Source organism: Sparus aurata, chromosome 21 (assembly GCF_900880675.1).
Source record: "Sparus aurata chromosome 21, fSpaAur1.1, whole genome shotgun sequence".
In the NCBI taxonomy this organism is placed as follows: domain Eukaryota; kingdom Metazoa; phylum Chordata; class Actinopteri; order Spariformes; family Sparidae; genus Sparus; species Sparus aurata.
The window spans coordinates 17443051-17680441 of record NC_044207.1 but is presented as its reverse complement, the minus strand read 5'-3'; the positions used below and the strand labels follow the sequence as shown (position 1 = coordinate 17680441).

At 40.1% G+C, this 237391-nt stretch overlaps 8 protein-coding genes across 18 annotated transcripts; 2 read left to right on the top strand and 6 right to left on the bottom strand.

The window, feature by feature from the left end:
- Window positions 1–8279: 8279 nt before the first annotated feature.
- On the bottom strand, window positions 8280–41150 carry prkci (protein kinase C, iota). Its single transcript, XM_030403456.1, has 18 exons — window positions 40626–41150; window positions 32391–32512; window positions 28588–28677; window positions 25845–25895; window positions 25238–25323; window positions 24680–24817; window positions 24501–24555; window positions 21651–21706; window positions 20563–20739; window positions 17727–17824; window positions 16710–16796; window positions 16480–16615; window positions 16269–16356; window positions 15330–15455; window positions 14828–14907; window positions 14417–14506; window positions 10139–10254; window positions 8280–10042 (listed from the first exon to the last, which is right to left on the bottom strand). Exons 1-18 carry the CDS (start codon window positions 40706–40708, stop codon window positions 9955–9957), a joined length of 1767 nt encoding a protein of 588 aa, XP_030259316.1. The 5' UTR covers window positions 40709–41150; the 3' UTR covers window positions 8280–9954.
- A 1302-nt stretch (window positions 41151–42452) lies between these two features.
- Window positions 42453–54460, top strand: phc3 (polyhomeotic homolog 3 (Drosophila)). 5 transcript variants are annotated; one of them, XM_030401570.1, is made up of 15 exons: window positions 42453–42752; window positions 43957–44177; window positions 45858–46013; window positions 46355–46435; window positions 46534–46692; window positions 46876–46965; window positions 47191–47413; window positions 47969–48609; window positions 48699–48822; window positions 49545–49831; window positions 50167–50326; window positions 50416–50527; window positions 51301–51430; window positions 52741–53038; window positions 53727–54460. In XM_030401570.1, the coding sequence occupies exons 2-15, from the start codon at window positions 43992–43994 to the stop codon at window positions 53879–53881; spliced, it is 2802 nt and encodes a 933-aa protein (XP_030257430.1). In that variant the 5' UTR covers window positions 42453–42752; window positions 43957–43991; the 3' UTR covers window positions 53882–54460. The 5 variants fall into 5 exon arrangements, with proteins under 5 accessions (XP_030257430.1, XP_030257428.1, XP_030257431.1 ...); XM_030401568.1 differs by having other exon boundaries at window positions 42453–42756; window positions 50410–50527; XM_030401569.1 differs by having other exon boundaries at window positions 42454–42752; window positions 49548–49831; window positions 50410–50527.
- A 1984-nt stretch (window positions 54461–56444) lies between these two features.
- dapk3 (death-associated protein kinase 3) lies at window positions 56445–63690 on the bottom strand. 2 transcript variants are annotated; one of them, XM_030402165.1, is made up of 9 exons: window positions 63605–63690; window positions 62677–62781; window positions 61216–61576; window positions 60590–60719; window positions 60381–60429; window positions 60260–60286; window positions 59992–60144; window positions 59840–59885; window positions 56445–58858 (listed from the first exon to the last, which is right to left on the bottom strand). In XM_030402165.1, exons 2-9 carry the CDS (start codon window positions 62736–62738, stop codon window positions 58328–58330), a joined length of 1359 nt encoding a protein of 452 aa, XP_030258025.1. In that variant the 5' UTR covers window positions 62739–62781; window positions 63605–63690; the 3' UTR covers window positions 56445–58327. The 2 variants fall into 2 exon arrangements, with proteins under 2 accessions (XP_030258025.1, XP_030258026.1); XM_030402166.1 differs by lacking the exon at window positions 63605–63690 and adding an exon at window positions 62945–63569.
- A 2194-nt stretch (window positions 63691–65884) lies between these two features.
- On the top strand, window positions 65885–78908 carry sppl2 (signal peptide peptidase-like 2). The gene is made up of 15 exons (XM_030402164.1): window positions 65885–66013; window positions 68225–68341; window positions 68987–69169; window positions 69299–69388; window positions 69652–69791; window positions 71267–71409; window positions 72651–72747; window positions 73508–73624; window positions 74142–74223; window positions 74339–74413; window positions 74505–74567; window positions 74653–74752; window positions 74951–75028; window positions 75546–75706; window positions 76502–78908. The coding sequence occupies exons 1-15, from the start codon at window positions 65966–65968 to the stop codon at window positions 76682–76684; spliced, it is 1677 nt and encodes a 558-aa protein (XP_030258024.1). The 5' UTR covers window positions 65885–65965; the 3' UTR covers window positions 76685–78908.
- Window positions 78909–81649: 2741 nt separating this feature from the next.
- On the bottom strand, window positions 81650–102203 carry arhgef18a (rho/rac guanine nucleotide exchange factor (GEF) 18a). Of its 2 annotated transcripts, XM_030404113.1 has the most exons (21): window positions 102050–102183; window positions 95352–95422; window positions 94596–94724; window positions 94037–94143; window positions 92189–92329; window positions 91526–91776; window positions 90471–90596; window positions 90082–90199; window positions 89705–89956; window positions 88379–88455; window positions 88028–88209; window positions 87340–87395; window positions 86595–86774; window positions 86193–86336; window positions 85732–85844; window positions 85572–85634; window positions 85417–85464; window positions 84741–85220; window positions 83559–83886; window positions 83253–83357; window positions 81650–82814 (listed from the first exon to the last, which is right to left on the bottom strand). In XM_030404113.1, exons 3-21 carry the CDS (start codon window positions 94661–94663, stop codon window positions 82660–82662), a joined length of 2994 nt encoding a protein of 997 aa, XP_030259973.1. In that variant the 5' UTR covers window positions 94664–94724; window positions 95352–95422; window positions 102050–102183; the 3' UTR covers window positions 81650–82659. The 2 variants fall into 2 exon arrangements, with proteins under 2 accessions (XP_030259973.1, XP_030259972.1); XM_030404112.1 differs by lacking the exon at window positions 95352–95422 and having other exon boundaries at window positions 102050–102203.
- A 5141-nt stretch (window positions 102204–107344) lies between these two features.
- On the bottom strand, window positions 107345–168412 carry insra (insulin receptor a). Its single transcript, XM_030402751.1, has 21 exons — window positions 168307–168412; window positions 155093–155641; window positions 132525–132861; window positions 127980–128119; window positions 127232–127376; window positions 126680–126894; window positions 125108–125234; window positions 124405–124658; window positions 120602–120769; window positions 118472–118670; window positions 117946–118232; window positions 116617–116756; window positions 115855–116014; window positions 114040–114139; window positions 113882–113949; window positions 112370–112599; window positions 111968–112078; window positions 110491–110650; window positions 109702–109831; window positions 109113–109247; window positions 107345–108889 (listed from the first exon to the last, which is right to left on the bottom strand). The coding sequence occupies exons 1-21, from the start codon at window positions 168410–168412 to the stop codon at window positions 108532–108534; spliced, it is 4119 nt and encodes a 1372-aa protein (XP_030258611.1). The 3' UTR covers window positions 107345–108531.
- Window positions 168413–179272: 10860 nt separating this feature from the next.
- On the bottom strand, window positions 179273–200630 carry mfsd14a2 (major facilitator superfamily domain containing 14A2). The gene is made up of 12 exons (XM_030402497.1): window positions 200378–200630; window positions 194987–195082; window positions 192253–192315; window positions 190247–190374; window positions 189823–189937; window positions 189439–189657; window positions 188740–188853; window positions 187674–187745; window positions 185760–185872; window positions 183224–183321; window positions 182891–183048; window positions 179273–182809 (listed from the first exon to the last, which is right to left on the bottom strand). Exons 1-12 carry the CDS (start codon window positions 200459–200461, stop codon window positions 182597–182599), a joined length of 1473 nt encoding a protein of 490 aa, XP_030258357.1. The 5' UTR covers window positions 200462–200630; the 3' UTR covers window positions 179273–182596.
- Window positions 200631–202425: 1795 nt separating this feature from the next.
- On the bottom strand, window positions 202426–228996 carry LOC115573186 (myosin IXb). 5 transcript variants are annotated; one of them, XM_030403860.1, is made up of 42 exons: window positions 228889–228996; window positions 228465–228576; window positions 227335–228178; window positions 220997–221091; window positions 220766–220828; window positions 220400–220499; window positions 218380–218480; window positions 217055–217178; window positions 216640–216729; window positions 216344–216460; window positions 215581–215715; window positions 215261–215382; window positions 214710–214851; window positions 214174–214363; window positions 213886–213961; window positions 213700–213792; window positions 213547–213586; window positions 213271–213393; window positions 212373–212453; window positions 212158–212268; window positions 211894–212016; window positions 211352–211501; window positions 211071–211210; window positions 210148–210483; window positions 209868–209949; window positions 209429–209626; window positions 208228–208334; window positions 208008–208093; window positions 207605–207789; window positions 207044–207151; window positions 206716–206886; window positions 206571–206615; window positions 206372–206483; window positions 206192–206265; window positions 205887–206079; window positions 205221–205349; window positions 204785–204890; window positions 204489–204620; window positions 204221–204344; window positions 203935–204035; window positions 203719–203843; window positions 202426–203578 (listed from the first exon to the last, which is right to left on the bottom strand). In XM_030403860.1, exons 3-42 carry the CDS (start codon window positions 228109–228111, stop codon window positions 203298–203300), a joined length of 5688 nt encoding a protein of 1895 aa, XP_030259720.1. In that variant the 5' UTR covers window positions 228112–228178; window positions 228465–228576; window positions 228889–228996; the 3' UTR covers window positions 202426–203297. The 5 variants fall into 5 exon arrangements, with proteins under 5 accessions (XP_030259720.1, XP_030259722.1, XP_030259721.1 ...); XM_030403862.1 differs by lacking the exon at window positions 228465–228576 and having other exon boundaries at window positions 228889–228974; XM_030403861.1 differs by lacking the exon at window positions 228889–228996 and having other exon boundaries at window positions 227335–228112; window positions 228465–228870.
- Between the last annotated feature and the right edge of the window lie 8395 nt (window positions 228997–237391).

The following is a 237391-nucleotide window of genomic DNA, read 5'->3' as shown; positions in this document are numbered from 1 at the left end:
CTGAAGAGGTCAATGGCTGTTTGCATGGACCACTAAACCAAATGGCCATTACCATACTTCACACAAACACGAGGCTTTCTCAGCCCTTGTAATTGAACCCCAGGGGAGATTTGCATCATGGTTTTCACCAAAGCTTTTGAAACAAACTTTCCAGCGCAGAGTGAGAATTCTAACAAGCCAAACCAGTTGACCAGACATGACAAGCCAGGCAAAATCCCCCCAACACCACCACAACCCTGCCCCTCTCCCATTACATTGTTAATGTGAGGCTGCTACAATGGTCAAAAACATTTCACTTAGCAAATGAAAGTCCCCCTACCCCAACCATACTGTGCCTTCCCCTAGGTCTGCTTACCCCACGCTGACCCCATCAACTCCATGAAAAACAACTGATAAAAGCCTTAACAGCAGCCGTCACCTTCTCTCAGTCCCTTCACAGCTTGACATGCAGCAGTGTGGAAAGCGGTGTTTCCCCCCCTTTTTTTTTTACTGGCAGGCTTTACTGCTTTAAACCGACTGTAATAAGAAAACAACACGTAGCTGGTTTCCCCAATTTAAAACGCATTGAGCTTGATAATGGCCACTGCTGCAATATGACAACTAGGGTGCACTTCGGCTCGAAGACTACACTTGATTCTTAGATCTACAGAAAAACGCACGTTAGGGTTAAAGTGATCACGGTGGATGGATTTGCATGCTTTTGCATAAAAATCCAGCATCCCATCGTTTATGGTTTTTTTTTCCTTTCCACCGAGAGAAATACTGCGGCGGTGCGAACCTCGAGCTCGATTCCGAAGCGGGTTGATGTTTGTGGGCGTTTAAATGGCAAATATCACCGTGGGCTGAATGGAGAAAAAGAAGATAAAAAAAAACACTGCAAAATCTAATGAGCGACCAATAATACATGAGGGGAGGCTGCCTCCTTTTTTCCCCAAGCCTGCACGGGACCCTGGTTTGGTTACAAAAAAATAAAACACCCCCAACATGATCGGTTCCTTTCAATCAGAAAACCACCCGCAGTGGTATTTCTCCAACAACCTCGGCAATGTTTCTTAATGTCACCCCTACACGGGCTATATCCTTTCGCTGGTGCAAGGACACCGCGCATATCACCGCTCCATCCCCAGCTACCCCCCTCCGCCGCCTCCTCCTCCTCCTCTCTAGTCTGCAAACTGTACCTCGCCTCCTCCGCTGGCTCGCCACGACGGCACTGGTATGCAGACAGTGCTGATAATGACATTCACTGTCTACACTACAGTCTGGTCTGGGAAGGCACCGCGGTCCAGCTTTACGCACATGCCGACTTCGAGAGGGCACGGCGGGGCTTACAACCGCGGTTCGTCCCCGCTGTGTCTCTCTCACACACACGTACATACACACGTACAGGTAACGCTAATGTCCGATATAACGGTCAAATCGCGTGAAACAAGACATTACATATCACGCAGGTTGGTGTGACATTATGTCTAAATCCACAAATAAGACGATGTCTTCACAATAAACACGTACATGAAGCGAACACGTACCCAAAAAAATGCGCATTCGTCCACATTTGAGACAAGCTTTCATGTCTTTGATCGGGTAACGTTCAATACTAATTGCGCTAGCTAACGTTAGCTTAACAAGCTACACCCGAGCGTACCCCGGCACAGCGCAACCAGCACACAGGGCTTATGAAGCAGGCTAACCCAGCTCTCAGGAGCACGGACAGGCTAATGAGAGCCATAATAGAAACAAAAAAACAGAGTAATAAACAGCAGTGTCCGCTGCGACAAACACGGTTGAAACACCGCCGAAATCAAGGCAGACTAGCCCGACACAGTGACCGATAAGGCTGGCTAAAAACAGAGAGCACCGCCAGCGCTAACATCACAGCAGGCTAATCCCAGATAGAGAGCGATAAAGCAGGCTAAACCAGGTTAGCTTCGCCTCCCCCCGTCCCCGTCGGCTGATCACATGAATTCAAACTCAACCGTTAATCGTCACATGCCAGACTCCGTTAACAAAACAGCGAATCAAACCCGAAACACCTCATTGAAAAATCAGCAACGTCCATTTAAAAAAAAAAGAAGAAAAAATAGAGCTCCATCTTTTCTGTTTTAATAGCGTAAACACTTGCCTGGTCGCTGCGTATCGGCCGTCCTCACTCGCCCGTGGTCTTCTCAGTACTGGAAAAGCCTGGCGGACCGTCAACAAGATGCAGCTAGAGGTTCCACTACAGCCCCGCAACGTCACACTGCACACGGGCTGAGAGGCGGAGACGTCACCCGGCTGACGGAAACTATGCGGGGGTGTCTCTCGTGTGTCTGTCTGTCTGTGTGCCTGTCTGTGGGTCTGTTTGTCTGTCTGTCTGTCTGTCTCGCACACGGCCGGGAAGAGATTTGCCTCCTTCAGCAGTAGCTGAAGCTGTGAGCGGAGAAGGGGAGATGGATGTCAACAGCAGGCGGGCAATGGATGCCAAAACTGGGGCCCGGGGACTATAAGAGGTCGCTAAAAAAGATCCAGCACTGCAGCAACAGCTCGTTTCTGCACATTTGTTTGTATTTCAACACAAACGACTTATTTTAATGACGATATTTGATTTTCAGTATCATTTTTTACTATAATGTTTATTCGATTTTTAGTCATGGTTAGTAACTAAGTAGATCTACTCTAGTACTATACTTAAGTAAAGCCTACAATGACGTATTTGTACTTGAGTATTTATTCATTCTTTTTTTTTACTTCCACTCCAGCACATTTAAGGGGCAAATGCTGTACTTTTTGCACCGCAACATTTATTTAACAACTAAAGTTACACGTTACTTAACAGATTACATGCTGCATCAGAGCCAAAGTAGCACATTTTGAAATTAATTTTAACTGTATTCTTTTTTTAGTCAGAGTCAGAGTTATCCTGCATATACAACAGGCTATATACATTTGTGTAATTATGTATTATTTACTTTAACATGTACTTCTTGTCCTATAATATTTCATTTTCAGTCTTGGAAAGTAACTAAGTACATTTTCTCAAGTACTGTACTTAAGTGAGGCTACAGTTTTAAGGTATTTGTATTTTACTTGAGCATCTCCATTTTCTGATACTGTATACTTCCACTTCACAACATTTTAGAGGTAAATATTGCACTTTATACTCCACTACATTCATTTGATACCTTTGGTTACTACTGCAGTTACTCTGCAGATTACATGCTGCAATCAGAGCCAAAGTAGCAATTTTTGTATGTATTTAATCGGCAATCTGATTAAGTGATCGTCGGAAATTTCCTAAATATCTGATCAGTCAACCACTAGTGTACAGTAAGCTATATACATATACATACAATTCCATTTCATATCAGATATTATCACTTTTACCACAGTAAAATTGTAGTATGGTATCTTTACTTTTATATCTAGCAGTGTTGTAAGCAGAGTTTCTCATGTTCCTGCCTGTTTCTGGCTTGAATCTTGTTGTGGGTCAGTTTATCGACATGGCCTCAGTTGACATTTTGCTCGTATGAACGGACATGACAGCAGCTTTATCTCTCTTTGGCTTCCCATCAAGTTTGTGAAAATGAGAGGATACGAGAGAAAAAACTCACCAGGCCAGAGGTGCCCAAACCTTTTCCCTTGGAGCTTCCAAACTTAAACTTTGTTTTGTATTGCTATGATTCAAAAAAATGGTAGTATGATTAGGGGTTTGACAATATGCTGATTTAAGGATTAACAATCCCCATTTTCTATGATACACTATTATTTTGAAATTTGTTTCGTCTCCTTGACAGTTATTAATGAGCAACGTTTTATACTTTTGTTAAACGTTCTTGTTGTTAAGCCATGTTTTATGGAGTTTACTGCGCTTAAACAGTTACAATTAATTACAATTATTTATGTTGTTTCTTTCTTTTATGGCAAGTAAGTTTTTGTGTTAGAGGAGCACATGATAGCGTCACTTTTCGATCGCTGGTCCTTTAATTAAGTCAAATCTATGTTCTTATCTGTAGTTTTGCTGACATGTACTTTGCTAACATTTAGCACTAGGCTAAAATGTGGGTTCTTCTTACACCGCCACCGCCCGCCCCCTTTTTCATGAACCTTTCCTCTGCAAAAGGTCAAGAGGTCATTCGGGCGGTCCATTGTCTCTGTAGTGGTGGTGGGAGTAAATAAAAGCTGAGTACGAGGAGGTCAGGAAGGATATTTTATGAATTATGTATTTCATTTGTGGGATGTCGCATACCTATAGCAGCCTACACATACAACTGAGTCTGAATATACGGTCTAACTTTTAATCTGAATGTTATCGCGCTCTGCCAACATGCGCTGGCCTTCCTCTCAGCTGGCGCACACTGCAGCCGACTGACTGACCCACAGTCTGATGTCACACGTCTGTGAGAGCAGGGAGGCTTGATAAAGCTTTGATAAACAACACCGTCGGCCGTTTCGCCGCAGCCTCTCTCTCTCTCTCTCTCTCTCTCTCTCTCTCTCTGGCTCGCTCTCTGACAGCAAGGTCAGCAGTTGTATTATGAGAGCAGATGTGCGTACACCCTGTCCAGCCCCAGAGAACAACAAGGGGGACATTGATTTTCCTGTAATAACATCACTCTGTGTTCTGCGGGGAGTAAATTAATCTCATATCTGCAATATTGTGACCAGCGCTGATTGTTCATTAGGGGCAAAGCAAAAAAGCATGGGGGATGAGGGATGAGGTAGTCCTGTGGTGGGGGAAGCTAGGATCCACAGACAGACCGAGCACATTGATAAGCCTCTCCATTAGCAGCTCTCTGTATAACTGTTATTGGACTAAGTACTAAGTGGACCCCTGGGGCAGTCACCTCTCAGTCGTTTTCATACATCCTGTCTGGGATCAATGGGGAATATTGAAATATGCCCGGAGTTGTTTCAATGGATGCGTCTGTAATTTGGGGTAATGTCTGAGGTCACACGGCTTCACCACAGAGTCTGAAGTGTCAGACGGTTTGGGGCGGACGTTTCCTGCCCTCTGATGAGTGTGTGTCTGATTCGGTTTGTCAGATAACTCGGAAGCGTAGTCATCGCTCGGCCCTCATAACTCAACAGTGCGTGAACAGGTGGCAGACACAATGACGCAATGAAGGGCTGCGACATGTGATGTAACACAGCAGTGGAGGAGGTGGTGTTCAGCTCTGTTACAGAGAGCATTTAACCAGTTATGAAACAGTCTTATTTTAATACTGACCTACAAAAGCAAACAAGACCACCAGCGAGCCTATTGGCTGTTTCTGTATGTTATTTATTTGTATATATGTTGGCTACGTCATTACATTAAAGGTGCACTATGTAGTTTTGAGGGAAGACGAGTAAAAGAGCTTCATTGACTGGTAATCACTTCCTTTTAATGAGTGAATAAACTGAACATACAACCTTTAACGACAACACAATTTCATACTGTTCAACTTTACTGTTTATATGTGGCGGACCCTGCCGCCTTTCTAGCTTCAGTGTTCTGGTGACCTTCATTTCCCTGAGAACAGCGTGTTTATTCAGTCATGGAAAGAAAAAAAGTAGTATTACCTCATTAAAAATGTACTTTGAATTTTTTTTTCCAAATCTACATAGTGCCCCTTTTTAACAAATATTACTATGGTGAGGGCTTGTCCTATTACTTTAATGTTTATACTTATTTTCATTTGTTTTTATCATAACCTTTTTCATCTATATTTAATATAGATTTGTATCTACATTTTACTGTTTATTGTTATTATCATTATTTGTATCATTATATTGCACTCTATTTTATTAACTTTTCTAAATAAACACTTTAGTGTAATATTTTATTCTATCTTTTATTTTATTGCTTGTTTTTATCTTTTGTTCTTTATCTTTTATTATTTTGCAAAGCAGTTTGAAGTGCTTTTTGATTTCTTTGAAAGGTGCTGTATAAATAAAGATTATTTATTTATACATTTCGGGTTGTGGAACTGTCACAAAATTGAATCTGCAGGATTTACTTCGGTTGAGTTTAGGGAAAGGCGGTGATGTACACAAAAGGATTAAAGCTCTTTACCATTTCACAAACTGCTGTAATGCTGGGCTGACATGTGTGAAAAGTGTATCTTTTAAGATAAAGCTGAAAGAAATTCGTCCTTGTATACACAAGTAGCCAGCACAAAAGAAACCAAGAGAACAAAAAAAAAAAAAACTAGGTGACATTTAACATAACATGACCCCAATCTGCAACTTTTATAACTGGAATTGTGATTGTTAATTCAAGATCTGTGCTCTTAAAGCTTTTAATCTAATTTCTATTACCCCTTTAGCTCCTAAAATGAGACCTCTGTCACATAAATCTCGCTGGTTAATGTTTTTTATATTCAAACAAGTGTTGCAATCAATTTATAGCGGCTGTTCCTTCATTTCTCTGCTTGTACGCACTGATTATTATCTATACAGTGTGGAGGGGTTTCTGAAGTCAAGGTCATGAAGCATCATCTCAAGTGTCTGCTATTGAAACAAATGCTTTTATACCTCAAGAAGCCTCCACTATATCATTACAATCAGTGAGGAAGCACACACCGATGTGAGGCTTACAGGGAAGGAGGCGCAAGTTTATTTAAGTACAGACTCACAACACCTCATTATCTCGGCACTACAGTCGAGAGCACTGGTATATGTGGTGTGATCGCATGCACCCTAGATTGTAGTGTGGGTTTAACTAAAGGGTTGTGTTTAGCACCAAGTATGACTCTTCTGCGTCTTAATTAATCCCTTCAGGGACGGAATAAAACACCCAACAAGATAAGAGCAATTAAAATAGGAATTTTTTCAGATCCTCCTTCGGTTTACATCATTAATTATACAAGGTTAGTGTTCCCTGTGTCTTCAACAAGGTGATGTGGAGCCACAGTGCCTGGGGAGGCGTACCCTCATTCTCCACCGGAGAGGGCACAGGAACAATGTCAAACACACCATCATGGGAGTACGGAATTATGCAAAGGCATTTATCCTCGTCCTGCGCGCAGCGATGCTGCATTTGTCTCATGCAGTTGTACAAGGGGTGTATATTTCCACGAAATCTGGTTCAATTGAAACAATATATAATGGTGAAGTGGGGCAGGGTGTGAATTAAGCCCCACACAATTGGCTTCCATCCACCATTGTGCGGCTTATTGCAGCACACAAATCAATCCGTTTTATTATTTCTGACACATCATCATCTCCACGACCCTTTCTTTGTCACCTCTCAGCGGTCAGCAGCGTGTGAGGGCAGAGGGGAGACCAATGGTGTCAATGACCTCTTGACCTTTGGGGACGCCCAGGGCCTCCTAAAAGCCAGGCGAGAGTCACATGACCAGCAGAGACGCAGGCAGCTGGAGGGAAAAAGCTGAAGCTTAGCGACTCAGGCCTAATTCCTTTCGCTCCAGACGACCATGTGGGTCTGAGAGGGCTCAGGTCTGTCTCAGCTGTTAGAACGTCATAAGCCTGATGGTACAAGGTTGTCCAGACAGGAATGTGTGTGCATGATCTCAACAGTGACCGTTTTCATATCCACTCTGTAGTTGGTCCGTGTCACATGTTTTCCTTACAAATTACTCAGACAACTATTGGTTCGATTGCCTCTATAATCTGTGCATATATTCCTGAGGCCCTGAGGATGAAGCCAACTCATTTTGATGACATTTTTGCTTTTAAGTGTAACACCTTCATAACTACTGGGCTCATTGCCATGACATTTTAAACGGCCATTGATTGTGGAGTTACCCTTTAACAGAACAAGTTACCTTATTGTAAAAATCTTAGGGAGGAAGGCGAGTTTTTATTTCAAAACCTGGCACCCATTGTTTTTTCTTCTTTGGCAAACAGGAAACACACTTAACATAATCTCCACCACTAACTTTCAGTTTTGTTCAAAGGCATCATGTCTGGTTTCATTCATCTAATTTCCATTAAGGTTTTTTAGTCATTGTCTGCCCACAATAAATGGTAAATAACCACTTTCTCACCATAAAAAGACATAAGTCTTTATATCAGAGTAATTTCAAAAAACTGAATTTACTCAGAGAGTAAATTCAAGCCTTGGAAATTGCTTAATAAATGTTTTTGTTTTTTTTTAATAATTCCATTGTTTGTTAACAGTAAATAGCTATTAACAAAACTTAAATTACCATTCATTAATATTGGTTATTAAAGAGTGTTGCCTTCTTATCCTATACAAAAGTTCCTCCGCTGCCCCAGCAGACTTTATATGGTTTACTTATGTATAAAACTGACAGAGTGCTCCTTTAAATGAAGGACAGACTCACACTGACACAAGCACATATTACCACAAGGAGAGAAATAAAATGTTTATTTTACTGTCTGTGTTTTTTTCTTTGCACACTAATAACAAAGTTCAGCAGAGTCCTTTGGGTGGTAAACACCTCCAAAACACAAGTACAACAAATAGTGTTTCCATTGGGTTCACCCAGTACGTTTGGAATCAATGTAGTGATAAAAAAAAAAATTAAAATTAAAATGTGATTCACAAAAAGAGAAATAACAGTAACAAGTGTAACAGATGAATGTGTTCCTCCTCCGGTCACCACGTGAGCCCAAAACATTTTCCAAGTAGAGAGAAGCTTCGATCGGACGAATGTCTGGAGGTTCATGCACCATCACTTTTAGTGTCAGGGGGTGGAGAGCGGCTCTACAGAGCCTTCAGATGCTTCAAAGCAGTTATACAAAATGTCTAATTCAGAAGATGAACAGTGGGTTCGACAGACACAGTTTACAGTTCTCAAGCCTGCCCTGTGTCACGACTTTGGACTTTAAATCGAGCTCTCGTCTTAACAATCACTTTTGATTTTAACAAAAGACATACATGGAATGGAGAAAGTACAAAAAAAGTGATCAGACCATACGTTTCCAAAAGGCATAGTATTAAAAATTAGCAAAAACAAATCTGAATATATAAATTCTATGACATAGGACAGCACATCTTCCTTACTGTACCTTCTTATTCGTACCAGCAAGACATTTTTCTGAAAAATGTTTGTTTGGTCCTGGTGTGAATGTTTGTTTCATGGAGGCTCTGCACAGCGATATGTAACCTCTGTTCCAGCGTTCAGGTATTATGTGCTTCTCTTCCAGCCCATTTCCCTGCATATCGAGCTCTTTCATTCACAGTTTGAGAGTATTCACTCGTTACTAGTGTTGGTTGGATGCTTCTGTTTCCTTCATTCTGGGAGAAGGGACTCGAAGCAGACACCTTCTGTTTTCCAGATGTTGTGTGTTCGTCTAAACAACAAAAGCCTGAACCATTTTGGTTCCGTTACTCAGGCTGGACATTAAACGCTCAGAACAACATATATATAATGACTGCTATGTTGTTAAATAAAAAAAAAAAAGAGAAAAATATATAGATTTTTATCTTTTTGTTTTTTCAAAGGCTAGTGTTATGATTCTTCTTTGCTCTACAGAATGGATGTCGCCACAAAATTCAAAATTATTTTATGATGACTATGTTTTGTCAGACTGTGGCTTGAAGCTAAAAAGGCCTTGTCTAACTTTTTATCCTCAATAGTAGATTCATATATATACAAATAAAATATGCATTGAAAGCACCCCACCAGCTGTAAGGAGAGGATGTTCAGTTTATGTGTCAGGGCGTCACCCCCTGTACAGCAACCTTGGAAGAACTTTGTAGCCTCTTGTTGGCTACCGATAAAGAGGCCCCCGATGAGAAACTTGATATCAGTGCAGATTTACATGATATAAAAATAATTAAGAAAGAAGGTAGGCTTAAGGGCAAGTGGTTATAAATGGCTGAGTGTGAGACTGGTTTTGGCAAATAAGCGTTCTACTGTGCATGTGCGGCCCTCGAACAGAAGGTTGATGTCGTCAGGTTGTCTCGTAACCATGCAGCTTGAGGACACTGAGACGCCACGTAAAACACGTGCATGAGTGTGTGTGTGTGGGTGGTGTGTGTGTGAGCGAGTGCAGACGCCGTGTTGCTCACACACACTCCTCCGCCGACATCAGGAGTGGGTTGATATACTCGAAGCCTTCAAACTCAGACTGGTCGATTTTCTTCACGACATCACTACAATGAGCAAAGGACAAATGTTATAATTTCAAGTGTTTTGTTTTTCTTTTTTAATATAAAAAGATGAAAAAAAGGGGGGGTGTGTGAACTCACTCATCATCAGGCGTGAGCTGGATGGGCTCGTTGGTGAACTGAGCATCGAAGTTGTCCAGTCCGAATTCCCCTGAGATGTTGGGCTTGAATGGAGGGACCACCTGCTTCTGCTCCAGCTGAAACAACAGAAGAGGAATCAGCTTTATTCAGCTTCACTGAAGCATTGGTATTTTGTAAATGCGGACTGATACATCAGTTGGTCGATATTATTGGCTGGTCATAGACATTTCGGTATCAGCATTTAATTCCAAGTGAAATTTTGACTGTTTCAGTGCACTGGTGTCATTTTAGACGCTGAAATGTATTGTTAAACTCTTAAATATCCTTTCTTGACTACATATCATTGTCACACGTGTTTGAAAGCCACATTTGAGCAATGATATATCAACATTGGAATTTTTTACTCTCTAAATTCAGTATTGGCATCAGACCCAATTTTCGAGTATTGGTTGGATTGTAGTATTTTTATATATGATTAATCATTTCAGTTATTTTTCAAGCAAAAAATGGAAAACATTATTTGGTTACAACTTCTGCAAAGGTGAGGATTTGCTTCTTGTCCTTGTCATATATTGGTTAGCTCTGCAACTGATGATTATTCTAATTGTTGATTAATCTGTCAATTACCCTCTCTCTCAATCTTTTAAAAGATCAGAAAATGATGAAAGATCTTTGGAAACTCTTTTTAAGATATTTTACAGGCTAAATGATTAATTGAGAAAAAATAAACTAGTTGTAGCCCTTGAGTGATAGTCAAACTTTATTCAGGCTTATCATTTGTGTGTCATTGATAATTAGCAATATGACACTAAAATCTTTCATTGGCCGGCTCATCATAGAATTTCTTTCCCGTTTCCAGAAATAAAAAGCTGAGTGACCAACACTAACTCCTTACACCAAAAACAATACGAAGCCACAGCCATTAAAACATCAACTAAAATACTTTATTTACTTCTGAATACACTAATCAGTATGTGATGCAGTGCTTCATCTGCCTCTGAACACTACACCCTGTGAGCTCAACATTGCTCCCCCTGCAGGACATTAGGAGCACAGCAGGTCAAACTTTCAGGTTAGTGTGGGTGAGGGAGAGGTGTAGGCGAGTGAGGGAGTGAGAGGGCGGGAGGGGTGTAAGCCGATCCCTCTAGACACTCTGACCGACTGCTGGGTCTCTGCTCCAGACCAAACAGGGAAAAAGAGGTCATGCTGATCCCTGGCGAGCTGCCCTGTCTGTCTGTCACGTCATCCACCAGTGCAAGTCTGTCTATCCACTTGTTAAGGTCATGTCGGTCTGTCTGTCTGAGGAGGTGACATGTGCCTGATCATTTTCACGTGTACAGTACAGAGCTTCAGATGTTCCCTGCCTTTACTTTAAAGACTTTTGACATGATCTTGATATGAAGCTATACAATATGAAACTGAACTATAATGCTTCCAGTGTAACGGAGTTAATTAAAACATAAAAATAAAAGATGACACTTTGTTCTTTAGTAAATACAAATTAAGTCGATTCCATATCTTTAATTTTTAGCAAAATAAAATCAATAAAGAAAATGGATTTCTTACTAAATCTTAACCCTTACAGCCCCTGAATCCCTAAAAATACAATGACAGAAAGCAAAAATATTTGATATTTCAAAAATGTTACTTAAAAACAAAAAAAACTGTCTTTAATCAGAACAATATACATCACTTAACTTAATTCAGCTTCTATCGGTCTTCAACCAAAGATCAGCTGTAATTATAATTTTATTGGTCAAGTTCAAATATATTTTCAGCATTTAACTGTGTGCAACTGTCGAAACATTTTCCGGATCAAATGTTTCAAGCTTAAAGTCAGGTGAGGACAATGAGTCAATTAAACAACTCGTCAACTGACGCAAATTTAATGGCCAAGTATTCCAAACAAATCCATGAAGTGTTATTTTTCAAGCAGAATCATAAAATGTGCTGCTTCTCTGTGTTACATATGATGGTAAATTAGAAATTTTTTGTGCTTTGGACTTTAAACTGATACAAAATGTAATTTGCTGAGTTAAGTGTGCATTTTCACAACATTTCTGACATTTTATTTAATCAAAAAATCTACAGATGAATCAATAAGGAAAATAATGGTAATTTGCCACCAAAGAAAAAGACAACACTAACATCAGTCTGTCAGTATGTTGAGAGGTCATCAAAGCTACTGAGAAAAACTGTGAGACATTAGTGTCATTTTACAGTTCTGGTATCTGTCATAAAACGATAATGTCAGTCACTCTCAAATAACAACGTCTACTCATCACTGAAACTGAGAACAGGAAGATTCATAAATAACCCTACTGTATTTTTAGTCCTAGTTTAACTTACAGTAAATTTACTTGAAGTGATTCTGTAATGCTTCATATAGTCAAGCTGAAGTCAAGCCAGCTTTATTAATAGGGTTTTACAATCCGTACAGAATAGCGGTTGTAAATATGGCCCATATGTTCACTTCCTACACCTTGCTCCACATTCATGGTCGCATTCACAGTTTTAAAGCATCGACAATATAGGTGGATTACACTTAAACACAAGTCACAGCCAAAGGCAAGAAAAACCTCAGACATATGCAATTTCCAATTCCAGTGATCAAGGCTACAAACCATAACACCAACCTCTTCACTTAAGCTTGGTGTACTCCAGTATCTCACTAGGAGAGCAGGTGTGAATCTTCACCAGCCTCACAATTCGATTATAATTCGCCTGTCAATGATTTAATGTGTTGCATCCTCAATTTCCTGAATTACTGCACATGGCTACAAGCAGACAATTAATACGAGCAGTCAGATAAATCTAAACTAATTTTTAAGAGAAAGTCCTCTTCATGAGTCCTCTTCATGAATCAGACTAAAACAGTCTACCATATAAAAAGCTCCACCTTTTCAATACCTGCATCAGTGTAACAAGCAAGGCTCTCCTGCACACACGTGTCTCAGAGCTGGATGGCAAACTTCACAGCCTCCTCCACTTAATAGCTGATGAGCTGGACTCACTGCATTCTTTATGGTTGCAGACGTAGGCTCAGGGTGAAAACAGCTGACGGGGTTCCTCAAATTGTTGTGTTACCAAAGTATTTAATATTTGTGAGAAAGATTTTATAGCTAGGGCCTCATTTTTCTGTCCCAACCTGACCAAGTCCAAGAGAGTAGTAACTGAGCCCGATGCAGTAAATGTAAGCTGAAGCACTGAGCTGGTCATGCAGTTGCCATGGTTACAGTTTGCCTGTTTACCCTGATTGCAGACGTGTACAGTGTAGGTGACTGTGAAAAGGCATTGTTCTATGGTATAAAATAACATTATATTATGTTTAGAATAACGCAAACGCACCATGTCAACTGACATAACCGAACCCGACCCGCACCCAGACATATTACCAGAAATAAGGTAATAATAAATTATAAAAATCCCCCCCACATAAATAACTGATAAAAACACAACTCATCTCCCTGTCATTCTTTTGTTTGAGCAGAACGAGGCCACCTTCACCTGGTTGCAATTTAAATAAATAATATAATAATAAATAAATCAGGGAATCAATATAAAACTGAATATTAGAGAGCTAGACAGACTCTCCAAGGCTCTCATGAGGATTTTCACAATCATACCAATAATGGAAATTCGCTAAAACCAACTTACTTTGATTTTTTTTTTTTTTATCCTGTCCACAATAATATTTGAGATCCTGGCAGCCCAACTTGGAATCTAGACATTTCCACATCCCTGACAAGGAAGTTGGAACAAAACAGTTCCTTAACAATGAAGCCAAGATTAGATTTATTAAAGACTTCTTCATGCCAATGAATTGTTGTTTGTTTCATAATCTGATGGATCAAGACCTCTCTGTCAGACAAATGAAGAGGCATCTTACATCCAGACATCAATTTCCTTTCCATCTTTGCCTCCCATCTTGGTCTGTCTATTTCTGCTGCTGTCAGTCTCTTGCCTGCTTTCCACAAGGACACGACTCATCCCATCTCTAATAACCCTCTGCTCTGACAGAGCTTCTATACCCGCAGGGCAGGAGAGAGAGGGTGACCCTGTGCACTTCAATCTGACCTTCTGCTGTCTGGTAGCAGCTTTCTGGTTTTCCTTCTCCGCAAGATCAATATATGGATTGATTTTAACCTATTTTGCAACCGGCATGCACTGATTTCCTTCTTTGAGATCATGACAAAAATCGTGATGAAGTCGACCAAAGGCACATGAAAAGTAGAGAGAGAGACCTAGAAACACAGGGGATCAAAGTGAATGACTCACAAGGTCCCAGTCGACGTTTCGGAAGAACGGATGGCCCATGATGTCGGCAAAGCCTGTCTGAGGGTGGCAGCCTAGACGCTCCTTAGGATCCTGTGGGAGATCAGTGTGAAAGTAGGGTGAGAGACAGCAGGAGACGATGAGGGAGAAACGAGACAAAAAGTCAAACGGCAGGCAAGAGAGGTGACAAAGAAGAGAATTTGCAAGAAAGGTGTAAAAGAGGAGTGGATTTGGGTGATGGGAAAAGTAAAAATGTACCAGGGGTAGGGTGAAAAGGTGTGAGAGTCAAATTGAGACACAGAGAAGGAAAAAAGAAGACAGTGAGAGATGGCAGTTGACTAAGGCCATAATAATGTCATTCTCAGGGGCCATCAGGAGCCAACACGGTATAATGCCTGCCTGACCCCTTCTTACCTTGTTGAGGAATCCCTTGAGGACGCTGGCGGCTTTGACTGACAACGAGCGGGGAATTCGGATCTGTTTTTCCAATATGACTGCGGAAGGTGAGAGGAAAAGGGAAGAGGAAGAAAAAGGGTGAGACAGACTATCCCTTAAGGCTGAAATGACAGAGGATGGTGCTGACGGTGCTGCAGTTATGAGTTCAGAAGGCTTTCAAATCAAGTGTCAATTGATTTTGATGAAAGCGTCTTGAAATATGACTTTGACAAGCCCTAACATTTTATTTCCCAACAATCCAACACTTTTTCTGGCAGTATATAAAATGCTGGCACATTTTGAAACCGTATTTCCAGACCAAAACACACATGCATTCACACATTTCCCTGTAACAGATGGAACGTGCCTGGTGGCCATTAGAAAGGTGTCATCACAGAGGTGTTGCATGCCTCCACTGCGCTGATTTTTCCTCCAGTTATAAACCTCAGTGTGTGTGTTGGCGTGTGTTGGTGTATGTTACCTTGAAAGAGGTAGTCTTCTGTGTTCTGGTCTGGGTTGTCCGAGCTCCCGACAATATCGAAGGGCGACCGGCCTGCCATCATTTCAAACATCAGCACGCCCAGCGCCCACCAGTCCACACTGAACCCTGAAGACAAACACATGCACATACTCCATATGTTACAAAATCATATTTCTGACAAGGAGGCAGCAGAGATGGAGGAAGGATCATTTAAAACATTATCCTGAAAAAAACATTTTATCTCATTTGTGAAAAAAAAATTAAAGTGAAAAAAAAAAGAAGCCATAATTGCCTATTTTACGGCATAATAAAAGCCATAAAACAGGCAAAAATCCCAGAAAGAGAAAGCGAGAGGTCAGGTAATGGAAAAATAAAGATAAATAAAAGAATAAAATGTATATAAGATGATGAGATGATGACATCACATCAGAGGAATTAAGAAAAGATAAAAAGATTAAGAGCAGTGAAAGACTGGCATTTTGGTCCTTCGGGTGCTTTGTTAAGTATGCCACGTTAGCACTTTTGTGAGCATTGGTCAGTGGCAGCGCTTGCATATTGGATGTCTGCATTCTTTTGCCTCAAATGCAAAGTATTTCCAAACAGCACTCCAGCTGTTTTCTTTGACAATCAAACACCAGTTGTACCACAGTGCGTGCCATCTTTAGTGAGCTATCAATGTGAGCTAACTAGAGCAAATGGGACAGGTAATAAGAAGCAGAGAAGGTGAGAAGCGCAGCTGGTACCGGTGTATTGTTACTGTCCAGCATCAGTGTGAATTACTGTAAGTCACATTGGACAAAAGCGGCTGCTAAATGCCCCAAATTTAGGGTACGTTGAAAACAACTGTACCACTGTAGCATCCATAATCATACCAGCATGCCAGACATCACTCAAACTGTATCGCATTTCTGGTAAGTGCTTGTGTGTCGCAAGCCTCACCGTAGTCCTCTCCTCGCAGTATTTCGGGGGCGATGTAATTGGGGGTACCGCAGAAAGTGCTCGTTGTGTCTCCTGGTCTCAAGCCCTCCTGCAAAAATAAAATGATTGTCTCAGACAGCTGTAAACCGACACTCATGCAGCTCTATAGCAGCTTTTATCCAAAGTGCATCATAGCATCAGCCTTTCATACACAGCAAACTGCAAACCACACCTTGCACATGCCATAGTCTGTAAGTTTGATGTGTCCCTCAGAGTCCAGCAGCACATTGTCCAACTTCAGATCTCTGTAGATGATTCCCCGCTCATGGAGGTAGTTGAGTGCCAGACTGATCTCTGCTGAGTAGAATCTGAAAGACAGAGTTGGGTTTATTTGAAGTCACAATACAAAATGACACAGAATTAATCTTATTCGGTTTAATGAGATGGAAAGCTCGACTCTACCTGGCATGTTCTTCTGGGAGTTTCCTTTGTCTCTGCATGTGGAACATGAGATCTCCACCATTCACATATTCAATAACAAAGAACAGTCTGTAAAAAGAAGCAAATGTTATATTTTTTTGTTTATATTTGAAACTTGAATACTTTATTAGAGGGACCAAAAAAATCTATGTTGTCAATTAGCTTATTACTATTCCAAATTAACACCATTCTTCCAAAGTTAGAACAGATGTGGTTTCATGTGAGATTTCCTTTTTATTCTACACATTTAAATAAATTACACTTTAACGTAATATAACCACACCTATCCAACTACCTTGATGGGGACAAAATGTCAACAAAAACTAAAAAAAAGTTTTTTTGTGATCTCTGATGAGATTCCAAAATGTGTCAATAGATTTTAAAGAGCACTTAGAGTATCTTATTTCCTTAAGCTTGATACAATTAAGTACTTCCACATTTAAATATTTTCTTGTTTTTTGTTTTAAAGATGGAAAAGAGCTATTTCAAGTACTGTCATGCACCAATCAGAACTAGAATCAAAATGTTGTGATATTTACCTGTGTTTCTAATCGACTGTCATCAAATTTGAACAACAGAAACCCAAAAATTCTTAAACTGATGACATCTTGACCTTTCCTGACACACTGGTTATGTCGTAGTTTTTTAATCATCTGATTTTATCTACCCTTATGTGTGTGCAAATAAAGTATTTATAAATAGTATAAAGTCCTTGTGCTTAACTGAGCATTTCCGTTTTCTGATATTTGAACTACTCCAACATATTTTGAAGGAAAACTAAATTTTGTTGCTAGTTACTTTACAGATTCAGATTATTAATACTTTGTCATTATGCATTAGGCGGAAGTAGGACATTTTTAAATTAATTTATTGTATCAGCAATTGATGCATTTTCAATTATTTTAAAAGACATCAAAATCTCCTAAATCTTTTTAATTCTTGCAGGCTTTCTTAAGCCTTGAAAAAAATGTGCGACTCATACAGGAGAGACGCTCTCACCTGCTTTCTGTCTGGAAACAGGAGTGGAGGCCAACCAGGAAGGGATGATTAGAGGCCTGCTCGAATACGTGCTTTTCTGTTTGGACCCAATCAATGTCCTGGAAGAAAAATACACAAAGAACACACCCAAAAGTACATCAGAGATCATTCTGACATTGTACCCTTGAACTTACACAAGCTGAATAAGCAAAGTGCTCGATCGACCATCCTCAAAGACAGAGGCTTGCTCATGTACACGGCGTGCAGCAGCCGGTGAAAAGGGCTGAGCCAGTAGAAGCGGGCTGGTCTCTATCGATGGCTCGGTGATAATATGTGTGGACACGGATGTTGCTCACGCTGGCAGGGCAGGGACAGCACAACACTTCACCATTGATTGAAAGGCACTTGTCAATTTGTCAATCACGCTAAGTGCGTCTAATCAAGGCTAACTACTCCTATTGCCTCTGGCTGTGTAGCTACATGTGTACGTCCAGATCAATTTTTGATGACATGATGGTTTATCTATACCTTCTTAGGAAGACTGATGGCTGAAATGAGGTCTGTCAGCATAACTCTAACAAGTCTTACAGACAAGATACACAAGATGGATGTTCAATCGCATGACAAAAACACTTACTGTGCTATGAATAACAGCTCTCATTGACTGTGCTAATTGTATTAATTATGCATGGCAGTGACAGAGGACGATGAGTTCACAATTAACTAACTCTCTCACATCTCAATAAATGGGGATGTTGTGTTATTGTCACACTGTACAGACTAAATAACGCTTCTGCTCTTGAGATCTTGTACATTTTTCCTTTTTAAGTAGATATCTAACCAATTTTCACGTTTAAGTGGCTATCAACAAATAAGCAAATCTAAAGCTGAAGCAATTAGTCAATTAATTTGTCAGTTAATCAAGATTAACAAATATTCTGATAAGATATTAATCGTTTTTAAAGAAAAACACAACAATTATTCTCGGTTTCCAGCCTCTTCAATTTCAGGATTTGCTGCTTTTATCTGTTTGTATGATTGGTATATGAATAACTTTGAGTTCTGGACTGTTAATCGGGCAAAATGTGACATCTGAATACGTCCCTTGGGCATTTGGAAACAGACGGAATTTCTCCACAGTTTTCTAATGATTTATAGTGTAAACAATTTAACAGCTGATAAAACAAGTGACTGATTAATCAAACAATTGTTAGTTATAGCTTTAGAAACACCCTCCTCAATATATATGACTAAACTGCAGCAGAAGCAGTGGTTCAAATAATAGTTGTGTATCAATATGCAGATCAAACCTCAGCATGAAATAGAAAAGACCTCTGGGCTGATTTTTGTCTTTGATGTTGAGGATATTAATGCAAATTTCCCTCTTTAACACACCTTCAAACTGCATATATAGATACAAAGAAAGCATACATGGTATTGTAAAGGAAAAGTTTCTTTTTATGGAGTTAAAACATAACTAAGGAAGGCTTTTAATAGCATTTAATCTTCAGAATCCTCTTATTGATTATAATGTGGTCAGTGGGGAAAGACATCTTGTGTCTTTGTGTTGTTTTTGTTGTACACAGTATTATACCTTAAACCATGGAGGTGCTGCAGTAATACAAGGCTGTTGGGCTTTCACCACATATTTGGTCACTGCTCTGTGACATTCATTAATTCTGTCCTGACTCATTTTTCCTTTTGCTGCGAGGGAAAACAGTGTTTGCTCCTCACCAGGGTGCCCTGCTACTGCTGCACAAGTCTTAGAAGCTGAAGTAAAAGACAGTGGAACTAATATTCTCCGCAAATATCAACTTGCATGCGCAATGCATTTTATTTTATTTAATTAACTGAGGTAGTGCGGCTTTAGGTCACGGAATACAGTGCAACACTGTATTCACTCGTTATCCTCAAGTCATCAAAAATGCCACAAGTTCTTACTTTAGCATGATGGAAGGTAGATAAATATTTACACATGGGACTTGTCAGTCACCTGCTACAAATATTGCCCGTCACAGCTGTTCAGCTGACTTTGCTTAAGTGTAGCAACACTTTGGAGTGGTTAAGTCATAATGAATCCAACCCTGGTTCCAAAAAGCTGGGACGCTGTGTAAAACATAAATGAATCAGAATGCAACTATTAGCAAACTAATTGTGTTTACTGACAACAATTTAATGAAGTGATGCTGAGCCCATGTAGTAATATCCTTTATACAATGTATTTCAACCGCGACACTTTCACCTGTTCGCAATGAATGGGTTTACCTGTGGAATGTTCCAAACAGGTGTTTTTGGAGCAAACCACAGCTTTCTCAGTCTTTTGTTGCTCCTTTCCTAACTTGTTTGAAACATGTTGCTGGCATCAAATTCACAATAAATATAAATTTACAAAAATCAATGGAGTTGATGATGTAAAATATTACTTATTACAATCTTTGCCCTGTTTTAAATTGAGTATGTGTCAAAAAGGGTTAGCAAATGATCACATTCTGTTTTATTCTGTCCCAACTTTTTGGAATCTGGGTTGTAAGTTAAGTGGATCTGCCATGTTCAGTCAGTCAGTCTTGTTAGCACATGTTTGTATACGTCACCAGTTTTTGTTTCTTTGTAGACGCCTGTAGTGTCAGAAAGAGGCACAAGAGACAATCTAAGAGATGTTGTGTATGAGAGATTTGATTAGGGATTCATTAGCCATGGAGCTCAGCGAATTTGTTTTTTTTACCCACATTGGAACAGGCTTTCAGAACCAATCCCTAATTATAACTCCATAAAAAGTAACTATATCACTTTAATCAAAACCTAGTAACTTGTAAGTAATTTTGCACAACTTTGATGATCACAAATCTTCATTGTTTACCTCATCGTCATTGACCAGCTCCTTCTTCACCACCTTCATGGCGTAGATCCGCTCTGTCTTTTTCAGCTGCACCAGCAGCACCTTGGCGTAACTGCCTCTGCCGATGACCCTCAGCAGGTCGAAGTCTGCCAGACCGAGGCTGGAAGGTGATTTCCCCGTGTCCCTACTGCTCCGCGCCTGGGGGGTGGTAAACACAGAGAGAGAGGACAAGCATGAGAGACCATCGGACAAAGACGTAATGTGATGAACATAAAGTTGACTCTCAGGCAACACTTCAGCTTTTCTCAAGATTTCTCAACTGTTCTCAGGATTTTTAATGAATTATTGAGATAGCTGGCTTTATTTGATTTCCTTTGGTGGGTTTATAAATGAAGTTTAAACCAGCACCAGTTTTTTTTTTACATTAAATCTTAGTAATTACTTTCTTGTCTGTATCAAATATAAGCAAATTGCCTCCATTAGATGAAGCGCTTGCTGTATTAGTTCCACTTCTGGGTAAACCTGACTACACCTTCACCATTTCCTTACCCGTCCCTCCTGTAATCAGTTCTGTAGTGAACCATTCCCTCTACCTATCCATCTAACCTCCCTTCACGTAACAACCCCTATCCCCAGAGCCAGACATGGAACTGTGGATAAGATCATCTGGCTTGCCCTCTTTTATCTCAGTCTATCTGTGTCCAACTCGATCCATTCTTTTCCCACCTTCGGCTCTCCAACAACCCCCCTCCAACCTCAAACTACATCCCTGGCCATTAATCAGTCTCTGGTGTTAAAAGGTTACTTTATTAGCTCCACCAAAGGAAATCAATACCTACAGCACTGCAAGGGTGCCTACGTCTGCACGCTCTCTATATCACACAAGCACAGCAGGTGGAAGAAGGATCACCCAGATGAACAGAATGGCAAAATATGCCAGGGAAAAAAGTCCTGTTTCCAATTGCAGGTGATCTAATTATCTCACACACAAACTGCACTGATTTGTTTCTCAAAATATAGATATAAACACACACATATCAGTCTATTCATGAGAGATTGACAGACTATGAGTCACACATCAAGAGAGTTTCAGAAGATTTCTCTCTCACCTCTTTCTCCTCTCCATCGTAAGGCAAGCTTTCTCTGGAGTCTTTATTCTGGGGGCCTGAGAGAGAGAGGATGAAAGTGACAGACAGACAGAAGGAGAGGGGGAGGCAGAGGAAAAAAAAAGGACCGATGAGACAAGGAGGAGGAAAAAGTAGGTGAGAGACAGTCACACGCTTTGTTCACAGCCCTGCAGTGTCAGAGTAATTTCTCTCTCTGCTCAGTGAGAAAAGAAAATACCCTTTTGTGGCTTTAACAATACAACAAAACCAGAATATTTAAAATAAGATCTTAAAGTAACTCTGCTTTTTACATACATGCAGAGCAGAAACGCATCTCATCTCATCAATTCATCATGTTCAAGACAGATGCTGATCAAGAACTGTTTCTTCCAACTGCGGAAAAATAAGAACAATTGTATCTAGGCCTGAACTGGAGATGATTGTGCATGCTTTTATTTCGTCTCGACTGGACTATTGTAATAGCCTTTTTACATGTTTTACTAAGAAAGTGCTGGAACGTCTCCAAACCGTCCAGAATGCTGCTGCAAGACTTTTAGAGCACATATCACCCCGGTTTTAGCCTCGCTCCACTGGTTGCCAGTTCATTTTAGAACCCATTTTAAAATTTTAGTCCTTACTTTTAGAGCCCTGCATGGACAAGCCCCCCGTTACATCTCTGATCTGATCCAACTCCACACCCCCTCCCGTAGTCTCAGGTCATCAGGCCAAATGCTGCTAGTAGTCCCTCACACTCATTTTAAGACTAGAGGGGACCGATCTTTTAAAGCGGTTGCACCTAGGCTTTGGAATGACTTGCCTCTCTCTGTACGCTGCTTGAACACAGTCGATTCTTTTAAAAAGCACCTAAAGACGATTTTATTTGAGCGGGCGTATAGTTTGAATTAGGGTTTTAGAGCTGAAGGATTCCTCTCTTGTTGCTGTTTGTTTGTTGCTTTTTTATTGTTCTCCACTCTATTTATTGTGTTTTATTTGCCATTGCTTTTATTTGTTGTATTTTATTTGTGAAGCACTTTGTGATTTCTATCTGTGAAAAGTGATATATAAATAAAGATTACTTACTTACTTACTTTTCAAAACAGAATTTAACAAAGATATCTGTATCCACAGCCCTTTCATACAGCCTTTTCGAGTTGGAAAATACTGTCGTCGTTCTGACTCAACGTCTGTATTAAAGTTACAGAGGGGGAATAAGGGTTCAGTTTCATTCTGCCTCTGATCCACCAGCGGAGGTAGTAACACAGCCGAAAACAGTGTCCATCCTAAGCAGCGAGAGCCAGCCAGCTCATAATCACGGTGATTATGTGTCGTGATTTCGAGAAAAAAATTACATTTACAATATCTTTTCTCACCTTCCACTATTGTGTTATGGTATTAACTGTCTTTTGCAATTTATTAAGAAAAATAAATCACCAAAATAAATGAGGAAAAGTCAGTGACTCGGTCCACACTCCCACAAGTCTTCAATGACCTTTTACCCCCAGAAAACAGATACCCCCCTCCTCAAGTGAGAGCCAGACATAGTCTGCTATTTACTGATGGTGACTATGAGATGTCATTTAGAGCAAAAAACACTTTGTCACTTTTTATGGCACATGGTGGATCAGGATCTCAATCACAATACACCAACATTTTTAGATAAACAGGTGCCAATGTGTCAATTAATTGATCAGTCAATTGAAAGAAAATTAGTTGACAACTGTTTTGATAATAGTTTTAACAATTTAAGACATATTTCTATGAAAAAATGTGAAACTTTCACTGATCCCACCTGCTTAAATGATGAATGAAAGAATTTGCTGCATTTCTTGTCATTTATAATATTAAATGAAGAATCATTTGGTTGTAGACAAAAGAAGCAAAATAAAGATGTCAAAGAAATTATGATGAGCATTTTTCACATTTTCTTTACATTTTATAGACTAAATGATTAATTAAACAGTTGACAGATTAATTGTGCCGCCCTATTTTCCATGATTGCACCCCACACCTCTGGGGTGGCCTATGAGTAGTTATAGTAAAAGACGTTTCAGACCATCCTAAGCACTCTCATACCAGTCAGCCTCTCGACCACCTGACTGGACTTAAGTCTGGTGCTGTAGGTTAACCCCAAATGCAGCTGACCGACTTGTAGTCTGGGTGGTCACTGCTGTGTTAATGCCAACAGGAAATATGGGTAGAGAGAGGGGTATGACATGCAACAAAGGTCCTACACTTGAATTGACCCATGATTGCTGCAGTTATTTGAACCACTGCAGTTATTTATTGTATTTTAACCACTAGGCTATCACAATCCCCTGATTTAGCCTTTTTGCAAAAATAAAACAAGATGTTTTTAAAGATTTACATCTTCCAAACAGATGAAGTTGCTCTGGGATTTAGAGCCACACACAAACTGGGGAAGTGTTGGGAGACCAGCTAATGCACTGTTTGGTTCTGGTCTTCTTTTATGGGATTTGTTGACATTAACAACAGTAAGACCGCAGCAGTCTTATCTTTTAGGAGCAGTGTTGTAAAGCTGCAGGCAATGAGTCAGTTTAAATCCTCATGTCAAAAAAAGGCAAAGAGATTCAAAAGTGAGAGAGTAAAATGGGAGTAAAATGTAAAAACTTTGCACTGATGTTTCAAACGCATATAAATTAACAACTCTGATACTTAAAGAACAGTGTTATGGTCTTTTCTTAATTTTTGAGATTGTAAACCAAAACCATTTCCTTTTTTAAAAGAGAGGAGCTCAATGCTTCTGACTTCTGAGTACCATTTGAACACTTTAAGTGTGTGTATACATGAGGGTGTGTGTGTGTGTGTGTGTGTGTGTGTGTGTGTGTGTGTTACCTGGCTGTTCAGTTGGGTCTAATGGACTTGATGGTGTTCCAGGCATCATTGGTTCCTACACAACAGTCACCATTAAGTATTATCATAGAAAAAAATACAATATTAAGACTATATGTATGACCAATAGATCATAACAAGGCACTTCAGGCCATCGAGCTAATGAGTATGACATTAGTCACCTGGAACATTGGTCTGCCACACTCCACTGTGACCAGTTTATGGCACTTCTTGTGCACCAGCAGTTTGCAGTTGATGCATTTGTAACCTTGTCTTCCCAGACCCCAGATTCGGTCTGCACAGATGGCACAGTGGGCTCGCTGCTCATGAAGGTAGACGGAGAGAGATAATCATTACAAACAAGCACAGATTATATTCCAGGGGATGAAAGAGACACAGTGATGGCTTCTGAAACATGTAGCCGTGCTGGACAGGAATTAAACTGTAGCAGAGCCATCGCTCTGTGTCACCACCACCCTTCTTACTCCATCAATCAATCAATACGAAGACAAATTACTCTGGCCCAGTGGACATCTCATTCTTCTTTAAATACAAATCCAGCACCTAAGCTTTGAAACGGCATTGTGTTTAGGTTTTACTTGTAAAAACAGAAGATATTTCCCCCATTACAATAATTCAACAATGTAAAGTATATGAAATACACAATATTAAATATATAGTAGAGACGTATGAGTGAAGAGCCTTTAGGTGCACAATACTAAGACAGTGTCATGTCTCACCCTGTTGAATCTCTTGGCCTGAAAGGCGTGACCACTGGCATAGTAAAGCTTCCTCCAGCGCCGCGCTCCACGCCGATATATAGACTCTGTGAAAAGAGGAAAAGGAGGGCTTCTGCTTTACATGTTTGTATGCATTTGTCTAAAAGTTTATAGGAAATCAGTCCACTTTGACATATGAGGTAACTACATTAGGTGACAATTTAAGTGTCTTGTGGTAAAGCTAAAGTAAGCTCAGTGTCCTGTAAAGTGTCACACTCTCCTGTTGATTTTTGGAGGCCAGAATTAACACCATCACTAAGATGTGCATGAATGTGTAACTTCAGAGTTTCAAACTGTGGGAATTTTGAGCGCCGAGTTTCACACACACTTTTATGCTTTAAATCTGTCTCTTTAGAGCCCGGACCAAATATCTGTTGGCCATAATTGGGCGTTATGAACTAACTTTTTTAAAAAGAGATTATGACATATAAAATGATGCTCCGGGGGTAATTTAGGAATTTGCTTATGTGCTTCAAATTTGACATGAATAAATAAAGTAAAAACAGGTTTCTTTGGGACCTCAGCTAACAGATTATGTGAAATTGAAGAAGTAAATGGTTCAACTCACTGTCTTCTCCCGGACAGGGCATGCCAGGTTTCTCTGGTACACATGGGAACACTAGGAAGCAGAAAAAAGAAAAGAAAAACACAGCTACATTTAGAAAAATATTTTTTATCCAAGGGAGGCAAGTCTGGCAGTATTCATGTCTGATCGTCGTATATTTTCAACTTCCTCTCATCACTACAGCTGTTACAGCCACCTGTACCAACCAGTCACCCCAGCAATTCATGATGAAATTCACTCATGTTGTTTTTACGATGGTGCCAGTTTATATGTGTCTGTGCAGCATACAGTCAAGAGGGAAAAGACATAGTCTCAAAGAAGCCGACAAATTATTTGTGTGTGCATGTTTTTTGTGTGTGTGTGTGTGTGTGTGTAAGAGAGAGAGAGAGAGAGGGAGAGACGGATTGAGCTAGACTGGGGGCAGTGTGAGTCAGAGGCGAGGCGTGGGATACAGCCGACAAGCTCGTTAACGAGCAGACCTGGCGACCCCCCTGCGGCACGGTGACGTCTGTCTTCCCCCCCCCCCCCCCCCCCCCCCAAAATACCCTCCTCCGTTCATCCTCTGCCGTCATGCTGGCATCCACTGTACTCTTGACCCTTCACCTCTGACTTGATTAAAACTTTACATTAACCACACAGGCAGCTTCTGTCCCCGCTACCCCCAGGTTATATGCTTATCCACACAGAGACTGTCAATCAAATGTTCCATATAATTCCACATATACGACCTCTGCCGCTAGCTCCGCACCCAGCGTCTGAGTTTAGCCCTGACCTCCGGATTCATGAAGCTGTACAAGTATTTGTCAAGACTGCTGAGCTTAGACGAGGATGTGAACTAGCTCGAGGGCTCGTAGACAGACGTCAACAGCGGAAGTAATGTTGTTTTCACAGGTCAGTGCGGCGTGAACCATATCTTTTAATGCTTCCTTGTGTACATTATCAGGATGTCTTTGCTCAGATTGAACAGAAATGTGACATGCACATTTGAAGAACATTAAAGCAAAGGGTATCAGCTTGTCAAATGTCAAGATTAGTGGTAAACTAATTCTAAATCTGTCATTTGCATTTTTGTTGCATTTCATAATGCTAGAAAAGAACAAAAACAAAATCAGATTCAAACTATTTTCAGAGATAAGACAATTGAAGACAACACGTACGCAAAAATCTAAACATTTTGAGCAGGATTTCCTGGAAATCAGGAAATGTTGGGTTTTCATCAGCAGTAACTAAACACAACTCCAAGAACAGTTAACCTGCCCCAGATGATGAGATCAAAACCTGTATCCAGCATGCCTGCTGACCAATCAGATCAGTTATCATTCCCACAGGATACCAACATGGACTACAGCTGACTTTTACAAAGTGACACATTACAAAGAACAAAAGATATCTTAACAGAGTTGTAGATACATTTTGTGGTTCCAACAAACAGCGGGATAGTTTATGACACTCAATACATGATAACGTTAATAGCTGCTTTTTAATTCCCAAAAGGATTCCTGAGAGTGTTAATGCTTTTACATTCGACACTCTTTCATCAGCTCAGCATGACACAAGGTGACTTGATGATGATGATAATTGGAAAGTTTAATTCTTTAGCTCCTGGGATTATAAATGCAACACGTCTGTCAAATATACCTTTTTTGGCATCAATTAATTTTCTTACTTTACTTTTAACTTTTTGTATCTGATTCACAGATAGAATTAGAGTCAAAATTATTCAGCATGAGATAAAAAAAATAAAAAATAATAATACTATATTCTAAATACATGTATAGTAATTCCCACACAAATTATTCTGTTCCAATTGCATGAATCTTTTGCAGATAATTCATCTTGTTGAATATGAGTTTCTGCTGTCGCAATAACAGAATTTTTCCTGCAGGTATCATGTTCCATCTCATATCAAATTATATACGCTTCACTAATATTTCTGATTGACAATGACACTTCTTTCGTTCAAATGTGCTGGATATGAAGCTAAAACCTGGAGTTAATTGGGTAAGTTGATATACGTTTTGTGACACAACCTACAATACACTAAATTGCTGTTGATGTATATATTTAAGCCTAAGTGTTTCAAAAGTCTATATCGTGTTAGGCTTTTTAAAGAGATATATCACATAGATTTATCTGTATGGTGATTAAAAACTCAAGTCTTGAGGCTGCCATAATTCCTCGATACTTTGATAGATCTGTTTATATTAGTACTGTCTGTAAACACAGGAGTTAAGAAGACCGTTTTTATTATGATATGCAGGAAAACTACAATTATATAATACAGGATAACCCACCTTTTCTACTATATTTTGTAAAATATATTAGTTAGTTTTAAGAACAAAATTTCCCCACGTCGTGGCAATATATAGATTTTTCACTTAAAGATTAATTGTAATCAGCAGCAGGCAGTTAATTACTAAACAGTCAAGTTTTTTCCTGGATGATCTGTGTTGGCACTGCTCATTAGTTGTGATCCAGGGCCTGAGGTCTTGTAAACTGTAGCTCAATGAACAGTAATGGAAAATACTGTAATACTGCCAACTTGACTGATGATCAAAAGCTCAACAAAGAGATCAGCGGACCGGTCGAGGAGCAGAGAGTCAAAATATAACAGGCTTCTCATCTGGACCAAGCATCTGGTGTGAAGTAACATCTAACTGGTTACAGGACATGAGGACATCCTGTGAGTTAAATCCCGAAACTGTACACGATATGTTAGAAGTTCTGCCTGTGTGAGGAGGCTCACCGTGGATAATGAGCTCCGAGTCTTTGTTGAGTTCGTAGAGACGCAGTGCTTCTTCCAACTCCAGCTGTGACGACACAGTGCAGGGGTCACCTAACAGCAGAGGAGACACCAGATGTTATTCACCACTTTAAAGTACAGACAATAAACCAGGTTGATGCAAGAACTCAGGTGAAGGACAACCATCAGAGAATGTTTTTACATCCTCTGCACTAACCACATTTCTGTAAAGCTACATTTACTTTGAATTGATTTGTACCTTCCTGAGGGACTAAAGCTGGCATAGATTAAGTATAGTAGTGAGAGACAAAGACAATATATCACCTTTCATTTTGTTAAACCATTTGGACGGGCAGCAGAATGAAAGTTGTTTCTTACTGTGCGACTATGAAAATCATTTAAAACTTTACAATTAACTCACTGTTTATAACTTTAATTATCTGTGACATGAGTGGAAATTAAAAAAGACAATTAATCAGTAACTATCTTGATACTTGTATAATTGGTTCGTGATAATTTTAAATATTTTGCATGTTTCAGATACTGAAATACAAGGATTTTATGCTTTTCTTTGTCATTCGTGACAGTAATTTGAAGATGTCTTGGAATAATTTTCACAACATTTTCAAACATTTTCTAGACAAAAACATTCATCAGGAAAATAACTGGCTGATTAATAGAAAATAAAAAAAGTTGCATCTGCTACAGGTAAAAAAATTAAAATAATTTGCACTGCTGCTACACTGAAACAGTTCGTGTCTCAAGTTTTCTATCTTGTTTTGATCACATTTTTGTCAGAAAGATAATAATCCAAGTCCTTTTCGTGCCCCTTATTAAGTGCTTGTATTAACACAAATCGATTTTTTTCACATAAGTAAATGAGGGAAACCAGGCTTCTCATTTGCATGACATGTTGGAGATCAGGTAAATGCAGAAAATCTGCATTGACCAGGTTAGCCAGGTTAGCCAGGAGACATATTATGCCTTTTTCTCGGTTCCTCATTCTATTTGGGTTACTGCTAAAATAGGTTTACATGCTTTAATGCTCAAAAACCACACCGGCCAGCACTGCACACAACGTCTTCAGTCGGCTCAGTGTCTTCAGCTTCCAATTAGCTTCACTTCTACTATAAATATAGGCCTCAATCATGCAAATGTGTAACATGGTGATGTAGTCTGATGTGGGAGCAGGAAGAGGAACAACTGGAGAGGTGTTTCAGGCTTTTCAAGAGCAGTGTTTTCTGTGGGAGAGAGGAGCCCCCATTGGTGTGGACTTTGGCCTTTTTAACTATCAGTAGCTGAATAACACACTGAAGAAAGTGAAATAATTAAAAAGCACAATAGGTCTCATATAATACACATAAATAAAAGACAAGAAAACAAAAGACAATAAAGTAGTACATATACTGGATTTCCAGTTCCCAAAGCAAAAGGTTGTAAGTATAAAAGGTGAGTAATACAAGGCCAGCACTGACATTAAAAAAAGAAACATAAAACTATTGCAGGTGTGATAGGAGTTGCACTACATGACCTTTCTCCAAGTAAATGTTGAAAAAAGTGTGTGGGTGAGAGAGAACATCTGCTGCAGCCATTCCACATAGTTTTAATTGTACAAGCCTATTTGTACAGTGCTCAGTCTAAGTCAATAATTAAAATACCACTCAGACGCAGATCTAATTATTTCCTTATCATTACCAGATAGAGTCAAGTGTTTTTCTGAGAGAGGTAGTGATGTCATGGACTCTATTCTTAGTGATCTACCAAATGAATCACAACTACAGCCTGCTGATTTTATAAATAGCTCCAGAACAGAAACTATGACACAAAGTGTGTATCTAAGATAATATATCTAGATAACAGACATACAACAGCAGTGGGTGGACTGGGACAACCATGAAGTAAAGGTAGCATGTGGTGTCCTACACTGTCTGATTTTATCTTTACTCGAAAGTTTTGGTTTCAGGGGGTGTCGTACAATTTGTGAATGCGGCTTCAATGTGTGTTACAGAGAAAATCAAACAAGAACAGAGACAAATAATTTAAATGAGTACAAAAAAACGAGTCACTAATACAGCTGAATCCCTCACTTAACCAATTGTCCTCATGTCAGTAAATTCAGAGAGCTTTTGACAAAACTTTGCAGTGTGTTGGTTTTTTTATTTCCTGGTGGGATTTATAAAGCACATTTTTCTAATGCATCTAATGTTTGTAAGACAAGTGCATATAATTAAACGTCACTGTGGGGCAAAACATTTTACAGTGTTAAAAGAACCTTGTCAGTGCTCTCTGGTGGTAAAACCATCACATTATATTTCTAAATGACAAAAATATCTTATTGTCCCCTTGTCAAATTCTTTAACCTTCAGTATGGATTGTGAGCACACATGCGCTTGTGGAAATAAATAAATAAATAAATGAATAAATGAATGAATGAATGAATGAATGAATGAATGAATAAAAAAAAAAATACTGTTGCTGCACCAGAAATGGCATATTGGCCCAAATATGTGACATGGTTTTCTTTGTCTCCCACTGTCTTTGCTGCGGAAAGAGATCGAGATCTGAATCATCTGTCAAGCAGAAATACCACTGTCAAAGAGCTCAAAAAGTTAAAAACTGATTCTTAAAAATGCAGAGAAATTCTTTTCGTGGAACCAACATCAGTAGTCTCGTCTACAATTTCTGACTTTATACTTGCATTGGCATTTAAGGCCAACTGACCTGTTGATTAAATCAACAGATTTAGGTTTATAAAATGTCAACATGGTAATTCACCTGTAACAACTTCCTGCCACTCCCAGTTTAAGCAACACTTCCTGGTTTAAACCCTGCCTATTACGAATATGACTTTGGTTACAGACAATTTAGTTGGCTGAACAGGTACAGACAGAAATTCAACTGATTGTTTAAGAATTTCAGCTTTGATTGGTGAGCTCTTTGAAATTATAACTCATCCATTCCACTTGTGGCATATAGTTATTTGTCACAGTCATTAAAAGTTGTTGTTTGTGTTTACCTTTGTTTCAACTCAACTTTTTATAACACATGGAGGAAGATACCATGAGTGCAATACTTCTTTAAAGTCACTCAGAAAAATAGTCACTTTATAAAGTTTTTAATTTGTAGCAGATCAAGCGGAAGCTGTTGGTGCCATTTGTTACCTTTGAACCAGGGTTACAAAATAATTAAATACAGGTACAGTTTCCAATTATCTCGGTAATGACACAAGTTCACATTGCAGAGCTTTATGTATGTGGTTTCCATGGATGGGGCAGTGTGAGACACACACAGCTACCACTGAAGTACTTCGTTATGACCATCAAGCAGCTTTTCTTTCTCAGACAGGCTAATGACTCCAGTGGTTGTATGTGGGTGGCTACCAGTGCGAGCTGATCTGAGCCTAATGAGTTTGGGCAGGCTGACCTTATCCTGAGCAGAGCGATGTGACGGCTCCATCTTTCCTATGACACTATTACTGCTGCCTGAGTAACTGGTAGATAACAACAAGGAATTGGGTAGGGGGATGTACCCTTTCTTGACTGACAAGAAAAAACTGAGTCTTTACAGTCAAGTGGCAAGACTGTGTGTGATCCTTCGAGCATGTGCTCATTTTAACACATGGAACTGCCAAATGCTGGCAAAATCAGCCAGTGGCCTCTAAATGTTTTAATCTACTTGAAGATGTTGCATATAACCTTGACTTTATTTTTATTTTGTAAACAAACAGACAAAAAAATCCGGCAATTCTGGCTGGTCGTCTTGAAGTACAGATGGAAAAATAATAAAAGATGGAAGAGAAGACATACCTTCCTCATCGATCCACTTCATGGTGAAGAGCTGGTCGTTGTCCATGGAGCACATGTCCCTCACCTCTCCGTACAGACCCTCAAATGAGATGGACGGCTCAAAATGAGTGATCATGATGTCCCTGCAAAGAAGACAAATTTCATATTATAAAAAATATATATCACGTAATTTCAATTTTTGTATTTTTTAAGACGATAGCAATTGTGATATGATTCATGATTCCTGGGACTGATCATTTTTGCATCACAAAATTAAATTTCCATGAAGAAACTAATAGTCATATGACATGACAACTGAACAAGATTTATGTGCCAGAACATCTCTGCAGCACTACAGTACTTTATTATGATGCTCTTTTGTCAGACATTTTACCTTTGCTATCAAATAAGCAGCACTGGTAACTGATCAATTCTCTTTATCTGCAGATATTTACAGCTGAGGCATAGGAATCAGGATGAAGAGCACACATGTCTGATGAGTGCATCACCAGTTTTACATACAGTAGAAGGCAAAGGGCAAGACCAAATTCACACTTGATATTTAGTTTCACAATGAATCCAAATGTAAGCAACATGACCATATGTGCAATAAGTGCCAGATCCAAATATCACAGATCATGATTAACAACGTTTTGGTTTTTGTCAGTGCAAATGAAAATTGTGATGCAAAGTTAATCATTCTTACTACTCATGAATCACAATATCACTCAATTGCAATATGTTTTTAAATAACTTCCACTACAGCACAAATCTGCTGTATTGATGTCAACGCAAAAACTATTAAAATATTTATAATGTTTATCTTTTGAAAAGGAATGTATTTAACAATTTATGGTTTGTTCTATTGTGTACTGATCACTGACTTGAGTGCCGTCTCATTTGTTTTGAAAACAACTTTAAAATGTAAAACACACTGACACACACATTCAAAACAAACACATTTTGTTTATATATATATATATATATATATATATATATATATATATATATATATATATATATATATATATATATATATATATATATATATATATATATACATACATACATACATACATACATACATACATACATACATACATACATACATACATATATATACATATATACATACATACATACATACATACATACATACACACACACACACACACATACATACATATGTCTGATTAAATCATAGAGAAGGAGACATAATCTCAAAACATGTCAATAAAGACAAATTCCATGTGTTATTTGACACCGTTTGTGAATGAGACTGCTGGTTTTCCTGGTTTTCCTGTGTGGAATAGAAGAGAGAATAACAAAAACTCAACAACAAAAATAGTATTGGAATATCTGGGAACAGGCAATTTCAGATTCCCTGTGAAAATAAACTGAAAAATAAACTTTTATGAGTAGGGAATGTGACGTATTAGCTAGCTACCTAGATAGCTAGATAGCTAGATAGAATTACTTTAATGATCCCAGACTGGGAAATTATTTAAATTACCATTATCATATCTAAATTTACCACTGACAGACAGTTAATATTATCACACGCAAGAGAGCCAGAAAATATTTGGCATTTTCGTTTAACAACTGAAAAAAATGATTAATCAGCCGATTGATTCAGCACTAATCATCCAACATACAGTTACAACAATCCCACTCCCTCCTGCTCTCCGATGCACTCCGAGGCAAAACTCTAGAAAACGCCAGACTTTTGACGGGGAGAGAAAGAAGTGAGAGAGCATCCTTTTTTCCAATCGCTGCTCTGTGTGAGTCACAGTCTTGCAGTCTGTCACATTCGTGTGTGCATTCATCTGTACAGCATGATTGTGGGTGTGAGAAAGAGAGAGCGAGAGGAGGACCGCAAAATAGTGAGAGGGGGAGACAGACAGCCACAAACTAAAGCGGAATGACTCATAGGCAATGGTGGTTGGAGTTGTATTGTACCCGCTTTCGTTAAGGCTCACCGTCCACCACTGAACTCCATAAATTCTTGGAAAGCGGTCAAAAAAAAAAACAAACCCTAAGAAGCTCTTAATCAACAAGGACATCACTCTCTGCCTCTTCAGTCCACACAGACAATCAAACAAATGGAGAGGTGTGAATAAGGAGCGTAGTGGTTGGTGACCGACAGCATCTATCCCTGTAGATGGGATCATCTGCCCCTTATCAATTCACGGTGGCGTTAGGATTGATGTCACCAGTTCGCAGCCCTCTGGCCAGCCTCAGCGGTGTTTACAACCTGAAGATGGGGGATGGAGATGGTGCACACATGAGCTTTTACAGGTCTGCAGGCGACAGGGGTCTGAGCTCAGGCGTCTACATGTGTGTGGAATCATGAGACAGAAGGGGCTCAAGTATGGTAAATAGGTGATGTAAAAAGGGAAGTAAAGAGGGGGTCATGTGTAAAAAGCCCTCACACCAGCCAGAGAGTGGGCCACAAGGACAAGGATCTCTTACTTCCCTTGCTGCCATCGTCAAAGAGGGACCCTGTTTTTCATCAACGTGAGAGCTTTACAGCAGGATAATAAAATCCCAATACAAGAAGTTAACAACACATACTTTCAAGGACACCTACTGTACAAGTCCAAGGACAGCATAGAGTGTGTAAGGTCACTATGTGGTCAGTCCTTGCCAGGAGCAAACACACACAAATAGCAATAGACTGTGATTTACTGGCTGTTAGTTCAGTTTAATATCAATAGTGAGCACCAACACAGCGTGGTTTGAAATGGTTCAACATCTTTACAGCAGATAATAAAATTCTCTGTTCTGAATATCACACATCACGAATGAATAGATCACTCTGAGTAAGAATACACTGATGTGGGCCTCCAACTCCTGTTCCCTCCCTCTCCAATCCGGCTGGTGTTAATCATTAGTAGGGGGGAGGAAAAGACTGGAAACTACACTCCTACGGTCCGATCTCTACTCTGGGAGAAGCATGGTAGCTCTACTTCCTCTTAAAGCCCTGATAACATCAGAGGATAGAGAGTGCACACTGCAGTACACACTACACTAAAGTTCACACAGACAAGATACAGGCAGTGTATTAATACCAGCAGACGACTAACTGTGTCACATGTAAGAGCTGTGGGTGTTCATTAAACACTGTGCGTCTGCTCTGTAGTTAAAGTTTAGCCACATCTCAGGTGCCTCTAACAACATCCTCTGTGTAACAGATACAAGCTCAGCTAATGGCCACAGCAGGGACATGATAGTGGCAGAGACTATAAAGAGATTAAATAATATAAGAAGCAGAAACATAAAATACTTAAATCTTTTTAACTGCTGTTTCATAGGTTTCGAAAGCGAGTTTGAAAGGCAGAGACTCGTGAGTGCAGGTGAACCAGTGCAGACATCACCTGATTATCAGAGGCAATCAAAAAGTAATAATTCATGTTTGGGACAATATGCAGTAAATTTGTCAGGTCTTAAAGCAGTGTACAACAAGAAGAACTGAAAGGGACCTGTGATGGAGAGGGTCAGAGGCAGTGTCCAGGACACAATGAGGAGTGAATGAGAGGCTATTCAGTTGCAAAGTAATTAAGAGTGTATTAATGCCAATATCTGGATCAGGTTGGAAGCACCTCCACCTCATTTTGAGCCTGGAAATGCCATGTCAAACATTCACCGTTTCCAGCAGATCAGATGTGAAGATTGGCTGCCGTTTTGTGTCATATCACAGTTAACTGAGTATCTTTTGGTCAGCATTGTTATCTACTATGACAGGTTACGGGAAAAGTATACAACTGATTTATAAGGAAAACGACTGTCAGAGCAACTGACAATAAAAAGAATCAGTTGCAGAAGTTATCTGAATATATCATCTTGGAATCTATGACGGACACTCATTTCCTGACATTTTCCAACCTAGTTCAAAACCAGTTAATTGAGAAAATAATAAGCAGAGTAATTGATGAATAACATCAATTGTTTGTCGCAGCGATAATACTGACTGAACTTTGTTGAAAGTGACAACATTTAACCCCACTAGCCTGATGAGCAGGCAGCTGTTTGAAGACTTCTGTGCTTCCTTTTTTTTAAAAAAAAAACAAACAAAAACATTTAATTAATCTGAAAAGCTAGATTAATAATGCAACATTAGCCAGTAGATTAATCTAAAACAGAATCTAAAATTTTTAAAAAGAAGAGACTTCTCGGTATGAAAAACCAAGCAGTATGAATCCTCAGGGTGACTATGGCAGAAGGATTTTGCAGTGAACAACTGGGAGCTCATCACTTGTGAGTAACTGGGAGGAAGTGACATTCCACACAGACCTGGCATTCCTTTGCTCTGCACTGTCCTACAGTACAGCTAAATTAAAGGAGGAGGAGGAAGAGGAGGAGGAGGAGGGCTGGCCTGTGCCCCTGGCGTCTGAACTGCTGTGAGTAGGACTCAGCAGCCCCATCTGCCCAGTATGAAGCCATTTGTCACTGGTGAGCGCTCAAGCAGGAAAAAGGGCTTGGGCGCCTCTCTGGGCTTACATGAGCATCTCAGATCATCCATCTCTCTGTCAACGCTGCCACGCATGGGCATGGCCTCCGCAACACCTTCACAACCAACATGCACACACTCGGATATCCAGAATCACATGCTCGCACGTACACACACCAATGTTTTTATGGCTTAAATTGAAGTTACAGCCACTTAAACACACCCAATCCAACAAAAACACCTAAACCCTCACACTGCACCCCCGGTAAGGTCAGGGTAAATGAAACACAGACTGCAGGATGCTGTAGTCTCCAGGCAACACGACCCGCCTGTGGTGCTAAACAGGAGGGAGCCTCTCTCCACGCAGCCGACCAAACTCACTCCTGCTGAGCCCAAGACAAGGTCACTCGTAACGCCACACAGACTCGTATGAGCTGTAGACTCAGTAACACACACAAACTCTTCACATGTGCGTTAGCAGATGCTGAGTATCTGATACAATCATGAGTAAAGATGTGTGTAGGTGGATGAGGGATGTATGACTTTGTGGTTCCGTGCTTTAGGCGCTTTCAGAGCCAAAGTAAATGGCAAGACAAGGAACGCTTCCCATATTTTAAACAAAGCCAAGCCTCGAAGCACTGATGCAGATGGCAGAGCCTTTGAAAAAGACGAGCAATGAGCCTTTCAAAAGAGGAAAATAACTGAAGTGCTCCGTCGAGCCGGTGTAATCCCAACTTCCTGCCAAACAACATGCATTGCACAGGAATCCTGAAGTCGATGTTTGTTGGTGCTGGCAACTCTGCAAAACAATGTTTTATCCTGGCCTGACATGGTGATACACTGGCAGTGACACACAAAACTTTTTTCAGAGAAGATCTGCTACAGTGTAAACAGCTTAACATTATTATAAGCTACAACTCTGAGTTGTGTGTAACTCTTTGTTTAGAAATAGGTAGACATTTTTTTTATTTATTAGAGGGCCAAAAATAGGGATGCACGATTTTTATTTTTGATTTTTTTCATTTCCAGCCGATAAGATAACCAATTATTACCTGCTTCTCAAGGCTGATATACCAATAATATAACAGATTCAAATGACTATAAATACATTTTAAAGATTATATAAAGCAATACATAATCCATCAAAGCTGGTTATGTGTTATGTATGTTTTTTTTTAAGGAGAGCTATTAAACTGTCAAGCATTAGGGTTTCAATAACTGAAACAGGGCTTTCCACTACTTCACTGCCACACTCAGCGTCACTGTCAGTCTCTCATCATGTGGTCAGTGCATGTACAGCCTTTTCTATTGACCATCTGCCTGAATGAGAACAAAATGAAGTTGAGACAGTGACAGGCTGAGACTGCTACAGGCTGACACCAGTCTGCTGGTGCTGATGCTGGAGCTCACCAACAAAACACTTGCAAACAGAAGAGAATTGACTCAAAGGACAAAATCCTGAAAATAGACAAGCAGAGTGACTAAAACAGTAACGCTAAAGAAAGAAAGAAAGAATATAGATTAAGATCATTGAGAGAGAAGGGTTTGATTTGGATGTTTTAAAGATTTAGCTGATTTCATTGATTACCAATTGGAAACACAGAAACGGATCTAGCCTAATTAGTGAAATGACCAGCTGAAGTGTCTGGACAGCAGGGAACTATTTGTGCTTGAAAAATGACAATTACTGAATTATCAAAATCACTTGTGCACGTTTTGTTGCAAGGTTGTTTTGTTGCGTTTGTATACAACAGTAGAGAAACAGTACTGCTGACGTGCGGCTGATACCTGATTTTTCAGTACTAATCCAATATATTGATCTAGTGCATTTCTAACTCAATCTCCCACTCCTAACTCATGCAAGAAAAACAATAACAACACTTAAGACATCCGGGCTTAATGCATCCCGATGGCCAAACACTGAGACTATTTTACATGATTCCCTCCTTGGCAGCATAGCTGAGATTCCTCAGCAGCAACCTCATAAATACTTGAGATACTTTGTTTGATGCGATGACACCTAATCATGAACACACATTACAGTGCTCCTGAGGTGTGTCACAGAGCTAGTCAAGAATACAACAGGTCTGGCTGAAGTGACTTGCCCTTCACGTTTTTCAAGCCTCGGCAGGGCTCCACTCACTGGCTCAATCAAACAGAGACAGTGGGGCAGGGAGTGTTGCGAAAGTAAACGGGTGACCAATGATTTCCATTCTCACATCCAAGTGCTGAACTAAAAAAAGCAGAACAGCCTCCGCCAGGTTTGATATGGAAAAACTTGATTAGGGTTTAATGTAGGTTAAAATTAAGCACCAAACAGACAATTGGTTAGGACTAGAGATTAACAATGAATCACTTATCTGATTAGTCAATCAAAAAGGAGATTAATCAGCAGCAATTTTGATAATCCACTATATCCCACAATAAGCCATTTAATGGAAGGAAAATGTCACATTACATTTTGGTTTCGGACTGTTGGTCAGACACAATAAGCTATTTATGGAAGTTGTGGTGGGCTTCTTCTATTTGTTTAACCCAAGTGATATAAATCAACAAATGAATTGATAATGTGTACAATCAATAGTTGCAGCCCTTGTTAGGATTCAGGTTGGGCTCAAGACAGTACTGTGATGATGTCACATTTTCACTATGCGATTATCGTCGCCAAATAATTCACGGTAATGATATTATCCCGATATCTCACTCTCATCTGTTATCTCATCAAACATGATTTGCTATGGCAGTAGTAAAAACATTGTGGATGTAGCCAACTAGCTAGTTACAAACACAGCATCTTTTTTTCTTTCAACAGTTTTATGTCAGGTGGCAGCAGGTGTTGAGGTGCATTGCTGCAACCTAGGATGACAACTCAAGGACGGAAATAAGTGGGAATGATTTCGGAAACTCTACATTATTCACACAATATTATCATCTGTGTATTGATAACATGATATCAATATTTCAGTTTCAGATATTGCAATCATCGTCAATATCGGTATTTGGAAACACTCCTAGCTAAAGAAAAGGTTAAGGGAAATACAAATAGATGAGGAAACAGATGGATTGTAAAGTTGGACTTTAAAGATATATGATGTATACATTAGTATTTATAGGACATTTGAGAGAACTACAAACTGAAATTGATGAGTGGAGATCAATAATAGAACTTATTCTGGTGCTGGTCAACAGTGGCAGCTTTGATATCAGCAAACAGTCTAATAGTCAGCAAACAGTCTAATAGTTATGTTTTCCTGTTCTCATGCTGCCCAGCCCTTACTTTAACAACATCAATCTTTTCCCACATGTTTACTTCCCTAAACTGTCCGTGGAAACTTGCTAATCGGTCTTGTATAACAACATGCCAAGCTTGGCGTCAACCAAATCAAATGAGCGGATAAAGTCGTCATCATCTACCTGTAAAAGACAGCGAAACTATCAACCACTGCTAGCAGCTGTTAGCTAGCTGAGCTAGACACTAGCTCCTGAGCTTTCAAACTGTGTCAGAATAAAGCTTTCACCACTAACAACAACTAATTTTGACTGAGTTTAACACAGTTGACAACTTCACCGTCTGGCTGACACATTTCTCGTAAAGCCGGGCGTTACACTGACAGCGCGCCTGGACAGTTTCACCTGTCTGTCTGCCTGGTTAAGTTTACCTAAACCTGGTACCCAACATTAGCAAGCCGTTAGCTGGGTTAGCTAATGTTAGCCAACTCGCTAGCCACCTTTCCAAGTCTATAACTGCTACTAATTGGCTTGCTAACAACATCGATAACATGCGTGTTGAAACAGTGATTTCTTACCCTTTATAATAAGCTTTCACCCGGACTTGGTGAGAATTCTCGCCGGGGTGGGACATGGTGCTGTCCCGCAACGTCGGCATCATAAGCTCAGCTCCGAGTCACCGATGCCTTCCTTCTTTCTTTGGCTCCCTAGTTGTGTACCACGCCCAAAACACTGTGTTTGTTTAGTCCGTCGACACGCCGCGTAAACAGCGAGGCAAGCAATGGTAAAAACGATGAATTTGTCCTTCTTTAGAGAAACAAAAATAACATGTAAAGTAAAGAAAAACTTGCTGGGTCCGCCAAACAACTCCCTACTGCAAAGGCCTAACGACGGAATAGTCCATTGTCGGAATGTTAGGGGTTGAGTATACAGACATACACAAACGTACACGGATGCTAAACAAATATCACGTCCGAAACATTAACATAAACTGTTCCGTGCACGTTTCATGATAACGTAAAAAGTAACAAAACAATATAACATGGTTAACATATCTGGAAAGTTAAAAGTATCATTTGCCATCATTCAGACTGTACCAACTGAAGCGCCTTGTGTGGGTAAGTGCTGCTTTCAAGTTCAAACGTCTGAGCTCGGACATCTTAGAGACCCTCAAGACATGTCGCGCATTCAAGTGCTGTGGTTCAGAAATGACAGCGAAATTGACCAGTAACAAAAGCAGAAGCATTTCCTGTTTACGTTTATTTTTAGAAGTGGATGCAGTGGACGCACGAGCATATTTTGTGTTGTCGTGCTAGAATGGAGAGAAAAGAAGAAGACAAAAAATTGGAAGAAAATGAACTACTTCAAACAGCATAATGATTGTTAACATAGAGCAAATGACATATATTATCATGAATTGAATGAATTGTATGTATTTGTTTAATGCAATGCAACACCCGGCCATATTAACATGTGAACAGCAGCATCAGATAGGATAATTAAATCAGTCTCTGCTGCTCCCCCCAGAGCCACTGAACATCAGATTGTATATTATTTACAGTCTACGGTTCAGACATTGTGCCAGGTAGTCCACCCAGATTTATTAGGTAGGCTATATTTCTTGAATACCGTGTGAAAAGAGCTTTCCTGACAGGTCGCGATGACCAGCACCAGGGTTAGGTGCCGTTTTATGTCCTCCCCCAAAAAACCTGAGAGACAGAAACAGAAAGAGACTGGAATTTAAAATAAGACCAAGTACCTTCTTTCCTTTCCTTCCTTCCTTCCTTCCTTCCTTCCTTCCTTGACTACCGAAGGAGGGGGTTTTCGTGGCGGGGGGCCTGGGCGGGAGGGAGGGATTTCTTTTCATGCTTTATGTCGTATTTATTCTTCTTCACTTTCTGTCTTATGTATTCTTCTTCATTCCTTCCTTCCGTCCGAACTTCTTTCTTTCTTTCTTTTCTTCATTCCTTCCTTCCATCCTAACTTCTTTCTTTCTTTCTTTCTTTCTTTCTTCATTCCTTCCTTCCATCCTAACTTCTTTCTTTCTTTCTTTCTTTCTTTCTTGCATCCACCAAGCATATTTTAAAATATAATCGGAAAAATACAAAACAGCATTTGATTCGCATTCCAACTTTGCACAAAATAAAGGCTATTTTCACAAAGCATATGCAAGCAATGAATTAGGCCTTGTGACTCCATAGTAGGTTAATTCTCAAATGACAATGTCAGTATGAAGAAGCTCCAATTCTGATTTACTTAATATTGTTGTTACAAATGACAGATGCAGTTCACAAACCCATAGCAGGGAATATTATGGAATTAATAAAGATCTGTGATATCAGCGGGCTGTGTCCCGACGCATCTTTCAGCCTCGGGGTTTTACCTCACAAAGCACTGAAAGCTCATATTTAAAGCCTTTCATCAGACGTAGGTCAGGGCGGATAGCAGCACATCTGAAGCCCGTCAAACATCTCCGGGACTCTCCGTGCGGTGACTCCCCGCCTGTGGAAGGTCCTCCCGCACTGCGAGCGGTGCTGTGTCAAGGCTGTTTTTACTGCCTGCTGCTGCTGCTGCTGCTGCTATGTAGCGTCTGATTTTTTTTAAATCTCCATTTTAGACAGAACTGACGCATCAGTGGGCTTCATGACTGGGACAATGTGCCGGGGTATGGTCAGCTCCTGATGGCTCATGTCTATCAATAACAGGCAGGTAACGCCGACAAGAGGTGAATGATTGTGCATGCATAAAGCTCTGTGTGAGCGACGAGAGGCGGACCGAAAGAGGTGACATCCAGATGTGTTGAATGTTATTATCCGGAGATTCCTGAATCCTACACAGTGCATTTTTTATATAAGACTCATTTGTGATCGTTTAAAATTAATCGGGATTTATTCTGCCGGCGTTTAATTGGACAGAAGCGGCTCTGCAGCAAAAAGCAATCAATATTCAAGCTGCTGTAGTGTAGACCTTTAGTGTCCAGCCTTGTGAAATATGGCAAATAATATCAGTATTTTAAGACTCGCCCTGTGAGATTACTAGATTAATGTCTTAGAAATGTCTTAAGCACATTTGTCCGGTTTTATCAGCAGCTGAGAGATAAAACAACCCTCCACTGTGGCACCTTTGTCTGATGTTTGTCTCTTTACAGATGTGTTAGTGGCATGAAATAACCCATACACATACCATTTAAAAAAAAAAAATCAGTAATATGAGTAATTTACCTTTTCTTTTATTAAAAGATATTTATTAGGTCTTCATAACAAAGATTTCACAGCTAACATGCGAAAACATGTGGTTTTCTTCCTGTTGTGATGTTATGGTTTGTTTATCACTTATTTAAAATGACCAGGGTCAAACAGAAGATAATGATGTCCTGCAGACCATAAAGTTTAGTTTGTTTATTCATTATTTTTTTTGTATTAACATGCACTTTTCCAAAGATGTTGGCTAGAAAGAAAAGGTATGGTCAGGCTGGTATTGCAGTGCTGCCCTGGATAGATTATCTTTTGAATGTAGGTTATTATTTAGGTTTATGTGACTTTATATTCATTTTATTTGTATGTTTGGTGAATGATATTACTTAAGGGCATTCTGTTGACGAATAGCAGGAAAAGAAAAAACATCTGCTCAATGTTATATTAAAGTAAGATTGTGCAACCACACTGAGCCTGAACACAGGCTGTTTTTTCTTATACCTGTCAGTATTTACAGCTCCAACTGGCTTGTAGAGTCTCTTTTCTAGACAAATCAAAAAGCTAAAAGCTCAAAGATTCAGTTAATTAAACTACTAGCTAAACAACAAAAGAGCAAGATAGCAGCACAGCTCCATTACCTGGCTTCATCTGAAGCCGGAGCTGTTTTAATTTAACTACTTCCTGTTCATTAATAATGTCTTTTTTACCTCCACAGTTTTCTCATTACTGAATCTGAGTGTGACCTGGGAGATGGATAGGCAGAGCCCAGGAGAGAAGCAGGCAGACACTAACAGGACTGTGGCCTCCACCACCCCCACCACATCAGCAGCCATCACCATGGCAACAGTCAGCCCCAGCAGCAGCACCACCACCACTTGCACCCAGGTGCCCTCCACTTCCCTCAGCATCATCTCACCCGACAGACAAGCAGTCCAGGTAATAGACAGCACCTTGGCCTGCTGCATACATTGTTTGACTTGACTGACAGACAGTCCAGGCAATAGACACCTCCTCCCTGGGACCTCTGCATTTATTGTTTGGCTTGACTGTCAGGTGGTCCAGGTAATAGATAGCACCTGGGACCTCTGCATCCACTGTTTCATTTTACAGACAGGGAGTTGAGGTAATAGGCAGCACCTGGGACTGATGCATACATTGTTTGACTTGACTGACAGGTAGTCCAGGTAATAGACAGAGCCTGGGACCTCTACATACTTTGTTAAATTTCACAGACAGGCAGTCCAGGTAAGATAAAAAACCTGGGGACTTCTGCACACACTGTTTAATTTTCCAAGGCAGAGAATCTAGGTAATTGATATCATCTGCCTGGGACCTCTGCCTTTATTGTTTAACTTGACTGTCAGCTGGTCAAGGTAATAGACAGAGCCTGCACATCTCTCTGTTCACTGTTTGACGAGTTCAGGTATTAGACTGCACCAGGGGCTTCTACATACACTTTAATTTTACAGGCTGGGAGTTCAGTCAGTATCCATCACCTGCCTGGGACCTTTGCATGCATTGTTCAATTTTACAGGCAAGGACTCCAGGTAATAGACATCACCTGGGACCAGCGCAGGCATTGTTTGACTTGACAGGTAGGCAGGTGATCGATGATATTCTTAGAGCCCCGAAAAATGATGGTACATTTTAGAATAAAATTGAATAAAGGCAGTGTAGGATAGAGGCCTCTGTACTGCTGTGATAATTTAAGAGAGAGGCTATTCAGATACAGACTGTGTAGTCTATTTTTTTGTTCAGTCTACCAGGAATTATATGTTACTTTAAAATGATTGCTATGGGTTTTTTTTAATAATGCTTTTTAATAATCTCGATTTATTTAATTGAAATTAAAGGCTGAGGGTATCTCTTGTTTTCCCAAGGTTACCTTTGTTGTTCAGCCAGTAATACCCACACAACAATCAGATGGGGGAGTCTATTGGGCCTGCATCTAAAAAGATTATTTATTATTATTTATTTTTTGCAGAGCAATTTCTCAAATCAAATAAACAGATACATATCAAATAGCATTTGAAATATTCGAAATGCCTTGATCATTTTAGATTTAACAGACTAGGAGCGATCTTGTAATGATTACTTTAATTTTTGGCAACTTTCAAAAACAAAGTTACAAATTGTAAGAAATTGTTTTGCTTTACAATAAAAACATACAGCAAAAGCAATAAGACCCACAACTTGAGATATGAACAAATGAAAGAATAATTAAAACAGCAATAAATACCATTAGTTAAGAAAAAGCCTTTTGATAAAAGTGAGTTTTAAGAGGAGATTTAAAGGAGGATACAGAGTTTGTTTGCCCAGGTTTCCTCACATAGGGAGTTCCACAGCTGGAGAGCGAAAGCCCGGTCACCTCTGATTCTCGGGTCAAGAGTTAGTGAATCACAGATAAAGGCAGGAGCCAGACCATTAAAAGCTCTAAAAACAAATACTAAAGTCTTTAAGTCAATTCTAAAGCTCACAGGTAACCAGTGACAGGCAGGAAAGGATTGTTGTAATGTTGTTGTTGTTTTGAGTATGTGTTTAAACCCTTGTGCTGCCGTCAGTTGAGTCAAGTTGTTGTTGTGAGCTGCTTGATGTGTCTGTCATGTGATTTAACAGGTTATCCAGCACGCCATCCACAGACCTCAGAGCATGGCGGCCCAGTACCTGCATCAGATGTACGCAGCCCAGCAGCAGCACCTCATGCTGCAGACAGCAGCCCTGCAGCAGCACCAGCACACGCCCCACCTGCAGAGTCTGGCCACCATACAGCAGGTCAGGCGGTGTCTGTAATTACCTCAACCAAGGAGGTCATATTTTCAGCTGTGACCGTATTTTGTTGGTTGTTTGGTTTGTCAGCAGGATTACACAAAAAAACTACTGAACGTATTTCCACAAAACCTGACTGGAGGATGGATTCCAGCTCAAGATAGACCCCATTTACTTTTGGGGGGATAAAGGGACGGATCCAGAAACTTTTTCTTACTCTCTTTAACATTGTTGGGCATCTTCTAACATTTCATCAATTTCTCAGGGGATAATTTGTTTACTTTCCATTCTAGTTTGTTAATGCGACCATGAAAATTCTTATAGGGTGTCTCTCCAATGTTCCACAGGCTTCAGTGTGTCAGAGGCAGTCACCTTCATCATCCAGCAGCAGTTTGCTTCATCAGCCTGCTGGTGTTTCCCAAAACTCAGTGAGTATCTGAGTCACCGCTCTCGTCGGTCTGACCTGCTCTCAACACAAATATCAACCCCAGATTCTTTCTTTTTAAAACCCTGTATCTGAATCCAGATTACCTTACCGGCATCTCAAGTGACGGCCCAGCTCATTGGCCGGACTCAAACATCCAGCTCTACCGGTGCTGCAACCACCATATCCCAGCAGGCCATGCTCCTGGGAAACAGACCGCCCAACTGTAACCAAGCTCAGATGTACCTTCGCACTCAGATGGTAAAAACCTTTTCAAACATGTCAAGCTGTTTTTCGTACAGGTATTTGAAAACGCATGACTCGTTTGCCCTATGTCTATTTTTACCAACTGCATTCTCTTATGTTTTCCGACAACATTGAAAATCTTTATTTTTAACCAACCTGCCACCTGTCTTTCCCTGCATTTTGCTTTTCTTCTGTTAGCTCATTCTCACCCCTGCAGCCACGGTGGCTGCAGTTCAGTCAGACCTCCCTGCTGTCACCTCCTGCTCCTCTTTACCTACCTCCTCTCAGGTACAAACTTTGCCAGGCACAAAATTGGAATGAACCCGTGCATGCAACAAGACTGCAATATTGATAGAGCTCAGGATGTTGCGTACCTTGAGCACAAGCCTTCTTTCAAAAGGATTGCGGCTCTGGATTTTGGTGAACGTTAGAGGGACCATTCATAAAGGTGCATGGTAGAAATAAGAATGGCATTAAAGGAACCACTGTTGCTTTCTTTTTGCACATATTCAGGTGCAGAATCTAGCTCTGCGCGCTCACTTGCCTGGAGCTCTGGCTACAGCCCACAGTGTGATTTTAAAGCCAACCACCCAGTCCCAAGCCCTGACCCCGGCCGCGTCTTTATCCAAGACGCCAGTCTGCTCACTGAAGACCAACCAGCTGACGGACACCTCAACAGAAACGAGACCAGCTGATGTCACCCGGCTGGCCTCAGGGCCTAAGATTATAACCCCAGGTGAGCTCATGTGTTCAAACGCTAAAGATTAAAGGAAAGATTACCAAAAGGCCCATGTGTTTCAGACATAAAGGGACCGCTCACAATATTATTTTCCCACTTACCTGTGGAGTTAATTATCCAGCTAGATTGATTTTGCTATGAGTTGCTGAGATTCAAAAATATATTCCATAGAATATGATGGAACTAGTTGGAATTAAAATGTGCAAGACGGAACTGTTTCTGAATGTAGCTGCATGTTTTAATAGTGAAGATCACTAGCAATAAATGAAAGGGGCCTTAACAAAGTGCACCTGAATACTGTGCATGTAAACAGAGATATGTCCAAGTTCCTCTAATGTGAAGTCACATTCCAAATGTGATCAAAACCAGGAGACGATACAAAACCAGGATACCAACTGCATGTGAATCTACTTTTCGTCTTTCCATGTTAAGTTTTTAGTGCACGTACCTTGACAGTGGTGCAGGTGTTGTTTGTTTGAGGACAACCTTACTTGTTTTGTGTATTTGTTAGTTTTCATTCCTCATGTCTAACCTGCATCGCTCTACTCACAGCCTACTCTCCAGTACAGACCCACGCTCTTGTCAAGCAGCAGCTGTCCTGTCCACCGGGCCAGCGGATGGCGCATCACCAGCTCATCGTCCAGCAGGCCACAGGAGGAGCTCCAAACCACAGACAACTCCAGCCCATCGCCCTCAGAGTCGCACCTCAAGACACCAACTCCAACCCTCTTCCTCTTTCAATTAAAAGACTGACCAGCAATCAGTCCCAAAACAACAATGACTCCCGAGCCCCTTCTTCTTCTTCTTCTTCTTCTTCTTCTTCTGTCACCAGCGTGTTTGCATCCTCAGCTCAGACCTCAATTCCAGCTGCCACTGTTCAGCCTCAGCCTCCTCCTCTAGTGGCTGCCCCGCAGCGTCGGACCTCATTCCCACAAGTACAGAACCAACGTCCACCTCCTCCTCCACCTCTGGTTCTCCCCAGGCTGCCCCAGAACCCCCCAGCCTCCCTCCAGAGGCTGTCCCTGCACTCGGTCCAGGCTTTGGCCGTCCAGTCTGGACGGGTGATGCTGACAGAGCAGGAGCTGCCTGTAGCGGAGGCTCTTGTCCAGATGCCCTACCAGAACCTCCCACCTCCTCAGACAGTGGCTGTTGATCTGAAAGTGCACCCGGTCAGACGCAATGAAACTCCATCGGTGAGTGTGCTGCAGTTCAGCGTTGTAAGCATGGTTTGTTCTCACTGCATGTCATTTTGATCAAGGGTTTGTCGTGTTCTGAATTTCAGTTGGGGCAAACACGCAAAGAGAATGGACTGATTGCTGAGGGGAGGAAAGAGGAACGCTCACACAGTCCACAGAGAGACAGGACCCCAAAACCTCTCACTGGGCCTCCTAAACAGAACGGTGCAGGTAAAACTTGATAATGAAATAGAAAAGAGAATACAGGACAATCAAACCCTTCTAACCTTCTGAACTCCATAAAACTAGCTCAGAAAATCAGGACTTCACTTTAATGAACCTTAAAATCTTGGTTTGGAGCTGACTTTGCATAATTAGTGTGAAATAAAAAAAGATGTAGAGGATGCAACGTACAATTACCAAACTTTGATGTATCAGATAGGAGCCCCAATTAACTTTAATGCAAGACAATAACATATTTTTGGGAAAATTAAACTCTCTATTGCAGAATCCATGTAATTAGATTACAAGTGCCATAAACTGGGTTGGGTCGGATTAATGAATTCAAATTACATGGCATTATTTGTAATTGATAACATCATTTATTGTATCACAAAAAATGTAAACCAATGTAAATACTTTTGGATCACTTAAAAAATCTGCTGCTGTGCTGTCAATATATGACTTAAATGTCAAATTCCCCCCCAAATAAATGGATGTAAAGCAGTAGTAAAGAGGAATGTTTGAGGAAACAGTACATTTCAGTCAGATTGGTTCAGCCTGAGGGGAAGCTGAAGCCTGGAAACTTTCCAAGATGAAACCAGGCTAGTCTGGAGAGATTCATTTCCATGGTAATTTATGAAAATAAAGAATTAGGAATTTTGGAATAAGCCAGGTTTAACCGGTAACCTTAACTTCAGCTCTGTTATCTTTCCTACCTCCTTTACTTTCAGCAGTGATGGGCTCATCCTCCATCATATCCAGTCGCTCTGTGATCAGGTCACCAGTGGTGGAAGAGCCGTCCCAGCTCACCACAACCAGCAGCAACAACAGCAGCAACCCTCCTCCTCCATCTCCTCCTCTACCTCCTCCCATCATGCCTGCAGCAGTACGAGGCCCCAGTCAGCCCCCCTCATCTCCAGCCAGTGTCCCAGGGAGCCCCGAGAGGATACTTACAACACACGTCCTTACACACCTCGTAGAGGGCTTCGTTATCCGAGAGGGCCTGGAGCCATTCCCAGTAATTTTGATCTCAAATATTATCCTGAGCTTAGCTTTGAGGTGTTCATTCTTCCAGAATTTCTGGCTCTGCACAAGACTATCTCCTCCAGAGCCGCTCTGAGAAGCAGCTCTGCCTCTCTCCTCAGCCAGACCTTCCACCCACAACACTTGGCAAACATATCTTGTTTTGTTTCTTTATCCATGATGGAAAAATTATATATTGTGGGTTTCATTTCTTTAATATTAGTTAAATCATTGTAATCTGATGATAAATTCACCCTGTATCTCTTTATCTACACAGAACCCCATGTCAGCCCGTGAAATTTAACTTTTCTGAGTGGACCTCTTTTGCAGGTGGTCCCCTCATCGCTGTTAGCCGACCAGCAGGCCTCACTTCCTGAATGTCAGGAGATACAAACCAACGGGGACGCAGCAGCAGAGGACAGTCCGCTGGATGCTGACCAGTCGGATTCGACCGACTCGGAGATGGAAAACGACTGCCCTGCAGCAGATGGTGAGGTGACGTGTGTTTGCGTGGGTGTGTGTGTATATGTGTGTGCACATGTACATGTGTGACTAACAGCTGGTCCTGTGAAGTTGCAGAGCTGGGGGAGAGTGTGGCAGGTGTGCTGCAGTGTGAGTTCTGTGGCAGCAGAGGTTACGCTCACACGTTCCTGCGCTCCAAACGCTTCTGCTCCATGACGTGCGTCAGAAGGTAAATAAATCACCTACACATCGAGACGTGACTGCCTCATTTCTGGTTCAAGTAGTTAACATATGAGACATCAATAATCAGTCTGCCTCTCTGAAATAATGTCAGTCCAAATACTAAAAATGTACAATTGCTTTACAGATAAGGTTAAATTGCTGTACAGGACTGGTTGTATACACACACACACACACACACACACATATATATATATATATATATATATAAAATTCCATGAAAAGACAAGTATAGATCATATTCATACAGTACAAAATTCACAAAACCCCAAATAAACCCCAAAAAAGCATCAGAATCAAGAAGGCTTTATACAGGATTTATTGAAATCACAATAAAGTGCCCTTGAACAAAGCACTTTGCTGTATAATAGTATTGTGGAGCTACCCAGAGCTCAATAAAACATCCTTCCTTCTATAAATGAAGATGAAAAATAATCAGCATTTTGTGGTATTTCCTTTACCACACAAGATACGTAAAAGAAAGGAGATGTTTGTCTCAGTGGTGGTGCTGACATCTGGAATCCATCGAGCTCCGTTCAGGCTATAAGTAAAAGTCTCGAGTGTGTAATGACTCCCCGGTTTTTCCATCCAGGCATCAAAGAGAGGACAGCCTCGGTCCAGACACACGCTATCAGCTCAAAGACAAATGGCCTGCCTGCCTGCCTGCCTGCCTGCCTGCCTGCCTGCCTGCCTGCCTGACACAAATGTGACTCTCTGCAGCAGGCTTCATTAAATCTTCTGTGATATTCTGTCTGTGTTTAGGTTCAGTGTGAGCTGCACCAAGCGTATCACCATGCTGAGGGCCGGTCGCTGGGGTCACAGGCCTGCGGGCAGGAGAGGTCGACCCCCCAGCAGAGTCAACGGAGCCTCCAGAGAACATTTTCAGAGACAGGTCAGTTGATATCACTGACCTGCTGCAAATATCAAAATGCTGGTGTGCTGCAGGGATCACTGGTCCCACGAGACAAGCTGCTCTCTGGGGAACAACGGCTGCATCTGACAGGAGCAGAGCAGCGAAGGCGACTCCGGCTTAAAACACAAATTCAGGATTTGTGCTGTTTCAAAAAGACAGAATGCCTTCAGTTCTTTGTTCTGAGTTGTTTTTTCGTTGTTTTATTTGAGTCAATTAAGTTCAGTTCAGTCCTGAAACTCGGAAGGAAAAATAGAAAGAGGAAAGACTGAGCAGCTTGTGACAGAATAATTTTTTTCTGCCTTTTGTATCCTGGTGATCATAAAATACTTTTCTTTTTTTTTTCAATTCTTTACATGGTCCCAACCCCAAGTTGGACTACAACTATTCTATAACTTAAAGAACCACCTAAAATGAAAGTTCAGTCTACTTCAGTTGTTTAGGAGAATGCTGCAACTTTTTTCTTTTTTTTTTTTTTTTTTTTGCTGTGAACCTCCAGAAATGTTTTGTGGACCACAATAAACCGCATGACATTCCATTGGCATGAGGGGGAGTAGATGATGACTGACTTCCCATTTTTTGGGTGAATTCAAACTTGGAAAACAAGTTCGGAGACAACTGTGAAAACAAAAACATTTTTATTCCCGCTTCGCCGACTTGCCAGTTCATCTGAATCAAACTGTATTTCTATCTACAGAGTGAGATTAAGTAACTCTTTTACTGCCACTACCAGTCAAGTGTATTTGTATCATCTTTATAGATGGAGGTGAAAAGTGCTTTGAGAATAAAACAACAGAATGAAACAATGAAATTAAGTAAAAAAAAAAATATATGAAAAAAAACTGAAGAAAATAGCGAGAGGAAAATTAGAGTCGACCGTAAAATAACAAAGTAATTTTAAGAGTTAAAAAAAAAAACAGAAAAACATTGACACAGATGGTAAAACTGGCCAAAGTTGTAGAAGAGAAATAGGATCTCAGAAAATTACTGATGAATAAGTTGGTTAAAGTTAGTTAAAAGACATAAATAAGTCGAAAGAAAGAAGAAAAGCACGATTTCTTCCAGACAGACAAAACACTTTAATAATACTTGTGAACATGTTGAACAGTGAAACATTGGATGCTTAAGGCTCAATGGAACGTTAATTCAGATAAATCAAAACTTTATTCACTCACTATAGGTGAACAAAAACAATGACGAGATAACAAAGGCTGATACCTGGTTGCCCCTCGCTGTAGGTAGTCAGCACCGAGTCAGTACAGTATTTATCTGATGGTCTTTGTGCTCCACAGGCGCGTGGGTCGTTCGGCTCGGAGGAGGCCCAGGAAGACCAGGAGGAAGAGGAGGAGGATGAGCCTCCTGTTCCCATGACAACCAGGCTCCGTAAACAGGCTGAGAGAGTGCGAGAGAGGGAGCAGGAGAGGAAGCAGGAGAGGGAGGAGGAAAGGGAGGAGGAGGAGGAGGAGGAGGGGGAGGAGGAGGAGCAGACGATGACAGAAACAATCACTGTCTCTGACGGAGAAGAAGACGACGGCTGTCCGTCTCAGTGGAACGTAGAACAAGTGTTTTCCTACATCAACTCCCTGCCAGGTACCGTCTCCTGTCCAAGTGTTGGACTGTTTCTTACAATTACAGTTTTATCTGGGTAGGGAGCAGACTTTTACGTTGTCTTTTCTTTTTTCATGAGCTGCTCGCTGTTTCTAGCTTTTCTCTGACATATACTGGAAACACTTTTCTGCTGCTGCCTTCGAGGACAAACAGTGAATCACCTCCTGTGCATCAAATTAATGCTGCCAGATGTTCAAGACAGCAGCGTTAGCTTTGATTAAACTGCCCCATAAAATCTGGAGCGGGCCCGTTTTTCACATAGTAACAGAACGGCAGTATGTCGTGTGAAGGGGCACCACGTTGTTCTGGAGAGGAAATTCAAAGTCGGAATGTAATATTGACATTATTAGTGAGGTAAAAATACAAACTCAGAAATATGTATTTTATCCATAACTGTTCTTAGAGGAAAATAAGGTCCTGAGAACACTGTTTGAAGCTAGAAAGGTGGCAGGGTCCGCCGCTTATAAACACTGTAAAACAGTATGAAACTGTGTTGTTCTCTAAGGTCAGTTTGTTTATTCAGTTTATTCAGTCATGAAAACAAAGAGAGTTTGTTTATGTTTAAAAAAATATTTCTCGTCTGATTAAAATTTCCCCCCTACAACTACATTGTGCACCTTTAAACGTAGTCACACACAGGTATGAGCTTACCGTCCTCTCTTCCCTCCAGGTGGGCAGGATGTAGCCGAAGCATTTCGCTCCCAGGAAATCGACGGGCAGGCTCTGCTGCTCCTGACAGAGGACCACCTGGTCAGCACCATGAACCTTAAACTGGGACCCGCACTGAAACTCTGCGCCCACATTAACTCTCTGAAAGATGCATAAACAGTTTACATTCCTTCTCTCACAGAATGGATTTGTGTTGATCCGGATCAGGATGAAGCACCGTCCGTCTTTTAAGTTCTCTCACCTGGACTTGGACTCATACAAAGAGCGGATCATGAATGCACAGCCTGCCGTTTTTTGTTTTTTTTTCTTGACACCACTGCCGGAGATTTCACTCCTGACGCCTCCAGCTGTTCCAGCTGTTAGTCCACACACTGTCTCCGCTGACTTCAACACACAGACGAGCAGCTCTTTCTGTCTCCTCTCATTATCCCATTGTAGTGATTGTAGCAGTTTGACTCCGGTTATCCATTTGTTTCAAAATGGTTTTAAAAAAAAATCCTTTGTATCATTTGTAAACAAAAAAAAAAACACTTTAAAGTCACACATAATTGTACAATCTCAAAGTTTACAAAAACAGAATATGACCTGCTATCTTTCAGATGACGTTTGATACACTTATCAGCAAACACACAGCTGTTGTGACTTCTGGAAACCAACAGATGACAAGGTTGTTATTTATGAATTTATTTATTATTGACATGGTTAATATACAAATAAAAACATGAAAATATTGTGCACCGTTTTGTGGTTTTCAGAATCAGACTCAGGACTCTGTCTCTCACTAACATGCACAGACAGACAAACTGATTTTTGAAAACACGAAGACAAGTGTGTCCTGCTGTGGCAAAATCTTTTCTCAACCTTTCAGAAGTAAGAGAGATTTTATGACCTGTCCGTTTGTTTGTTTGCTTGTTGGTTGGTTTGTCAGCAGGACACAAAAAACTATTTAACAGAATCCCACAAAACTTGGATGGAGCCCAAGGAACGGATTCACTTGCTTTAAAACTGTGAGATATGGTGTTTTCCAATATTTTTCGTAAATTTTTGATGGAAAAAAATCCGGTGCATCTCAGGGGCTGGTATCGATGATCGAGTATAAATCTAAGGAGATAAATCAGAATCAGAAACAGATTTATTGCCAAGAAGGGTTTTACACCAACGAGGCAGTTGTCTTGGTGAATAGGGTGCATACATTGAGAGTCAGTGTCAGTGTCAGTGGGGGTGGGGGACCCGGGACCTGTTAACGATCCCAACAAGGGTACTGCTGGGCCATGGCGGAGTTATGCGCTCTAAAGAGTGCCATCCAAGTTTACATACTGTGGCACCATTCAAGATCCAGACTACAAAATACATCACAAGGGTGTTAAAGGTTAGAAGAACAACAGGAAAAAGCACAATAAAACTCTTGGAGCAATTAGAAGCATCACAAATCAAAACAGTTTAACATGCAAGATATGTCTTCAACTGTGACCCAATACAGCAACTCTTCATTTCACTTATTCAGAAAACATGTTGTTGATATTTCTTGGCTGGTCGTTGTGGGATTCAAACTGAAGCTTCTGAAACGTATGTAAGTGAGGCGCCACCAGAGGGCAGCTGTTACACGGACACAGAGAACTGCGTCTCCCTCTGCTGCTGGGAACAGTCCAACAGCTGACCACTGTGGATGTGACAGTTCAGTGTGTAAGTCATTATTGTGTAAGCGGTTTGTGCGCAGCATTAACATTCGCTCCCTTTCTAATCAATAAATCTGCAAATCCAAAACAGATCGCATGAAAATAACGGAGGAAGTATTTAGACCATTGAGAGAATTAGTTGAACAAAATGCCTAAAACTTTGACTCTAAATATTTTAATTGTACATTTTCCATCTGATTATATTGTGAAGGTTCAATATGTGTCTGTAAATTAACTTTATGTGTGATTTATTACAAGAAAGCATTACTTCTACATGATAAACACTTAACATTAAATGTAACAATTGAGAAACAAAGCTTATGAACAAATCTTTATTAATCTAATTTAATTTAAACTTTAAAAAAATGCATTCACATTGGCATATTTTTTTAAAATGCCACACTACTAAACTACACTTCATATGTTATATGAGTAAAGTAAATGAAATAATTGGAGCAAATCCGACTAAAAGTACTGAAAGTAAAGGTAACTTCCTCATAATGCAGGAAAATATTTTATGTGAGTGTTATATATGATATTATTTGATTATTTTAATTGATACGTGAATGTCAAAGCTGCATTCCACCACTGTCGCTGGTTGAAGGGACTAATTCAAAATATTTTAAATAATTTGGCTACTTTAATCTGTTACATCATTATTTTGTCACAATATGTTTAGTTTGTATCATCTTAATCAGATGTCAAATAAATGTAGCACAGTAAAATAATTCAATATTTCCCTTTGAATTGCAGTAAACAGTGGCATCAAATAGAAATACTCGAGTAGCACTGGCCTAAGATTGTACACATGTGCAGTAGCTGTAGTAAATGTATTCAGTTACTTTCCACAAATGGGGGAAAACAAGGTATAACTGACAAACAGAATCATCTATCAGAGCGGTAAATGTAAATTGTGCTGCCACAAAGAACTACGATCATGACCATCATCATCACAGTCCTCACATATTTGACAAGATGTTCTCTGCTTGGTGACAGTGTGCTACAACACTCACATTCATACAATAACAACCCGAGAGCCCGACTCGGTAACAGTGATAACTTTATTTATTTGAGACGAGCCCAGACATTTCCTCTTTGCACCTCTTCGTACACGTAAGAGACAGATTAAAATATATTTTGGGACACCGCGATAATCATTTAAGTGCAAACGATACAATGGTACATTTCTCTAATCAAAAATACTACTGACTATATAATAATAACAAAAATAATAATAACAATAATAATACACTTTCTATGCTCTACATGGGGAATGTGTTGGCTGGATGTGAGACGGACTGATGGAATGTTTCAGTGTGCAGAGGCGGTCAGAAGGACAAGAGTTACAGTTTACGGACAAAGTTTCCATGCACACTATATTTGGTTTACAAGGCTACTGTGCAAAAGTTGTTGCGTTTAAGACATTGAGCAGCATCAATGTGATAGAAATGTCATTAAAGAGGAATTCGGGTATTTTTAATCCTGGGACTGATATTTACATGTTTGAGCCACACTTCTCCTCAGATGAGACTTCCTTGTGGCAAACCCAGATCTTATTCAATAAAAAAGTCTGTCCCTGTGGGAATTGTTTATGTGGCAATGTCGGCCTCAGTGACGAGAACAAGCACTTCTAGTGGGCGTAACTGAGGGTAAGTCAGCCATTACAGCCATGTCTACTGAAGTGATTCAAAAATTCTTGGCAAGTATGAATCATTTACTTCCTCAAACATGTTAGTATTGGGTCAAGGTTTTAAATTACCGGAATACTCCTTTAACTCGATGACAAATGAGCGCTCGCAGAGGCAATACGGTCGATCAGTTAACAGGCACTGCAAAGATGAGTCTATACATTCTGAATCTGGTAACGCTTCATTTTACGGGTCTGTAATTCAAGATTCATTTTCAAAGTAATTTCCTCAGAGGTTTCCTGAATAGAAAACAAAAAAGACAACTAAATCCTGACGGATCACAAATGATCCGACTTTAAAAAAGGGATGCACACACCAAAAATATCCAAATTGAAGATAAGTCCTTCAAACAAGATGTTTTTGGTTTGCTGATCTCTTTATTTCAACTCTGCCAGGTTTCCTGAAAGAACCTTGTAATTTGGTACAAATGATAGATAAAGCAGAGAGGGATCGACCGGCACTGTGCATCTCCTAAATGCTAATCTAGCACAATCTTAAGACTTTCAGTCAGGGGACGGCAGGTGAGGTGATCGTGCGAAACCTGCATTTGTAAATTACAAAATAGTATTAATAATATTTTATTCACAGACCTGTAAAACAGAGCTTTTCTATGCTGAGGCTTTATATTTATTGCATGTTTTTATTCACCACTCTGTTCCAACGTATGAGAGAATTTAAATGTCAGCTGCAATTGAATCTGAAACGTATCTGGATAAATAAATACCCCTGAACTCTACACTAAACTGTCTACTGTGAAGCTTTCTCACAAGACTGGCCGATAACCTGAGGAAAACGAGCCGACATCTATGTCTTTTACAGCACTGGGAATTGAAGATGTCATAAGGAAATTAAGAAAAATAAATGAACCTATTTTACAACTGCCAAACTGACAACTGCAACAAAAAGCCAGTAACGTTTGCAAATATTTGTGTTAAGTACGATGCAAAAAGACAGTCAAAAAATCAGAACGTAAAATATCTAAAATTATAAATATATGTATAAAACACAGGAATTAGCTTTTTCAGGGGGGAATGGGTTCTTTGTATTGCCTCTCTGCTTCCTGCTCCTTCTCTCAAGCACGTTATAAAATGGTGGAATATTTTTCCCGATGGGCAGCAGCAGCGTAGCTTATGATGACGACTGACCCACTCACACTCCACTGTGTCAGACACATGCAGAGAAGACGGGCAGGAGGTTACTTGAGTAGGAAAAGTGTCATTGCTGAACGTCAGCCCGGCTCAAGGCGTGCTGCCCAAGCCATCCCTCTCTGCAGATATGGACTTGACCAGCTCCTCCACCCAGCGGACCTCGGAGGCCACCTGCTCAGCCAGGACGTCGTAGCGGTTTTCCAGGCGCCCGAACTTGCGCTTGAGGATGTTGGCCGCCTGCATGGTGAGCCGGGTCTCTTCCTGGCTCTTCTTGCGCTGGGCTTGAGTGCGCTGCAGCTCCTGGCGGATGTGGCTCAGGTCGCTGGAGATGCTCTGGTTCTCCTCCTTGTACCAGCCTTCCTTCTCCTCGTAGATGGACAGCAGCGCCGCCACGTCCTCCCGGCACGAGCGCTGATTGCGCTCCAGATCCCTCAGGCCTTCCTCCGCTGCCGAGATCTCCTCGAGGACCTGGGAGAAGCGCTCGAAGTTGACGTAAGTGTTGTTGGGCGGCATGCTGGAGTGGGACTTGATGGTGTACTCCTTCAGACGAGTGGTCTTCAGGCGTCGGCGCTCAGTCTTGTGGTCTCTCTCCTCTGGGCGGACGTTTCGCCTCTTGATCACCTGGAGAGAGAAAAGTGAAGAGGTCTGAAATAAGGATGTGTTTGATTTGTAATTATGATAACTAATAACCAGTGACAAGGCAGTAATAGTCCTAACCACGGCTTTACATTACATGGACACTGAGACAGTAAAGGTGTCACACAGAGATGGTTATAGATACACTTTCTTGAAACCCTCATTTCCGATGTGATGAATGTGGAGATTTTCTTTTGACTCTTTCTTATGATTTAAATACAATATGTACTTTATTTTTCATTACTTTTAAAGTTTCATTTACATATATCAAGAGACTCTGTGCTTGAGAGTTTTTTGGCTGATTGCTGTCATTACCTCACCTGTATGTACTGATTGTGAAATTTCCAGAACACACACTGAATCCATTGGAGAAATGTTAAGTTGTCTAATTGGAGTCCCGTCCCGGTCTTTCTTTTTTAATTATTTACTACATTAAGGAATCAGCATCCAGTATTTAATTCTAAAAGTGAAGGACGTGCATTGCATTTTTTATTTCTTCTGAAATAAGAATGGTAATATGATAACATCCCCCAACTAATATTGGATTTTAGAAGTAGATTAAACACTGACAGTTTAAAAAAATAGTATTTTTTCACATAAATAAACAGTTTTGACACAGCTTTCTTCACTATATAATGGAGAAACTGTTTTATAAATGCCTAAACATATCTTTGAATATCTGCTGAATGTATCTGTCTTTAATTAATATATAGAACTTTTCAAAACAACACTTAAAATGCTTCCCAATTGACGAGATAGTTTTAAGACAAGACAACGACAAGAGATCTGTAATTTAGAGGTAAACAATTTCAAAGATTATGAGCAAGACAGGTATAATGACTGATCTTCACTTTCAGTCGGGCTCGGCAAACATTCAGTTAACACAATCTTCAGCTTATCAGATGAGCACCTCACTGTGGATGCTGCACTACAGCCGCAGAAATGAATGCTAAATGAAACGCTCACCTTAATCCAGGGGTGTTCAAGACTGTCATCGATCGTCATTCTCTTTCTGCAATAGAATAAAATCCACCAGTGAGAAAATGACACTTTAATATTACTACAAAACAGACATTACTCCACCTCACTTTCGTCATGGAATCTGAAAAAGTTCCTACTTGGGATCTTTAACCAGCAGGCGGCGTATGAAGTCCTTGGCCAGCTCGCTGGTGTTGCTGAAATACTCCTCATCAAAGTCGTAGTTGACAGCGGAGATGTTTGTCAGGGTCTCCTGCTTGGTCTCTCCCAGAAACGGTGAAGCTCCACTCAACCTACAGGAACACAGACGATAAGATAAAAGGCTTTATAACACACATGCACGAGGAGCAAAGTGATTTATGTTTCTACAGACGCAAACAGCCAGCTGTGATGTGCATCATTACTCACAGAATGTATGTGATGACCCCGATGCTCCTGCAGAGAAGAGAAGGACCAGAAATGAATAAAAACTGTCACACAGGTCAGTAAAAAGCTTCAGAGGACAAAAAAACACATGTTGACATCTTACCACATGTCCGCCTCCAGTCCCAGTGGCTCATAGTTGACTATTTCAGGCGCTGTAAAGCACAGAGGAATGAGCACTTTAATTCAAAGCAGATGTGGAGATCTGAAACGCACTCATCATCCACTTACAAGGTTTAGCTTACTTGCCAGCGTGGGCACACACCAGCACACATTTTCCCTCTGTGAAATAAGCGGAGAGAAACATGATCTCACCAACAAACTCTGGTGTTCCAAAAATGTTCTTGAACTCATTTCCCGCTTTAATCTGATGAGCGATCCCAAAATCGATCAGCTTGATCCGGGGGTTGGGGACGTTCTTGTCCAGCAGCATGATATTCTCAGGCTGAAAGATACAAAAAAGGACAAAGGCTGAACATTAGTGAGAGAATGAGGTCATTGTATATAGTACACATGTAAACAGTGACCTAAGAAAGAAACACTGTAAGTTACCAGGACATCAGCTCATCGTGTGTTGGGCCAGCAGCTCACAGATAGAAAAGGTTAAATACAATACGATCACAACATTTTGTGGATTATATACGATACAGTGATTCTATACAAGTGTGTAACTTATTGTTATATTGCTGACGTATTATTTTGAGACTTAGTTGACTTGTTATTTTCATTTTTTTTTTAAATTGTCAGTTAAGTTCTTTTAGTTGTAGGAGCAACACCAACATGGTTATATCAGATCATGCTCGTGTCTACAGCCTCCCCCCTCTTTCAAATGGAAAAAACTCTTCAGATAGTTCAAGTAACGAAACTTCTCTGACACATCAATTATGACTGCTGGCCCAGAGCCTCACAAACAAGCCGTCTTAACCAAACAGACTGCTGACCTTAAGGTCAAAGTGAGCGATGCGTTTGGAGTGCAGATACTGAACGCCGTCCAGAATCTGCTTCAAGAATTGCGTGGCTTCCTCCTCCGTCAGAGACTCCTTCTCAGCCAGGAAGTCAAACAGCTCTCCTCCGGACACCAGCTCCAGGATCAGGATCACGTCCGTCTTGTTTTCAAAGATGTCGTGCAGCGTGATGATGTTGCTGTGTTGGATCTCCCGCAGGATGTTGACCTCCCGCTCGATCTCCTCGCGACTCACCCCTCTCCGGCTGGACGACAGCCGCCGCTTCTTGATGAACTTGGCTGCGTACTCGTCACTCGAGCTCTTCTCCTTACACTTACGAACAATGGCAAACTGTCCGCTGCAGGGAGGAGAGAAAACAAAGGGGGTTAAAAAATATTACGATAACATACACCTGCCTACCTTTTTGTGTTCAGTTCCAGGTTCATGTTATCAAAGAATATACACAATACTTTAGTTGTGATTTACAAATTTGTTTGGCTTGTGCCTCTTAAAATGAAGCAACCTCTTCTTGTGACCCTCAACACAGATTATAGCCTCGATGTCGTCATGTAAATAAATAATAAACAACATTGCTGATAAGACAATAAAACCACTGTTCAGATGAGGAGAAAGAATTGCATAATGCATGAGGTTCAGAGGATTGAGTGTTCCCACATTTAATGGTCACATACCTTTCATTCTCATCACCCACACAGACACAGACACAGACACACACACACACACACACACACACACACACACACACACACACACACAGTGCCCTCTCCTTTAGAGCCTCTACACCATAGCAGAGGTGGAAAGGCACATTGAGAGGCAGTGATGTCACACTTTTGCTGCATTACTGCAGAAAAAAACAGCTCATGTAAAGAAAGTTGAGTTTGAACTTTAAAATGTGATGACTCGTCTGCAAACTATCAAGCACAATGTAAAAAAAATGGATATTTAGTATGCTGCTGAAGGGCTCATACCTGGCACCGAAATGCATCTCAAACACTCATGTAACTCTGTGTGATCTGAACACACTTCACGCCCACATGAGGTTTTATTAGTGAGAAACTACAAGCACTGCATTTGTGCTCTGCTGTACAGCTTTAAATGAAAACTGCAGCAGTGTTCTGTTCCTTTGCTTTAAACCCTTACCTGAATTATTTCACTATGCATATGCTACCTACAAACTGCACAGTTTTTCAATGTCAGCGCTCAGCAGGCAGACATTTGTATTCACGACAACACTTATGCGAAAACACGAATCTCTGATGGCCTTCAAACACGGCATAAATGAACAGAGACTAAACTTTAAAGCACCACAACACACTTGTATTTGGATTCCTACACACAAGACACATGTTACAATCAAGTTTGAACAGTATATTTTCTAAAACCGACTGATGTTTTTAGATATGTGTTTTGTCAGAGAAAGAAAAGACAATAACCTACCTGCCGAGCTCCTCTCCCATCTCATAATACAACTCAACATCTTCTTGCCTGAAGCCAGCCATGATGTGCCGACTCTCGATGGTGGGAACAATGCCTTTAGAATCACTGCAGTGGGAAAGAGAAGAGAAAGGTATTAACACAATACACAGTGGCAGTGAGTGGTTGTGGAAATAACAGAGCCAAGTGGTCAAAACAAAGCCATCTTAGTAGATCTAAATTGTTATAAAAGTCTTAGTTATGAGCCAGAGACGATCATATCCTGATTAACCTCCGAGTCCCTTGGTTTCTTTCCTCCTTATTTGGCCCGAGTCAACACAGCTTTAGTTTTCACAGACTTTGTGGCTGATGTCAGCCCTCTGCATACCAGTCCTACTGACATCATCTCCTGCCTCGACCACATATCTCTAACTCTATTAAAGGGACTGGGATCCAGCCAAACTAGCATGTATTTGTCACATTTAAGCCTCGTTTCGTGCTACTGGAATATTAAAAAAACACTAAAACAACTATATGCGTTTGTAGCTTATAACATATGTGTTAGGCGCTGTTAAGGATGCTGTCGTTTACATTACAAGCAGGCAGCAAAGACGTCTTTTATTCCACCGGTGAAAACATCGTAAAGGTCGAGCTAATAGCTACTAACACTAGATACAATTAGTGCCACAAGTACAAGATATTAAATTATTCAAAATGACAGCAATGCAATAACATTAAAAGGAACAAATAAAAGTAATCCCAGCGACAGAAGGCAGCTAGCTTAGCTGGTTGACAAGCTAACGTTAAGATCCTGTATAAACGCCGGCTTTCTCTGACTGTGAAAGTGTTACTTCAGTGAGGAAATCATTTGGTTAATAACATCTACATACCGGTAGAAAAGTGTATATTTAGCTAAATAAAGTGTGAAGACATTGCTACAGCGTATACTTACAGTACGGTTGGCTACGAGTGCTGCATTCCCCCTCCAAAGTAGTTGTGTGTAAAATTCCCAGACGGACCTGTGTCAAGGCAGCACCGGTGAAACACACAGACAACTTCCGGTTATCTCGTTCGAAATAAAAGCCCAACCAGTGTGCTTTGTATCGATGTGCTTTAATACTAAACACCATATATATATATATATATATATATATATATATATATATATATATATATATATATATATATATTTAAGGAACTTGTTGTAGTATCTACACATAAATGTTATTAATCAAAGTATCTACACATTGCATACTAAAAATAAGTAAAAACATTTGCTACCATTTAGAATGCCAAGACAATTTTTTTTCTGGGTTTCAAGGTTGTTTTTTTCACTCAGTCATATTACATTATTATTTTTCCTTCCTAAGCTTCGTCTGACGTTTAGGTGTTTTATGAAAAAAAAGAGGAGATTAAGTGCACTGATTCCTGATTTCTTCACCAGAATTATGCTGTTGTGGAAACATTTTTGAGTCCACAATTAGGCCATCATGTCCACAGAAAACATATTTAAATAATAGATAAACATATATATATATATATATATATATATATATATATATATATATATATATATATATATATATATATATATATACATATATATATATATATATGTTTGAATATAAATGAAGGCTGCATTGAATAGGAAATTTGGACAACAGCCTGATCGAACGTTTGTTTTTCTGGGCCCACGCTGATATCAATACTCAGTCAGCAGGGAAAAATTGCAATATCAATTGACCAAAAATCATGATCCATCAAATGTGATGATTGTTTACGGTTAAACAACAGCATTTATTGTCACAAATGACACGACTGCTCTGAAACAGCAAACTAACCCTAACCCTAACCCTTATTTTTATCTCAGGACTTAATAATTATAAATTACCCAAGCATTTTCGTCTGCATTCTAACCTCTTCATTTTGGCACACATTGGACAACATATACGGTAATAAAGATATATCTGTGACAGGCAAATACCAGCTGATGATACTGGCCCGGGCCAAATTAGCTAAATGGGACACACAACAAAATCGCCCCATTTATTGTGAAGGCAGAATTCGCTGAAGTTCCGGTGATGTTGCGCTTGATGCAGGTAAATATCCGGCAGCAGGACGAGCATATGGAATGACATCATGCAGAGTGAATCGACTCGCTGCAGTACGTCAGTGAATAACAAGATCGAGCATGCAGAGATAAAGACTGAGGTCATGCAAACAACACTGGTAACCTAGTAATAATGATAAATACACACTAATCACTTTTTGTCCTTATACAGTAAGTGTGGTTATGGTACTTTGGATTTGGATGAATAACTTGACATAACTTGTCTTGAAGGAAAAGTTATAATAAATTGTTTTTAAAAAATGTATACACTTTATAATATTTATTACCATTTAAAATGTATTTGGCCAGTTCAACAATACCAAACATTGATGCACCATTTTTCTTGATGAGGACTTTCTGTAATGTGCAACATTGATCTGGAGCTCTAAATATAGCTTTAACATAACTTATCACCAATTGCCAAAATCCTTATTTATTTATATTATTTGTAGAGGGACCATGTGCAAAATTAAACATAAATGTTACCATTTAATGCATTGTACCAGATTAAAAACTTCTCTGCATTTAAAAACAGTAGAAGACCAAAATAGGTTCTTGTACATGTAAAAGGTCTTTTAAGTTAAGCCTAAAATCACAACATCACATTGCGCCACCATGTCACACATTTGTACAATTTCTGCTTGGTTGCTAGTTTGGCATGTAGGAATTGATTTAGCACAGCTGCTCTGGTGCTGGCTCAGGTGTGTTTCAGCTGACCAATCAGGGTGGACTGGGTATTCCAGAGGAGGTGCGACTGAGGGGGAATACAGATCTTAAGCACTGGACAGTATGGTGTTGATGAAAAACTGATTTGAGAATTAAAGCCAGTAAACCTATTCTAGTAGTAAACCCAAAATAAAATAATAAATTTGAAAATGAGCATAATACTGTATGTCTCCTTTAGCAAGCTTAGTTTATAACCTAGCCTGTATTATTTTAACATAATTCATTAAACCATACAAACAATGTTCTGTTAGCCTGTTTCAAGTTCTCACAGATTTTAAAGGACTTTGTCTTTTTGACTGACTTTGACTTTAATCAATCAGGGACGTGGCCACTCGCTCGTGACGATCACAGCCAATTAAAACTCCCGCAATGAGAAAGGGGGCGTGGTCTGTGAGAACAGCTGGTGGGGGCTAGTGTGAGGGGCTGGAGCCGAGCGGTTGGTTGGTCGATGGGGGAAACAACAACAAGCTAGGCATCATGAGGGTCCCTGAAACACTGTTCTGGGCCGCTTTTCTCATCCAAAAGGTGAGAGAGACCGAGTGTATTTCCCTCAAAAACTGTTTCTCTGCGTGTTTACTGCGTACAGCGGCACGTGGCCGACACGGACAGGTTGTGTTTTTTTTCCTGACGGGGTTCTGGGATTATTAGCTTAGATGCTATGACTGTTAGCTTGCGGAGATCACCGTGGGCCCTGGAGACCCGCACAACACTCACCTTTTCCTCGTAACGTTAACCACGGAGGATTGTTTCTGCTTCGCCGCGATGTTGAGACCAACACAAGGTTCATGACGGACCGCGTTTTGGTAGAGATTAACAGACAAATGCATCGGGAAATGTTAGCTAACAACTCACATCATGCTACAGTTATAAACCTGTGGTAACGCGTCTGAGATTTTAGGACTTGAGGGCAAAACATTCGTCTGCTCATCATAATGTCACTTGGTAAAATATTTAAACTAACTGTACTTTGACCCGCTGAGTCAAAGTATAAGTAATGCTGACCGGTAGTTCTTCTTCTCAGCTGACTGTTGACTGCTATAACGAACAGAAAAAGTGTTTTAACTCAGGTACCTAGCATCATGATGACTGTAGTCAAGGATCGGATAACAGAAGGCCATCTGACATTATCGTCTAGTTTATGAGACTCACCTAACAGTGAAATATTCAGATCTTCAAGCTGTTGATTCACCTGCATGGTAGTTTGTGCTATTGCTGCACTGTATTGCTTCATACTGAAACTTGTTCATAATATTTTGTCCATACCATTATATTTATTTGTTATTATAATTATTATTATACATTAATAGCAATCACAACTGCAATTGAATACCAAAATGCAGTGTACGTTTTATGGCAATTTTTTAAATACACTGGTGAAAAACTGTTCCTCTAATTTACAAGTGTTGTTAGTTTTCACCTCTGTTGTTTAAAAATGTAAAAAAAAAATTATTGTTTCATTTTTATAGATTTTTCCTTTCAGAGAAAGAGAAAGTAACAAAGACCAATACACACTTTCTGCGGAATGTTCAGCTGTTCGTTCCCTTTTCTCTGGACACCGTGCCTCCTGATTTCTTATTCCATGAGTTAACTGTTCTCATACTTTCAGCTATTCACCTTGCGCAGGTGGTTATGCCTCATACCATCCCTTCACACTAATGGGCCTTTTACAAGCTGCCAGCGAGACTCTCAACATTTCCTCAAAACTGAACAATTTCAGGACAAAGACAAAATACGGATGAACGGCCGACATTTTCGAAGTGTAAAATTCTGCCTTCAGTATTCAGTATTTGTTACAGCACATGAACTCAACAAACTTGTGTTGATAGTGATGAATCTAGAGTTGTTGGACTGCTGCCTGTGCGGCTCAGGGTAGAGCAACAGAAGATGGACCATATGTACTACATTATATCATCAGTGGGCAGGTTCTTTAGTTTTTGTGGTCCGTAGTAAACAAGGCTGCAGTGTGCCTGGAGATAAAAACGAAGCCAGAATAAAAATGTGAAGCGAGGGCATGTTCTTTTTAAAAAAGGTGGCAGGTTATCAATTACATTTTTACCTGAGCCATCAATCCGTCGTTGTTGTGTTATGGTGTATTTATGTGTGTGTTATATTTGGTCTTGTTTTCCCTGTTGTAATATTATGTAATAATGATATGTTTTATTTTATGTAATTTATTTGTATATCCTGGCACCGAGTTTGAAATACATTTTACTCCCTTTCGATTAGGTATGTACAATATATGTCAGACTGATAAATTAGCTGCCTCCGTTCGGGAAATTCACATGATGTATTTATCGGAATCGGTGAAGTTAAAGCTGATATATGGGGCCAATAATGCCTACCTTCGATTCACTACAGCATCACCTTTTTTACCTTCAGGTGTGAATAAACTACAAGTTAGAAGAACTAACTACTTTTCAGAACTACTTTTCAAAATTAAAAAATGTGAAATGAGAAATCCATCTCTTGCATCCCTGTGTGGATTGGTGTATTTTGTACACCCATGAATAAATGTAATTAAATATGATTTTTTTTTTTTTTTTTAACTTGTCTATCATTTGCATTTACTCTACTCTATTTACATCCAAGTATCAGTATTGTCATCAGTCATTTTTAAGTTGTTACAGCACAGCTCATGTGTGCCTGGAATTAAAGATCAAGTCTATGGTACGAAAATCAAAGTTACAAACATTTGATTGACATGGAGTGATACAGACGTTGCTGTTGTGTTGACAGGTGGTGGGAGAGTTCGGCATGGCCCATTTCAGTGACAAGGGCAAGAGCAAAGGAAAGGATTACTGCATATTCTTCAACTCACAGTGGGCACGTCTACCACAAGACCTAAATAAGGCAGTAAGTGAGTAGCAAGAGGTGTAACCAAGTCTTTGTGAGCGGTGATAATGGTGACAAAACGCTTCACAGCCACACAGAACACTGGGAATGAATTGCGGTAGGAATGTGATCAATGAAATGTGTTTCAGGAGGCCTCGGACGGGATGCAGAAATCTGATCTCCACTTTAATGCCTGTTAGGACTGTGGTAGCTTCTTTTTGAACAGGCTGGAAATGTTTGAGATCTTTATGACTGATATCAGACTGTAATGAGTCACAGTAATCCACGCTGCTGGAAATAAATGCATGATTTACAGTTTCTAGGTCATGTGCGAGTGAATGGGATTCCATTTGGGATATAATTGTGTCAATAGAAAGAAAAAAAAATCCTCTAAAACAGTCAAAGCTTTTTAAAATGCAGAAATAGCTTCACACATCCATTATCAGGGATCAGACTGTAACTGTATTGACTCCACTCTAGTAGGGACCAGATCCAGCTCATTTGAATTTATTCAAGAGGCACTCTGTCTCTGAAAATAACGAATGTATCCAGGCTCGTTAGAAATTAACATGAATTAATGTCATTAACAAGAAAGTCAGGGTTTTTTTTATTCATTTTGAAAATTTCCTCCAGCTCTGGTTAACATTCTTGAATTTTGTCTCAAAGTCACGTCTTCAGATCCATGACCTGACATCATCGGTCCTGTGCTCACCCTCTGACGTCCCAGAGGGAGGCTTCCCAAATCGCATCCCCATGGTGATGAGAGGCAACTGCACTTTCTATGAAAAGGTCCGACTGGCCCAGATAAACGGCGCCAAGGGCCTGCTCATCGTCAGCAAGGACAGACTGGTAACCCTGCCCAGAACTACAAACATCCTAAGGCTGTTTCTTGTAGTCAGTGTGCATCAAGATTAAATTGGCTGTAACACTTTAGAAAACATAAATACATGTTTCTTATTTTAAATGTATTTTTAACAGACGCCACCAGCAGGAAACAAGACCCAGTATGAGGAGATTGACATTCCTGTAGCACTTCTCAGCTACTCTGATATGCTGGACATAAGCAAGGTGAGACAGCAGATGGTGCAAAAAAACCAAAATGCCTGAAGGTTCCTACTTTATCAGTTTTTGTCTTGCTGATCACCTCTAAACATTTTACAGTCTTCACGCAGAGGCAGTTGTGTGTGTGTGTGTGTGTGTGTGTGTGTGTGTGTGTGTGTGTGTGTGTGTGTATATATATATATATATATATATTTCGGAGCAGACAAACAAAAATACAAAATGGATCTTTTAGGATTCACCTGACTCAGTGCTTTCTCTAACTCCTGCAGACATTTGGTAAAGGACGACTCGTCGCCATGTATGCACCCAATGAGCCGGTGGTGGACTACAACATGGTGATCATCTTCTTGATGGCAGTAGGAACAGTCGCCGTTGGAGGCTACTGGGCCGGCAGCAGAGACAGCAAGAAGTAGGTGGACACGATGTAGAGATGGACATCTAATATGGGTTTTTTTTACACAGGGTTTCTGTAGGTTTCATCAAGTTAGATTACAGCCTTTTAAAGACCCTTTTCATGTCCATACTGGCAAGAAAACCCAATCCTAATGCGCTGTGTGCTTACTTGGGTCCGGAATTTGGTAATGCTTACGTTGTCTTATCAAACCATATTTGGTTTTTGTCAGGCGGTATATAGATCTTTCCATCATCTTTCTGTTTTTCTGACTTCACGTGTGACTAATACCGTAATTTGAGCCTTCAACTTGTTGGCCATATTTTCCCATATCAGTTCAAAATAATGTTAACGGATACAATATGTACTTCTGGAAGTATTTTGTTCATGCAAGGAGTTAGTCTACACACCACATGGTGACACACTAGCTAGTGTTCTCTGATAGATTAGAGGTTATTGGCTGTTTCTGTTCTGTTTTGTAGTTTTGTTACACTGGGAACACATTTTTGCCCAAAACTCATTGAAAAGCGAGACTGGAGCTGACGCAAACTTATAAAAGAATGTCAACTTCATAATCAAATCTGTTTTTAAGACTATTCAAGACATTTTAAGGCATAGAATTCAACATCTTTTGAATCCAAACTGACTGCAATTACATGGAAAGTATTACAAAAGTAGTCTAATTTATGTTAAGTTGAAGTCTTTTGAGGGGCAGAAATGGTAGTTAGGCTGTCCATGATTATGCGGCCCGTAGTGTTCAGTAACAGTTTACCCAACCTTGTCCTTTCCACAACATCACATTATTACAGGACCCGAAGTTTCCCTTTCCCTGTGCATGCCATGCTTTCAGTCCTGGTGGCTAAATTTGAATCAAAAGTTATTATCAGGGGAGTTATCTCCGGGGAAAATTAGTCACCGTTTTCTTGGCAAAGAAATAAAAGTGTATGACTGCTCAGTTTCTCTCTTTTCTGGAGAAATAAGGTCGTAGTCGTCTCATCTTTTCAAACCAAGCAGTCTGCATTGTACCGCTGCGACTCCACTAAAGGCCACTGTTGTTTATTTGAGGCCATGAGTGACTCACTGTCTTAAGCCATCCCAGTCCGTCCTTCCTGATGGAGTTGCCAAGGTGACTGAGGGCACAGTCAGATGGGGTCTCTGACGCACAGGACCGCCGGCAAAAAACATTCCGGATCACGAGTTGTGTGTTTCGAACTCAGGAAGGAAGCGAGTGCCGGCCAGGCGGTCAAGTGATGGTAAAATATTCACTGTGGATGGTGGGGTGATCGACCTTGCTGCTTTGGGGAATCACCAACCATCTATGAATACCGTTTAACAAAACAAGGGAAGGACAAAACCCAAGAGGCTGACTGGCTGTTCTACACGGGACTGTGTTTTGTTTAATAAGCTGGCACAAACAGATGAGTGTGCACAGACACCAATCATTAGTCTGTGAAATGAGCGTGCCTCTCCGAATTTTGTTTCTCCTCCTGCAGGCGCTACATGAAGCACAAGAGGGACGACGGTGCGGAGAAGCAGGACGAAGAGACAGTAGACGTCACGCCCATCATGATCTGTGTGTTCGTGGTCATGTGCTGCAGCATGCTAGTGCTACTCTACTTTTTCTACGACCGCCTGGGTACAACACCTGCGCTCACACATAATGATCAAAGATATTCATGCTTTGTCTTAAAAAAAACCCTCTTTGTGCGGATCCACTTTTATGTGAGAAATAGATTAATAGTGGTTTCAGTCCTGTCTGCCCAGTATTTATTGCTGTGTGAGGGATGGTTTGCTTCTCAAAGCTAGTCTGTAATTTTGCCCTCGCTCGTTGTGGTCTCGCATGACTCAGTAAGGCATTTGATTTGTTTTTCCTAGCGAGATCATCTGAGAGGGATATTGTGAGAGCCCAACTCTAGCTAATAATGAATGTGTCACATGTCTAAATTTCCCCAAATATGGCACAGTACTCCCTTTGGTCATCAGCAAGAAACTGGTATGAAGTATAAAGTAGATTGGATGAACGGTTCTAAAGATATACAAAGAAAAGACTGAACGAGATTCCTTGTAGTTAGATGTAGTTGTAGTTCGATAAAATCGTATCAATTCCATCCCTGCTTCTGAAATAGAAGCTGTGAAGATGATGACTAATTATGCTTTCCTTGTGTGAAAAACAATTTCAAATTTAGGTTTCAGCTGCATCTTACAGGCCTCCTTGTTTACCTCGATTGAGACCAGGCGCCTCGCTTTAAGCGCTCCTCTCACCAGGCTGCTGTTTGTCCTTTCTTTCCATTTTCTTTTACCTCTATATATACGCCGATTGTTTTGGAATTATCATCAGCTATATTGTGATACTAAAATATCTTTTACGTTCTCTCTTTCACGTGTCATCACTTCCCCACAGTATGTGTCAGATGGCCTACAGCAGGGTGTAGAATCAGAAGATAGCTGGGGAAAAAGCCCAGACCATTTGAGCAAACGCAGGATGACAAAGTTACTTAATGATTCCTCCATGTAGCTCCAGTGTAAACTTCCTGCAAGCTGCTTGAGCAACGGCACACTCTTTACCCTCATTTCCTCTAGGGAGCTGCTCAGTGTCCAGCATTGTGAGGCTGTAGATGCAGTTTACAGATCTGAATCTGTGAACGTCTCGAGTGCTGTGATCATTCCCCCGATCAAACTGATAGCTGCTGACAGACCGCTGAGTGTCTTCGATCAGCTGTTGTTCATTCAGTCAGCACACTGAATACTGGACGCACGGTGGTGAAACTCAAACCACCATTCACATATTTAAACTGTATTTCCCTGTAGAATATGAGTGGATATCTCTGTGATCATATGCACTATCTCCTGTCTGCCTGCTGTTTCCTCTCTGTTCAGCTATTTGGGTCATAGCCATCTTCTGTGTGGCCTCCTCGGTCGGCCTCCACAGCTGTCTGTGGCCCTTTGTCAGGAGACTCCCCTTCTGCAAGTGCAGGTGAGACACGTCAATATGTTTTCATCAGTTTACCTGCCCAGAAGTCACATCAACACAAGTCGAATTGTTATTGAGGTACTGTATTGGGATCAGTAAATTAGATTCAGATTCAGACAGCTTGATTTATCCCACAGCCTTGCACACGTACTAAAACATACAGTACACGAAAATGTATGATTAAGACATGAAATTTTTTTTTAAAAACGCATCTTAAAACCCATTTTTATTCCTCGGCTTTCAACCCAGCATGAGACTCTGCTCTTGTTTGTTTAGTGTTTTAGTGTCTTATGGTTTTTATTGTTTTAACATTTTTATTGTTTTATTATTTTTATTTTTCTGTTTCCTATGTTTTATGTTTCATGTTCTATTTCTTTTCATGTACAGCACTTTGTTCCAGCTATGGCTGCTTAAAGCGCTTTATAAATAAAGTTGAGTTGAGCTGAGTTGAGTTGAAATAAAATATGCAAAGGAGTATCATAGAATGAAGGATTCTGTAGTAAATAGAAGATGTTAATAAACAGTTTAATAATCAAATAAGAAAATACAAATAAAAACCATTTAAATTAGTAAAGACATTTACAGAGCATTTAAAAGACGAATCAGGGCTTCTAATGTGGAGTCTGAACGAGGTCTTCCTGACTTTACTTTAAAGAAAGGACACCTTACCCAAAGCCAGGAACATTTAAAGCAGCACCCCTACAAGATGTCTGTGATGTGTTTATCCTGGTCATATTCATTGATTGATTTATTGATCACTCAGGGTCCCAGAGAACAACTTGCCGTACTTGCACAAACGGCCGCAGATCCGCATGTTGCTGCTGTCGGCCTTCTGCATCGGTGTCAGCGTCACCTGGATGGTGTATCGCAATGAAGACCAGTAAGTGTCACTTCCAGTCACATGCACGGAGAAGAACCAGCCAGTCTCTACAGCCAACTAAGATTTTTTTTTTTGGTATATATTTACATGTTTCATAAAGCCAGTTTGACAAGGAAGTTTTGTTACAATCAATCTGACAGCCTGAAACACAGATTCCCGTTTCCTGCTGCTCTGTGAACATTTGACACATGGGCCGCACTTTCTTTGTTCGTCAAGTCTCAGAACACAACATTTAGTGTCTGCACGTAATCCAGTAAAGTATCATTGTAGTGTGTTAGTCCTTGAAATGTACAAAGGGTTTTACACAAAAGACAACACATTTTATTTTAAAAAAAGGATGATGTTTCTGTCTATAGGTGAAGCTTTTTTTCTTAGTTGATTTAAGAACACCTGTGCTCTTCTGTGGGTGCTGCTTTTTAAATGTCTGGTGACATAATGGTAGCATTTTTCCGTCTGTGTGATGACAGGTTGTAGGTGCGTTATATGATGACTCACAGTCTCGTTATGTGTCCTCCAGGTGGGCGTGGGTGTTACAGGACGCCCTGGGGATCGCCTTCTGCCTCTACATGCTCAAAACAGTCAGACTCCCCACGTTTAAGGTTTAAATAAAAACTTTTTTTGGAGATTCGAATCCTGTGTTACGGAATTACAAATGTTTGGTTTACATGCCGTGTTGGTTTTGAACTTGCCTGATGTGTTCTTGTCTCTCTGCAGGCCTGCACCTTACTGCTGTCAGTCCTTTTCGTCTACGATGTTTTCTTCGTATTTATTACGCCCTTCTTAACAAATGTACGTCAGGACTGTTTTCTCGTTATTCATGAGTCTGCTGTCTCTGTTACTGTGTGTGATGCTCACGTCACCCGTGGCCTTCTCTCCACAGAGCGGGGAGAGTATAATGGTGGAGGTCGCGGCTGGTCCCTCTGACTCCGCCACACATGAAAAGGTGAGCTCGGTTTCAATTTCCTCGACTCCCCTCAGCTCAGAGGAGGATTAGCTGACACTAACACGGGTATTTGTGTTTCCTCCAGCTCCCCATGGTGCTCAAAGTGCCAAGGTTAAACTCCTCTCCCCTGGCTCTCTGTGACCGGCCCTTCTCCCTCCTGGGCTTTGGTGATATCTTAGTTCCAGGTAATGAACCGACGTCAGAACACGAGGAACCGAAACTGCTTAAACCTAATGATGTGGTTTTGTTGTCAAAAGCAGAAAATAATTTTACATTGAACTATGTAATAAAGTGCAGGGAAACACTTAGAATAATTGTGTCCGATGTGATGACACGTGGCTCAATTATTGATATGAATGCCTCTCTGCTGTCCCTTGTGTCAGGTCTGCTGGTGGCGTACTGTCACAGGTTTGACATTTTAACACAATCCTCCAGGATCTACTTTGTGGCCTGCACGATCGGTACGTACATGTGTGGCGGGGTGGGAGGAGCTGTACTTGGTGAAATGTCACTGCAGTGTTATGATGAGCTCCATTCGGACAGGATTAGTAACACAGGGGGGTGGGGAATACATCATTACTGTAATAGTCTGTCTCATCAGTGTATGTAGCATCACTGACAAACGTGAAGTCAGCTTGTGTGTTATTACATTGTCGTATTTAAATGTGTAGATTGACAGAGCGCATGTTATTACTGTCCATATTAGGGAGACACAAACAAAAAAAAATACTTGTCTGTGTGGACAAGGCCTTGAATTATAGTAGGACCAGTGAGTTAACTGAAAAATATCAGGTAATTCTGGATCTGATTGTCACTGGAGAAAAGGCAAAAAATGACCCACGTAAGTGTTTCAGAAGGAAAGGAAGTCACACATCAGCACAGGTAACTTGTAGTGAAATAAACCCAGTGTCGACGTGAAAAACCTGCATTAACTTCAGTGTTGACTGGACGTCTCTCTGTCTCTCTCTCTCCCGTCAGCGTACGGCATCGGCCTGTTGATCACCTTCGTGGCCCTGGCGGTGATGCAGATGGGTCAGCCGGCCCTGCTCTACCTGGTGCCTTGCACTCTGCTCACCAGCCTCGCTGTAGCTCTGTGGCGCAGGGAGTTGCGCCAGTTCTGGACTGGAAGTGGATTTGTGGTGAATACCAGTTTGATATGACTGCCTACCGCCTACCGAAGAACAGAAAAGACTTTAAAAAAAAAAAAAAAAAAAAACGACAAGAAAAGAAAACAGAAAAACATCTAGTTAAATAACATGCAGAGTAAAGTAGAGTTTTAAGTTGAGTAACCCCTTTAAATAATTCCATCCGTTCCAACTGCCTCTTTCTGTTTCACTGTCCCCCTCCTTTCCTCCCATCGCTGCTCCTTTATTTTACTGTGGGTGTGCTCTAGTCTGCTGCTGAGGGCTCAGCTGTCTGTGAATGTCACTGCAGGTATTCATCTGGGCTTTGCTACTTGACACCATTAAAACATCCTGATCTTTCTGAAGGTTTCTTTTTTTTTTTTGTCATTCCTCCCTTCAGAGTAGATGTCTGTGTTCATTTTTCTGAGATAGGCTAGCAGTGAAGTTATCATAGGTGCTCCTGGGGGTTGTAGATTAGCTCCTGTGTTGTCTGTGTGGTTTCGTGGGACTTCCCTGTGGGATTTTCTTTGGTATGCTTCCTCTTTCTTTATGCGCATCTTGGACTGTAATCTTTCTGTACAGGAATACCTCTGACAACTTTAAGTCTCCTTTTAATTTGGTTTTACTGAAAAAGCAGGTTGGAATGAAAACAGTCCGTTTAACCTCAAATCTAGCTGTGGACAGAGGAATCACTGTATTGTCTTTGGTTTTGTTTGTCTTATCTGCAGCTTTTCTGTCTTCATGACATTTTGTTTTCTGCCCAACACAGTTCAGCCATCTTATATAGACACTTCTTTTTGTCCCCTGCAGCCTGCCATAGCGCTCACACCCATCAACTGTACACAAACCGCAGCGCCACAGATAGAGGAGCCCCCGACCAAACTGGAGCCGCAAACATCAGAAGCCACCAATCAGAGTGAAGACTCACCCCAACAGCCGCCTCAGGAAACGCCCCCAGCTGAAAAAGACGGCGAGGAAAACAAATCTGACTGAAAGGATGTCTTGTGCGACATTTGGCATTTCATATCATCTTCTGTTTTTTTTTTATGTTATGAGGTTTTTTTTTCCTACATGTGTCTCAGTCATCGGACAATTTAAGTACGGGCGTTTATTTGCACTTGGTGTGAAGGGAAGAGCAGAGGAGCGCTGTGTTTTCTGAATGGCTGGTTCAGCAGGGCAACGGGATTGGAGACACGAGGCCGAGGCATTGAAACTGACAAACACGGCAAGTTTTTAAGCTGAACAGCTCCTCTGACAAATTTACAATCTGCACCACCTCTAAAAGGAACCGAAAGGCCAAATGTGGATGCCACACAAGCTGTTTAATACTCAAAACTCCCAATAAGATGAAGGTCTCAACAGCCCTGAAGGCCCGGTCACACCAGCATTTAAAATGCAAAGTCAATTCAATGAATGGATTAATTCACAAGGTAAATCCACAGGAGTTACAAAAAATGTAACAGCTGAAAATGCAAAAAAATTCTATTTTGATTATCGAACAATTTTTTCTAATGCAAACATGCCAAAGATTCGCTGGTTCCAGCTTCTCAGTTGTTTCATCCCGGGACGGATGAAAAGGAAACGAGCTCAGTGGTCAATGTGACTGACTAGTGCTAGTGTGTTAGCGTTTAGCTCAACAGCTACCTTTATTTTAGTCACAGAGCATCTAGAAACAAAGACCTGTGCTGCTTCCTGGTGTGACGGGGCCTTAAAGGTGTCAGTATGCTTGAAATGAACTTGTTTGTATGAGAAGTGTCGTCTGTTCAAACCAAAAGTTAAAGTGCTGCAGAGATGCACAAATGGAAAAGTTGTAGGTGGAAGTATATGATTGTCGGTATGCTGTTAAGAATCATTCCAGAAAGCTTTTCATTTGAAGCATACTGAACCCTTTATTCTCAAAGCACACTGATGCTGTTTCCACCGTGTGGCACGGCTCGACTTGACACACTTGCCTTAACAGGTGCTTTCTCGGTTTGCGGCTGCAGCTTGTACCCCCTCAATGTCGGCTGGTTCCTTAGCTGATCACAATAGCTAACCGGGTGAAACTGCTCAACACACTTTTAAGATCCTTACATCAGTAACCAAACAGAGGAACACCTGCACTTAGTAAATTCACCACAGCATGGTTTTGCAGGCTGTCATCTGTTTTTTGTGTTGATTGAATAAAAACTTCTCAAGTTGCAGTTGGTGTGCAGGACCGACCAATCATAGGTTTTAACTCCATCAGCAACTGAAATTGAAAGCAAACCATTTTGCCAGCAGGAAACCATGACAGTTCCAAGCAAGTCAAGTCGGGCACAAATTCAACAATATACTCACACTACATAACAAGTCATCTGATACGTCTGTAACCCTCCATTACACTTTAATCGACACCAGAGTCAGAATAAGAAGTACAGCAGTTAACACACTTTAAAATGTGTTGCCATCTTGGTTGATGACTGAGCCAAAGCCATCAGATTTGTTGTTTTTTTTAAACTGAAGCGTTTGTTACTTTTGTTGTATTTTGTTTTGCATGCTATGACTTAGATTTTTTTTACCCTTTATATAAACCCAGTGTATAATCTCCAGTGCGGACAAGAAAATGTTGGCCACTGCAGATTTTTTACCCCCCTCTGATAAGTTACTCATATTGTCTTAAGAAAATTGATTTCGGCCTTAATATGTGTCGACGTCGGGAGGTTCAGCAGAATGTGTCACGTGTTAAAGTTGCTTTATGAAAAAGAAAAAAAGTACTGTACTCTGATGATGTGCTGCAGTTTGACGTGTGAGCTGAGGAGCGACTGACGGGTGTGTTAATGTTCATAGGTTAGTTTGTAAGAAGCATTTGCACAATATTTTTTAATTCATGGGCTGACGGAAGCTGTCGGGCTCGTGTCTGTATGTGTTTATGTATACTCATACTGGTTTAAAGAAAACTGAAACCAAGGTAACGATATGTCGAATATTCATCCTGCTTCTGTTTTTGAAGTTCTTCTCTGACCTCGCTCCGATTCTGATTCTCAGCAGTTTATTACGCCTGTTAAAGTTGAATATTTCTGTGTTGACGCTGAGGTCAGAGGTTACAAATGAGAACAGTTTAGTTGTCTGGATGTGCCCTCGCTGATTACCAGGACGTGAGGAGATTATTCATTCGCCAGTATAGTTTGTTGTCACCAGGTGGTTTTTAACGCCTCTGTTGAGGAAAACATATAATAAACAAACCGTGTATCTCATATCTGCTGTGTCTTTGTCCTTGCTGCACAATGCTACACCGAATTAACACTGATGATGTTTGAAGGGCTCCTCGGCAGCGGTACTCGGGATGCCGTCTGTCAGCTCTGGTACGTGTTGATGCAGAACATAATTCAGCCCCTCGCGGCGGTTTCTGAGTCTGAATGCGTCTTTTCATCCAGCTGTGAAAAAGGTCCGCTGCTGCTCAGGCTCTGCGGAGATGAACAGCAGTCTGACAAAGAGGCCCTTTGTCGTTTCAGTTCGGAGACTCAAAGTGTAAGGGCTGTTTATACTGAATCACTGTCTGATCGACTGCCGTGCTGTTTGGTGGATGGGTAGCCACACAGCACTGTGTGTCTGCATTTATTATCAGTCATCCTGTTGAAAATCAAACCAGTCTTAAGTTTAACACGATGATTTTTGAGGGTCTGTCCAGGTACTTTGTATTGAAGCTACTGATTGCCGACATTCTGCAAGCGCAATTATGAAAACCTGCCTTTTTAATGAAGACACATAAAAATACTCTGCAGTTTAATACTCAACAGTGCTGTTGCAATACATGATTAGACTTTGTGTCAGCTGCAGATCCAATCACAGGTACATGTTTGATATTTAAAGGGCAGTACCGGCTGGTTCTTTCAGACTCGCTGCAATCGCCATAATGAATGTTGTTTCAGCAAATCAGACATTTTGAATCTATACATGTCTTGATGTTGCAAGTTGAGTTTATTTAGGTTACATTTTTTTATTTTGTGACAATGTTCTACTTATGCTCAGTCAGGCTTTGGCACAAAGCCACTGTAGTTGTATATGAAAGGATGTTTCATCAACACACAAGCTACGTGATAGGTCCTGATTTACTGTCAAAAATATGTGTTTTTTGTCACCACAAACACAGAAGGAAACTGTGCTAAGGTCTCCTTAAAATATCAAGTGGTTTCGCACCTACAAATGTTAAAATACAGCCTTCTGACTTGTTACTCCAACACAGTCCCCTCCACAGCCTGATATGGAAATTACTCTCAAACTATAGATAATAATTTGTAAGCGTGACATGCTAAGATGTGGGCAAAGTTCTTAAACTTAAAAATGTAATCTTTTAGAAAACTCCTAATCTGTGAATTTCACCAAGACTACATAAAATGATTGTGGTACTACGGTGTTAAAAGGATAAGTGCATTTTGTCAAGTTAAACAATACTCACATTCCTGATCAATACACTGAAAACGTACACACATCCAAGTGCAGGTGCTGGGAACAAAATCTCATTCTGTAAAAAAAAAAATATATGTCACAAGTTTATCTGAAGTTATTTGGGGCTTTAGCAGTCTGAGGTAAACAAATCAACTAACTGTCTTTAAAAGCTACAGTATTTTAGTTTCTCTAAAGTGTAGCCACACTACAGAGCAGAGTAAAAAAGACGTGATATAAAGACTGGAACAAGGGAAGATTTTCACACAATTTGTTACACTCTATATATATTTTTTCACCGAACGAGTACTGTGGATGTTGTACACTTACAAACCCCAATTACAATGAAGTTGGGACGTTGTGTAAAACGTAAATAAAAACAGAATACAATGATTTGGCGCTCACAAGCAAGGATGGAGCGAGGTTCACAACTTTGTGAACAACTGCGTGATCAAATAGTCTTACAGTTTAAGAACAATGTTTCTCAAAGTACAGTTGCAAGAAGTTGAGGGATTTCATCATCTACAGTCCATAATATCATCAAAAGATTCAGAGAATCTGGAGAAATCTCTGCATGTATGCGGCAAGGCCCAACACCAACATTTAATGCCTGTGACCTTTGATCCCTCAGGTGGCACTGCATTGATAACCAACATCGTTCTGTCAAGGATATTACCACATTGGCTCAGGAACACTTCAGAAAACCATTGTCAGTTAACACAGTTCATCGCTACATCTACCAGTGCAAGTTAAAACTCCACAATGCAAAGTGAAAGCCATATATCAACAACATCCAGAAATGTCGCCGGCTTCTCTGGGCCCGACCTCATCTGAGATGGACGGACGCAAAGTGGAAAAGTGTGCTGTGGTCTGACGTGTCCACATTGCAAATAGTTTTTTGGAAATCATGGACGTCGTTTCCACCGGGCCAAAATGGAAAAGGAGCATCCTGATTGTTATCAGCGCAAAGTTCAAAAGCCAGCAACTGTGATGGGGGGGTGTTAGTGCCCATGACATGAGTAACTTGCACATCTGTGAAGGCACCATAAATGCTGAAAGGTAAGTACAGGTTTTGGAGCAACATATGCTGCCATCCAAGCAGTGTCTTTGCAAGACAATGCCAAGCCACATACTACACGTGTTACAACAGCGTGGCTTCGTAGTTAAAGAGTGCGGGTACTAGACTGGCCTGCCTGCAGTCCAGACCTGTCTCCCATTGAAAGTGAGGCGCATTATGAAGGGCAAAATACGACAGCGGAGGCTCCGGACTGTTGAGCAACTGAAGTCGTGTATCAAGCAAGAATGGGGAAAAATTCCACCTACAACACTTCAACAATTAGTGTCCTCAGTTCCAAAACAGTCATTGATTGTTGTGAAAAGTAAAGGTGATGTAACACTGTGGTAACCATGCCCCTGTCCCAGCTCTTTTGGAACGTGTTGCAGGCATCAAATTCAAAGTGAGTGAATATTTGCAAAAAAACAATAAAGTTTATCAGTTACAACATTAAATATCTTGTCATTGTAGTGTATTCAATTGAATATAATTTGAAAAGGTTTTGCAAATCACTGTTTTCAGTTTTTATTTATGTTTTACACAACGTCCCAACTTCATTGGAATTGGGGTTTATACTATTTTACATTATCTTCTCAGCTTTCTTCATCACATGAAGTATTTCCACAAAACACACAATTTCTATTTAACTGTCTTTTTATTCCATGACCCATCAGTAGTTGGGATTTAGAAGACATTTCACATGGAACCAAAATGTGACAGCAGTCAGTCTCTCCTGAAGGAAATCACTAAGCTAAAGCTAAATGTTAAGTTATTCCACAAAATTATTTCAACAGTAAATCATTTGGTTACATTCTCACTAATGATTCTAGCAGCTGTCTCAAACAACATCATAATCTGTCATCACCTCCAGTAAGGAAGTGCAAAAGTAGTATTTACAAACAATAAAGTTTACAGCCGTAGTTTAGTTTCTTCCACACACACAATTTAGCTTGATTACAAGACAGATGAAGAAACAGAACAAAAAGTACACATTTCTAGGCTTTTCCGAATCTTTCTGGAATAAAACTGCGGCGCTGCGGTTTGTGCTTGGTGCCTCAAATCTGAACAGATGTAAACTTCACAAACCTACGGCTTCCTTACAAAGAAATTATCATTCATTAAATTAAAAGAAAGCTTATGAGTTAAAACAAGGTTAATTGAGACAGTCATTTAAAATAAAAATGATTAAAAAAATAAAAGAACTTCTCATGAAAGTCTCTGGCAAAGTCTTTGCTTCATCATCATCATTTAGAACAGTATCGTTCCCAAAGTACAAAGGGACCAAGATTTTTTAAATTGTTTTGATCAAACACAAATTCTTCTGTACTTTTTTCAATTCCAAGCAAAAAGCTGATTTCCAGTAATAACATTCGATAACAGTAACGATCCTCTTCATACTGGACACACATGGACGTCACAAAGTCTTTTTTACAGCTCTGTCAGTCTTTCCATGTGTACAAGTCTTTATGAAGAACAAGGCATCCTCCTAACTCCAGTCTGTAGTTCAGGATTAAAGGAATATTTCTTTATCTTTGGCCATTTCCAGAACTTCTTTGGGAAAAGGAGGCGGCGCTGGAGGTGGACCCTCGTTGTTGCCTCTGTTGTATGTGCTGAAGGACTGAGACGGTTTTACACTGCGGGCAGATCCTGGTGAGTTGAAGATACCTAAAGGGAGTATGAAAATCAGTTAATTAATTAATTAATGGAGCGATAGGAGGTACATTTAAAATGACAGCAACATCTGACAATATAAGACAATTCTCCTCCCAAGTACAAATGTATGTTCTTATCCAGGAGTATGTTTATACCAGAATGTCTCAGTCTTGCATTAAATTGTTTAAACTTAGGGATGGTAAGTATTTCCAGAAGCCTTTTGTGTTACACTTATAGAAAATATGTTAATATCCAGACAGCAACCAATAAATCAAATGCTCTGACAGATTGCAAGCTTGTAGATGCTTTACGAGTCTACAGGGGGTCGGGGCGAATGCTTGATTCCCAAAAGGCTTCTTTTCAAATGAACTGTGGATATGGAACACATCTGATCAGATTAAAGTAGATGTCTTTATGACTGGCTGAGTGAGAAGACTTTTGTCATTGTACCTGACTGGTAAATTCTTTGAGGACTGGCGGTCCGTTTGGCTCTCAGACTGCCTCCTTCTTTCATTGTCCCTCTGATAGGCACCAGCTGGCTCACGTCTATAGAGGCTGCATGTAGAAAGACAGGACAGGGTTTGACCTAAAAACCAAATCTGTAGGGCCTTTGGATTTAGAGGCCTTTTGCTGGATGTGGTGCTAACAACCAGCCCACTGCAGACAAACATTTTTTGTCAATGTTCAGCTGCAGCTAATAGTTTACAATGAACAAATATTGAAATGAGGTTTCAGTTATCCGCTCTGTATCCTGACCTGCGCTGTGCGTTCTCTGGTGCGACCCCTTCGTCTTGAAGGTTTTCTCCTTTCCCTTAGACTGAGCGGCCAGCTTGGTGGGGATCTGCTGCTGCACGACTGCTGGCTTAGTCACCTGGTTGGTGGTGCTGATCAGCTGGATGGGCAGCTCGGGCTTGGTGGGCAGGGGGCTGATGCTTTCCCTCCGTGGTGGAACCTTTGGAGGAACTTCCTTGGGGTCTAAGGTGGTGGGCAACACGTGGATCTTTGGAGGGACGGTTTTCACCAGACTTCCCCCTCCGTTTACTATGCTTCCTCTGAACGACTGATAACTGGAGAGATTCCAGAGCTAAGGAGAAAAGATGAAATATTTAACTCAAACACTGTAATTTCAAAGAACTAAATAAAAAAAACTGACTTTAATTTAACTTCACCTAACCTGTGAGGATTTAATATGGTATCTAGTGTTGCCTTCTCTATTTTGAATTTTCCTACATGATCCTTTTCCCATCAGTGTATTTATTGATTTCAAAAACATAATGCATACATAAAAATATATTCACACACCAATCAGAGTATGCATTTATCATCAGACATCTGAACAAAATCTCAGAAGATTTGACACACACATGCAATCCTCCTCAATCCATCTCAAAAAAGCAGTTGTATCTAAACCGTCAGATGAACTTTAAATCCAGCTTCCACTTTAATTAAAGAAATCTGCATATGGAAGATAAAGCATGCAACACTTTTGTTCACTGTCTAGTCTGCTGTCAATGACCAGCACCTCATTAAAGCCCTTGATGTGCATTACCTCTCTATGATATCTGAGAAACCAAACCATAAGTATTATGGTTAGCTGTCACGTGAGTTAGCTTTGCTTTTCATAGATGGGGTGTAAATGTTACGAAGATGGGTTAAGTATCGACAGGGTAACTCTGCCACAATATTACACAACATTATACATACACAATATTTTTTTCCAACTTTTTCCTAAGTGTTTTCTCACTTATCACTAGTAGACTAAGTTTAAACTTCTGATTAAATGTCAAGGAAATTAGTTGGCGGTAACATTCCTAGAAAAAAAATATTTGAAGTTATTTGTTAATGTATATTTAAATTTCAGTCAGCATTGAAAACATATGGATAAATGAATACAACATGCTAATAGACTGTCCGTCAGATTCCTATCCTACTCCTTACTTGTGCAGGATCATCATAGTTGGAGAGTCCTGGGATGCACTTCTTTAATTTCTCCTGCAGCTGATCCAGACGATCTTTCTCCTGACTCAGACGCTCCTTCTCCTTGTCCACTGCCTTTGTGGTCTCCCTCAGCCTCTCCAGGCCCTGCTGATAGTTTTCCCTCTGCTTCTCCAGCTCTGCCCTCTCCTCATTGAGCTTCTCCTCCCACTTTCTGCACTCATCCTCCCTCTGCTGCAGCTGAGCCTCCAGAGCCTCAATCTGTATCCTTTGCCGCTCCCTGTCCTTCTCCCAGCGCTGCTGCTCCTCTCGATGCTGCGCCTGCAGCTTGTGCAAGTTGGCAAGTTCCTCCTTGTGCTTCTCCAAGTTTCGCTGCTTCTCCTGCTCGAGCAGCATGCTGCTGTAATGACGAGCTGGCTGCTTGGTCTTTGACTGGAAAGTGTTCTGCAGCTCGATCTGGCTGTCCTGCTGGGCGACTATTGCCTGTTAAAGAATTAAATACCAACATATGAGAGTGAAACATGAAATCTGCTACAGGCAAACAAACAGTTAATTAACATGAAAGACAAGTAAAGGAGTTCCTCCTCAAATTTTGCCATGAGTAAAATTTGCAAGGCGTTTGTAAAAATAAGGCGCAGAATAAAATACAAAAAAATCATAGCAATGTAAAAATTCTTACTTGTAAGCTGTATAACCTCTGTGCAAGCAGTATCACCCTGTCACACACCTACAGTGGACAAGAATTAAAGTGACAGATATCAAGGTTTCTGCATGAATTATTACAGATGGAAAATGCATAAAAATAATAAACAAAATAAGTATCAGACTGGTTACCTCTGCCTCAGGGAAATGACTGGAGGTTAAACTGCTCTCTGTCATCTGCGTGTCATCGTCGGCCTTGAATCAAAGCAGCATAAACAATTTAAATGCTTCGTATTTTAATCACCAGAATAGAAGTAGGATTTTGTTCTGCTCACAGATGTGTCTCACTCACAGACTGTTCCAGGCTCTCAGAGAACATTTCATGGAGCTGGGGGGCACTAGAGCTGTGACTGATGTGTGCTGGAATGCCCTCGCTGCTGCCCGGCCTCTCAGCTGCATCTCCATCTGAGACAATAAAGTAATATTTATATGAGCAGAGTCACCTTACTTCTGCTGATGATTATATGTGTAGTGTGTGTAGCCATTGTGTGTAGTAGTAACGGCTTAATAGCTCAGAAGGATTTTTAAAAGACTTAACAGTGTGATTGGACTTGTTGTGAGATAACACAATGCAAATAACGTTTAAAACAAACACGTGATGTAAATCCTATAAGTTGCACATGAATAAGTAAATAAAACACATACTTTTATATCTTCTGTAACCACTTTAGCTGTCTTCACCATCCAGACACTAACTTTAACATGTATTTAAAGAGGTGTTGTCAGTCCCATGTCAGCTTTATGTCAGCTTACTTTTCATGCCGCTCACAGCCGGGTAACTATTGGCCACGGCAAAGGTCTCAGTCCTCCTGAGCAGCCGTCCCTGTGTCTTATTCTCATCCTTCAGAGGGTTTGGGTCTTTGATCCTTGAGAAGAACAGGTTCTGCAGGTTTTCCACTGCAACCAAAACAAAATAATGACTTAATCTCTCTCTCGTTTAAAGGCATCACCATAAGTGCTCTGACTCGTGACCTGGATGTGATGGAAAACCGATGTATTTTTACTTGAAAATTCAAATATGGACTCATGACATATTTTCATGGTTTTTTATGGCAAACAAGTGCAGAAATTGTTGCAGATTCTGAATACATGATTATTCCAAGCATGACAAACAAGACTGACTCACAAAACTGAGGTTGTCCTCTCAGCTCTTACCCTCATCAATGGCTCCTTTAAGCAGTGTCTCCCCCTGCTGGAGGTCAGAGGCCTCTCCTCGGAGCAGCAGCCCTTTGTGCGGTGTTTCCTGCTCCATCACACTCTCGTAGAGAGCAGCAAAGATCTGCTGTTTCTCTGCCAGATTTTGTTCTATGAGGTCATCCCTCACCTTTAGAGCATCTGAAGAAGATCAGCATAATAAATGTCTGTACAGTTAATGCAGATGAAAGTTGACTGAGAATGGTCTTGCTCTTGCTTTACATAAACAAGGAAAAACTAAAAGCGTTTGCACTGACATGAATGAATCTGAAAAAAAAAAATGAGACAAAGACAGCATCAAAGAAAAAGAAGAGGTTGTCAGCACACTGAAATGTGCAGGCTCTCTGCCTTCATCAGGTAGATAGAATTTTTGGAACTTTGCACATTTGATCCATCCAATACCGTGTGATAAATGTTTCAAAACAAGCAGAACCTACCTACAGAGGAATACTGATTATATACCGTATACATTATAAAAGGCTGTTTCATATGACCTCAAAGTCATTTACATTTGGCTCGGGATGAAACTGACTTGCATTTAATCAGCAAACAATAAGCCTTTCGCTTAACACACGTGGATAGAAGAGTTGTTCACAACGACATTTCTTTTGCCGACAATGTCTAAAAAATTGTGTCTAAATTGTCTTTTTTCACCAGTGTCTCTATAATCTATGTTCTAAGCTGTCAATCATCTTGGCTGTCTTACCTTGATATTGTTGCAGTTTAGCTGTCAGATCGCGGTACAGCTCCTCTTCTGGATAGCTGAATCACACAAACATCATAGTCAGGATTGTCGCTGTTATAGTTAGATACAGTAATATTAAATATCTACGTTTTTTTCTTCTTCTATTGTCTACCACACAAGGTTTGATAATGTAATTGGCAGATTGCCATGCATATATTGCTACAAGATTTGATACCAATTGAAGGACATACTGTGTTAAAACATAACTCAATTATGACTTTCTTAATTCATTCATATTTCAACAGGAGATGCAACAAGTAATCAATTCATTGATGAACTGTCGATTATTAAATAGATGCCAACAATTTGGTAATTAATTTATCTATTTAAGTTTTCTTTAAGGAGAAAAAAGATTCACTGATTCCAGCTTCCCAAATGTTAATATTTTGTGGTTTGGTGTCTTCTTGGGCCCTGGGAAATACTGAAATATTCACCATATTCTGCTTTTTTAAACTAAGAACTCCATTAATTGATAAAATCATCAACAGATTAATATACAGTTGCAGCCCTAAGGAACATCAGGCATCATTGCTATTAACAAGCTGTTGTAACCATTCTATCAAAGATTCGCAGAATTGTGATAAAAATCCAAGATACTTAGTTTCATCTCCCAAAACAACATGTTCTTTTCTCATCCTAGAAGTCTTACTGGTTCACAGCTTCCCGAATCAGTGCCGTCCATGTCATGCGTTCCTCTGTGGAGCCTGTGTGGATCTCGTACATCTCCGGCATGCTGGTGGTGCACGCACAGATCAGGTACATGGCTTTGTCCTCATGAGCCACTTCCCTGACTATCAGCCTTTGAAGGGAGATCACCGGTGGTTTGTTGTCCTACATGAGCCACAATAACATAGTTGATTATTACACGGATCATTAAATCATATCTTAATGTAAAAAAGTCTGTGTTTTGGACTAGACATGTCTTCTGCCCAGGTAGAAAAACTGAACCAAGACCTTGCTATAATTTGTCATTACTCATCAGTGTTTGTACAGAACTCACCAAAGAAGCAAACACAAGCTTCTGATCTTTCTCTTGTAGCAGGAGGAGCATGTCTGACAGCAGCACAGCATGGATGTCTGCAGGGACACAAATTTTACTCAGTGTCATCAAAGCAACATAAGAGCTGCACAATGTACTTGACTTGAGCGGCCATGGAAGATGGACTTGAGACTGCACCTTGCATTACGTGTTAATCTTTGTCACGTAAGTAATGACAGAAAAATATGCTGCTGTTCTAGTTCTATGAATCTTTCAGCTTTCAGAAAAGCAAGTTGCCCCAAAGTTGAACCTCCCATTCAAAAATACAAAGGAAACAGCAATAACACCGCAATAATTCATTGAGCCGTCAGTCACCTGATGCAACATACGTCAAAGTTTCACGGAAGTCAGACTGATGCATGCACAAACAAAACTTTGGTTTATATATTTTGACTTCGGGAAAATGTGAAAGAGTTGCTGAAAGTGTGTAAAATGTTTGTGTCATGGCTGCAAGAGTGGCACAGTTAAGAAAAAACTTGGATACACATGTATGTATGATGCGGTTCAGAAATGACTGGTGACACATATAGAAGCTGCTCTATAAAGGCTCAAGGTGGCCCAAGACTTTACTCAGACACTTTGCATATTAACCTTGACATGGAAAGAAAACAAACAGGGTTATTAACCACTTGTCTTGCTCTGCCTTCTTACACTGTAATAAATACCAATGTAATAAAGCTGTAACATTAAATTACCATCTTTAATGCACAATAAAATAAAAAGGTTCAATCAACCAGGAAATGAATAAATGAGTCATGTTATGTATTTAAACATTTAGTTTAAGCACTGATTGAATTGCCATTGTTAGACTACTGCATCTGGATTTGTAAAGATAAACAAGTCATTAGTAACAACTGTCATTTAATTTTTTCAATTCTTCAAAACATTTAGGGGGAATTTTGCAACACCAACTGTCCAAAGTAAACCCTCTTCCCAAACAAATCAATTAAGGATCACTGAAGATGAAAGTAGTCCCAACATCCCCTCACTGTGCTTCTCCTCTTAAGATGCCAATTAGGTGGGGGTACAGGGAAAAAACTGGGAGAATTGCCAATCCTGCGTTTTCAAATTTGATGATCAGAATTGAAAGCTCATTCAGATTGATCTTCTATTTATAATCAATATTGTGACACTCGCAGTCTCACCACATTTATTAGCTTTCTTGAAAAGCAACTGCAACATTAAGAATACCCGCAAAATGCTTTACACAATTAAAGTACACATGAGCAATGGTCAATAACAAAGCCACAGACAAACAGCCATAAAGTCAGTCAACCCGTCACACACCTTTTTGTCTACCTGAGGCCCTACAGGTGACGGGGCCTTCGTGCAGCAGCGTCCTGTTTCCCTGGATCAGATCCTCCCTGCGGATCAGCTGCCCCTCCTTCAGCCGTCCCTGAGACTTTGGTTCCAGGCGCATGCCAATCTCTCTTAGACGAGCGGCTTTCTCGTATTCGCTGACCTGATTGTTCACCTGGGTGATGGTTTCTTTGATCAGTGCCAAACCTTGCACCAGAGACTTGTACTCGTCTGTGTCAGCTGAGAGAAGCACGAAATATAATAATCGACCAATCTTTATGAAGACTGTTAATACATAGCACCATGTCAGGCTCCAGAGAAGGTTGGATTTCAGTTTAAGATTCAGGTAATTTAAGAGATTTTACCTTCAGTGTTCTGTATGACTCGTTCCACCAGGGTGGGATATTTGGTGATGCGTTGCGTCACCAACAGAAAACACTCAGGGATTCCCAAGCGTCGCACCAGGGACAGCTGACCTATTTTCTGTCATAAAAAGAAAAGTATTGTTTATCAACACTTGCTCCACTCTCCTCTCAACAGTAAACTCTTAGAATAAGCATCTCACACTATTTTCTTTTTGTTCATTCTTTGGAGAAAGAAATATCATCACTGTTGTTTATGAAAAGGCTTGCCTCGTTCTTTTTCCAATTCCAGTGCTTTTTCTGTCCAACAAAACACAGCCACAGGCCTCACTGTGTCATGAGATCAATCACATCCATGCTCATACACTGAGCAATGATTGGAGATTACTTACCCTATTCAGCATCTGCAGTTTCTTGTTGTTCTGAAGCTGCTCTTTGTAGAAGCCGACACCTTCATTTTGATGACTGCAGAAAACACTGTAACACTCCATCATTCCTTCTCCCAGCTCACCTGAAAACTAACAGAGAAGGAAAACACACACAACATTTAATTGTCTTTCAAGGACACAATTTAATAGAAATGACGCACTTCAGTTTATGCAATATATAACTGAACATATTAACATTGTGTTCATTTATCTATAGAGAAGGAAACACAATGTAAGAAAGACAGGAGAAGATTACAACACACGCACACACACACCGAACATGTCATGCAGACAGAATTAAGAGTTATGGAAGCCAAGAAATGTTGCGTCAATTGTAGCAATTCATGTGCATCTTATTTTCAAAATGTAAAATGTCTCATGTCAGCATTAGGATTTGTAAATATACGTTGAGTAAACTCTGAATCTGTTCACCTGATGAAAGCAACAGTTTTTGTTAAAATATGCAAAATTATAAAATGTAGGTGATACAGTACAGTGTACACTAGGGAACAACATAAACATTTAGACAATAAGAAACAATCCATTTACAACAAAGCTCATGATCCTTGAACCATCCATGAACCACTGAACTCTAAAGAATTGTTTCCATCTCCCTTCAGATGTTTCGCAGAATCGTGCATTGAAAAGTATGTTGACATAAAAACTTTACTGGCATTTTGACCTGAAGGTGAACAAATAATGACACCTCATTTTAAGAAGAACAATTCCTTTAAACATGTACTCTACAAAACTTAGCATGTTTGGAATTCTAACTGTTTCTGGGGACCCCCCCCCCCCTCCCAGAACAAACTGTTCCTTTTGATTAGAGAACCTGGAACAACACCTGTCTCCTTACTGTTACAACCAAAGACTGCCAATAAAGACGTTGTTTACAAGCATGTGTACTGAATTCATATAGGATGGGTATCTATAGGGTCCTATTAGCTCAGCAGCTACAGTAAAGATTTTGGCTTTAAAAAGGGCGTGCTACAGACAAGCCTAAAATTATTCTCCCCTACCTGAGAGATGAGGATATCCCCAAGTTGTGTGATCTGGTAGCTGTTTGGGCTTCCATCCTCTTGACATTCCTTTTGGCGTGCTTTGAGGCAGTTAAGGAAGTACTGGTGGAGGTTGAGCAGGGCTTCCACCCCGAAGAAGAGCCGGTCCAGTTTAGCCTCCTCTATTAGCAAAGACTGCCTCAACTCATACATGTAGACATGGAGGAGGATTTTTAAGGTACGCACGTGGTGCATCTCCGTCTGGATCAACTCTAGGGAATTGATAAAGAGGGCTCTCTTTGATTATAAGGTCAAGGCTAAGTGTCTGAAACATATAGTCGATTTGAGTGTGGCAGAATGACACCAGATGCAAAGGAAAACAACAATGAACAATGTATTACACAACTATTGGTGTCATTAAACTTCTTATCATAGTTGACATGTTTATCATCAAAGGGTCTATCGTCATCATAATAACATCCATCATCATCATAATTATAGGCACTATAATCTTTGCCACAACAGTGCAATTACTGTGATCTCCACACAAAGACACACACACACACACAGACACACACACACATACACACACACACACACACATTCACACAATGTGAAATGTTGCATAACAGTTTGGTTTTTGGATTTGTGTTTACATTTTTTCAGATTGTTCTTTGAGCCTACCATAGATGACATCCTGTCTCTTCTTAGCCTCTTCGGTCAGGGCGTTCCGGTAGTTCGTGTCCACAGCCGCACTCCATGACTCTGCCCCCAGGTTCTCGGCGTTGGACTCAAGATCGCTTTTGAGCAAAGTATAATGGGAATCTGCATGACACATAGAAAGTCACGTTGGAAACTGTATGAGCCGAACAAGGCTTGTACTTTATCGTCATGCGAGTCTGCGTCTTGGTGAATCATTACAGGTCAGATCACAGGTTATTTCAAATCTTTTTTAAAAGTCTTACTTTCACGGCATAAATGTTTCTTACATGACATCGTGTTTTAGTCATATCACACTGTTTCATTACTCACAAAAATAGATGAAGGTGTAAGAGGACAAAAAGAAAATATACTTAAAGTAAATCAACCTATTGTAGCAGTTTTTACTGTGGATTTTTCTAAAATTCAGCATGTATTACAATAATCATGCTGCACAAGAAAAAGACAAAAATATGATGAATTAAACAACGATGACTATTTATATTCTTGTGTTACAGAATTGGATTCAGCTCCAGTTACTTAAGTCTTATTGCCAGCTATACACTAACACCAATCTTGGCCTATTAATCGGAGGGAGACCTATCTCGTGTTCTACCTGGAGTAACAGTAATATTTGCTTTTGACAAGGTATATAGTGACAATGGGCTGCACACCTTTCAAGATATTAGAGACAGGTATCATATTGCTCTGGCACTTTTTTGCATATGATGTGGAATTGTCCTTGAGTCTCAGTCTCATCACAGTTCTGGTCCAAGGTGGCAGCTAAGCTTTCTGATTAAGTATCAGTGACCATACCAGTGACTATACCTGTCCTTTTGCTAATTGATCTGTCAGAGGTTAATATTACTAAACTTAAAAAGCACACTGTACTAGCTGGCCTGACGGCTGCCAAGAAGTTGATAGCCTTACGATTAAAACCTCCCCATTCTCTCACCATCAGACACTGGGCACTTACCTTCCTAGATGTAATTTATCTAGAACCGTGTACTGCTAGAATTAGTGGCGCTAGTGAGGCTTCCATAAACAACTGGCGTTCTGCAGCTGATACACTGAAAAAACTTATGAGATAAGCTCTTCCCTTACTTAATGCTTTTTTTGTGAGACTCTTAACCTCCTTTTGGTTTGGGTTGATTTTGCTTGCACCTTATTGAGGTGCAAGGTTATCACTATAACTATTATTATTTGCTATTGCTTAACTGTTACAGTCAATTTTGTACTGTCTTTATTATCCATTAATGAGTCATGTTTTATGGTTGTAACTTGTATTCTTGTTCGAATAAAAACATTTGATCACAAAAGTCTTATTGCCAGCTGCATAGAAATAAAAACTGTAGACTAGGGATGCACAGTTTGTGAAATTCTGGGATGATATTTTTGTGTTTTTGTTATTAATTTTGTTTTTGTTGTTATTTAATTCCCATTTTGTGACTGAGAAACAAATAAATATTAACTATAACAACAAACTAAACTGTTTTATGTCATTCGGCCCTTTATTACACGGTCATTGAAAGAGTACAGATTCATTCATATGCACTTAAGAAACATTTAATCGTTGGCGTGAAAAATATATATGTTTAAAGTAAGTGCTTCAGCAGCTTGTTTAGCCTGCTATACAACAGGCATATCAGGGATGAAACAAACAGTACCTCATGAAAGTGATGTGACACACCAGATAAACAATCAGTGAATGTCAAAACTACATCTACGTTTTCCTGAGCTATCTTTCACAGTTAAGTTACACCACGCTCTTGTGGTGCTGTTGTACAGGAAGCTTTCAGCAGCTTCCTATTCTGCTGCCAGTGACCAGCTGACCTTCTAGGTTGATGGGCTCAGCCAAAGAGGGAGCCAGCGACACAGAGTCCTCGGCATGGAGCTTCAAACGCAGGGCATCGGGCTCATCCATCTGCACCGGACTGGATCTAGTTGGTATGTGATGAGATAAAGCTCAACAGGTAACAATGATGTCAGCACACAAACATGCACAGACTAAAACTAACAAAACACACGCTAATGCTTCGTAGCTGTCAGGACTGTTGCTTAATGGAACCTCTGTCAGACATGGATGGTTGACCTTATCTATGATGCCAAGTATAACACAACCTTTATGTCAAAAGGAAAAATGCCAGTAAAAACAGCAACAGACATCACATGACTCTGAATCAGGGTTTTTTGTACCGCTCATCTCTATCAGGCTGACAACGAACCTGGAAAAACATGTGACTTTGTATATTAGCTGATAACTCTTGACTGGAAAACACTCTGTCACATATGAGGAAAAATTAAATTAGGACACTGTCTGCTGTTCTATGAACGTGACCAAAGACACAAAACTATGAGATGGAAATTAGTCATAAAATAAATATTCACCAACCTGGGACTTGTGTCGTTGTAAGAGGGGGAACCAAGCTGAGCACTATGTTTTTTAGGGGTTATGGTCATGCCTGTACCGAGGAAACATGCAGGGAGGCCATGGGAGGCATGGGGCCAAACATCCCCAGAGCTGAGCGACGGAGAGAGAGGGAGACAGCAAAAAACAGGAAAGTAGACTGTGAGTAACAGGGGCAGAGAGATAAATAATGTGTGAGAGACTTAAAATTGGAAATTTAGGAAAGAAGGACAAGTGCAGAGGAATAAAATGTTACATATAGGTGCTCTCCTGTGTCTTTTCACTTGACATGAATGAAAAGAGGGAATTTTCAAAATGGAGACTGACCGACATGTTTTTTCAGTGCCGATTTGCTATCGATTATCAGTAATCAAGGAGACTGCTAATCGATATTTGGCATTAGAACACATTTACAGTAAAAAAAAAAAAAAAAAGGAAATCTTAGTGTCAAAATTTAGAATACCCAGAGTTGGAAATTCATATATTTTTGGGGGGTTCACACTCAGATTCTATTTTTCTGAAAAATACTAAAGATTGGATACAATTTTTTTCATATTAAATGGAAAATGTGTTTGAATCATTCATTTTGAGTTTTGAGGTCTGTATAATATGAACACATCAACACAACACAAAATCACTGAAAGTCATTACATACGTTATTTACCAGCACCAGATTAAAAGCAATGCTGATTTCAAGGAGTAACATTTCATTATTCAGAGTGAAATGGAAAAAAAACACACCTCTATAATTTGTTTCTGAAAACTCTACATGGCAATTTGCTGACTCACTGGCCCTGAAACAGACAGACTACCTACAAAGGGAAAAAGAGAATAAGAGGACAGTGTGTTTCATGTTGCTGAATCCAAACAACAGACTGCCAAAAAAATGAATGGGCCTTATTGAGAGGGAACTGGTTTGACAAACTGCGACAGCACAGCTCATGTCAGACCAGCTTCCAGGCAAAGACAAAAATAAGAAGTCATGAGGCGCCGTTTAGCTCAGTTGGTAGAGCAGGCGTCCCATGTGCAGAGGCTTTGTCCTTGCTGCGGCAGCCTAGGGTTCGATTCCCAGCCTGGGTGCCCTTTGCTGCGTGTCACTCCCCCTCTCTCCCATCCTGTTTCCTGTCTATCTCCAGCTATATCTCTATCTATAAATAAAGCTGATAAAAGGCCCAAAAAATATTCTTAAAAAAATAATTAAATGATGTGCAGTTGGCATCTTCGTGGCAGCCACTGCCATCAGTAAGGGCCCTGCGATGAGCTGGCAACTCATCCAGGGAGTACCCTGGCCTTCGCCCATAGAGTCACTGGATTTGGCCCCAGTACCCCCGCTCCACCTTGAAAAAAGGTGGTATAAAAGCGGTAACATCACCCGCGACCCGCATGGATAAAGCGGCAGAAAACGAAACGAAACGAAACAAATAATTAAATAAGAAGTCATGCTGAAAAACCCAGCTGCAGTACAGCAACGGATGCTTCAAATGACACTTTTCATTACAGCGACACAGGTACAGTAGGGTATAGGTATGCCACTTAGCTCTTATCTACTCAGCATTTTCCTCTTTACTCTGATACACATCTCTGCAGGATGGGGGGTAAAAACATGTTTACAGACATTATAATGATAATCATATGACTGACACACTCTTTCAAATTCAGCTTTGAAATGAAAGTAATACACATTCTTAAAAAGGATTTAAAGGCCAGGTCTGACTCGCCTTGTTCATATATAGATCTGTTTGCCGTGTCGTGTCTTGCACGGTTTCCTTGTCACACTGGAAAATGCACAACAAGAAAAAAACAGAATCCGGTTTAACCAGTCGATAAAAATGAAAGAGGAAAATGCAGCAGAAAGCTCTTAGGTCTCACAGTCTGATTGAATTTAGTGCCAGTCCTGACAGAAAGCAGAGTGTGTCCCAGTTTGAGAGCAGTGGCCCATCAGTGACCAAACTAGCTGTGTCTGAGTATGTTTACATGGAGGATATGAGCAAAGAATTCAAATACCTGATCATAACCCAGATACTCATGTCTGTTTGTGTGCACATGCTGAGCTTCTGAGGGTCAATGAGACTGATTCACTCTTATGTACAAAGGAATCTATACTGATTCAAAGGCAGCAGTGGCAAAGCATGATGCTCTTTGATGTGGGTGACATAAATCACGCTGAATAAATAACCCTGAATGAATAAAATAAATGTTAACACACAAACATCGGAAAAAGACGACAAAAAAAATGTTATTAAAGCTACAAACGGCATTCTAATTGTATCCAAGCTTATTTGTTTAAACAGAGTTTAGGAAGATAACGAGCAGTTGTTCAGTCAGACACACCTAAAAGACACACATTACTGTTTGACTAAAGGAGCAGTACTGACATGAACTCACTCAGGAGCTCTCCAGTTAGCCTCTAGCTCACCTGTTTAACACACTGTAGGACAAAAGAAGAAACCTCAATAACCTCAGAGTCACAAGGGCTTTAACTTCAGAAGTTAGTAACTGGGAACAGAAAACATAATGTAGTAATTGGGTACCAGGTGGAACCATTTGTGGGCTGTTTTTTTTCACTCAGCTGAATAAAATTAATCTCAAAGATTTCATTCATTACTGTACTGCAGCGTTTTATACCAGAAAAAAGTTCAAATGTATTGTGATAAATGATCATGATGATGTAAAGGCAAATATCTGTCCCACTGTCTAAGGGCCAGGCTCAAATCTCAATACCTTTTAGATCCAACTATTGTTTGTTGAACTCAATGAATCCATGATTGTTGCCCAACTACAAAGTAGTAATAAAACAATTATTAACTTAAAGCTGCACTATGAAGTTCTGGGAAAGAAATTTTGAATCAGAAAAGAATTATTTTGTTTATATATGGCGGACCCTGCCACATTTCTAGCTTCAAACAGTGTTCTGGGAACCTTATTTTCTTCTAAGTACAGCTTGTTTATTTGGTTATGGAAAAATAAATATTCAGAGTTTGTACTTACCTCATTAATGTTAAAGTATCTTCTCCCAAACTACATACAGTGGTGCCCCTCTAAGTTATTTAACAAGCAACAAGACAGAGAGTCTAAAGCCAAATTGACCTGACTGTAGGCACAATTGAGTTTCAATGTTTACGTTATCGAATTTTCATCGTCATTGTGATATGAACATGTGCAATAAACACATCGCAAAAGACTGCCTGACACACGATGAATAAGAAAATCATTTTGTTCACATGCTCCATGCATGCACCTTGAGCATGACAACATTTAGCCTATCAGACTGAGCCCTGGATACAAGGGCCAATGAGATGAAGCCCCAGCTAACCGTTAGCAACCCTAACAAAATTAATCAGCATGGTTATGATGGCTGAGGGAGGAGAGAAAAGTGATGAAAATGTGGTCGACGAAGACCTTGTGGTGAAAAGAAACAGCACTATATGGCACTATGCTATATGGACTTATTTTGGATTCAGGAGACGACGTGTTACAGGTACTGTGTAAAACATGCCGAGCAGTTGTTGCAACTTGAGGAAATACAACCATCCTTCATCACCACCTGCAATACAACCATAAAGACCTACATGAACAATTCAAAAATAACGTTAGCCATCATTAACTGTATAGTTAACAATATGCAAACTTCAATATTTGTTTATTTATCGCAAGTTATATCGTCATCGCAATATTGAACAGTGTTATCGCACATCGTAGATTTTCCTCATATCGTGCAGGCCTAGTTAGCATGCTAACATGTTGATGCTAACCAGGTAAATGTTTACCAAAATCACCATCTTAGTTTAAGGCTCTAGCATACCAGCTTTTGCTTATTAGCGCCAAAACCAGAGTACAGCAGAAGCTGATGGATTGGGAATGTCAGCAAGGATAAACCAAAGAACTGTACAAACTAACCAGACCAGGGTGGTGCTAGGTGAAAAGTCTCAGAGAACTAAGGCTGATGTATTGATGTTTTCGATGATGTAGTCACTTGGTCTTGGGTCTGCCTGATCGTGCTTTGTTTGGATTCAACTGATTCAGTTTCTGTAAAGCGTTTTAGAGTTAAATGCACTGACCCCTCACAGACCTTTAGTCTAGTCATGATTTTATCAGTCCCATATTCAGTAAGAGAATTACAGTGTTGGTACCAGATACTGAAATTGGATCCATATGGTCCTGAAGAGAATCAGATAATTAGTATTACAATATCCTTGATATTACCATAATATTACACTTTTTTGTTTCTGTATTCTGTGAAAGAATATCTGTCACTTTATGCTTTGGATTTAACCAACCATTAAAAGTATTTTCTACATACACAGTGTTAAGGTAAAGGACATTTTCCCAGGCACTTGTATCACATTACTTTCTTTAAAGACCTGCTTCTAAGCCTCATGGTATGTTATTAGCCATGCTGTGGTTGTATGGTTCAGCCCCTTGTTGTGAGTGACAGCCACACCTTAAATGATTCACCCACACTGGGTGAGAACAGAGAAGCATGAAATACAGGTCATTCCCTGCAAGAGATAAAACAAGACAAGCAAGTTTGCCAAGTATCCTACAGAGGAAGGAAAGATGGGGGGAAAAAGCTAAAGACTGTGTTTGTAGAAAGTAGCGTCACTAAGAAAGACATGAGCCTTAATCACTTCAACACCACGACAACAACAACAACAACAACAACAACAACAACAACAAGACTATTAAAACAAGTGAGAGTTGCAGATGCTCTGTCATGACGAGACACGTGAAACCAGGCCATTGATGGTTAACTGCCGTGAAACCACATCCATTAGCCTGTGGAGGACTAAAGCTGACTGATACAAAGAAACCAACGATCCATGCTGCTCCTGTTCCTAATAAACCCAGAAGCTGTATTTGTTTCACATCATCACACAGGTATAATTTGTCAAACACAGGAACACCAGGTGACTGGGGGATTGCTCCTTCCTCACAGGAACAGGTCTTGCTGGCACTTCTCATGTTGCTTTCGCATCCGGCCTTGACAGAAAGTTTACTCATTAACTTCTAGATACTGGCAGTGTTTATATCTCTAGTGTAGTGTGCTGTAAACGCATGCCAAAGCGTTTCTGTCAGTACAAACAGGTGAATCCTTCCCATGCCAAGTTGTCAGGCTGAAGGACAAGTGACACATGTGTGACTGCAATGAAGTGAGAGCTCCAGCCAATGTACAGCACTTCCTCCCCATGTATGAGACTGCCAAGAAAAAGTATTTCTAATGATCAGCTTCAGGACTTTTACCTATTATTTAGGACCCTGTTCACCCACACAGTTAAAAGGCCAAAGTTGACCTCTTTGACTACAATCCACTACCCAATCGCAACATTTCTGCAGACAACAGATATATTGAAACTTTTTATTCTCTATGTTGCAAGTTTATGTATCTTTGGGTTTATGGAAAATTGCCCTGAGGTCTACTTGAAAATATCTGGTGGTTTCACACATACATATGTTGAAATGCAGTCTCCAATGGCAGGCAGAATGAGATGACAGCATGGAAAAGTGGTGTTATTATTATTATAACTTTATAGCATTTCTATTCTACTTTATCTTACTTGAGAACATTTTTATTTCTATTTTATTTTCTCTTAGTCTCTGACATTGTGCTGCTTTTCTTTGTTCCCTTGTGATGCTGTGTAAATTTAATTACTCATACAGGATATTAATAATGGTTCATATTATCTTATCTCATCTTATCTTAACAGCAGTTCTCCTGCTCGGGGGGTCAGCATACCAGACTGAGTTTAACCAATAGCAGAGAGGCTTATGACAGACTTACAAGATAAAATAATTCTTTGTTTACACATTTCCTATATTTCAATCGTAGAAAGTTTTGGAATACTTTAACATTGAATCTATATTCAATTTTGCCATGCTTTTGAAATTACAAAACAAAACCCTCAATTCCTGATTAGTTTTAGAGAATTTTAGGACTAAAAATAGGTTGACATCATGCCAGAAAAGGGTGTGAAACATTGTTTTACAATAACTTCCAAATGAGGCAAGCAGTACAAACAAATCATGTGTCTCCACTGAATAAATTCTGTTTAATACAGTCATTTAAAATTGATATTGTGACAGGACAGGGACACTGAAACCTGGAGGACTTTGGCTCTTACAAAACAGTTTTGTTTGATTTTTTAATGTACATTCTGGTTGTGTAGATGTAGATAAATATAACACTTCATCTAAGATTTTTTTTTGAGGATTGCCATTCACTGTAACATTTTGTATCGTAAAGAACAATTTTAGTTTAATTTAGCTATCGCAGCAACCGCAGATATTTAAGACAGTTGCTTTTATTTCTTATCCCTTAAATAAAAGTTAATCTGTTTTCATGACCACACTTTTTTCCAACTGGTAAACACCTGAACATTACAGCTGCAGCTTTAACAGTATAAGTCATATTATTCCTCATAGGCTATATCATAGCACCCTTTTCTTCTTTTTTTTTTTTTTTTTAATAAAATCTTGTACTTTAAGTTTGTTTCCACATTATTTCAGTATGACATGATACTCTGTTTCACTTTTACCTGACACTCCGAGGAAAACTGTAGCGATGCAACAATTAGCTGATTAATCGATCAAAAGAAAATGAATCACCAACTTTTTCGATCATTTTTAGATTGAAACAATCATTTTTCAAGAAAAACAAAATTGCTCGTTCCAGCTTCTCAAATGTCAGGATATCTTGCTTTTTTCGTCGATTATTAAAGTTAATTTAGTTAACTTTGGTTTCAGATTGTTGGTTGGATAAAATAATCTCTCATTTGGAGGAGTTTCACAAGCCAAGCCATTCATTAAAAAAAAGAAAGTGGGTTTGTCGACATTACCATCAGGGTTCGTGTGTTATCCAGAGGGGGGAATGTGAGGAATGTAAAGGTGCTGGGTGAGAGAAACTGACCTGGATTCATAACGATACCGACTGAAAAATGTCAGATTCAATCTTAACTTAAATAACAGGTGCACTGGAGGTTCAGGGGACAAAACAAACAGCTGTGAAGAGACGGGAGGAGCTGCAGGTGTTATTAGCAATCTTAGTCACCCAGTCTACATGTACGTTAGAGTTATATGGAGACGTTACTTCAGCTAGTAAGTTAAGTGACCAAACTTACAGCGTTTAAAACCTTAAAATTACAGAACAATGGTGTTAAATGTTGTCGTAGCTTTGAAAAGTCGCAATTAACGACTAAAGAGCCGAAATTCGTGTGTGGTTTTCAGCTTATTCGAGTTAAAGAAGAATAACCCGCTTTTTAAACTGTTTCCATGATCATGACGAAGTTAGTTAGCTCGGCCAGCTAGCTTGTTTTGCTAGCTGACCGGTCGTTAACCGCATAATGTCGCTAACGGCCGTTTAACACCTTGTTCGTCGCCTGTCTGTTAAATTAATCCAACAACAACAACAAACAACAAACAACCCAACCAAAGTTGAATCTTACCCGATGAAGAACCTGAAGATGCGCAGTGGTGTCCACACGACAACTTTCTGTTTATTTCCAGGATAGGAAGTGGAATAATATCCCTCAACACCTTCCACTGAGAGGAGGAGACAGTGAGGATGTCTCAGGAGGAACAAGTGCACGGAAAAACAAACCGAGCTGGAGGGAGTTGTTTTAAAGAAACCCCAGCCTCCTCTGGATGAGTCCCTACGGAAGCCCTGAGAGGCAAGAGTGGAAAACAACTGATCCATGTTTTTAATGTCTGGTCTTGTTTTTTGTCAAACTGTCTTTAATTATTTTTGTGTGTGTGTTTGGGTGTGTATATATGTATACACACCCACCCACCCACACACACACACACACACACACACACACACATATTCCCATGGTTAGTTGAAATTATGAGATAAAAACTAATTGTGAGTTGAAAAGTCAAAATTATGAGATTAAAAGTCAAATGTATGCCTTATGTTGACTATATATCTCATAATTATGACTAAACACTGGAATTGTTCGTTCATCATGCTTAGTTTTCTCCTTTCTTCTTTTTAGAAAACTTACTTTTGTGTTCCCGTCGCCACACTTTTGCGTTTTTTCGTTAAGTTTTTTCGCTACCTTGCATTACTTTTGCATTCCCGTACATTACTTTTTGTGTTCCCTCACATTACTTTAGGGTTATCACAACACTTTTGTGTTCCCTCCTCTTGTGCCCCAAATGGGTACTACAAAAACTAACACCTAGAAATATTATGCTGGCAAAATTAAGTTTCACCTGCCAAAACTTTTTTCACCTTTTCTCATGGATAAAAAAAAAAAGCTTATTACTGTAATTACCCTAGCAAAACTTTATATTTCAGTCTCATCAATGAAAGAAATTATAAATATCATCCCAGCAAAACCATTTTTTTCATAGGGGAGAAAAAAAAATTCAGATCAGACATTGAAAATCGATTGTTAGATACCTATTTTTTTTTTTTTTGGTTTGTTTGTTTGCCTGACAGGGCCTCCATAACCTCCTTCCTTCTCTAAGTATTGTGGGAATCATTGGCAACACATTCCACGAGCTCATTCAGCAACACTGACTGCTGCTGCTTAACCTCACTTAAATTACTGCAGACAGGAGGCATCCATGACACGTCTCCATGACCCTGCATGCTCCACTGTAATCCTGTGGTTACCGATAGAAATGAGCAGATTGATTTTTAAAATGACTTTCTCTGTAGGAAACAATGAGACCTGTCCAGCAGGGTCGAAACCAGTTGGGTGTGAAAACTGAGATGCTTTTTATTTTGTCACCTTAAACAACCTTTTCTTCATGCGGGCAACCGCAGAGTAATGCAGGTAGCAGCTCACGTTGTATGTCTCATGGAGTATTCATCTTGTTTTGAGTTTCACCAGGCATTTTTGGGGGCAAATTGAACTGGATTGAGGATGTGTATTTGGTAAGATATTAGTTTTTATATCTAAGTTTTACCTGTCCCTCCTGTGGACAGAGAGTATAAATACTGACAGCTGAGCAGAGGCGGTCAGTCCTCAGGTTGAGAAAGTCACTAAATGGACCTTGTCGTGTGAATGTTTGAGACAACGCTGTTTACAAATTCAAGAAAGGACTTTCAACTTTAATTTATTTTTTTTAGCCAACATGAATAAGAAGTCCCTAAAGTGCTCTGAACATTTTAACATCTGCAATTCCTAAACAACTGGGGGACTCCACCTGCTGGAGAAGCCCCAGAACAGCAACTGAGAGCTAAGAGGTACAAGTCTTTCGCAGCGGAGGGTTGTTAGTTGAAAACACATCGGTGGTCGGTCCTTATTCGATAAATGTCATCAAAAGGCAGCAGAGATGCATCGAGCTGAGCAGCTGCCAGAACCATAGCCAAGACTTAAGAAACCCTGAGGTCATGAGTGAACTCCATCTCCTCTCTTAGAACAGCGGCTCTCAACAGGCCTGAAAGCGCCCAAATGGAAAAAAGAGTTTGTTGGATGTGTGTCCAATCAGAACTCATGTGCACGCAATTCGGCTCTCACAAACACACTCAAATAAAATCTATTTTAAGTCAACTTGTGTCACTGGCACAGATAATTTGGTGCGAAAACTATTCCCAAGTCAAAATCCCTGGACATGTACTTGCATTCTCCACGCATGAGAACCAGTTTCTCAGAAAAATCTATTCAGAAGCCAAAAAGGTCTCTAAAATGCACATTTAAATACTTGGACAGTGTTTCTTCACTCATGGAAAGGTTAATATTTTTGTGTTAACAGTACTGACACGCTCCTCTTTTGATTGTTATTGGTTTGAGGAACTCTTCCCTCTGTCCAAACCTCTTCCAAAATATCCCATCGGAAAGCAACTCTAATGTGCTAAAAATGTGTCCTCCGTCACTTTGGTTGGATCTTTCCAGAGACAATAAGAAGTGGAGGAATTATTACAGCTTATTATAAGTCTCTGCATTTACATATGAGTAGTTGAGTGTTGTATTTAAGTTTGTCTACAAGCTCTTGCAGCTTAATGGGAGATGCTAAGAGGGTCATGGTTATGTAATGATGACCTTGTCCACGCCGCCTTTACATTATATACTGGCGTAACATTTCACCTTGACACCTTATTTGTTTTTCCCACCAGGCTTTGTCATTAAAAATCATGTGAATACTATTAATGTTGTGTAGAAAAGGTTGACCTTGTACAGCGGTTCGTCACACAGATGGTAGTTTCCATTTCTTTGTTGTCCAGCAGGTGGCGTCATTGCATTATAAGTCTTTGGCGTCAGTTGTAAACCAAAACACCGGAGCTTTTAACTGAGGCAAAGCCATCCAGCATTGCCACCAACACCAGAGACAGATGTCCAATGCTTCGGCTTTGGAAAGAACTTGAAGTTGTTTGATCAGGGACTCACCAAAAATGTATTTAATTGGACATCTCGCATGGTCATCCGCAGGCTAATGAGTTAAAATTTTCATTCTATCTGAACCATTTGTCATTCACTTTCCTGAACAGGTTATTGTGTAATATTCAGGAGATTAGGCGCAAACTGTTTCCTCATGTATATAGAAAAATGCTCTGTTGATTTGAGATGGTAGCAAAAATTCTGAACCCATTGTCTCCTATAGTGCAGCTACCGTGTAGAATATTATGTGAAGTATAATTTAAACATAAAACAAAGATCTTTATGTGCAGTTACGTTCAGGAACATTACCATCAACCTTTAGAGACCAGCAGATTTAGTGCCTCTCCAGAGGAGGACAGACCTTTGTGGGCTAGATGAGACTGAGAATGAGGTTTATTTTTTGTTTACTGTAGCTGTCCTGTCGACCAGGATGGAAGGGATGGAAGTTTTACTCAATGTACTTTAAGAAGAGAACCTTTTTTGTGGCAGATTTTGTTTGCCAAGCTTGGCAGAGAAATCAGAACATCTTGTTCAAGACGAGCCGCATAATAATCTAATTTTGTAATGAAATTGAATGTTTGACCGCTGCAGCTGTAATTTTCTGATGTCTTATAAACCCACGAGGGTTGGGCACTTTGTGTGCATGACATGAAAATAAAATAAAAATCTATCAATCATCACGGCGTACAACATTTAAAATACGCAATCTGATTAATGCCGACATAAATCAATAATAATAATAATAATAATAATAATAATAATCCATGACTGTGATTTATAGGGTGTCTACAAGTATCAGACTAGAATTTGAGAGTTTTAACCAAATTTAAGACTTATTTTTGGACCAATCACCTTTTTTTACTCAACTATTGCAGATAAAAAACATAAGAACAACTTTCGTGCAGAAGAGCTCAACTAATTTTGACAAAAATAATGATGGATAAATCAAACTAGATAAAATCTTGGCAATGTGGCAATTAATACATCACAAATTCAAATGTAAGGCTATTATATGACTTTTAAGGCCTTATATTTATAAAATCGAATTTAACACATTAAGACCTTTTAAAGGACCTGCAGACACCCTGTATGGTTTATGTCTCTGCAAACATGCACATGGGAAACTGCTGTGTATAATCCTTTTAACCACTTAATGAACGCCCCCGTTTTAATGTGCTTGGTACTATTGGAAAGGTAACACCCTCAAGTTTTTTCTAGAAGTGTAAGTGTGATTCTATGACATACTGACACAGAGTTACAGAGGTTGGAACACAGGTTTTGGTTTTCGTCCAATTCAAATGTCAATAAACTGACTAAGATATAAGGGTTCAGATATGTCTATGGACACAGCAGACACAATTATGCCATAGCCACAGGTCTCAGCTTGCTACACTCAAAATTTGAAGTCAAAAGACTAAAAAACTGATTTTTCACAATTGTTTTTCTAAAGGCATGTCTGTGTGTTTTGCTTGGGTCCTATTTTTCCAAGAGCGCCTACTGAGATTCAAAGGCTTATAACTTGAGAACCCCTTTACCTAGAAACATAATCTTGGTCTCAAATGAAAGCTAAGACCCTGGGGTTTCTGGTTCGACACTTGTAGCTAGTTTTGGGTAAAATGACATGGATATTCCCATTCTATGGACTCTTGGCGAACTATGAAAAAAAAATTGTGGCATGACGTTGTAGCTGTGGGAAAAGGGAACACTCCGAAGGTATGTAGGCATTCTTGCTTCTTGCGGTAGAGAGCTCTTTCTAATGTTGTGTCATTACATGGTGAGTTTAGAAGGCTATTACATGGTCTGGAAATAACTTTTTTGGGCTTAAAATAATCACGACAGTCTCAGCTTTCCAACAGTGAGTATATACTGTAAAGATCTGATGCTTAAAACTATTAGCAAAAAAACTATTCGTTTTTACGAAGGGTGTTCGTTTAGTGAAGGGTGTTCCTATGTAGGAACGGTGTTCCTTAAGTGGTTAAGGTCTGCACTTTAATGTATTTTGACTTTTTCTTCCTCATTTAAGGTTGTTGTTGATGCTGTTTTTTGGACAAATGAATTCTGAATTTAATCGTCATCTGTAAGATATCTGCATGTGAAATATGTTACTATAAACACATGTCTATCAAAACTCTCCAAAAAAAAGATTTGAGGGATTACTGCCAAACATATTAGATTGTGTGGAGGTGAAGTGGTTGTGTAAATAAATGTATCTGCCAATATGATTTTGAAGATTTTCCACAAATATCAACGTCTGTATTGGCATCAAAAATATCAGCTCAATCTACTTGTCCACACTCTGGAAGCTGAGATCTTCCCCTTATATGTACAAACATGAAGACACACATCACTGTAATGAGAAACACATGAATTCAGAGAATGGAAAAATTACAAAAGCACTGCCAGAGCCTCTTCATGAATGCACCTTGCTGCATTATTTACAGCACTATTTTATTTGATCTTGATATGACGGGCAGACATCTTAAGCTGAAGACGCCAAACACTCTTTCTCTGGGGCATCGCGTTGCAGAAAAGACCAAGTGCTGTAAGTTGATCATGAGTCAAAAAAAAGAAAGAAGCTAATTAGTTATGATTTTCTGGATTAGAAAAAATAAACATAAGAGACTAACATGTAAAAACATTCTCTATGACCAGAAAATACCTCAAGAATGACAACATATCAGCTATTTACAAAAAACATCAATAATATATTTATATATATATTTATATATTTTTTTAAATCTTCTATACCCACTAAAATATACCAAAGAAGCAGCTATTGGTCAATCTGAGGAACTCGTTCACCAACATGTTTTTGAAAAACGGTTTAAATATCCTTCAGCTGTAGATGTGAAAACTCAAAAAAAGGAGGAAAAAAAAGAAAAAGAAAAGACACGTACATAACTTTAAAAAATATAACCCGACGAAAGTCATGTGTTCATCCTGTGTGCCATTTTGGAATACTGCAGAGTGTGAGGAGGTAAGCCACTTCAACCAGCTTCTCCAGTGGATCAGAGTTTGTTCGGGGATGGACCGTCTTTCACCGTCCACGACAAAGACTTCCCAAAGTCTTTCATTTTCAGTTCGTCAGCCATGTGCGCACAAAGATTCAGACGCAGTTCCTTGATGACTGATGTAGGCCACAGACAAAATAGAAGGGCACTTTTTTTCAAAACATAGCAACTTTGGGATGAACCCTTGTGTTGAATTAGAGGAAAGGGGACACAGTCTGGACTTGGGAGGGGACAGAGGGTTTAGCAGCCTTCTTGTTTGTCAAGAGTTTGTTTCACAGTTGAATCCATTTTCCACCCCTAGCATAAACTTGGCAATAATATTTACAGTATATAAACTACAATCAAGAACAAGAGAGAGACACGAGAGGTTCATCCTTAAATACAAAAAAGTGTCTTTCTGGCGTCCATGCTCGGACGTGCTGTAGTGTGTTTGTGGCATCTGGGGAGAAAAATAAGGTCCTGAGATATGCACTGATTGGCGCCTGATGAGAGATTGATAAAAGTGTGATCTATATAAAATGACAACGAAAAACAAAAATATATTTAAATCTATAGCACACGTTTGCTGGGGATGTGTACAGTATGTTAGGAGGGGCTGGACCGCGGTAGGGCCAGTATTCGTCCATTGGTCTTTCCCCCATTCATGTGTGTGAAGGGGATGTGGTGCTCTTCGTAACTGCCCCTCAGGCCCATGGAGGAGGCCTCGTCCCTGTCCAAACACTGCTCCCTCTGGCAGTAGGACGACGGGTCCAGCGGGATGCTCTCCATGTTCTCCATGTCCAGGTCGAAGTCTTCGGTCTCAGGCGGCTTGTTCTCCTCGCTGTAGAAGAAGGAGACCTCCTGGAAGGTGGGATGCAGGTCCTCACGCAGCATCTCAATGATCTCCTGGAAGGCGGGACGCATCTTGGGGTTGTACTGCCAACACATCTGCATCAGGTTGTGTCTGGGAGAGAGGAGAGGGAGAGTGAGAGTGAGATCACTGTTAAAAGATACTCAATTTTAGTTGTTAATTTCTCATAATTTACTCATGTCTTGTAAACATAGTTGTCTGTCCAGCATGGATAACAATGGGGCTGCAGATTACTTTTCAATGCAGATTATTTTCTTGATTGAACTATTAGTTGGTGTATAAAATGTCAATAAATGGTAAAAAATGCTGCACTCACAGTCTGTCAGCGCAGTTGTCTGGTCTGTCCAGGAAGCCTCCGTCCATGACAAACTTTAGGACCTGCTCGTTGGACAGGCCCTGGTACGGCTGCTCTGCCAGCGTGCTGATCTCCCACAGGACAACCCCAAACGACCTGGCAAACCGTCAGACAAAGACAACAACAGCAACACAGGGAGAATGAGGACAGGCCAGTTAGACACCCCACAGAGTAAATCTGTCTATAAACACTTGAAGCAGTTAACAGGATGATTGAGGGCAGAGGCTGGTAAACAACGTTGGATGAAAACAGGTTATCTCAACACACAGGTCCTGATCCCATATTTTAATCTTTGTAATGCATTTACTGTTTGTTATTCTGCTCTGGTTTTATAACCCCTGTTGCTCTAAAAATGAACTTTTTTTTTTTTTTTTAATTAAAAAAAATGGAAGAGCTGACTTTGAATGTGCCGTTTTATAAAATGCCCTCCACAAACCCTAATTTCTTGTCAGCTCCATCCTCAATTTCTCCTCTTAAACATAATGCATATCTGTCACTGAATGTTTCATTTGCTGTATACAGCACCAACACACAAAGAGGTGTCACTGACCAGCAGTCTGAATTTGCAGTGAAGACTCCGTCCTTCAGAGACTCAGGAGCCATCCACCTGACAGGCAGCAGGCCCTTCCCTCCCTTCCTGTAGTAGTCGGTCTCATAGATGTCTCTGGTCATACCAAAGTCTGTGGAAAAAAAAGATGCCTTTCATTAGTCGAACTTATGTTATTTGTTACAACGTGTTTGCTTTATCTTAAAGGGGTTTATTTAATTTCAGTGTGTCATTTAAGACCCCTGATGATTTGTCTTGTTTTTTTAAATTCAGGTTGTAAGATCGTTTTATCCTTGTGATGCACTTGAGAAAGTGTTAAATATTTAAGTCACTGATTAATGCATCTAGTACTAGTTCTGTAATGTAATTATTAATCTAAAATGTAGAGTAACTATATGGGTTATGATGGCTATGCTCAAACTAAAGCCTAAGAGGGGCTGCAAAGATGGGATAGTAAATAATGCACTCGGTAAATTCAGCATACTGTACGTCTGGTGTAGTACACAGTTCAAACTGAACTTCTTATTTACAAGCAACGTCAATTATTGATGCAGGAATCCATCAATCTTCAAAAAAAGCCTTTTTGTTTGCAAACAAATACTCCAGTGTTTTAGTGACAACACAGTCAAAAACTGCTCTTCTATCTTGCTTCACCTGAAATTGACCAAGTGAACAAACTACAGTAACAATATCATTTTATTTTCTATGTTGAAGTTTTAAAACAAGCACAAAGGAAATCACTAACATCAGACATCTACATACAAGACACCGCCAAAATGTGATTAAACGTACCTCCTATTTTGACAGTGAGATCTGTAGCTACCATGCAGTTCCTGGCTGCCAGGTCTCTGTGGACAAACTTCTTGGCATTAAGGTAAGCCATGCCGTCTGCGATCTCAGCAGCCATTTGGATCATCTCTTTCAGAGTGGGTGGCGGACGCCCAGGATTGTTCTGTGGGACATGAGACAGATTTTTATTTTCTGATCTGCTAACACAGAGATACACTTTTATTTCATGTCAACAACTCATGATTTAGCATTGGTTTTCATACCTAAACATAGTTGTTTCCGACAACAATAGGAAAAATAATCATGTTTATTATTCACAAAAGTTGTTCACACAACAGTTTTCCCAGTCGTTTTTGGGGGCCTGGTGTTCGTCTCCAAACACCACTGTTTTTAGCTGACTTTAGTGCTGACTGCTCAAGTCCTCTGTCAACACTCATCCTCCTTTTCCAACCCATGCCCCATCTGTATATTTACACACTTCAGAGGATGACACACTACAATCTGTACACGCAATGGTAACTGAAACACCACACACAGAGAGAGATTCATATAAGTCCTCACAGTCCCTCAAATAACTATATCACATTTGGTAAATATACTTTAGTTCAGACTTCAATCTGGCTGGTGAGAAAACAGCAGAGGGAGTCAGAATTTGTCAGAAAAGTCACTGCTTAAAGTGCTTACCAAATGATTGATTTAAACATTGATCGATTCAAAATTTTCTGTATTTGTACATCTCATCATGGTCTTAGAAATTAAGGAACCACTGTGCTTCATCATGAAAAGTAAAGTATATTCATATAAGACCTTTAAAGATGACTAAGTAGTTCCCTTGCTAGCAAGAGCAGTAGCAGATTGTGGACAGATATTGTCTCAATGCAGAAAAGTCAAAAATCTGAAATTTAAAGCCCAAATGGATGGCTAAACACAACAGATGTAAAGATGTGTGTCATGTTTACATTTTAAGCTAGGCTGCTACTTGTGTTTTGGCGAAGACAGTTGAGTGTGAGCAAACACAATGTGAGCCTATGTTTTAAAAGTAACAACAGGGAGAAAAATAAATAACGTATATAAGTCTATTCTGTTCAATTTTGATGCCGCAACAATCAGTTTCTAATCACATCATAGCTCAAAGAGTCAGAATCAGAATCCAGTTCTGAGAGATTTCTACCCCTGTTAAATAGTATGTGTGCAAACTACTGAAAGTTCTGCAGTTCTGCTTGTCATCTCCTTCATTGTAAGTATCATTTCCATGCAGAGGTAAAAAGAAACCAATGGAAATTTGCATACCGATAAGAAAAATGCTACAGTAGTACTGTATTTATCTAGATGAAATGCAGAAGTGGAAAGAAGAAGCATGACAAAAGTATTACCACATGTAAACTGTTTACCTAAAGTTCAGTCCAACCTTAAAAGTTGAGACTAAATTTAAAAGTATGAGCACTTCAAACATTCATATTCAGTGTGTGATTGTCATTACCTCAGCATCAGGTCGCAGAGAGCGCAGGAAGCTCTTCAGGTCGCCATGGGTCATCAGCTCCATCACAACCAGGGTGGGCTGGCCTTTAGACACAACACCCAGCAGACGCACCTGAGAGACAAATACGGAGGGGGTTTTATTTCCATGAAGTCTGGTCTGATGGCATTATGACAACTGGTAAGAGCAAGGTAACACTGATGCCCTTCACACAGCTAAATGTAGGAGAAGTCTGGCATGAACACATGATGGGACATTTGATCCTTACTATTCTACATTGGGACTGTGTCTCATTATTGAGAGTTAAAACATACCAGTGCCGTCAATTGATTTACACTCCACCTCGCACTTACACACAATACTCCAATAACTTCTGTTTATGTACAAGTTTGTCTCTCTCCTTACCACATGGTGGCAGCTGAAGGCCTTCATGACAGACGCCTCATTCAGGAACTCGATTCTCTCTCTCAGGCTTGCCGACTCATTCACCGTCTTCACTGCTACGCGTGTGTCTCCTTCTCCCTTGATGATGTCCTTGGCAATACCCTCGTAGACCATGCCGAAGGAGCCCTGACCCAGTTCCCTCAAAATGTTGATCTTGTCTCTGGGCACCTCCCACTCGTCCTCCTCATACACTGCAGGAATATTTCCCAGAACATGTTACAAATGCAGCCTTATTTATGTCATTTAAGTCTTGAATTTTCAAAGAAACCTGGTAAGTGCTGTATGAAGCTGTAGCTTAGAGTGATTTGGGGTGTGTTTCTTTGCTTTGGAGCATTTTAACTGAATAAACAAGGAAACACAGAGGAGAGCAAAGTTTTGCTGCTCTGTCCTAAATAGAATTTCTTTGCGATCCCTTGACCTGTTACAGGAAGCTGCTTGTCATATATGAAATTTCAGAGTAATACTTTTGCACATCTGTGGATTGACTGGTGCGTAGGTGATGACCATGGGCCAACAAAATCTGATGAAGATAACCGGATGAATGTGTTTGTGCCGAAACATCGTTATTAGAATTAATTGCAAGTGAGGTGGACAGTGTGTGGGAGTTTTTGTCCTCATTTATAAAGTTTCAGAGGCTATAAACAATTAAATTAAATGCCAGCTGTTTAAATTATTAATTTATTGGTTTGAGTAATTTTTTTAGGGTGAAACAAAGTCTAAATGTTCTTAATCCAGCAGATTAAATGTGAATATTTTCTGTTTTCTTACCTCCTCCATGCCAGTAAACTGAATATTTTTGGGTTGTGGGCAAAATAAGACATTTGCGGGCGTTGGGGAACACTGACCAACATTTTTCGCTTTTTTCTTACAGTTTTTTAAACAAACAAATAATTGAATGTGTAGAAATCAACAGGATATCAACAATGAAAACAACAGTATTAGCTGCAGCCCTGATCAGAGTCCGTAAATGTCAAAACATTAAAGCAAACATTTAAGAGTGGTAACAAGACACTTAAACTGTTAAAATGTAAATTTGTGACATTCAAAACAATGTATTAACAATAAATGTGACATCTTCTCCTTTTCCCTCTTTAAAATCAAGAATCTATAAATATTTTCATTTAAAAAGTTTAAATCCTGGACCTGATTATTGCTCCCCAAACTAGTGATGTCGCCTTGTCTTGATATTGGAGACAACTGCTGTGAAAGCCATGTTTATGTAGATGCCTTTGCTCAGTGAATATTATTGAAAAAAGGGCAGATAACTGGGCTTTTCATAAACTGTCATCACTCTCAGAAATTTCTACCGGCATCAGTAACATAAGCAGCCCAAGCCTCTGAAGCTCTGATGTGTGGTAGCATTTTTGAGCAAGACACCATAATCCCTTTAATCAAAACTACAAATCCAGCTCAAGGTTAAAGCAAACCTCAGCTTCTCTATCGCTGATCAAATGGTTTAAACAGTTTGCTCACCGTCATTAGCGCTGAGATACTCTGGGTTTGAGGAGGCATAGATTGGACCACTAGGTCCTTGAGTTTGACTGAAAGGAAAAAGAGAAAAGCATTAAATAATGACACGAACCAAATATGAAATACTAAGAAGATGAGTGACAATATTTAACAGGACGTACTTCTTCTTGAACATGACAAATCCTGCCACGGACACAAACAGCAGCAGGACAAAGCAGATGACTGGTCCAATGATGATCTTTACGATATAGAGAGGGTCGCCTGTGGAAAACATCCGCTCAGACAGTGAGTCACATTTCAGGTGAAGGACAAAAACAAGCTCTTATTAAACCCACTCATTACACCACAGCTAGGATCAATACGCTGCTCAGTAAAAATCTGCTTCACGTAGCATATTTTGATCCGGTGATTATGGCAAGGAGGAATGAGTCATACAAGGCTCCTGCATGTTTTTCATGTTCTGCTTTAGATAGATTTACAGTCATTTCTTGAGGGATTTAAAGGTTTGTGACGGCAGCTCATCGGATTAGATAGAAGATAAGAAGATATTAAGTATTACAGTATAAGGTTAAATAAGAGCAGACTTGTAAGAACATATGCCCTAAAGCACACAATTAAAATCCCCAATCCTATTGAAGAGCTTTTAATAATTCATAAAGATCTCTCAGAATATGAAACTTGTAACAAATTTCAGCAAATTAATTTACAACTAAACTAACAGTGTCACAGATCCATACTACCGATTCTATAGAATCTAGAGATGATCCAATTCTAGAGTATAAACTGCAGGGATACTCAACTCAACTCATGTATAAATGACAGGAGGGGGCAAAGGGACTCAAATCCAACCCACCACGAACCGAATAAAGAGCAAATTTAAAGGAGAACTTCGGTCGATTTAAACATGCAGCTTCATTGCTCAAGCTACCCTTGACTTGCCAGTACCGAGGACGCGTACAAATTTGGTCCAGCCATTACAGAGCTCCGTGAACGGGGACGTAGCATTGAACGCTAACAGCATGGGGTCAGAACTTTAGACTGTGTTTTAAGCGTCTTAACATGCTCCACAGGTCACACCAAAAGTTATGCAACATCAGCAGACACCTTAGCACACAGCACTGTAGCGTGTATGACTCAAACTGAATAAAAAAGTAGTTAAAACAATGTGTTTGTGCAAGGAGCTACTTACCTGTTTGTTGACATCGGCGTCTTCCGGTAGCTAGACTAAACTAGCTGATCCATCGAGCGTGCATTTACTCCCTCACTGGCGGAGACGGAAACGTAATCCAGCATTTTCGTGTTTATGTTCATAATGTACATGTCCATGTTACAGCCTGTCATGAGCCATGAGCCTTACAATAGCCTGTTAAGCCTGTTAAGTGCACACTCGATGGATATGCTAGTTTGGTCTAGCTACCGGAGCACACGGATGTCAACAAACAGGTAAGTAGCTCCTTGCACAAACACATTGTTTTAACTACTTTTTTATTCATTTTGAGTCATACACGCTACAGTGCTGTGTGCTAAGGTGTCTGCTGATGTTGCATAACTTTTGGTGTGAGATGTGGAAAATGTAAGACGCTTAAAACACAGTCTAAAGTTCTGACCCCATGCTGTTAGCGTTCAATGCTACGTCTTCGTTCACGGAGCTCTGTAATGGCTGGACCAAATTTGTTCGCGTCTTCGGTACTGGCAAGTCAAGGGTAGCTTGAGCAATGAAGCTGCATGTTTAAATCGACCGAAGTTCTCCTTTAAGCAAACCCCACTTCTGCTTTACTTTTGCTCCTCGTCTTTCCTGTCACTACACTTTACACTATGCACAGGCTGAAAGGCCATCAAGCAAAGATCAGCCTGCATCACTAGCAGCCGGATTTACTGTCATACAACACTGTATAGATTAGTATGTTGTATGTTGTATGGATTTGCGACGCAACTTCAGTCTCGACTCGGTTTGCCTTCATGGTAGATGGACTTACTTGGGTCCTGGACATAGAAGTACGTGGGCTCGGTCCAGGATCCGTTGCCAGCCAGCGAAGTGGCCCGGATCCTTACTGTGTAGTTCCCAGGATGCATCACTTTCAGCTTGCAACCACGGGTCACTTTGTACATGTTCCTTGACACGCAGTAGTGCAGCTCCTGCAGAGGAACAACACTGAGGTTCAGGCAGGGGACAACAAACACTGTCGTATGACAAACAGCTGCTTCATAATCTCCATGTTTAAAATAATGACTCATCTATAGCATACACTGTTTCCTCTCCCACTGTTTCACATTTTTATGGTTCCACTGCGGAAGCATCTGAGTTATTTTTTTATTGTGTTCCACCACAAATAATAGTCAGCAGATGTTTTGTAGATCCGTCTCCATAGTGACTAAAACATGGTGTGACGCTGAAATTACCTCTCCATTAGGTTTATCAACCAAATGTCATTAGTGAGCCCACAGGATCGAATTTCAACGTACAAGTCAGGTAATAAGTACTGCCTCGCTTATTAGTCTGTGCTGCATGGCTTGTTTTAAGATGGATACATTTAATTTGATTCTTAGTTAAATAGTCTTTCATCAGCAGCCTGAGCCATTATGTTTAATGAGCAAGGGGATTATAAAAAGTGCTTTCTGAATAAGTCTGTATGTACGTGCTGTAGTGAACTCCCAGTGTACTCGGTGACCCAGCAGCTCAAATTAAACACTAAAGCAATAAAGGCATGACAGCTGTGTGTGCAGATGTGTTTCTTTACCTCTGTGTCTCCCAGTCTCTTGTAGTTGACCTCGTACAGGATGATCATACCATTAGGAGTCACTGGTTCCTGCCATGTGATGTGCACTGTAGTTTCTGTCACCTCGTAAATGATGGGACCCATGATGTCATCAGCTTTATCTGCAGGAAACAAAGTCATGTTGTTTAACTTGTATTAAAACAGGTTTGTTTGGAGTAAATAGAACATAAAGATCCAGAGGTGTCCTTATGTAAGTTTTCACACTGATTTCTATCAAATGATGCAAAAATGCCAGAAATCAACTGACATCATCATTCAAAGTCCCATGACATCGCCATTATATGGTGCAATTCTTTTTGAAACTGGACAGGACACTGAGACATTTGCATTGAGGATGACAGTTAGGGAGTTACAAAGGATAATCATTGATTTTAAACATTAAAATCTTTTTAAAGGTTTTCGGGAGTCTGTTACGGCCTCAGAAGGAGCAGCACAGAATCTGATACAACTGGGGCTCAACAATTTCATAAGGTTGAAAGTGTGTGAAGCTAAAGAGAAATTAGTTTACCAGACCCTGTAGCTCACTTTTCATCTCTGCTCTGGGCTACATGAGAAACTTTTATTGTTTATTCAGTTACATACATATATTATGTTTATTATTACGTGTTTAATTTATTGATCTAATTTGTTTTCTTTATTTTCTTTTTCTGCATTCTTTCTGTCGTGTTGCTGTGCCCTTTTTTGTTTTCTCTTGGTATGCTTGAGTCTGGTGTCCTTCTTGTCCTGTGCTGTGTCATATGTGTTTTCATGTTGTATAGCACAGTCGCTGCATCCAGATGCCTCAGAACTAAAAAACGTCTGACCTTATAGTAGAAAAAGTACGATGGAACACCATTTGAAGTCAGTGATGCATTTGTAGACAGCAGTATTTGTGTGAAGCTAGTAAAAGTGTCAAAAAATAAGATGCATAATGCTGTCTGTTATCTCATGTGTCGTTTTTCTGTTCCTATTTCATTTTTATATTCAAGAGGCTTCACTGCATCTGTGTAAACATTGGCCAAAGAGACCTTATTTTGTTACGGTGAGCGAAGTTTTTGTTTGGGGTCGTGCACCTGGAATGCTTTGAGGTCTGGCTTTGGGAAATTTGAACTCAGCTGGCTCAACTCGCTGTGTTAAAACCAAACAACCAAACAAACAAAATGACCCTACTTGTAAAACACACCCAAAATTTCTAACTGTCAGTGGTTGAGATGTGTCAGTGGGTACCAGGTTAGATGTGATTTTATTACAGAGAGTGCAACTCCTCCACTCTTGAGTAATACTTATAAAAGACCTATCTGGTCTCCTTACCTTCAGGCATTGTGCGGGCGCTGACATACGCTGCCATGCTGCAGCGGGCGGGGTCGGTCGGGTGGTTACAGGCATGGACCTCGATCTGGTAGCTGGTGAAGTGGCGCAGGTTGGAGATGACGGTGGATTCCTTGGCATGGACAGTGACCACAGTCTTTGTGCTTTCAAAGGTCTCCCCGTCCTCATCCACTGGGACGTCTGTGCCCTGCGGCGGGCTTGGGGCAGTGGTGAGAAAGGTGTGCGTTCGGTTGGCGATGCCCATCACAGCGCGTCGCTGCCTCGAGCGTCTAGACAAGGAAAGTTTAAAGTGATAAAGTTTACGTTTTTGTGTTTTTCTGGCTGTTCTCGCAACTGTTGAGTGGATAGGCTTAAAATAAAGCTTAGTACTCCAGACAAATTTAAAAAAACACATAATTGGGCAAAATGTAAGACTATCTGATGGTGCATGAGACTTTAAACTGCTGTTTTAGCCCAACCCAATCTAACATTTCATTCTTGATAAGACAACTCTTGTCAGCTGTCTTACTTGATCTCAAAGACTTCATTGTGGAGGTAATTCTCAAATGTTTTGCGGTATTCTGAGTCCTCTTTCTCCTTCTTGAGCTCCTTGTCGGTTTTGGGGCAGGCACAGCATCGCGTACCCGGGCCCTGCTCCTCTGTCTGGTTCCACTTCTGCTCCTCATCACTGTCCACCTGAGTGGGCACCCGTGACGGCAGCTTCATACCTGGTGAAGTCCAACCAGAGAAAATAAAAACAATCAGACAGAGTGGGATGACAAGTGCATTAAACACAGACACACAACACAGTCTTATGCACAAATTTTCACATACACACCCTCCCACACACATGCCTGACGGGCATGTCTGTCATTGTCATCCCCAGGTCCTCACGCTCTCTAGTGGAGATAAATTACCAGTGACATGACCTCCCTGCAGACTCCCATCTCGCTGGATGTGTGGGAGTTATAGGAGTTCAAAAGAGGAACGTTTGGGCTCAGATGTGTGCTAACATGGAACTGGGCACTGATGGCGCAGACGCAGGTCAGGCTGTGACGGGAATAATCCAACCAAGATAGATGTTTGAACTTTGCCTGAACCCCAGTCTGAGACAGTCTGGATCTTCCTCTTACTCAGTGTCAGACTTCATGTAGTTTAAGCAACATAACACCACCCAAATAAAAGATTCACCTTTACTGGAATTGATTTTCTTGCTCAGTGGCTCCAGAGTAACGTTTTCCCTGTAAGGGGCAACGGTTCAGTTTGCAAAGGGGTCACTATGCTTAAAATGCACTCAGAGATGAAACCGTTCTACAAATGGCTTTTCTGTTGCACTTTATGACCACAGTCTCATTCTACTGGAGGTCATGAACACTGTGTCTTAGACATATTGCTGGTGATGTGCCCATTTGAAAAATGACATACAACTCCAGTGCTTTCACAGAACACAAAAAATAAAACATCTTTGAAATGAAAGCAAGATTGAGATTGTATCGTGTGTCACAATAAAAAGCACAGTAATTTGATGATTTTTTTATTATCAGGAATTGAGATAATCATGAAAATCCTCACGAGTGACTTGAAAAGACTATGTAGCTTGCCGATGTACGGTCCTATATTGTTTTCCTGATTTATTTCGTATTGCCTGTCACCATCATTGAAGGCATGGCTTCCATATTGTTTCCCAAACAATAACAAGTTAAATCAGATGTTTGTAAATACTACATGAGGATTTACATGACCGCCATTTATTTATCTTATCTGCAGAAATCTTATGATTACTTATATGAGATTCTTTGATTATTTGTTTTGACTAAAAAACAGAAGTGTGTCCTGTTTGTGATGCAATAAAAATATGTATTTCCAAAAAAGTGTAAGGTTAAATTGATTCCAGTAAGTTCAAGGGCAATTTTACTCTGTATTTTTAAGTTCTGAGAATATTTCATCTGAGGATACAGTTGTCAATCAACTATGTTGGTTGGGACAATCCTGACATGAAATTTTCATATTGACCCATGCCTATCTATTTGTTTCAGAATATGCTTTTATTGTTGTTGGTTGTGTCTGTGCTCATTTGATATAACCCTGATTCCAACAAACAAGTTAGGAATGAAAGATTGGGAAAGTTGTGGGATGTTCACAAACACCTGTTTGGAGCATTCCACAGGTAAACAGGTTCATTGTTAACAGACAATGGCATCATGATTGGGTATAAAAGGGGCATCCTGGAAAGGCTTAAGTCTTTCACAAGCAAGGGTGGGGCGAGGTTCACCACTATGTGAAACACATGATTGTATAAAGGATATTACTATCTACTCACATAAAACTATTTTCCATAAACATGAAGAAAAGTGAATGAACTCTGTTTTTATTCACCTTTCAGTGTCCCCAATTGTTTTGAATCAGCATTATATATATTTAAAATTGTCTAAAAACAATCCAGCCATCAAGGAGAATCAGATCACAAAGTCACAGCAGAGCGTCTGGGGAGCAGACTTGAATCAGTCAAGCCTCTGAGTGTGAAGAGCTCCTCTACTAATGGAAAGACGTCAAGAGACATTCTTTCTCCCTCTCTCACTCTCAGACACAGTCAGAGACACAAAACCACAAACACAGAAGCATACACATGAACAGGAAGACCACAAACAATGTGGCTCACCCTTCTGACAGTAGTCAAACTTGTAGAGCTCGCTGGCTTCGGGCTGGCGCTGGCAGAAGACCAGGTAGTGAGTGATGTTGCCATTGGGGTCATTGGGAGGTTTCCACTTGAGGATGATCTGAGAGGAAGAGTTGGACGAAGAAATGGGGTCCAGCGGGACTGAGGGTTCTGAGGAGACGTCACAGAAAAACAGAAGATGAGTGTTGATTACTAGGAATGATAAATGAAATGTAGAACTTCTTAAAGGACACAGTTTGTTTATCCACCAAATTTCATAACTAAGGGGAGGTGAGAAGAGGAAAACAAAAGCTGAACATAAGAACCTTCATATAGGTCAAAGTTACAGCAAGATTGTTATATGTGATGGTTTTAGTTTAATTTTGCTTTGTTATATTTAGTGCCATTTCTCTATTTTTTTTTTTAAATGTCTTGCTTGTTTATGTAATCAATGATTCTTATTGCATAACATGTGTTTACAGGTCTTGTACTACTGCGTATGTCGAAAAAAGTGGTATAAAGTCTTGTGGCACCAGAGGAAGCTGCATGTAATCTGACAAATTGCACTCAGTGATGTTATTGACTGTGTAAATTGCAATGAGTCCAATAGTGTTATAGGAGTTAAATGCTCAAATCTGGGTGCCTACATATACACAAAATGCAACACTAAGTGACATCACTGGAGGCAATTCATCAGATTAGCTGCAGCTTCCTCTGGAGCCACAAAAGGATTTATACTACTGTTTCTACACGTGCAGTAGTACTGCTCAAGAACTGTAAACACACTTTAATGTGTGGAATTGGTGGAATAACCTTTTAAGCAAAACATATATTAAATGCATTCTCAATGGACATGTTCAGTGAGTTTCTACAAATGAATTGTCAAACTTGAGCAAAGATAACAGGAGAAGCGCTGTTTCAATCTCATTAGCGTTTCCTGTTGCAGCCTAACTAATACAACACATTTACTGGCAGGGTGTCACTCTGTGACCAACAGCTGACTGCCCTGAGTATTTGCATTTTTGGTTTGGGTTTATTACACAACTTCATGCACATGTCCCACTCTTATTAGAGCTACTTGTAATATTCACACTGTCAATAACATGTACATGTGAGTTATTACAATGAGTGTAGTATGTTTCCATTTACATCTAGATGTCCACGTTTTGCAAGTTCATGACACCAATAAACAAAATTTCTTTCAGTAGCACCTCCTAATGTCTCGGCAGCACGACAGAGCCTTGTGTTTGCTGTAATTTGCACATTTTGCGATTAACTGAATCCCAGTTTTAATACTGATTGCACGTTTTAACGTGAATGCTTCTTGACTGTGTGTATCACAGTCTTCAGTGAGGGTTTGGTTCCTCTTCAAGTGTTAACCTGCGGTTTACATGTTCAGTTTCAGTTCTAGTTTTTCAGTAGTTTCGGCAGGTGTGGCGTTTTGTTTATTTCAAAATTTAAAATTATTTACTTTCATTTTTTGACACTTCTTCATTGCAAGTTTAGATTCTCACAGAAAATACTCACTAAAAACAGCTATGCTTTATTTTTCTCTACTCTTGCCTTACTTTGATCAGTACCAAAATAAGGCATTATTTATTTACAAGGTAGTTACATATTTTACCTCCTTTGTAACTTGTCCACTTGTTGCAAATTTTGTGTTCTGGGTTACACAGACTAATCAGTTTGTGTTGACAAACTCTACATGATGTGGTGCATAAGTGTAATTTCATTATTATTTTACGTGAGATGTGACATGACTGTAGAGTTACGTATTTGAGTTGCAAAACAACATGCATTGTGACACACATTTTTCTATTCCTAATTCGATCCTACTTAGTGAAAACAGATTAACAGCACTAATGCAAGAGGTGTAATAAACATGAGTCAGTGTGTGATTTGCAGAAGCAGGACTAAGACTCTGGCAACAGCCACAAATTCTTGTTAGTGAGAATTAAACACAGCTATAAATGTATTTGGCAACTACGTAATCATTGTTTCAGGACATGTTGTTTTATTTAATCCTATTATAGATCTAAATGTGATTTGTGAAGTTTTGTTTTGCATCAACTGTGGCAAGCTGTTAAAGTGTCTTCTCTGCTACACTTGGCATGAACGCACACTGGTATCACTGTACATCTGATTGTCTGGTGAGTCGTATTTATAGCAGATTTTAGAGTGAGAGACAGAATAAGAGATGCTTGAATTGGAGCTCAAGCTCTGAGGACAGTGACATGAATGTAATTATACAAAAGGTTTACGTGTTGACATTAATACTTCATACGAAGAGTGTTTGTGAGGAGGACAGATGAGAGGAAGGAGTGGTACTTGGGGACGTCAGACTGAACCCTGAGGAGACAAAGACACCAGAGCTTTGTCGCTGTGTGATTTTGTTCTCCCCGTTTCATTACGGTGCAACACACTGGTCCAACTGCATTGTCAGACTAAGTTTCATCAGCAAGAGCTCATTTGTAATGACAGCTTTGCCCTTCTGACGAGGTCTGCTGGTTAGACATGACACAGACCAGAAACCCGGAGCGGTTGCCAGACCAATAGAAAACAAGACTGGTTGACTGAATGATGCGTCTCTGCTGGAAGCCTGTTTCGTGTGATGGATGTCATTTTTTATGCGGTTCATCAAGAAGGAAAACACACATCGTGTAAAACGAAGCCAGTTAGACAGGCCATCATGACTACGGCAAACCCAAACCGCACACGTCACACACTGTGGGTGGCAGAGTACAATTAAGTGCTGGGGAAGAGATTTATGATGCTGCGTGACCGATTGATGCAGACACCTTGCACAACATGGCGCCCTGTCGGTCGGAGGCCCCCCAGGCAAATTGTCCCATCTGTCTTCCTCTTCCCTGTTCTGGTGCCAAGGACATTTTGGCAGCAGCCTGGCCGACACACACACTCAACACTGAATCCGCCAGTCAAGTATAGTAACACCACAACAAATGTAGATTCAAGACAGCACTGAAAATAGCTCAACTCTAGTACAGAAGTGGGAATGGGACCACAGGAACTTAAAGACTCATAACCTGGAGCCTCACAAAACCTGAACAGTGCATAAACTGTAAGGCTTTACCTTGTGTTTCTGCTGCATTTTACATAGCAAAAGATTCTGGTTATACGTCTTGAAATAGAAAATGTAACATCTCAGGAAGAATGGAGGGGCAAGAGACTTTCAGGCAGGTGCTCTTAATAAACAATAAGAAGACTACTTCAAAAACCAGAGGTAATTCAGGCACTTCAAATATAAGAAAATAAGTGTCTAAATAAAAAAAAAAGACTGTTTCCATAAAAACCCAACAAGTCAAACAGTGCTGCGCTTCTTTACTTTTCCATTACAAGTTTCACCCAGAGGGGCAGTGGCGATGCCTTGCGACCACAGCCAACCGGTTGGTGAGCCACTGTCTCCCCCTCAAACAAGCGTCTCCACTTTTAATGTCTGTGGATTGAAGTTTAATTTCTCTCCTGACTCCCTGCTTGAACTTTTAGACATTTGCTTTATTTTACTGTTTATTGTATGCGCTTTTCAGTTGTTTCAGGACTTGTGGACTTTTATTGAGAAAAATGCATAGGGAATTTAACTTTAGCTTGTCACCCAGATAGCAGAGATTTGTTGGCCATTCCTCGACAGTACTGCAGTAAGGACACTTATTCACAGCCGCTCCATAAATGACTACTCAACACAAATGCATCAGTTAAAGACACACCTTCAAGCAGGAAGCCTTGTTGTAGTGAACATTTAAAAAATGGCTTAAGAACCAGTGAACATCACAAATCTGAATCACTCTTACTGGTGGCATTGGTGCGGACATAGATGATCTCGCTCTTGGCTCCGTGGACCTGGTGCTCATCAGAAGCTGACAGCTGGGTCTTCACCATGATGGCGTACTGTGTCCATGGCTTCAGTGGCAGGATGAGATGACCGGGTTCCACCTGCTCTTTGTCCCCTTCTGTGGCTCGACGTGGAGGGTCCACATCGGCTATCACCCAGCTGTTAGAGCCGCAGGCATCCTGTCCATCAAACTCGGTTACGTTCTGAAAAGGTCTGTTAGGATGGATGAAAAAAAAAAGGATGGTTAAATATGTAGATCAAAATTGTATTTCCGTTGAGAAAACGTGTTGAGTTTCAGTTTGACGTTTCAAAGCAGTTTATCATTGTATCCTTCAGATATGGCAAGAGAGCTGAAGAGCCTTATAAACATCCCTCAGGCACAAAAGACCATCAGAACGAAGGAGGATATTCCTCCAGGATTTCCTGATTTGAGCAATTTGTATTGCATCAGCAACATCCCTGAACACATGGCTGTATCAACTGATGAATCAGTACAAACATCAAATTTATTTCATCATTTTGCTGAAAAACTGTTCATTCATTGTATCTTGAATTCTCTGTCAGTGTTTTAAATGAGTCATTGAGGAAGGAAATAATGTTACCACCACCCAAAAGATCTAAATGATCTTTATGTATGTAATTCAGCCTGAAGACCAACTTACGCTTCTTTGTAGAGCACCATGAAGCCCAGCAAGTCTCTGAAGTCTGGCGGCCAGAAGGGTTCCCACTTGACCATTATTTTATCGCTCATGGTTCGAATCTGGGTGAACTTCAGCACATGATTCTCACCTGAGGAAAGACAATAATCAATTAAACCAATGAAGAACAAAAAAAGATCCAAGTACAGGTGGAAGTTGTATAGATTAAAATTTTTACAGTTGGATATTAGTCATGGAACAACTCCTTTTGTTGATTTAGTATGAAAACATCACGGTGTCCTGGGATTCACCTTCACCTTTCACCTACTTAATAAATCAAAGTAGACAAAATTCAGATAAGACCAGAGGGGCCCCACTCAGACAAAACTGAGACCAATGTGCTCCACCTACACTGCAAAATGCTGGAGCACCGTTTCATGTTCATATTTCATTGTTGTCTCTGTGTTTTCAGGGTTTCTTTCTTTTATTAGAGGATATATTCATGATCTGAGTCTTTACCCTTAAATGCAATGCCATGGCAATATTAGAAGTTTTTATGAAGCCTTCTACCTGACAACCCCTTATTTTGCCACAGATCTGCCTCGCTTCTTGCTGTTTCAGTGACTCAATTTCTTCAGGCACACATCATGTAGTTGCAAAGTCTCATTTATATAAAACAGTCTCAAGTATGATTTAGGTAGAGAAACATGCATTAGAAGTTGTTTATAGAACATTACTTTGATGTGGAATTGATCTTATCTCTAAGCAAAGTCTAGACTTGACGTAAGCAAGTTTCCTGCTGGTATTGCAGTTGGGGTGAATATGCGCTCTGGCATATGATAAACTTTGCATGAGCTTTATGAAAAATCTGCCTGCTTGGCTGTGTGTCAACCCACCTAAGTATAAGTGTTACCTGGTTTCAATCTCCTCAACCATCACCGTGATCTCTTCTTCCAAAAAGCTAGACTTTCTCTTTTGGTCCAAGGATATTCCTGACTAAACCCTTTTGTGAGGCACCGAATTAGGGGAAATCACAGGGCAGGTGGCATCAATTTAATCTGATTTGAGATTTATAGATCACAGGCTCATAAAATGAAAACATGATTCTTAGAACGTTCTTTAAGCAAGATTTTTTTTATGCTCAGCGACTACCAAAAACAGAAACCTATCCCGGACCAATAAGACCGGATAGATTTGTAAAACTGACACATCCCATCCCCTTCCATCTTCCTCTCTTTACTACCTCTGTCTTATGTCAAGCTTATAAAGGAATCACATCAAAAGCCAATAAAAGAGAGATTGTACCTTTGTCTCCATGTTTGTAGAAGCACACTGAACTAATCCCTATGCCCTGTCTCTTATGACACAGATAAAGCAACACTGATATCACTGTGTTATTAGTGCTTTGCTCTGTTGGTTGTTCCTTGTCTATCTGTGTCTGCAGGAAGACATTTGCAAACAGAGAGAGACAGGAAATGACCATCATAACTATAACTGCGACTATGTTTGCGTTTGTACCATGGCGGACTCTGTGTTTTCTGTTGCCATAGCAACCGCTACAACAACTGTCATATCTTTTAAGCCGAGGTATCTTACATGAGGCCTGGTCTCCGTTGGTCTTGGTGGCGATGTCAGTCTTGATCTGTCGCCCTCTGGTTCCCGTCACCTCCTCCATCTTGAGAATCTCAGACATGCAGAGTTTGGGGTTGTAGTGGAAAAACATGCGTCCCTGCAAGATGGCCAGCTTGTGTTTGGACCAGTCCCACAGCTGCCGCAGGTTCTGGTTGTCCAGCGCATAGAACGAGTAATTCCTGGAAAAGAGCACACAAGATAGCATGAACACATTTTTCATGATACACAATGACATTTAGCTGAGGAATATATAAAATTCTTCTTGAGTATCGTGAGTAGAAAAAGTGTTTTTGCCTACAATTTTGCCATTTCTACTGTAAGTGTAGCCCATTGTACTACAAGAGTCTTCCACCTCCTCTGAATGAAACCTCATATATGATTTGGGAAAGTCTAACCAGAAACTGTTACCACAGAAAGACATTTTGAAAAGGTCAGTCCTTCTGCTTTTAACTCATAATTACAGGAGGAGGCTCTGACATGGAGAGAAAGAGATGGGCTCAAAAGACAGAGTCTCACCCGATTTCCTGATCCTCTCCACGAATAACACGGAGTTTGCGGAAAAACGAGAGGGATACGAGGGCGTAGGAACGTCGCACTGTCAGGTAGCCAGTGATCTCCTCCAGCTGGCCGAGGCTGGCCTCAAGTTCAGCTGCTATGTTGTCTGTAGAAAACCAAAAGACAGAAGTTTTAGTGGGACTTCTGGTCCTAAATGAAGCTTCATGCAAAAGCAAAACAAACTGTTTTCTATTTTTTTTTTTTTTTTTTCTGTCTGTGTTTTACATTTTGGTTCCATCTTTTTTTCTTCTTTTCATATATTTTTTTAGCTTAATAAAATGTTTTCCCTTTTTTGGTTGTTTCATTGCAAACCTTTATATTTTCATGGCTAAAGTTGAAATCCACAAGAATAAAATGTGTACTTTCAAATCATTATCATTAAGTATTACATCATGAGTAAACTCTGTAAATCTAAACCCAGTGTGCAAAACAGTGTCACCTCTCTTGCTTGGAGCTCCATTTCATCATCTTAGCACATAGAAAAACATTAGTTTGCATTGTTTCAGTTATTTCTTTTTCTACCCCTATTGATATTTTGTTGATGAAATAGTACATCAGGATAAACCACTTGAGATGTACCATCTCATTTGCATGTTAAACTTTCATCTTATTTAATTTAAAAGTTTTCTTGTTCGAGTGTTTGTTCAATTAATTTCCCTTTGTTGCCTGTTCTGCTGGTCCGTTATATATTGTTATCACATTTACTCACTTCCTCCTCGCAGGTTGATGACCAGACTCCCGTTGAGAACAGTGCAGCCTCTCAACTCCTGGGCAGCCTTGACAGAGTCCACAGTTTGCAGACCCATGCATACCTTGGGGCAAAGCCCTGCACAGGGAGTGCAGTTGAGTCTGTAAAGCAAAGGAAACAAACATAGATTAAAAAAGGTATTTCAAGAAAATGTGCGCTTGATAACAAATGGCTTCGATGTCAATAGAAAAACTGTTAGCCTTAAACCTGCAGTGTCTTATTTTCTGGAAACAAGTTGTTAACACAACACTGACATATCATCACATTTATAAGTTGGCATGGTTTTTAGCAAACAGTTGCTTATTAAGACATCCAGCAGATGTGTAGAAACATTAGTATTCCCTTGTTGTTTCTACTTAGTAAATGTAATACTCACTCAGTTGTCCCTTCCACCATCAACTGTACATCATCTATAGCTGCTTAATGCTCCACTGCTATACATTCACTAGCTAGTCGCTAACTGTGGCTAGCTGATCTCGGTTTGTTTGGTGTAGACCCCAACATGTCACATGTCTTTTGGTTTTCTTATCACACCTCACAGATCCTGGCAAAGTTTCCATTGCAGCTGACAGACAAACACTCCACGGAGCAGAGAGGAAATACAGTTGGTAGTCTTTTTCTTTTTTTTTTTTTTTTTACAAAATAGTGATTAAAGCTGCTTTAAATACATTCTTGGCTGCACTGTTGAAAAACAAAAATAGTTCAAATGAAGTTTAAACTCAACTTCCGTTCTGAATTACCTGAAAATGAACTGACCCTTCACCTTGACAACTGAGTTAAACAACCTGGCTTATATAATGTTTTCATAACAAGTCTCTTCTCATAACAGATATATGGTCACTGCTTTGTGTGCCAACCATATCAACCCATGTCCTGAAAAGACATCTGTACAATCCCCACACTCATAAAGCAACAAGTGCAAACTTTGATGATGTAAAACCAACGTACACAGTAACCTCTGCAACCTCTCAGACTCACATAGCAGAGTGAATATCTTTCGGCGGAGACACGTGCTGCAGGGGAGGTTTTTTGGAAGAGGATTAAGGCACCATTAGACAACGGTGAGCTTTTTGCTCGGGGCCATTGTCCTGAGTGTGTTGAAGTATGTTTTGCTGCTGGCTGGTTCATGAGGTGAGAATGCCTTTGTTTAGCAACAGTTGAGTAAGCTGGCAGGACAATTACAGAAGAATGTGGTCACTGCCAAATAATGGGAGCGGTTGGCAGCTAATGTGCTACGGATTTATGGGACCGCGCGTCTACATTGCAAAGTATAAATACGTGACAAATACAAAACAAAGGATGTGTATTGTCTGTAGTCATGCAGCATGTGTAAATGAGATTAATGACAGCCTTTGACGACAACAAGACAGAAAAATGACTTGAAAAAAGTATGTCTATGTCTCACAAAGAAGAGGTTAAGGGCAATGTTTCTTTATCTGGCTCATAACTTTCCTGATCCAACGTGACCTTTTTCCCTCTCTCGTGCCACATTCACTCTTTCAGCCTAGACACTCATAACGCCTCTGAGTACACTGCTTATCCTCAAAGCACTTTCATTTCCACAGCTTAGATTGAAGCCAACGACAGGAGAGGGATGCCAAAGAGAAGAGATATGCACAACAGAAAGAGAGCTGGAGGAAAAAGGCTGCAGCAGGAGTAAAGCTGGGTTCACCGCAGGTCAGCAGCAGCTTTAAGGTGGAGAGGAGCATGAATGTTGTAACAAATAGCTGGCAAGAAGTACTCAAATCTGCACATTGAGAGGCTCTGTTTGACTAAATTTGTTCAAGCCTTATTGTGGAGATGTGAGCTCTCTAGCTCTACATCAAACAATCCTAGGACTGCAATATCCAAATGCAATTTTCTGATAAAGGTCAAAAGTGCTATAAACCAGCAAAACCAATACAATGAAGTACTGCAGGGCTGTAGAGATGCTCTGGCCTGCAAATATGTTCTCCAGATGTAAAAACACATGCTTGTTTGGCAGAGACCCAAACAAATGTGACATCATCTTGATTTTTAATAGTTTTTTCAGTGAAAATACAACTGTAAGGCCAAAATGATAATAGATAGCTTTATCTACATCTGTGCAGTATGGGCAAGTGGATTTTTCATTTCTATCACAAAAAAAATCATTATCAATCGGTATAGGCATAAATGTTGCCTGAAATGGGCCATGGTATTTATAGTTATTAATTTCCCAGTGATGTTTATTGTTCCAGTGCATTGAACTTGTCTTTTTAACTATCTGCCATGGGTATCACCCCCCGAAAATTCTGTATACAGCGTGTTAGATCAGAATACTAATCAACATTTCTCATCAACCATAAATTATACCACTCAATTTATCAGCTGATCCCAGATGATGTAGAAACACTTTCTGCTGTTTGTTTCTGTTCTCATTCTTCTGCTGAAGAAATCCAGATTTCACTGACATTTCCTAATTAAATAAAGGTTATATTTAAAAATACACTAAATACCAACATCCCAAAGATAAGAAACATGTCAATAATTACATGTTTTGTGTTTTCAGTGTTTGATGAAGAGCTCTCTAGCAATTAAGATAAAAGAGAGCTTCTTTGTTCCCTCTTACTATTTTTGCTCAATGCCTGATTATATCTGGATGTGTATGTTTTCCTTCTCTGATACTAAACTGTGAAACCACCTGGAAAATCTGAACAGCTGAAGTGAATCAGTAGCACTTCTACTGCAGAGTCATGCAGAAAGCTTCATAGTTGTCAATGTACATGAATGTTACTCCACGAATGTAAAGGTCTGTGACGTTTAAACTGAGATTCGGTGCTTGGCAAAACCTTTGTGGATAAATAAGGTTTAAATACACATGACAACACAAACGCCGCGATTGCGTGCCAGACAGACCCTCCATTTCTTTGCAGCCAGCCAGGGGAGTCAAGCCCAAGCACTCCGGGGCACTGACAGTCTGTCCCAATGTCCCACTCCCCTGGTGTTTAACTGCGGTCAACTGGCCATGTTGTAACAAAAGACAACAAGTCTTGAAAGGTCCAGCTGCGTTTTCAACCTCTGGTGCGCAGAATGATTATGGCTGTCTAGAGTGTCCACGCTTAGTGGCACGCCCAAACTAATCAGCAGCCCTGTCACGGTCAATGAAGGTGTCAAAGGGGGAGGTGATAAAGGTCATGGGCAGGTCAGCACAAGTACAACGCCCTTCTTTAGAGAAGGAAGTCTGTACAATGATGCACGCACAACAGGTCGTAAATTAATGATGTAGAGAAAAGAGGAAAAAACACTTCACGTCTAACTGTCTGCATGTGCCTATAGCTCGCATACCGCAAAGCAGACACTGACAGTTGGTAAACAACCATCAATTTTGTGCAGTGCGTGAGGCGCGAAAAAAAATGCAGCGGTAGGATACTGACTCAAAACCAGAAGCGTAGATGTGCCAGCCTTCCAACTGTGCTGCACCACTTTGACCTCGCAGTCTGCAGTCTCACACAAATAACACACAAAAAGAGAAGAGGTGTGTGTGCACATACACCGAGCGCAGTCTGAGCTCAGCGGGAGGACCTCGAGTTCCTGTTCAGTTACAAGAGCTAAACTGAGGCAGAAATCTGTCAGAGATCTCAGTATTTTTTGCAGAGCCGATCATTTTTAATGTGACATTTCATTAATTTACTTGTTTATTTCTTTTTTCTGTTGGAGTCTGTTGTTTTTATTGTTGAGATTGTTACATCATTTGTTCTTAGTGGACTGCTACATTACACATGCTACACATTTTTGTATGAATAACAGAAAGCGCCACATTTCCCCTTTTTCATATTCTGCATTTGTGTTTGTTCTTCTGACCATTTTTTTTTTACTGAACAAAAACCTGAAACAATTTAGCTTTTCCCCAGTTTGAGTCTGATCAAAAACACCAATCAAATCTGATTCTTTTCACTGTTGAATAATCTGTCATCAATGTCCACGAATTATTGATGAGTTGTTGGTCTACAAACTATCAGAAACTGGTGAATTGTTAATCACCGTTTCTAAAAGCCCAAGATAAATGTAAATAAATGTCTTGTTTTTTCCACAACCTGAGTATTGTCAGTTTACTGTCATAGAGGAGTAAAGAAACCATAAAATATCACATTAAAGTATCTGGAATCAGAAAACTTTGACTTTGTTTTGCTTTAAAAAAAATCACTCAAACCAATTAACAGATTACCAAAATTGTTGCTTTTCAATGTGATAGTTGAGGTACAATAACCCTTTAAAAGATCATTTCTTGGAGCTCTTTTTTCAATAATAATCGTTCCATTATAAGCAAGACATATGTAAATAAATGTGCAGCAGAGTGACAGAATTAGATATCGATTAGATTTCAGGATATAGCATATGTAGGATGAGTATGTCTCCAGTATAAAGGCCAGGGATTGAACCTTGATGTGTTTGTAAGCATGCGGAATATAAAACGAGCGTCCCTGATCACACAGTGTTCCATCAGACCATTAAGAGCCCATCAGACCAGCATGAGTGTCCACTTACGTGGAGGAGTTGACGGTGGTGTAGCCAGAGGGACACTCAGGGATGCAGGCACCGTTGTGGATGACGTACTCGTGGCAGTCGGGGCTCTTGCTGCGTTCCTTCTCGCGCTTGCATTTGTTGTGGAGATCCTGGCAGAAGGTGAAAGAGACGCAGCGCCAGCCCTTGAAGGTGAAGTGGTCGGCGGGGCAGCGCTCCACACAGGTGTCTTCGTGTTGGAGGCCGCGGCAGGCCACGCAGTGACTGGCCAAGTTGGGTTTCGAGCAGCCGCCCAGGCACTGGTCGTGGCAGCACTGGTCGTCCTTGGAGCAGGCTCGATGTTTACACTGAACAGGGCACACTGAGGGTGAGAGATCAACAAGAAAGTCAAGTTAGTAAAGCAAAGGTGACAAAAGTGAAATGGTTACTTAGTTCATTTAAGGACCAAATGTGAGCTGCAGGAAGACAGACAGAGGAAACAGGAGCTTATCATCATTTCGATTTCTGTAGTGACACAGGTGATTTTAATCAGCCTCCAGTGACAGTATATCTTTACATCTCTGTCCCCACAGGAACCTCATACGGTCAGAGAAGTGGCAGTAAAATCCCTCTTCAGTGCACATGCCAGAAGCCCAGAGGACCATCTGCCATTGGCCAACAAGAATACTGAACACAAACAGCGGGGATCCAACTCTAGTTGACAAAAGGACAGTTTTCCAGAAGGCTTGGTGAAAGTGAGGCAGAGGGGAAAGAAACTGGCATTCGAAGCCTACAGTGTTTTGCAAGCGAGACATGTGCAAGACGTCTAAGCTCAGTTCCTTTTTTGTGCTTGTGGAACAACAATGCTCATTTCTTGAGTGACTGAAACAGTAGACTGAATTCAAAACGTGCCAAGAAATGCAAAAAAAAAAAAAAGAACATGATAATGATAAAGAAAAGACCTGATGGATCTGCGGTTTCCGCAAGTTATGAAAGGGTGCATCCTGAAAGCCTCTTCTTTGTGAGAGTCATTTCTTTAAGATCTACTGACAATAATTGTTCAACACACAAGAACTCAGTTTAAAAACCCATAACATATAATATCTTTAAGGCAGATATCCTTTCTATGGGATAAAGGGATAATATGAAGGGATAATAAAAAACATTTACATCCCTGTGTTTCTATATAAATGTCACAACATCTGTTTCTATACAGAAAATCACACATTAATGTGTCTGGATGATTAGTGCCAGGCACAATTATTCAATCAACTGATGGACAAAAAGCTCACACTTCATAAACACCATCACTCATAAATGGTAAATTTCTAGTTATGAACACACCAAAAAATGAAATGCTTCATAAACAATTTATCAAGCAATTTTAAAGGTTTTATAAACATCAACTGCACCTTTATAATGGATATGCAAACAATGTTTAAAGATTAACTACACAATATCTATTAACCCTTTACAAGTATTATAAACATAAAGTGATACTTTAAAAAAACAATGAAATGCTTTATAAACCATTTATCAAGCAACTGTATTGTAATGATGGTCATTTCAAATGTTACCAACTGAAAGTCGAGCCATTTATCAAGCACAAATGGCAAATTGTCAGTGGTTCCAGCTTCTGAAACGTTCAGATTCGCTGATTTTCAGGCTGTTTTACATAATTCAAAATGTAATACTTTTGGGCTTTGGACTGATAGTTAAAAAAAACAAGGCTGATAAAGCTGACACTTTAGGTTCTGGGAAATTACGACAGACATTTTACCTGTTTTCTGACATTTATATATTCATTACTTAATAGATTCATCAGAAAGTACCTTCAACTGTCAACTGATAATGAAAATAATCCTTACTTGAAGGGCTGATAAAACACTTTCCTCACAAACCTATTTACTATATGGGGTGTCACAAATCAGCCGCTTGTGAATAATAAAAGAAAAAGAAAAACATGTGCAGGGGGTTTGTTTGCAGCCACACACACACACACACACACACACACACAGATACACAAGAACACGCTGCAAAAACCAAGCGTGGGTTTTTGTCGGTGAGGAAACTGCAATTTAGTTAGTCTTCTTGAATTAAAAACATATATATTTAAATTTAACCAAACAGCCCTATTGTGGTGCATTCCAAATAAAATATTGCGGTTATACTTCACACCATATAGGCCCTCTTTATGAAGAAGGTTTTGAAAATGTAAATGACACCTGTCAGGGTATGAAACCAATGGTCTGTTGAGCTTTACAAGTTCAGACACACCAGTCTTACAACAGCAGAGCCGTCGGCGACATTAAAATCAAAAGTCAAATCAAATATTGGATTTGAAGAATCCCGACACCCCGATTACAATGACATTTGATAAAGGATGATATCCACATACTGCTAGGCCTCTGGCTGCAGTTACCATATTAAAAGCAAGCTCTAAATCATCTGATGTAGTTGAACTGGCCTTATGAGCCAGCAGAAGGAATAAACACTGACAGAACGATGCAGTGACAGTCACACAAACTCACACAAACACTGAAGTTCTGGCATGTTTCTGGGTCGTAAAACTGAAGGACAGAGGCACAAATCTGTACAGTAGGTCGGGAGATTATGCACACGTCTGCATGTGCGTGCGTGTGGCAGCCCATTATGTAACATTAAACATCAGACTCTAAGAAATGGCGTGTGTGTGTTTGTGTTGCTGTTGTTGTTGTTGTCCTCAAGGATGGATGTAGGTAAATATAATCAGAGGTAAATACAGCTGACCGACCTGCCTGCTGAGATTAGCTCGTCGTCCACGCGAGCCAGATTAAGATCATTCAACAGCAGGGGAGCTAATGAGTCTCTGAGGTTAGGGGCAGGTCACAGGTCACACCGTAAACCTGAGTATGAGTCTGGACTACCTTTCAGACACATAACAATTTGTTCCCCTTTATAATAGTTCTCGTTGTAAACTTGCTATTGTTGAGCGTTCAGCCAACCGCTCGGCTTCATTAGAGTCCTGAGGTCAGTATAAACAGACAAAACAACATGGATCCACTGTCCTCTTACATTCAGAGAGGTAAGCTCTTAAAGTGCATGAAGAGCATGTGTTTGGGGGCGGGCAGTGGCAATATGAGAATGGCAGCTTGAGGGGGAGGCAAAGGGGGCACATCGGTAGAAAAACAAATGATATAACCACCTTTTATCTACGTCAGCCTGCTGGTCTAAAAAATCTTCTCCGCTGCCAGCTTTACAAAGAGCGCCAAGGATGATTTACACACTGACAAAACAAAAATGTCATCTTGATATGATGTTGTCATTCTGTTTCCATAGTTTATTTCTAAAGCTGCCCTTCAACTTTTCCTCAGGTGCACATAATGCACACAACACACACACACACACACACACACACACACACACACACACACACACACACACACACACACACACACACACACACACACACACACACACACACACACACACACACACACACACAAGCTTGGCTGTCAGCTCACACTGACTCCTGATCCTCTGCTGGGGCTCCATGTCGGAGCACAGGCCCAGCAGCAGATCCACCCTCAGCCTTAGCCAATGTGTTGGCTAGCTGTAGAAGCTAGCCATTCAAATGGCCTCTCCCATCTCCAAGGAAGACAGGCACACAGTTTAACCCTTTGTGTCCTGCTCTATTCCCTCCCAGCCAGTCAGACAGCAGCAGCAATGGGAGGTACTCAAAAAGAAAAAAAAAAGAAACGGGAGCCACACAGTAACAGTGCTCGAGCTGAAGAAAATGAGAGCTACGCTGCTCCACTATTTCTCTCTCCACACTGCTTGAAATCAGCTGCTTTTAGATCTCATTGAGTAGTAGATATTCACTTTGTCTTGCACTCAAGTCTGCAAGAGGAAAAAACACAGCGCTACAGCAAAATCTTTTTATTCAAAAGTCCTTGTTGAGAGAAATGAGGTGTTTTCTGTAGTAAACTGGTAAAAAAAAAATAGAGACAATCATGTCATGTTAATATGGTGCTGAGCAGCTTGGTGCCTCGGGTGATGCATCAAGTCTCATCATGTCCACAAACCATTAAGAGATTTACAGACTTCAACAGCCCTGGAACAACTGAACACATTTCCATCCAGATTTAGACTTCAAACAACTGATGCCTCTTTGTACAAACTGGTTTCAGTTTAGTCAGTATTTCAGAAACTCCCTGTTATTATTTTTGTTTCTAAATAATATCAGGTGGAAAAGTTGGAACAATTTATTTAATAATAAATAAAAGGGGAGACAGAAACAGGCAGAAAAAGACCCTCATCCCCCACATACATACGAGATATGTTAAGATGTAATCTTTCTCAGTTTTTCAACGTTTAATGAACTACACAAAAAGAAATATAAACAGGTCAATAGATAAAGGAAATGACTGCTAGTTGTAGCCCTTTATTGCATCTTCTTTAGGTTTGAATTGGAGCAAAATAGTCTGCTTACAAAGTGATAAATCAATAAACAATAACAGATGGGGCGCCGTTTAGCTCAGTTGGTAGAGCGCGTGTCAGCTGACCTATCAATAAAGCCATAAAAGGCCAAAAAAAAACAAAAAAAAAACAATAACAGATAGTTGACAGTTGGCAGCTATTCTGATAATTGATTAATCACATCAGTCGTTTCATTAAGGATAAAAAGCAATCATTATCTTGTTCTAGCCTCTGTTATTTTTTACTTTTCAAACTTTATATGATTTAAAACTGAATCTCCTCAAAGTTTGACCTGCTTGTTGGACAAAACAGGACAATGCAAGATGAAACTTCTGGTTCTCATAAGTTGTGATTGGTTTTCTACTCAGGCTGAAATGCCAAAACAGTAGATAATAAAAATACTTGTCAGTTGCAGTCCTACATGTGCAATGCAGGCGTCACATGTCTGATGTTTTTTTTTAGTTTTTTTTTTTTTATCACAGACAGCAGTGAGTGCAAAAAACAAAGGTTAGTGTGGGTCAGTCAATTTTAGTGACTGATGTCGAGCTCCAGACGTGCACTGAGTGCCACCCGAGAGCCAGCAGGTGACCACTCACGAAGCACCAAAACAAACCACTCACTGTCCAAAAGATTTGTACAGTTCCATTTGGCAGCGGCTGTCTTGGACTTGGATGTGTCTGCTGAAGGGGCTTTTATGATATCAACAACAGTGACCACACTGAAGGAAATAGACTTGTTTCTAGTGTGCTTGTCAAGAACGCTTTCAAGGTCGAGACCCCGAGGACCTTTGAGAGCGGGGGCCACCCCAAGCCGTCTTTGATCTCCCAGAGAAAAGAGGACGCTGAGGAGACTGTTTGTCATTCTTTCCTTAAAACATGCAAATCTCTTAATACAGGCCCAGCTCCTATATTATCATTATAAATCCTGCAGCGAGCACTGTTCACGAAGAGCATAGGTCAATTAGTTATGCTCAGCTTGAGTTTGGTCTTGTCAGCATCTCCACTACTTATCTTCCATTTGGACAGAGTAAAATCACTTGACAACAATAAATCAATGGGGCTTTTGGGAGGCAAGTGCTGGGTAGGCAGTTGGACTTAAGTTTGTTTACAACTGGCTTCAACATTTTAAAAAGTCTTGTGGCTTAATGTATCGCCTTGCGTCTCTGAACTCCTTATCTTTATAATGCTGGTTCCTCTGGCACGCCGGTCAGGGCCTGTCTCATCTCTTGTCATGGTGTTTGTGTAAAGTGCAGCAGGATCACATGAAGGCTGGGGTTTAATGCTGCAGAATGCCTGGCTCTTTATCTCATCGGTAGAGGTTTCACTTGGATGAGGGGCGGCTGCACAGCCGCACACAATGAGAAGCTTAATTCCCCCGAAGCCCCAAACGGACATCAACAACAAACCAACACAACGCCAGGCTCCTGTGCGACACAGATGAATACACCCTGTCAGAGCGATGCCAACTTGGAAACGGGAGGTGAAGAAACAGATTTTCGCAGGCGGCCAGCCAACGGCAAGCTTCAACAGCGTGGGGTGTCGAAAAGGCAGAAAGAATCCACATTGCTTGCAATAAATGACTCATACTGTTCATAACGGTTCCTTGTCTGCTGTCTGCAGTCAATGCACAAACTCTGCAAGGAGACGTTCCTTTTTTGTACTTTCTAACAACATCAAAACAGCTCACTCCTTCACCATACCCTAAACTCTGGGATTGCTGCCCTAAATTAAGAGCCTCAGTACTTGTCATTAACCACAATCGTCCCTAAAATCATTCTGTGGTGAGTTTTTCCAAGTTCCTTTTTATAGCAGTGATGAAACAGCAGCTTACTCAGCTTACTTTTTTGCATTGAGATCATTGTGGACCCCAGAAAATGCCAAATGGGAATGCGGTGGTGTGCTGGTAGGTAATTAAAATTCCGCATCCATGACGAGGCTAGTATTTAGTTTCTTATGAAAGAAAGGTTTTTGCTTAAGGTCCAGAAGAGAATAATCTTAAGAAGAGCAGATAAAGCACTTCTCTTTAAATGTTTCCACCCGTTTGACAATTCAAAATAAACTGACAGAGTAACAGCCCTGCAACTTGAGTACTGAATACACTGCCAAAGATGAACTTTGAAGACTGATTCATGTTTCACATATGACATGGATTGCTTGGGATTCACTGCTTATACAGCAAAACAGCTGACGAGATACGTAGGGAGGATGAGGCCACACAAAAAATATGCAAAAGGAAAATAGGACAAAAAGACAACAAATTTATGAGTTTTAAATATAGAAACGAAATGCTGATCACAAGTTTCCACAGCTCATGCTGACATCTTCGATTTGCTTCTTTTGTCCTGTCAACAGTCTAAAACTGGATTCTCATTAGAGAAACTAAACTAACTGTCAAGCAAGTAATCGTTTTATCAATTCAGCATGAATTATATACGCAACATCCAGTGCAACTTCCAAATGTAACAATCAATGATCATTGCTTAATAACCAAATCTACATGCAGTGAGTATCCTCACTTAGGGAACTTTCTGAAATCAAGGCACCTTTTACAGCTTGTATAAAAATAACAATTTCAGCTTTTAAGATCTTTCCTTTTTAGGCTAATTCATGTGTTTTTGGTGGTCAGACAAAGGTTTTGTTTTGGTCTGGTGCAAGTTGACCACATAGTATTCTTGAAAGAGTCTGTGCTTCATTCACTTCAACAATATCTTTAATGCATTCAGTAAACCAACAGAAGTCATTGCTCAAAATTCCTTTATTTTATTTGCTACAATCCTTATTTCTGGGGATTTGGGAAATAAAAAGTCATTTCTTAAATTGTTGCCAGGGGACTGTGTGTACCATGAAGATAATATTTGAAGTTAATTTAAGGTGTATATATGTGTCGGTGGTAATGGTACACTGAGCTTACAGTAAATTGACTTCACGCAAATGACACGATGCCATCAAAAGGTTGACATCTTTAATGGACAAGTTCACTTAAAGATGAAAATTCAGCTATTATCTACTCACCCTCATGACAATGGAAAGTTTCATAGGCCACAAAAAAAATCTGGAGCTTCACAGCAAAACAGTGTTGCAGTATTCAACTGAAGTAGATGGGGAAAACCACAAAAAGCCCAATAAAATGGCTCCATACAGCTCCTCCAGCCTCCAAGTCTCCTCAGATCCAAAATTGGTTTGAGAAGATGTTTTTGAAGCCATAATCTTCACTGTAGCAGCTAAGCTAAAAGTGCAAACCCTGTCAGAAAGGGATGCACTAGCTCAGCTGCACATTGAGGGTGTGAATACATTCTTTTCCAAAACAATTTCAACTCTCAGGGAGTCCAGAGACTTATTTTACGCTGGATGATCTGTATGGAGCCATTTAATGTTTTTGTTTGTTTTTTTGTGTGTTTGAAATGTTTTTAAACAAGTCCCCATCTACTTCAGTTGTTTAGGAGAATGTTGCAACTCTGTTGCTGTAAAGCTCTAGAAGTTGTTAGTGGATTTCATTTTACTTTTCATTAGGAAAGGGGTGAGTAAATCATGATTGAATTTAAATCTATCTTGCCTTCATCCGGCTCATTTCAATGACAGAGGGACTTCAGACTGGCTTGTACCGTCAGATCCAAAACCTCGTTGTGTATTCATATACAGCAGCCAGACAGATCAGAAAAAAACAATCATAGAAAAAACAAGGCTAAACTTTATTGTGCCAGAAGAACAGATTCCGAGAACAAAAAATGTCCTCAAAGCAATGAATGCAAATCTGAGCCAGACATCTGAGCCCTTTTGCCTTTGTTGCTTTGTCTAATTTTAATATAATAACTGATATCAGTCTATGCCATCTTTGACTTTTCTACTTGTATAACAAAATAAAATACCTGACTGTGCCCCTAGCACATTAAATTCACGAGTTCAGCTCACCTAAGGCCACGATGACTGGTGTCTCTGCCATGATGCTCTAACGTCTGTCATTAATACAGAACTGCCTGATTTCCTCTCTAGAAGTGAGGAACAGATGTGATACAGTCCTCACTTCTATTTCCAAACATGTCTCTGCCTACTGCAGCTCCCTTTATACCTTTAATAAGAATGAGATGGCGGCAAATAAAGACGGATGGATGGCAGGACATTAAATCAACAATGAATCAATTCATCGAGTGCATGACATTTGAGCTGAGATGTTGACTTCGTGAAGAGTCCTGTACAGACACGAACATTTGAAAAATCTCACAATGTTAAATTACCTTCAAAAGCAAAACATTAGCAATGCCCAATGGCATTTACTAATACATTTAATTCATTACTTTATTCTGAAAGCAGCAGGCTTTGTTGACTGAAGACAATCGAACTTCACCTCTCTGCCTTTAGGCTTTCTAAGAGTTGAGGCTAAATTCTTATGATCAAATACATGAGTAAAATCAACCACATTGTGTCGAGGAGGAGAGAAAAGCTGGCATACAGACATGGAGGACAGGAATTTATTTAGAGGTGAAAGGTAGAAAACCAGAGCTGAAGCGATTAGTCCATTAGTTGATTGACAAAAGCCTGATAATAATTCTGATAACTCATTAAGATAAAAGTCTTTAATCAACAAAAACACCAACTGTTTTGTCTCCAACATTTAAAATGTTTTGGTCTGCACTTTTACATGTTTTAGATCATTGTAGAGTTGTAACAATTTGTTATTTAATCAACCGAAAAAAAAAATTCTGGGCAAGTGTTTTATTAACTCAATTTGTTTGACTTACTTTCCAGGCAAAAAAGAAAAAAATATTTGGATTATAAAACAGTAAACTTCTGCTGACAAATCAAGATGTTAAATGTGTTACTTTTTTTGCTTTCGGGAAATTTGAAAGGTGGTCATTTATTACCACTTTTCATGGAAAAAGCATAGCTGGTTTTAAGGATTGTGACAATAAACAATGAGTCCATTATATAAAAAATATAACTGACGAATATATTTATGATGAAAATAGCCGCTAGTTGAATCCCTTAAGAAAGAGTTTCAACTTGTCTGAACTGGGTCAATTTTCCTTTATTAATATTTTTTTCAAGCAAAAGACAGAAATCAGTGAGGACCAATAAGAATTTTTACGTGTAACAATTCAATTGGGCATCAAGCACAGATGAGAAGGATTATAACTTGGAAACAACCTGCGATCAATCCAAATCAAATTAAAGCAACACCAAAGTACGTCATAAAAAAAGATTAAAGTTGCTGCCAGAACATGACTTTATAAAAAGCAATGGCTAATGGTTTATTCATCTAATTTTTTTCTTGGTAACCACTTGTCAACTGCTCTGACTCAGCAGCAGCAGCCTCATTTGAGACGACTCTGGTAGCAACAGGAACCGTCAACAATTTCATTAACTGGCCCTGGCCTCCGTTAATAGAACAAAAACACACAAACAACATGAAAAAGCACTTTTTGTTTTTAATGTCGCCCTGCTGCCGTGGCCATCTGAAGGCAGGATATCCAGTTTGTCCGTGACTGGAATAGAAATGATAAACACTGTGCATTCATTGATGGGCAATTACAATGCCTGCTTGACAGGCAAATGACGCATGTCACGGCCTTGGATCTTCATTTCCTTCCAGGGTTCAGCATCAGGCTGAAATAATGACTACCTCTGAGCTTGACTTTGACTACCTGTTATGACATCAAAAGCCTTTATGGCACATGTATGTCACGAATTTGGCATCATACAACCCATTGTCATTGAAAAATTCAATTTTAACGGCCACAAGTTATCTCTTGTACAGTGCAGCGGTCCACATAGGAATAAATTAGAAATGTTATCAGGAAAAAGGTCATCACCAGACTAGAATTAAAACTATCTGAATCAACTCAGTTAACTTTATTTTTATCTTTATTATTAACTCGGTTAATAACTATTTATTTGTTAACTATTTCAGTCAGGAAGGCATAGTTGGTGATGGTCTTTCCTTATGATGCTGAGTCTTTTGACTGCTTGTACAGTATTTTATGTTTTCTGCATTGGCAATGGCAGCTTGTATCAATGAAATGACGATAGTACTTTAATAGTCTTCAGAATAAAAAAGAAAAGAGCACGACTAGCTCCTCTTACAGACATTAAGGGGAAGAAAAGCTATTTAAGTAAAGTTAAAGGACAAAGCCAATGTTATTGAGATTAAATTCTATAAAACTTTTACCATGATGAGAAGGATATTGCCTGATTTGTGTTACAACATTAGAGATGTAACAGTCAATTAACAAAAAGTTGAGACTTCGTTTCAATAATCGATTCATTGTTTGCTTAATTTTTTTATCAAACATGTTAAACAGGGTCTGATTCCAGCTTGACAAATATGAGGATTTTCCTAGTTCAGTATCATTGTAAACTCAAAATATTTGGCTTTTTGGCTCTAGATCAGTCAATTAATTGAGACAATAATATGCAAATGTTGTGCTTCATGTGTGATTCTGGAGCCGTTTTCTAGTTGACTTAATTTTCTATTTTGCTTTTCTTGGACTGCAGTAAAAACACTCAAAATCTTTAAGGCACTCAGAAGCCAAAATCAATTACATCCAAGTCCCTGAACCAACTCTCTTCCCACCATCACATGATGTTATCCATTTCTTTATTTATTTACAGCCTTGGGTCCACACAAAATCAAATATCACAGCCTAGCTCTGACCATGTTTTGATATTAGACAACAGTGATATTTTGTCACACTGCGCGCATAAGAAAAAACTATTTGGTAAAGGTTGTGATGACAACATAAAAAAGTATTTTCCCTAAATAATACAAACTTTTGTGTTTAATAGACAAATCCTGTGGGTCTTATTAAACCGGCAGTAAAACAGCGGTGAGCTGCTGTAAATTGAATGGCCTGTTGTGAGCGTGAGTGTGAATGTGTACAGCACTGAAAAAACGCCTGTCGGCCCAGCTTTAACAGATGCCTGAAATGTCTGGGATTCCATGGGAATGGCTCCAGTAGCTGAACGGCGAGGGTTCGCTGGGTGCAGCTCCACAAGACCGAGTGCCAGAGCAGTTAAGTCAGCTCAAAGGAAAGGACACATGGTGTGTGTGTGTGTGTGTGCATGCGTGTGCGTGCGTGTGTGTAGGGATGTCTCAGAGCATTCTGGATTTAGGCTAGTAGAATAGCACTTTGCAGACTGAGCCATGAAATGAGTAGAATGTGGTAAAAAGAGAGTAGTTTTTATGACTTAAACACAATCTTTCTGTTCTTGTGTGAATCCTTTTGTACTTTTCATGGCTGATTACAATCCAAGTTTTGTGATAGAAATCAGGCCAAACAAATCCAGAAACCTTACTACAAAGTAAAGCCTCTTAAATGCATAGTTCCTGCTAAATTACCAGGATAATTTTTCTTGAACAGCTAAAGATTTCATGATCACAGATGCAGCTTAATTTTACTTGCGCATTTTCAAATATGCCACGTCAATGCTGAAAAAGGTTAGGCAAGGGACTGTCAAGCAGGTGGCAGTAATGCAACACTTGTGGTTGTCAGCCGCCATAAAACGCAACAGCAAATGAAGAAGCCAGGGCAAAGCAGGATGTACATGTACGCAACGTACGAGGCGTTTGAATATATTCAGGAGCATAGTGGCGAGGAGTTTTTGTTGTCAGGCGCTCTTGTATTGTATTTAATATCCAACAAGTAATTTCTTGTAATCTACTTGAATCAGCAACATGCAGTCGCAACATTGAAAGGAACATTCGGGAGCACTGAATGCTGAACTTGAGACAAGTACAGTACAGTGGATTCAGGTCCCTGCTGCAGGGACAACGTATTTCTGTAGGCTAACCCGGGTAGTACTCATAGCTGGTGTGGAAGTTTCACAACAGCCAAGTCAAACAAACAACATGCTACAACACACCTCTGTCAAGTGCTTTAAATCTCTTCACAAGCCGTTTTAAATCAAGGCTTTCCTGCTCTGATTTATTTTTTCTGTCAAACATGTATTCAAATTTTATTAATCATTTTCTTATTTGAAAATGTGGAACCTGCTGTAGGCCTAGTTCTGAAAAGTATTTACTTACCAAAAATGAAAGACAAACGGCTCACAGACAAGTGGAATTTGTTTTTAAAGCATTTGCACAGTTGAAACAAAGAAAGAAGGAAAGACATTCAAATATAATGATGAAGTTTCATTTGGACAGGTAGTCTACTAACTCATGAGAAAATGGCCCTTACACTGTAAACTCACTGGCCATATGTGCATGAACAATATATATTGTATTTGGATGATGTCTGGTCTTATGCTATGTGAGGTTGCAGGCCTGTAATAACATCACAGGGGCCTGTATTGAGTGATTGTGACAGAAAATGTATTTTGCACATTGAGAGCTAACATAAAGTACATCGGTCTTCGATTTCCTATCACCTTTGTTTTAGTTTGAACACAATTGCATTTACTTGAGGAAAAACAACATGCAGAGAGGTGCAGATTCTGGCTTTAAGGTTCAACATTATATAGAGGATACGGAATGAATGAGGGCCAGGTCAAAAATAGAAACAGAAGGAATGATTCATGTGATGGGAGGAGGACAAGGCTGGCTTGGCTTACAAAAACATGTTTTTAAGGCAGTGCTACAGTCAGAGTTTTCAGTGTCAATAATGTACACAAGTCAAGACACTATAATAAAGCCCTAGTTCCTTCAGGTTTTGTCACATCAGGGGTCACTTCCATCTCAAAATAATAAAGCTTCGTAACAATATCCTCTCATTTCCCCACAGACAGCTTTACTAGCAGCTAAGTTTGTCGTCTTTCCGGCCTCGATGACCTCCACGGGTCACCCATCAGTATTTTGGTCTCATAAAAGTGTCCACCACTTCTGAGGCAGGACCTCAGGCCCCTGTGTCCATTCATAACCTCGGAGAGGAAGCAGACCAACAAAGACAGGAAACAATTGGGATGAAGGCCCCGTGAACTTCTACGTCTGCCATTGTACTGAGTGGAAAAGGATCATGGCGCCACCGCTGACCGTTGCGTATGGGAGCTGCAACAAGGTCAGCTGAGAGGAGAGCTGAGGGTCAACGGTGAGGCTGGACCCATCCCCCAATCTCCCCCCCCCCCCCAGCCCCATAGTGACCAGTGACCTCGCTTTTCCTTCAGATACAGGCTGGGTGAATGACAGATGTGTTCATATCCACGATTACACCACAGTGTTACCCTCCCGTTTCCTAGCAGCAAGACTAAACAATAGCCGTCCACCCCGTCTGCACGCACACACGCAGAGGTTACGTCCCTTTGTGATTTATAAGCCATGTTTGTGTTGCCATTACACACACAGTGACCCTGACAAATCTCCATCATGTGATTGGTGGACAGACATATGTGATGTGAGCCAAGATTAAATTTGGAACATCCATATCAAGAAACGTCCGGCACCTTACCTGACCCGACTCACATGGGATTCATAGCAATACTCCAATTGTGACAGCCTGCCAAAACTGTCAGTAGTCTCCATCTGCCAACAGGCTACAGAGGCACACATGCAACAAGTGTGGTAAGTGCCAAACAAATCAGAGGTTGAGGCGTCTGTTAAGAGCTGCTCTCCAACTTATGGGAGCTTATTAAATATGTAACAGATCTTGCAACTAAAACACTGGTGAAAGCTGCTGCAGCAGCTGAGGAGACGGATGACACCCCCCCCCCCCCAATCTGTTCTCCGACTGAAGGTAGATAATTAAGATCACTTAATAATGTGTGTAAAATATTAGCCACCAGGGAAATACATTCATGCCCTTTTATACGTCTCTCTGGGCTTGGTGAAAAGCCTGCAACAGCTCCACTAAAAGAACAAACATAAGCCACATTTGATTACAACAAAGACCCTTTGTTTTGAAGAACACACTTTAGCAGATGCATTCTGGATTTAATTTCTATAATAATAAACCGAATTACAATATAATAGAAAATCATGACGACATAGAAATAGATGGATTGACTAACCAATGAACAACGACTGAGTCATTTGAGTTTTTCACTTCCAATGATTACAATAATTTTGTAATTAGCTAGCTTCTGCAGTGGCAGTAGTTACAGTCTTTGCTAAAGATCTGATGGTTCTGTCTGAAGCTCCACAAAAAGCTTTAAAACAACATCCTGCAAGCACAATCCATGATTAGTTTATAGTGCCCCCCAGCAGCCCACTATAACCATTATAAGTAACAATGCAACTGACAACATTACTGTAAAGATTACTGTAAAAGCACACAACAGATCTCTTAAAACACGGTGTATCAAAGCTATAAAGGTAAAACCATTAGATTTTATTTTACAGTAATTTGAAGTTATAGACACTGATACGACTCAGAAGGTACTTCATATTTCCACTGGCATTTTCCCCAAATTTGAATAAGACCATTAGATATGCAAGATTAGGGGCACCCTTGGGTTTTCTCTGTGAAACCCTGGTTTAAATCTGGCCCGGCTCCGTATTTACCCATCGTTCCACATCTCTAAACTGTCAACTCTCTGATAATAAAATGTCCAAAAATACTTTGGAATTGAAAAATTTGATTGACAGATGGACAAATTGTCAGTGCAGTTTTTGCGGTGGAAAACAATAATGGCCCAATAGGAAGCTCCAGATTCCTTATTTGAGTTACAGCCAATATTTTCAGCTGCCAGCCCCTTTCACAGCTCAGACTAAGCTGACGTACTTATAGACAGAAAACCTGTACCACACAAAGGCCAAAACACAATCAGATGTCCATTACCTTCAAATGAGTGTTGGCAAGAAATAGTAATTCATTCAAGTAAATAGGCTCAACAAATATCTTTCTCTACGCCAGTACATAATTACATTTCAATTTTTAAAAGGAAAGACGTGTCAGATTTGTTCTGCAACAGATTTAATAAGCCTGTGTTTATAACAGACTTGATATAAAAAATAAACACGGAACTAGGGGTTTGCAATTATTGATCATTGTCAGTAAAATGTTCTATTTCTTTTTAAATAAACTGCAGTTCTTTTTCGAATAACATGTCCTGATATAACAAATACAGACATGAACAACAGGATGGACAGTGTTGCATGCACAATTTGGCTTTATTGTGCATTAGGTGTTTTGAGATCCAGACATGCTCACACACGTCATACAGTAAACTGTTATCTAGTAGCTACATTCATAAGATATTTATCAGGATCTGTATATTCCATTTTGCAGGTGATAAACAGATCGATCACACTGAACGTATATTCACTTCTCAGTAATGTGTTGGTCCACTGATGCAGTCAAAAGTGGCATTTAGATAGTCAATCGAAAGAAAATTAGTGACCTATCTTGATTATTATTCAATTACAAATATCAAGAATTAGCTGCGTCCAGGTTCTTCAATATCCATATTTGCTGCTTTTCTTTGTAATTTCTGATATTAAATGAAGAGTGTATAGGTTTCGGACTGTTGGTTGGACAGAAGTAGCAATTTGAAAATGCCACCTTGGGCTCCAGGAATTGTGATCAGCATTTTTCGCGCTTTATTTCACATGTTACAAACTAAGCGGTTGGTCGGTTAATCATGAAAATAAAGTGTTTCGGCCTCCAATACAACACAACACAACATCTAAAATGCACAGTAAGATCTAAGTGTTCAACCTCTGTTAGGACATTTTTTGCATGTTTGTCTGGCTTTGACCTAAAACTCCATAAAATATCAAACATAAATTCACCCAAAACAGTTTATTACAAAAATGTGAAAAATGCTTGACAGGATGATGTCCTGTATTTGCCACCATTTAAGCTGCTGACATGGTATGCGTTTGTGTGGGTGCCTGTAGACAAATCTAATCAGCTTCGGTAATGAGCATCTCGTGCAACCTTGTTTTGCCACTTTGCTGAAAAGGAGGGGGAAATTAACAGTGGCTGCTCTGGGAGACGCTCAAATGATCCCGGTTATAGAAGCAGGGAAGGGAAATGGGTTGTGACTCCAAATATTGGGAGCCAAGCCAAACCTCATGGTCCTGCAGTGTTTTTTTCTGGTGGTGTACGAAGTACATAAAGTGTGTATAAAGTGGGCACTTAGAGCACTGGCTATGCTTTGCATTACAAAACATTTAAAAACATTAAAATCAGATCTTTTAATTAAAAAAGCTAAAAGACACTCCTCTATTTGAGTGAGATGGGAAAAAGATAAAGGCCATTTTTTTTTATCCATAAAAGGCCTCTTTTTGTATAAGACTCCGCAATGAAATGCAACAAGTTTGGGAAAAGTAGCTCACTTTAACAAATACAGTAAGACTATAAAAAGCAGTAAAAGGGTACATCTAAAGAGGACACAGAATTCCTTGCACTCTGCCCTGTGGTTCCAGCTCAGGCTTAGCGGATCTTTTCATGCTTTAGTGAAAGTAGGCGAAAAACCGCTGGGCCCAGACCACAGGACCACAGGCCCTGCCCCTACAAAATGCAGACCCATGACTGGAGATCAGATCTTGCCAGATGTCACCTGGTCTTGATTCATCGTCATTGCACAAAATAAGGAAATCACTTTTTATATAACACATATCTGCCTGGACTTTCACCACCATTTGACAAACTGCCTTCTGAGCCTGTTCTGAAAATTGTAATGAGTTTGATCACCTCAAGCACAAAGTAATTAGTGGGAAACCTATAAAAACCAGTGGCAAGGAGAATGAGGAGCATAATAATGGACCTCGCTCAGATAAACAGAAACTGCATGTAGCGGCCACAACGGAAGAAACATTAATAAGAGCCTGTAAAGAAAGGAATATGCAGATAAACTCGTTTAAAAGAACTGTTAAACCAGTGTACTCTGTGTTGCGTAATGGTGCAAGCCAAGGTGTTCAGACAGCACCCATATGCAAAATTCTTCTCAGCACTTGAACTCTTTGGCAGTGTGAAATGGGGTGGGCTTGTCATATTACAGTAAAAGCCAAGACACAGACGTAAGGAGGAGCTGTGATCAAAGGGCAGAGAGAGAGATGTGCCATAATGTCTGATACCTTCTCTACCTCCTCCACACAACATGAGCAATGACAACACTCCAGTCTGTTGAGAGTAAACATTCAAAGACTAACTGGCGAAGTGTTGCGTAAACGTCATAGTGCGGTCTGAGCTGCATTGACACAGCACATGGCCTACTTAACTAAGCCTAAGCAAATGATACAGCTCTGATATTTCAACACTAAAAAGGGACACAACTAACTTTTTTGCAAGTTTTAGGCTGCAATTCATAATTCGATTTTAATCATTAACTCACATGTGCTATTATTTGATCAAAATGGAGAGCTGATTTCTGTAGGTGTTGGACTGGTTGGACTTGTGGAAAAAAGCAAAGGGCAATGGAAATGGAAAATGATGTGTTGATGGAAAATAGCTGAGAAAAACTATGCAAACAGCTGCTGCTGCTCATGTGAAAAACTTTGAGCGCTTGATACAATTACTCATCGAAAACAAGTGTAGTGCTAATGTTTCCGGTTGTTATAACTGCGGTGTAACGTAGCATGTACTCATAACAAACCATCAGAGGACCTTGCATTGAATTATGTGAACCGTTAAACCCCTAGAAATTACTTTTCAGCCTTACAACCTATTGTAGAAACAAAACTAAGCATATTTCATTTCAGGTGTTGTAATATTGAAATTTAACTTTAACTAGGTGAGTTTTAAGGGGTTTATAATCTCATTTGGTACTGTTACACAGCCGCATTCCATTATTGATCAATGTGTTCAGTAGTTTACCCAAATTAATCCATAAACCACTTAATCAAAACAACAACAACAGATGATGTACCATCATAGACAAATAAAAAGCTGCAAATATTCCCACAAGATTAGAAAAGTTTCAGCGTAACAGTGAATCTTTTATGAGATCTGCAAGCGATTAAGTTCTCTAGCATTGTACAATATTAAGCCAAGGTCCAGGACCATTATATTCATTTCACGCTATTAAAAAAGGAATCCAAGATTTTAATCACTGCATTCATAAAATTTGAAAAAATGAAGTCTCTGGTGGGGAGGCAATCTTCTTAGTAACTCATAAAAACGCTAAAAACGTGTAAAGCAGTTGTAGAGTAAAAATAATAGTAATAGATAAATATGAAAACATTTACTTCAAAAATAGAGTGGCTTCTATTAAAACCTATAAAAAGCATGATGATGAAGGTTCTCAGTCATCCACATCATGGTAATTCTAAGTGCTGTATCAGAGGCAGTCGGACTCTATCTCTTGGATGAGAGGTGAAATATCTTCAAGAAACTGTCAAGCTCCCTACGATACAGCACATCTCTCTATAAAAGCAAGGAATCTCTGTCTGTCTGTCTGTGTGTGTGTGTGTGTCTGTTCCTCAAATATCTCTGCGGATCAGGATCAGACTGAGCTGAGAGTTTCAACATGGCTGCTGCTTGGTTCAAGGGTGTGCAACGTCGGATTTGTTTGGACTGCAATGATACCGTTAATAAATTATTTCATAAATGCTTTACAAATTCTGCGAGCACCGTCTACCGGAGCCACCACAGTCACGTGCGCACCAGAGCCAATCACTGCACACCGTAGCCACGTGCGCACCAGAGCCAATCACTGCAGAGCTCAAACCCACGGCATACCTGAAGAAACAAGCGGATTTATACCAGCAGTGGCACGCGCTGGACCGGGATTTTGCCGGCGGTTCGGTCCCGTTCTGTTCTGTGCATCTAAACTGACTGCTGTGGATTAATGACACTAAACAAGTCCGGACCGAGTCTGTTTGGGTCTGAGGAGATCCGGAGACGCGCGGACAACAATCTGTGGAATCTGTGGATGTTCGTGTGTAGCCAGCTGCTAGCCCACCCACACGGCCCACCTCCCGAGTCGACGGACTGGACGCACCAGCACATCCAAAACCGGACTCAGGGTAAATAATGTCTGCCGCGCTTTTTCGCGAACATTGCCGTCACGTTTGCTTTGTATCTGGTGCAGGAAGAAACGGTAAAAAGGGGCTTTTGTCACGAAAGTGTCCAAGCAGCAAGTTTGGTTGTTGAGGAACGGGGAAGTTGTGGGAGGGACGGAGGCAGATGAATGACAGGCAACGACGGTCGGTGCAGATACAGCGATAGAGACATTGAGATATTGAGAGTTGAGAGATTTGAGACATTTAGCGTGTTTGGAGTGTATAGTTAGTGTGATATGTATTGTTTAGTGTAGTGTGTTTAGTGTGTAGTGGAGTCGATTTTTTGTTTAATTAGTCAAAACAATGAGGAGACTGCTGAATGTGGAGCAGACAGTGCAGCTCTTCATTCAGGTGGAAGGAGCTCAGGCAGACCTGAGCATTGCCTGCATTTAAATGTTAATAGTTACATATAACTTTGTAAATTCTTAAAATGTATGCACATATTTAGCAAACAACAATTTATATTTGCATTATAAGTAGGGTAAGTGTACCTAATAAGCCCACGTACCATATAAGCCCACTTGTGACTTCTGAGTCAATTTTAAAAAAAACTACATCACCATTTTTGCTGGTTCATGGTTCTTCCAATGAAGCTGCTTGTTACATAAATTATACTTTTGATTGTAAGCCAATCAGATTTGTCGATCTTGAGTTATCGAAGCACATGTGTGACATGTACCTGCTGCTCCCAGAAGAAGTTACAAAAAAACTTAGGTGATTTTGATGCCCTGAAAACCAACATTTTTTTCCATATTTCTACTCCTGCTTTTGGTAAATACTCATTTGTTATCAAAATTTAAGAGATTAGTGCTTTAAATAAAACATATGTTAGAATTTTACTAGAATTAGAAATGTTTTTTCTTTTGTAGTCAAAATGTGTTTTAGCATGCTAGCCAACAACCCACATGCTGCATCAATATAGTCACTGCATAGCATTGCTCATTGCAATGACATAAAGCATGATAAGCATGTGTAGTTTACATTTTTGTAGGCAGAATATCCTATTGTACTGTTAAATAGATAATACATGTGTATATGAATCTTTATTTATTTTTTAATTAACATTTTTACCAAGTGGGCTTAAAGGGGACACTAGCAAAAAAAACACACCATTTAGGGTGGATGTAAATGAGTATAGCTAATTACTTAAATGCATGATCAATTGATACTTTTCATGTTATGTTAGTACAGCATATATAGATTCATGTCATGTAGTTGTTTTTTTAATGTCATGTGTGTAGAAAAAAATATTCTGACTTTTAACCAGAAATTCACTGATGTTCCCTTTAAGCCCACCTGCTCCCATTAAGCCCACTTAGCTGTGTTTCAATGGAGATTTTCTCCCTTTTGACTTTTGAACCATTTTCCTGCCTAAAATTGACCTCACCTAATCAATCAGCTTCATAATTCAGATAATTAAATACCCAAATTTAAATATGAGTGATGTTGCATAGGTCAATTCATTCTGGATAGGCCTACATTCTATCCTACCATTAGCATAATTCTCGATCCTTTACTTTTCAGATGACATGACTAGAACACGAAAAAAGTACAGCTCATGCAAACACATGGCAGAAGCATGCCGCCAATATACAGGGAGGGAACAATGACAAATCTCTCAGTTCTGGCAAGAACGTACTCTTTAATGGTACTCCACAGTGGTTTTAATGGTTTCTATGTAAGCTGTTTTTATGTTTTAAAAATCAATTAAAGTTATTTGTTTAATTGTAAATACTGAAATTGACTCGTTTATTATCCTTAAAATATTAGTATTGAACCAGTACACTGCCTTTCTTTCAGTCATTAGGTCTTCAGAAATCTAGATAAAAACATCTGCACTCTCAACCAGCTGGCTGGACCAGAAATTTTGGCCAATTGTAAATGCCAACAGTACAATGTAGGATAGAGATACAGACAAAATGACAACACATATGTAAAGATGAGGTACTCAAGAGTAATTTCCATTCTAATTTTGATTTTGCCAATGAATAGTTTTTTGGCTACATTCCAAAGAAGACATGTTGTAAGTTTAGCTTTATCTGTGTTGACAACACAGCAAAAGGCTGATCACGCCTATTTCAAATGCAATTTACAGGCCAGAGGAAAGGAGTGGAGACAAAATAGAAATAGCTATTGAGAGCTAAGACATTACATTTCTTAATAGAATAAGTTTGGATTGTTAAGATTTTTAAATATATATTTATTTATCAACAAGTCATGAAGTGGGCTTATTTGGAACACCCATGGGCTTAATGGGTACATTAAGTACCCATTAAGCCCATGCCAGACTTTTGACATATTTTGACAAATTAAACAATAAAAACATAAAAAATTGGTATAAATGAATTATTGACACTTCAAATGAGACATTAGACTATCATTTTAACTAAAATGTTCTCACTTTAATTGGGGCGGTATATATTAAAAATGTCTGAAAAGCAGATTTGGTGGGCTTAATAGGTACACTTACCCTAATAAAAAATGGTTTGTTAAACATATCTGTGGTTTTCACAGTAAAAAAAATCTAACTTTTTCTACTCGGATTTTATGTTTTTGTTTGTGATTTTAGGTCCATTGTGTTAATACAGTATGTCAAAATAAAAAAATAACTGTACAGTCACATGTGAGGTTGTGCTAAAAAAAATTACACCAAGTAAATAGTTTTTAAGGTGAAATATCATGGCAAAAATAGTCAAAAACGGCCAATTATACCCTGGAATATTAGATTTCAAAACAAACCTAAATATCCCTGACGTCCCACCTTCAAACACAGCCTCATTTGGCCATCCATGAAAAAGCTACTTAACCTCCCACTTTTCTATAGGAATACATATTTCCTATGGGCACTGCACTAGTCCATTTGAAGTGCAGGACTTCTTCCTTAACCCCAATTGAACTGCTTCTACCACCACCATTCTTTCCGTTTTCAACCAGGACCATGATATGTAGCACGATGGATCAGATCGAGGAAGTATTGCTGTTTCAGACTGCATGACCGTAAAAACCCAAAAAATGAATCACAGAAATACAATAAATGATACACTACTCAAAATCAGTTAGGGATACTGGTGTATTTTTTTATAGTTTCACTTGATTGTTTATTCTGTGACATATTTGAATTTTCATTTTTGTGCTCTGTGAATATTTTTGGTCCCCCAAAATATTGCGACACATCTTATTTGACTTTTAATTAATATTCGTGCACACGCATATATGCAACCACATCCCAATATCCCTAGCTCACTGAGTAGCGTATAAGAGTATACCAGAAGAATACTTACTTCTTTGGCAGTGGTTCTGAGTCCAGCAGCGCTCACTGAAGTGTCCGTTGATGGTGGTCGTCTGGCAGGTCGTCTTTCCGATGGCTGCCCCTGGGCACACGTCTCCACACTCTCGGTCGTTCTTGTTCGCCATGATGTAGTTGTCCTCAACTGAATCAAGGATTTTGGACCAGTCCAAAGTTGAGAGATAGCAGAGATCTGGGTTCTTCTCAATTCTCACAGCTCCGCGGGTGATGTTCATCAAGCTATGGAGGCCGATCTCTCGCAGCTGGAGCATCTCGAACATCACTAAAGCATAGTTGAAGAACAGGTTGTTGCCTCTGATCACAGTTAGGTTGGGGAAGAGGTCGTTGAGGGTCTCCAGGCCGTAAACTCTGAAGAGCAACAGGTAGTCGGTGACCACTATCAGTTTGGGGAAACTGAGGCCTCGGAAATCTTCAGGCTTGGTCCTGAACATGAGTAAGATCTTCAGGTGGCCTTCGATCACAGTGCAGTTCTCAAGTGTCTGCAGGTTGGTCACATTGTTCCGGATGTCCTTGCTTGGACAAACTGAGAAGACAAAAAAGGGAAAGACATGGGTTCTTTAGAAACTAGATATCTTCATGTATGACAAAAGTTAAAGCAAGGCTCAAACAAGGCTTCAGGTAAAGACTGAGTTGAACAGTAAAGTTTTCTGGGTAACTGGACAGTATTGCTCAAATGAACAGGAAATGTTATGACTCTCGGAAGGATTACAACTGCTGAACGTGACTGATGCGTTAGGCAAGACGTCTGCTCTCTAAACTGGAAAAACAGGGTCGAGTAAGTCAGGCATGGCCTCAAGGAGGAAAAGAAATGGCTCTCTTGGTAATTAGAGGGGATATTTTACAGAAAAATATGTGGTTGTGTCTCTGGCTTTGATGAAGTCCAGACCATCTTCAGTGACACTTTGTTTAGCAACCACATATCTGGCCGTGTGCCACCATCAAATATGGAGTGCTGTCATCAGACTGAGGCTGTGCTCATCCTTGGTTATGCTTAGTTGATTTGTGGACTTGCTTCTGAAAGTCAAGACCATAAAAAACATTAGCCAATGCACTAAAAATATTTGTCTGAGAGGGGAACTGTGGCACTAATGGCAGTGTATTGCACCAGTAGTAGATTTGTGGCTTTGTCAGTCCTCACCCAGACACATGATACTGTTTGATGAAGAATTCCTTAACTCTGGGTAACATTTTTGTTGCCTATATAATTTTAAATTCTACTGAATCTACTATTTACTACTATTTATCTGTCAATTATCTTTTAACAATAATCATTTAGGTCATTTCCTGACTTGTGAAAAAAGCCTCGCACAATTTGCCAGATCCCAAGATGATGTCTTCTAAATAAGGGTTTAACTTAACCAAAACCCAATATTGTATAATTTCAAAGTTTATATACCAGAAAATAGAAGCAAATCCCCACATTCAGGAAGTTAGATGCAACAGAATTTTGGCCTTTATGCTTGAAGAAATTAATTAACTAGTCAACAAAGTCTGTATGAACACACTACAAGCAAGTGATAGACAGATAATCAGCATTTTTCCAATAATCAGTATAAGTGGTTTCCAGTTTGCCAATTAAAAAAAGCTAATTTAAAAATGTGCTACTATGATGCAACATCCTCACATACAGTGTCCCACCAAGACTAACTGATGCAATTTAAAGCCTTGAAACACTGAATAATCAGAATCTTCAAAATAATAAGTTACAAAAGTTATCAAACAAATGTAGTGGAAAGGAAGTATAAAGTAGCAGAAGATCAAAGTACTCAAGTAAAGTACCTGAAGATTGTACTTAAGGAGAGTACTTGGTAAACTGTATGTAGTTTTGTTTCATTACTGGTTGCTCTGTTTAAAATTTTGACACAAAGAGTCTAATAATCAGTGTAGGGCCTGAAAAAGACATATCCATCGACCCCTACTTCAAGCAAATGTGTATTTTTGTTTTTGGGATTAAATTTTCTGTGCATGTTTTGTAAAATATTTATATGTTTTGTGGAAAAAGAAGGTTAACAAAACAGGGAGGCCATCTGAATCTACAGTATTTCATGTTATTAATAAAGGGGCAGATAATATATATTTTGTTTTCTTGCTCCTCTTCTGCTCATGGAATGTGTACAAGTATGTTGGGCAAAAGTGTATTATTTGTCTTGTACAATTGTTTTTAGAAATCATACAATGAAAAAAGAAAAATAAACCAAATGTGAATGACTGAATGACAAAACTTACAATCAACTAATTGATGAATTAACCAGTTGTTTCAGCTTTATTAGATTGTGAACTGTACTGAGACTCCAGTTTAGGGCTGGGCAGTAGGCCTCAAAATAATATCACAATATTTTTAGCTTACAATATATATCTTAATATTTTGAAATGGCCTCAAAAGCACTTCATAAATACAAGAATTGAGCCCCAAAATATCACAATAGTTTTGACCAAATACCCTGACTTGATATTGCAACAATATTGTAGGGATGACTACTTGCATTGTAACAAAATATTACCACATGACTAATAAAGACTGAATGGGTAAAAGTAAGTATTAGAATAAGTAGGACAGTCTGGCAAGTTTTGAAAATGACATCACTTTACTGTTATGCACAGCGTCAATCAGTAAAAGACACAATAGACCCTTATCACGATATAACATACCAAAATATCTCAGGAGGTACATAGTCTCATTACAACATCATGATATATATCATATATATTGCACTGCCCTACTCCAGATAATGCAGAACAGCGATCGGGAAACCACCTGTGAAATATATCAAACACTATAACATTCAGGGGGCTCTTTATGGAGAGTGTTGACAGTAATAAGGATTTCCTCAACTTTTCTTTGGGACATCAGCCAAGCTCTTCAATATATGCTTTGTGTGACATAACATAAGTAATGACAGCCATAAAGATGTTTGTCTTTGCAGGTGCAATGTGGGACATTCCAGGCCCGATTTTACAGTTCACAAAGTCATGAGTGCAGCTGGAGGTGTGCTGCCTGGTGAGAGGACTGTATTTGTTTACCAACCGACCCACCACTGAGCTGAGCACATCAGGCCAACTGGTCAGCCATGTGGGGAAGCAGTATAACAGCTAGGCGTGCACCTCTTTATGGCAGCAGCTCGTTTTACACCTTCTGTTGCATAACAGTACAAGACAACCGGCACACACACACACACATACACACACACACACACACACACACACAGTGTACAATTACGGAGTGTCCAAACAACAACTTTTTCACTTTATGCATGTGAAAAATCCACAGCACTTATCTAAAGTTGAGCCTACAACTTTGTTTCAAGTACACACACAATCTCCTAACATAGCTATTAAAAGAAACTTGGCTTCTTATAAAGTACATTTCTCTTTTTAAACTACTTTTAGACATGTGTTTGTGGTCTTAGGGAGGATAGCTGAACTGTAAGGATGGATGGCATGCCATAAGCCTGTAATTACAACACATCCACCTCCAAATGAAACATTTCCTATCAAACTGATGGTAACTGCCACAGGAGGCTTACTGCAGATCCATCAAGAAATACATATAAAACTACAAAGAGCCTCCATCTTTCTCGTACAAGACCTCACACTCACTCAAACAGAGGACTTTAACAGGCAAAGACGTTGGCAGTATGCGATATAGGGGTAGTGGCTGAGTAGTCGCAGTTAAGTCAGCCAGCAGAGTACTGAGTGACCCTGTGAGTAAGGGAATCATCACAGGGCGGCGAGTCCAGGCTTCTATCAGTGTGCACTTTCAGCCAGGCCAGTATTTTTAGCACCACATTCCCAAAAGAGAATCTAATACACTCCGGCCGTACTGATCGTGGCTCACATTGGAAACTGGAACATGGCAGCGCTGGTGTGTAAGTGAGGAATTTAAGGGCGGCAGCAGAAGAAGAACGGACTGAGCTGACTTCTCAATGTGGGAACAAACAAAACTTTGGCAGAAGTGGGTTTTTGTGTTGTTGCCGCTGTTTTAAGTAGAGCACTAAAACTCCACAGCATATCTCAAGCAAAACAAACCAGGTGCATCCCAGGATTAAAATGCTCCTTGTATTGTCGGGAGAGAGAAACAAAGTGGGAGACATCATAAAGGTTGCTATGGTTACTAGGTTGGCTCCAGCTCTCAAAACATCACCTACTCTGAGCCTGAGGACTGAAAAAAGACGCCACTGTGCTCTGAATCATCAATTAGAGTCATTAAAGAGGCTGATTTTCATTGACCAATGCCTTCAAAAGGTGTCTCGCTGCCTGCACCTCTGAGACAGATGAACTTTTAAGGTTAATCAAAAAGGAGCAGCATGATGGTTTCCCCTTTCAGGAACACTGTGAGCGAGGAAAAACTCATAATTACATCGATTACTGTGTTATTGATTTGTTATAGGATTTGTCCTAGGAACAATAATATTTCAAACGCAGAGGATAATTAAAGTGAAGAAATGCATTTGAGTGGCACTGAAAAACACAATGACAAGGAAAGCATCAATGGAAGTAAAACGCAAAAGTTCAATTGAAAATAGTAGTTTAAAGGTTACATTGATTAAAGCAAAAAAATTATCCTGACTGAATGTTTTTTCGAGCTGTAGCCAAGTCATATTCTCAATTTGTAATTTTTTAAACATGTTACAGGGCACGTTATTTGACATGTGCTAAAAAAATAAGATAAGATTTACAGCCTCACCCCACACATTGTTCTCTAATGCGGACATCAAGTTTAAATATTTGACCAACAGTGTTTTACAGGAGGATGATCTGAACAGCTGTTCTATTCACACTTAAAATATTTGTCTTTTCAATCTATGAAATCAAACTGTGCCCTTTTTTTGCCAAGCTTCTCTCAAGTTTTACTCTTTCAAATAATCAACCATCTACATAACTTTTCAGTACGCTATTTTTCTACTTCTTCTTCTTCTCATCATCATTATCATGAGTTAATAAAATTGTTTAAAGTGAGCCTTTTATCGTTTAACAGAAAAATACATCATACAAACAGCAACTTTTGCAGCCTTGTCAGTCTGATGGCGAGTTATCACCTTTCTGTCATCACTAACATACTGTTAATAATCAAAGAAGCTCTAAGGCTTTACATTTGTTCTATATGTTATAATACAAGATTTCAGCATTGAGCTACAATCAGGCTACATTCATGAATTTGTACAGTGAAACTAACCAAAAATTTCTTATTGATAATTATAAAGTTTCAGGGCGTTCCTGTAACCATGGTAACTCACGGTGCCAGAGGGGAAGGAGAGACGCTGAATGAAGCCGTTTACACAGATACACTCCAGACAAAGTCCAGACTATAGTTGTTATTTCACACATGTAGCACACAACAGGAGACTCTCCGTGTCAGACGAGTTCTCACGTGTTGACTAAACTCAAAAACTAATTGATAACGTAGCAGTGCGACTCCGTGTTTAGATCCTGCCCTGTGTGGGTCACTACACTGTCATTGGTCAGGCACGCACACGCTGTTGACGATACCATTGGCTGCAGAGTGTGAAAATCTGTCAATAAAAATCAGCCAACACTTGTTCTCCTCCGATCTACATTGATCTCATAAGTTGCCTCTGTGAAGTATGAATGACGGAAATCCATCGTAGCAACGGAGAACTTTAATCCATGAGGTTAATCTTCTAGCTTTCTGGAACTTTCAACTGTGAAAGAAACCATCCTATAGGTGCTGTGGATAAAATCGTAGCAGCTACTGACAGCTTGCATGCCAACAGATCTATCTCCAAGTCATTAAACTGCAGACAAAGACACTGTGATAAAGTAAGGTTCTGGAAAAGACATTAAGACTTTAAAAATCATGATAATAGGCCATTTGCTGCTGTCTGTACCAAACAAACATGTTGTCTTGCATCTGGAGAGATATTTGTAGGCCCGAACACCTCTGTACTCAACACAACCCACAGTTCTTCATAATAATGCCCTGTGTTACACGCTTTACCTTTATCAAAAGCTTCTGTTATTTGGATAAATTGCACCCTGCCATATTGCAATTTCCATAATATTTTTGATTAAATGTGCAGCTCTAAATACAACGATGCAAATAGTCTTTAGTTGCACATTATAGCAAATTGTAATAATGTGTTCGGATCCAGCAGGCTACAGCTCAAGGTGGTCTGATTCAAGCTGTGATCAGACCAGAGTCAAGTCAGCCAGACGTAAAGGAAATCCATACGCTTGATCAAGTTGGAGAGAAAAAATATGCCCACAACGAGAAGAAAATGCCAGTTGGTTTCACACTAATGTAGACAAGTTGCAAACAGGACCAGATAATACCAAGTGATTATGTAAGTTCAATGATGACATGCTGCTGTCCTCCTGATAACTCCACATGGACAGCACTGTGAATACCTGATGTAAATTGCAACTAGGTCACAGGATGGTCCTAAATTTAAATGAACTATAAATCTGTAGTGTGAACAAAAATGCTGTACATGAACACACAAGAATCTCAGTTCTGCACAGTCTGTCCACAATGTACAATCCCACAATCCTTTCACTACAGCTGCAAGCATCAACAGGCACTGGCGCTTCTGATATTGTAAAGGAGGTGGATAGAGAAGGAGGAGGGGCAACAGGTAGTTAGACTGATGGCGTATATTATCTCTGGGCCTAGAGAACCGAGGCCTCAGTAAGCATGCAGAAACACAAACACTCAGAGATTGCAACACTTCCCTTTTCAAGGTTTCGCTGTTCTCTTGTTTTCCAACCTAGCCTCAAACCAGCCACAAAATGACGAGGTCACCGAGATACACGTTCACTGTGTCCAAACTCACATGTGATGTAATCCGCTTTGAGAATGGTTGTAAACCTACAGTTTTAAGGTATACCATTGACACAGAAAGCAATTTTCAATAACTTCTGCCTTCATTGACAAAATCTGTCCAAATCAGACACATAAATCCCTGTTTAATCCCACATTTAAAAAATGCTTCTGTAAGTGGCTCCCTTTTCAAGAGAGTGCTGCAGGGGCAGGGACACATTGACACAAAAAGCCTTTGGGATTTTTCAGTTGAATTTTAGGTTATTGGAGAAAATAAGCTTTGTGGTGAACACAAGTTTTTGATACTTACATATCTTGTTCAGCAAGATAATCTTCACAGATAAACGCCACTTTAATTATTTTTTAAACCTAAATAGATCACCAGAAGCAAAACGCTAATTCCAAGAGAAACAGCTAATGCTATATACAAAGTACACTGAGGTCACATGACTTCAAACTCACCACCATTAAGTGTCTTATTATATTATACTATAAACACTTTACTATAAAGTGATCAATGCAATCTCATTTAGCAACTTGTCACTGAATTTGCACGAGTAAATGCATTAGAGATTCCAACATGGGGTATTTACTCATGTATTTATGCCTTGGAACAAAACTTGAAAATCTATTAAGATTGTGTAAACCACAGGCCTTATTACAGCCATCTAAAAACCTATTCAAGAAATTAATAGGCTTTGAGACGGGGTACCACAAGTGCAAAAAAGCTAACCTATTTCCAGGTTTTAGGACTCATTCCTGCACCACCCTAAACAAAGCAGTCATATGTATAATTCATGGCACAATTGAAACAAGATCACCTTTTTAGGAATTAATGTCCAATGAGGTCCACCAGAAGGGGCATGACCTTGGCTTTCAAAAGGTGGGCCGGTGGTGCTAAAGTAGGGTTTACTTTGCCCCAACCTCTGGCTCCCTTGCTCACATCACACCCATTTTGAAACACTGCCTTCATTTTGATCTCAACTACACACCTGGAAAGTTCCATGACTGCGTTTCGCACGGTTGTGATGCTATCGCGCTGACATAGATCTGTCCAAACATATAGACAGACGTAGGAACACCTGCCAAAATACTCCAAACTGTTTCTGTGGTATTTCCCACTTCAAAAGGTCTCTCCAGGACCACATTTTGCCCTGATGACAAACAAAACGCAGACACACAAGGTGAAAATTTACTAGCCGATTGTTTTGTATGATATAAAAATCATACACTTAAATGTGACATCCAACAGAACAAGCAAAAATTATCACAACTTTTTCAGCTCAAAGTTGTAGTCTGCATACAACCATTTAACTGTAATGTCTGCAGTTATAGCTGACTGAGGTTTGTCATCTCTTCAGCTGTGGTACAGATATTACAGCAGTTAGAAAGTGGCATTACAATAACTTTAAGAAATACTCTCTTCTTGTGAAAATGCCCAAGAGTCATCCTCAACAGTACCAGGCCCTTTTACATGTCTTCTACGCAGGGCCTGGAGTGGAGTGGGTTATTGAATGTGCCAGCTGTTTGGTAGGGGTAACATGGCAAGTGCAGCCAGCCAACAATACACTTCACTCAGTCCAGGGAATAAAATGAAACCAAAGTAATTCAGGCCCTGGTCTTTAAATAGAGTGAACTGGAGTGAGAGAGCAAGCCTATGAAAATTCCCTCTTGGGACTGTTTGATGTGTATCCTGTGAAGAAATGGCTCCTGACCAAAGATCATTTGGTGAGTCAGTTGCGTGCTGCCTGCTGCACTCTCCTACAAATGTATTGTATCTCTCTGCCAACGTTGGCAATGAAGTAATTATTACCTCTACAGTGTGAGAGCAGAATAACAAACACACTTACTTTTCCCCGGGTCACGGTGTCAAGGGTAAGAACTGACACAACAAGCTTTCCTTGTCAGACACCTCTGTGGTCAAAGTGACAGATTGTAGGTGTGTCAGATTACTCCATTATCAAGCTGTATATAATTTTCAAACGTGAACCGGTCAGCCAAGATTAGATGACCATTGTTGAGGTTGACAAGTGCAAAAATCATTCTATTGTCCAAATGTCAAACAACTCATGACTTTGGTACTTGAGACAGCGGTGGTAGTTTGTGTGTAGTGTTTTTGTCTGGGTATTTTTGGAGAGGCGGTTGAGTGGAGGATAGTTTCATCACCTTACAACTGCTCTCCTTGTCGGGAGGTGTAAATCAAGCGTGCCAGGTTGCTGATTGCCACCCCCTTACAAGACCTGCTCTGGCTAGATCAGTGCCCAACAACAGGCTGTCGGTGGCTTCATGGCGAGCCCCTTGCTGTGACAAATGAGTGTGTGTTTGGCAGGGATCCAGAGTACGACTGTTTTGGTCGCACATGCGCTAAAAAAAATCTGTCAAGGATGACTAAACATTTTCATTGGTTGTTCTGTGGCAACAGAATTTTAGCAGAAAATAGCCTATACAAATCTCTTTTTTTAAAGAGGGTGTGTAGACAGTAGTGTTGTCATAAATATCTAAATATAGATATATCAATTCTGAATATTTAAAACAATTTCAACGCTCATTTCTCACAGTATCAATACACAGCACTAGCTACACGTTTTTGCTCTCCTCCCCAACAGCACATTAGGTTCCACATCGCCCAAACTCCTTGAGAAGAAAATATACTTAAATGTTGTCCTAAACACAGAGCATACAGAAGAATCAAAAATGTTATGCCCTCAATGTTAAGTCCCTTTTCCTGTAGTATCGAACATCTACAGGTTTCAAGGTATTGTATCGAAATTCAAAATTCCCGTATTGTGACAAACAGTAGTAGACAGTTGCCTTTGAACAAACACTAACCTATAAACATATTTTCTGTGGATTAACTAGTTCTCTTCACTCTGAATGAGTACTGATTTGTTTTTCATCTTGAAAAAAGCTGCAGTGCCTGTTCCACCTGTCCCATGTCCATAGATGCCCCCGCCACAATGATCTCTCCGGTAACACTTTGTCATGGCGGGCATCTCGATGAGATGAAGAAGCAGTTCAGACCTTGTGTCGAACCTGAATGATTCTCGTGCATAACTCTAAGTCTGTCAGTTCAGACTTGCCATTAACATGCGTCTCGACATGAGCCTCGTCTTGAGTGATTACTTGTGATCCAATTTCACTTCTTCTTTCTATATGTGCATTACCGTGTACATCACTGGGGGGAAAAGGACACAATGTTTTGCACTAAAAGAAAGAGAGAACTTAATGTAGAATATCTGGCAAATTTACAAGAAGGCCCAAATAACTTTCACCACAATTTTCTTAAATTTCACAATTTCACCTTTTTCAAATGTTTCACAAAAGATTTCACTGATAACTGACACCATTCACAATGAAAGACAGAATATAATGTAATGCTGTCAACGGCAAACTTTCAAAAAGAAACTAATTATTTTGAATTAGCAGTAGCTGCTTTGCAAAGTTGACCAAGTTTCTTCTCACTGAACGACTCAATCAATCAGATCTGTTGAAAAAGACAGTATGTTCGAGATCTACACAAGGCGCTATGTAGATAAGCAAAAGACTACTAACATAGAGTAAGTGCCAGAGGTTTGGCATTCAAGAGTCAGATAGCCGGAGGAAAAAGCAGCATATTTATATCTTAACTTTTTTCATTTGGTTTCACAATATTCAAATTGAGACAAACATACATCATTTCCAGCTAACATACTTGATAGGAAACTGTGAGACAGCTAGTTAAAAATCTCTTATCACACAATGGACCGAACATTTTGTCTTACAGGTTATCAGAAGACTGAATGTTTGTGTTTAAAGGTCCACTTTGTAGTTTTGGGGAAGAAATTCTAATAAGAAGAAGTACATCTTGACTGATTTTTGTATGCCTAGACAAACTAAACAAACTAACTCTCTTTGTTTTTATGACTGAATAAAAAAAGGACCTTAAAAGAGAACATTTCGTACTGTTTTACTTTTGTTTATTTGTGGCGGACTCTGCCACCTTTCTAGCTTCAAACAGTGTTCTGGGGACCTTATTTTCCAGCTTGTTTATTCAGGGATGGAAAAAATGAATATTTCTGAGTTTGTATTATTACCTCATTAATATTGTACATTTTTAAAATCTGAGTTTTAATTTCTTCTCCCAAACCATGTAGTGCCCCTTTAAATAAACTGCGGAGTTTTATTTTTCAGAAAAACAGCTCTTTTGCTCTGTGACTTTAATCTAATGTTACTACATAAGAGGCCCGAACTGGGGCAGTAGCTGAAAGTATGAAATCTAAGACATATTTGCACTTATATGGAGAAATTGGCACTCCAATTTTAACTGTCAGCCCATGCTAGATAAATTGAATCAATTCACACTGCTACTTAATATAAGCTTTCATTATTAGGTGCATTTTTTCCATGAAGCTGAGCTGGAAAACGACCAACAAGTAGCTCAGAAAATTTCCTGACTTCAACACTGGTCAGTCCAGCTTATGAAATCGACCAGTGTGAGGCCCAGGTTCCACTCTTCCCTTGTGTGGTTCGCTCTCGAGTCTGAGAGGAGTGGGAGGATTTGGAGGTGGGAGGACGAGGAGGGGTGCAGTGCAATTACACAACTTGCTTTTGAATTATGTCTTACAATTCTTGCTCAAACTGGTATGATGACATCGCTCCATTCAGCCCTCACTACAATCTGATGAAAGGTGAGAGAGGCTGCACTTTCCTTAACTCTCAGAGTGCCCCTTGAAATCAAACTACGGCCATATACTGCAGTGGTGTGGGTTTAGTGTGTGTACAGACTCCTAATACTGAACAAAGGAGGAGTGTTTGTTACTGTTCCTGTGCTCATGACAAGTATGAGCCTAGGAACAAAAACAAGACAGGTTCACAAAACAAACAAAAGCATTTTTTTCTCAAGAAAAAACTACATGAATCAACATCTCAGAGAGATTTGGATAATCTTAATGACATCATCTTTAAAGGCCTAAAACAACCAATTCAATATATTTGGAAATGTACTCTCTAATTTGTTAAAGACTTGAAGGAAATTACTGATTGACAGAGCATTGTTTGATAAACAAATACATTTTAACTTCCCATAAAAAGAAGAATTTAGGCTTTAATTTGGTTTTTGAATGAATTAGCCACGAAGTAGCTACACATAAACTGAAAAAGCCATTTGTTAAATTCCAAATTTAAAAATGCTCTATTTCTTGTGATTTGAAGTGCAAAAGCCTAAACAGAAGAGAAACCACATGAAGAGCTGTTAACAGATTTAGTTATGGTTAGTTAAGTTATCAGTGACCTCTATTGAATCATCTGTTGAGATAAAAAAAAAAAAAAGTAGAACATTTCCTGGTATGTGGGGCAATGAGTGAACTCTGTATCACTCTGCTTACCAGAAGGTCTCTGATGCTGTCATCTTAAAAAGTGCATGCTAAACTGTTTAAACACACAAGTAGTCCCACTGGTTTTCTATATGTTTTACTCATAAGTATAACTAGGCTAATATTTGCCTTTCCAAGCAGGGTAAAAACAGCAAGTGTGTGCAGTCACTGTGGCGTTTGAGAAATGTGAAAATGTCTCCGGGTGATTGCAAACGCATTCATTCATTCTTATCACCCAGGCTTGCTGGCTTGGTGAATATAAAAAAGGGATTGTCAGGAGCTGTAAAGAGGGCTTATTGTTACATTCCTGCACTGACCACAGCGTCAGAGCGAGGCTTTCCATTTTACAACAATAATAAACAGCCGGCTATTTAATCCAAATTCTCAGCCTACTTACTTATTTGGGACAAAACACTTTGTTTACAGATCCTGCAGAATCAAATAGCTGATAAGTGTTAACCTTTGTCCCTTCAATGCAGTGACTAACACTGTTGCTGCTGACCTGCCTTTATCAAATCACCATTACTTAACAAAACAAAAAGATCTGGAGGATAATATTTTAGGGTGTCTGCACTGATCATGTTGATTTGTACGATTTAAGAATTTCTTAACATGTTGTCCTTCTCAAATTTAATGTATCTTTTTTAATTTTATTGCACTGACTATTATAGTATATAATCAGCATGCAAAAACCTCTAAGAATTGATATTACCAGTATTAAAGGTCATAATGGGTCTCTAAAATGTGTTTAAAAAGTAAAATAATTAATTTAACACACAATAGGATGGTGTAATCATTTCAGATGTCAGTGTTAACCCCCCCTCACTTACAATAGACAGAAAATTGCGCAACATTTGTCAGAATTCTTTTTAAACAAATGTGAGTTTGTGTCTTTGGACGATCCTCTCTGGTCCCTAAGCACTTTGCGTAATTAGCATTTTCTTCAATGAACACACAAGTTTGTCCTTCAGAACACGCAGCCACATATTCAGACAATTTCACATGATGAAAACACTTCGTATATACGGTGATGAAATGAGACAATTTGATGAAACTTACCCTCTCCGCTCGCTCGATGACAGCTCATCACTAAGCAGACAGCGGCCACAAGAAAACACAAACACAAAGTCCGGAGCCACATAATTGACTCGGGATGAGACACCATCCAGCACGATACAGGGTCAAATACAGAATAATCCTTGGCGAGGTGGGCAGCTCAAACTGGAGGAGAGATACCTTCAGGAAACTGGTTTTGTTTTGCGGCGTGGGCCAACAGGTAAACAAAAATAAATAAAAGACATCCCGGAAGATGGGCGGAGGAACGAGTCCAACGTGTTCAGTCAAACACAAGCTAGCGCTGCTGCTAAAGTTAGCCACCTCATGGAAAAGCACCGTCAACGCATACCAGCGCCGGACACGAGTGCACCTTGTTGTGTCTTTAATTGCATTGGTTAGCTAAACTGGCCCAGTTGAGTTTGTCCGGGGGGAAAAACAAAGGAGAGCAAAAAAAAAAAACACAAAACCCCAGACTTGTTGGCCGAGCAGAAGCTAACGCTAGCGCCAGTTATGCTAACTAGCCAGCTGCTTGTTTTTTTTTTTTAAAGCTAGCTCGGCTCCACCACTCCAGTCCAGGCCACAAGTGAAGTTTGCGCTGCTTTTCAGCGACCCTCTCAATCAATTTTCAACTCGAAATAAATCTCACCACATGCCCACGCAGTTGCACTGCGTGTTCTCTATATGAAGACACAAGCTGCTTGCACGAACATCTCAGCAAAAGCGACCTTTATAGTTCATTTAGAGGGGTTTTTTAGGGGGGAGTCGTTTGCTGCTGACTCGATGGTTGTGGCATGCGTGGCGTACGTGTCTTTCGTAAAGAAAAAAGGAAAAAAAAAATCCTTAAGTCCTCCAGCGAGCACAAAACATTACAGGTGACTTATTTTTGCTTGAGAAATAAGGTGTTTCAGCTGGCTGGCTGGCCCCACAGCGACAGCTCCTCTCCAGTCAGTGCCGAGATTTGCCTGGCTCAGACCTCGGCTCTCTGAGGGGCTGACAGTCGGACTCCGTCGTGGCTCCGCGGCGCTCCGCTCCTTTCTGTGTTTGGAAATAAAAAGAAGAAACGCTGCAAGTTTCCAAAGCTGCGCTGTGCAGCTGACCGCCCCATCAACTGAGCGAGTATCCGAATGAAAGAAAGATAGAAAGAATGAAAAAGTGGGCGAGATATTAAAAAAAAAGTTGTCGACTTATTGTTTTCCTTTCTTCCACGCACAGAGGTAGATTGTACAGTCTCCCAGGTCCTGCAGGATCCCCCCTTCTCTCCCCAGCCTCTCCGCCAGTAAACAAACCCTGCCAGTGAGCCAGATGGGCTTGAGGGGAAATACGGACTGGAGCTTATTGGATTACACAACAAACTGATCCCACTGTCAGCTGGTAACGCGTTAAAGAAAAAGAAAAGAAAAAAAAAAGTAGTGTGGTTACTTCTCTGGGTTAATCAGTCGTGCAAGAAATATACTCCACAGCTCCTGTGCTGGAGAAGTGGTGCCAGATGTATGGAGGGCTGAGACTGCCACAATCAAACATTAATAAGTACCTAAATAAATGTCTAGATAAATGAATTAATCGGCCATCAAATGCCCCCTGAAAAATAATGAAAAAAATAATGAGTGAATGAAAATGAATTGATATGTGACACACGTGCATATTTCTGCTTTTATTTGCTCCTGTATTTATTTACTTTGGTATTAATTCAACAATTTATTTACCTTCCTCCATTTTATGTTTCATTGTACAATTCGTTTGAAATTTGTGATTTCATATGTGTTTTTTCTTTTCTGTTTTTCCCCTGCAAGAAATTGGCAATACGATATTTTGTAATTTATTTTAATTTATATGTTTTTCTTGCTTTTTGATGATATTTGTTAAAATTGGAAGATGACCTGCATGCTGTATTACATGACGGTGTCTTGCAATCTCATGTGAGATGGACCAGATATTGTCATGAGACAGACATAAAAATGAACTAAACAACTAATTTATTTATTTAATTATTTTTCCTCCTATTCCTATTTTTACTTACATTTCAGCTTCATAGTACTAATGAGGGCTGTCATTTTAAGCCAGTCACGGCAGTGTAGGGTATGAAACATTTAATAAATCAATGAATTCCTACATTTGTTTTCAATTACATTTTTGTTGCATTTATTGGCATATTCATTTATTTATTACTTGTACTTGTGTTTCACTTGAGTATTTTCATTTCCGCTACTAAGGACTTCTGCTCCACTATATTTCGGAGGCAAATATTCTAGCTCCTTTTTACTCCACTACTTTTACTTGATAACTTTAGTTACTAGTTTTACTAGTTACTTTGCAGATCATGCTACATACTTGGGGGACTGAAACTACCAAAATAAAAAGAACAAAAGCGCAGAAAATGTAACAAGAAAAATTAAAGTAATAGAAAACGAATAGGGGGACATTGCAAAAGGGAAAAAAAATAGATACATTTTTTGATAAAGTGATTAAGTGGAAAATTAATGGGAAAGTAAACAAATAGTTGAATTACTACAAATGCAATAAAGAGAGGCAAATCAAAGTAGAAGTATTTATGCCACTTTTTTATAAATGAACCAATCCCTACATTTATTTCTGGTGCACTTCATGGCATATCACTTCTTTTAATTAATCCATTTATTTAATATGTTTCATTTAGTCAGTTTCAGTCCTCTGTATGCATCAGAGCCAAAGTAGCAGATTCTTAAATTAATTTATGTCATCACTTAAAAAATAAATGCTCTGATAATCAACTAGGTCTAAAGTGACACTGATATACCCATACTGTACAGTACATACATACATACATACAAACATGTACATATGCTGTATGTGTAATTTACATTTACTTGTACTCAAGCCAAAACAGACAAATGTGGAACACAGAAACACAAGTTATATCTCGAGTGTTCCTGATGAAGAGAAGGTAACTGAGGGGAAACAACTGTGAGGAAGTTCTAACTTTGTGTCACTTACGCATAAATTAAAATAAAATTGTCTGTTCCAAAGATCACATGGAACTGAGTTTTGAAAGAACCCAACCTAAAAAATGGACTTTCAATTAGAATCATTGCAAACATCGACTGTATGCAGTCAGATTTGGGTCCTTCTGCTCATGTCTGAAACAGAAGAAGATCATCCTTTATTTTAGGACTCAGAGGAAGGAAAATCCTTGTGTGCTCCAGCCATTGTTTAAAAACAGAGCGTGATTCCGCTTTTTGATCCCGTAATGTTCTCACACTCAGACGGACCGGTGGAATAAAAAAAAACTTACGTAATTCACACTTTGCTCACAACTCAGAGTCTGAAAATATCTGGGATTGTTCTTCCTGCCGTGTGTGTGCGAGCTGTGATTGTGCCACAATGCCATCTCCTCATCGCCCACTAATTCACTACCTGTTTACATCCTCCATCAGGGCAGCAGCATGTTTGGTGCAAGATGATCACGTCCTGTTGTTTATCGTTCTGAAATAGAGTTGTTTTTTTTTTTACTGGAATCCTACACTTACGGGATTTGTGCGGCAGCTGTGGCACTTTCAACCATCGGTTCATTGCGAGGTATTCTCTGGCTGAGATTTGTCCGTAAAGCATGCAGGTGGTGCGAGAGAACACCAGATACTCTGCTGACGCACGCATTGACTCGATGGGAAGTGACCACTTGAGAGTTACGTGAAACAGGAGAGCAGCTCATTAGCGGTATCAGCACTTGTGTAATCAGAGTTATTTACAAAAAGAAGAGAACTCAGAGGCCCGTACGTGTTCACAACAACACGTCTGAAGCGGTGGAAGGAAAAGAAAAGGAGCGGCGGGGTCAAGAGGTGATGCTCGAGAAATGTCCCCAAAGGCACAGGAAGGAGGAATTAGTTACTGTTAGTGGACTGGACCTTCATGAAATGCAGCGAGATCTTGCGCTATAGAGAAAGCAGAGCAGAACTGCATCGCTGTGAATTCCCTTAAACATAATCCCATATTTAGTGTGCAGTCTGTAGGAGTGAGATGCCTTAATGAGATTAAAGCCGAGTGAGTGATTGGATATAGACGCGTCCCACTTCCCTTTCATGGGCCACCCTCTACAAATCGTTTTATTTTTGACTCTCACAACAGAATATCAACAGTGGGATGTTCAGGTTTTGTCTGATCTCTTACATGTTTTGTGCCTGTAACATACATTCTGTATGTTTTGTATTTGGTGCCATGTAAGATCAAGGGACATGCTATCACGCAAAATGATGAAGTTACTTTACAGGCAGAAAAACAAAACATTTAAGCGCAATCTTTAAAGACACAACGTGTAACATTCCTGCATTAACCCATTAATGACTAACCATAGATTTTTTACTGTTAATGGATCTGTTCTGGATCAAAACACATTTTTGAGATGTACGTTTTTCTAAATCCAGCAATATGAAAAAAATTACAGTAGATGTAGTTTTAGATTTAGCCACTTCTGTTCCATTTAGTCATTAGTCACAAAGGGTTACAATGTCTAAAAATGACCAGACCTTTGTTTTATATTATTTTTAGTTTTGTACTTAATCATCCAAAATGTTTCCACCAATGTTCAATCCCAGAGAAGTCCCACTTTAACCCATTTAAGTCAAGGAAACAGTGAGTTTAATTTGGAAGCCCGTCGCTGTTATGTCAGTGGAAACACTCGATGATACTTCTGAGAGTGAGAAAGAAAGTTGGTGAACATGACTGAACGAAACATGAATTAAAGTAGGGCTGTCAGAATGAAACAGTATTGATGATAACTGTGATATGTTAAAATGAAATATTGTGTTAATGCTAAGGATTTGATAATATCCTGTAAATAGTACACGTTCTCTCAGGTGATATCTGTCTCTCTGCACCTCCAGCTCTCCCGCCATTTGCCATAAAAGAGACAAAACACAACAAGTTAGACAGATTTTAATTTAAATTTGACGCCCTTCAGAAATTCATTTTTTTACCTTCACATGTTTAAAACGTTCATGTTGAAGTGAATGTCCCATAACAAGTCAAGTCAGTTTGGTTTTTACAGCCCAAAATAACAATCACAATGCCTCAGTGGGCTTAACAAACTGTACAGTGTCCCCTGACCCCTCAATTCAAGGAAAGGAAAACTCCTCGAATAACCCTTGTTGCAGGGGAAACCTCAGGAAGACCCACGGAGGACGTGCAATAGATGCCGCATGTACAGAAAAGACTAACAAAATATCATACAGATTAAGATGCCAAAATATCTGCTACAAGAAGATTATATAACATGTATGTAGAGACTGTGGAGACTGTGGATCCAGGCAGACGGCAGCTCAGGCCCTCCTCTTCATCAAGGTGACAGAAAACATCAGAATTGTGTTGTCAGATTCTGATTAAAAAGCACAGACGCAAGGAAAAAACAGACGTGAGGAATGATCCGTGATTAGCCCTCTGTCAAACGTGTAAAAATGTCTCAGCAAAAACAACTTTTTTTTTTTCTTTTACTAATGCAGTAATTTCCTGGGTCCAATTATTTAGTTCCGACCAGAGCGGCTAAAGGGGAGGACGTACCCTTCTGTGCTATTTTGACCAGATTAGGGTTCATTATGGCTCAGAACTATTGACGTGTTATTGAGGCTGAGATGAACAAAAAAAAAAAAACCCAACAACAAATGACTCACAAACACATGACGTGAACACTGACCACCTGCTGCCTGTTGCGGGGGGGACTCAAAAGCTTGTTGTTTTTTTGAGCTGTGACTCTTAATCCTGACGACCTCTTAATCCTGACCTCTGCCAGGGTCGTGTTGGACGGTGAAGGTTGGAGCAGCAGTCCGACTGAACTTCTGCACAACATGACCTCCATTAGTGTGATGCAGGTGAAAGGTTGGGGGGGGGTCAAGGTGGCAGGCAGGTGGAGCCACACACACACAAAGTTTGGGGGGGGGGGGGGGGGGGTTGCAGTTGTTTGAATAGAAAAGTTAAATAATATAGTTTTTATATATAAATTTAAATTTGTATTTATTAATTTATCTATTACATTACATTAAGAAATTGTACCTTGTTCTAAGGCATCATAAAGGGGCTCAATGTAGTTTTGGAGAGGAAAATTAAACTCATAATTTAAATCTTACAATATTAATGAGGTAATAATACAAAATCAGAATTATTCATTTTTTCCATGATTGAATAAACAAGTGGTTCTCAGGGGAAGATAAGGTCCACAGAACACCGTTTGAAGCTAGAACGGTGGCAGGGTCCACCACATCTAAACAAAGTAAAACAGTATGAAATTGTGTTGTGCTAATTCAGTCATGAAAACCAAGAAATCTCTTCTGATGAAATCATCTATCCTAAGACTAAAACTACGTAGTGCAACTTTAAGACTTCGTTGTAAGGTGATTACTAGAAATATACTATGAAGTCTGTTTTATTTTTGTCACAGGGACTTTTATGTTAACTGTTAACGCAGTACGGACTTTTGAAAACAATCTGCACTGAAACGGCATCGCTGCTCAGCAACAATGTGACTCAGACAAAAATTACAGATTTATTATTCATCAATAATCTTTGATTTATTGCTGTCATGTGTCTTGTTCTTGTTTTATATCCTGTTTGTGAGTGTGTGTGTGTTTTCCTTTCCTGGGTGAGACCAGAAACAATTTTCCTGCTTTGGCTACACAGTAAAATTTTAAAAAAGAACACTGCATCAACTCATACTGAATAGTTTAAATCATCGGTAGCCATTTCCCAAAATATATTATAGTTTATAGTTATAGAAAAGCAACATTATGTAGAAATTCGCATTTTGTGCTATCTGGCACCCCCACAGTTAGTCAATGCAACATTTTCTAAGCTTTTTAAGTATTTTAAGGTTAAAAAAAATAAAAGTTACATAACAATGCTGTAATTCTTTACAAGAGTCTGAGAATAATTTTAGTAAGAGTTGAAACCTGCTTGAACTTTTTCTCCACCATTTGGTTTCCCGTCAGAGGGGACGTGTGGTCGAGATGTTGTGTGGTAATGCTTTAGAGCAGGAGCTCTTCCTCTGTGGTGCCTTCAAGGAAGCTTCCAATATTTACATGTTGGCTGTCAAAAAAGTTGCTTTCGCAGGCTATGTTGTCGTGAAAATCAGACCCGGAAGATGAACAATAAACAAACATGGATGTCCTGGAAGGGATTGTGGAGTTGGCCCACGCTTCAAAGGTTACAGTCTGGCAGCCCATTCTTAAGTGGTTTACAGGACGGAACGGTGTGAAAGAAGCAGACACAGAAACACAGAAAAAATAAGGATTAAAATGATGAGAACAATTAAACTGGTTTTGTTTCAAGTAAATGTTTGGCAACCATGATGAAAACCTATGGAATAAAAACACCACCGGGGTCTGGATTAGCTCCCTATAAACACCACTTCAACAAAACTATAATGTCTGCCATCGTGTAAATGAAGGCCGACTGGCGTTCCAGATCAGACTGGTATTACTGTCTTCTTTCACATCTCCTATACAAACGAAATAAACGAATAAACTGTGGTTGTCTTGTCTTGGCTTGTTTGTTGTTACGCTGGGGAAAAACGGAAAGCGATACTGTTTTCTTTGCAACAGTGACGCCAAGAGTAATACCACTTGGAAAAAAACCTGAAGAAAAAAAAGAAAAAGAAGAGAAAAGTAAAAGGGCTGGGAGACATCCTCAAAAGTTATTGAGTTGACATACCAAACATGTCAGCTTTTTATACATCCAGCAAACACAGAACAAGATGGTTATCTCAACAAAGTCATGGTTCTAGTCAGCTGACAAACATTTACCCTGGATTCACCTGTGGTTCAGCTCTGGGTTGTCTGTGTTTTAAAGGTGCTAGATGCTCTAGCTTCTACAGATACTAGTAGGCTTTTTTTTTTTTTTTTTTCAAATCTGCCACTAATTGAGAGTTGGATCACAGATCAGCTGTAATTTTTTGTTTTTGTTTTTACATTTTAAAACAAATCTCCAGCTGCTTCAGGTGCCTAGGAGAATGCTGCAACGCTGTTCTGCTGTGAAAATCCACATGACTTTCCATCTGCATGTTGATGAGTGGATAATAGCTGATTGTTCATTTTTGTGTGAACTTCCTTTTCGTGAAGGTATAGGTCTGATCCCAAAAGTTTGGGGCCTTTTTAACCCAGGTATGTAACCCCTGAGGTCTCAGATTTGACTTGGGTGCATCTGAAAGAACGATATGATGAGGGTTTAACGCAGCTTACTGCTCATGCTAAATGGTGGAGGGCGATATTAAAGTGGACCAGATTTTTGGTAAGTAGCCTCAAACTCATTTTAACTGTCACTCACAGCACAGGTGCATTAGTTGATGGTGTGTCTCTCTCAGTCATGACAGAAATCTGCTCGAAATGATCAGCTCACAGCAGGGAGGGATTAAAGTGCTCTTACATTTAAGCCTGGAGCCGTACTTTCTGACACCCTTTAGGTGTCCGCCGCCTGCCGCTCCGTTAACAGCAACCACACGTTAACGTGTAACCTTTACCTCCTTCCAACATATAGGTATGTAGGTAGCACGCTGTTTGAATGTGACAGCGAAAACAACAGGGTCAGGGTTCACAGCGATAAGGCTGACTCACTGTTATTATGAACATACTGTGACATTCTTGGGTTTATTTCTGTCCGTCTGCAGTATCTATAGGAGGTGCCGGAGATATCTGTGAGGTAAATACAAGGGTTTTTTTTTCAATCTGTGGCCTTGGAGGGAAAAAAAAGTTGTGCATCTAGAGGTGTGAGAGCTTTGTGTGAGAAACAGCATGTACCCAGGGGCCCACATCTATCCCCAAGTTAATCGTCAACCACGAGTGCTAGAAGGTCATATGAGGAAACGTTGGCGGTCTGCATATAGAACATGGGAAAGCAGGCGCTGTGGCAGAGGTTGGTGACAAACGCAGGTTCACACAGACCTGCTTGACTGGAAGAACAATGAGGTTCACACATGATTCATCCCGGGGCCCTTCCTAGACGCCAGTGCGCTTCACTCCTCCACCACAGGAAAGGATGCTGCCGCGTGTCAGGGCCGAGTGGGACATCCACCGCTGGGCCCACTTCCCCTTTCCAGTGCGTCTGAGGTGTACAGCTCTGAAGAAAGATTTCTTCCTGCTGACATTTGCAGCATTCGCAAAGACAATACTTTAAGTTTCGAGGCAGAGCTTGATGGATGCGCTGCCTCTCCGAGGTTAATGGACACTCACATTTGTAGTGACGGCGCTGCGGACTGTGCATGGCCTCCAGCCAAGTGCAGGAGGCCGGTTTTCAAACATGTAAGCACTCTTCCACTCTCATGCACCTAATTGAAGCCTGGAAAGTAAATGTGCTACGACAGCAGACTCTGCATCACAATACATTCCGGCAGCTCCCCCAAATAGTCACATGGCCTCTTTTCAACCCCGACATGAGCACAAATAAACGACAAGGGCAGACCCAAGAGGGGCCCTTGAACTCACTCTTGGGCCTTGGAAGTGATCTGAACAGCCACCTTCTCCAAAGCGCTTCGTAAAGTTGCTCTTGTTAAAACATGCCCAATCCTTTCCCTGCCAGAGAGCTGTTAATCCTGACAAGGCTGTGTGCCCCTAATTCCCCTGAAAGCTGGAACCTGCCGTTTGTTGATGTGCTGTGTAGCTACAAGCGCCAGAGGCCGCATGTTAAAGCATTCCCCCCTTTCATTCTACAACAAGCATGTGTCTGCAAGTCTTCCAGTGCCGAGGCAGCTAAAATCACAGTTAGATATGAAAAATGTCTTTCTTACACTTTCCCCTGGATTTCTATAGCCCGCATGCTTAATATGTACAGTAGTCAGTGATGACGGATTGCTCATTTAAGAAACCCCGTTGTGCTGATGAGTCCATCATAACTAAACCCACCCCCGGTGCCGTTAGAGGGCTCGTAAGATGACAATGGGCATGGATTACAGTTAAGAGTCTTATTATTATCTCCTCTATCCGAGGTTAAGACCACAGGACACCTGCTACTCCACGTGGACACTCTGCCTACATCATCATATTCTGGCAGACAGAAGGAAACCCCAGTGAGGCCGTCTGCTCAGGCATGTGAAAATTAATCTGTAAATGTAGAGGGAAATGTCCCTTTATAGAGACAGTGGCTGACAAGCCTTCTCTTCTTTAAGTCTCTAGGCAGAATCAAGAGTGACAGCAATGTTGAACCACCTTTAAAAAAGGTGCACTATGTAGGTTTTAAGACAATTTAATCAAATCTTCATTGACTGATTTTCTTGATATGCCTTAACAAACTAAATTATTTTATTTTCATGATTGAATAAACAGAATAAATAAACTGACGGCACAATTTCATACTGTTTTAGTCTGTTTATATGTGGCGGACCCTGCCACCTTTCTAACTTCAAACAGTGTTCTAGGATCTGATTTTTCCTCTGAGAATAGCTTGTTTATTCAGTTATAGAAACATTTTTTTATTGTGTTACTACCTCATCAATATTAAAAATATTAGAATTCTTATCCAAAACTACACAGTTCCTCTTTAATAATAAATTGTGTATGATTTTGGCACTGGAATTGCTCCATCGACTACACTTATTACACACTTCTTCTGAGCCTTATTGAGGATTTCTGCTCGACTTTAGTACTACCACCTCCATGTGGCTTTAATAAAGAAAGGCTCAGACCACAGAAAGTAAATGAGCTTAGGTCTGTGCATTAATAACTGTTGCGTATATACAGTGTGCAGCTGCAGGAAAAGCATCAGAGCTGCATGAAAACTCTGAACAGCAGGATTACTGAACAAACAACACACAAAGTCAGAGCATTAAACAAAAAGTCTGGCTATTTGTAATGGGATTTAGCTGCCATTTACTTTAGGATCCGCATTTTAAAACACACCACTAAAAAGAATCACAAGTTGGTTACCTTCAGAGTCACACCCGGATCACTCAATTAGCTTTGGCTCAGGGGTGAAATAAAACATTATGGTTCACACCCATAATTCCACAGGAACAAACTCAAACTTTTCATTGTACAATAAACCTTTAATAAATAGTTTGTCATTAGTTTCCCATATTTACATAATAACCACCATTTACTTATGTTGCCATACTCATTTCTTGGCTAATTTTAGGCACACAGAGAGGGGGTTCAGGCCACAAACCACATCGCACTAAAAACAGGAGTGGCTAGCAGGTAAGTCTTGAGAAATATAGAATAATAATTGCACCATACAACCAAATAGACCAAGAGGTGGCCGTCTCCTTGAGCAATAAATATATACATTTGCTGTACGTACAGGTGATTTTTGTACATTTACAGTCGTCTGCTTGGAAGCTGTACGAGTGCACATGGGGCTGGTGCAGAATCTTACCAATTGAAGTAGGATCTGAAGTCATGGGTTTACCAATGTGTTTGTCCAATAATGATCAAATTAAAAAAATGATATTCAGAGATTAAATCAACACCAATGGCCTCCTGTCTAGTAACACCCCCTCTGAGATAATAAAAATAATGACAGGTTAAGTCAAAACATTGAGGGTAAAGCGTGGTCAACGTGTACAGCTTGGCTTGGAACATTCAGTGACTCTTGTTATGATCAATAGATAAATCTGGGAAGGATAAACTTATCAAATGTAACTCATCATGATGAAATGCTTGTTATCAAATGAAGACCGAAGCTGAAAACAAACGGATGGACATTCGGATATACACCATCTAGCCACAACGTCGAAAAAGAATCCTAAAAATGTCCCAATGAAGTTTTAAAAAGCTATAAAAAAATAGCATTAAAACTTACATTTTCAGTCAAAGAAATTAAGACAAGAGAAAACAAAAACAAAAGAAAAAGTCCAAATCACTCAAGTGCACAAGCATACATACACACACACAGTATGAAAAAGCAAACCCAAAACAAAATTTGGCACAAAATATACAACAAACATTTCTCTTCAGATAGATGTTAAACAGCACAAATCCCCCGTTAGTGACTATTCCTCATCAGGTTGTAATTTCGCTGGTTGAATGCACTTGAGGCATTTATAAATTCTGTTCTGTTAAAAATTATAATAAGCATGATTACCAGTTTCAAGGGAACATAGTGTCACTAATGCGAAGCTGCAAAAAAAAGAAAGAGAAAAAAAGGCCTAAATTAACCAATCATGGAACTGCAGCAGGTTCAAGCGTGCAGTTCACGTTCAAGCTGCACCACCTACTGGCAAAAAAGGGAACAGCAGCGTTTACACCTGCAGATAGACTACAGGGAAGAAAGACAACGCTGTTGTTTTGATTTGGAAATTTCAGACTGTTTTATAAGTGGGCAAATTTCTTTTACATTTGGTTGCACTCTATGTAATTTGTTGACTGGAGTATATTTACTAATTAATTCTGGGACAACTACAGTTGACAATGTTCACAAGGTCATCTTGTAACAAATGACCTCAAAAACCGTCCTGGCTACAGATTATGGTTTCAAAAATGTCATATTAAGAGGAGGCTAGATTGTTTGGATGTTTTTAAAAATGTCTAAATTATCTACAGCTGTTTTTATCTACTGGTTTTATTTTACAGGCATTATTTTGTTTGCTTTGGCAATCAGAATTAGTTCGTTAGAATTGGATCACTGTTATTTAAACGTTTTAATGAATGAATACATCTAATCTTAAAGCTTGATTGCCCTTATATATGCTATATGTTAGCATTCATAGCCAACAGGTGTTTGTGGGAAACATCAAACTTTAAAACACTCAAAAACATCAGCTTTAAAAAACAGCTCTTTTATTTTGCTTTCCTGTTTTGTTCATCGAAAAGTCCTTTTTTCTGCAAGTGGTGCAGGTTAGCGAATACAAAACTGATCTGATAATTACACAGCTCGCCATTGTGGACAATCTGAAGCCTGTTTAAAAGCCAGTTCCATGAGGTGCTTCACATCTAAAACTGTAATCATCCGTTGTTTGAGAAATGTGCAGTGCCTGTTATCAATCGTTTGTATGGAAGCTTAATGAAACCGTTTCATAATTCAAATCCAGTTACCACTGTAGAAATCTTCATCCACTACATTACATCACACTCACTTTGAATGATCTTCTGCAGCAGCACGAGTGATATCAGTTTAATCTAATGATATTAATTCAAGACTCTGTATTAACAGTCAGTGCCAACACTGACATGCTGATAGCAACGCTCTAGCTCCTAATGGTCCAGATGCCTTCAAAACAAAAACATGGTTCTGTAAGCCTTAACCCTGATGGTGATAAATGTCAGGAAACAAAGCAACAAGAAGGGCATGAAAACAAAAGGAATAAAAAGTGTAACGCTCCGATGGGAGCGATAGCGTAAGATTACAGAGCCTTCTCAGACCTCGGTCTTCATACAGGTTACGTAATTAATATATATATACATATATATATTAAGTCACTTCGAGGCAACATTTGTTTGTTGAATAAGAACTTGAAGCACATCTAGCCTTCAGTTTGAACAGAGAAAAATATACAACCCAAACTTTACTACTTATCTAGAGAATGGCAAGTAAACATTGAAAAACGGTTTCAGCTAATAAAGTGGTCTCTCTTGCACACTTCACTCTGTAAGAAGTGTGTTGTTTAGACAAAGTCTGGTCTTCCAAAGCTTTTTCTATCTGAACTGATTGACCCATCCTAACCTAGTTTAGGCAGCATCCCTCAAACACTGGTCTGCAGAAACTTCACTCACAGGTTTTCAGTTGCTGTGCTTCCCTGTTGAGCATGCAGAGGAAAACTGTGTTCCCTTCTTGGATGCTTTAACAGAGCTGTAGTCGCAACGACAAGCATCTGAGCAGATGTTAGCTTGTAAAAGACCGTTAGACAAGTGCTCATCTAACTGTTTGTCACGCTTTTGTCGGACTAACAGTTGCCACTTCACCGGCTACAGGGGTATGAAGAATCACACAGGGATTTAGTAACATTTGAGATATACGTCACTCACACTCTAAACCGAATCACTGTTCTGTTTTGCACCAGAAGGGGGGCAAGCTGTTGTATACTCCACTCTGTTACTGGTTTATAGAAACCAAGGATTAGAGTCCAGCTCAGCCAAGTCACACACACCTTTCCACTGCAGCCCCGAAAAATACTCAGCACACCCTCTTTATGCAGAGTCTTCACAATACCCTGCTTTAAAAAAAGAAAAGGGCTGCGAAGGAAGGAGTGCCGACTTTTGTGCTGTGGACACAAAGACCTCTTCATGGCACTTGAGTCTGATGTGTGCCTGAGGTGAGACTGTGTCCATGTGGTAAAATGAATGTGTATCAGTCCATGTGTGCGGGGGGGTTGTTGGGTCGGAGCGAGGGTGTCTGCCCCCCTCAGCTGAGGCTATACGCTGCTGTCCTCGAGCAGCGGCTCCTTGCCCTCGGCCCCGCTGCCTTGAGGGCTGTGGGAGTGGCTCTGTGCCCCGTTGCTGTGCTTCTTGTAGGCACCGGGCCTCATGCCGGGCCCTGTGTGCTCCGGGATAAACAGGGCCACCAGCAGAGACAGCAGCACTGAGCATGCACCAAACAGGAAGGGAGGACCTGGGATGATGGCACTCTGAAAAAAGGAAATCATTAGTTACAGTACATTCTCCATATTGTGTTACTGACTTGCACACAATTTATTGTTCATGCTCACCTCATCAGTGGGGTTGGCCATGTTGGGTTTGGCACCTTTCTCAGAGCCATCTGTGTCAGTCAGCTCCACGTGGAACAAGTAGAAGACAAAACCGTAGAGAGCCGGGCCCAGACCATTACAGAGGCCCCGAATTCCAGTAATCATCCCCTGGACGACACCTATATAGGAAAACGGATATAAATGGAATACTGTCAGTAAGGTTTCAAGACTCATTATCTTCATCACTGCTCCGAAACTGTCCCAAAATCCAAAATGTTGTTTCTTTGTCATGTTGTTACTGTACATCAAACACTGATTTCTGCTTGTTTCATGAAATGGATAGATGTCACTTACCTTGTTGGTCAGGGTCTGCATTACGGGACACGATGGCGCTGATGGCAGGGAAAGTGATACTGGACATCGCTGCAACAGCTCCAGCAGCCCACATCATCCTACAACCAAAAGCAAACATTTGTTTTACTTTGTTTAACTTTCAAAAATTGGATTCATACATTTATTTAAGGCAAATGAAAGGGCGTAATCTAATATGCATCTGTAATCACATTGCAGCTATATAACCAGCAGTGACTGAGCCTTTAAAGTGATAAAATGTCAACGTTCATTTGAGATGAAACTGTACATCATATTCCAATTATGAGTAACTAAAAATCATGACAACAATGACCACTTCTATGTTTCCTATCATTAACTGACTGCTTTAGAATTCTGTTTTTTTGTTTTTGTTTGTTTTTTTAGGTAGAGACATCAAATGGAATAGTTTCTGCTTATTTTTTGTAAACATTGGAAGGACTCTCCTCTTAATACATAATAAGGCCAACTTGACCTTTATATAACTTAATTTCTTGGGTATTGACCAAAGGAGAGAGGAGCAACAAGGAGACCTGTTGTGAATGTTTCCTTTCAGAATCAATAGATATCATGGTCGTTCCACCTTCCCCCTTCAGGCCAAAACAACAACAGAAACTGGAGAAGTCATGATCCCTCTCAAGAGGAATGAAACCGATAGTGTTACTTGTGTCCGCTGTTTGGTAAAAACACAATTTTTTATGTTTACAGGTTTTCAGTGAATGGGCACATAAAACACAGTTGTACTACTGCTACTGCCAATTAAAAAAAATAAAAAATCTGTTCATCCATTGCAACTGTTCATTACAGTATTTACAATGATCAACAAAACATTCCACATTACGCCACTTCACTGATGCTTTTGAAAGACTCCCAGTTACAGGATTACAGTGTTACCACCTAGCTGGTGAAAATGCTTTGAGCGAGACTATGCTACCCTCTGGTGTTATGTCAAGGCATTACAATACAGACAGTAACAATTACAAGGAGCTCGTCTCATTTCTGTATTTTGGGCCTCCACCTCAATTCCTAAAATGCATCTTGAAGAGATGGGAGACTTGTTGGTGGAGCTATGGGCAAGGACCGCAAAAGTAAGGGTATCCTTTGCAGATGTAAGTTAATAGCCTTACTTGCTGAAGATGATCATATGCCATAGAAATGACAAGAGGGGATAGATTCTAATGCAAGGAAACAGACAATCGTGGCTATGTGTGTGTGCAGTGGATGGGGACTGAAATAATCTAAAGGGTTTTAGAGTTACACTTTCACTTTTTATTGACTCAGTACATTGACAAAATAATCACTCTGATGTGCCAATAACAACCGCTATTTCCAGGTAGAAACTGGTGTTTGAATTGCATTGTGGAAATATGTGAAATCAGTAAATGTTTTATTTTCATTGTCATTTTGTATGATAACTGTAAACTTTAGACATATAGATAAACAGTATTCTGAATAAATGGTAAATGGTCTGCATTTTTATAGCGCTTTTCCAGTCTAACGACAGCTCAAAGCGCTGTACAACAGATGCCACATTCACCCATTCACACACACATTCATACACTGATGACGGAGGCTGCCATGCAAGGTGCCAACTGCTCATCAGGAGCAATTTGGGGTTCAGTATCTTGCTCAAGGACACTTCGACATGCAACTAGGGGGAGCTGGGATTCGAACTGGTGACCTTCCGATCACTAGACGACCCGCTCTACCCACTGAGCCACAGCCGCCTGAACTGATGTTGAATCTGATGTTTCTGATGGTTCGGATGTGCATTGTTATGTACTCCAATTTAATTTACTTTAGTCTGTAGCCCATGTAAATTAGGTCTGTAATGTTAGTGAAATTGTCATTAATGAGACACGAAAGCATTAAACATGTATCTTCGGTGAAGGAGATGTTAATGAAATGGACAACTACATTGCATGGAAGCTAGTGTGTGATGCTTTTCAAAAGGTTACTGAAAAACACTGAATGGTTCGAGCCGACCGTCCGACCGTTCTTCAGGTTTTTAAAATATTATTTGAGTCAAATGAAACAAACCAAAGTATACTGACGACAAACAATTGTCAAAGATGTTAAATATTTTGTATTTCACTTGACTTGAAAGGCTAAACGAAACATAGGATTATTCTCTATCCTGCAGTGCAAGTTAAATATTTGCCATTTTAAAGTGGTTGAATGAGCCACCATTAACTGATTCAGATGAATAATGACAACGACTGTGGTTTTGCACTATGCTGCAGGAAATGCTTAGTCATCTTCCTTCCTCGCCTGAATTATCTTCGCTGCGTGATTACTGTTTTTACTGTATCACAAATATCTTTTTTTAAGCTTGCCCACTGACCGCCATGGTTACACGCATTACAAGTGATGCAGATGGAAGAACTTCATCTTTCACAAATCAATAAAGCAGATTTCGAAATTAATCTTTAGTTCTTTGTGTGTAGGGTCTCTGTCCCTTTGAATTAATTTGGTGGAATGGTGAAGTGTATGTTAGAAATAATGTGTGAAGTTTACTCACCAGGGCTGAGAGCCAAAGCCATACCAAGCCAGCTGGAGAATCTGGAAGCCGAGGCCGAGCAGGATTGTGTTCTTATTCCCTATAGAACGCATCAGGATCCCCAACACTACCGTCTACAAAAACACACACATGACAAAAGGCATTAAGTTATGTAGCAAATAGGTGTAATAATTCTAATATCACCCAAGGTTAGACTCTGACAGATTTGGAACAATTAGTTTCTTAATCAATGAGCAGAAAATGCATCTACAGCAATATCCTCAGTAATCGTCAAATATTCAGCATTTTCTCTGTCCTCTATGTAGTGTTGTTATTGGCAGCCTGTTTTAACTTTAGTTTTAGTCTAGTCTTTGTGTGAAACTGTCATTTTAGTTCTTATTAGTTTTAGTCACCTTTATACTCTTTTTAGTCTTGTCAAGTTTAAGTCGACTAAAAGTCTGAGCATTTTAGTCTTATTTTAGTCAGAATTATCTGTGACTATTTTCGTCTAGTTTTAGTCGACGAAAATTGCACTTTAGTTTCTTTTTAGTAATGCAGTTTCTTTCTATGTACTTGTATTGCATTTGCTATGTAGTACCCATTTGGTAACAGCAGCACACACCACTCCCACACACCATGTTATTATACATTATTCTTTTTTTATACTTTCTTCTTTCCTTGTTCACACACACACACACACACACACACACACACACACACACACACACACACACACACACACACACACACACACACACACACACACACACACACACACACACACACACACACACACACACACACACACACACACACACACACACACACACACACACACACACACTTTCCCCCCAAAAAACAGCCTCCGTCCCCTCGAGTGAAGGAGTCAGACAGCTTTCAGTTAACTGATGACGATTATGTAATTAAGAGCGAAAACGAAACTTTGTCACTTTACAGGATGTTTAGTGGGTCAGGATCTCAATCACTACACATCATAACAGCATCCATATGATTATAAACTGTCCGCGGGTTTAGAGTGACAGGGGACACACCTGGGAATCACCGAACCCCGACTGTCCGGCCATCGGTCCCTTTCTTTGTGTCACACTTAACTTTGTGTCTTGAGCTGTCGTTAACGTTAACCCACCGCAGCTGCATCTTCTCAATAATGCTGCGCGAGTGGGTATTGAGGAAGTAACCTCGCCTGCGTCTGCGCAGTGCGACCTGATGCAGCCCTTGAATTGAGACTCAGGAAAGAGAAATATTGCAAAATAATAATAACAGCGAGACGAAATAACGTTTTAACATTCTCGGTCAATGATATTTTAGCAGAGTTTTTATTTTGTAAACCACATTTAGTCCCGCTTTTATTCGTAAACTATATTGCATTATATATTTGATTATAGTTTTCGTCACATGACCAACATTTACGCTGCGTCTCGTCTCGTTTCCGTAACGTAATAAAGGTTCGTTGACGACGATATTTAGTCATAATTTTCGTTGACGAAAGCAACACTACCTCCGAGAGTGAACTGAATAAAATCTGTGTTTTGGGCCATTTATTTTGACAAAACAAACAATGTGTATTGTTATTTTTGTCTACTCTGTACACACTTCATCCTCTTAGAGGTGGGAGCTGTGCACTTCTGCTTTTACTTAAGCCTCTTCCTTTTTTCTTTTTTTGTGCAGACTTTTTCCAAAACATGGATCTAAGGACATAGGGTGTGGTCTGTAAACTGTACAGATGGGAGACTGTTTTGATACAAAGTTGGGATAAACAAATATAATTTGACATGACTCCAAGTTGTAACTTGGGCTCCAAGAAATTAAGAAGAGCATTTTCAAATTTTAAAACCTTCTAAAATGTAAAACACGAGGAGAATAAGGCTCAATATAACATGTAATCCAACGGAAAAAAATTATTTATTTCAGTACCTGAGCTAATATTGAGAGGATCCCCACCACAGCGATAAAGGCAGCCACTGTCTCTGACGAGAAGCCTATGACCTATGAGGGTGAGAGAGCGTTCAGATAACACAGGTTAGGACATGCCAGGAAAAAAACAGAAACAAGCACACATCTTAAACACAAACCACCCGCTCTTTCACCAAATACAATGGAAGACTTGAGTTTGTGTGTAGCTTTTTGTGAACACAAGCTGTTCACAACTGCACAACACAAAGTGCTTCTCTAATAGCTCCTCTTGTTTTCTCTGGTGTATTTAGGTCAAATATGCAGCATCAGGAGTAGGCCAGCTGAAGCAAGTTGTGTATAATTTATGAAAATGAATGTGGAAAGGTATGTGAGAAGCAACTTCTGCATAAAAGGAAACAGGAAGGTGCGTTTAGAGTATTGTTTTCCCCAATGCTGCAGACCTACTTTGCCTCCATTTTCAAGATGGTTGCAGAGAAGAGAACTACTATATGGGGAGTGTGTGTCAGACCTGCCCGACTGGTTCCTCTGATACTGTTTACACATTATAAGCAGTCAACTTCAAGCAGTTAGGAAAAGGAGCTCACACCTTGTCAGTTCGTTTCAAAGCTGCCAGCTGCTTCAAGCTGTTATTGTACCATTACATAAAGACTGCAGCTGTCCATTTCTGTCTACCTGTGTTTAAAATTCATTACTTTTCCTGGATTACCATTTTGCAGAGACACACTGAGACAGGCCACTCAGCAAACCGGCTGATATAATCTTAAAGCAACGCAGGTTAAAGTGTGTGTATCTTTCGCTGATCTTCACAGTTGCAATTTCAGCCCTTTATTACGAACAAAATGGATAAAGTATGATGCTGTCACACAAAACATGGACATATTATTCATGATTGTACTTCCCTGGTAAAAAAACATAACATTTTCTTTTGAAATCCATTTTACTCTCTAAAAATATCTGTCTGATACCACAGAGACATGTGGTAGTGAGTGTACATGACGTGTCAAAACGATGTTTGTGCATATAATCTTGCCGTTTTCCTGTGTAAGCAGGGAGAGCAGAATGTTACCTGTCTGAGATAGAGGAAGAAACTGGAGTACTGTCCGGCCTCTGGGAGGTAGGAGAGAAACACTGTGATACAGATGAGGAGCACCGTGGAGTCCTGGCCCACCTTACGCAGAGACTGGCCAAGAGAACAGCAAGAAACCATTTAATTTTTTGCATAGCTAAAGCATTAATATGATATCAGCGGTGTTCCTGACCAATTTAATAAGCCTTCAGTAATAAAAGACACCTAATCTGCCAAAAAGGCAATTTTTTGCACCAACATGCACATTTGGTCAGCAAGTAGGACCAAAATCTTACCAGATCTAAATTTAGAGAGACTGAAAAACAATGTTACTGTGAGGAGCATTATCATTTACATGTACTTAATTTACTAAAGTAAGTGGCTCTGGTTATGCCTCAGAGTGTTGCTACACAGGAATTAATGACAGAATTGCAAAGAAGTTATTTGTTTAAAAACAAAACCTGCACTTGCACATAATTTGCATCCTATTCAAGTGCTTTCCCAGCATGAATTGCTTTGCTATGACGGAAAACATTCAATTAATTCACTCCAAGATCAGTTACTGTGAAGTAAAGGCTTAAATGATTATCGAGGCAAACATGGCTTTAACTCAATAAAACACACATGAACTGCTTTTGCATAATACTGGGTCATGATCTACTGAAAATTACAAACAATGAGTATTATGTTGTTACTCACAGCGAAGGGATCTGCTTGTTCCCAGGAGATCGGTGCTCCCCATGATGCTGGCCTCATCTTCTCTGGCAGAGACTCTGGTACAGCCACCAGGATGAAGCAAATATCAAGCAGAGCAATGGCTGTGGCAAGAATCACCACCAAGGTGTCACCATAGGCCACAGACAGGTAAGCTCCAATGGCCGGGCTGGTAACCAGGCTGGCGGCAAAGGTAGCTGATACCTGGAGGAAGGTAGGAGCATAACTGAGTTTAGCGAAGCAGGAAATGACCGACGTCTCCTTTAGTGCAGTTCTCTTTATTTTCTTTTTTTAAAATCGGTTTTGGCTCTTTGTCAGTTTTAAAAGAGTGATGGACAAATACAAGCATGATTCTTAACATCTCCTTACCAAACCGTATGCTGTGCTCCTCTCATGCTCCTGTGTGATATCCGCCACGTATGCAAAAATCACAGAGAAAGTGACGGCAAAGACGCCAGACATGGAGATGACTGCAAAGTACCACCTGAAACAAGGCAAGAGTTAAGGCTGGTCAGGACAGACAAACTAAAATGGTTCAAATAAAATTACACAATGCAGTGGCAGTATGTCTAAGTGCAATAGCCACATGACAGGAAGCTGCAATTTTTCGATAAAGGTCTAAGGTCTAAGCACTATTATGAAATACTGTAGTGCTGCAGAATGCTAAACCCAACAAAATTTGTTCATATCATGACGATTTTAATAGATTTTTCAGTAAAAATGAAAAGTGTGACCATATTTACCATTTTGTGAAGGACTAAACAATACTAAATAATTCTGGGTTTTGGCTCACCATGGGCTGATCTTCATCAGTGGAATGGGTGCACACGTGAAGAAGACCGTAAGCAGCAAGAATGACTTCCGTCCCCATACGTCTGACAATGCTCCAATTAGAGGAGCACTCAGAAATGATAATAGGCCCTGGAAAGGATGGAGAGAGAGAGAGAGAGAGAAAGGGCACATGCATCGGAAAACTTCTGTAAATGGATAACTTGAGTCAAGTTACCACTTATAGATTGACAGTCTGTGATCTGAGTAAATGCACACACTGTCAACAACTTGCAGGTTTGGTAGAGGTCAATGTAGAAAACATAATCTATGCATGAAACTGCACTTACAGCTAACTCAAGTGGAAAATTAACACAAGGCGCATCTTAAGTTTGCCCTCCACAGCCTTACTGACACAAAAGCAGACAACCTCTCTACAATTATTTCATTTGTTTGGGCAATTTAAAGTCTTGTATAGGGACTTTAAAGTCATGTATCACCAAGCTCTTATAGCTGGTAGCGTGGAAAGAAAAGCATACTCTTAAGAAATTAAGCCAGCCAGAGGAACAAGGCAAACATCTCAGGCCTGCTGGTGTGAGGTCTGCAGGAAATAACCTACTGACTGACACATAGTAAAGAGACAAAAAATGGTCTTACTTTGATAATAAAAAGAATCTAAAATAATGGTGGTCAATGATAGAATTGTCAACTGATGTTAGCTTCAAAACGTCTTCTCTCGTTTGCAGACTGATTGATTCTTGATGAGAGAAAAATGTTTTTGTCAACATCATAACAGCCAGAATAACAAAAAAATAGAAAATCTGTCCTCTATCATTAGACACACTTTTCTTTCACCTGAATAAAGACTGTCAAGGTGCATTTAAGGCACCCTCAAAGGTGCTTCAATGAGCAATTATGGCCAGCTGGGGAACCTGCTGTGGTCACTAGACAGCTTGCAGGTGTTAACATGTCATTGAATTAGTGTCATGCTCCAGCGTGACCAAGAGCATCAGCATACATACTCAGCAAATCTTCCAAAAGCACGACAGACTTGCAGAGGATGTTATTTAACAGCAGCTTAAAACACAAAAAGCACACTACTGGTGGCATGCTTTACTGTATGACTTTAAGTAACCAAAAATATCCATATATTTATTACAGGGTTCGTACACATTTTTCAAGGTCAAATTCAAGCACTTTTAAGGGTAATTTACAAAATTTTCCAGCACCTTATCGCTGGGGTAAAATACATATCTACAGGAATATACTCGTGATTATTTTTTTCACTTTTTATCACAATTATGTACATTTTATTACCCTGTCAACATCTAAAATTATGTTTTATAATTGCAAAAACTTTAGAAATTAAAGGAGAACACAAAGTTTTATCCAAAAAAAGGGAAGCCACTTGGCGTTCTTCAGGTACACTTGCACCAAGACAAAGAGAGACCTGAGAGCACCCTGTAATTTTCTTTTTTGACATAAACTTTTATAAGCTGTTCGCTTATTCATCAAAGTTTATTAATATTGAATGTGTCATCAGTCCAAATTGCATCAAATTCACCTTCTCCTCAGCCATCCTTCTCTATTGCTACAAGGCTGCATGTGTGGTGATACACACACACACTGATTTTATTTCTCCTTGTAATAAGCAAATTTTCCAGTCTGATCGCAATGTTGCCAAGACACAGAGTTATAATGTCAAGCACTTAAACTAAAATCCAAGCACTTTTCAGACCTTGAAAACACAACATTGAAATTCAAGCACTTTCAAGGATTTCAAGCACCCGTACGAACCCTTTTATTAGTTAATCTACAACCTTTACAAATTGCAAAAAGGATAAGAAAAGGCTAAACATACAGGTCATTACAGTTCGAACAATACAACAATACTCAAAACTTGTAAGGGTAGCAGCACTGCAGGGACTCAAATTAAGTTTGTTAGACGTGCTCTTTCGATAGGGATACATGTAAACATACAAATGACAGAGAGACAGAACATCCAGTAATAACTGTGTGCTGATGTCTTACCTTGACACCATGGATAAGCCCATTCATCAGGAATGTGTGTTGGGGGAATGTCTGGTGTAATACCTGGAGAACAAACACAGATAACGTCAGATGAAACCACTTAATCCACATAGTCTGTATCAAATTTCAAACAATGATCTGCAGAGTTAAACGAAGGCTAGGGAGTGAAACAGGTGTGACACGACGGAACAAAAATCTGCTGATGGAGGGTTGAAATATAAACCATAAAATCAATCACTGAGGCCCATGGGGAAAAATGGATGTTCAATCTAATAACTGTAATATTGTAAATGGTACACATGTGCATTAAACATACATGTTTAATATGTTATGCTTTCTGACACCCTTTTACTGGTCTCTGGTCCACATTGTAGATAATGATTCAGCTGGTCTGGATTCAACAGTGTTTTCCATCATTAAACAACCTACACATAATACACTTTCACATATCCACCAGGAAAACAGAATCTCACTGATAGAAACCCACTGTTTGATAACAGATTCTTACTTCATCTGTTAAGCTGTTCCAAATCTTAGCTCCCACAGATCCAAAAGATCCAAAAGTATCATATCTTATTAGTTTTCCCATCATTCCCCAACAGAAGGTCTGGATGAATGGAGAGATGAGAGCATAGTCCTGACTACATGAGGCACAGTATACAGATTTCTTGTTTGGTCAAACACCTGTAAAGACCCTGGAACTGGAGTTTCAAGCTATGATCCCTCTGCAGACAGACATGGTTGGTATTCCTCGACATTGGTCGTGAAAGCAACAGAACCTTTTCACAGTAATCCACTTGAACATGTTTTGTGTTCTTGGGCAACCTAAATCACCCACACACCAACACATTAAAAAAGCAAAATTCACCCATGGAGAGACTGTAAAGTTGGTGTTGTTTTGTTTACCCCTGAGAGATGCACTCACCGATATCAAATCAGTCAAATAACCTAAAAAGTTTCCAAAGTTTTGATTTTGCAGTTTTCGTCTGTACTTAGTGTTGTCATGGTTACACGCTCACTCATGGTTATTGCTAGGCTGGATGACATTGAGTATTTTGAGTGTAGGTAGCTTTAAGGCCCCATTCAAACCTGATATCCTGTTCACACTTGACAGTAAGAGCACAGCTCTTCCTCTTGTCAGGGAGGAAAACATCATGCTACAACATTTGACTTGAAGTGTAATCTGATGTTTTTAGATGATTAACTGTTTTGATCAGAAACTGCTTCATTGTCAAACTTTCAGTGCAGACTCAGCAGTACTAAGAGAGTGCATACATTCATTTTAACTGCAGAAAATGTTTAACATTTTCTTAATTTGGCAGTTGGATCCTGTTTTACAGTAAAAAAAAAATATGAAATAATAAAAGTTAATTTGTGTATTAGTCTTAATGTCCAACAAATAACAAAGAACAGTAATTAAGTATTTAAGGATATATACATCTCAACAATGTGCTTATAAATACCTTTATTTTACGAGAATATAGGTGAAAGGGGTGTTCACATAGTTAAAATCAATGGAATGATACGTTCAAAGTCCATAACAACAGGGTTCAAGTGTCAATGACACTGGTGTGGGAACATGAAACCTTGGTTTAATTTGAAGCGGCTAAACAACAAGATCTGGCTATTGTTTAGGGGTACAGAGGGAAAAGCTTGTGGCATAGTTAAGAATCCCCTCTCTTCCTTTGGGAGTCAGTTACTCAACACACAGACTGTGAATGCTCAGTGAAGACTGTTGCTGCAGGATACTAATGAAGCAGTGCGCTCATTGGGGGCAGTGAAGCAGTCCCTCTCATCTTCAGTTGCCCTCTGATTAGTCTAAAATGCAAATCCTGTCACCGCCCAGGGATCTTGAGGGCAACAAACCGCCAGTAATTAATGCTCAACAGTTACAACCACCTCTTCAAACAAGAGACTGCTGAAAAGCATGCATTGCATAAGCCTGTCTGGTTTGCGTCATGTGGCTCACAGATGTTTGCTCATCATTGGTTTTTAGATACGAGTCTCTACCTAAAGTCATTCACACTGGTAGAGAAAAACATATAGGTACAAAAAACTGGAATGAATTCAATAAACATAGAGCTCGTCAGAAAAAGGGCGACTATTAATAAACACTCCCTGCTGGTATGAAATAAAGCACATCATCATTATGAGTCATCTTAGCACTTTTCTTACAAACCAGATCTGTTTTTGAGGAAATGATCATCTGTGTTTTTTTAATTATTGACTGCTGATTTTCTGGTGCCAATATTTTACATTTTGGAATGAAAATCAGTGAGGCTGTTCGAGGTGCTTGTAGCAAATACTTAAAACCACACTGCTCTGCAGTGGTAGCACTGAGGTGAATGTGTGCCGTTTCATTGGCAGGCATCTGTGCCGTGGCCTGACAACACAAACCAGTGACCCCCTGACAAGTCTTTTCAACAAAGAACTGGTGCTTAGACAATAAGACTGTTTGATGCCCTTTTCATATTTCTCAGCCCATTAGTGCTTGGCAAAACATCTGCTAACACATACGCACAGAAAAAAAATAAAACTACGTCACACAGGGCCTCACTCATTTGATTAGAAATTCAATCATTCATTTACACTGATGGGCCTTGTGTAGTTCCAGTCAATGGGAAATGCCACTCTTTGGCAAGGTTTGCGGAGAAGAGAGGTGTAGGCATATGAATACATTACAAACTGTTAGTGTATGTCAGTTTACATAACCGTGTCTCTACGTGAGGCTTACCGTAAGCATTGGGGTGGTAAGGAGACCCCATGCAAAAAACTCCAGGAAGATGACCACCACAGCATGGTAAACACTGGGCTCACCGATTCCCTGAGGCTGGATGGAGACACATGCAAATAGAAAGGCATTAGCTGAGAAGCAACAAACAGTTTAGCAGGCATCAAAGTGCATTTTGAGGGTAACACATTAACAGATCGAACTGTAAAATGGAAATCTATTCCAAGGCAGCATTTGTGTGATGATACTAATCACATGACCCTGTTGGACAGCCCGCACTTAGGTTATTTCTCTTACCTCACTGCGGGCTGTCCAACATGATACATTTGTCTTAGCCTATAAAGTGCTGGATGTTGAATTAAACAAGCCACCAATGATATCAGAACTGCTCTGCTGGGACCGTTTATGCGTTCTTTACTTTCAAATAGGAAGAAATACACATTAAAAAATGGACAATAAACTGGAGTGGACCGCAAACACGGAGGCAGTCTACAAGAAGGGCCTGAGCCGGCTTTACTTCCTGAGGAGGCTCAGGTCCTTTAATGTCTGCAACCGGATGCTCGAGGTGTTTTATCAGTCTGTTGTCGCGAGCACCATTTTCTTCGCTGTGGTGTCCTGGGGTGCGGGCATCAAAGCAAAGGACGCAAACAGACTAAACAAATTCATAAAGAAGGCAGGGTCTGTTGTTGGCTTTAAGCTTGTCACCCTGGAGGAGGTGGCTGAGGACAGGATGCTGGCAAAACTGCTGGTGATCATGGACAATAGGGGTGGGAATCTCTTGGCACCTCACGATTCGATTCCGATTCAGAGGTCAGCGATTCGATTCTAAATCGATTCTTGATGCATCTCGATGCATTAGCAGAGTTTGCTAATCACTTCCTACTTTTTTCTCACTGTGTGACTACTTGGTACTTTCAAAGCAAAGTATTTGTAATGATCCATACTTTATTTAATTAATAAAACAAATGAAAGAAATGTGGCAAGTCAACTGGAAGGTTACATTTGCTAGCAAACATCCAGCTTTGCAAAGAATCAAAAGGAAAAGAAAAGTGTTCCTGTAGCAGCATACATGTAGTACATTAATATAGCTGCAGCTGGTCGACGGTCGATACAGGTGTTTGTATCACAGGTTGATCTGGACATCTCACACTTTGCCACAGCTGACTGACCTCACGCTGAGTTCGGGCTGGATTTCAACATACTGTGCGGGCTATTTCACAGTGTACAGTTTTCACATCGACTTGGATTGTCAATTGGTTGTCAATTACCATGTAGAAAATCGATTTTGACATTTGTGAATCGATTCAGAATCATCCACGTCCGAATCGTGATTCATCTAAGAATCGATTATTTTTCCCACCCCTAAAGGACAATGAGCCTCATTCACCAATATCTTCTTAAGAATCTTCTTAGATTCTTTCTTAAGTAGTTCTTAAGAGGTTCCTTAAGAAAACCCTACGTCAGATTCACCAACTCGTTCGTAAGCCTCAGAATTGTTCGCAGCTGTGGTCTTACATTGATGAAAGCCGCAGGAGCAATATATGCCATTGTTTTGCAGGCCTTGGATGGAGAAATGCCACGTATAAATAGGGTGGGTGGGTTACTAATTGATGGCATGTTTCCAATTTACTTGATTTATCTTAAATCATTGGCACATTTAATTTATTTTAGAATTTTAATTCTTTGTAAATTACCAAAAATATGAAATAAATAAATAAATGAATAAATATGACAGAATTATCACTGTAATATTGCATTTTATTGAACTACACAAGAGAAGAAAACACAACCATGCCAACATTTCGGCACTGCGCAAGAGTACTCCTGAGTGTTCGTAGGATTGGTTCTTGCCTAAGAAAAAATCCTAGATAAGAAAAAATTCATGAATGCCACAATCTTCGTAAAATCTTCTTAAGTGGGACTTAAGAACGGTTCATGAATGAGGCCCAATGTCTCTCATCCCCTCCATGAAACCCTGGACAAGCTTAAGAGCAGCTTCAGCAACAGACTCATTCAACCTTGCTGCCTTAAAGAACGGCACAGGAAATCATTCCTACCTGGTGCCATCAGACTTTACAACGCTTCACAGCAACGCCCAGGCAATACACACACATACTTTAAGTGACTTATTACTTAAATCTTACCACTGTAATTAAAAATGCACCTTTCTATCTTTATCTTACACCTTCAAATCCACCAAGTTCCACTTTGCTCAGTATTTAATATTATCTTTCTATCTATCTATCCATCTATCTGTCTATCTAAAAGTTTAAAAGGAATATTAGATCATCATCCACATAAATCATTTGATTACTATGGGAAGGAATTTCGAGATTCACAGTAACTCCATATAATGTACAGTATGTATGTACGCAAATCACATACTTCAGTCAAGGCCCAAAAGAACCCTTTCGCACTCACACACAAGATACAAGTCACCTAAGCAGGCCTGTTTTTTCATCTAGATCCATTCATTTTTTCCTAAGAAATTAACAAAAAAGTCAAAAACTGCCAATTTTGCATTGCAATGAAAGTGAGAAAAAATGTCTGGATCCGTCCCTTTATCCAGATTCACAACAAACAGACACTGATGAAAACATAACTTTTTTTCCCTTACTCTTGAACAAATCATCTGATTTTTCCCTAGAAGTGACCAGATTAAATGGAAAATTACCAAGAATAAAATTACAGATTCCTGTTTGAACACTGTTGGAGAAATGTTGGGATAATGCAAGTACACAACTCAACTTAATATATAACAAAGGTGTTTCTTTTTTCTTTAGACATTTTAATGTGGAAATATTATACATTATATTTTTAAGTTGATCTCACAAATTAATTGATAAAATCTGCTGTATCCCTCAGACAAGTGGGAAATTAGAATATAACAGAAAAGGTAGTTTTCTACGCCAATGAATCTTCAGAGAACCTTGTGACATACTGCAACTGAATATAATGTTAGAGCTGCATATCTGCTGCCAAATTGAAGTGGTTTTATTTTTTCACTGCCACAAGCCATTCTGTTTTTTCAACCACAAATCTCTTTGTTTCCATTTCTATAAGATGAGTTTTATGGTGCCTGCGCAGCACACACACCAAGACTAATCTGAAAGCGGGCGAGATCTGTGGCTCTAATAATCCAGCCATACTTACTCTAATTACGACATTAATGTGAGTGAAACAACGGAGTTAAGCTGTTTACATGACATCTGCAGTATTAGTTATATTGCCTTACTCAAATTACAAATTAATTTCATTGACTATAAACAATTGCACAAATTTAAACTAGAGAAGAGGATTCACTGAATGCCACATTCATTCTGTGGCATCGTTCATTTTATTGCCGATTTACACCTCTTTGTACTATATAAGAAAATACTTCAGTATTTACGTAAAGCGCTTAATTTAAATTTCACAGTCAAGGTCCATCAATTTTAATGCAACAGATTGATATTCTCTGTGATAGCTTACTGAGACACTCTTAATATGGATCTATATCTGTAATGAGTGAAACACAAATATTCACTCTTTTAATTTACATAAATCCCACCCACTTTACCGCAACACTGTAAAATACAAGTCTGTACGGTGAAGAGACAGTACACTGGAATAAGTTTAGATGCTGAGCTTTGGCAGGAAACACAGCGAGGTGTGATAATTACGGACCACGTAAAGTAGGCCATGGCCAATTTAAAGACACTTGATGCAAGTTTACTCTTGTGGGTTGTCATTTACCCACGTGGAAAGAGTGAAAACTTCCCAGAAACCCAGTCTACAAGTATAGGTATAACTGACTAGGATGCAAGCGACAAATCAGAGGAAACCCCCACCATTTTTGCTCCACGACTCGTCTATCACAGATCACACCACCTGCTTAACTGAGAAAATAAGGAACAATGTTTAACCGTCTCATTATATTGATGTTGTAACTTCCTCTCCAGTGAAATGACGATCAGAGCTCATATTCTGCTGTTGACTTGTGAGTCTGTAAGCTGATTAGATGGTCTGGCTGGATCGAGGGCTGCATGTGGAAAGTGAAATCTTAATGGTTGAGTGGTCAGACCTTGCTGCGGTCATACAGTAAGGCAATAACAGTAATCTGACTTTGTTGGCAAAAAGCAACATCATATCAGGTGTTTAAAATACATCCAGACCAGACTGTCACTGGGATGACAGAGCCACTAGAGAAGGAAAACAACAGTTTCTGGTTTTCTTCATTATGATTACAACTCGGTGTGTCCTTTTATGAATATCCAGCATGATTGGTATAGCTGTCCAACTGATTACATAACCAGCACTGATGCCTCACTGCATTTATAACAATCCTACCATTCTCACTCCTTGCCAAACGCCTAATGCATCATACATACTAACACTATCTAAATTACCAAATAACTACAAGCCGACTATCTGAGCTGTTGAGGAAGTGTGATGCTTCCAGGTCAGGGCATCTCATCATATTATATGACGGTATCATCAGGCGCGGACTACTGGAGTCAATGAACCAGAAAAATAATTCTAATCGTTTCAGAAACAAGCCCTGAGTAATAACTAACCGATCATCAGCACCATATTCCGAACAGCCACGTAGTTAAAAAACTATGCTGTGTACACAGTTGGTGTAAGCTTCAGTTGTAATCAATGTTTGTGTTTTCCTGCAATGCTAACTTGAACGTTTTGTTTGCTTGTTTTTACCCAACGTTAGCAAACCAATTGCTAAAATGTCCTGCCTTCGCCAATTTATAAACCACATTGTCGGCTAAAAATATCTGACGCTGTCTGACAAGTTATCTTAATTTCTCCCTTACATAATTAGCTAGGTAGAACAAAAGGTAGCTAATGGGTTGCTAATGACATTATCTGTGTGTTGCAACAGGGTAAAAATAACCCCAATTAGACACATATGCTAGTGAGCTAACGTTAACCGAGCCCCAGGTTTTTGCTTCTAAGTGATGCACTGTCACGCAAAATGTCCTGAGTTTCAACAAACTTAAGGTAACGTAAAGGTTAAGAGCAGGTGTAAGTTACATAAGCTAGTACTCCAGTGTAGCTGAATTATTGTTAGGAGTTAAGGAATAACACAGCTAACGTTTATATTAGCCAACTAGCGTTACCTGAGCTGACGTGTAAACGACTAGCAAACGGAGGCCGCTAACGTTAGCTAGCGAATGCTAGTTCACATCTAGCTGTGTAAGCTAGTTAGCGAGGCGGACCCAGCTAACGGTTAACGTCCGCCGGGGCAAACCATCAAATACAGAAAATCATAAACAAATGCAGCTTCGACTGTCGCGTTTTCATGAAATAAACAAGACTGCTAACTAACTTCAGCGACTGAGAGCCAGCTTGTCTCAGCGGCAGGCTAAGTTGACGAAGATAAATAAATATTTAACTCACACTTCCTCCATCTTTTATTATAATTTTCTTTGCAAGAAGAATGCTGCGGTTCAGCCGCTTTTTCTTCTTTTTCTCCCCCGTCATTGTTAACTTATGTCCATTCTTGGTGTCAGAGGGTCATCGTTGCACCTATCGAAAGAAAAACAATCCGCTGATTTCGGCAACTACACGCATAACACCTCGGTAGTCGGCTCCAGGCAGCTAGCAGCGAGCTAACTAAATGATGATTTCTCATTCCCACCTCACTTCCACCCGTCTTCCTGAACGAAGCATTGACCCGCCCCTCAGAAGCAACACCGCTCAACTATTGGCTGCTCGATGCAACATAAACTCCAAACTCTGCGTCTGATTGGTTTACAAAAAACGCTGGCGCTATTGATCCTCAAATGGTCATTTGAGAACATCACATCGCGGGTTCAGTGTACAAAGAGGAAATCCCTTATATGGCGAGTCGCTGTGTTTATAATGGAAGTGTACAAGATGTTCAGCCACTTCCCGGGCCATAACCCAACAAACAGCTCAATTATAGCATAGACATATAGCTCACAACACACGTCTCTTAACGGAAGACGTTTCGAAATCCACAGCTGAATCTCTATCTGCTCGATAATTCTCCAAAATTCACGTTAAATCTATTGTCATCAATCAAGTGGAAACAAGGATCAATTAATTTATATTAATTTTGGGTCTTAAACACCACATTCCTGGTAGCAAATGAAATGGGAATCCTGTATTTCTTTTTTTCTTACTCTTATTTTCTAATTGTCCCTGGCATTGAATAGATCATTTACCTTTTGTGTCTACTATATGACCATTTTATATGTAAGTCATGCTTTTAAATGTGCACTTTGTTTCATATTGTTTTCTCTGTATTACGTTATTTTATAGGCCTCACCAGTCACTGTGTTTTTGCCTTTTTAATGTTTTTCTATTTTAAGATAAGCTACAAAACCCACAAATCACAAAATAATCTGTTATGTTTACGTTGTTAGTGTATTAAGAGATAACCCTTTTTTTCAAACACAAGCATTTGGCTTTACCCAAAGATTATTGAATATTACAAGAAGGGAGACTGGAGTCCATAAAACACGAATGAGTAGGAGTGGTCTCACCACCAGTTTTAGATTCCTGGGGGAAAAAAATGGAGGGAAATGATTCAAAGTGAAACCTTTTGGGCTGGAAATCTGCCACAGGGTGTGTGCAGCTGCAAGAAATGAACAGCGAGTCACTAAAAAAGAACTGGATGTTTGGATTCCTGAAACACATGCTAAGTAAAGATCAAACTAACCCAGGATGTAGTTTCACAAAGAATGAAAAACTAATTTCAAAATGCTCTGATGAAGAGAGAATAGGGTTCGCAGAAGACTAACATGTATTACTTTGAGTTTGGAGCTCATAAGTAATTATGCTCCATCACTCAAATCATGAAACTAAAGTGAAAAACTTATAAACTTATAACTTGTGGCATTTTGTATATTTTCTCATATATCTTTTCAGTTCAGTTATTCAAAAGCTTTCTCTCACATGCAGTATTTTTTTCTGTCTATGTCTAATTATTCACCATAATACACTGGATACTGTTAAAGTAATTCCCCTAAAATGAAGAATAAGCCATTATCTACTAAACTTCATGCCGATGGAAAGTAGGATCAAGTTTTGTCATCAACAAAACATTCCTGGAGCTTCACAGCAGAACAGGCTAGCAGCACTCTCCTGAACCACTGCAGTAGATGGGGCCTTGTTTCGAAACCTAAAAAAAACAGTTGGAAAAACACGAAATGGCTCCATACAGCTTCAAGTCTTTGGAAGCCCCAAGATCCCAGAAAATTTACACCCTCAGTGCATGGTCAAGCTCCTGCACCTCCTTCAGGCACAATGTGTGCTACACTTTTAACTTAACAGTGAAGATTTCCACTTAAAAACGGCTGAATACAAATGTCCTCTAAAATTGATTTGTGATCACTTTCCAGATAGCGAACTTCCCCTTTAAGATACTTGTTGATGTGAAAGCTGCATTATTGGTTATAGTCATCATATAAGTAGAGTAATTTGTTTTAGAACAGGAGACAAAATGGTCAGTTTATTTTAGTTGGTGAAAAAAGTCAAACTTGGAGGCTGCTCATCCCATTATGCATTATTCCTACCACTTATTAAATGTAAAGACATGCTTTTTTTTTTTTTTGACAAACGTATATACAAATTCTTTACTTGGTTAAACCGCACAGCTTCATAATACTAAGAAGTGGCAGAGGGAAGTGTTTTCAGTCAGTCTTAAAGGCAGCAATGTGACCATTTTCTCGACAGGTATTCTGAATTAGTGGTCAATCACAGCAGTTTACACACCAGAGGAAAATTAAAAGCAGAAAACACAATTGAAACGATTTAGATACACAAAAATGCACTTAATGAGAGCAAAAAATGCAATGTAACTCTGCACAATAGAGAATGTGGTACCACTACAAGACATTTTTTCCCACAAAATTTAGTACCACAGTGGATGAGCTCAGAAAATCAGCAAAGTATCTCGTGTCAGTTGCTCCTCATCACGATATCCTCTGACACTGCTTGTCACACAACTTTGAAGAACTAGTAAAAAATACCCACTTTTAATAAAATGAATACTGTACAATTCTGGAATATGTTTAAAATCACACACAGTGTACTGGTCCAAGGAGTCTGAGTAGTCCTTGATGTTGGGTCCTTCTCTAGGTCTGTTATAAAACCCCTGAAGGGACTGTTAATATACATATAAATTCAACCTCCCATTAAATATATATAGATTCTCAAAGCTCTTTGTTTCCATAGCAGCACTGACACATGGAAATGTCTATAAAACAAAGTGCACAGTTCCTCTTTGACATCACAAAAGTCTTCTATTAACAAACACCTGAGAAGATTCCAATTAGTTCAACTTGTGGCCTTATGCTGCTGTAAGATCTTCATCCTCATCGATGTAAGGGATGTCCAGGTGGTCAAAGCTCCCGTTTAAACTCTTGCTTGTGATCTGGGGCTTGTCGGTTAGGGAGGGGTTGTCTTGGCTGGGCAGGAAGCACATGGATTGGGTAACATCTGTCTTTTGTCCTGGTGCGAACTCTCTCTGTTCATCTGTCTGAGCCATCAGACTCCTGACTCTCTGCGCCAGGTCAGAAGGTTTAGGCGGGCAGTTGGGCTTCTGGGTTTTCAATCGCATGGTTACTTTTCCTGGAATTAGAATCATCAGAACAGTAAAAATATTTTCTGTGAGGTTGTAGTTTGCGCGCTCGCTCGCGCACGCACACACACGCACACACACACACACACACACACAGAGGAAGGTAAAGGTACCTTACCTCCCTACTGACCTTCCGAGTCCAGGCTCCCCAGGCGGTCATCGAGGCTCTCTGAGCTCATCGACGATGATGAGTCCAGGTTGTCATTGTCAGATTGTTCCTGCTCCAGGTCAGGTAACCGGCAGGCCAAGTCCACCCTGAAAATAATAAAACACAAAATTGTTTCAAGTGATTTTATCAGTGCATTTTGCGCCAATAAATAAATAAATAAATACAATCTCAGCTCACTTTTCTTGCTTGATGGACTTGATCCTATCGATGAGTGTCCTCTCCATTTCATCTGGACTTAATGGTGCTGGAGCTTCCACCTCTGTGGGTTTTTCAATAACCTGCACAGATATCAGAGTAGGTGTGGTTTATAAGCTGATGAATTAAGACTCTGGCTTCCAATCATTTGAATCTTAATTAGAAAAATGTGCTAGGATGTTAATATCCCAAATATAACTTTTCTCAGAAACAATACCCACTGGCAGATGTAGCTGATCAGAAAGGTGCTAAACAGTCAATTAAATACCGTATTTTGTCTCCTAAGTCTGAGCTGATTGACAGCCAGGGCCTCTGCATATTCCAACTCCTTGATATTCTGCATCTTGTCATTGTAGCGCCTCAACTGCTCATTGATCAGGATCTCTACACACCTGCAGACAACAGGACAAAGATGAATACACACTCAAAAAAAAAAAATTCCTGACTTATTAAGTAACTATGATGAATAAGTAAGTAAATAATTAAATCTTCCTTGAAGATGGTGGAGGGTTACAGGGGTGTGTGGTATAACTTACGTTGTAGTCTTGGACACATCCTTCATACCAAGGAAGGGGTCATCAACATCAGGTGAACGCAGGATGCAGGGGGCAAATACAATAGCAAGAGAACTTGGTGACATCTTATTGTGTGCTTCCTCCTTTGTGACCCTAAAAACATACAAAGATTTTAATCACATACACATAACAAACAGGATCCAATAATCACTATGAGGAGGGAGGATTCTTTGCAACCTAAATATTACAATATAATAATTTTGTTTTAGCAGTACACAAGTAGAAGCAGTCCAATAGACTAATAGAGACGCTCCTACCTGACAAGATGAAAGATGAGCCGCTCTAAGGTGTTGAAATTGGCAGGAGGAAGCTCATCAACCTTTTGGTAAACGGCCTTTATTTTCTCAGCTCTCTCTGGAAGCTCTGAGGACAAACAAACATGGAGATAAATAAACTTTAAAAACTTGTCATGGTAAACAACCTTGCTGCCGTAGAGCAGAAATGCATACGTGATAATCTTTTTTTTTAAATTTTATTTTAATTTTTTTGGCATAGACACCTTTATTAAGCAGTAGACAGATATGAAATACGGGAGAGAGAGAGGGGGATGCGACCTGCAGCAAAGGACCTCCGGCCGGAATCGAACCGGGGTCGGCTGCGTTTATGGCATGCGCTCTAACCACTCGACCACCTGCGCGCCCATACATGATAATCTTAAACTTAAATAGTGTGATACTTCTAATATTTACTCACCGACAGCATGCAGAAAGTCGTTGTAGAGGGAAAAGGTCATGAGGGGGTCCGGCAGCTCCCTGAGCCAACGTTTAACAAGACCTGTGATGGTGTGGATGGGGTAGTTGTCCAAGGATGTCCCCTCAGGATCTGATGCCACAAGACGGAACACAATGCACCAAAAGCATATAAAATTAAGATGCTATATAAGAATCCTCATAACAATAGAAATAAAGAATGTATAGTTTCTTTGAAACATTTTTTTAAATATAGCATATACATTGTTAAATGTTAAAACATTTTGAGTTGTTATTCTCAATTTAAATGGGAACTATTTAAAAAAAAAACTGAAAATTAACAACAGAGATTAGACAAAATGAAGAAATGAAGAAATAGAAAGATTAAAAATGGGAAATTAAGAGATTGAACACAATTAAGTTGCATCACCTCAAGTGTCTCTCTCTGGCAGATAATGAAAAAAGTTATTGTGAACTTATAGTTGTTGAAAATTACATAAACTTTGGCTGTTCTTTCTCAACACCAATGATGCCAATTGACAACATAAGAAAAATAATTTAATGTGGAACTCTAACCTGTCAGCAGACTGTAGCTGAGTGGATTTAATGGGTCCCTGAGACAAGATTTTGTGCAATTAAAGTTTCAGCTGGTGTGCGAGGATTTTCTTACCAGTCTCCAGAATCTGATGGAGCTCCCTCGCCCGACAGGCTGAGCCTGACTTGCGGTAAATACCCTCCGTGTAGAGGCCATTCAGCTCCACATGCATCAGCAACAACTCCACCACTTTGGGCACAGGGTTGGCTTTACTGGTGAGGACACACACCTGGACCCCAAAGTGAAGGGAGCCTGGTACGCTGTCATCCTATAAATGAGAAATGTATGCAAATGGTGTCTTAAGAAACTGACATTCATGTTTTTAGACATACTGAATCACAGTGCAGTATTTGTTGAGTATTCAAAATGTCAGCTCCTACCTGCCTGGCACACCGTGTTGAGCAGTCTGTGATGATTTTGTCCAGGCATTTCTTGTGACATATCAACTTGCAAGCTAAAATTAAAAACACAATTTAAAAAAGGTTAGGTAATGGTTTCCATCTATCTTTAAAAATATATATTTTTTAAAAGTGGTTAAAGTTTTAGGTCTTTGAACTCACCGCTGCACATGTAGGCCTTCTCCATTCCCCAGATGTAGGAGCCACACAAGTCACATGACTGCATAATATTCACCTGGTATGTACTGAAGAGGTGATCCAGAGGACTTTTAGGCTGTAGAGAGAAGATGTGCAGACAAGTCGTTAGAATGATCTGTCTGCATGTAAAGATTCACAATGCATGTAAAGATAAAAAACTTACACATTTGTCCTTTTTCCTCCTCCTCTTCTTTCCTGTCTTGGTGGCCTGAGAGAAGCCGGAAGTGAAATATAAGCAAGTCACCCGATAGTTTATACTCCTCATGTACTTTGGAGACTGATGATTGAAACTGAATTCTCAAACTTACCCTGGTAGGCTCAGACTCCACTCGTTTAATCTCCCCCCTAATAAAGCCGTCCAGCACAGACTGAAACAAGTTCACCACCAGAGAAACTTCTGTCTTCTGCTTGGACCCTGCAAGTGTGCTCACTTTGTTGTGGTAGCCCTTCATCAGATCTTTGTAGCCGATTTGGGGCTTCTGTTGGTCACACAAATTATGTTCACTTGCCAACACGTATAAAAAATGCTCTTATAATAATCCTGAATTGTAGAGATGTGTTGAGGAAGACTATTCCCCCTAACTTCTTCCCACTTTGTTAAAAAGTATATTGTACAGAGAAGGATGTTCAACTGACCTGCAATGAGTACATGCCTTTGATGGTCTCTCTGAACTGCATGGTGGATTTCAGGAAGATGCTCTCTGTTGGTGACAGCTCTTTTATTCTATTTTGAAGCTCATTGACCTAAGAAGGGTGGAAAAACAAGAATTCATGAAAATGCAGAACACAGGATTTATATATTTTTGTATGTGCATTATTTATTGAGATTGGAAAATTATAAGAAAACAATTTCTATCGAGGAAAAAACACACAAAATCTAATATATAAAAAAACTGAATACGTAATTAAGGCCTTACAAAAAACAGATAGATTGATCAATGCATGACCTGTAAATGGTTATATAATACAGTCAATAATAATAACTCCATTCCAAATCTATTTTACTGGAATTAATTTGAATTTCATTAAAGGAATAACTATGAAGATGTTTTTAAGATCATGCAACTCCCCCAAAAATCAGTGCACTAGTTTCAAATCAGTATCAACAAATTTGTGTCATGATTTCCAAGTATGAGAAATAAAACCTGTTTGAAACCTGCTGTGCTACTTGTTCCTCTACTCGGCTGATGGTCTCACCTGATTACCAAGAAACTCATCCAGGTTTCGCAGCTCTCTGGGGTTGGTGATCTCACGGTCCAGAGATGAGTTCCACTCCATCACCCGTGTGGCCCGGCTGATTCGAATGGTTGGGTTTCGAGTGGCCCTCCCGCTGTTCTGGCTTGGCTTGTGGTAAGGATCCGGATTGTGTCTGGGTAAGGTGACTGTAGTCAGACAAAAGAGATGCTTCATTATTAGTCTAACATGATAATTCAAAGTTTGTACACCATCTCTACTACTGTTTATGTATAGGTTATTTCATTACCGTGAAACTTGATAAGATTTCTATATTCAGTGTACTATTGTACATATTTAATCCACATTGTTTTAATAAATACAATACGGCTACTGCCTTACGGAACATGTCTTTGAAAACGTTTACCTGCTTTATCTGACAGAGTCAGAGATTCACTGTACGGCGAATAATTAGGCCTCCGCTTTCTCAAAAATTTAGTGAGAAACCAAGCCCTGTAGAAAAGACACTCTGTATCAACAATACGCAGCAACATATCACAAACATCAAGTATTTTTAAAAACATAAAGCTTGGTTCTAAAAAGTCAAACCTTGAGCGATTTCCCTCTAACTGACAGAAGGGTCTTACTTTTCAGGGGTTGTGACTGGTGACTGGTTAGATCCCTGTTGTCCAGTGTCCTCATGGCTGCTCCTGGCTGGAAGACTGAACCTCGACCCGTCAGGTTCTGCTGCTATCTGCAACAGTTTCGAAAAAATGCACACGCTCTTAGTCAAAGTATAAAACTTGCAAACAAACAGTTCAGTAAAAGGAATAAGACCTTCTTCCCCACCACATCCCCTTGCAGCAACTTCACCACAGCTCCACCACCAAACCAGACCACATTAACACAATATAATATTAGCATGACAGTGGTAGTCCTTCACCATTTTTTCTCATCATGCAAAGCTTCACTGTCTCCTGCCACCGACTGAACTTTGGCCATTTTTCTATAGTAAGTATGAGCAAAGTTAGTTTTATATATATATAACATTGTGTCAGTGAGTTATGGGGCTGCACAATGTTTGTGATACGATTCACGTACTATTATCATTTTAGTGAATATTTGTGCAGCCAAAGTGTGTTATGAACATTTATTATTTACACAGAGTGAGATTTTAAATAATATTTCCATGTTTCTGTAGTCGTCATTAGATGTGATTAGTACTGCGTTTGATTTTAATCACTTCAATTATGAGTTTCGTGAGTAATCAATGTTATCCCAGTGATGTTTTAATTATTTAAATGATTACTGCCATAACCTGAAAAATATTAGTTCATTTAATATTTGGTTCACACATTCCATAAAGTTCAGGTTCAGCAATAGAAGCCATGTAGAGTTAATATATGACTTTCAGGACACAAATCTACCTAGTCTTGCATATAAGTGTCTGAATCTGAATTAATTTCATAACTGTATTTAGCCTTCTTGTGCTACAAATCAAAAATATTTATGAAAATGAAGCAATAAGATAAAATAGTTGAGATCAAACTGTCTTTACTTTTTATAGTGAACAAAAAACATTTGAATAAAAACAAGTCATCAGACTTGTGGCGAGTCTGAACTGTACCTGCTGACCTAAGCCTCATTTGGGTGAAGGAATGATCAGGAATGAGCTTTGGAAATGTTTGTTTTTCAGAAGCAATAGCTCATTCTTTATTGTTCTGGGCTGCAGGACAGGAATAAGAAGTCCCAGAGCAATGAAACCTTCAGTACATTTTGGGCATACACATGCAAGGCCTGCATGCAGAGGAGAGCTGCAGCCAGTTGAGACGTCTCTTCGGTCAGTACCTTGACCTGGGAGTGGCAGGCCCGGACATCCGCGCTACTAGCTGAGCTCTTCAGGCTGCGCACTTGGGGGCTGATGGGAGGCAGCGGAAAGCTCCAGTACTCGCTCTCCTTGGAGCCCCCAAAGTTAAGCATCAAACCGCTGCGGCCGTAGGCTAAGCGCCGCTTGCGTTTAGGGTGCTTGCGTAAACGTACCCTCTCCTAATTGGGCCAGGAAATGTGATGAGGCACAAACTAGAAGGCCTTCTTTGATAAATGTGTAAAGAGCCTCCATTCATGTGTAACTTGTCATGTTACAGTACACATAACTACAGTACAATGCCAATGCCTACATTTATTGTTTTGCATGACACCAAATACAACGACAGAAGAAACAGAAATAAGAATGGATTAAATGACAACAATGTTTTTGATTATGCAATAACATATAAAAAACATTTACCTTCTTAGTTGACGGAGAGCTATCAGAGCCTGATGAGCTGATCTTGGAAAGTTCATCAACAGACATGGACTTCCCTTTCATCCTGCATTGCAGAAGGAAACAAGAGTAGAGCTGTGGTCTACTGTGGGACTAAAATAACAACACCAAGATATTTATTTTTAGAAATGTTTGCTATATAAACATATGGTCATGTGATAGACATGATGGGCAGAAAAACAGCAACACAAAAGGATATTTATGACATTATTGAAGGAACTTGTTGGGACCATGGGAAGCTTACTGAAAATCATCTTTCCTGTCTGGTCGTCGCCGCATTTCTGGACTTGAATCATCACTCTGTCTTTCCCTCCACCTCTCAGCCTTCTGCTTGATGCCCCACATATCATTGTAGCGCTGAAGCGGGCTCTTAGAGGGGCTGGTGGCTCGATCATCTCTACCAGCCTTAGGGTCCAGTGGGAGTGAGAGGGGTCGGTTGAGAGGAGGAGGGGATCCTCTGCCCTCTCGCTTCTCCCTGCTGCTGGCCCTCTGTGAAGACTGGCCGTTGATTGGGTCAGCCTCCTGGATCCTGCCAGGGCTGTGCTCCACTTTCTGCTGCCTCTTTAACTCTTTCTTCAAGCTGTTATGTGAGAACTTCTAAATCAGACTGGCAGCACATCAACTGTTTCCATCATATATGTACTAATATTTATCATGCGTTATGGTTAAAATTGTACCAGACATGCACACACAGGAAAACTGAAAAAGATTTACCTCATCGTTTAGTTAAGACTACTTAACACAACCTGAGCTAAAATTAACCTATTATAGCTCATGACAGATGTTTTATTGGCCTCTAAGTAACACGAAATGTTAATGCTATGTAACATTTGGCCAGCAGAGAGCACTGACAAGTATATTTGTGGCTTATAAAATGTCCTGCTTTGTACATATCTTTGTCCCAATTCCTTGATGATCAAAGTCAAATGATCCTTACCAAAACATTTTGACATGATGTGTCAACATTTATTGGCTCAAAACATTGTCTCTAAATGATATTCTAGCCATTGCACACACGTCACTGAACACAACATTCACTGCCAGACAGACATGCCTATTGCAAAATGAGCCACTGACAGTGTAAAACATCCCTCAGTCTTTTGAAGTGACATTTTATTCAGTCCCTACATTGTGAGCAGTGACGGTGGATTGGTACTGTATGTATACCTGTCCCGTCCAGGCCGGGTATTGGACATCTTCTCGTCATCCTCTGCCTCGTGCTGTGGCCTCTTCAGTGAAGACCTCCATGCTGTCTGGATAACTGTGGCAGCTCGGTTTTGATTCTCATAAAACTCACGCCAGGACCTCTGAAAAAAAGAAAAGAAGAAATCCTGTCAAATTAACTCTGCCTTCATGTTCTTTATTTGTTCTTAAATCTTTCTGAATATTCGTTATGTTTTCTGGGACCCCAAGAAGGCACTCCAAGAGGGCTATCCATAAAATGATACCTGTATGATCATAGTGGCATCTTTCCTTTGCAGGTAGTGCAATCTTATCAGACAGGCCCGGAACCAGCGCTGCAGGATGATGATGTGACGCATCACTTCTTTGTTGAGAGTGTCTTGGAGCAGCTGCCTCTCCCTCTCCTTGAGGAACACCTGAGTAGATGAAAGAGAGGCTTACAGATGAGAAACCTACAGGAACATTTGAACTATATCATCTGTGGAACATTTCAGTACATGTGTTACTGCTTATGTGACTTATGTGTTTTTATGACATCATGTAAAGCATGAAATCTACAATGTCTTTTTAGTAAGTGACAGTGTTCTCTGATTCATGACAGTGTTCTCCCAAGAGGGATAATAAAGCAGTTCATCTCGGGAGACATTTAATTGTTCACAGAATTCCAGCACGTTATGTCGTTTGTTGGATATTTTAATTCAAAATGAATTGCAGGAAATTGTTACATTTATCCTCTGGCCATCGTGATACACAGGATGATGGTGGATGTGGTGGGATAATAATATATTATATGACAAAGAATAATTACCTGGGTATTCCCTATTTGATAGGTGGTCTTATTCAGCCCCATCCTCTCAAACAGCACTGTTATGTGCTCTGGTGTTCCCGTGGCTCCTTTTGGAAGCAACACTCGGAACTTCTCCACAAATTTCTGTCACCAAGAGAAAAATATTCGCGCAAATTAACTTTGCACTCAGAAATAAATATACAGAAATGAGTTAGTTTTCCTTTTAATTGTAAATTTCCTGAATAGACTGTTAATTAGGATATAAATGTACATGCCATTTCCCACCTGAAATGTGTATTTGGCACTGTAGCCAGACTTCTGGATGTGAACCATCTGCAGTATGCCTGTGTACTTGATTTGCTCTCGTACAAGTTCATCATCAAAGTGACGCTCTTTCTGTAGGAAACAAAACAATTCCCAAAGTGATGAACTGTGCTACAGTCTGAACTGTGGGTCTACATTTTTCAGGATGATATTACAGATTTTCCAGATGTTGTTACCTTTTCAGCATTGGAGCGAACACAGAAAATGAAGAACGGTTCGGCTTTTTCCATTGTCTCCATCAGCTTCCTGAGTGAGGCCTGTGAGATACAAAAGTGTAATGAGCGATGGCGGATGTTGAATTACTATAATAGCAATCAGTCAGTTAAGGGTTCCATATTGTAGACATTTTTTAATATAAAGCAGATCTAGGTGCTATATAAATATTGTGAAAGTTATTGATTGCTTAATCAACAGAGAAATGCACACAGCCCATATTAACTGTCTCTTCACTCGAGTCCTGTATGGTTGTGCTGTCAGAAGTATAGAATCATTGCCCCTAGCCATGGATGCAAGAAAACTAGTTGAGCTGAGGCTGAAACACTTTGAACAGTTTCTGGTCAGGCCTATGAGAGTTGGACAATCAGAGCAGAGTTGGCTTTGTGGGAGGGGGGCCTAAAAGAGATGTGAATAAAGGTGCTGCAATAGCCTAAACATTTGGAAGTATTAGCATCATATGGGACCTTTAACAAGGCAAACATAGCAATCTACTATATTGTGCAAAATTACAGTATATGGAGTTTGTAATGTACTGATCAAAAATCTGGATACCAATGGTCACAGCTATAGATCAAGTATGTTTATGGACTTTGTCTGTTGTTAAATAACTGTCTAACTGAATCACATCAAGCTGTAGCAAACATGAGCCTGAGACCCATTTAAATACTACATCAGCAGTGAGTTTAAAGAGCAACAGGCTTCATCAATCTCTCAGTCAATCACAGAGACAGGTTCTATGATATATAAAAAAATATATACAGGAAAGATTTCACTCCCAAATGTTTCACTGTATACACAATAATTTCCACACACATGTTGATTTGAACTTTATGAGACAGAAGTAAAGAGAGGACAAACCTGAAACTGAGCGCTAATCGTAGGGGGCTTTGTCTTCCGATGAGGGTGGAAGATAAATTTGCTGGTTCTGTCATGTGCGGTGAGACCAACAGTGTGTTGGAGGGATTGAAAATCCATGAGGTTCTATTTAATAAAACAATAAAACTTCTGTGAGCTTTCTGACTCCCAAAATAAGAGGAGTTTGAGTGACAGATGAATGGAACAGAATTAATGGTACTTCACTAAAAACAATTCAACAATTCTTCATCAACCCTGCACCCAGTAGTGACACTTTACCCTTGGAATCAGCTGCTTCTGTCGACCACTTCTCGTTCTCCTGAACAAAATACAGACACCATGAGGCTCCGTACAACATACAGCTCTGGAGATAGAATGTGCGAAGGAATAATATCATGTTAAGTTTAAACTAAAGCCATATGGCGCACTCACTTTCTTTTTTCATAATTGGCAAAGATGTCTTCGAATACATCGAAAGGCAGTTCATCAGAGCGATCAAAGGAGAAATCCAGAGTCAGGCTGTTGCTGTAAATGTACAAGAGGGACTCATCAACTTCAAATATTGTATTCTAACAAGCATGTCTACAGATGTTTATTCATACAGTGTAGAAAATGTACCTGGAAAGTCTGTCCACAGCACTGCTGCGCTGCTTCATGTCTTTGAGGGACTTTCGGGAGCCTTTTCTGGAAGCAACTGTTGAGACAATACGACGAGTCCATAATCAGTGAGAATACTTGAGAAAAAATATATTAAAGAGATGGAGGGTGACAGACATTCAGAAATGTGAGTTAAACATATTGATCCCACGTAATCTTTGACTAGTTTGTCCTGCAAAGACACAGCCAGTTTTTTTTCTGCTGTATGCAGCTGAAAATGCAGTTTGATTAGTAACTGAGGTGACCTACTCAGTTCTGCCCGCTGCCGTCCCAAGTTCTTGAAAACCGTGAGGATACGAATGGTGGCTCGGAGGACTCCCCATCTGAACAGTGCCTCTGGACTTGATGCAACCAAGTGATGCAGGAACGCCCGCCCACTGCTCCGAGTAAGTGATACGACTTCAGGACGCATATGCTCTGTGTTTTTCTCCCGGAAATCCTGAGGTAGAAGAAGAACTATGATTGGCATGTTGCAAACCTTTATTGTTTCTGTAATCCCACAGAAGGGGAATCTGTGGAGCTTAACATTCATTACATGTATTCACAACTTTAACTTCAGAAACACACAGTCACACAACACAACAGCCTTCTCAGGGGAGGGAGCAGCATTAATCATTCACTTAGTTCACCAAGATATTCAAGGCTTTTCCCACAGTGGTTTATCTACCAAGGCAACTACAGACCATCACTATCTTACAGCAGTTGAGCTGAATGACGGATAGTACATTTACTGAACTTGAAAGGTAAGAATAAATATGGTTGAAAATAAATATAGTACACCCCACCTTGATGTGATAAGTAACCCTCCCAGCAAAGTGTTGAACCACAAAAGCCGGCTCAGTGTCTGAAGACAGCACAAAAAATGGGTTGTCCTGATGCTGCTGCTTCAACTTGTCCAACAGGGTTTCATCTGTGGCCTGAGGGAGGCTGAAGATACACAAAGAGAAGGACATAATATCAATATCAACATGTGAGATCTGGGACAGAAAACAAGACTGACTCAGATAAAGTCACTCATGGATGTACTAGAAAAGGTAAAAAAGAAAAACAATACACACACAATTTAATATCAATTGCTAATATGACGATATTATAAAGACAGAAAACTGCTGTCTCACTTAAACATTTTTTTAACTGAAAATGAAAGTTTTGTTTGATATCAAATATGGAATGATCATGTATGTGGTTTTGCATAATAAGCCACATCAGCATCACAACAAATAAATCATAACGATGATTTGGACTGTGTCATCAATCTTTCCGCTAGCCGCTCTTAGTTGCAGTTTGCCTGCAATGCTAGCTAAACTTACATGTATTCGAACCCAAATTCACCTACCTGCTCTCCGTATCCAGCAGATCAAAAATTCCGGTTGACTTCTCATTGATCAGCTGAATGCAGCCACTGTTGTCAGAGCACTCAATGTTTTGCCAGGTGATGCCCTCTGACACATAATCTTCCTGAAATGTAATTAGATAGCCAGAATAGTAACCAGAGTGCCTGCATGTTTTAAGACTCTTTAATACCAAAAATAATCCAGAAACTGGAAAGTAAAACCAAACGCAAGCAGCAGGAAACACTATAGTATATATGTCTGTAAGACCATGTGAGCCTTGAGCTTTGTGCTACAAAGGCTACAGGAAATGAAAAGCACTTACTTGCTTAAGCCTGAAGATGTGCTGGTTGATGTAATACTGCAGTTTCTCATTGGTGTAGTTGATACACAGCTGCTCAAAACTGTTTGTCTGGAGGTTCTCAAATCCAAACATATCCAGGACACCAATGGACAAACACTAAAAATGAAAACAACAAATAGGTAATTTCATAAGCAACATATAAGAGTCTGTTAACTTGATAATGTCAGTAATTAGCCACATTAAGGCTGCACATTTACTGCTAAAAGGTAGAGAGAATGTAGATATATATAATATATAATATTATATGACTTTAGATACGCGTCTACAGGCATTTAAAATGCCCTTTATCTCCTAACTGACTTGTGATTGAAAAATGTCAAATTGATGCAACTTATATTCATGCTATATTTACATAAAACGTATCTTTACATCAGTAAAGAAGTAAAAATCAAGGAATAGTTTTGAAGAGTAGCACTGAAAAGATTCTGTTCTTTTTTTGCTTTTTGTGGGCCTTTTATGGCTTTATTTGATAGTTTAGCTGAAGAGGTGACAGGAAACAGGATGAGAGAAGGGGAGTGACACACAGCAAAGTGACCCGGGCCACTAGTTGAACCCGGGTCCGCAGCAGCGAGGACAAAACCTCTGTACATGGGACACCTGCTCTACCAACTGAGCTAAACGGCACCCCAGCATTTTGTTCTTTTGACCAAAAATGTAGACCTCTTGGAGTTAACATTGCAGTTTTTTATTTGTAGTGCAGCCTTAAGTGCACTACATGACTTACAGAGACAGACTCCTCAATGTCTCGTCTATTGAGCATTGCATGGTTGATGTGAAGGACGATCCAGTCAAACAGAGCGCCGTATAAAGACTTGGCCATGGAATCTCGTGCTCTGGAGGCCTTAATGCACAGAAATACAAATGGAGAAAATTACAACTTAATCTCAAATGATAAAAAAGGTGACAACACTGTAAATTTCATGCAGACCACAATTTCAGACACAGCTGAGGGTTATGCAACTTGATGATTCGACAGACTCATTATATTCAATGTTTTAATCATTTCTTTTAACTATTTACCTCTTGTAGTGTGTACTGTGATTCCACAGTCACGTCCGCGGTCACTGCTCTCCTCTTTGTCAAAGTCTTCACTAGTAGCTCCTTTTTAACCTAACAAAAAGCAAAGTACCAGGGCAGTTTTACAATGATGTAACACACTATTAATTCCTTGCATTTGACAAACAGAGCAGGTTAAAACATGATATCAAACAAAACAGAGCTATTTTAGGCATAGCAATGACGCACTTCATCTTTATGAGTTGCTCTGAGTCAGAATATTTTGTAGTTAATCTGATTTCATCATAAGTGTAGGGTTTGTTTAACTGGCACCACCTAAAAAATTAACTTGAGACAAATCCAGATGCCGATTTTACAGTGTGCAGAGGTGTATCATTGGATAGCTTTCATTATTAACCGCTTTCCTTTATGAATGTACCTTGAGCAGGTCAGACAATGTGGACAAAACTTCATCAGGTCCAACTTCCAGGACTTCAGTGTCCTCCGACAGCGTGTATGTCACATTGCCCAGGAGCAGGATGGCAGAGAGGATTGAAAATACACTGTGAAGTGGAAATACACACAAGCAAACACATAGTGTTGACTGTCTTAGCTGGCTTCACTTTAGCACGCTTTAACATTTTTTCTTACTGACTGATATTTTTTCTCACGTCCTCATACAGAATTAACGTAACACTGACATTTTATCTTTGAGTATCTTCTGACATCTCTTTTTTTCTGTATGTCTTAACTTTGCTACAAGCTCAAAAATAACTCAAGCTGTAGCCAACTAACAACCGTAGCCGTGCTTCTGTCTAGCTGATAACTGTGTGTTATATAACTATCCAGGAAGATGTCGGCAACGGCAAACAGAAAAAAACAAGCTGTACACACCGGTAAAGAGTGACTGAGTAAGTTCATCCTACTGCAAATGAAAGAAAAAATATTCCTAAAGAGACTATTCATATCCATTCTTTATTATGATGCACTTAACTTTGTGCAAAACTAAATCTCCACTGAGACTTTGTGACTGCATTAGGTGTTTGCAGAGGAATGTTTGAAGCCCGTTATCAAAGAAAAAAACACTTTACTTTAAGGCTGTTCCATATGCTGTGCGGTTATACTGTACATCGCTCTGTAAATGTATTCACTTTAACAGTTACAGTGTGGTTATTCACTAGGGAACCATCCCAAACAGGCCATAAACTGAGCTCCTAGTGCCTTTATAGTGTACACTGTGTCCCAAGGCTGTCAGGCGCTTGTCGACATGCTTGCTGCATTTTTTCTCCTGCTTGACTTGACAAGCTCTGACCTGTTACTGACACCAGTACAGAGAGCAGAAACTCCTCAACAGGGAACTATAGAAGTACGTATTACTTTGCCTACCTGCATAGCTTTTAGACTGGTACAGCCAACTGAGAGCAGTGCAGCGTCACTGTTAGCACTATAAACACAGCCTGAAAACAGTGAAATGCTTTTTGGCCACGTACAGCAAATATTTCTTAAATTCCTGGCTTTCTTCACCCTATGAGAGGATCAAGTCTTTTACTGTAATCATTAACATTCCTGAGATGGTCTACTCCCTCTGTCATGCACTGTGTTGACCCTGATGACTAATTCCACATGTCTGACAGAAAGAGAAACAAACTAATCATTATTTACAAACATTTTGGAAACATTGTTTTCTAGACACATTTAAGACTGGTCCATTGACTCTTTTGTTTACTGTCCCTAAAGGTCAGGTGCAGGTACACTGGCACATACTGTTTCTTGGTGGAGGCCAGGAAGCCGACCATCTCCATAGCTTGATGGAGCCTCTTGTACTCCTGCCCAAGTTTCTCCTCATCATCGAAATTAAGGTCTTCCTGCAGAACAATCGGACAAGATATGAAGAGTAGGGGTGGTAAATATTATATAGGCATAGGCACAGAGCTGTAGGCATGGATACAGAAAACAAAGTTATTCATGTATTGATTTTCATTTTCATGTTCAGTTTTTCATCTGTACAGTAATTTCTTTAATCAGCACTTAGGCCAATATTTGTTATTTGTAAGCATCCTCTGTAAACAAAATAAACTGACTTGACCATAGAAGACGTTGCTGAATGCTGAATATTAATATTAACTCTTTTATAGTCTAGTTCTGTTCATTAGGGACACTCAAATCTGTAAATAGGCTTATCATGATGACTACTTTAGTTGTATATTGTACTGTTTATTGAAGATGTTGCTGCTATTATAATCATAATTAAATAGCATAACAATTGGAGTACACTCTTTCATAGAGCAATGAACCTTTAAAACTTAAGGGAATATTCACAGATTGGAATTGGAAGGTGAAAAAAAAAATAACCTTAATACTTAAAGGGATAGTTTGTGTTTTTTGAAGTGGGGTCATATAAAGTAGATATCTATAGTCGGTCTGTTCCCTACTGTAATTACCGATCAGCGCAGCGAAAGAGAAAAAGCTAAATTTAACCACCTAAAACAAGGCTCACCTAAAAATGTCTAGTGTACGTTGTATAAAGAAAATTCACACCGCTTTACATCGCCGTCAGACCGGCCTTTCTTTTGGCACTACATTTTCTCAACCGTAGAACCTCCGTATCCCTACGCATTAGCGCAACTAGACATCAGATGATCTGCGAGCGGCGAGATACAGTGCGAGACCCAGTTGCTGGACGAGAGGTTTACTTTCGATAAAAACGAAACTTAACAGACCGTAGGACTTCCATATCCCGTACGGTTCTCTGGACCCCATTCACTGCAGTACAAAGCTGAGCGTCTGGGCTGGAGCGGCTCTCTACTTCTCCAAACTGAGGCTGCGCTGATCAGTGATTACGGTAGGGAACAGATCGACTATAGATATGTACTTTATATGACCCCACTTCAAAAAACCAGAACTATCCCTTTAACAACCAATAAAACATTCAATAAAATAAATCCACCAATTAAAATAATAAATAAAATGGACTCTAAGGCTCTGTTAATATAACCTGCATGTAAACCACAACACATATATTAATAAATATCTCAATAGATATACATATGTATAGGATTCGATATATAGAATAACTTTACGATGTAATTATCATGGGAGGCCAACCTGTTCAGTGAGTGACAGCATGTTATGTTGCACAACTCAGCTCAGCTTCATCAATGTTTTTTTTTAAATGTCTGAGCAAAGATATGACAAAAACATACACTGGTTACATATAAGAATTGGTTGAGAGTGCAGCTGAAATGCTATCCTGAATCAAAAATCAAGAGTGACTAAAAACAAATAATGGGACAATAGTCTCTAAATCAGAGGCTGATGGCAGAATTGGAGGTAGAAGATCCACGTTTCATTGTCAACACAATAATAAACATGCTGGGTTGCTTAAAACTAGACAGAGACCAACTTTGTCAAGGGGTGTCAGTATGTTTCTAGTGCGAGCCAGGGTTCAATCAAACAACAGCATTTTAAAAAGATATGCGTAAACAGGACTAAATATACAAAGGAATCTGTGAGTCAACATGGTCTTAAATTCTTGCTATAATAAAATGATTGAGGGAAAGCAGATCCACTGTAAGCCTAGTTAATGTGCAGTTTTACAGCGTGTTCACTCATTACACAAGAATCACTCACACGCTACAATTTACTGTTGAGAAGTTTCTAGATATTGCTGGTCTGTTTCTATACATATCTACCGCTGGTTTTCCCCATTTGATAACATAAAATGACACATCATGCCTCCCCTCTCTCAATGACTGCTACTGTTAAGTGTGCGGATCAAAGGTACCTGCTTCAGGTAAAGATAATCTTGCGGCTTCAACAGGTAAAACTCCTCTTGCTCGTCTTTGGACGCGCCCATCAACAGATAGTAGAACACGTGGTAGTTCCTGTAGGTCACAGAGCGCCGATACAGTCAAACAGGAGTCAGGCTGGTTTCATTTCAACTTTTATGTAGCAAAGATTTCACTGCACATAGTGCTGTAAATGTGGCTACGTTTCATTAAGTTGTCAGCTTATATTAGAGATCTGTGTTCAGGTACAAACAGGTGAAACTGTGAGCAAAGTTTGCATGTGTGACATTATAATTTCCATGCCAAGATTTAAATATAAAATGAGAGTGTTTCTCTGAGGATTTTAAATGTCTTCACTGTACCTCTCATACTTATCTCTGGAGATCAGGCGGGACTTTTCTAGCAGATACTTCTCAATAACTGCCCTGCAAGAAACACATGAGAGTCAAAAAAATTTGTGAAACTTTCGCAGGGTTCAAAAAGGAACTCTTAAAAATATACCAAACATATCAAATATGATAATCTGTGACGCCTTGAAGAACCACTAAATGTCTGCAGAAGGCTGGTGAGAAAAATAGAACAGGATGTCTTACCCTCGGATGACACCACTCTCCAGATAGTTGAGCTGGATGAACTTGCCAAAGCGGCTGGAGTTTTTATTCTCTGAAGTCCTGGCATTGCCAAAGGCCTGTTTGAAACAAAGGGAACATACGTTTTCATTAAAGTAAACAGACAAATTTGTGGGCATGTTTCTTACAGACACTGGCATCCAGACCTAAACACTTTAAATGTTTCTAGAGCAGCTACCAAATAAATCCCTTTTCTGTGGGGCTGGCAGGGAACTGTTTTCGTTAGCAACCGTTATGTAACATTGACATTGGTCTAACTCTAAATTAGGGCTATGCCTAAAGGTTGTCTTCATTAGCAATTCATTTTTCTTGACTTTTGTAACTGTTTCACCTCAAACAGTTTTGTAATAGGGTGAATGGTGTCTCGGTCTCAGTAACTTCAGTGAGAGGGTCGGATCACAGCGTTACAGACATGTTTACTTCAAGATACAAGTTTTTAACACATAATATTGTTATGACATGATGATTTGTTTGTTGTTAGCACCTACACCAGGTCTGACATGTCTGTCAAAAAAGCGTCATCAAGCAGCTATTTGTAAAGACATCAATAAGGCTTCTGAGTGAACAAAGTGGCATTCCCTTCACACATTCTTCACTCTCCTTCTTAAGTGGTTGATGTTTTGTGCTCTGCTCTTTTATTTTTCAGAGTTGTACATTTTTATTTCTCAGAATGTATTTCCCCCTGCAGGGCTGTAGTCTACAAGCACAAAAATATTATCTTCGCAATTGATTCTTTTCTCTCAATGTATTAATTCACTTATCAAGTAAAATGGCCAAAATCAGCTGGTTCCTGCAACTCAAATGTGAGGATTTTCAGCCTTTTTTTCTGTTTCATATCATTATAAATCAAATACCTTTGTTTTCATCTGTCATTTGGACAAAGTAACAAGTGATTTAAAGACACTTTGGGGTCTGGAAAACTTGACAAGCATTTGTAATTATCTTCTAGACAAAACAAGTAATTGTAAGTAATAAATTGCTAAAATAATTGATGGCGGTATATTATCATTGGTTGCAGCATAAGAGGTAACATAATGAGTGATCTAATAGTTGCCTGGATTGTTATTCTGTGGCTGGAAACAGTAACCAAGGCTCACAATCAATAACACACAAGACTCCGCCCAGGCAAAGTCACTGGGAAAATGACGCTCAGTAGCTGCAGCTGACTCTGGATCAGCTTCTACTTCCTTCTAATACAGGAAGAGAGAAATCCAAACAGAGCCCACATAAGCATCTAAAGTTCTCCGTCATTCCAGTTTGAGCTATGCTGAGGGTCGTGTCTTAACAGGCCACAGTCATGCAGACAGGGAGCTAGACCTGCACACTGTACTGAATGCATACTGGCAGGTAAAGAAATGTTCCTCCCCAGTGCACCTCTGTACATAAATACAAGAATCTATTCAAACATGCATGGCTTTCATTATAAACGAGATCAATCAAACTTGTATAAAGAGCTTAAATGATGCATGGAAAGAATGAAAGGCATAGGGAGAGAAGAGGGAAGTTGGTATGTGAAAGACAGAGAGAAACAGGTGTTTGCAAATGCCACAGTTTAGGTTCTGGATCCCTGAAGGATGCCATCATTAGGAGGGCTTCCAACAGAGACAAAGGATGCATTCATTAAAACCCGGTCTGGTAGTAAAGTCAACAAAATTCCAGGTTTATCAGCAGGAATTTGTCCTCACAATAACAACCAACATACTATGACTAGTGGTAAAACTGGACAAGTATGATACTGATTTGAATTAAGAGAATGAGCTGTGACATTTCGCTGTCAGATGATAGACACCCGGCGCTCAATCTATTATTTTCAACAGATTAGCTGATTTATTAAGCAAAAGTGCTGAACATTTTCTGGTTCTCAGATTTGAGGATTTGCTTCTTTTCTCTACTTTACATTATTATAAATTAAACATTTCAAGGTTTTGGTGTTCTGTGGTCGAACAAAATTTGCGAATTGGGGATGTCAACTTGTAATCTTTGTAATTCCTTGCTTGATTTGTCTTGTTGGTTGTTTTTAAAGATCTTTCTGGGTGCTTTTTTCCACTGAAGGGGCAGACAGGAAATCAGGGGAAAGAGAAGGCCAGGACATGCAACAAAGTGTTTGCTGAAGTTGAACCAGCGACCTTGCAGTTGTATGGCATGTGCTGTAACCATTTGGTAATTGTAATGGACATTATTCAAACAGATAATCTATAAATTCAATGATGAAGACAAGAACTAGAATCAGAATCAGCGCTAATCCATGTCCATCCTTGTTTCTAATGCTGTATGATTATAAGAAACAGTGCAGTTAATGCTCCGGATCCTGCAGTGGCTCTTTTTCATTCATCTTGTTTGAACGTTGCCAAACTTGTTTTGCTTTCGACACTTCAGCAAGGTCAACTAATGATCCATCATCACTATTTGCATATGATTATGTGTTTTAACAGGGTAGCCTTCAGCTCAAAAAAGTCTTCTTGATGACTAATATTGATATTGCTATTGTGCCTCAGAACATATCAGTTGATCCTACTTAAAACAGTGACAACAACAGTCAAAGGAGGGTCTGAACATATAATTTCATTTCAACAACTAATTCAAACAAAGCAAAATGGATTGTGGGATACAAAAGGCTGCAAAAGATACAAACCAATTGTGTCCTAGAATTCAAACCCATGAAGGGGACTCGAGTGAGCCAGACTTCTGCTCTGAACTGCAGACCTACGATAATCCATGATCCCTAACTTGACAGGCAGCTGAAGAAGTGGAAGTGGAAGAAAGAGAGAAAGAGTGCATTTCTGAGAACAGGTTTTCAGCAGAGAGGGAAAAAGAGAAAGAAAATAGGTGATTTATACTTTGCTGAGTAGGTTTGCCAGCAGACCTGGCTCAGCCTGTTCTGACACGTTCCTGCTTCTCTTCTCTCTCTCTCTGGAGTTCCCTCAAAGACAACGCCCTGCACATTCCCAGGGAGCTCAGCTCTCAGCTTCCTGATCACCTCATGTTATAACCATTCAGCCAGTCAGGTAACCACTGTGAAAGCGAGGTGTCATCCCCTGCAGACCTTTTCCTGATTTTAAAATTAACCATTGAACAACATACTTATGTATCTTCACTACTTACACCACCAAGGTGGCAATGGATACATGATTCAGCGGCTGTTATCTTGCACAAATGAGATTAAAATCACATGCAGTTTCTGTTGCACTGATGTGAAGCAGGATAACATCGAATTTTAGTTACAAAGAAAGAGAAGTATTGATTTTTGAATCCAGATTAAAAAAGGAACAAGTATTTTAGAGTGTGATTCATGAAGGAAATCCCAAGATGGCAAAACAGCCGAACTACGGATGCATAAAAACCCCGAACAGGAAGTTCACAGCTCAACTAATTCTCATTACTACACTGGGAGTCCTGTCATTAGGTCTTGGCTTGGCTTGTGTTGATATTCAGATTTGGCGTGAACATTTTTTATTGCCTAACCTAAGCTTACACCGACTGTAGTGGTATGACCCCTGTCTTTAGTGAGCTTCTTCCTACTAAAATAAAAAAATAAAAAAATCACCAAAAGCCTCTTTCTCTGCCTTCTTGAACTCCTATGAGGACAATAGCACAAAGCAACTAAATGCCAGTAGGATCAGTTTACAGGAAAACTACTTCAACTGTCGCTTTTTTGAAGGAGGAACTAGTTGGACTTGTTCAGAGAGGAAGAATCCATATTTAGACGCCGTCTAACGACAGCCTGGCCCCTTGGGATTGTGTATGTGTGTGTGGGGGTGTGATCAGTAAAAATGTGGGCCAGGATCCTTTGTGTGAAAGGTTAGTTGGTCCATGATGGATAGATAAACATGCACTTCTGAACTGATCTGAAGTATTCACACCCACTCTTTCTACTGAAAAATCCACACACTGGTAGCCTAGAGCAGATGTGAATGCTGCCAGCAGCACTTTGGAAAATGACAACACGAATAATGATAAACGATAGTGAACTGAAACCAACCACGATCTGCTTCCAACTTGCTGATTTGTTCTCAAGCGTTGAGCACTGAAAAAGGCTCGTCAAAAAAACAATAAATGTTTTACAGGGAAAAACACTTAAGTTTGTGAAGACCCAAGGAGGCGGGTAATTTCCCTGAATTTTGTCCTAGTTTCTTGCCAGTTATCATTGAAACATGATGTGCAAGATAACAAAAAACTGAAACAGAAAGCAGATGTCACAGGCAAATGTGGTCATATGTGTTGTTGTGTAACTCATCGGTAACTCATGGTTATTATAGAACAACGCTGTTGTGAAGGCCGACTTATAAACCTTTTGACCCAAGTGAGTGAGAGTGAAACTGTTGATAGTTGATAAAACAAAGAGGGGTTTCCCAGTTCACTACATCGTTGTTGTTTCTTATTTGATGCCAGAGGAATATTCCAAAACAAAATGACATTTAGAGATATTACTGAGGATCAAAATCAATACAGAACAGATGTTCTGCCTTCTTATTCAAACTGGTATAGGTTCTGTTTCCCTTTTCTGTTTTCTCTTATAAATAAATAATCACAGAGTCCCTCATGGTTTGCATCACGCAGATGTTTTGTGGTTTTTGTTGATTACGCTGATGTTTTTATTGCAGGAAGTGCGAAACACAAGAGGCTCTCATACATACTCTCTGTTTGAAGGGAGTGTTTCTTTTTTTTTGAACGGGAATGATTAACATGTCTTACAAAAAGCATATGAGACTGAAGTGGGCACTATGTATTATGTAACTACAGTTTCATTTAGACTCACAAACATCCATGTTAGTCTGGTGATTAGCAAATTCCTACCAACGTGATCTATGAAGTCAGGATGACAGGGTCTAAATTCATGACTCATCTCTCTCTGCAGACTGCAGCAAAGGCAGATGATCAGCTGGTTAAGTCACTGGATATATCGACTAAACTGAAAACATCAGCAACTTTTGGGGAGTGCTTAAACAATGAATGCACGCAGTCTCTGGTGGGATGAAAGATTTGAGGGAGTTACAGCTGGTAGTGGTGTTTTCACAAAAAAAACTATTAAAAAGTCCAGACCACTGTGTCTCAAATCATACCGTACTTTCTGTCATTGGTTTTTGATTAGCTGTTTTTCTTCTATGAAAGAAAATAGTTAAATAGAGCCCAGGGTGGCAATTGTTTGTTGTTTGACAAAACCACCGTCTGGGAAAAAAAAGGAGTTGTTTACAATGATGTTATCCATAAATACTTACATTGAGATGAACCAGGGAAGGCTTTCATGATGAAGTGATTTTTTTCTCTCCTCAAATTCATGTTTTTCTGTGTTATATTCCTGTAAATTCATTATCTTTTGTTTTTGGACTATTGGTAGAAAAAAACAAGACAATAAGATGCTGTGTTGGGCTCTGCGAAACTATGATGAGATGCATTTTTCACAACAATAACAATTTTATATAATACATGATTAATCGAAAAAAAAAAAAAAAAGTATACTTAAATCGACCATATTCTGGAGACAAATACTGTACTTTTATACTGCACCACAGAGTTGTGACTACAGACAATTACAAATACTTATCAGGTATGGTAATTGATCTGCTCCTGAATGACAATTAACCAGTTGGAGGGGTTTACAGCTAAAGACTGGCCAAACAAAAAAAAAAAGGGGGGGGGGGGGGAAGAGACAGCTTTACCTCTCTAAGGAGTAAAAATATAAAGTGAGATGAAAAAAAAAGGCTCGCCTTTTCCTGCGAAAAATAATGGCAGCATTAGGACACAAAAAAAGTGCGTCTGCTATTGCGCAACCCGAAACAGGAAGAGGCATTGTTATCCCTAGTGGCTATTCCCAGGTATCGGTGGAAGAACCGGAACTGCAAAAGTAAAAGAACCCTGCTGATTGTGGAGGAAAAGGAGTACAAGAGGGAGAGTGATAGAAACTGAGGTAAAACGAGAGCGAACAGACGGTCAGTCACTTGATCGCCAGTGTTGTGTCAAAGGTTTCAACTAGTAGTTGTTCCCCCTTATCACTGGGACTTCAGATGGTTCAAACTGGCATTCTTTCTACTAGATCAGTCAGCTACTAATGCTGTTAGGGTGAAAAGCTGAAACATTGTCTATTTCCATTTTGTGGTAAATCTCAAGCTGGAGAACCTCAAACCAGAAAATGTTGAAAGTATGATCTTATTATTTTGAAAGAATAATGATTGTTTAGATCTGAGATCTGATATAGATGCTGCCACATATGTTAACAATCTTTTCAGTCTTATTGCGTGGACTGCTAAAACAGATGTTGGCATCAGTGGGTTTCACACAGCCAGCTTCATGTCACAGTGACCTACCTCTAGCACCGGTCCAGCCCCGAGGATGGTCCGTTTCAGCCCACTGGAGTACGTCTTCTGACTGAGTGCAGTCAGGCAGTGGATGAGATAACTGCTGCTCTCAGTCTTCCCTGAGCCACTCTCACCAGATATCACAACACACTGGTTCACCTGCCGGTTCAGCATGGCACGAAAGGCCATGTCTGCTATGGCAAATATATGAGGGCTCAGTTTGCCCAGTGGCTGGTTCTCGTACATCTTGACGTACTTGGGATTGTACAGAGGTAGGAACTTATTAGGGTTGATGGCGATGAGGATGTTGCTGGCATAGGTGTAGATTTTGAGCTTGTAGAAGCGCTGGCGTAAAGCCTCCAGGATATTCTCCTCAGTCACAGTTTGGAGGTTACAGAGGTCATCGTAGTCCTCTTTGCTGCTTCCTACTTGGTTACCTTCACTGTTGGCTGGCTTCTGCTGCAGGATGAAGTAGTACCCTTGGGTCTGACGGTGCCACCTCTGTGTCTCGGGTGGCCACAACAGGACGCGCTCCAAAATGCAATCCCCAGCCTCCAGCACCGTCTCCTCTCCGCCGCTCTTCCTGACCTCCAGTAGGTTGTACGTCTCTTTGGGATCCAGGCCCAGGCTGGTCACCGCATTGTGGACGACCGTCCTCGCCGTGTCCCTGAAGCTGACCTGCAGGGGACAGTAGGAAGCTGTCTCTTGGGGCAGCCTGGCGTAGACCTGCACAACACGGGTCTCCTCATTTTGTTCAGGGGCCTCGGCTCCATCTGTAGTGCTCATCCTGATGTAGAGGTACACAGGCAGCTTTCAGCATAACTCACTGCCCCAAATCTCTGCCCAGCATCCACTGTAGAAACACACATATAATGTGAGTTTAAAATGAAAAATAAAAAGTAGGAATCCAATGTTAAACATACTCTTTCCAGTAAACTTATTCTTTCTTGTATTTAAAAAAAAAAAAACATGCATTCATTTCAACTCCTCGCGTCAACATGTAAAATCCCTACTTTTACCATAATCGACATTTCCTTTAGTCCCTATCAAAAAAATCCCACACATACATCCGCCCAGATGACAAATGACAGACATTATTAAGTGTCAAACGCGATTGAAAATGTCGCAACAAGTCTCACCTTTCGAGGAGAACCACTCATTTCATCTTAAAAAAAGCCGAAACACCCCGAAAAGCGAGAACAAGAAGATCCCACCGCCTCCAGTCTGCGTTGACGAGCTCCACTCACACAACTTGAGAAAAAACAAAAACAGGCGTTTCTTCACCTGAGTTTCTCAGAAAAGGTGAGCAAACAAACAAACTGCTAACTGACAGTTTTAAATGAGTAAAAAAATAATTTCCCGGCGGTTCGGCGGTGTTATTTCTCGTTTAAATCACAGTTTCTCACGGAAATAGGGATTAACGTCTCCTCGTCGTCCTGGTTGAAAAGTTGTTAGGCTATCGTTACTTCCTAGATTCCAACACACACACACCGACACACGCTGACACCCACTGAACCACCGTCGACGAGGTGGAAGTAAATGGATGGTTTTCCTCCCACTGACCTGAACGGTTTCACCCTTCAGCCGACGGGAAACACAACCGCTGGAAAAAAAAAACAAAACACCAGAGCTCAGGAGTTCACCGCCGACAGAGAGGAGCTGACACTTTCACATGAAGTTAATAGACGGAGCAGATTAATTGACCTCATGTGTTACTGCGGCCAAACTGCGGGGCTTCAGCACCACCTAGTGGACGGTTTGGTGCATTACAGTCAGTTCACGTCACTTTCAGTAAGAACTCATCTACAAAACAATTAAAAAGCATAATAAACTCTCGTGCAACTGCTTAAAAAATAGTGGGTAAAACATGTACTCAGATCACATTTATGCTCGATGTCAAAAAATGTCACGAATAACTGCCACATGTCCTGATAACAACAACCAAATATTCATTTATTTTCAGGATTTCCAACCTTTAAATACTGATTTGTTTACATGATGCCACTTTTTTTTTAATAAATACATTTTTAAAAAATGTATGTCCGAAATACTTGTTGGACTGGTCTTTTATCAGTTGCATGAGGGTTAAGGTTTATTATGAGCCAAAGCCCCCTATATATAGGACACAAGGGTAATAGCACTTGAATAAATACAGTGGTGCAAAGTACATTCACACAAGTACTATACTTAGGTACAGTTTTGAGGTATTTCATTCTTTGGTGCTTTGTACTTCTACTCCACCACATTTCAAAAGGTAAAAAAAACCAAACTTTTTTACTCCGCTGCATTTATTTGATCACTTTAGTTACCAGTAACTTTGCAGATTCTATATGTAATCAATAAATGTGTTATGATAAAAACAGATATCTCTGTTTTGATTCATTCTCCTAAATGTTAAGTGTTTTTTTTTTCTTTGTTTACTCCAGGGAATATCAAATTGTTGGACTGTATTGATAAAATAAATATTTTTGATCATAGCATATTTATTGATTATTTATGGAATCTGCAAAGTTACCAGTAACTAAAGTTGTCATATAAATGTAGCGGGGTAAAAAGTAAAACATTTACCTTTTGAAATGTGGTTGAGTAGAAGTACAAAGTAACAGAGAATGGAAATACCTCAAAGGTACAGTACTTGGTGCAATTTTAAGACACTTGTACTGTACTTCAGTATTTAAATGTTTCTGCTACTTCTACCCCACTAAAATTCAGAATAAATATTGGTCTTTGTGTCCACTATATATCTCAACTATTTACACTGATGTTAAACACGTTTAACCCTAACCCTATACAATAATACAACACAGTATGATGTTCAAGTTCGAATCAATGGTTTTGAACCATTTTTGGCTCGTGACAGACAAGTCATGCCTTTTTAAGGGGCCCGACTTGTAGTCAGACAATCATTGAACTATATGAGGTTCAAATTAGCTCCGACACTAACATGCTGGTTACACACTGGTGCATCTGTAACAATCTATTAATGTCAGATAGATACTTATAAAGTAAGAAATAATATTTTCGTCACAAAACAAAAGCTTTTTTTTTTTTTTTTTATACTTATTGCGGTTTGTTCATTAAACTGATTGCTTGTAGGACAAAAGGCCTCTTATTTTTCTTCATGTTTGCCTTAAATGTTCCACAGCGTGGTCCAAAAGGTACCAAATTCATAGAGAATATGGTCAGTAAGTGTTATTAACAATAGGCAGAGCTTTCGGTGGTTTCATGTGTACTGACCTGTGTGATGCTCCTGTGCTCTAAAAGAAGAAGAACTGGTCGGCCCTCTTGAAGCTACAAATCCTTTCAACACTTTTAATTAACATTTTGGCCTCAGACCGTCTTGTAAAAGCAGCAACTGAAAATTCAGGGATAGTTTGCTCTTGAATTACAATAAAGCATTTATTCACTTATAAAAGGCTATGTAAAGTTTTCTTTAACAATATGTGGAGCTTGTAGAGCTACGTCCAGTGATGGCAAATCACAACAGTCTTGTGAGAATGACCACAATTAAAGCTGGATGCTACAGCAAAAAATGATCCACAGGCAAGGTTTGAGGTGGGTCACCAAGGCAGTCGTTTATTCGTCGCTCTTGGCAAAAAGTATAGGCACATCAGTCTCACTAAACAAAAGAACCCCAGGTCGCCAAAATGGCGCCTATTTATAGGGTGTCAACCTATTACCCTGGAAGAATCCATTCCCCGGGATCCCCTGCCTAAAACATTTTTAACCCACCCTTGTTTTTATTTCTGTATCTGCACCACATCATCTGTGACCTATATACATCCTACTCTACATCCACTGACAGAGAAAATACACCAATACACTTCATATTACCTCCACTAAAATACAATGCACACATTTACCATCCCCACACCAATTTACACTTGGCTGCCCCCGGAACTATACAAGCGGCGTCCGTTTCCTGGGGAAGCCTTTTGCCTGCACACCCTGAAGACAAAAGACTGGTGAGTACACAACACTCTTGATTTATCCACTGCACACACTCATGGAGCATCACAATACCCATTCTTAGCTTCTTGATTAAGCAACTAACACATTTCATATGTACATTTAACCCCATGTCCCTCTACTCCAGGTTGAGCTGTGCGGCCCACTCAGCAAACACCAAGACCCAACAAAGGACAACAAACACGGCGACAAACACTCAACACACATGGTAAACATTTCAATACAAATGTACAAAAAACAATGTGTTAAAATGTATTGTGCAAATCTCCAATAAAGTGCTGTTGCTCTTCTTAAAGTGTCTGTGCAATTATTAAAGTGCATCTGTAATCATACTCAGTCTAAAGTGCGTGGTGCCATGTGTGCAAAACTGGTGACGATGTGGTCTTCGTCACATTTCCTTCTCCCTCTCCCCAAAGAGAACAGTACCTCATTCCTCTGACACTCTGGACAAACAGTCCGCCACCACATTTGACTTCCCCGACCTGTAGTGCACCGTGAAGTCATAGGGCTGCAGGGCCAGATACCATCCAGCGATGCGCATGTTGGCATCCCTCATGCGATGCAGCCACTGTAGAGCCTGATGATCAGTTTCCAGGAGGAAGTGCCGTCCCAGCAGATAATATCTGAGGGTGTCGATGGCCCACTTCATCGCTAAGCACTCCTTTTCTACTGTAGAGTACCTCGTCTCTCTGTCCAGCAGCTTCCGACTTAGAAACACCACGGGTCTCCTCTCTCCTTCCACCTCCTGCAGCAACACTGCTCCCAGGCCCACTCCGGAAGCGTCTGTCTGCAGGATGAAAGGCTTCTCAAAATCAGGACTGTGTAGGACTGGGTGAGTGCAGATGGATTCCTTGAGGTCCCTGAAGGCTCTGTCACATTCATCAGTCCATTGAATCTTGTTTGGAGCAGAGGCTTTGGTTAGATCATTCAACACAACAGCTTTATCTGCAAAATGAGGCACAAACTTACGATACCAGCCCACCAGACCAAGGAATCCCCTCAATCTCTTTTTGGTAGTGGGAACAGGAAAGGATTGGATTGCCTCCATTTTCCCCAGCTGTGGTCTAATTTGTCCAAAACCAATGACGTAACCCAAGTACTCCACTTCTCTTTGGGCAACAGCACACTTGTGAGGGTTAATGGTGAGGCCGGCTGCCCCCATTTTCTGCAGCACCTTCTGCAGATGAACCATATGCTCCTCCCATGATTGGCTGAAAATAACTACATCATCCAAATATGCAGCCACACAGTCAGACAAATCCCTCAAAACATGGTCCATTAGTCTTTGAAATGTGGCTGGCGCCCCCTGGAGACCAAATGGCATGACCTTAAACTGATACATACCGAATGGTGTTCTGAAAGCTGTCATCTCCTTGGCATCTGGTGCCAAGGCGACCTGCCAGTAGCCCTTGCTGAGGTCCAGTGTGGTGATGTACCGAGCTCTTCCAACTCGCTCCACCAGATCATCAATCCGAGGCATTGGGTATGGGTCAAAGTTAGACACTGTATTCAGGTATCTGAAATCAATACAAAATCTGAGTGTACCATCCTTCTTTGGGACCAACACAATGGGACTGCACCACTCACTGCAGGAAATCTCTATTATTCCCAGCTCCAACATCAGCTTAATTTCCTTCTGCAGCAGAGGAATCAACCGCTCAGGAATCCTATAGCTTTTCTGACACACTGGGGCATCTCCCTTCAGCCGAATCCTGTGTTGCACCAGTGAGGTGAAACCTGGTGTCTCTCTGAAGAGCTCTGGGTCAAGCAGGGGCTTCACCTCTGCCTGCAGGGTGAGAGACAGATGTGACAGGTCCACTTCTGGGCCCTCGGCTGTTGTGGCAGTAGCTGGGAAGAACTTGTCAACAGTATCCTCCTCCTGTACCGCACGGACCAAAAGCTGCTGGTGCACAGGCTCTGAACGCACCTGGAACTCCTTAAGCAGGTTAACATGAAAAGTCTGATATTTTTTAAACCTGTTTGGCATAAAAAGTTCATATGTGACCTTACCCACGCGTTTGCTGATTTCATATGGCCCATGCCATTTAGTCAGTAACTTGCTTTTACTGGTTGGCAGCAATAACAGCACTTTTTGCCCTGGGTGAAAGACCCGCTCTCTGGCCTTTTGATCATACCACACTTTCTGGTTTCGTTGAGCTGACTCCATGTGTTCATGTGCAAGCGCCGTCATCTCCTCCAGTCTCTCCCTCATTTTTACCACATATGCCTCCACATTTTCTCCTTCTGGCTTCGAACTCCCAGTAGTCTTTCAGCAGGTCCAGCGGTCCTCTCACCTGGCGCCCATACAACAGTTCAAACGGAGAGAAACCTGTAGATGCCTGTGGGACCTCTCTGTAGGCAAACAGAAGGTATGGCAGCCAGCGGTCCCAATCAGAACCTGTGTGGGATACAAACTTGCGCAGCATGTTTTTCAGTGTCTGGTTATAGCGCTCCACCAGCCCATCCGTCTGGGGGTGGTAAGGGGTGGTCTTAATGCCCTTTACTCCCAACACTTGATAAACCTGCTGCAACAGTTTGGACAAAAAATTAGTCCCACAGTCTGTTAAAATCTCCTTGGGTATGCCTACTCTAGAAAAAAGTTGCAAAAGGCAATCTGCTACTTGTTGAGCTTTGAAAGATCTGAGGGGGAAGGCTTCAGGGTACCGTGTGGCATAGTCGCAGATAACCAAAATGTAACGGTGGCCTGAGGAACTTTTCTCTAGTGGGCCTACAATGTCCATGCCTATCCTCTCAAAGGGTGTATCAATGATGGGTAAAGACTGTAATTGGGCACGTACAACTCCTTTAGCAGAGGTTAGTTGGCAGGTTTCACATGAAGCACAGAAATGAGAGACTTGAGTGTACATCCCTGGCCAAACAAAACGGCTTGCAATCCTGTTTAGGGTTTTCTGGAAAGCCATGTGGCCTGCCCATGGAATTGAATGACCCATCTCCATAACTCTCTGTCTAAACTGTTGTGGCAGCGCTAAAGTCTCAGTTTTTCCCTTTTTCTGATAGAGAAGACCCTCCTTCACCATGTAGGTGGCATCATCTAAACAGCTTGGGTTATTTTGCTGAACACCCTCTACATCTGTCACCCTTTCAAACCAGTGCTTCAGTGTCACATCTTGCTTTTGCAGTGAGCTCAGATCTGGGGGAAACTCAAAATCAAGCAGTTCTGGTGGTTTAGGAGGGCTTTGTGCTCCTTGTCTAAGTGAACCTTTTAGCTTCTCCTGCCTTCTCTGTGCTCTTGACTTGTGAGGTTTAACTGGCCCTGCTTCCCAGTCTACCCCAAAGAAAGGCAGCTCTCTGAGGACTCCCTCTGCACTCTGTGCTCTGGTGGTGACATTACACGGTTTACAGGCAATGTGACTGAATCACTCAGTGGCTCACTGAAATCGGCTACTGAACTCTGACCCTCATCACTGCTCCTGTCAAGTTTGCATATTGGCTGGGTCATAAGGTCATAGAGTGTGGGTACATCATTGCCTAAAATTACAGCGTATGGCAATGTTGGCGCTAATGCCACAGACAACAGAAAAGTCTGTCCCCCCACTGTCCGATAAACTTCAGCTGTAGGATAAATATGCGCATCTCCATGAATACAGCTTATACGTGATCTGTCTTCACTCCATTTATCTCTGGGGACCAAACCTGACAAAACTACAGTCTGAAAACATGCAGAGTCAAGTAATGCTATTTCACGCTTTCCATTGACCAGAACTGGGGCTGTACGGCCTGCATCCCTCACTGTACCCACTGTGGCTGGTCTCGGGCCGAACAAAGGAAAGATGGTTTAGTGTGGCTCAAGACTGGGCAAAATGGTTTTGTGTGCCCTAAACCATTACAGTGGTAACACCTGACATCATTTTTAGAGGCTCGGGGGGGGAGACTTTTTAGCATAGCTTGTGGCCTGGGGAGTAAACTGCCTATCACTTGAAAACCCTCTACCTCGTGGCTGACCAAACCCCTGTTCACCCCCAGAGGACTTACTCGAATGGTCCTGGTGGTTCTCCCAGCCAAAGGTGGCAGCTCGGCTTCCTTTTCTGGCTGATGTGAAGACGTCGGCCAGTCGTGCAGCTTCCTCTGCTGTCTTGGGGTCATGCTCTCTGATCCAGATCTCCAGCTCTGGATGGACCATCCTGAGGAACTGTTCAAGTATCATAGTCTCTACTAGCTCTTTAACTGTTGATTTCTCTGGCTTAACCCATTTGCAAAAATGGTCTTTTAGACGCACATACAGCTCTCTTGGAGTTTCACCAGGCTCAATCTTGAGGGATCGGAATCTTCTGCGGTAAGTATCAGGTGGTAATTTCATATTTTGCCAGAATTGCTGCTTTAACTTTTTCATATCTTTCAGATTCTTTCATGTCCATCAGAACATAAGCACTGCGTGCTTTGCCAGTGAGCAGAGGGACCAGACGCACAGCCCATCCATCTTTAGGCCAGTGACAAACCTGGGCCATCCTCTCAAATGTTGTTAAGAAATGCTCAGTGTCATCATCTGGAGATAATGGAAGTAGTTTGGGTTCCCTCTGTCTGACAACCCAACTTGCCTGGCTCATCATTTCATCTGGGTCATCAAAATCACCATCATTTTCGTCATCCATTTGTGGGTGCTGACTCCCATCCATAGTGTCCGGCTCTGTTCTTTGTTCTTCTCTCCTCATGTTTACTTGTTGCTGCATTTGGGAGACTTGATACTGCATGCGTCTCCATCGCTGTTCTTGAAGAGAGGACTCTTTCTCTCTTTGCTGGTCTCTCTCTGTTTGTGCTCGCATGAGTGATTTCACCAGACCTGCTAATTCATCCAGCTTGCCTTCTGTCTTAGGATCTGTCATGGTGTCTGGCCCGCTTGGCCCCTCATCTGGTTCTTCTTGGCCATCGTTCTTCCCCTTCCTTGGCATCATTTGCTGTAACGTGGGATCCCACTTCTGACACCACTTGTGAGAATGACCACAATTACAGCTGGATGATACAGCAAAAAATGATCCACAGGCAAGGTTTGAGGTGGGTCACCAAGGCAGTCTTTTATTCATCGCTCTTGGCAAAAAGTATAGGCACATCAGTCTCACTAAACAAAAGAACCCCAGGTTGCCAAAATGGCGCCTATTTATAGGGTGTCAACCTATTACCCTGGAAGAATCCATTCCCCGGGATCCCCTGCCTAAAACATTTTTAACCCACCCTTGTTTTTATTTCTGTATCTGCACCACATCATCTGTGACATATATACATCCTACTCTACATCCACTGACAGAGAAAATACACCAATACACTTCATATTACCTCCACTAAAATACAATGCACACATTTACCATCCCCACACCAATTTACACTTGGCTGCCCCCGGAACTATATAAGCCGCGTCCGTTTCCTGGGGAAGCCTTTTGCCTGCACACCCTGAAGACAAAAGACTGGTGAGTACACAACACTCTTGATTTATCCACTGCACACACTCATGGAGCAACACAATACCCATTCTTAGCTTCTTGATTAAGCAACTAACACATTTCATATGCACATTTAACCCCATGTCCCTCTACTCCAGGTTGAGCTGTGCGGCCCACTCAGCAAACACCAAGACCCAACAAAGGACAACAAACACGGCGACAAACACTCAACACACATGGTAAACATTTCAATACAAATGTACAAAAAACAATGTGTTAAAATGTATTGTGCAAATCTCCAATAAAGTGCTGTTGCTCTTCTTAAAGTGTCTGTGCAATTATTAAAGTGCATCTGTAATCATACTCAGTCTAAAGTGCGTGGTGCCATGTGTGCAAAACTGGTGACGATGTGGTCTTCGTCACAAGTCTATTTAAAAAATATGGAAATAATCCTGTTTGACTGTAATCAGCATTTCAATGCTCAACTGAAACTGTGCATGTGGCTGCTTATTGTGACCTTATCGTACTTGGTTATCATTCAGCCTTTTCTCACAAGATACAATATTTAGCTGTAATTGGATGTTCTTATTTCACCCTCACAAGTTATTTTCTCTTCTTGTCACAGACTTCATAAAAACTGACCTCTGCTTCTTCAAAAACATACATAAATCAAGGTGAGGGAAGACTTTCCTATATCAATTTTC

What these genes read in the sequence shown, in the direction of transcription:
- prkci (XM_030403456.1), bottom strand. Translation starts at nt 40,708, where the DNA reads ATGATGCCGACGTTGCGGGACAGCACCATGTCCCACCCCGGCGAGAAT. An exon ending in GTGAAAGCTTATTATAAAGG is followed by an intron (nt 32,513 to 40,625) that starts GTAAGAAATCAC and finishes TCTTCTTTGCAG; the next exon opens with GGACATCATGATCACTCATT. An exon ending in AGCTGGTCAATGACGATGAG is followed by an intron (nt 17,825 to 20,562) that starts GTAAACAATGAA and finishes TTTTTCTTCCAG; the next exon opens with GACATTGATTGGGTCCAAAC.
- phc3 (XM_030401568.1), top strand. Translation starts at nt 43,992, where the DNA reads ATGGATAGGCAGAGCCCAGGAGAGAAGCAGGCAGACACTAACAGGACT. An exon ending in CCGACAGACAAGCAGTCCAG is followed by an intron (nt 44,178 to 45,857) that starts GTAATAGACAGC and finishes GTGATTTAACAG; the next exon opens with GTTATCCAGCACGCCATCCA. An exon ending in CGACTGCCCTGCAGCAGATG is followed by an intron (nt 50,327 to 50,409) that starts GTGAGGTGACGT and finishes GGTCCTGTGAAG; the next exon opens with TTGCAGAGCTGGGGGAGAGT.
- dapk3 (XM_030402165.1), bottom strand. Translation starts at nt 62,738, where the DNA reads ATGGCTGGCTTCAGGCAAGAAGATGTTGAGTTGTATTATGAGATGGGA. An exon ending in GGACTGGAGGCGGACATGTG is followed by an intron (nt 60,287 to 60,380) that starts GTAAGATGTCAA and finishes TCTTCTCTGCAG; the next exon opens with GAGCATCGGGGTCATCACAT. An exon ending in CTGCTGGTTAAAGATCCCAA is followed by an intron (nt 59,886 to 59,991) that starts GTAGGAACTTTT and finishes ATTCTATTGCAG; the next exon opens with AAAGAGAATGACGATCGATG.
- sppl2 (XM_030402164.1), top strand. Translation starts at nt 65,966, where the DNA reads ATGAGGGTCCCTGAAACACTGTTCTGGGCCGCTTTTCTCATCCAAAAG. An exon ending in CCGCTTTTCTCATCCAAAAG is followed by an intron (nt 66,014 to 68,224) that starts GTGAGAGAGACC and finishes TTGTGTTGACAG; the next exon opens with GTGGTGGGAGAGTTCGGCAT. An exon ending in TCAGACTCCCCACGTTTAAG is followed by an intron (nt 74,224 to 74,338) that starts GTTTAAATAAAA and finishes GTCTCTCTGCAG; the next exon opens with GCCTGCACCTTACTGCTGTC.
- arhgef18a (XM_030404112.1), bottom strand. Translation starts at nt 94,663, where the DNA reads ATGACCATAACCCCTAAAAAACATAGTGCTCAGCTTGGTTCCCCCTCT. An exon ending in AACTGCAGATGCTGAATAGG is followed by an intron (nt 90,200 to 90,470) that starts GTAAGTAATCTC and finishes TTTTTATGACAG; the next exon opens with AAAATAGGTCAGCTGTCCCT. An exon ending in TCAAAGAATTTACCAGTCAG is followed by an intron (nt 82,815 to 83,252) that starts GTACAATGACAA and finishes TACTCCCTTTAG; the next exon opens with GTATCTTCAACTCACCAGGA.
- insra (XM_030402751.1), bottom strand. Translation starts at nt 168,412, where the DNA reads ATGGTGTCTCATCCCGAGTCAATTATGTGGCTCCGGACTTTGTGTTTG. An exon ending in GTTTGACTACTGTCAGAAGG is followed by an intron (nt 118,671 to 120,601) that starts GTGAGCCACATT and finishes GGACTTCACCAG; the next exon opens with GTATGAAGCTGCCGTCACGG. An exon ending in CTCTGCGACCTGATGCTGAG is followed by an intron (nt 110,651 to 111,967) that starts GTAATGACAATC and finishes CATGTCCCACAG; the next exon opens with AACAATCCTGGGCGTCCGCC.
- mfsd14a2 (XM_030402497.1), bottom strand. Translation starts at nt 200,461, where the DNA reads ATGACGGGGGAGAAAAAGAAGAAAAAGCGGCTGAACCGCAGCATTCTT. An exon ending in TTACCACCCCAATGCTTACG is followed by an intron (nt 192,316 to 194,986) that starts GTAAGCCTCACG and finishes TTTGTTCTCCAG; the next exon opens with GTATTACACCAGACATTCCC. An exon ending in CTGATGAAGATCAGCCCATG is followed by an intron (nt 189,938 to 190,246) that starts GTGAGCCAAAAC and finishes GCCTTGTTTCAG; the next exon opens with GTGGTACTTTGCAGTCATCT.
- LOC115573186 (XM_030403860.1), bottom strand. Translation starts at nt 228,111, where the DNA reads ATGAGCACTACAGATGGAGCCGAGGCCCCTGAACAAAATGAGGAGACC. An exon ending in ACCCGGCCTGGACGGGACAG is followed by an intron (nt 210,484 to 211,070) that starts GTATACATACAG and finishes CTCACATAACAG; the next exon opens with CTTGAAGAAAGAGTTAAAGA. An exon ending in AAGTCCATCAAGCAAGAAAA is followed by an intron (nt 203,844 to 203,934) that starts GTGAGCTGAGAT and finishes TATTATTTTCAG; the next exon opens with GGTGGACTTGGCCTGCCGGT.